This window comes from Chlamydotis macqueenii, chromosome 5, assembly GCF_036417535.1.
Source record: "Chlamydotis macqueenii isolate bChlMac1 chromosome 5, bChlMac1.mat, whole genome shotgun sequence".
NCBI classification, from domain to species: Eukaryota; Metazoa; Chordata; class Aves; order Otidiformes; family Otididae; genus Chlamydotis; species Chlamydotis macqueenii.
The window spans coordinates 40256009-40544366 of NC_141560.1; the positions used below are offsets into that span (position 1 = coordinate 40256009).

General features: G+C 41.9%; 7 protein-coding genes and 1 long non-coding RNA gene across 28 annotated transcripts; 5 read left to right on the forward strand and 3 right to left on the reverse strand.

Annotated features, from left to right (window-relative positions):
- Positions 1-18025: 18025 nt before the first annotated feature.
- PAPLN (papilin, proteoglycan like sulfated glycoprotein) lies at positions 18026-72262 on the forward strand. 4 transcript variants are annotated; one of them, XM_086749909.1, is made up of 28 exons: positions 18026-18080; positions 28407-28469; positions 41288-41403; positions 41537-41597; positions 41906-42008; positions 42928-43058; positions 43407-43530; positions 44272-44352; positions 45594-45766; positions 46384-46507; positions 47578-47704; positions 50585-50792; positions 52545-52721; positions 54030-54186; positions 54828-54914; positions 55429-55732; positions 55856-55973; positions 56649-56778; positions 58033-58684; positions 59454-59591; positions 60450-60574; positions 62564-62702; positions 64160-64297; positions 64998-65125; positions 66313-66421; positions 67730-67908; positions 68488-68693; positions 70345-72262. In XM_086749909.1, exons 2-27 carry the CDS (start codon positions 28413-28415, stop codon positions 68661-68663), a joined length of 4062 nt encoding a protein of 1353 aa, XP_086606035.1. In that variant the 5' UTR covers positions 18026-18080; positions 28407-28412; the 3' UTR covers positions 68664-68693; positions 70345-72262. The 4 variants fall into 4 exon arrangements, with proteins under 4 accessions (XP_086606035.1, XP_086606034.1, XP_086606036.1 ...); XM_086749908.1 differs by having other exon boundaries at positions 70350-72262; XM_086749910.1 differs by lacking the exon at positions 70345-72262 and having other exon boundaries at positions 66316-66421; positions 68488-70169.
- A 2-nt stretch (positions 72263-72264) lies between these two features.
- Positions 72265-170052, reverse strand: NUMB (NUMB endocytic adaptor protein). Of its 15 annotated transcripts, none has more exons than XM_086749913.1 (11): positions 169979-170052; positions 109010-109153; positions 96730-96804; positions 91409-91486; positions 85244-85318; positions 83172-83312; positions 81457-81658; positions 78923-79225; positions 76960-77109; positions 75958-76101; positions 72265-74182 (listed from the first exon to the last, which is right to left on the reverse strand). In XM_086749913.1, exons 2-11 carry the CDS (start codon positions 109133-109135, stop codon positions 73491-73493), a joined length of 1986 nt encoding a protein of 661 aa, XP_086606039.1. In that variant the 5' UTR covers positions 109136-109153; positions 169979-170052; the 3' UTR covers positions 72265-73490. The 15 variants fall into 15 exon arrangements, with proteins under 15 accessions (XP_086606039.1, XP_086606041.1, XP_086606040.1 ...); XM_086749915.1 differs by lacking the exon at positions 169979-170052 and adding an exon at positions 169577-169595; XM_086749914.1 differs by lacking the exon at positions 169979-170052 and adding an exon at positions 169090-169110.
- Positions 170053-177901: 7849 nt separating this feature from the next.
- On the forward strand, positions 177902-179736 carry RIOX1 (ribosomal oxygenase 1). Its single transcript, XM_010125252.2, has one exon. The coding sequence runs from the start codon at positions 177902-177904 to the stop codon at positions 179717-179719; it is 1818 nt and encodes a 605-aa protein (XP_010123554.2). The 3' UTR covers positions 179720-179736.
- A 6453-nt stretch (positions 179737-186189) lies between these two features.
- Positions 186190-192891, forward strand: LOC104478748 (acyl-coenzyme A thioesterase 1). Its single transcript, XM_010119182.2, has 3 exons — positions 186190-186799; positions 189019-189221; positions 190954-192891. Exons 1-3 carry the CDS (start codon positions 186190-186192, stop codon positions 191557-191559), a joined length of 1419 nt encoding a protein of 472 aa, XP_010117484.2. The 3' UTR covers positions 191560-192891.
- Positions 192892-193126: 235 nt separating this feature from the next.
- Positions 193127-200507, forward strand: LOC104476044 (acyl-coenzyme A thioesterase 1-like). Its single transcript, XM_010115690.2, has 3 exons — positions 193127-193711; positions 196636-196838; positions 197655-200507. The coding sequence occupies exons 1-3, from the start codon at positions 193156-193158 to the stop codon at positions 198228-198230; spliced, it is 1335 nt and encodes a 444-aa protein (XP_010113992.2). The 5' UTR covers positions 193127-193155; the 3' UTR covers positions 198231-200507.
- LOC147600550 (uncharacterized) lies at positions 198366-200935 on the reverse strand. The gene is made up of 2 exons (XR_015258598.1): positions 200537-200935; positions 198366-199744 (listed from the first exon to the last, which is right to left on the reverse strand). It is a non-coding gene; the product is annotated as an uncharacterized LOC147600550 (long non-coding RNA).
- A 147-nt stretch (positions 200936-201082) lies between these two features.
- Positions 201083-218263, forward strand: DNAL1 (dynein axonemal light chain 1). 3 transcript variants are annotated; one of them, XM_086747929.1, is made up of 8 exons: positions 201083-201216; positions 204047-204085; positions 207002-207111; positions 207778-207833; positions 210590-210645; positions 211437-211563; positions 211974-212120; positions 214235-218263. In XM_086747929.1, exons 1-8 carry the CDS (start codon positions 201214-201216, stop codon positions 214279-214281), a joined length of 585 nt encoding a protein of 194 aa, XP_086604055.1. In that variant the 5' UTR covers positions 201083-201213; the 3' UTR covers positions 214282-218263. The 3 variants fall into 3 exon arrangements, with proteins under 3 accessions (XP_086604055.1, XP_086604056.1, XP_086604057.1); XM_086747930.1 differs by having other exon boundaries at positions 211977-212120; XM_086747931.1 differs by having other exon boundaries at positions 212028-212120.
- A 1919-nt stretch (positions 218264-220182) lies between these two features.
- MIDEAS (mitotic deacetylase associated SANT domain protein) lies at positions 220183-276123 on the reverse strand. 2 transcript variants are annotated; one of them, XM_086748743.1, is made up of 14 exons: positions 276015-276123; positions 248532-248636; positions 243773-245465; positions 239317-239637; positions 238006-238351; positions 237498-237564; positions 233531-233673; positions 232556-232659; positions 231085-231160; positions 229814-229902; positions 228537-228686; positions 228161-228331; positions 227557-227756; positions 220183-226355 (listed from the first exon to the last, which is right to left on the reverse strand). In XM_086748743.1, exons 3-14 carry the CDS (start codon positions 245228-245230, stop codon positions 226142-226144), a joined length of 3339 nt encoding a protein of 1112 aa, XP_086604869.1. In that variant the 5' UTR covers positions 245231-245465; positions 248532-248636; positions 276015-276123; the 3' UTR covers positions 220183-226141. The 2 variants fall into 2 exon arrangements, with proteins under 2 accessions (XP_086604869.1, XP_086604870.1); XM_086748744.1 differs by lacking the exon at positions 276015-276123 and adding an exon at positions 250773-250878.
- Between the last annotated feature and the right edge of the window lie 12235 nt (positions 276124-288358).

A 288358-nucleotide genomic window follows, 5' to 3' on the forward strand; every position in this document is an offset into this window, starting at 1 on the left:
ATATTCTAATTTAATTGCACAATTGTTTTCTTATTTCATTCCATTTTTAATTGGTATTGATAGCATCAGCTGTCATGGCGAATTCAGCTTGGCCCGTAGCAGTCAGTGCTAGGTACTTTTAAATTACCAAGAAATTGCAATTAAAGACATATTTAAGGCCATATTCTGGTCTGTAAATATCAGGAATTTGTGAACTCTGTAGATAAAAGAACCAGCCTTCACTTACAGGAGCTAACAGAACTGGGTTGTGGATAAGGAAACAATCAGTCATGTCGTGAGTTTCACAGTCTGAATTTGCTTCTCTTCTTAAAGCCCCATTTGCTCCAGGAAGGTCATTTTAGCTTGGCATGATGAGATACTGAAGGGTAGTACCAATGTAATTGGATTAGATTTGCTTTTTCTTTGTTTTGAAATATGCTTTTAATCTAAACTGACTGGTGTAATGAATAGATTTCTGTGTTCATATTAATTTTCCCATTTCAGTAGTTTTAGATAAGGATTACCCGCTTTGATCTGGGTAGTGCTGCTATCAGAATTAAGCATTGTACTTCTTGCTGGCGTGAATGTATTTGGAGAATGGTTCAGACTCCAGCTGCATGTTCATCAAATGTAGTAGCTGCATATCTGACTGAATCAGCGGTTGGTTTAGCCTTTCTCAGCAGTAAGATACTGATCACTGATACGATAACATACTTAAATGAAGAACGTCCTGGTACCCTCTAGTTATCGGCAGACTTACACGCCCTGGGCACAGACTTAACTGTTTGGTGATGAACTGTGTGACACATTCTACTCCCAGTTGTTACCTATGAGGAAGGCATTAACTCAGACTTAGATGCAACAGAGTGCCTGTGAGTGTCAATGGGGAGATTTGTAAGAAGATGAAAAGTGGCTGGTGTCAGGCAGGACAGGGCAGCTGGAGGGCTGGGTAGTGCTCAGCCTGCTCCGATTCAGCAAGGGGGTCGGTCACTGTCTGGGGGCCAGACACAAACACTGCCTTGGAGCAGAAGTGAGAGCAGTGCCAGCTCCTGGCAATAATCACTTCTAAAGCTGTAATCGCAGCCACATGGCAGCACTGTGCCTTTTTTGCTGCTTTCTATTCTTAGTGCTCGTAACAAGGGATTAAAGAGCATGATAAAAATATACGCCTCAAAAAAAGTAGACTGTTACAAAATATGATTTCCTTTTGAAGGACCGTATTTAGCACATGATGAATCCTGTTGGGGGGGGCATGTGTGCATTTCCAGTCACTGCTAAGGTCCCAAAACTATTTTAAGAACAGCAGAACCTGGCTGTTGTCATAGTAGCAATAAACCTTTTAATTCCACTTCCTGTGGAGATGAAGCTGCTGTGTACTAAATCTGCTTACAGATCATCAAGGCTGCTTGTGTGACAGGGACTAGGGATAGAGCATTGAGAAGTGGCTACTTTTTGCCCCCAGAAAATGTAGTGCTTTTTGTATACTTTGAAAGTGTTTGACTGGGATTTGCTGAGAGACAGCTCTTACGAGAAGCGAGTAGGAGGACAGTCACCTGGGAAGCTAGCCCTCGTTTATACCAGTGTTTTGGCATTGGCAACTTGCTGTCACAGTTAAATGAAACTGTGCCTAGGTAGTTCTGTGTAGGAGCTTGCCACTATCATGGATCTCCCGTAGTTTAAAAGCAACCTTTTAGAGGAAGGCCTTTCATCCCCAATGCTTCCATTCCTTAGGGTCTCAGAGGCTTCCCAAACAGCATTGAGTCATATTTATATATTGCTATAACGTCTGTAGTCCCTGAAAAGTTAACACATTTAAAAATTCCTCAAAGTATTTGCATAATGCAAGGTGGCTTATTCTTAACTGTACAATAGGTAGTGATGTCAAGAGAAATCTGCAGAAAACTGACAGATGGGCCAAGTGCAATGGGAGGCGGCCCTGGAGGGAAGAGGGGCCCAGGGAAGTTGGTCCATGTTCAAGGAGCACCTCCTCCAAGCTCAGCAGAGGTGCATCCCGATGAAAAACAAGTTGGGCAAAAAGGCCAGGAGGCCGGCGTGGATGAGCAAGGAGCTCCTGGACCAACTGAAAGTGAAAAAGGAAGCCTATAGAGGGTGGAAGTGGGGACAGGTAGCCTGGGAGGACTACAAAGAGGCTGCGCGAGTGGCCAGGGATAAGGTAAGGAAGGCCAAAGCCCTGGCAGAACTGAATCTGGCCAGGGATATAAGATGTAACAGGAAGAGCTTTTATAGGTACGTAGGGGACAAAAGAAAGTCCAGGGTAAATGTAGGCCCCCTCCAGAAGGGAACTGCTGTCCTGGTTACCCAGGACATGGAGAAGGCTGAGGTTCTCAATGACTTTTTTGCCTCAGTCTTCACCGACAAGAGTTCCTGTCCCACCGCCCAAGCTGTAAAAGGTGCAAGCAGGGACTGCGAGGATAAAGAACTGCCCGTTGTACTCGAAGAGCAGGTTCGGGATCATCTGAGGAACCTGAAGGTCCACAAGTCCATGGGTCCTGATGAGATCCATCCGCGGGTCCTGAGGGAACTGGCGGATGAAGTTGCCAAGCCACTGGCCATCATATTTGAGAAGTCGTGGCAGTCTGGTGAGGTCCCCGATGACTGGAAGAGGGGGAACATAACCCCAATTTTTAAAAAGGGGAATAAGGAAGACCCAGGTAACTACAGGCCGGTCAGCCTCACCTCTGTGCCTGCCAAGGTCATGGAGCAGATTCTCCTGGAAACCATGCTAAGGCACATGGAGAGCAAGGAGGTGGTTGTTGACAGCCAACATGGCTTCACCAAGGGCAGATCGTGCCTGACCAATTTGGTGGCCTTCTATGACGGGGTGACGGCATCGGTGGACAAGGGACGAGCAACTGATATCATCTACCTGGACTTGTGCAAAGCTTTTGACACTGTCCCGCACGACATCCTTCTCTCTAAACTAAAGAGGCATGGGTTTGATGGACGGACCACTCGGTGGATAAGGAGTTGGCTGGATGGCCGCACTCAGAGAGTGGTGGTCAACGGCTCGATGTCCAGGTGGAGACCGGTCACGAGTGACGTCCCTTGGGGGTCCGTGCTGGGCCCGGCCCTGTTCAACATCTTTGTCGGCGACATGGACAGTGGGATAGAGTGCACCCTCAGCAAGTTCGCCGACAACACCAAGTTGTGTGGTGCCGTTGACAGGCTGGAAGGGAGGGATGCCATCCAGAGGGACCTTGACAGGCTGGAGAGGTGGGCCTGTGCCAACCTCATGAAGTTCAACCAGGCCAAGTGCAAGGTCCTGCACCTGGGTCATGGCAATCCCAGGCACAAATACAGGCTGGGCGGGGAATGGATTGATAGCAGCCCTGAGGAGAAGGACTTGGGAGTGCTGGTGGATGAGAAGCTTAACATGAGCAGGCAATGCGCCCTTGCGGCCCAGAAGGCCAACCGCATCCTGGGCTGCATCAAGAGAAGCGTGGCCAGCAGGTCGAGGGAGGTGATTCTCCCCCTCTACTCTGCCCTGGTGAGACCCCACCTGGAGTACTGTGTCCAGTTCTGGAGCCCCCAGCACAAGAAGGACATGGACCAGTTGGAGAAGGTCCAGAGGAGGGCCACGAAGATGATAAAAGGGCTGGAGCACCTCTCTTATGAGGACAGGCTGAGAGAGTTGGGGTTGTTCAACCTGGAGAAGAGGAGGCTCCGGGGAGACCTGATAGCGGCCTTCCAGTACCTCAAGGGGGCCTACAAGAAAGATGGGGAAAGGCTGTTTAGTAGGGCCTGTTGCGATAGGATGAGAGGTAATGGTTTTAAAATAGAGGGGGGTAGATTTAGATTAGAAATTAGGAAAAAATTTTTTACGATGCGGGTTATAGAACACTGGAACAGGTTGCCCAGAAAGGTGGTGGAGGCCCCATCTCTGGAAGCGTTCAAGGCCAGGCTGGATGAGGCTCTGAGCAACCTGACCTAGTCAGGGATGTCCCTGCTCCTTGCAGGGGGGTTGGACTAGATGATCTTTGAAGGTCCCTTCCAACCCTAACCATTCTATGATTTTATGATTCTATGATTCTATGATTCTTCAGCTATGTTTTGGAGATGAGTTTAGCGAGGTAGGGAGAATTTTAGATGTCATGTCAAAGTATTCATTAAAATAGAATTATGAATCCTGAACCAAAAATTAGTGAATGTTTGTTCATGTGTATCTAGAACTAAAACATACCTTCCTTCTCACCAGATCAAATTTGTTAGTAGGTACTGAGTTATGCATTAGTGCTAGTTTATTTGGTGTGGTCCAGCTATGGTACTGGATTACAAAGACTGTTTTGAAGTCTATATACATATGACTGCTTCTCTACAAAGCTTTAGTCATGGGTAACAGTTTTCTGCTCCTTCCCCTCCTTTCCAGATGCCCTTAGTCAAACATGAAATGGAAAGATGTGTTAGACAAACCATTGACTGTTATTCCTGCCCCTCTGTCTGAGAATGAGTTCCTAGTATTGGAGGGAAGCTGGCCTGTTACTGCAAAAATTCTACAACACCCTCTTGACTGAAACGCCATAGCAGTCTTGAGAGTTTTGAATAACTAACTGTCCTTTGGTGACTTTTTTTGATGCCTGGTGCTACCACTAAACTTTGTCATCAGCTTTAATTACACCTCAGAGTGCCTTGCTCATGGAGTTACCTGGACTATCCTTTGGCTCCTGTATATTTGATCTGACCTTGCAGCCTTTGGAGATGCTGGCTGATCCCCATCCTCACTCGGACATGGGGGAAGGTGCTTCCCTCCTCTTTCCTCTTCTTTTTCACAGTGTTGGCGTCAGGCACCGTGGGGAGGGAGCAGTGAACGCCCCGCGGGTGGGGCACAGGCCAAGGAGCCTGATGTGGGGGTGAAATTCCCTTGGCCAGCCCCACGTGGGTCCCGAGGAGGTGTCCTATACAGTGTCCGTACCAGAAGACTGGTTAGGTGGGATGGAGGGCATCTTTGCAACAGGACGGTTTGTGTCACTGTTTGGAGGGGCTTTGGAAACTTTCCAGTTCAACACTCTGATTGAAACAAAGTTCTTCTTTTGAAACAGCTTCTATTTTGAAACATTCTTAATAGTTAAAAATAGTAATTCAGATTTTTCACTGGATTATTTAATCTGAACGTTTCAACACTTTGTCCCACTTTGGAAGTTTTTTTACCGCTAATCTTCAATAATTTTATGGCATGAGGCAACTGTTTCTTCCTTTTCTTAGATGGTGAAAATGCCAGTAGAGGAGGGTTTTTTTTTGGTTTATGTAAGCAGCCTGTCACTGGTATTTACGCTACCCAGTTGATTTCTTAGCAAGAACTCAACTCAGCCTAGGGATAACTTTGTTAAAGGTATCATTTTTTTTCTTTACTGACCCATATTATGCTAAATTAATTCTTAAATGTTTTGATCTGTCTGTTGAGTAGATGGAGGCTGAATGGAAAAAAGTACCTCTCTATTCATTAATATCTCTGTAGACACTTACAATATTGAGGTATATTATTTGAATTTTTGTCAAGGATTTTGGTGCAGTATTTTAGATCAAAACCTGTAAATTGTGTAGTTTTACATTCAGCTCAACTGAAGTTCTGCCAAATTGCCTAAGATATGATTAACACTTATAATAGTACCTAAAATTAAATTTTGTGTTTTAATAAGAAAGCAGATCTTATCAACAGTCTCTTAAGCTCTGCAGGGTGAGATAATCTTTATGTCAGTGTCTTACACAATGCTGAGTATTTTGGCACACATAGCAGTGGTGTTTGTCTTTTATTAGAAACAAATTGAACAGCTGGGTATAAGTCTCCCACTCTCTGTTACAGGAATGGTCAGTGCCTCCAGGTGCTGCCTGGTCTTTAGTGCATTTTTTTTTCAGATGGTTTTACTATACTTATAGAGATGAGAGCTCTTTATGCTTAATCTTGTAATGAGTTTGTTTGCATAATGCATTTACCCAAGTGGACTTCCTCAATGGTGAAGCACAGAGCTTGCGCATGCTGCGCTGGCTGCTAGACGTGCCGCCGGGGATAAACCAGGGGTGTGCAAAAAGGCTGTGAGAGAAAACAGTGTGGAGAGCTCTGATGGTGTCTCAAGAGTTAGTGACACACTGAATGTATTTAAAAAAAATAATCGGTTGTTAAAACAGTGACCATGGCTAGCTAGGGATTATCACCTTAAACCAGCTCCTGTGAGACAGTAAAGTGCTGTCTTCCACTCTGGTTCTGTGAAGGTTGCAGTGGGTGTCGGTGTTTGTGGCTGACAGGACTAGAAATAGATACAGCAATATAAGTATGCGCCTGAGAGGATGAGGTATGTGGTTTGAAGCGTTACTTCTTATTCTGCAGAGCTTATACCAAGTGGTTTGCTTTGTCAGCCTGAGCAGTTATTTAAAAGCCATTCTTGTTGGGGTTTGCAATTTTTTCTTCCCATTTAAAAATGTAGGATAGTGAATTGTTCCCCTTGTGTTGCTGAGAAAACCCCAGAGAAAGAGTGAGGTAGCTTGCTGATTTATTCCACAAATGTTCCCAGGACTCCTTTGAAATAAGCTAGAAACTGGAATGCCTGTGGTCTGCTTTCAAATGGATACGTAAAGGGTAAGATTTTTGCGTGACCTCTTCAGACTCTTGAGGTTTGCACATGACAGGAAACCTGCGTTTCTGGCCTATGTGTGCTTCTGGGTGAGAGGAACGGTTGATTCTCTTTGGCTCAGAGACCTGTGAAGAAGACACAAGTATATCTCACATGAACCATCCTCAGCTTGGCAGCCTCATGCTGTCATTTGTGTCTGGTGCTAAAACCAGCAGAATTGAGTATGGTATTGCAGTCAGATGTGGGAGCTCCCAGCCCTTATGTGAAAGTACCAGAAGCTTCACCTCCACCTGTGCCACTTCCTACAGTTTTCCTGCCATCCGCAAAAGCAGGAATGGGTGTTCCCAGTGGTTGCTCCCCTGTTTTGTTCTGAATTAGCTCTACCTTTCCTGCTTTCGTACATCTCAAATCCATGTGCATGAGGGAAGGTGGAGTAAAGGAGGAACGCACAGGAGAGAGCTGATAAATTTAGCAATGGTGTCTCTCAATGTAACGTGTGCTGTAGTGAGAGGTTTAACACCAAGTTTTCCTCATTTAATATGGCTGTATAATGACCAGACAGGCACCATTTGGCTGACTGCACAGAAATTACTGGTGTTTTCAAAATGACGATTGCACGGTTACAGAAGCATTCTTCCAGCTGAGCTGTCTTGCCCGGAATGTGCAGAGGGACCTGGGCCTGACTGCAAATCAGTCCTAGGAACACCTTCCCATGCAGTTTTCAATCCTTCTTCCTAAACCTGGTTCCTAGAGTCCATATTTTTTTGTAATCAGCATCTTCTCTGGACACTTGTCTAAGTTTCACGTGCTTTTTCTGGCCCCTTTGTATCAAGATGCCCAGAACGAAAAATTACATTTCACCTCCAGTGAGGTGGAGGGAGGACCAGAAGGTGCTTCATCCCCCTAAGATGCAATGCCTCTGTGTAACACAGCCTAGCAGTGCTTTCTTATTTTCCCCTGCTGTGTTATGTCACAAATTTCTGTCTAACATGCTGTTTTCCCAACACTCCTAACACTGCTGTGTATCCCTGTGCACTGAATTCTTGTTGTTTGAATTGTTTTTCTCAGGTATGCTGTTCTGCATTTTTCCCAGGCGAATTCACTCCTGTTGCTGTTTGCCTCTGCCTCCAGTTCTTCTGCAGCAGTAGAGTCCAGCATTGAATAAAGGTAACAAACTACAGTTTGAGTCTCATTGCTGTGTTTCTCTAGCTCTGGTGATTTTTTTGCATCTTTCTCCCACTGCAATTTTCATGAGCATGTTTTTAATTCGTACTTGTTACTTCATCAAAGAATATTTTGAATCAAACCAACCATAGTAATGAGTCCCATCTTTCTTTGTTAGAAAACTCTTCTCATGCTACTCCTTGTTTTCATTTTACATTGTTATTTCAGTAGTGTCTCTTACCCAGTTTCTGTTGCCAGGATTCTGTCTGTATCCAAGGCAACTTAAATAATTTTGAGAGTAAGGTAGTGAGAGGTGATGTATCAATTACTAATATCCACGTAAATGACCTTTGTGGCACTCCCTTTATGCATCATTGTAATTCTGCTGGATTTGAAATGTTTGGGTGCAGCATGTACAGTTGTGGAGACAGGGAAGATTCCTCACTAATGAAGACCTGCTGTTTTGTAACGCTGCAGCATGTTCCAGCCTATTCCAGTGCAACGCGCATCACGTGGGATCTGGGCTGACAGCCAGTGCAAATGTTTCCTCAAGGACTCTAGGATATATTCTAATTATGTTTAGATTCTCCCACTCTTTTCATCTGAGGGATGTCACTCTTTCTGCTCATTTCCAAGTGCGGTGGAAAGCGCTCCATCTGCCAGCGTGAGAGGGGCCCACTGGTGCACTTGTGTGAGAGGCAGGAGGACGGCTGGCTTTGTGAGTGACTCTTTAACCTCCAGCTGTGAGAAGGCCCAGGCCTTTGAACACTGCCAGAGCTTGGCCAGTGTCCAGCGGTGTGTTCATCCAGTGCTGGAGGAGATGTAAAATTCTCTGGAAGAAAGAGCTTCATTTCTGTGAGCCTGGGAGGGGAAAAGGGAGGATGAGTTGTGGAATGAAGCACCTGAAACTCTCCATAGCTGAAAAAAAGCAACGTTTCTGTGGAGGAAAATGGAGAAAAACGTAATTGTGGGAGCTATGCGTGCGAACACACATATTCTCTTTCAACCTGGTATTGACAGTGTGTGATGGGACTACAGGATCTTGCCTAGGGCTCTTTTTTAAGGGAATGGGAACTGCAAAACAGTGTGCAAGAATAAAGGCCATTAGGCAATACTGTGCCCTGGAACATAACTTCTGCGAGGTGTCTACAGTGAGGACAGATCCATGTCTGCACGTGATACATGGCAAACAAGGCTGGGCTTTTCTGTGGGCGTGCAGAACCGGCTGAGGGCTTTTGAAAAGGTGCAGACTCAGCCTGGAGGAAATGTTCCTGATGTGGGGAGGAAGGAGAGAGATGCTCTCTTCTGTCCCTGCTTTGCAAGCTATCTGAGGGCAGCCCTGTGTTCTTTGTCTCTGCCATGGTCTACGCCCTCGGAGCAGACAAGCAGTGCTAAATCACCTGGGTCCTTTCCTGGAGAGCCAGATGCAATAGCACCTTCTTTTCAAACAAATTCATGTCTTGAGGGTGATATGGTTACATCAGATCCCTGGCTAATTAATGATTCTTATTGTCTAGGCAATGGCATTAATTAACTGGATACATAAGAAAGTCTGGGTCAAACTTCAGAAAGTCGGCCAGACCCGCTCAATCCCTTGCGGCTTCTGGGATCATCCTGCTGCCTGGTGTGACCGGAGTAAGCAGGGTGCTGCCAGACTGGCACATCTCAGCCCAGGTTCTCACAGCTTCACGGTAGCGTGAGGCAGCAGTTCAAGACTCTGTTGCGGGTGGGGTGTGTGTTCAGGAGGAAGTTTTTGTGTAACTTCTGGAGCCAAGGTTACTGACAGAGCTGAAGTGTGACTTCAGGAGGTGAATGGGACCAGGGTTTAAAATCTCTAGCCTGCATGAACAGAAGCCACCTTCCAGTGGTACGTGTCCCCATAACTGTGGTTGTCACTGATTGTGGTAACCATTGTGAACTCCTTCAATAAAAGATGGGGTACAGGCTGGTGTGGAGTTAGTTGTTGGATAGAGCTTCTCCTGAAAAAAAAAAAAAAAAAGGGAAATCTATGCTTTGTTCCTTCCATCTTGCCCAAACATAAGGTTAGGAGAGAGGAAGAGAAACTGAGGCGAATTCTCTTCTTTGCCTATACTTGGCTTACATTGCTGTAAGCTTGCTTATCTCAAGATATGCAAGACGAAAGTCAGGCTGTGCTCTTGGGACTGGATGTGCAAGACTGGAGTAGGCGTCTGGCTTGAGGAGGTTTCTTTGTACTTTAATGGGCACTGCAAGGGTTTCCTGAGAGAATTCTTCGGATGAAAGCTGTTCCTATGGGGAGGCTGCATAGACTCTCATTATTGCTCTGGCTTTTGCTGCACAGCACATATGTTACTGCGGGGTTGTCAGTAGATTTCTACAGTGCAATAAAAATAAGTAGATTAGCCAAGCAAAGAAGATTAGAGACACTTTGGGGAAGGAAAAGGAAGGGAGGAGGATGAGCAGGAGGGAGTATAAAAAGAGACCACAAGACTGTGAGTGCCAGGCTTACTGGTGCATGTTGCACAGGGTGGCTTTCTTTGTCCCTTTTGGGTTTGGGTTAGGCAGACTGAATAGAACCAGTCCTGACACCATGTCCAAAGAGAAACTGGAGTCACTGGTCAAGAACATGGAGATCATGCTCTCTGAGGTAGAGCAGCTGAAGATCCACTGCACCAAGCAGACAGAGGAGGTGAACCAGGTGGTACAGGAACTGCGCCGAGAGAACAGGGAGCTGACAGAGAAGTACGAGCACATCTGTCAGGACCTGAAGGAGGCCAAGGAGGCCATTGCCCAGCTGCAGGACACCAAGTTTGCCTTTGAGGCAAAGGAGCGGCAAGCACAGAAGCTCAACCGGCAGCTGTGAATCGGCAGGGAAGAGGAGCAAGAGATTTCCTAACCTGATCCTAAGAGTAAACAGAAACCTTCGACCGCTGCAACTGAAAATCCCTGGATCAGTGTTTTAAGTAACCTTTTTCCTTCCCTCTCAGACCAAATCTACGTGCTGGAAAAAAATCATCTCTTTGTTGCAAGCAAGATCTCAGGCGCAGCTGGAGTTCTGCCCCAGAAGGCTCCTTTGTTAATGACTAAATATCTCATTATGCCAGGAGGGAAATCTCATTCCAGAATCCCTTGTCAGAGGTCTGAGCCACAGGCAACGGCTGCCAGGATCTGGGCACCTTCTCATGCCCCGCAGGGGTTGCGTAAGGACAGAGCCCAGGAAAAGAACTGTCTCTGCCTTGAGCTGCTGGAGAGAGCTGTGCCCCGAGAGTCTGCTGAGACGGAGAGAAGGATCATCATCCTGACAGCCCCTATTGCTCTGTTTTGTTGCTAACTTTCCTCTGTTGCACAGTGTGGCTGTGATGCTGTCATTAGTAGGGTGTCAGCTTCCCTGCTGTCTGACGCTGGGAGACATCGGCGAGAGCTTACGTCGTGCCTCGTGCTTCCGAGTACTTGCTATCAAGGGCATGTTGGTCCAGAGGATCTTTTAATGCTATTACAGTTGGTGTTGTACTCTTCGAAGTTCAAAGTGAAGTCTAAGAACTGGAAAGGTTTCTGTCTCAATTTCCATTTCAATAGCGTTAAATCCTAATGACTCCATGTTTAGTATGCTGGAGTTAAACCTCTGCTGAATGTAACACTTTTTTTTAACCAAAAGAGCTATGTTTTGGCACTGGATGTACTTTTCTTAAGCAGAAGTAACATGTATAAATGGGACCGGGAATTAGAAGGGATAAACTTCTATGGGGCATGGGGGTGAGAATTGCTTGTCAGAGGCTTTACTTTCAACTGTTCTCTCTTCCCCGTCTCTCCTAAGCAGCATTTGAGGTAGTCAGTGTCAAGCCCAGCTAAGAGCAGGTGACTTTCGACTCCACAGTGAACAGTGGGAGATCTCTGGGGGGAGCAGGGAGAGATTGCTGAGAGAAAAAGCCTGAATGTTTAAACGGAGAAAAAGCCTGAATGTTAAAATGGAGAATAGCTGGCATAGTTTCAGGAGGATCTTTCTTCGTGTTGGCTGTGATGTAGTCAGCTTCCTTCTTCTCTCCGAAGCTTTGCTGTGTTGTTATCTCTGCCCAGCAAGCTCCCCTGGCAGAGAGGGCTGATGTTTGGGAGAAGCAGGGATGCTGTTTCCATCCCTGAGGGGCTCAGGTCTGTGAGCCATCAGGAGGCCAGGGTGTGGCGATGGAGGTGACTGACCAGGCTGAGAGCAGGGAGTCAGCCCAGGCGGAAAGGGAAACCTGGCTGCTTCTGTTTCCCCGTAGCGATTCAGGCAGGGGCAGAACAGTTTAGCAAGACCTTCTTTTAGGACTCAGTCCAGCACTGGTGAAAATAATTGTAGTTTTGTCATTGATTATAAAAAGCCATGATAAGGCCTAGAATTAGCTAGTTATTGTTCCTTCTCTGCCATCCCCTCTGCCACATCAGTCTGGGCCTGATCCAAAGCCTTTGGAAATTAAAATCTTCCCATTCATTGGACTGAGCTCTGGGCCAGACCTTCTGAGCAGAGGGCTGCTCTTTGTGTGGCAAGCAAAGTACTGGGACGTGCATGGGGAACAGCTTTCTCTGTGAATCGCTGTAAGTGGGAGCTGCAACAACATGTTTTGTTACATTTGTGTGATCGAGACTTTTATTTGTGGCTATTTTGGGTGGAGCAGATTGGAATATCTGGAAAACATTTGGGAGATTGAGACTCTCCTTTATGTTTTCGAATGTAACCTGAATACAAACGACCAGCCTTGACCTTCTGCTCCTTGCTCACCAGTGACAGCTTGGGGAGCACAAGAATTCAACATTAACCACTATATCTGTTTGCATAAGAACTGAAAATGTTTTCTCTTGAAATTAATTCTTTAGTCCAAATCTGCTTACCACTTGTGATTTCTTCTACTTTTTATATATCATTAAAATGTAAAACCAACAATAAAAGGAAAACAAACAGCTGAGGGAGCGTCTGTTCTGGATAAGGCATTGCCTCATTTAATGCATGTATATGTTGTTTTTTGAGTGTGTGTGTATGCTAAATATAATTATTCTAGTTTAAATCCTGTGCAGCAAAGAATGGACTAACGGAGACCCTCCAGATCTGTCTGTGCTCCCAGGTTAATCTCTCTAAATGAGATTCTCTGTGTAGCTGCCAAGTTCACCCTACACAATATTTAAATCCATGATACAGAAAAAGAAAATGGGACTGCAGTGTCCTTATGATCAGTTTCTTAATAATTAGCAGTATTCTAAGTGTCTAATTTTAGGGAAAGCTGGGAGAATTATTTCATTTTTTAAAATTTGAGGTGAGACATTGGAAAAATTGGATGCATTTTCCAATGCTAGAAAAAATTAATGTAACACCTCTTCCTTTCCAATAGGCTCAGTTGTGTCCTGGTTTTGCTTACACGGGTTAAACTTGGGAGTAGTTGGGTTGTTTTAAAATCAATGTACATTCCATTACATGTAGGTCCTCTGTTTTGTAAAGGCAAATCTTTGTGTATCCAAGTACAGTCTTAGTAATGGATCAGTGCCTTCACTTGTGTCCTGAGGTGCAGTGTATTGGAGTGCCTTTCACAACAAAATTTGCCTGAAATTAGCCACAGCTCTTTGAAGTTGTTTTTGCTTTTTGAACACCGACATTATCAGTGCGTCCTGCTTTTCATCTTCAAATGGCCTAAGGATGAAGAGCTGAAACTTTCGTGCAGCATCATCAGCTTGTTCAGAAAGTTGGCCTGAATAAAAGTCTTGCCTGATTTGGATGAGAATCAAAATAAATATGAAGTGACAGGCTTACCATTTCCGTCATCTTGGAAAGAGATTAAGAGAGGTATCTAATTCTTTGTTTATTTGAAGGCTCTCTTGGAGAGCACAGCACAGGAATTGGCTCAGTTGTCAAGAAAGAGACTAAGGGAAGAGGACCCAGCCAGACCAAGTGCCTGTGAGTTGGTCTGTTCCTGGAGCAGGTTATAGCAGAACACTGATGATTGTGTTGGTTTTCATTGTTCTGGGCTCCATTATGTAGAAGTATGCAAGAAAGAGGACTGGATAGAAATGAAGATGATGCCTTTCATTACAGGCAACCTCTTTTTCTCTGACGTTCAGCAAGAGTATTCTTGGGCGAGATGGGGGGAGTTTAATGATGGACATGAGCATATGAGCTGATGGATGGAAATCCTGGGCTAGTAGCTTGCAATGGATGAGAAACTATGTTTGTGAATCAAAAGTATCTAGAGGTAGCTTTGGATTTGTAGTGAGTTAAGAGAAGCACAAATTTTTGGGGAAGTACTCCATTACTGAACAAGCAAAAGTGGGCTGCTTCTGTGCAGCCAGGAGAATATGAGGAAAACTTCCTAAAAGTGGACTAAAGTCCCCAAAACTTCATGAAAGTGTGGCTCTAAGGCTCCTGCATGAAAGAGGTGAAAGAGCCCTCTGTGATACTTATTTAATTGCCGATCACTGCTCATGTAAACCTGCCTTTGGAAAGATCTCCAGATTTGAGAAATACAGTGTCTCCAGGAGAACTTGTGAAGGTCAGCAGATGGAGTTTGATCCTCCAGACTAAAAATCACATGGAAATGTGAATACAATGTAGAAGGTGATTGTTTCAGAAGTCTGTTTGGTCTAGAATCATAGAATGGTTAGGGTTGGAAGGGACCTTCAAAGGTCTTGTAGTCCAACCCCCCTGCAAGGAGCAGGGACATCCCTGACTAGATCAGGTTGCTCAGAGCCTCATCCAGCCTGGCCTTGAACGTTTCCAGGGATGGGGCATCCACCACCTCTCTGGGCAACCTGTTCCAATGTTCTACAACCCACATTGTAAAAAATTTTTTCCTAATATCCAATCTAAATCTACCTCACTGTATTTTAAAACCATTACCCCTCGTCCTATCACAACAGGCCCTACTGAACAGCCTCTCCCCATCTTTCTTGTACGCCCCCTTGAGGTACTGGAAGACCACTATAAGGTCTCCCTGGAGCCTCCTCTTCTCCAGGTTGAACAGCCCCAACTCTCTCAGCCTGTCCTCATAAGAGAGGTGCTCCAGCCCTTTTATCATCTTCGTGACCCTCCTCTGGACCTTCTCCAACTGGTCCATGTCCTTCTTGCGCTGGGGGCTCCAGAACTGGACACAGTACTCCAGGTGGGGTCTCACCAGGGCAGAGTAGAGGGGGAGAATCACCTCCCTCGACCTGCTGGCCACGCTTCTCTTGATGCAGCCCAGGATGCGGTTGGCCTTCTGGGCCGCAAGAGCACATTGCCTGCTCATGTTAAGCTTCTCATCCACCAGCACTCCCAAGTCCTCCTCAGGGCTGCTCTCAATCCATTCTCCGCCCAGCATGGATTTGTGCCTGGGATTGCCCCGACCCAGGGCTTCTTGCCAAAGGCACTTCAGTGACGGGATTAGAAGGGATATCTTGTTCAGCAGTATCCATTTACTATGCATTCACCTCAACTGTTTCTTTTCGATGATCACATCTGTGACACCCTGAAGCCATTGCCTCCAGGCTGGCCACTGGGGCCACGAGGCAAATGCCTGTGGTTGTGACGGTATTCCCTCCGTAATGAACTGTGAGTGTCTTATCAAGAGATGAGAATGGTTTTGAATCAGTGGATTATCTTCCTTTCACTAAATGGTAGGCGTTGAAAACAATTTCAACACAGGGATCATGTCCTTTCTCCTAGAGAAAAGGTACGCATGCAAAACTTTCTGTGGAACCACAGGGCAAAGGTTTACTTTGTATTTGCGTTTTCTTTTTCCTGGTAAGGACTGGCCTCAAGTTCAAATCCCACACTAATAGCTCCTGATTTTATCATGTCTCTACTGGAACCAGGAAGTACAAGCAGATTTTTCTTTTCTTTTGTTAATAAAAGGAGTTTCATCAATGTTTCATGTTGCTTAGTTGTGGTAAAAGTCTGGTCGCTTCTTGTTTTATTTCAGCATCTCAGGAGGTTATCTATTAAGTCTTTATCGGGTTAAAAATGAATCCAGATGTGTTTATGCAGTATCTGCTTTAATGCAGTAGGCACAGCTGTTTTTCGGATGTATCCTGGCTAGTTTCCAACATGAGCAGTCACATTTCCCCCGTCTCTGAACTCCCTTGTAGTTTTAGCTATCAACAAGAACACAAAAGAACATTACTAAGCTTGGCATTTCCAAAAAACATTCTTTCAGGGTCCTGCTGCTGTAAGATGACATTTTAAGAATCAAATATTCATAAATTCATCTGCAGTTGTGGGGTTTTTGCCTACTAGCTTTTGAACATTTGGGACTGGATTTTGAGCCTTTTCTTGCCAATGATACCGGCTAAAAGCTTTAAACTGGTCTGAAAGTGTGGTTTAACCACATAAGGCCAAGGTTCAGGTTTTAGTTTGATCAAATGTCATGGAGCTTAGCATCTAACTGTGACAGCTGGCAGGATGGCAGTAGCCAATGGCCAGTTGAGAGTATGAGTGGACAAAGAAAAAGCATGCACTGATGTAATTTCTTTCTGATGGAAAAGGAGGGCCCACAGCTTGGCCCAAGGCCCAGCTTTTTTTTTTTTCTTAAAGGAATATTTCAATCTAAAGGGGCAAGACAATAATTTCTGTATTCTTAATTACACACTAACAATGTCCAATTGTCTCTCTTGACCAGGGGAACATACGTAGCTGTGCATCAGCACCACTATCAGATATTCTTCTGGGATGTGTTGTATCTTTCAACCTTTTGGGGTTCCCCTGCTTCTTGGTGGAGGTGTTGCCATTTTGTGTTGGTTTTCCTGTTAGGGTTTATCCTTGTTTATTGTGGCAGAGTTTGCTTGGACAGGAAAGTACAGGATTGCTTTTGCATGTGGAAAAGATATGACTTTTATTTGAACTGTGTCCCCTGTGGGACGTGTAACAGAATGGTAGAATCTGAGTACTGTGTACCTTTTGTGGCTAGTTGCCAGAGAGGGATTGGCCAGCAGGGATGAAAAGAGCTGTAGCCCTAGCATAAAATTGCTTCTGCGTCAGCTGGTGCCTTTACGAGGCTGCTAGAAACTTCTTTTCTGTTTGGAGCTTTGTGTGTCTAGGTTTGTCAACAGTTGCCGAGGATATTGTTTCTTTTTATCATCTGAAGCAGTAGTGTGGGCAAGAAGAGAGTAGTAACACCAGGTCTGGAGATTTCATAGCACATCTTGATGTTTTCCTTGGAAGATCCAGCACATGGAGTTACCTGAAGGTGGAAGCTTCGTCTTTCCCCTTGAAAGCAAGGTTCTGTTTCTCATGGTTTCACAAGAACTACTGATGAAAAAGGGCTCTAAAAGTGGAAAGCAAACAAAAAGACTAACCCAAACTTAAGACTTCAAGGTATTCTCATAATCTTTGAGACCTTGGTCACAATATTAAGTAGGGCTGAAATGCTGGTAGCTGTTATAAATGCTGGACCAGAATCTATTTTTATAGATCAGTGGGCTCTGTATGTCAATATTTATTTTTTTTATACTAAGCAGAGGCAAAAATCAATAGGGGGGGAACTATCTGTTTTCCAGATAAAATAACAACAACAACACGTAAGTTGTTATGCAATGATTTCTCTGGTATCCACGTGATTAACGGCACAAGTTTTCCCTTGTAATGTATCCAACTAGATTCCTTTTCCCTTAACAGTTTTTCTATTGCTAAATTGTTCCTTCATGGGATTTTTCAGAGGGTTTCTGAACTGCATGGCATTTGTTAGGGGGAAAAAAAATAGAGAAACCTGAGCTGCCATTGTCTTTGGTTAAATTCAGATCTGTATCCGAAGCGCTGGTATTTTCAGACCTTAGGGATCTACTTAACTCTGCCTAGAGGCAGACCTAGCTGTGAATTATATTTAAGTTCAAACTTTCTTTGGTCAAAAGTGTATCTGTGAACTGTGATTCAGGCTTCAGTTTTCATGTAAATGCTAAGTTAAAGAAGTGATTTTTACAGTTAGGAACTTACTGAAAATAAATACTGAAGGGATTTGTGGATAACTGACTGTCTTTTGATATGCTGCCTACAGCTAAAGTAAAACTGGTTACAAAGGGCCCCACCCCTGCAGTAACTTAAGGCACGGTTTGGAGCTCATGTGTGTGCTCACACACAGACTTACGGGAGCTACGAACAGTTCCAGAGCGTGCCTGCCTGCGTACATGCTTACGCCTTTCGCTTTCCCAAGCAAAAGCGAAAACTCTTGTGAAGAAACTTAGAGGCTGAGGGGGTTAAATGAAATACAACTCTCCTTTTCCTGTGCAGTAAGGATTAGTAGCCAAACAGAAGCTGGAGAGAAGAGCGCTTGAGAGTCACTGTTTGAACCAGAACGATAGCAAAGTGGGTTTTGGGGCTTGGCTGCAGAGTGGTGTTAAGTGTCTCCAACTTTCGCACTCACCTTTCACGGGTACGCGCAGAAGGTAAGAGCTCACTTTGTGTTCTGGGCTGGCTCCTCATCCCTCTACCCAGATATCTATTTTCTATTAGTCTTTTCAGCGCTGTTTGTGCTTTTAAAACTATTTTTTTTATTTCCCACCATTTTTTTTCCTTCAGTTGAAATAGGGAGAGGAGAGACCAGAGTCCTTCTGACTGCAAAATTTTATTTCCTAGAAGGGAGGAAAAAAGACACTCCATATATTTGGTGAACATTAATCCCTTTCACTTGCAGTTAATTATACTGAGATGTAATGTAATCAAAACTGCTTTTCCTGACATCATGAGTGGGGCAAGCTTGGGGGTGGAAGGGGGAAGGTATCAGTTTGATAGGATGCTGGACAAATGTACCAGGGATGTTGGCTGGAGAAACATAAAATTTGCTGGTAGGAATAAAAGCCTGCCCACATACTAAGACTCTTGTACCCCCAAGCTGTCACCCCCAGAGCACTCAGCTGCAGCTGTTCCTGTGCTAGCAGGTGCTGAGGGGAGGGAGTGTCTCCTGGTCAGTCTGGCATTGCTTTCAGCCATTTGGGGGGCCCTCCCCAGCCAAAGGATGCTGTTAGAGTCAACAGACCTGTTTGTGCAAGGGGAGGTTTGCAGGACTGGTTCTCTCATCCCTAAGGAAGTCTGATGTGTGAGGCAGGCCAAAGCAGCAGCTTCAGGGACCTGGCCTGCCCTGGCCTGGCCTGGAGATGGTAACGGGCTGGTAGCAAGGGGACAGAGTGCTGGATTTGCCTGATGCCCTGGTGTTCCCTGTGGGTGGGTCAGGTGGAGGCAGGGAAGCAGTTGGTTTAAAAACCTGAGTTTCAAAGCTTTGGTGAAGGTAATGTCAGTCTTGAATGGAGTTCACAGGACTAGAAATACCTAGTGTTAGGGAGGAGCTTGGGAAGATAATATGTGTCTTTCAGTCTGTCTTTAGAGACAGGGTTTGTAAACACTTTTGCTTATTACTTTTGGAAGCGTCTTCAGAACACATGGAGTTTGTTTTATCCCTTCTGCATTGCACTTATGAGGGACCCTTCAACAGCTTCTCTGTAAGCCAGCTTGCCCCTTAAAAGTTTTCTCCTGGCATCTTACAGATGTACCACCTTCTGTAATGCCAGAGCATTTCCCAGTCTCTGTAGTTTCATGAAAAGCCATTCTTTCTGAGGTGCAGCGTGTTGGTGAGTCGATGTGCTCCCCAGCCACGTGTGTTGGGCAACCTCACTCTGGACTTTCAGGCCAATTGCTCTGCTGTTACCAGGAGCAGAGGTGCTTGTGATGTGCAACAAAGGTGGATAGGACCATGTATCTTTGGCGTGTATTTAAACATGTTAGTAAATGGCAAGATTAATAAAATGCAAAAAAAAAAAAAACCCCAAAAAAACACCACAACACAGAGTAAGTTTGCTGTCTCTGGAAGTTTTGCTTTTAGCATATTTTCCTGTCTAGTGTGAGACAATTTTTCGAGCATGTTTTCAGGTTCTTACACACTGTGGAGCATCCTGACACATCAGAGTTGTTTGTTTTTAAAATATTTTGCTTCATGAGTGTAAATGCTTGATGGCTTCACAGAAATGCTGGGGTCAGGGTAGTTGCTCTGTAGCATTTGCGTATTCCAAATCTGTCTACTAGTAAACACTCTAGCATTTGAAACGTGTGACATGATTTGAGGTGATTTTCAAGCAAGGGTGCAGGGTTTTGCTTGTTGGTCTCTCTCTGTGTATATTTATAAAATAGTGTTAAATATAAAACAAACTAAATTGTCTTAATTTTAAGGGGAAAGTAGCAATCATTATGGTACTATAATGCTGTAGAGAAGTTGAAGGATGGATGATCTCAAGTGTTGCTGTTCAATAAGTGCAGTACTTCTTGATGCAGATCCTGTAACTCTGTTTCTGGGTTGGGCGCACTCTCAGATCCAGCTGCTTACCAGCCCGGTAAAAGAGAACGCTGGTAGACCTCATCTAATCTAGTTGCTTAAGGGATTCTGTGCCTCGCAAATTAGGCACCAAGATTCAGTTGGAGTCTATGTGAGAGGCTGTGCCCTGACTTGTTGAAAGCGTGTAGGAAATGGGAAAGGAGTTATGTTGTTGCAACTGGTTTCCCTGGTGGTACTTGAGTTTGAGCTAAAAGAGAAAATTTTATTCTGAAGAAACACAGATGTTCTGTTAAAATGAGGAACCTGGGGAAAAAAAACTTCTGATCCTGATTGAGGGCCTCTTTTTCTGAATGCAATGTAAATAAGGCAAAATACTGTCCTGTGCCTTAGAACAGGTAGGGCTTAGGCTGCCTGAGGGCCTTCTCTTTGTTCAGAGGAGAGATTTAAACATTAATAAAACGTTAACCATCTCATTAGATCATGTATGTACCTTGTGACTCACCAATACACAGCAAATGAATAGCTTTTTTTTTATGAGAGGGTGAGAGCTGCTGTTTTGTATAAGAACAGCACCTAGAATACGTAGGATACAATTACAATAGTCCTCACAATTCCTTTTGTAGGCTCATCATTAGCTGAGTGAAGGGGGAAATCTCCTAGCGGCATATTGATGCTCAGTGAGCTATAGAGGAAGTAAGTTGCTTGCTCTTAGGTCTGTGGGAAGGATTATACAAAACTGGTGATAAACCCCTCAGTGTAGCTAGCATAACTACTGAGCCTAGACAGTGAAGGATGATTGCTCTGATCCAGTACAGTCATTTGCAGTTATGCCCATGGTATGATGGACTTGTCAAAAGAACTTATTTCACTGGAAATGATACTCTGCTGGATATAGTTTCACTGTTTCATTTTTTAACACTCTTGGATCTGAAGTGTGATTTGTTGGGGTCCAGTCTTGTCTTGGATGATGAATAATAATGTTACTAGATGTCTGAGAAAGGACTTTAATATAAAAGGAGTTGAGTGGGTAGCTGCTCATATGCATACTCTATGTACAAACCACTTGTGTATGCTTTCTCGCACAGTAACAAGCTTGCCTTCTTGACATGCAGTCATGATGTATAGAAAACAAGTACCATCCATGGATTGTTTATTTCTCTGCCTAGCCCTTAAAGCAGTAATTGGAGGCTCTGATTTGAGCATCTATGGGAGAAACCAACTTCAGAGCAAAGAACCAGTTTATTTTTAGATCGTACTGTTGTCATTTTGCTGTGATCACACAGTCAAGCATGTGCTTCCTTTGAGATCTCCCCAGGCACTGCAGTGTGATCACACCCTCCTAAGATCTTTTTTTATGAAGTTAATTTTTAGTGACAGATGAAAGATGCTAAAGCTGGTATCCTTAGAGACTGCAGCCCTAATTCCACTAGCACACGTTCTGCCTCCTAAGTTTGTTAGTTGAAAGTTCTGTTTGGGTTTGTTTTTTTTTTTTTCCTTTTCATTTCTTTTAGTTCTCATGTTAGTCATCTTTCACTTGCAGAGCAATGTGAGTAAGCCCACTGTCTTCTCTGGGGGAATTCCTGCTTCATACCACTGGAAGTATGAAGCATCCCAGTCAGTAAGGGTGATTGCTTAGGGAAGAGAGGTACCTGCACAAGTGTGGTGTGCTTGGAGTGTTTATGTGTATATATATATATATATATAGTTAAAACTAATTTAGCTAGTTTTTTTTTTTAAAAAAAAGTATCTTAGGTTCCAGAAACAATGTAAAGGCAGCAGCAATCAAAACCCACTTGAGGTTCAAGGTAAATACTCTCATGTTTTCCTGTCTATGCTATTAGTCCCCAAGCAAATTTATTTAAAGGCTACACAGGTGTTCCCTATGTGTACTACAAGCATACTGTTGAATGTAGTGCTAACATCCTCTCAGTCAACAGATGTAGATCTTGCAAAGAGAGGCAGAAAACAATTCACATTGTTTGAAAGTTTTCTTTTGAGATAACGCTCATTTTTTTTACTTTTTTAAGCCCTTGCACAGTGCAGAACATTGCCATATTTATATTTAGGATGGAATGAAGTTAAATAAAATTGGAAGTAATTTTCCAGCATTTGAATCCTTTATTTTCCTAAAGAATTCTGCAAAATTTTAATTGGAAGGAATTACTCTCAGCTGGCTAGCATGCTTGTAAACAGCAGCAGTGCTTAGTATTGGGTAATATTTCATACTAGGCTAAATAGTTCATAAAAGTGAAGCTTGAGCCATGATAGGACAGTACTAAATATAAAAGGTTGTTAGCTATTCCTCTCCAATTATGTTAGTGTTTGGGATATTGTATCCTTGTCATGGATTTTCCATAGGCAGTGTGTGGCTGCTTGTTGCAATGTTAACCGTCTAAATTAGTCCGTCTGCGCTTGTTGTTACCCCTACATGCTCCCAGATTTAATCAACAGCTGAGCACAGTGAGACTACCAAAATAGAAGGCAGAATCCTATCTTTACCCCTTATAATAAATCTCTAGCTGCAAAGCTGATAGTGGAAGGCTGGTTGCAGAAAATTGAATCTCAGCTGATATTAATAGGTAGACATAAATTTGTTCTCATGAAATACTGTATTAGCTGCTATAAAGGGCTGGCATAGTGACCACATTTACTTGGAAGATGCTGTTTCACTGACCTAAACCTTAGATACCTCATTGTGGATTTTGGAGAGCAGGAAAGAAGCAAATCTGCCTCTTTGCCTACCCCCTATTAGGATATGGCACAAGGCCTTACTAGAACTTCTGTGTATTTCACAGTCTGATCTTGCTCTTGTACCTGATGACTTTTCAGCTACAGTTTTGTATGATTTTGGTATTCATATTAAAACTCTGTGACAGAGGCTGCTATAGCTTCCACAGATGTTGCTGAACTTGACATTGCTGTACAAGTTCTCCATAAAAACATTGTCAGTCTAAGCCAGCTACATTAAGCAATGGCCCAGTGCAGATTTATGTGCCAGTTACGAATGAGGCTGAAGGCTGAGATGAAAGCCTATTGATAGAGCAGTCTAGAAGATGCTTATATGTTACCACTACTCAGTTCTCCAGCCGCCTGGTGCTCCGCTGCTGTGCTCATCAGTAAGTTTTTGTAAGTTTTTTTTTCATTTAACAAGGTGAATTTTAAAATTATTCTAGCTGAAAGTTTATCTTTCATAACGTACATAATGTGGCTGAAAGTATATCCCAGCAGGATTACTTTCTTGATGAGGACTCTTCAGCTCCTGGCACGTATTTAGAATGAATTAATAAATCCGGATACCAATGGTAAAGATATCTTTACTCAGAAAACTTATGTCTTGTTTTTCTCTGTTATTCTCACTCCTTTCCCACTAAGCTTTTTCAACCAGTCTTGTATTTAAACACGTTTATAAACATTTAATCCCTTGCTTTGTATATAAACAGCTCTTTATGAATGTGGCTCATCGCATGGTCAAGGCAAAGGAAATCCAGCATCCTCCTACTTTAACAGGCACATGCACGTTAATTGGCTTATCCACCCTAGCCCAGAGGACATCGGGCACAGGATTTTCTTTGGAAAAATGTCAAACAAAGATGGTTTACTATAGTCAGGGAAGAAAACAGGCGTATTAAAAAGTATCTTGAATGTGATATCCTCTGCCTAAGGAATGATTGGTTTCTTCGTTCCTCTGGGACTGTGTAATGTGTTCCTCATGCTCTCCCCGCTCTGCTCCCAGCCTAAGAAAAATGAGCTTTTTCCCTACCCTTGATCCCTTCTCCGTGGAGTCTCCTTCTCTCCCTGCCTTCATCTCATCTTTCTATTGTATGTGTATGTTTTCTCTTTTTAATTCTTCTGTCAATAATTTAAAAGGTACTTCTCAGTAGACAAGGCAAACAAATGCAAGCTGGAACCAAGATATGCTGCATGTTTTGAGAGCAAAGCAAAAATCATAATGTCTTTAGAAAATATAATGAGTCTAAAAGCTAAAAGACTCTGCTCCGAGTCAGTGGCTAAAAAAATTTATGTCAGGGGATGACTGGGCAACGTATCATCATCCTTTCTGACTTCCCATCTCCTTCAACCAAACTTCTAAAAATATAACAACTGAGTGAGATATGATGTGTTGAAGCAGGGTGGAGTGGGGAGTGGAGGAAAGGGAAGGAAACTCTGAAAAGGTGTGAGTAGCAGGATCACAGTGGCAACTTCTGCTTTAGTGCTGGATGTGCTAAGCAGTTTCTATCTATATTGCAAAAGGCAAATATTCATTGCAGGGGTGGCCAGCTTGTGGCTCACAAGCCGTGCAAAGGCAGCTTCTGTGTCAGGGCTACCTCAGATAGGAATAGTAGGTCCACATTGGGTAATTCAGATCCCCAGCTGGAAACATACAGGTCTTGTTTTGGTAGGAACATGGATCTTGAGAGGTTATTTGGAAAAGAGGCTAAGGTTAAGTAAGCAATCTTGAACTTTGTTTGTGCATTGGAAGGCAAGATTTACACATGTAAAGTAAATATAGGAGTAATCAAAACCATACATGATTTTGAGACATACTTCTGGTCTTAATGAAGATTTGACTGATCTTACTAAACCTGCCTGACCTTGGATAAGATTTTATAACTAAATAAAATATTTTTACCTCGATTCACTGCTGGCTCCACTATAGACAAATCTCTAAGACTACCCATTTGTCTCTTCTAGACCTTCTGTTTGTTAAGGCAAAAGCATCTTTCCTGAGGGGGTTCAGTGTTAAGCCCTGAAATGAAAGTGCTTATCCCACTTTCCAGTTGTAGTGGAGTTCTTGTGTTCTGTCCAGTTATGAAACTCCAGCCATCTCCTTTGTAAGTCTCTGGCCCTTCTGTCCACAGTGCCATGGAGTAGTAGGTGCAGTGGAGGCAGCTCAGAAAGGGCATCAGAACATCCTTTCAGAAGTTTCTGAAATTTCCACAAGATATTATTTGATCCATATTGTCTTGGAATAGAAGTAAAGGTCCTGAGCTGCTAAAGTCAGATTCCTATTTGAACTTCTCCAGTGTTCAAAGGAGCTTGGATCAGTGTCTCTTAGAGAAAACAGCTTCATGGTTCAGGTCTGGACTGACTCTTTTTGACCAAGCTTACAGATGGCTGGAAGCAGTCACTACTTCAATCCTTTTATTAATCTAACCGGAGCAGTTAATGCCAGATGTGGTTGGCTAGACAACTTGAATCTCTTCTGGTGTATGGAATGGAGGTTTCGGCTGAGCACACCTGTAGTTCTGGTTGAAGATTCTGGTTGTTCCTTACTTACTGTGAACTGATTCTCATAATCCTTCTTGCTGAGATAACTTCGTGTTTTAGTACTATGAAACGAATTCCCCCATGTGAGCTCTCCAGCAGCTGTTCCATATCTTGAGCATAAAGTCACCGTTTCCCCTCAGGCCCTGTTGCTGTTTTGGTGTGGAGGGGTGTGGAGATGCTGTTCTAGTGCACAGTGGGAAAAGGGAGCTGGGGAGGGTTGAAGAGATTTGAAGAAGGGCAGGAGGCCCAGGGAGCAGCAGCTGCCGTTGTTACAAGTGAAAGCACTGGAAAACAGTGTCCTTTTCATTCCTTCCCCCGCATACCCAGCCTTCAGCGAGAAGAATGGCAAACAAGCAGAATAAACATATGCTGCTGTATCCCAGGTCCTACAAGGAGTGAAAGAGCCGTTAAATCCGGAAACAAAACTTGACTTTTTTTTTCCAAGGTTTCAGACAGATTCTCTAGTCCCATCTGTGTTGTTTCTGGTTGAAAGTAAGGCAAAAGGGATCAATGCTGAATACTACATCTGAGGAAGCTTTTAAAATAACAAGTTTGAAGCTCAGAGAATCAGGCACAAGATTTGTTTTGCAGTGAGAGATTTGAGAGGATACAGAAGGCCTTGTTCTTCCTTCTGACCATCCTTCCTGGAATCTGTTGACTAGTTTCATAGGGCTGGATGGTCTAAACTTTTTTATGCTAAATCTGGGACAGCAATTCCTACGCAAGTGCTATGGCACAAAAATACAAGCAAGAACCAGAGCTGTAACCTCTTGCTGCTTTGATGCAGGGGATTGTTCCAGATATTGGGTGCTGTCCCTAGTTGTCTCCTCACAGAATCTTTTTATCCTATTTGTCTAAAAACCTCCAAGATACTAACTACTTGGAGAGTGGGAGCACCGCTAGCCCTCGTGAGCTGCTTCTCAAGCCTCTTCTCGAGGAGCCTCACATGGTTTGGGCCTAGCTCCTTGCCTGTCTCTTGGCTCGGATGCCAGAAGAAGCTGAGTGAGCAGTCCATTAGCAGCAGAGTCAGGCTGCTGGAGAGAGGGATGTGATTTCCATAGCCATCTCTGTGAACCTGAGAGGTGCCTGGAATGGAAGATGTGGGAGAGGAATGCTGGGGAAGAGATATTTTTTTATTCTGGGCAGTAGGAAGAGGAGCTGATCAATCTCAAAGATTTACTTCTCTCTGACAGCAATACTATTCAAGAAAGATGCTGTCCTCACAGTGCCCTTTGCTAGTGGTGTGAGGACGTTATAAGCTGCTGCAGGAAAGCTTTGCTGTTTGCATGCATGGAACTTGTAGCAAAACGGTCTCTCCTGACTGCCCTTCACCTCTGAAAGGATTTGGCAGCTGGATAAGATTGTGACACAGATGTAGTCTATGTTTTGACTGTTGGCCTCTACAGCACAGAGAGTGTACTTGACCTCTTGTGGAGGGCATCTCCAGGTTGTTTCTTCCTTGACCTGAATGGGAAGAGAAGTGGTAACATGTGTGGATGGGTACACAGTCTTCCCTCAGTTTCTTAAGTAGGATTAATCTAAAATTGATGGAAGTGTATTCATATAAAAAGCTCCTATAGCTTTACTTTCTTGTGAATCATATGATTAACACTCAGTATACAGGGAGAGAGGCTGTGTTTGTTTTCCCAGTTACATTTTGCTTGTTCACTGCTATTTTGCACACAGAATTTGGTGCAACTGGATTTTCAGCATTTAGTAGTTTTTACATCTGAAAGGAAAAACATTAAAGAACAAGCTTTTTATCCCCAGCACTGTGAATACTGTAAGTGTCAAAGTCCATGGTATATATGGAACATTCAAGGCCAGGTTGGATTAGGCTCTGAGCAACATGATCTAGTCGGGGATGTCTCTGCTCCATGCAGGGGGGTTGGACTAGATGACCTTTGAAGGTCCCTTCCAACCCTAACCATTCTATGATTCTGTGATTTAAAAAGCTGTAATGAGCTGTGATTCAGTGAGGCCTAGCACTATGAGAAAAATGGTTGCCCATTATAAAGTAACCAGAAATATGCAAATGCTAGATCAGGCAGGTTTCACTTTGAGTATATTTTGTTTCTGGTTTGATATTGTAATGCAAAAATGATTTTACATCAATATTATCAGTGTTGATGGTAATATATGTTCTATATTTTATCTGGATTTAATAGACCAGGCTAAAGAAGCTGTATATGAAGTTTTAATATGAAAATAGATATTGTTACAATGACTGATGAGATAAACATTTCTTTCTTGATGCTTTTATGCACTGTGAAAAGAAGATTTCTCTGTCTTTCCTTTTCCCTTTCCTTTTCCAAGTTAGAAAGAAGCTTGGACTAGATAAAACTATACTAGGAATATCTAGTCCGTCTTTTCTTTCCGGGCTCAATCAACTGGTCGTGAGCTCATGAGAAAATGGTCACAAGAAACAGGTAGCCTCTAGTGGCTGAAGTGTCCATGGTCACAGCCGTAAACATTGGTGAGTGGTGGTTGGTGTGGTCTTGGTTGCTGCAACTCAAAAGAGGAAGGATAAAGTAACAAAAGTCAATGCACCAATGAAGTATTATGGTCTCAAATGTGCATAATACCCCGATTTTTAGGAATTGTTGTATGCTGCCATACCACTCTGTGTGGCCTGATCTCCTTTCCAGCTCGGCAGAAGGGATATAACTACTGATGGCTGAATCTAACTATAGCTGTCCGTGATGAACTGTAGGATTTTAAACAAACAAGATCACACAAAGACAGACAGGAAGATTCACCAAGCCACACAGAATGAATACGGGGTACAGAAATGTTAACTGTGGAATTTCTTACCTTGGTTTCGTTGAAGTCATTGTAATCTTCACGTATTTTATCAGGTATATGTGTAAAAGTGTGGGAGGGCAGACATGCAGCAGCATGCATCTTCCACTGTGCCCGAGGATGGTGTTCTCATAAAACCAGAGGAAAGTTCAGGAAAATATCTGCACTCAGTAATTACATTCTGGCTTTCTGTGCAGGGTAATTTCAGCCTTTGCAGTTGCCTTAATCTATCCAGGAAGTGTAGTGATAAAACTGTTTTTCTTCTCTCACCTTGATTTTAGTTCCACCTCCATTTTTACTGTATAGTATCTTAGCTTTTCCACCATACAAGCAGCAAAGAAGCAAGCAATTCTGATCAATAATCTTTCTGTTCCCACAGGCAGAGATGAAGAACTTGTTCCTTCTGCTCATGCTAGCAATGATGCCACCTTCTCCATTTTCAGTAAGTAAAAGCCCTACTGAAACACTGTTATGATAAATGAAAGATACATCTTTCAAGGGCTGTCAACATCTGTAACTCAAGTATGTAACTCGTGAACCTGTTGGAGCGAGTCAGAGGAGGCCATGAAGATGATCAGAGGGCTGGAGCGCCTCTCCTGTGAGGACAGGCTGAGAGAGTTGGGGCTGTTCAGGCTGGAGAAGAGAAGGCTCCGGGGAGAGCTGGTCTTCCAGTACCTAAAGGGGACTTATAAGGAAGGCTCTTTAGCAGGGCATGTTATGATAGGATGAGGGGTAAAGGTTTTAAAATAGAGGGAAGCAGATTCAGACTTTATATAAGGAAGAATTTTTTTACAGTGAGAATGGTGAAACACTGGCACAGGTTGCCCAGAGAGGTGGTTGATGCCCCATCCCTGAAAACATTCAAGGCCAGGTTGGATGGGGCTCTGAGCAACCTGATCTGGTTGGAGATGTCCCTGCCTCTTAGCAGAGAGGTTGGACCAGATGACCTTTAAAGGTCCTTTCCAATCCTAACTATTCTATTATTCTAAATATCTTGTAGAAAGTATTCCTGAAAGAGCTAATGGATTCAAGTCATCAGGCCTACTGTGGTACATGTTATGAAAATTCTACCACAGCAATTCAACAAAATTCTGGCACTGCCTTTGGCTCTAGGGGTATTATCTGCAAAGCAGTAATTGCTGTCTCCTGCTTCAAAGCTACAGAGTTGTTACTTGAAGTAAAAAGAATGAATCTTTGGTTAGCTGGTTTTACTCTTTTCTTTGGTCTTAGTGGTCTAAGCCATATGGTTTAGCTTTACTGGGGGAGATAATCTTTATGTTAAGTCAATTTGATATCATCAGAAAAAGAACACAGCTATTAGGAACTGGGATTCATCTTCCTTTCTGAGAGAGAAGTAGGATCTTTCTGAAGTAACTGCAGCCTGAGAACAGTTTCTCTGAGTTTAACTTCAGTTATATTAATGAGTTGGACATCTGAGGTAAAAGGTGACCTGCTGAGTAGAGTGGAAGTGTTAGCAAAGGAAGATGTGCTATGTTTTTTAGGTGTAAAGGAGCAGAGAGGGGGATAAAAAAGAGGTAATTATCACCTGAAGTAAGTGCTTTGTGGGAGTAGTGAGGAATTATAAATATTCCCTTAAAATTAATTAGTTCATCACTTTTAATCTCTAATACTATTATGAATTCCTGTTCTCAGACTCAGCATTTGCAAATGCTTTCTAGGCCTTCTTTGAAAATGTGGTAGTTTAGCCCCGCTCAGGACCAAGCTACGTGGTCTCTCACTCACTTCCCCCACCCTCCAAGAGAATAGGGGAAACATAATATAAGAAAGACTCGAGGTTTGAGCTAAGGACAGGGAGAGATCCTTGAAGTTACTGTTACAGACAAAACAGACTCGACTTGGGGAAAACTATTCATTTATTATTATTAATAAAAACAAAGCAGGATAATGAGAAAGAGAGCAAAAACAACTTCCCCCCGACCCCTCCCTCTTCCCAGGCTTAACTCCAATTCAATTATCTCTACCTCCTTCCCCCCTGCCCTGAGTGGCACAGTGGGGAATAGGGAATGGGGCTTATGGTCAGTTCATCACTTGTCACTTTATACCACTCCTTCCTCCTCAGGGGAAGAACTCCTCACATTCCTCCCCTGCTCCATCATGGGGTCCCTCCCACAGGCTGCAGGCCTTCATGAACTGCTCCGGTGCCAGTCATTTTTCAACGGGGTGCAGTCCCTCAGGCATAGGCTGTCCCAGCGCAGGCTCTCCACAGGCCACAGCCTCCTCCTTTGGGGATCCACCTGCTCTGGTGTGGGGTCTTCCATGGGCTGCAGGTGGATCTCTGCTCCTCCATGGACCTCCATGGGCAGCAAGGGGACAGCCTGCCTCACCATGGGCTGCACCACAGGCTGCAGGGGAATCTTCTCAGGAGCAGCATTACTCCTCCCCCTCCTTCTTCACTGACCTTGGCTTCTGCAGCCTGTCCTCCCACAAGAAATTCTTCACAACAGGCTGGCAGACACGTCTCAGGTTCTGCTCACATCTCATCTCCTCTCCACTTCTTGCAGCTGGGCTGGGCCAAGTCGGGCCCAGACGGCCGCCCAGCGGGAGCCCAGAGGGTGAGGCCTGAAAGGCCCACGGGGCTCATGCATCCCTCCCCCTCTGACCCCTGCTGCTGCTTCTTCACATGATTTCCTTTTTTTTAATTTTTTTTCCCCCTTCTTAAATACATTATCACAGAGGAGTTATCAATGAACATTCTGTCACCAGTTGGCTTGGCCCCGGTCAGAAATGGGTCCAGCCTAGACCCAGCTGAGTCCACCGGACAAAGGGGAAACTTCTAGCAACTTCTTGCAGAAGCTGCCACCGTAGCCCCCTCCACTACACAAAACCAACACAGAAGATCAGGGATGAGAGGTGAGAAATCAAGCAGGGTTCATTAGTCATCACATATTTCCTGTATTACACAGGAAAATATGATTAAATGAGATCTTGCTGTCTCACATCTAATAGAAGGTGATGCTGTATGTTAAAAGAAGCAGAAATGGAATATACTATATTCGGTTCATCAGTTCACCTGCCTGTCTCCAACCTGGTGATTTTTTGGAAGGGAAATGAATGAAACAGTCTACAGCTGTGAAGACTGACATTTCTCTGTATCATTGGACTCTGTCCCCTGCATACAATCAGTAGCTCCTCTTGAAGGCATGCTAGATGAAGGGAGAAGGTATTGCTTGACCACCACTTAAGTTCAGTTTCCCTGACATGCTGGATCTGTCCTAGCCATGAGGAGGTAGGAAGATCCAGCAGCACTGAGGCACTCTGCTGTGGTAATTCTCTCTCTTTTTTTTTTTTTTTTTTTTTTTTTTCCCTGGGAGGCAAGAGAGAAATGGTGGTGTTTTCATATGGGCCATTCTTTACTAGTTGCTAATGCAAGTAGGCTGAACTGTAGCACAAGATGGTCAGCTTGTGAGAGCCGGAGCTGGCAAGACTGATTGTTGCAATGAGAATTCAAGTCTATGCTAGATCAGGCTATCCACCAAAAGGGTAGTAAAGCTACCTGAACTCCCACAGGTGGGACAGCTCTGGAAAGGCAAGTGCCTGCATGCCTCTGTTTCACTGCTGCAGAAGACAAGTGGTAGCCCTGCTGCTATAAATGCAGATTTTGTACCTGTGTAGTGGGAGAAAGGAAGGGAAAGGAGAGAATGAGACTGAAAACTGAGGCAGAGAATAGTGCAGGTGGGAATACAAATTGGAGAATTACTTGCTGTTCTACACCATTCTCCACTCCTTTAGGGCTTCACCTGAGATGGCAGGCTCGTTGAAAAATACTGTAATCCATGTCACATAACACTGAAAAGGTCCCTTCCCAGTGCTGTTCTTTTTTAATTCACAGTGGCAGAGGTATAAGAGACTGTCAGGTCAGATGGTACATTTCCCACACTGAAGGACAAACACTTCCTTTCATGTGTAGTAGCCTATCTCTAAGAAATTAAGGCTCTGTCACTTTAATTGTGCTAAATATTAGATCCAGAGCAGCCTTGCAGCTGAGACACCAGCAGTTGTTTCAATTTTGGTATCAAATGAGCTGCCAGTATAGCAGCTGGGTAGAAAGGTGGGTCACCTCCAGCTCTACGGTGAATAGTGTACACCTCAGGAAGAAGAGGAGGGTGGTGGGGGAACTAAAGACAGCAGAAAAGGCACAGACCAGCATGTGTGGGTTTTATTCCAGAATGAACTGCTTACCTCTTAGATCCATCCTATCCACTGGTGCAAACGACTGGACACCTTTTGTCCCAAAAGCAGGAAAGCATGAACTTGCAAGCACACAGACTGCTAGTGATAATGGGAGTACAGCTACAAACGTGTGAACCGCAGGCCTACACAAGGATGGAGATGGGTCTACAGGGACTCGTGTCTGCTTGTGATTAAAGGATGTAGACTGATGCCTGCTGTTTTTCATCTCTTCTCCTACTTTTACAGCGGAGTAGCTGAACTTGTTTTTACTTTTTTGATTGTTAGGTTAGGGAAAGCAGCAAGCAAAATAAGGGCAGAAATATTGACAGGGCTGAGATTTTAAGAGCAGCTGAGGCTACTGCCTACATCTTCTCTCTGCTTGCAGTCTGAGAGCAGCTCCTTTATCAGCCAGACATGGCAGGCAGCATTAAGGAGCAAAAGAGGGACTCCTGCTTGTCAAAGACACTGGCTGCTGAAAATTTCCTGGCCAGTGCTGCGTTCTTGGTGGGACCCACTAGGCTCTTCTTCCCTTCTTTCCTGCTAGAATATGGAGAGGGTCTTACCATACAGCACCTACAGCATCTGTCCCTTTTCACTAGGCTTTGAAGGATCTGGAAAAGGAGGTCACCTATTACTTGTAGCTTCTTTATTGTTTTGCACTGTTGTGGTGATAGAAAGTACAGCTGGATGGTCAGGAGGAGTTGTGTTTAGCAGCTGCACAAAGAGAAAACAAAGATGTCTCTCCATTTTATGTATGGATATCTCTCCGTCTTGTACCCTGGCTGATGCAGAACTGTGACAGAAGAGTCTAGTGCAATTTCAGATTATCTTGTCATTGCTTCTAGGAAGGTTGTGAACAGTAGCAATAAGAGAAAATACCAGGTTCAAGTGTTTTTGTCATGATTCCTCCTGTATTTTCAGAGAAGGATGAAATGATGTAAAACTGCCTGAGCCCTGTCCATTACTGCTACTGCTGATAGAATGGTGCTTCTGGTGACTTAGAGAAAACAAATTCTGAAATTTTTCCATGTGAATAACTCTTCTCTTGTTTTTGCATGCAGGTATTTGGCATGATTGTGTGTGTGTATTGTATGCTTTGGAGTTGCTTTATGTTCAGTAAACATGACATTCATCAGATTTCTCTCTGCATTAATTTATTTTTTACAAGTGTGATTTCATGTTGGAAATTTTTTGCATCTGGAATTCCTTCTTTCTGGATTAGAAATGTCTTACCTGCCCATACTACAGGACTGTTTCAGGGAAAAACTGCTCATTAGGGGAAGAGTTTTGTTTAATCTTTTATCATCTGTAGGCATTAGCTGATAGTTAGATCATATCCAATACTTTTGTTTGCTCCTAGACTGTACTTCAGGTGTACTTAAAATGAAGGCTGGTCTGAGACTTGCCTGAAAATCATATTCGAATACATTTCATCTGGACAGTGTTGCTTTTCATGGGTCTGCATTTCTCAGTTCAAATGCTGGTTTTAATGTCTTCTAAATAAGTTTACATTGTTATTTTTAAACATTGTTAATCTACTGGCTAAACTTCTAAGCCCCTTGATCAAATTTGACAGAAAGGGCAGAAGGTGCAGAAGGACCTCAAAGTTAAAGTCATAGAGAAACACTGAAAATTACTGTGCAGAGGGAGTAAGAGAAGGAGATTTTATAAATGTTCCTATTGAGGGAAAGGTAGAAAAGGTGCACAAGAATAATCGTACCGGGTAGGGCCAGTTCATTCTGCCCTATATCATATCTCCAGCTCACAAACACATGTCTAGAAAAAAAACTATAGAAAGATTGGTAAGTAAGTACAATTTCCCCCAATATGCTTCCGTTCTCCAGTGATTTGTAGTTTATGAACCATTTGAGCTGGAGACATCTCTATTTCTCTTCCATGAGTTTGGTCAGAGTCTCCTTGAAGCCATGTAGCCTTCTAGCATCACAGCATTTCTATCATAACACCAAGATCCTGCTCCTGAGTGGTAAAGGCCAACTCATATGTAATAATTTTATTTGTTAGGATAAGATTTGTGTTTTCTCCTGTGCATCACTTAAGTTACCTACATGAAATCTCAGCTGTCATTTTAGTGACAAGTCACTTATGCTATGATGTCCTTCCGTAGTTCTTTACAGTCTGTGTCTGGTTCTCTATTGTCCTTTATTACCCTGAATTACCCTTATCAACTGCCTTCATTATTTCTGTGGATTTGATGTAACTTATAAACATCTTGTGCAGTTCAGATTCCTTACGGAATTCTGCTGCTAATGTCAGCTTTTACAGTGGAGGGAGATTTCCCTCCTACCTTTCTCTTTGGGCCACCTGCTCATCATCCATGCAAGGACTTTCCTTCTGGCTGCTTAGCTTCTTTCAAAGCTTTTGGTGAAGGATTTTGTTGAAAGCTCTTTGGAAATCTGAGTGTATCTGACAGGTTACCCTTGTTGACGTGTTTGTGAATCTCTCAAAGAACTACAATAGTCTTAGAAGAATCTGCCTTTAAAAAAGCCTTGTTGACTTTTTCCCAAATGTACTGTATTTATGCAGGTGCCTGCTAATTCTGTTCTTTGTTATAATTTCTATTAATTTATCAGTAGATGTCAGCTTTACACTGTGTGAGTGTACAGGTCCTTGGGTTTCCTTGGGATCCTTTTGTAAACTGGTGTCAGATTTTCCACTTTCCAATAATTAGATGCCAAAGTGGTTTTAGCTGAGAGAGTTGTCTGCTAGTATGTAACAGTTTATTCCTTTCAACTTTGGCTTCCTGTTAGGTCTCTTGGATAAACAACTTCTGGTGACTTCATACTGTGTGTTTTGTCCACTTTTCCAAATAAGTTTGGGGTCATGAAGTTTTCTCACAATCCCCCTCTTTGTGAAGTTTTCTGAATGTCCCTAGTTTCTTCCACAAGGATTCCAAGAATTAATTTGACTTCTCTTCAATGGCTGTATCTTTTTAGAGAGCTCTTTTTGTACCCTAGTCAGCTCTAGACCACCCAGAGTTTCTGGAAGGCTTTCCATTTCTGAAAAGGAACTTATCTGCTCTGCCTGCTAGCCGGCAAGCCAGCACTGTCCAGCGGGGCAGCACGTACCCGGTTCTGTATTGGGTGAGACGTGCACCGTGTCCTGCCCAGCTAGCAGGAAAGCAGGAGATGTGGAAGAAGCCAGTTGTATGGTGGGACAACCAGTAAAGACATAGAAGGGCGAGGAGTGCTGGGGGGTGGTGAACCCAGGGAGCGTGGAAAAGAGTTTGGAACAGTGAGGGCGTGGGTTAAGTGATGTAGGGAGAACCTGAAGTGGTTTGGGGATCTGAAGATGTAAGCGCAATGGTGGATTTGTTAGGGGGGATATGCTAACAAGCCATGGCTAAGGTGGTAGAGGGGAATGAAAGGAGATATACACAGTGGGTGTAAAAACCACAAGCCATTAAAATGAATGAAGCCTTGGGGTTTTTTCTCCTCTTTGTGAAGCAGTTTGTCTTAATAAGATACTCTCTTCTTCTATACCATTTTGTATTTCACTTCCCGCTGTCACCATCTTGTTCACTTTCATTCTTGCTTTTCTAGTTTTGCTTAAATGCAATTATTTGATTGCTTATTCATTATTCATAAAAATGGTACTTGGCATTCTTCACCTTCAAAGCTCTTTGCAAGCCTGCTGTGTCTGAGCCAAGATCAATGGTTAAGATATAATTATAAAGAATGCTTTGCTGATGTGGTTCTGATTCATTAGCTTATTTTTTGTTGCATTTTCAGCTAATAGTATAACTGGTTGCAGATGGATTTATCTTGAAAATGCATCTACTATTGGAATAGTAGCATCTATCTGCATTATAAGTGTGTGAGATCCACCAAAAGCTTTCAGCTCCCTTTCAATTAAGTATGAGTGTTGAATGCCACATGTCTTGCAGGGCTTAGCTATGTGGGAATGTTATAGGTGATCATTCTTGTAGTACAGGTTAGGTCTTCTGAATATAGAAAGGAGAAGGAAAAGATCCACATCCTGAAAAGCACATATTCTAAGAATACACTCCTCGTGGGTTGTTTTTCTCAGGGCCTGGAGGACATTACTAGGCTTTACTGGCTCTGACTGGCCTCGTCTCACCCTGCCTACTGCTCAGGACCCCATTGCAACTGCCCAGGGCTGCCAGCCCCTGCCCTGGCAATGCTGCAGCAGGGCTGGTCTCCAGCTCCTCACAGCCCTGCCCGGATGATCCAGGCCCACCTGCAGTCCCACGTCCTGGCCCGGCTTCAGCCAGTGCAGTTCTCAGGGCTGGGGCTGTCCCCCAGCCTGCCCTACTCCCTGGCTTGCCCTGCCATCCTGGCGGAGCCCTGTGCTACTGGCCCCCAGCCCACAGGGAGCAGAGGGGCACCTTGGGGCACCTTGACAGTTTTCTTTTTTTTTTCCCCTCCCTTATTAACTTTTCTCTAAGCAATTATAATTCAAACTTAGCAAAGCTGCTCCATTCTTCACTGGAGACTTCTTGCCAAGACTTTGGCAATGAAACCATTACTGAATATACGGCTGTGGTGATAACTTTCTTTTGTGAAGTGTTTGGTTTTCACCCTTCTTTCACATGTTTCTATAAAGGAGCTACAGTTCAAGGTTGTGTCAAAATGAACATTAACCTATTTCAGAAACTGTAAACCCCAGAAAGCAGATATTTGTCAAATAAAAGGATGTAGTGCAATTTGAGAAATGCTAAGAAAGGTTAGAGACAGGTTGATTTTTTTTTTTAACTATAGTTTTAAGCCATATAAATGCTGCAACAGTGGCGTCTGAGGAATCAACTTCATTACTCATCATTGACAGTAGTATCTATTTTCAGTGGGTAACAATCATATTGGGCTTTGTAGTCTAATGTCAATTGTAGTTCTAATGTCAAGGATTCCCCACCATGTCCTCAGTGTTGGCACCAAGATTTGTGTCAGATCTGAATGGAGTCTAGAAACTATGTGATGCAGCTCAAGAAGTGAAAAAAGTAAAAACTTTTCAGTGTCCAAAAAGATGCTTCAATTGCAGCTCAATGGACCAAAGCTATGTGACCTGCTGAGCTAAAAGCAAGCACTAGTACTGTCCAAAACCTCTCAGGCATAGCATGGATATCAGTAACCATGTGCTTCGAGCAGCAACTGTTGGAGTGGTGTAACATGATGCTGCTTGTCAGTCTGGAAAGGCAGCACAAAAAAAATCACAGAATAATTCAGATTGACTATCTGTAGGCTCTCAAAGGTGCTGAAGGATTAAGGGAAACATTAGGGGTAAGAACTAGGTTGTTTGGACCTGTGACTGCCGACCTTCAGTCCTTACTTTGGACTGTATAGTGAATTGATGTTTGCTTTCATAGCTTGCTAGTATTCAAGTTGCAGCAAGGCAGCAGGAAATTATTTGTGCTGATTTGCTAGTCCACATGTGGTTATAGGAACTTTGTGAATCACTGCATGCCTGCAATGCATCTGTCTGGGAAGCACAGTTCTCTTCTCATGCATAGTTTCCTATCTTTCTCATCAGACTGACTGAAAAGCCTTCAAGGACCCTTTTTAAAGTGTTCTTACATACTGCCAGCATTTTCTGTCTTTCTGAGTTGAGTCCCATTTATAACTCCTCTTCCACTGCATGTTGCATATATAAAAATAAATATTATATGGCATATGTTATGCTATCTAGGGCTTTTTCCAGAATTATTTTGTTTGTGTCTGATGCCTGCTGGTATTGTCTTTAAAGGCAAAGTCTGGAGCTCCAGTGACTCAGAGGCATAGCTTTCTTACTTGCTGGTTATATCAGATAGAGTTGGCCTGATAACAGCAAATGCTGCAACTACATCAGCAATGCATCTATCTAGGGATTGGTGAAAGCAATGCAGCATTCATAAAAGTAAAATCACTGGCCTTCTGAACTTTTATACCACAGCAGCCTGTTTACCAATGAAGACTGAGAAAATGTGGTGCCAGGGTTATGTGCATCATCAATATCTTAACAGACGATAAAACTAGATAGATCAGTTGGGCATTAACTGACTGTCCGTTCTGGAGTTTGTAAAAGTCAAGTAAGATGGTGGTGTGCTTCCTCTGGCTTTTCTTGAAACATTAAAATATATACTTATTGCAGATAAAGGAACTGCGCTCTTGTATGTGTGCTAGGCTGAAGCAAGGGGGGAATGGAGCTGAGTGAATTGGTAACAGTAATGAAGTTTGTAGATTTTTAGTTCTGAGGTCCAGTGGGGACTGGAATTTAGTCATCTTGGCTGACAACAGATAAAAGCATTCCAGAGTCTGAAGAGAGCAGAAGGAGGTTTTTGAAAAAGAAAATAGCTGATAGTATCTAAAAACATCTTGTTATCAGACTATGTAATAAAAGATTTCTTATTTGTTATAAATATGTAGCTTTATATTTGCCTCCATACACATGCATGCAGCTACTGAAGTAATGAGGACTGTGCACAGATTTCTGAATGTTGGAGTTTGGCCCCTATTAAAATGTTTCTCTGACCACTGTACAGCTTTGGGAAAATTCTTCTGGCTGATGCTCCTTTTGGGGTATACATAAATGGAGTGATACTGAGAAAATTATTGTTGCTGTGCTCTGCGGGTGCATAAACCTTACAACAAAGAGTCCCTGTAGATTTTGCTCTATAGAATGAATAAAGAATGCTACTTATGTAGGAGGGATATTGGAATCATTATCAGGTTGATGTATGTGTCGGGGAAGGGCTTTCTATTCTAATTGCCTTCCAGTAATCTGACTTTCAAATGCTCTTCCTTTGGATTTTTATCTGCATGTTTTCTCCCTTATGCTGACTGAAAAATCCCTTGTTTCCAGGGTGAGCTAATACTGCTCCTAAATCAGTCAGTTGATCTAGAAGAATAAGACTGCAGAGAAACAGAGTGGTAGCATGTTTCATTCCTCTGAGAGTAAGGGAGGAGGGATTACAGGGGGAGGAATTAGATGTCTGAAAGAAAAACTTGGGAAAATAAGATGCCTTGCTGAAAGCTAAAACTCTATTGATGGGATTACTCCCAGAAAGGCAAATGAGAATGCAGAATATAAACATTGAGCTCAGTATCTGGAATGGAAGAATGGGAGAAGGGTTTGGCAAGGGGTCAGGGAGATGTTGACTTGGCAGAGAGAGATACGTAGAAGAGGCTGTAACCTGGGTGGTGCCATGGAGTGAGCAGGGTGAAGGCAAACAGAGTTTGTCTGAACCAGAAAACTTGTCCTGAAGGATTTTGCTTGCAGAGACATTAGAGAGAATTGCACAAAACTTGTGTGAAGGAAATCAAATAGCATGGCCTAGGAAGAAAGTGTTTCACATTAGAGCAATATAGGTAATAGGCAGGAAGAATTTGGGGTGGCTTTGCAGCTAGAGAGTTGTGAATGATTGTAAGTGTATAAGACATTGGCTAAGATCTCTGACTGTTACTCTGCCAGCAGCAGGGAATTATTCCTTGAAAGAGGGTAAAAGGGAGAAAGAAGACTGCAACTCAGAGACATCCAGTCAGGCAGGGAGTATGTGTAGAAAATTACAAAAACTGTTTAAATTACAAGGAAGGATTAACCCATGCGTCTTGCCTGAGTTGGAGTCACTGGATAACGCATTAGGGTAGCTCGTGTTTCTAGCAGAGACCTGGATGCCTTATGTAAAAGCAGTTATCAGACAGCTGAAGTGAAAATTAGGCTCTTAAAGTGAGGAGCTTGTGCCTTCTCTGTAGGCCTTGGAAAGTGACCTGCGGGAGTGGAAAGTACTTGCTGAGTAGGATTAGTACCCCTGCTACGGTAAAATTCTCCATTTTTAGGATGTTCCTCCACTCCAGCGGAAAACTCTTACCATGGCACTCACTAGCTGGTTGATCGTCAGGGAGCAGCTTCCATGAGGGTGCAGGAGGGGCAACAGGAAGGAATGGAAACAGAGCATGAGCAGGGAATCATAGAGGATGGGAATGTGGGGCGCTGTGTTCAAGTCAAAAGGGGCTGTGGGAAGCTAGAGGATAGACTGGGACCCACACCTACGGCTTATATAAATTTGGTGTGTCTAGAAAGGAATTAAACTACATGTCAATTTTTTACCTTTTGTCTCTCTGTCTGCCTGCTTTTCAGTACCCCAAATATCTAAGTGTCTAGAAGGTATGCATTACCTTCTCAGTTCTGTAATACACACATAAACTGCCCTACAGGTGCAGCTGCACAGCAAGCCCTGTTTATACAGCATCACTCCCTGTGTAACCCTGCATTTACCTTCTTTTCCCAAGAGAAATTAATCCTTTTGCATCTTGCAATTATTTTTTTTTCTCAGGATATTGATGTTCTTCTCCCTAAACCCCCATGTCCTGCTGTATGTGGATCCCATCAGCTGCAGTAGGCTGTTTTTTCCTGAAAATATATTTCGTATGCTTCTAATACAATATAGTTTGGTTGGTTCCATTGCACTTGTAACTTCTTGTCTGTATTGTCATGCTTATTTTTCTTAATGTCAGTATCCATTCAGACTTTGTAAACACAAAATTAAGGCTGTAGCTAAAGACAGCCCAGACCTTGACCTCATAACTGGACACAATTGAGTAGGAGGGGAAAAGGTCCATGTATAGAATTTCATTGCAGTAAAAAGTGTGTTCTAGGGGTTTCCTTACTGCTTCCTTTATTTCTCATAAGTATCTGGCTTGGAGCCAAGGATTTGGGATTAAGTGGCTCTATTGATCTGACGTGGAGTGAGGGTGCTCATAGTCCCTGAAGCGATGATTTGTCTTTGCTGCCTTGCTGAGAGGGAGATGTTATCCTCTTTCAGGTGATTATTCAAAAGTGCTGAAATTCTGTGAATAGACAAACAGTAACAGTTTAAGGGAGATTATAAAGCTGGATGTGCTATATAGCTCTATATCTATGAGCTGATACTCATAGATATTAGAGGCTCAACATTTCTGATGTATTATTCTCTGCCACTTTTCTTAATAGGAAAACAGCCCAGCAAGACAGTCTCTTTTGCAAGAGAACACATAGGAGCTCTGCTTCATTTTCATTGGTGTTTTTTTTCCTGTGTTGCCCTGTCTGTCTGATATGTCTATGGGTTTTTTTTATTTACAGAGCCGCCAGATGAAACGGCAGATTGATGTCTGGGGGAGCTGGGGTGAATGGGGCAAGTGCAGTCGGAGCTGTGGTGGTGGAGTCAGCCTGCGGCAACGGCTCTGCTATTCCCAAAGGTGAGGGCTAACCTCCTTTTTCTTTCTTTAAATGTGTTTTTCTGTTACTGAACTCCTGCACTTACATTACAGTATACATCCAGACACTGTGTATATTCTTCAGAAAGCTTCATGTTGGTTTTCTGTCTTTCAGGACAGAAGGTGCTTCCAGTTGTGTCGGACCAACTCGAAGCTATCGGTCATGCAATGTTCAGGTACAGTTTGTGCTCTGTTTTTTGTACTGTTTGTGCTCTATTTTTTTTTTTTTTGTTTTGCTTGCCTGTTGCTCCTTTTCCCTAGACAAGCATCATTCTTGTTCAGAAGCAATGTGTCATTACTAGTTTCTCTTTCACTGACATCACTGGTAAATGCGGTTTATCAGCAGTACCCCTTTAAAGCATATTGAATTTATGCCCCTGATTTTATATGGAGCAATAAAAAATAAAAAACAATTTTTTTTTTGTTGCACACTTAGTTTTCCTCCTTTTTGTAATGACCCAGTACAAACATTTTCTCCAAATAGAGCTGCCCAGAAGGCTCCCGGGATTTCCGGGCAGAGCAATGTGCAGAGTTCGATGGCACAGAATTCCAAGGAAAGAAATACAAGTGGCTTCCATATTATGGAGGTAATGATAAACATGTAGAGTTACACTTCATCCCTAACTATCAACAGTATGTTTTGAAGTGACTGTAATGTTTTTGACTGTAGTATCCTTGTAGGGTACGTCCTTAGTTGGAGGGGATGGGGGGGACAGGGTGTGGCATGGAAAAAATCTTTTTGCCAGCAGCAAAGCATTTCTCTCATTAAGACACTGTATGTCTGGGCCAAGAGACAGCTCCCATTGCAGCAATACATAGTTGTCTCTTGTAACAGCCATTCTTTCAGAAACATTGCTCAAGAAAGCTGGACCTGGTTGCAGCTAGGTCCTAAAGTATTAGAGAAACAGAAGCTCTGCTGTATTTTTCAATATTGGCAAAAGAATATTAGCAGGGCACAGGAGAAAAATGTGTATAATTACAGAGTGCTTCAGAAGATATAACATCTCTTTCAATTGGCTCATGCTTTCTTGAGGAACCAGCTTAGAAGGCAGATATAGGAATCAGAGGTCCATGCTCTGAGTTTTGATATGTTATCATTCCCAGTTGTTTTACAAATTACAAGGGCTTTCAAGATGGATTTAAAGTGTTGTTTGTTGGCTCTTAAGATAACAGTTCGCTTGTGTTCTGTACCAGCACTTGTTCTCATTCTAGAAAGCCTTATACTCCAAGGGAGCATAAGAACAGTCCTACGAACGAATAACCAAATATCCACCTGGCCCAATGTCCCCCCTCCAGCACCAACCAGCCAAGGTGCCTGAGGAAATGGTTGCATACAGCAAAACTTTACCAGGGTATTTTTCCAACCCCTAGCAGTGTGTCACACTGAAATTTGTTCAATATCAGTCCACCCCTCTGTTTCTGCTCCTGTGATCTCCAGCCAGGCTCCTGATGCGTTATCAAGCTATTAGCTATACTATATAATGTTTGTTTTTTCTCTCCTACCAGCGCCCAACAAGTGTGAGCTAAACTGTATTCCCAAGGGAGAAAACTTCTACTACAGGCACAAGGAAGCAGTGGTAGATGGGACTACCTGTGAACCTGGCAAGCGGGACATCTGCGTAGAGGGAGTTTGTCGGGTTAGTCATCTTGTTGTTTCCTTTATTTACCATTGGGTCTGTCAGTCTTTCTGTTGCTTCCCTTTGTTCTACTTGGCCTTTCATAACAGCATCAGAAAAGGAGAATCGTTCCATTTCCAAGGTGCTGAGGAGCATGTGGACAGCATTTACTATGTATCTATCTCTGAATGTGAAATAGAAGATGCCAACTCTGTGCTTTCTCTGACAACTCCTTCCCTGCCTTATCCTGACTTCCCAGACTCCCTAGATTCAGACTTTCTCATTAGATCAATCCAGCATTTGGACATTGTTTCTTTCTTTCTTCTGTCATTATGGTTTATTCATGTCAATGCTTCTGTGCTCTGACAGGCTGTTGGCTGTGATAACATGCTGGAATCTGCCAAGGAGGAGGACAAGTGCCTGCGGTGTGGAGGAAATGGCAGCACCTGCTATGGTGTGAAGGGCACTTTTGATGTGCCCAGCCTTCCTAAAGGTATAGATGATCTAGGTAGTTTGGGCAGGTGAGGAGGAGGGAGCTAAACCTAAAGTCAAGCTGCTATAAGGGCTGGTGGGGACACCTGGTCATATGATCATTGTAGGTAGGCTTGGTTGTTCACTTAAAACGTTTGTATGGTGTGTGGCTTTTTAGCTGCTTTAGCATCAGAAAATGTATTGATGGCCTTATCCTTGGAAGTGCTTCCATAGTCTCTTTACAAACCAAAGTCCTTGCCATGCTGCTGGTGCTATAAATGTGCCATATGAACATAGCTATATGCGTCCTTCATAAGACGGTCCCCCTGCCCAGTGTCTTGACAGCCCCACCAGGATTAGTGCAAGGCTAGAAATGGGACTGCATCTTCTGCATTTGGCAAATTTTGAAAAAATTAAAGATAACAACTACACTTATAGTCAAATCTCTCTGTGTTGAGCTCCAATATGATGCTTGCTGAAATTCCAGAGATTTTAAAATCTAAAAAATGGGCTTTGCACTGATCCCTATGCTTACTTTTCTGAGGTGTAATTGGAACTTTTTACACATGGACTGATTTGTGGATAGTGTAGGGTGAAGCTATTCAGAATGCAAATAAAGTGACAGATTAAATGCTCCAAGCCACCATCTTAAAGCTCATCCAGTTGTTCAGGCATCAATGAAACCGTGAGCACCTTTGGCACAGAAGAGTGACTGTATGGCATCCACAGACAGATACTGAATAATCTCCTCCTTTTTTTTCAGGTTACAATCAAATCTTCATCATCCCTGTGGGAGCCACAAGCATCCAAATTAAAGAGGTTAAGCCCAGCAGGAACTTCCTGGGTAAGACTGATGTCAGAACCTGTGTTTCAATCCATGTGGATTCCAACCATTGTGTTAAAATTTGGTTTTCAGTTATATTGGGCTTTGTAATGTTTACCTTGAGAACTTAATATGGCAAAGGAAAAAACTCACTGAAAATCAGGATCTGAATATTGAGTATCCTTGAAGCATTAGTGATGTTCAAGTCTGGAGTTCAGGTTTACTTAATTTTCTCTCCTGTTGTGATCTTGCTGTTGGGTGGGGAATGAAAATACCCAAACAACATTCAGCCTTCCTACCTGGAACTTACAAGTTGATAGTTGATATAGCAAAATTTGGCTATGAGCTCTGCTGTTTGCTTGGTAAATGTAAACCCTAACTACTCCTGCCATCCGACAGTTTGGAATGGGCTTCTTTTCCCCATAGATATCTTTTGGGTATTTCTCTGTACAGCCTCAAACTCTGGTCATGCTGCAGAAGGCAGGAGAAATGTCCTCACGTAGCTTTCTAGGCAGGGCTGAGGAAATTCCAGTGGAGAAAGCAAATACTCTTCTGCTTTCTGACTCTAAAGTCAGTGCTTTAGACAAAATAGTCTAGTGATGGTTTTCCTTTGTAGAAAACTGGATGTAGCACCGAAGTCTTTGTTTTCTGAATAGAATATCTGATGAACCGGACAGTGGTGTAAAGGCAGTGGGGTGTGAATCCCACATCTTAACGGCAAGTGAAACAAAGGCTGACATAGGCTGTGCCTCAGTAACTAACAGTGGGGAATGTAAAGACAGGGCTGGAATATGCTGTAGAGGCATTTGGCTGAGCAGCAAAAAAGTGCTTGGTCTTCAGCAAAGCTGGCAAGAACTACTCTCTGAATATGGAGCCACTTCTGGCAAGAGAGCCTTTCGGGGAGACAGCATTGTTGGAGGATGATGGTCACCTTTATTTGCCACACCTGTGTTGAGTGGAAAGAGGAGCGACCCTGTGGAGTTCTTACAGTTCTCTTTCGACGTGTGAATTTTTGCTGTGTTGGTAGATGCCGCCATATTAGATGGTTGCCACACTTGAAGGATTGCAGTACTGATGAAGAGGAGCTGGGGTTCAAATGGCAGAACTGAGAGCTCTGTGGGTTGCCAATACCCTGAAAGTATAGAGCGGGCTCTATCTTGTGTGTATCTGGAGCCAAGTGTCAGGTTATAGATATGTTAAGTGTCAGGTTATAGGTATGTTAATTTACTGCCTTTTCTTCTCTGACATGTGGGTTTGTCCAGCTGTCAAGAACGTGCGAGGGGACTATTATCTGAACGGGCATTGGACAATCGACTTCAGCCGAGCGCTGCAGGTAGCTAGCACGGTTATGCACTATGACCGTGGCTCAGAGGGTGATCTGGCCCCAGAGCTCCTCCATGCCCAGGGTCCCACCACAGAACCCCTCATCATTGAGGTAAGCAGCTGTGCCTGCTCCCTGCTGATACTCTTGCTCTCTTGCTTTGCATAGCAGCCCTTGTTTTGTGCAGTGGGAGTGCATTGATGGGGATCACATGGGAAGGACTGGAGATGTGATGAGGCCCCCAGGAATCTTACAAGACTGTAGGCCCCAAAGCTAGACCAAGGTGGTCTTCTCACAGAAATAGCACTATTTTCTGCTCTGGTTCTGTTGCCCAGAAAGGAGCAGAGCAAGACTTGATGTTGGCTTCCTGCCTATTCCTTGGGCTCTGACTTTAAGGGAGGGAACAGTCAGCACCAAATGGGTTGGGGCAGCAAGCTTTTTGGGGACTATTTGTTACAGCGTGCTGTAGGCCAGGAAAGGGTGCTTACTGCCACAGAAGTAACTGGATCTTCTGATGCTGAGAGGGATGAATGAAAAATATTCTGAAAAATATTGCTCTCTAGAGTATCATAGAAGGCAAGTATAAAATACAGCATAGAGAATAAATGCTCCTTGAACGGGAGGGGTGCAGGCCAGCTTGAACCCTCAGATATGGTGGGGAAATGCTGTGAAGGGGAAAAGTGCTGCTGCTGCTTCTTCTATTTCCCTGACTTTCTGCCATGCTTTCACAGCTCATCAGCCAGGAGCCAAACCCAGGGATACAGTATGAGTACTACCTGCCTGTGCAAGGACAGCCCTCAGGTTACAGCTGGAGCTATGGTTCCTGGAGTGAGTGTAGCTCCGAATGCGGAGGAGGTAAGGGGACAGGACCTGGTCTCTGGGGTGGGCGCACACCCTGAAAACAGGGTTGACTGTGTGCTGCCCTCTGCACCTGTGTCCCAACTATATTCTGCTGGAAGGCAGCACAGGTATCTGCGGGGGGCAGCTAAGATTTTGTCAAGGGAGGGTCATGTGCAGTCACACCAGGACTGCACCCCTACCTTGTCCTGTCTTATTTTCCATGCCCTAGTCCTCAGATTTGTTACTAGGATCTGTTAAGAATCTTCATAGATAGCCTTTGTTTTGTTTTGCTTCTGTTCTTTATATCCTTTTCTGGCCTTTTCAGCCATTAGAGAGGTCCTCTCCAAACTAACCTCGCCTACATAATGGAATCATACCATTCTCCTCTACCATAGCCTGGAAGATTCCCTTTCTCCAGGGGGACTGTCAGATCTTCTGGGATGTCACATCATGTTCAATTTACAGATTCTTCCATGAGCAAAGTCAGTGATATTAAGCTAAAAAAACCAAACCAAAACAAAATCCCCCAGTCAGACAAAAAAAAACTTTCCAGCTGACAGCTCCTCTCAGTCTTTTCTGGTCTTCTGTGCTAATGGCCAGCTTTTGCCATATTGTGGTTGTAGGTGCTGATATTGTCTTTACCTGGCCACTCTTACCCCGTAGAAAGCATGGAAAGTTGCAATTTTTTACTCCTGTATCCAGTTTTCACAAGACTGACCTTCAGAGTCTAATAGGAGGCCCTCAGCTCTGGTGCAGTGTACTGCACACATAATACAGAGTTTCTTAATGAGCAATATATGAATATGGCACTTCCCTTATGAGCCTCAATCCATAAAATAACAGGAAAATGCCCCTAGAACTATTCTATCTCTCTTGCCCTTCCAGTGGGCTCCTATAGTGTGGGGAGGCATAATTCATACATACAGTGGCAGAACAAGAACTGCACCTGACTTTTTTTCTGAGTTGTCTGGGACAGGTGTAGATTCTGCACTACTTTAGAAACTCATCTTGCCGACACCAATGCCTTGCAAACCTAGTCCCGGGTGGCTTGTGTTGATCAGGATACTCTCTTGCTTCTCCTTTAGGTTTCCAGTCCCGCTTGGTGTTTTGTACAATAGACAATGAAATTTATCCGGACTATATGTGCAGGGATAAACCACGACCAGACAATAACCAGACGTGTGGCCGTCAGACTTGTCCCCAGACAAAACAGTAAGATTTCCTCCTTCTTCTGGACTCTGACTTCTTCCTGAGGTGCTTTTGGAACCAAGGAAAAGAATGACCCTCTCACTTCTCCTGCACTCTGCTTGATTGTCTCCAAGGAAGTGTTCACTTCTCGGAGAAAGCCCAAGACAAAGAATGGTGATGATAGCACTGTGATGAGCATTTCTGTGTGCACAAGGAAAGGGCTTAATACATCCTATGTTCTTTTTATAGACCAATTAAATTTGCTTTTCAGAGTGTGGTTGTGGAAGACAGTCTTCTAGCCCTTGTATGAGATAGAAAACAGATTCTCTGGTTTTTGTTTTCTTCAGCTGGAGCATGCAAAAACAGAGCAGGAAGTCAGAGCTGGTGTCACTTTATGTCATTTCTGCATTCCCAGTGCCCTTGCTCTTAAAAAGGAATTAATCCTGGAATCTTTTCATTCTCTGGTGTTTTCAAACCCCTTTACCGAGTCATTACCACTTTGCCCCTTGCTGACTTAGCTTCACAGTTGGCTTCACTTGGCTCATAAATGGGCATCCAGAGCTGTAACCAGAGCCTTAACTGTGTACCTCGCTGTGTATCTGCTGGGTGCAGTGGAAGCCTGTGAGAGTGCACTTGGAAAATTGTGGGTGAGAGGGCACTTGGAAAACTGTGAGCATTTCTGAATGTAGCTGTAGCTACTTGCAGCCTGTAGCTGCTTGTTTTCAGTTCTTTAAATCTTTTGTTCTATGTATAAAGGACTTCTTACATCTATCTGCCGCAAGCCTGGAGTCACAGTGGAGCACGGAGCTCTCGGATGAAGAGGTAACAAAGAGAAGGAGGTTACAGAAAGCACAGGAAGGCAGCTGCTGTATTCTGCTCTCCCCCTAGTTGTCCACTGAAGTCTGTGGGGGCTTTCCTCTGGCACTGGTGGTAGCAGCAGCTGGTGCTTTGCTTTTGGTTCTTGCCAATTAAAATGATGGTGGAGGGTGCTGCCTGGCAGTTTTGCTTAGGTGGTTGTGAGTACTCCTGGTGACTTGCTTCTTGTGGGACTGAGAAGGGGACAGTTTCTTCATCGCTTTTGGCTGCTTATCCTGATAACTGCTGTTTTTTTCTCTGGAATCAGGGTAAAGAAGTGAAGGGCTGTTCTAAAAGTTTTTTGCTTGGTTTGTCAAGATAAATAAAAGAACAGAAAGGAAAAGAGAGTATGATGAGTTAGACAATTGAATGCCAGCATGCTGTAGCAAATGCCTTAGTTTCTTAAAAGCTCTTCTTTCTTTCTTTCATATGGGCCCTACAGCAGGCAGAAGACTGTGATGAGTACAAGGACGTGACAGATACAATACAGTACTTATAATGTACACTGAGATATAAGAAGTAAAGAAGATCAAAAGCAAAACAGTTGTCCCACAACAAGCTGCTAATAGCTTAGGATTAGCAATTCTTTGCCCTCTGGTGAGGGTCCAAGCCTTATTGTTGACTTTGTCTTACAAAGGAAATGAAACAAGTGTTAGAGAAGATATCTTGACTCACAACTGAAGAAACTGAGCCCATCCAGTTGATACAGCCTTTCTGAAACTGTACATTTGCTTTACAGGAGGCAGAATATAGTTTGGTGGGAGGCAGAATATAGTTTGGTGGGAGGCAGAGTTGGCAGAGTTTATCCCCACTGGAGCTTCTGGAAAATCTTGATCAATTAATTTGGTTTGAGCCCTGCAACCACACCGCTCTAAGTGGCTTCTACTTGGTGTAGTTGTTCCCTTTCCAAAGGGAACATCTTATTTCGTTTTATAGTAAAGGCCATTCAATTTTGGGCTAATATTTGCATCTTTAGCAATAAAGAAGGATATCTTAAGGAGACCAACATGGGTGAATCTGCTGTGGAGTTTCTGGTAGGGTGTGAATGTGAATTGTCTGGCTGAAACTCAGTTTAGGGGTGGTGAGGGCAGACCAGAGAAGCAGCTGGAAGGCCAAGGGAGAAAATATGAATTGCCTTCACTCCCTGGCTGGGGCTTACCTGACTTCAAGGGGAGGTAGCAGCTGACAAGCACTTCACCACAATGCTCCCCCTCCACCACCAGTGCCTTTTGACTGCACAGCGCGCTGGATTCAGGAGTGAGAAATCATGTTGTCCCTGAAGCCAGGCCATGTAAGCTGTGCTCCCAGCTACCTGGGCAGCTCTGAGACACAGGAGCAGACAAGGACAGTGGTTTTAGCATCCAAGCAGTCAGATTGTTTTGTGGACATTCCTGTTAGCAAGGGTATGGCATTTCTGTGACAGCTTCAGCAACCAACACAGAACAAAATCTATTTAAAGTTTTGGGGGCTTTTTTTCTCTGTGCAACTGTTAGAGAATTTGGCCAATGGGAGGAATAAACCAGCTTTCTACTGGCTGTCAGTGAAAAGTTCGCGAAGACTTCCTGAGAGCATCTGGCATGGTTTGCATGCAGTGCAGTGAGGTCTTGGCTTGGTATTACTGTTTCTGATAATGACTGGAGCATTATGGATGGTTAGGCTGGTGTGGGTTGCTTTTCTTTTAGCTGATCTGGGTTGTTTTCTTTGGTTTTTCTTTCTTTTTCTTTGATGTTCCATTCCAGGCATGACATTTTTGCAGTCATCAGGAGACCAAAAACCACGGAAAGAAATCTTTCCCTTCTGGGCCAGCTCTGCACTTCCAGAGAAACAAGTGTTTTGTAGCTGAGGATTTGTCACTGGAGTGAAACTTACGCTCTGCATTGCAAATTAAGCTGGGCAGCGCTTGGTCAAATGGGAACTCGCCTCTGACTCTGTTCTGCAAAGGGAGATTTTCCCTGTCTGATTACAACAGGGGCACAGCGCTTACATCCCCCGTGCCTCTGGGCAGTTTAGCTGGGCTTACATTTGTTTGCTTGATTCTGTGACCTGCAGGTGGAAAACAGGGGAGTGGGGATCCTGCTCAGCTACCTGTGGTGGGGGTACCCAGACTCGCTCCGTTTACTGTGTGGCATTTGACGGTCAGAGCTCCCAAGGGGTGGTGGATAACGCTGAGTGCATGGCCTTCGCGCAGCAGCCTCGCAGCAGTCAGCCTTGCAACATGAGACAGTGTGCGACCTGGAGCACAGGGCCCTGGTCAGAGGTGAGTTTGTGTCGGGGAGGTAACGGCCTCTTGGCACCTACCAAAAGGAAGATCTGATAAAGCCTGGGGATAAAGAGCCAGGCTTCTTTTCTGGAACTGTAAAAGGTGCGTGACCCTGGAGAGGCAGCACACAGAGGTATAAGACTTGTCCCTGCAGTCCTCCAAACAAGTTCTCCAGCTAGCTAGCAGCAATGCCCTCCTATAAACACATTCCTATTTCTCAAAACTGTGCATACCCCTGCACCTTGTCTCCTCTCATTGCGTGTTCTCTCTTCTCTGGTCTGCCAGTCCTTTCCCTACTCCTCTGTTTTTCTCAGATCCATCAGACCTTGCACTGGCTGAGTTTCTGAGTCAGGCCTGGTGAAGGCGGAGGGCGGGCATGAGAGCTGCTGTTCATCAGCTGATGATGTGCAGTAACACTCCCTCCTCTGTAAAACAGGAGCTCATGGCTCCTGCCTGTGCTGTTTATTTCCGTGCATATTGCTGCCTCAGCATTACTAGCCTTGGGCAGCAGTACTACAGTCACAGCAGTCAGTAAGCAACGTACTCTTGAAACACTAGTGATCTGCTGTTTGCTGTATGTCAGTGCGGGGCTTCTCTGAACACAGCTCTGTGGTGCATTTTTGATGTCTGTGTGTTTGTATCTCTAGGAGAGGAAACCATTGTATGTGCTCAGTGCTCCCAGCCAGGCATTTAGAAGTCATCTTACTTTCCAAGGGCTTAGAAAGTAAAGATAGAGTGTACTCAGTCCCTAAAGCACAAGTGAATTTTCCTCTTTTAAAAGAAGTACATGCATACTTGCAACATTTGACTTACGATCTTTGAGTGGTGTAGTAGCATAAAGTGCAACTTTGAGGCATGATAACCTAGACTGTAAAGTCCTTCCCCACTGCCCCACCACTCCCCAGTCTTGTGAGATGTGAGGTGTGAATACTGAAATGACTTCAGAGTTGCAGAGTGGGACCACTGTTTAGGGTAGGCACCAAGTGTTCTTACAAACTGATTCCTAAGTGAATCATTCTGGGGTTTTCAAAAGCAACTGTATTTCATGTACTCTCAGAGATAAAAGGTCACTATAGTAAGCGAATGGCTGAAACTCAGTTGGGAAGGTCATCTAAACTAATTCAGACTGCCCTGAGCTAATGCTTTCTGTAAGAGACCTTGGTAACTCATGGAGAAGTAGGCTGGATTCCAGGAAATGCTGCTGTGTATTTAAGAGGGCATTAAAAATGTCACAAACCAGTTATTGGTATAGAAGTTGTCACAGCTCCACACCATAAAATGGAGCACAAGGTCTTCAAGCAGAAGACATGAGCAATACATGAACCTAATCTTTTTATCTTCCCTTGAATTCTTTACCTTGAGCTGATTTTAATCAAGAGTAAATAACGTGAGGTTCCAAGTATTTCCTGCCATTTATTGTCCTCAATGTATTCTGCAATACTGATATTTTTCCAAAATCATTCTCCATGTCTTCTTTGGTAGAGCAAGAGAGGTGATATGACTAGGCCAAAATCATCCAGTGAGCTCCAGATCTCCCAGACCCTGTCCACCATGCCTTATTGTCCTTATTATTCCTTGACAGCATAAACAACTACTCTACTAACTCCCATCCCAGAAGATTATTTTAGTGATGGTTGGTTGGTTTAGGCAATGTCAAAATGGTGCTCTGCCCTAATGTTAGGGAGCACAGCCTGGAAACGCAAGTGGAAAACAGCTGCTTCCTTCTAATTATTGGACTCCTTTCTGCAGTGCTCAGCCAGCTGTGGGGAAGGGGTCCAGACCCGGGCCGTCACCTGCAGAACGCAGCAGGGCTCTCAGGCTCAGGACTTTGCTTGCCTAATGGAGCCAAAGCCATCGGCCACCCAGCCCTGCCTTAAGGAGAACTGCATCCAGGAAATTGGCTGGCACGTGGGAGACTGGGGCCTGGTGAGCATCACACTTTCATGGTTCGGAAATAACTGATTATATTGCTGTGCTCCTCACAAAAAGCTTTGATCCGTGCAGTCTGCATGTGTTGGCTGAGGCTGGGAGCATGTATTGCTTCATTACCAGTCCCTTGGCTCACAGTTGCGTTGTAACTGGCACAAGTACTGCTCCAGTTAATCTGCTGCCTGCTTTGTATGCAGCTGCTACAAAAATAAATCCTTCTGAGGCGAGGATTATAGTTTCAGTGGCAGTGGTGAAATGCAGCCAATAAACTGAAACAATCCACTCTTGCTGTTTATTCCCTATTCTTCGCTCTATCACTGTGAATAGCAGAGCAGCGCTCTGGCTGAGTATGGCTTAGAGTTCCAGGCTTCAGGACGGGTCATTGCATTTGGTGATAAGTTTTAAAGTACATTTTTGTAATTTTTCAGATAAACTGTGCTTCAATTGGATTAGTATTGTCTTTGGGGAGGGAACCAGACTGTTCAACCTGGGAAAAGTGCCGGGGCAGGAGACGGGTAGATCCAATGCATCAGATGACTTCCAATCATCAGATGACACACTTTTTCCCTTCTGTGCTGGCCAGACTAGCTTGTTCTGAGTTAAAACATGTTATACCTGGATCTTCACGAGATGTGGGCCAAGTTTTAATAATAGCTAAAGAAGTTGCATATCTTAATCTGATCTTTCCTGGCCCCTGGCTTTCCGATACCAGAAGGGCTCCTACCTGCATCTGACTAAGAGAGGGAAATACTCTCACAATGTTTGTAGTGTTTGCCACAAGCAGGTGGGTTGCACAGATACCTCCTCTCCCCTCCCCTGAGCTGCTGCTCATTGCTCCATCTTCATCCACAGCTTCAATGAGAAGAACTCCAGTTAGCTTACAAAAAAGCCACTGGTTTGCTTTCCCATTGTAAACTATTGTCCTTGAGTGCATAGTTCAAAACTGACCCTCTCACAGCTGGTGGATCCCCGTAATGTTGAGGTGCCTTCAGGCCAGGCTGCAATAATTCACTCCAGCTCCCTGCCACACCACTGTGGGTAACAGCAGCTCATCTGGATGTTACAGACTGAGCATGGCTCAGAGCCTAATGCTTCAGGGCTGGGTGCAACATTTGGTAAAATGGTTTAAAGTATGGTTTTCTAATTGTCCAGGTGAATCCAGCAGAAATATTGTTTGCTTTGTCTTGGTGGAGGAAGCTGTGCTCAGCCTGCAGCTAATCATGCAGCTGTTCCACGCTTCTGGTCTGTGGGGTTTCTGCATTCATCCTCTGCTGCCTGCTCACTTGCCTTGTCTCTGTGCCCAAGTGTTCGAAGAGCTGCAATTCAGGCATCCGGACGCGCCAGGTCATCTGTGCTGACGGTGACTCCAAATTCTACAGTCCTGAGACATGCAAAGCCATCCAGCCACAGAAACCAGCCACCCTGGGTAGCTGCAACACGCAGCCCTGCTATCTACCACAACGTGAGTGGTATTGCTGCACACTTAGGTTTTCCTAAGATGCTTTTGTTTGGGAGTAGAAATTCCCAGCTCTGCACCAGCTTATGTTCTTATTCTCAGCTTCTTGCCTTCCTGTCTCCATCCTGTGCGTTTATGTTTTCTGTATGTAACCATAGCATCTTTAGAGGCCCAGTACCTGTGCTGTTTGAAATGTGTGTAAATGTGGCTTGGGAACAACACTGGTGTGTGTCCATTTTGAACTCAGTATTCTGTGACGGCTCTGTTCTGGTGTGTGCTGCAGACTGACCCCAAGGCTCCCAGCCAAGAAGGATGGCAACATGAGCAGGCTGAGTAGCTAAAAACTATAGCCAACTCTCATCCCCCTGTGGACCAGCTATAAAGGAGGCACAACTGCTCAGAAGGTTTTGCTTGCTGTCTGTGTCTAGTCTTCATGCCAGAGCTGAAATGCTGAGTTGTTTGCCTGCTCATTGCAGGTCACTGTCCTGACAATCCAATCAAATCCAATTGCTGCTCAGCAGCTGTTCCAGGAGAGGAGAAACATTGTCATCAACTTTAGTCTGCTGTTGACTCCTGGATGCATTTGCAATTACTAGAACATAGGGCTGGACTAACTGCACTCATTTGGTGTACGTCTCTCTTTGCAGAGGTCCCCAGTATGCAGGACAGTATGGGATATGATGTCAGTCGCCAATCCTTGCTGACACGTTACAACCCAGACAGCTCTGCCACAGGTTTGGAAGAATTTTGTTAGTTTGAGTTTTTTATGATGGTGAACTTGAAATAGGGTGTGGTAGGGGGAAGATTCCGCCTTTTCTTAATTTCTCTCATTCTTTTCATGGGCTTCTAGAAATTCATGGAGCGAGGGACAAAACGTAGATTCTTTTACACCAATAGTGAGCAGTATTTGAATCTGTCCTTGCAGAAGACGCTGTACAGTATATAGAACGCGGCGTGACTTAAATGCTGACTGAGAGAAATGCTGCCCAAAGCAGATAATAGGAAGAAGGATGATGTGAGGGGACCACAGTAATGTGACAGGTGGTTTCTCTTGGGACAGCAGAAAGAATGGTCAGGGCAGTGAGCAAAGGACCTCAGGACAACCAGTTCCAGAAGGGTGGGCCAGAAGCCACGCATTCAGGTGAAACCCTGACGCAGAAAAGCCTGCCCTGTAGTCTCAGGCAAGTAAAGAGAGCAGAGATGAGGAAAACTGACCAGATTTTGACACTCACCTGCATATGCTTTAAGGAGTTTTCTCCACAGATTCTGGTGATGAAAGGATGCTCCCTGGGAGCTCCATGATCCATAGTACCTCTGGGAATCACCACATCCCATCTACCAAGGACCATGGCATCAACTTGTTGCCTGTTCGCTGGGAATCCCAGTCACGCTTATCGGGTTCCTATCAGCTCAGCTCCCCTCAGGACCCTGCTGCAGGGCCTGGCTCTCACGACTGTCATCAGAGTGCACACGGCTGCTGTCCAGATGGGCGCACTCCAGCTTCAGGCCCGTTTGGGAGAGGTTGCCTCTTCAGCACCTGTCACCGAAACAGGTAGCTAGAAATGGATAGGACTGAGTGGGGAGGCATTGCCTGTCCTGGGGCCTTACTGAAATTTACAGCTTGTGCCTGTTGAGCTGGCCAGGTCGGGTATTGCTGCAGCTCTTCTGCCTGTAGGTACGGATGCTGTCCTGATGGAGTATCAGCTGCCCAAGGTCCAAACAACATGGGATGCCCACAATATTACCATGATGTTCACGTGAACAGAAATCAGCCCACTGCGGCCACTCCAACAGTAAGTGCAAAACTCTTTGCATTTTAGGAGTCCATCAGATACGAAGATTCATATTTGACCCCAGTGACTCACATTGTGCGTTTCTGTTGAGCTTCATCTCTTCCAGAAATGTTGGAGAACCAATATTCCAGGCAAGCCCTTTGGCCCACTTTACTCCTGTTCAGTGTGGGGCATCTACCTGTGACCCTCTGTAAGCAGGGGACAGAGCGGGTGGTTGTAAAATGTCTAAGATCATTCTATGTAGAACTGATTGAATAATCCTGAGTAATCAAATTTCTGTTGGTCAGAAACTCTCCATCCCATTTCTAGGAGAAAAATGGGAAAAACACGGCTGCTATTAATTGGCTTTGTTTGTCAGCTCTGCAGGTTAACTGAGGGCAAAATAACCAGGGAGGTAATTCCTCTGATAGCTTGGGGTGCTTGGTGGGGCCAGCTGAAAAAACTGGCCTGTTACTGGGCTGGTTAGGTCTGTCTTGCAGAGAAGTGCAGCCATGGCTGACAGCCAAGTTTCCACCCCTTCCCAAGCATGAAAGCCTCTAGGAGGCAAACAAACAAATTGTGGTTCCTCTAACAGCTGGCCTTCTGCAGCCAACAGCTTGGACACGGTGCCTTGCACGTGCTATACTGTCCTCATGTATGCATGATAACTTTTGGCTTTCAATTCCTATCTCTAAGGCAAGCCAAGCCTTGTCCCAGCAGCACCCCTCGGGCGAGTGCCGCGGTTCTATGTACGGCTGCTGTTTTGACAATGTCGCTTCAGCTTCAGGTCCTCGAGGGGAAGGATGTCTCAATAGGCCCAGCTACCGTAAGTGATGCTTTGGCTTCTTGGTTTAGAAATGTAGCGAGAGTCCTACAGAATCCAGCAGCGTATGGAAGCTTCCTGTGCAGAGGCTCTGCTCTCTGCAAAATGTAGTAAATTATCTCTTTGAAAAGAAATCCTGCCTGGTGGTTGGGGCAGGGGAAGCCTGGAAGGAGTATAGAAAAGCAGACAGATCTGCAGACAAACAGACAGTTCGGTCAGCTACCACAACAATTCTTGTTCTCTGCTGATAGCTGGACAGAAGTCTGTGTCATCTCTATCAGTCTGTAGGACTTCTGGGGAGCTGTTTGCCCCTGAGAAGATAGCCTTGCTATCCAGCAACCTGGAGTGCTCCAAATTAGTTACCTGGGTTTAGGAGAAGCAGAGCCTCTCTGAGGAATCAGAGCCATGCTCAGCCTTCAGACAACCCATGGACAGGGCTGGAATGAGAGCTACAGCTAAGGATGGAGGTGTTGCTTGAGGCTGCATGGATGCTTTCAGCCAGCAGCGTTCAATACAATGCCTGCTGTACTATGAGGACACTAGAGCTGCTGGGCAAAAGCATCTCTGCTCCTTTAGTTCCCAGCTGTATCCTCTGCAGGCACATTGCTGCTCCATTGCCTTGCCCTTTTGCCGCAGCACAGAGATTGCTTGGTGGCCAGCCTTGTGGGACTGCCCTGGGGAAAGGGAAAGCTCTCTGAATCCTCTCTGCTCAACCACAACTTGGCAAAGGACCCCTCAGTCAGAGCCCTGCATCCAATGTTTGTCAGCATGTGGCTGTGATACCTGTGACTCAGAGCACAGATCTCGGTTTGTAGGCACATTGGGCTGTGTTCCTCTTTGTATCAGTGTGTGGAAGGGTACTCTGTAATGCACGAGGCTTCACAACTCAGTCTAATCCACTTGCTTGGTGGGCTGGAGATGTGCAAATGGCAGCCACGTGCACCTTGCAGGAGGGGAAGCCCCAGAGCCAACCTTGCAGCTGCACAATTCACCGAGAAAGGCCACAGAGCATCCATCTAGTATCTAGATTCAGAAATGTCTCTGAGGCTGGTTCTCTTCCACCAGTGGCAAAACTAGGGCAGAAAGAAACATGTGAGCAGCTGCCCTATTTCAGAGCAGAACTGGGTGCAAACTCAGATGTCCTGCTTTCCTACCTGCCCTCTGCCCACAAGGCCCATCTAGGTAGGTGACTTGAAGCATCTGGACCTTTGTGCTTCATCACCCTCACATCTCCCTCTGTTCCATTCTTTTTGGTAGCGTATCCTGTCATATGCCTGCTGCCCAGTGCCCACGGCCCGTGCACCAACTGGACCACTCGCTGGTACTTTGTGACTGTCGTCGGCAAATGCAACAGGTTTTGGTACGGCGGCTGTCATGGCAATAAAAACAGCTTTGCCTCAGAGGAGGAGTGCATGAGAGCATGCCACAACTCTGTGGGGATCAGTCCTCAGGAGCACCAGCCCTCTTCTGGCACAGAGGCCCTACAACGCCAGCACACTGGCTCCCTCCCTCGTACAGGGGATGCTCAAGGCCAGCAGCAGGCAACCCCAAGAGAGTCTGCAAGTCACAGCCAAGAAGGAAGAGCCTATGGGGCTTCACACCTCACGCAAGACAGCCACAGACAGGACGGCTGGAGAAGTGAGGTGCTGCCAGAGTCTTTGCCAAGGACTGGTGTGCTGGAGGGCCAGCACTGGGGCACTCGGCAAAGCAGACTGGACAGCCTGAGCCAGCTGCACTCGTGGGAAACAGCAGTGCCTGGGCCCTCAGAGAGGCAGAGCAGCAGCGGCCAGCAGGTGCTGCCACGTGAAAGCAAGCAGTGGCATAAGCCTTTCGGAGCAGATGTTTCCATGACAGAGGGATTGGGGCGCCAGGCATCTGCAAACTCGTTCTCAGTGCAGGCTCTGCACAGGTGATGATTTTTTTTTTCTCCTCCTGTTCTACCAGATCATTGTGAAGCATCACTGCAGCTTCTTCTGGAGTGAAAGTGTTGCCCCAGCTGGGACCAGTTAACTGGGAATGCTATGCAATGAATTGGCTATACATATGGGCTCTTTTGTGAATCAAGTTATTCAGGCCCTGGAGTTATCTGCTGTCTCCTGCTGTCTCTTTCCTTACAGTCTCCCTGCTGTCTGAGAGCACTGGAAGTAGTGTGTGTGAAAAGACTGCAGGATCCTGGGGACTTTGTTTGGGAGGCATTCTTGTACTGTAAATGGGAATCCATAGGTGTTTTTCTTGTTCTGACCAACAAATTTAGCTAGCTCTCTGACTAGAGCCTTTATCTCAGCACTGCAGTGCATTGTTCTAAGGAAGACTTTTAAGATGCAGAGTTTGGGTCAGGATCCAAACAGTGGCACCCTGAAAATCAGGAGTGCATAGGGCTAGATCTGCCTAGAGCCAGACGCACTAGATCTGTGTCGATCTGCTGAGCTGAACCTCGTTCCTTCAGGAGAGAGGAGTTGCAGGACTCTCTTTCCACCTGGAGATACTGTAGCATTCAGCCTGTCCAGAGCAGCCCGTGCCATGTAGGAGAGGGCTTCTGACATGTTGCCTGGTGCATCCTCTCAGAGCTGAATGGGTATCCGATCCTGCTTTGCCCTGTGGTCACATTAGAGTCATATTAGAGGACCCAGAGGAGAGGAGGGCAGCAGAGGTGATGATGGAATTGCTTTCTCTTTCAGAGCCATCCTGGAGGAAGCTAAGTCCTCTCTTGTGACAGCAGTCGTGGGACAAAACATCCAGCTGGTCTGCAAGACAGGCATGTCCCCCTTCCCCAGAGTGGAGTGGATGAAGGATGGCCGACCAGTCTCCTCTGACAGGTGAGCTCAGCTCCCTTCATTGTAGAGCAGATGGGCTCCTTGCTGGGCAGAGTGCCAAACATGCTTGCCTGCTTTCTTCATAAACATTAAAAAAAAAAAAAAGAAAGAAAGAAAGGATGAATAAATAAACAACCCCTTGTCTTGACCTAAGAGCATGAACTTTCCACCTGGTCTGTGCAGAGCAGAACTGGATACGGTCTGCAACAGTATTGGGGTGTTGGCTACTGTCATGGGGCAGAACAGGTGCTGTCCCATAACAAGAGGCTGGTGGAAGCTGACATCTGGGTAGTGATACAGAAGAATGTTCTCTCTGTTGGATTCATCTTGGGGCAGCAGTAAGTCAGCGGTCCAGGGTGAAGCTTGTAGCCAAATAATTCAGAGTTCCTCTGCCTGGAAGTTTCTGGCACTCCCATCTAAGATAATTTTTTTAAAACTACTTTTAAAGCCTGTTTTTCCTGGGAAGTCTGTTACCAGAAACAGTTTGGAGCCAGGCAGTCCCTTTATGTTATGAAAATCACAGTTAAGGAAAGCCCAGTTATGCTTTTGTGTTTGCAGATGACTGCTGGGGCTCAAGCTCCTGCCTGGAAGGACAATTTGCCTTCTCATGGGAGAGGGCTGCTGAAAGCAGTTCCCTGTTTTCCCATCTCAGTTTCCTCTCTGTTCCTGACCTCCTTTCTGCTGCAGTTATTTCCCCTGCCTGTGACCCCTCTGTGGTCAACAGGGTTTTGGTTTTTTTCTAAGCTGGGAAGGGCACTACATGGTGATGGTTTATGTAACATCAACACGAAGGGCTGCTCTGCCTTGGCCGGTTGCTGTCTGTGGCCAGGCAGAGGCAGTTAATCCTTGCTCCTGTTGCAGGCACACCTACCAGTCTGACAGCTCCTTAGTGATCAGCCACGCCAAGCCAGAGGATGCTGGGACTTACACATGCCTCGTTTCTGACGGGAGGACAGAGAGCCGACAGATTCAGTTACAGATCATCGGTAAGTTAATTTTCACTTAAGACCAAAGAGGTAGCTCAGGGCTCCTTGTTAACGGTGATTGACAACAGCAGCAATAAAGCCAGCTGCAGGAGCAAACTTCCTCTGCTGCCATACTGTGCTAGCGGTGTTGCCTTCACTTCATGGCAGTGGTGTCCCGAGAGCTGGTCTAAGCAGTCTATCTCCTCCTCCTTTTGATGTCGCCTCATGAGAAAGCCTTAGCCCTAAAGAACATCCTCCCCTGCAGTGCTATCCCATAACCGGAATTGTGGCTTGCCTGTTTCCAGCACAGCGAGCATGTCTTCCTCCCTGAGAGCCATCATCTGCCTTTTGATCCCAGAAGGGAGACTTCAAAAGAAGGGCTTTCTGCAGTTTCCTGGGCTCTCTCTCGCACTATAATGTGACTAGTCTGCCATAGCTGCCTATGCTGGTGCGTTTGTGTTTTGTTTTGCCCAAACAGGTTCTGCTGGTTAACTGTCATAGTTTAGCCCCACTTGGGACCGAGGTACACAGTCTCACTCATTCCCCCCACCCTCCAAGGGAATGGGGGAGAGATAATACAATGAAAAGGCTCGAGGTTTGAGATAACAACAGGGAGAGATCCTTGAAGTTACCGTTACAGACAAAACAGACTCAACTTGGGGAAAACTATTTATTTATTATTATTAATAAAATCAAAGCAGGAAAATGAGAAAGAGAACAAGAACAACTTCCCCCCACCCCTCCCTCTTCCCAGGTTTAACTCCATTTCAATTATCTCTACCTCCTTTCCTCCCTGCGCCCCCCCCATCCCAAGTAGCACAGCAGGGAGTAGGGAGTGGGATTTATGGTCAGTTCATTACATGTCGCTTTCTCCTTGGGGGAAGAACTCCTCGCATTGCTCCTCTGCTCCAGGATGGGATCCCTGCCATGGGCTACAGTCCTTCATGAACTGCTCCAGTGTGCGTTGTTTTTACACAGAGTGCGGTCCCTCAGGAACCGGCTGCCCCACCATGGGCCACAGCCTCCTTTGGGCATCCACCTGCTCTGGTGTGGGGTCCTCCACGGGCTGCAGGTGGATCTCTGCGCCTCTGTGGGTTGCAGGGGGACAGCCTGCTCCACCATGGGCTGCACCACAGGCTGCAGGGGAATCTTCTCCGGAGCAACTTTACTCGTCCCCCTCACTTCTTCACTCTCACAAGAAATTCTTCACAATCAGGCTCAGGCAGATGCTTCTCAGGTTCTCTTCACATCTCTTCTCCACTACTCTTGGCTGGGCAGGGCTGAGTCAGAGCCAGACAGCCGCTCGGCAGGAGGCCAGAGGGTGAGGGCCACAAGGCCCACAGGGCTCATGCCTCCCATCCTCTGACCCCTGCTTCTGCTTCTTCACTTCTTCCTTTTAAAAAAAAAAAAAAAAAATTCCCTTCTTAAATACCTTATCACAGAGGTGTTATCACTCAACATTTTGTCACCAGTTGGCTTGACCCTGGCCAGCAGCAGGTCTGCCCTAGACCCAGCTGAGTCCATCAGACAAAGGGGAAACTTCTCGCAACTTCTTGCAGAAACTGCCACTGTAGCCCACCCCCCCCTCAAAAAAAAAAAAAAAAACCCAATGCATTAACAAACGATTCCCTGTTCTGAAAAATGTGCCTTATTTAAGAAACAAAACAAAAACAAAAAAGGTGGGCCAGGAAGGCACACTGTAGCCTTCAATCTCTGAAGTGTGCTTTGTCACAGCAATAGCACATGGGGCAAAAGGCATTGTGGCCTAAGGGATGCTGCAACATGTTCACTGACAGAGGAGAGAAAGGAGTCTAAAATTGCTTGCCTGCAGGTCTGTGACTCTCATTAGTAGACAGCACAGGCTTACTGCACTAGTCAGCTAGAAAACAGATGGCTGAAGGGCTCTTTGGCTCCAGTTCAGCAGGCTCTCCCAAGCTTATAGAAACCCTACGCAAAAGGTCACAGTAAGAAGTGTCCTTTTATTCACATATGGCATTTTATTTTGAATAGAGTACCAGAGCGCTGTTCTGGCAGAGGGAGAGAGAGGTCGGGTCCTTCACAAGGAAAATCAGCAGCATCGAGAGCTAGCGAGAGGCAGGAAGGTTGCACAGGCAGCCAATTCATCTGTGCATCAGCAATTCACATACAGGTGAGTTCACATACAGCAACAGTTTGTCCACCATGCCCAGCTGATGAACCATATGGCATCTCTTCATGTAGAAATGCTGAAGATTGGAAAGGTCCTGGGTCAGCTGTTCTGGGGCACTGTTGGGAAGCAAGCAGTACTGAACTGCTGACAACAGGAGCGGGAGAAGATCCCAGTCGCAAGCTGTCTTCTGTCCTCCCTGAGGGTCTCCTGAAAGAAGCATATTCACAGCAAAGATGTGTGTGGAGGCTGACAGCAAAGGAACGAGGTTCAAACAAAAGTAGAAATATCGAGGGCAGTATCCTTAGCTGTTCAAGTTAGTGTAGGCAGAAAGAGAAACCTGTTCTGGAAAAAAAGCAAAGCAAATACGAACTGCTGAACTAGCATAAAAGAGACTTATGTATATTCAAAAGCTCCAGTTACTTTAGCCTCCGCCCATTTATTTTAAATATTTTGTGAACAAGCCAGTTTGACTCAAAACTATCTCCTCACGTACCGGGTGGCATATGTTTTGTAGCTGCTTGCATGGTTTTTTTGGTGCTTCTAGGCCCGACAGAAAAAAAAAAAGGGTACAAATTATTTTTGCCTTAAATGCAGCATGTTGGGACTCCAGATTAAATGGGACTATGATATGATCCCTCCCTTCTTTTGAGTTTACAACCTAAAACCCAGCCAATTTGCTGAACTCCTCAGCAACCTCCTTAGCTGCTTCTGCCTAAAAGCAGAAAGAAGTGATTCGTTGAATTAAGAGCATTGAATTAAGGCTCTTTGGATTTGTTTTTTGAGATCAAGAATTCAGGTCAGAGAATGGGTGTGGGGGAGATGATAGTGTTTTATTTGACTCTAGGAACATCATGGTTTAGTGCTCTTCGAAGATGATGTTTAGCTGTAGTTGTAAGAGAGAAAAGAACATGACGAGCTGAGTGGTGTGAGAGCCTGACCTCAGCCTTTCTGCTGCATTAAGTGGATGGCCAGCTCCAGCTCCTGAGCCTTGCGTGCCGTCAGGTGATTGCAATGGGCTCTTCACACCCCCAAAAAATATCTGCTCATTTTTGCATGCCAGATAAGCACCTTTGGAGGAAGCTTGTTTGGTGCCCTGTTTGGGACTTTGTACCATTTGCCATGTGCTCATGTTGTTGACACTTCCTAGGCTGTTAGGCTGTTACCCGGAGGGATGCTGTAAGAAACAGTTGCTGTCTCTAAAGGGTTAAGCTGGCTGGCAGGAATGCAGCACCAAGCTGTGCTGAACTGGAGCAGGATTTGATGGAGGCTGTTCTTATCTGAATGTTGTGAGTGAATGTTGGTAATGGCAAGTATCAGACCTCTGACGGGAGTGCAGAGACCGCCCTTTCCCGTTGGAGGCAAAAAGTGAGGCTTGTGATTAAAAAGGCCTTGTGCTGAAGGTCAGATACAGAATGAGGAAGTTTCTGCATCTTTTGTTGTGCTTGTGGACTTTGCAGATTAAGAATGGATAAGAGTGAGCCCTCAGTCGTGGAGGCCAACATCGGGGAGAGAGTCAGACTGCCCTGCACAGTGGAAGCATCGCCGGTTCTCACCATTGAGTGGCAGAAAGATGGGCAGCCCCTCTCCTCTCCCAGGTGAGCTCCCAGGTGGCTCCACCATACCAGCTTCATGTGGAGGAGAGCAGGTTCTCTTTGTTGCAGGAAGGCAAAGCAAGAAAAGCCTTCTCCTTACCCTGCCTTCCTTTTCTTGTCTCCTCCCTGAGAGAATGGAGCTGCTGGCTGCACAGCTAGGGCCCGTCCTGCTTTATGCTGGCCAGTTTGCTCCATTAGGGCCAGAGTGTACTGCTTGACTGCCCTTAGCCTCACTCACAGATCAAAGTCAGCACACTGAACCCTTGAGTGAACAGCTGTGATACAGGGTCTACATGTGAGCCAAAGCTGCAATTTGTTCATCTACAAGATTAGCCGAAAGAGAACACATGGCAAGCAAATTTGCCAAAAACCAGCTGGTCTGTGAGCAAGGGGCATCACAGCAAAGACAAAGAGATCAGGGTGCCTGTAGTGAACTTCCACAGCTACTGGTGCTGCTCTCCTGCAACTCCCCTCGCCCTCTGCTCCCAGAAACCTGCTCTAGCAGCAAGCTTTCCCAGAGTCTACAGCACTAGTGCTGGGATTTGAGCACCAGGGGTTGCATTACAGGTTGAACTGAGCCGCTGCTAAACCTTTGCTTAGTGTTACTACAAAGTTGTGCACAAGGCTCAGCTTCAGCTCTGGTGGCTGGAGTCCCATCCTGACTCAAGCACAGGCTGAGGGGCTTTCTGGTTTTGTTCCCCAGGTACAGGCAGCAATCAGACGGGGCCTTGGTGATCAGCCGGGTCAGCTCTGGAGACGTCGGCTTCTTTACCTGCATTGCCTCAAATGGACGTGACCAGGACCAGCGCCAGGTCCTGTTCCGACCTCTAGGTACTGGATGGGTGGAGGCATGCATGACAGAGTCATAGAATTGTTTAGGTTGGACAAGACCTTTAAGATCATCAAGTCAACCTAGCACTGCCAAGTCCAGTACTGGACAGTGTCTCTAAGCTCCACATCTACACGTCTTTTAAATATCTCCAGGGATGGTGACTCCACCACCTCCCTGGGCAGCCTGTTCCAATGCTTGGCAACCTTTTCAGTGAAGAAATTTTTCCAGTCTAAACCTCCCCTGCCGCAACTTAATGCCATTTCTTCTCACCCTGTCACTTGTTACTTGGGAGAAGAGACTGACTGACACTGACCTCCTTACAACCTCCTTTCAGGTGGCTGTAGAGAGCAATAAGTTGTCCCCTCAGCTTCCTTTTCTCCAGGCTAATCAACCCCAGTTCCCTCAGCCACTCCTCATAAGACTTGTTCTCTAGACCCTTCACCAGCTTCATTGTCCTTCTTTGGACAGGCTCCAGCACCTCCATGTCTTTTTCGTAGTGGGGGGCCCAAAACTGAACACAGTATTCAAGGTGCGGCCTCACCAGTGCCGAGTTCAGGGGGACAATCACTTCCCTAGTCCTACTGGCCACACTGTTCCTGATACAACCCAGGAAGCTGTATGTGTCTGTAGACACACACACGTGTGTGCACAAGCAGGAAACAGGGAGGACTGGGCAGTGTGGGTTTCTTGTCTGGTCATGCCTCTTGGGTTTGCATTGTGAGGGCAGCCTGAGGGCAAGGGAAGAGTGACGAATTTCCCCCAATGGTAATCTGTGTGTGTGTCTAGTACATCACGGTGCTCCAGGCAGCTGGAAAGAGGGACTAATAGCACAGTAAGAGTGACTCTCAGGGCCTTGTTTCTGGGACAATGGTGTGGAATGGGTATAGGATCAAGAGGAACTAAAGAGATGGTGGTTCTGTGCATGTGATGTGCTTGTGTCCTCCAGCTTGAGCTGGAGGAAAAAGCTCTTTGAGGCCTCTGCTATTTGCCCTTGCGTGGGCCAAAGCCCTTAGGAAATCCACATTCCCCATAGCAACAGCCTCATAGCTCCAAACATGCTGTTCAAGGCCTAGGGGCTCACAGCTCATCATAGCATATGGTGGGCTTTTCCCATGAGGGAGTGCTCCTGCTACCAGCAGCAGCATGGCACTGACTTCTGCTAGTGACTATTTCCCATCTGTTCTAGGAGAGCTGAGGATCACTGGTCTTCTGCCAAGCATCACAGTACCTGAGGGAGGGACTGCTCAGCTTCACTGTACAGTGACTGGCAACAATGTGAATATAAGGTGGTCAAGGTGAGTAAAAATGAGACAGAACTTCCCTTTCCTTCTCTTCCCAAACCTCATCACTTAATCTCCATATAACAATGCGGGATGCCTGCCAGGTAGGGAGGGGGATAGACCCACAGTTCTCATCCCCAACTAGCCACACTTACCCTTTCCTAAATAACTTTGCTGTTACCCAAAATCCTGGGCAAGATCCCTGTGGAGTGTGGGGGTCACCAAGTTCCTGATCCAGCCAAATGAGGAGGATAGGAGATGTTAAGCTAAGATTTCATGGAGTTCAAAAGGGCTCCATACTGGAAAGCTAGTGACATTAAAACAGCCAAAACTAAAATGAGTAATCCAAGGAAGACCTTTAGTTGGTCTTTATAAAACTCTTTGCCTAATCCTAGCAAATATTTTAGCCCCTACGATAACAGTAACTCTTCTCCAGCTTCCTGCAAAGGAGATATTAAAGTGTTTTAATAAAGATAAAGGAAAAGCTGTGTCCTCTTCTCTTGATGGTTTACAGGGAAACCCTGAATTTGTGCAAGTGTTTGGTGTGGGGTTTTTTTCCCCTATTTATTTGAAAATAATCAGTTCTGTTTTGGAGCCTTCTTTGTAAAGGCCAGAGAGACGGATGGGTAATTGTTTAAATCCCTGTACTCCAAGAGTAGGAATGAAGTGGGCCATCTCACAAAGAGAGCTTTTCTTCTGTATGTAAGTAAGTTTGGTATTTGAGTTAACAAAATGATGCAAGTTTCAGAGTCTGAATGAAACCCTTTTCAGTGAAACAAATTTAATTTCCTTGGTAACTAGGAGTTCATAACTCAGGCAGTTTTCTTGTTGGGGACAGAGTATTCCAGGAGCAACAGAACACACAATCTTGCTGATATTTTAACCATTTTTTTAAAACAAACTTTTAAGGGAGAGGAGAGAGGGCACATTGCTCACTGCCCCATATGTTCCTCAAGCAATATGTGCTGCTATCTATGCCAGCCAAACAAGCACTGCCAGACCACAACCTGGAGAGAGGGAAAGGCACCCTGGATTTTCTCTTAGTTCCTCAAACCTCAAAAATGTGTAATAGCGGAAGGGGCAATGTCTTTGTACAGAGCACACAGCTAGCTACCTCCCACACAGACAGTGGGCTAACGGATGCAGACTCACTCAGGCTCCTGTTACTACCCGATTGTAGAGCCAGGCTGTGGCAAAAGAACATTTCTTTTTCCTTCCTGCTGAATTTGTAAAAATTCACGCCTTTCACAGAGCATCAGTTCCCAAAGAGCTCTTTCAGCCCCAATGGGTGAGAAAAGTGATACAAAATGTTTTTCACCACAGGAACGGAGTCCCCATGCGGGCAGATGGCCACCACATCAGCCTGTCCCAGGATGGAAGCCTGATCATAAGCAATGTTCAAGAGGCTGATGAGGGGTCCTACACGTGCAGCGCCTACAGCAGCAGCAGCAACTCTGTCAGTGCCAGCACGGAGGTGAAAGTGCTGAGGAGGAGGCCTAGCAGTGAGTACAACCTGGCCTCCCTACTCCTTCTGGCAGAGTGCCTGCCTCTTGGCTGCTGTTGTAAGTCTGCCCATTGCCTGTGCTCATCCACCACCGACCTCGGGCTTTGGGCAGCAGCAGGAGCCTCTGGGTTTGTGTACGAGCTCAAGGAGCCTTGCTTTCGCTGAACAGAAAAGCAGGGTGGTGGAAATGTGTGTCGTCCCCCCCGCCACTGCCCCCGCCCCAGAGCACTGGGAGCCCCGTTAACTCCTTGAGGCTAAAATGCCATCGTTGGTTGACCAAATAGTTGGCTGCAAGATTATATTTGAATGCTGCATTTTGTCCAGCTGGCTTTACACAGGGTGTAGAGTGGTGTCCCCTCAGGAGATCAGCCCTGGAAATTGCGTTCTCCTCTCATATCTCACTAGAGGTGACAGTTTCTCTCTCATCCTTCATGTTGGACTAAATTTAAAACAATCCCCTTAGAGCTGGCAGGGTGGAGAAAGCAGGAATGTGCTGTGTCTTTTGGGAGGGAAGTGAAACCTGAGGATAAGCCCTAGCAGTGTATTTACAGCTGCTTCACCTTTTGCTTGGCTGCAGCCACTGTGAATCAAGTTGTGGGCCTGAGCAGAGAGTGCGTGGACCAGCCACACCTCGCCAACTGCGACCTGATCCTGCAGGCCCAGCTCTGCAGTAACGAGTACTACTCCAGCTTCTGCTGCGCTAGCTGCTCTCGCTACCAACCGCAGGCCAGCCCTCCGCGTCACCGTGGGTGACAGCCACTCCATGGCCACATGAAAGTACAGGTGACGGATTACAAGACTGGATGAAACCGTTCTGGGAGCTCTGCCCTGCTGAAAGGCTCAAGAGGGTGAATTGAACAGAGTGTAGTGGGTGTAACTGTTCAACGGTGGGAGACTCACTGCCCTCTAGTTTATTGCAAACTCCTTTTATCCCCCTGGTATGCCTTGCTGTAGCTAATCCATCTCTTCACTTAAGGGTAGTTGCTGTCATTCACAGAACAAGATGGTATTTGGAACGTAAGGATGCTGCAACTTTAGAGAAGCCAGATAACCAGCATGAAAGAGGGAGAGACCAATTCTTCATACAAGGAAGAGAAGTGCTCACAAAAAAAAAAAAAAAAAAAAAAGTCCCTGAAGTGTGTGAAGGTGGGCCTGAACTGTTTTAACCAAAGCACTAATGAGCGATGAACACTTGTAATCCTGAAGAGCACTTTCCATCTAAATGCAAAGGGCCATGCGAAACAGCTTGATGCGTATAAAATTAGTGTTCAGGTCCTATGAGATTACTAGCTCTAGGGATGCAGCTGTAATGTCACGTTGCTGTCGTTGTTTTATTCCCATAGACCTTAGACAAATTTATAGTTGGGTCAGTTTGGTTTCTACTTGACTGTAATCAGCTTTGGAGTGAAGTGCAGAAGCACTGCTTCATGGAAAGCTTAAGACAAAATAGAATAATGCTTTTAGCCCTTCCTGAATGAGAGGGGTAATTTAGATGACTACGCCAACACTGTTACCTGTTCTGAGATGCTGCAGTTTTAATATCACACACTCTAGGAGTGATATTTTCTGAGCCAGAACAGTGCTGTTGAACTTACGGCAAAGCTGGGTTGATGGTAGCATTGTGCTGAGGTTTTCAGCTTGGAGAGGTGCATAATATACACATACAAGTAGGTGTAGGGGCATTTGACTTGCCAGAATAAACCCACATGATCTGTTCTGGTCTCAGTTAAGTCCAGGAGAGCTTGGCTCTGCATGTGGCCTGGGCTGATTCCTGTTGCTCTAGGCTCACAAGTGAGGACTTCCAGATGCAGAGCTGAAAAGCATCCTTCATTTTGAGACTAATACCGAGTGGCGGTGAGCATGCGTATAAGGCTCTGAAATAGAAAATCTCAGGCACTGTGAGAGACAGGTGAGGTATTATCATGATTTGTTAAACCAGGAAGGGGCCTTTGGTGACTTCAGTATCTCAAAATGGAATTATTTCTGAGCAAAAGCTTTTTTTTTACAGCCCCCATAGTATTGTTTTACCCTAGCATCATCCCTAACAGTCCCCCCTCTTCCTCATTCCAAACTCCCTGCTGAGTCGTGGATGGGTTAATCATATTAATTAGCACCATCACCCATTTATAATTTGCATAGATATAGCTATAAACTAGTAGACTTGTGTGTAGTGTTGACATTTTGGTTTGCTTTGGTTTCCCCCTCCCCCCTTTTTTTCTTTTGCCTTCTACTTCTGTTACTTAAATTTGAGGCGGCTAATTCAGGACTGTGCCCACGCCACTCTCCTCTCCTTCGGTCCGTACTCAGGGCAGCAGTAATATATAAGTGTAAATCCACTTGACAGCCTAAAGCTGGTTTGGACTCTAATCCAGTAAATCAGTTCAGCTGCACCTAAAAATAAGAACTACTAACCTAATGCTTGTGCTCTCTTCAGCACAGGTGTGGCTTCAGGACTGGACACACTGCTTTTTAAAATGTGAACAGACTGAAAATTCTAGAAGCAATCCAGTAAAGGAGCAAGAGGTGACAGTCACACAGCTTTTTTTTTTTTGGGGGGGGGGTGGGGGGTCAGTCTTTTTTTGGTCTGATAGATTCTGCTTTCTAGAAAAGACAAAAAAATACTTTTTTTTTTTTTTGCATTTAAGACCCTTTAATTTGATTAGTGAAAAAACTTCCTCTGCTGTAATTCATGGTAGGTGTTACAGTGTAAGGTTTAAAGTTGACATTGTTGGATACTTAAGAACACTGAGAGGGTCCTGAGAACTTTTAATTATGTTTCTATATAACTTTGCATTTAACATCTCAGACCAGCACTTTTTTTGTTGTTGTTTGTTTGTGTGTATATAAGATATTTTAATATTTTAGTACAAAGTATGACTTTTTGCCTTTTGAGACCAGGGTCTAATCACAGGCTGTGTAAATTCCAGTCTCAGAGAAGCCCTCTCAGGTCGTGTGCAGCAAACATAGCGGGTAGCCAAGGGCTGTGGCCCTGCTCAGGAGCACAGTTAGAAATTGATTATGGTTGTTTCAGACCCTTTGGTCCCAGAATAAGCAGTCAGTTCTATAATAGTCCTTTCTACTATGTCAGAGGCTCTGTTTTTAGAATATCTAAACATTCTGTGTAGTCAGCTTTCATTTAAGCTGTATGGTTACACAAGATGTGGCCAGCGAGCGCCTTCTCAAGCCCCCTGTGTTCTGGTGGGCAGGACAGTGCCATTGCAGGTGCCTCAGTTAGGTGAGTGTTTATTCTGACCTCCTCTCAGCTGCATAACCACAGTAGCAAGGAGCGTAGTGGAAGGCTTGCAGTTCACTGCTTTAAATACCTGCCATCACAGTCATAGTTAACTCACAGGTCTGTCCTTACCTTTCTTCTGTGTGGCAAGCTGAGCTTTTTTTCCTCGATGTAGTACACTTAAGAGCCTGGGAGTTTACTTTTTTAAATTTGAGAATCAAGATGTTCTTTTTTTTTCTCTAAACAATAGATTGAAGGAAGGTCAGAGCTCCTTTATTGTTATTTCCAGGGCAGGGGAAGGGTGTAGCTATACTGGGCTATTTTCAGCTGATCTTGGGGCACTACTGTGAAAGAGATGGAAGTAATTTCTTTCCTCTTATGTGTAGACATTTATATTTGCTTGCTTTTTGAAACCTGAAAAAAAGTATTGGTACCAACTCAAATACCATAGGGAGTGGTCGGTCCTCCCTATTCATATCGCACTGAAAACAGGTAAGAATCTGTAAAGAGAGAGTCCCAGTTTTCTAGACCACGTCTCTCTGAGACTCACTGTACTTGCCTGGAAATGGAAACTGCTGGCAAGCTCAAATGCTAGGGCCAAAGGGAGCATTTCTTCCCCTTCAGGTTACGAAGTCTGACTTTTTATTGCGTCTAAACCGATGTGGTGCGCATAAGAATGCAGTAAGAACCAGTCATACTAACAGGGCAGACACCAGCTCACTAGAACAGAAAAGGAGGGAAATACATGTTTTTCCTCATATGGCTCTTAAGATCTTCACTCCTTTTGGTAGCAGGGGAAAGAAAAACAAAGTATGTTTTCATTTTTTTTCCCCTTTTTGAACGTTAGTGTCTTCATATTAGTCCCTATGTAAATATTCAGTGGTAGAAAATACAGTGATGCAAAGCCAGAATCTGATATATTCAGTGAGCTTTAAATAGTTATGGGTCACAAGGATATTTTCAAGGTACCCTAACGAAACCAGAAGTGTTACAATACCATTATTAAGCTTCTAGGTTGGCAAGCAGGGCTCATCCACCTTCACCTAGTAACACAGAAGATACCCAGAAGGGCAAATGCTGAAAACTGAATGAGAGTGCAAAATAAAGCTTTCACAACAGCGCTTCTACCACCAACATTTATTTCTGTTAAAGCAGATTATAAATCATCAGTACAAATATATATAACTTACATTTGCTTGTAAGGCCAAAGTTTAAAAGTAAAGTTAAAATGAGATGGTTTTCACAAGTCACCAGAGGCAGAACCTGGACCAGCTGCAGCCTTAACCACAAGGTTTCACAAATCAGTGGAAAAAAAAAAATAAAACCGAAGTTAAAAACCTCTAAGATCTATTGACAGACAAACATAAAATGGTTTCCCAGGTAGCCCCAGGCTGTAGTAGATATGGTTACAGTAAGTTGTCACAGTAGTGTTAGAACCAATAGATTAAGACAAAGAAACTGCAGCAATACATGAAAGGAAAAAAACCGTACTATATATAATATGTAGCTTGATTCCGATAAAAAACAGTAAATTTTCCCCATGGTTTTCAAACCATGACAATACTGTTCTTTAATTTTCTTTATTTAAAACTACGATATAATGACTTATTGGTTGTGATTGTTGTTGCAATATGCTACTTACAATGGACAGATACAAGAACAAGCTAGAGCCCCTTTATCCACCCCCCAATATTACTTACAATAAGAATCAGAGATAAATCAATCTTATGTACAATTTCTTACATCCAACCCCCTTTTTTTTAACCTTTGGCAAGATTACTTACAACTCATACAGCTTTTAATATCCAACTATTTAAAATATTCTAAATGCATAAAAATAAAGATTTTGGCTTTACTTTATTCTTTACATATAATATTCACTTTGTTACTCAAAATGGAAGCTCAACTTTTTCCACAAACCTAGCTTTTGCTAAGCAGGTAACAATCTCCCACCCATATCCACCCACCCCCACCCCATTTTTCCCTGAGGGGGAATGTCCAGGGCATCAGAAGGACGCAAGTACAAAATCTGCCTTCCTTTCTGTGAGAGAATGGATGTTTCTGCAGAACAGGCTTTGGGAATGGGTGCCTTTCTTTGCTCTGTTTGACTTCCAGCTTTCCAAGTGAGGAGGGAACGCAGACCGGGGTGGCTCCAGGGCTCCTTTTAAGAACTGCACATTAAATTCTCTGTATGTTTATATCCTCCCCATAATTGCTCCCTCTTTCTAACCCATTTTCGTTTGAAGGGACTTTTGGGATTATCAAAGCAAACTGATCAGAAACAGTCCCCTCTGCTCCCTTTATCGTTCTACCCTAATGTACAATTTATCCGCCCCCCATAGGACTGCTTAAAGTTCAATCTCAAATGTCTTCTGTAAATCGCTTGAGAAGGGGTTAGTTGGAGAGGGATTAGTGCGCTGCTTTGCCTTGCTCTCTAGTGCTGCCCACTGTGCTTCAAATGGGTCTACCTGCGGAGCTGCTGCGGGAGGCTGCGAATCCTTGTCCTCTGCAGCCCACTTCCCACCGTCAACTCCGTTGAAAGCCGCAGAGCCGTTGTGCTGTGCGGGTGGATTGAAGAAAGGGCTGGCCGTTGCGCTGTTGCTTTCGTACTGAGGCAATGTCTGCTGTTTGACGAGGCTGGGTGACTGATGTGGATGGGCTGCTGGAGTGTGGCTCGCAGTACCAAAGACGTTAGCTACCATCTGGGAAGGTGTGATTCCAACCACAGGTACGCTTGGGGCTGCGTAAGTCATCCCATTTGCTACAGCATAGGGCTGAGCTGGAATAAATGCTGGCTGCATGGGCGGTACAACACCCACCGGCACAGGCTGAGAAGCAACGAAGGTGCTGACTGGGAAGGCTGGTGCTGACTGGGAAGCTGCTGGAGGAGGCTGTAGGGCTGGGGCTGGCTGTTGTTGGGCTCTGACAGTCTTTGAGACCTCTTCCAACCAGCGGTCTGCCTCTGAGGGAGTACGTCTGTGATTTCCTTGGAAGAGACTTGGTGAGGCCGCACCTGAAGAGGTGCTGCTCCATTCAGTGCCTGGGAAGGAAAGCATCAGGAAGTCACTAAACTTTCCACCCCTCACCCTTTTATCAATTAGAAAGGCTGGAGGATGTACACAAGAACACAGGCCTGCTCCCTCCACAGCTGAAAGACTGCTACCAACTCTGGAAGCATCTCCATGCATCCACTGTATTGTTCTCTTATAGGAAGACATTGGTCAAGAAGGGGTAGAGAAGAGCCTCTTCACTAAAATGCAGATTTATTGTTTCTTCATAGCAGACAGCTGAGACTATGGCATGCAGGAGAGCTGCTCCCTGCGCTCCTAACTTGGCAACGTGGCAATGATCTAGTCCACAACCACTAATTCCACTAACTCGGGAGTATCGGTTTCTGAACGTACAGCTCAGGACTGGTAGAACACAAAGCTGTAAGAAACTGTTTTTAAGACTCATCTACTCTGTTTCTAAAATTAAGGCTTTACCCTCTAAAGGACAGTAATGTAATGGTACTGGGAGTTCAAGACAACATTCATTTCTCTGTCCCATACACATACAACTGAAGTGTGAGTACTCGCTACAATGTACACGAACATTTAAGGCAATATATCTAATCAAATTACTATATATGTAAACTGTACTTACTATGACTCCTTTATATTCTTCCTCCATCTCCACTCACTCTTCCATTACTCTTTCCATATATAACTTAGGCTGTTAATTCCTAAAACTCTTTTACAATGTTCAACACTTAGCATTTTAGACTTTTCTTCTATATAACCAGCTCTGATTTTAACTCCTTTATCTTCAATGATTTAAAAAACAAAAATAAAATAAAATAAAAACAACAACAAAAAAAAAACACCCCCAAAAAAACCAAAAAACCAAACCATTCACCATCATTTGCATTCCTCCCACAGTTTCAAAATGATCTCCCACCAGCTGAATTCTGGTTTTCCTTCTCCCTGCAGTTTCAAATTCTCCTTTCCTCCCATAGGGCCTTGCCAGGTTTCCAATGTGATGAGAAAAGCAACCAGGAATGCTAGAGATGGCTCTGCAATTCATGTGTTATGTGGCGTTTTGGAGAAGTGGAAAACCATTACTGCTCAGTAGTCTCATTCAGCCTGATCTACTTCTATGCCATCTAAGGATCAGTTTAGTGTTGTTCTTACAGTGGAAACTGTTGGAGGCAGAGCTTAGGGACTCTCTCTTATGGGGGAAGACTTACTGAAAACAGGTCTGGTATGCTTACAAGGCCAAGCAGAGCCTGCTATTTCACTAGCTCCTCTTTTCAAGTTGAGCTTACACCAGGAAGTGATGTCAGTTTGACTGTCGCCTTCCAGCATGTGTGTCCACACAAGTGACAGCCATGTTATGTATATATGTCTATAACTACAGACAAGGACTGGAGGGATAGACTAAACTTATTCAACAGAAGAAATGAACTCCTAAAGCCTTTAAGCAACCAACTTAATCCCTCCTTAGGTACGTTAGTGGAAAGAACACAAAAAATTATTTTGGGTACCCATAGATTCTTCCCCCGTCATCGCCAAACACGCAGTATTTCATTACCTCTTTTTTAAGCACTGGATTTTCTAAAACGCTGCCAAAGTAAGAATCAGTCCAGCTTATAGACCCAGAACCAGCGAGTTCATCGCTTCCCTCCATCCACTCGCGCAAAAGGCTACTACTTCCGGCTTTTGTTACTGTTCCTTCCACTTGCCGTTAAGTGGCATTGACAATTGTCTCAAGGGCTCAATTACACTTTTGATCCAAGTTCTCATAGCAATGCACCGGCTCTACTTCCAGTCTTACCAGCGACCACGGCTGCAGCTCCAGTATTAGCAGCAGGAGCATGAGCCCAAGGATTGGTTTCCCGAACTGGCATAGCTGTGGATACTACAGCAGCTTGGGATGGTTTAGCAGCAAGCACACAGAAGGCAGAGGCAGTGCCATTAACTAAAATGGGAGCAGACAACATCAGTGCAATTAATTCATGCAAGGCATGCACATGACTGGAATATTAGTGGGCTACATCATACCTATCAACATACAACAGTTTGAGACATTCCACATGACAGCAGTTTGTGTACAGTAGCAAAACTGGACTGACAGTTGATAAAGCTAGTAAATTCTTTTTTACCAAGGCAAGGCTTGTTAACAGAATTGTGGGATGGTAGATTTGTATGTATTTGATGAGACCTTGAGTTCTGATGACTGACTGAAGTTGAATTTGTGGTTTTTAAAGAGAGGAGATATGGCTCACCAGAAGTTACTGTATGAATAATTTTAGATTCAAAAGAAGAACAGATTTTAGATGCAAAGTAACAATAACTACATTTAACAAGCAGAGGGTCTTTTTTTCACACAACTTTTATAAAAGCAGATTGGTGAAATGAAGATGAGAGGCTGCTATGAGTTCTACAGTTGGCATCTCTCCACAACTCATTTACGAGTTTCTGTGAAAAACAGCAATCATGTGGTGGCACAAAATCGCTTCCCTTGTGGGATTTGGTTCGTATGACACACAGTTGGTAAGGTTTTTGCAGCTCAGGAGGCAGAATGTTAAAATAGCCATTATCTCAAAGTCAGTCCCTTTTAAAGGTAACTATTGTGTGACAGGCGCATGAACTTTTTGTTAAAAACAAACACACAGAAAAACTAAACAGACAAGATGAATAAAGCAGGATGCATTCCTCCAAAAATACTGATAGCAGGACTTGCACAAGAAATTAAGACCATGTGTTACTGGCAAGTAACATTACGTGCATTCAAGCCTTATCCGGCATGACCACGGCACGCAAAGAAATCACAAACCTTGAAAGGCAGGAGACTGCGGTGCGACTACTGTCACTGGTTTTGTCATGGGGGCTGAAGAGAAAGGATCTTCTGATGGTGTGCTGAAAGCACTGGTGATCTGAGAGCACAGGGCACTAATGCTGTCCGTTTCCCCTTCTACCTCAGGGACTAAAACGTAAACAAAATTCATTAAATTGGTAGTTTAAAGGATACAGAAACAACATACAAATAACAATGTGAAATTTAAATAATTAGTTCCCTTATGTCCTAGATGTTCTTGCTACTGATTTGCATGACAGCTTTTTTAAAAATTAGTCTTGAAGACCTGACCTGAAATAGAACACCCCATTTGTGTATCCTGTGGCTAAGTCAAGAGGGTAAGGAGATCAGTGTTCTGGATTTGAAGTCAGTTATTACTGCTTCTCTGTGTTAACGCAAGAGGATGCTCATTTCAGAAAATAAAAGGGTTTTCTATAGCTTTAGTAGAGAACTAAATCTTTGAGTACTGAAGTCCTAAACATATCAAGGATTTGGCACTGAGATTTGGCACTCTGTGAAATGAAAATACTTATGATAGATTTAAGTGTTCCAACAACACACTTCCACAGTAACTAGATGAAGTTTAAACATGCTGACAGCAATGCGCGGTGGCAAGTTAAGTCCAGAGTTCGAATGTTGATTGCTCCAGTTCAGCGGTAACTGAAATCCCTAGCTCCTGTGGTAGAATTATGAAAAGCAGAAGCTAAATGCTCAAATAAAATGGACACTCAGTTTTAAACCAAGTATCAGCATAATGTGGATAAAGTAACATCTGGAGTAAAACTGCTGACTTACCAGATGTTCGCATTATTACTAATTGCACTGCTTTTCAAAAGTACTGATCATCAGTCCTTCATAGCACAGAACTGACATGAGCAGGCATAATTAAGCACAAATAGTATAAAAAACGTAAGAGGTCTGGACACAACATGCATCATATCTACAATTCAGGGGGAGGCATGCCCAAAAATGGATTATTTGAGGGATATTCCAATACAGCGCATGTGGTGTGACAGTAAGCAGCACTGGCAGCAGCGTACATGGGAACATGCATCAGAAATGTTCTGAATCATGAAAAACTCAGATTGTAGTGTGCTCAGCGAGTATCACTAGTGAGCAGTGCACTATTACTGTAAAACTGATCAACTCAGTGCTGGTCTTAAAGCACAGGTCACCAAATAAGGATTATAAGAGAAGTCAGACTATGTATTGTTGTTGTTTGCCTTTGCTACGGTTATTTTTACTTTAAAGCTTAGAACCCCAGAACTGGCTCTGTTGCCAAGTGAGAATACAGCTGGCCTGCAGGACAACCTAGCTAAGGGGATTCTAGGACATTGTGCAAGGTACTGAGCATCTCAGGTGTTTATGTTGGGATGACTCTAGAAAACCCCACCACCATCATGTGAGAACTGTACCACGCACTACCGATGCAGCCAGCTGTGCCACCTAAACAGTAACATTTCTTTTCATGCAAGGTGAAAAGCCATTTCATTGCTCTCAGAAAGAAGAATTCAGACAGGCAGAAGCACAGACTGCAGAAAAGCATCACATGATCCCATGACAAGTGGCTAAGGCCTTGAAGGGATTTGTCTCTCAAGATGCCCTGGCATTAAGTGGAGGAACTGGTTCAGTGACTCAGAGGGAAGAGCCAGCACCTACTAACTCACCAACATCCATTCCTGGAGCACTTCAAGCTGTGCTCCAGTATTTCAGATAGTGATTAGAACTGTTTTGTCTTCTGCATGTGAATACTGCATTTGAAATTCTTGCCTATTCCCAATGCAGAAGTTTTCTGAGGTGGTGATGTTTGTTCATGAGAAATGATCCGCCTGAGGTAGGAAGAAAGATTTACTAGAAAATAAGGAGTTATTTGAACACACAGAGAAGGAAAGGAGGAAGAGACAATTTAAGGTGATGTTTCAGTGAAACCACTTGGCTTTACCTGAGTTTTTCATGGGGAAATCGGTCTTCCTTTGCACTGTTGAAGGCAGCTCATTTATTCGCAAAGACAACTGGCGTTTAAAAGGAGACATCTTTTGGCTAAGGGCAGGGAAGCCTCTGAAAGACCCTTGCCTGGCAAGCTGTTCTATAGGGGCATGCCTCCGTGGAATAGCGTGGGGATTGCTCATTTCTTTATCCAGAGAGGCAGCAACTTCAGGAGTAGGAGAGGTTGGTGAGCCAGAAGAGGGGGCAGTATTGTTTGGTGCAGCACCTGGTGCTACTGTTTTCACTTCTGTTTCAACTGCTGAAGGAAATAGGCTGAGGTTAGAAGAGTACAGCAAAGTAGCGTTCAATTGCCTGCCCCTACTTCCATTTGTTTTAAAAAGAGAAATGGCAGGAATTTGCGTAACTAGTATTCTTCCAAACAGGTCTCTAATACCACAGCAGAAAAACCATTTCTGTGTACCTTCACCATGTCACTTTACGTACATCCGGTCTCCGAAGCAAAGCTTACTAAGGCTAGCCACTTCACAGAAATGATGGCCCTATACACGTATTCTTCCTAGCTATTCCCGAGACTCCAGTTCTAGAAATACTTGCAGTTCATTTAAGATTAAGACTGAATAGCATATTGTGTGTTTGAGACCTTTACTTTGCATCACACATTTTTGCCTATGGCCAAAATATTACCACAAACTGTACTGAGTGACTTGGGGCAGCATAGCTCAGCAGCAGCAGGGAACAGGACCCAGCTCTAGGAACTTCTTTGAAAAGCCACCCTCCTAGCCCTGCAGAATCAGCAGCAGTAGCCAAACACACTGCAAAAGCTTCAGCAGGCCAACGGCAGCAGCAGCGCTTCACAGGTTAGGCCGCATTCAGTGCTCAGGCTGCAGCTCCCCAGCTCCTCTAGGAAACACATTACAGAGAGATGGAAGGGTGCTGCAAGGTAGATCCAGCCTCCGCGCTGACAGGCCTTGCCCACATCAGGCAAATTTACAGTGAGCTCCTGTGTCACTTCTTTAACTGAATTTAGCTGTAATGTTACCACCCAATCACTAGTCAGTTGCACTGGAAGCTGCTCCAACTTAAAAGTCAGCTGCTTTATTTTGCAGGGTTCCGCATAGCGCCACAATGCTTCTGTCAGCCAGGCCTAATGGTAGAAATGTAGGATTAAGCCTAGTTTAAATCATGACACTTATGATTAGAATAGCAATGGGGATTTTTCCATCTCTAGGAAAACTCTGTCTCACTCATGTCATAACTGAACTGGCTTTGGGGACAATAAACATAGCTCAGCAACACAGCAGGAAAAGAGGAAATCTCACTATCCTGGTGTGAACTCTTATTCTACCTGTATTGCTTTCCAAACATTTTTGGAAAAACAATGTCTTTTTTGTCGACTCATCAACAGAACAACTAGAAGTCTGGTAAAGAGAAGTCACACTAGAGATTCCTGAGGAGCTGGAATGGTAGGAGGAACTAATTATGTTGTCTTGCAAGCTTCAGTACCCATGAGTTGCAGCTGCTCTTTCAAGTGAAACTTTTCCAATCAGTCTTTCTTGGAAAGGATTTCACACACCTTCATTGAGTCAAGACTTTGACTCATGCCCTCAAGTAACAAAGGCCTTGTGTTTAAGCTTCATTTGGCACATTCTGAAACTAACGTATGGGAACAAGCAGACGGATGATGAAAATGAAGATTAAAGTTTTGCAATCGAGTGGCAGCATAAAACTTGCTGTAGAACCCTCTGAAACAAAAGTTCAGCTCCACTGTAAAGAGGGCTATGAACAATATTTATAATACTTTTCTTTTATTAGCTGTAGAACTCCACTACTTGCAATAAAACTTGTGTAAGAAGTTCTACTTTCACTTGAATTTCAGAACACTTTAAATGGCATTACAAGTGACTAAGCAAAACCCAATTCCTCTCAAATCAGTTAGTTACCAGTTTGGATTGTAATTAACAGTGCAACAGTTACGTGTTTTATGGGGAGGGGTTTGTTGTTTTGGTCTGTTTTTTTTTTTTTTTTAGGAAGCACATTGTGATTGATTTGTTCTTCCCTCATGGAATGTAAGTCTATACATACAGTTTGTAACCTGCCTTAAAAATAAAAATCTATTATTTTCTAAGAAAAATGCATATTTTCTGTTCATCTACCTTAAGCTTTAGACTACAAAAAGGATTACTTCACATCTGGCAAACTTGTTATATAACATTTTTCTAATAAGGCCTTTTAGCATGGTACCTACGGTGTTCTCTGCCATAAAGCAGGCTGACAAAACAAAGCAGGAGCAGCTTTCACAGATGAAGCCACTTGTACCTTTTCTAGACGAGATGTAGGAAAGTGTTCTACAAGTGAATCTGGGAGCATTGGTCATCTTGTGAAGTGACAAGTGTTTGGGAACATGATTTGTTCAGAATAAGGTTCAAGAGAGGGTATGCTGCAAGACATTAAGCCCCAATCCTGGCACAGGGTCCAGTTCACCTCAGTGCTGGTTTTGCTCGCTATGGATGATTAAGTTGTACCCCATACCTTTTGCATCCGGCATCTGTCTCATAATTTCCTCTCTCTCTGCTTGTTCAGTAGCTGTAGTGACCCTGAATGACCCCTCTCTAGTGAATGTGGTTCTGCTGGCATCAAAGGTGGCAGTCACTCCACACTCCTTCTCTCGCTTCTGCTTTCGCTCCAGGCATGCTGCAAATGCACAGCCCACGGCATGACTCAACCTTTCCCCCTGTACAAGACAACATTGCATCACACAGTAACTGGAACAGAAATATACATGTGCTTCAAGCATTGTGAAGTGATAACCTGCCTTTACAAGAGGAATCTAATTAAGGCATTAAAAAGAACTACTGTAATTGGCCACCTTTTGTATGGCTCTAAAATTAAACCTGGTATATAAAGAGTCCCAACTACTAATGCACAAGTAGCATTCAAGGCCACCCAGAAATGAAAGAGATTGTCGGATAATCTGTTTAGTTCAACTGCTACTAAGGTGCTAGGGCGATAACGTGCCTGCACTGATCCCTTGCCTCTGGATATATTTGTACGTAAAGAAACCCTTGTGAAGCCACAAAGGTTCCTTAAGCAAATGTAAGTCCTGAAGGACACCTAAGTGCTATTCTCAGATGCAGAAAGTTTACAGAGGGCTCAGGGAGACACTACCCTTGTGTGCAAGCGTGAAAATTATAAGTACAGTGGTGACTACGTACACCTCTTAATGGCCCTGACCAAATGCACAAGTTAATATTAAGAGTGCCTTCTGAAAAGCACTTCCATTATTAACCAGTGAGGCCAAAATGATCCACTATCCGATAATTGCAATAAGGAAAGGAAATTCAAGTCGAAGGAAATCCAGCAACCCAGCTGATACAGCAGCTACAGTTGAGTCAGAGGCGCTATTATTACCAGTAGTCCAACTCATCTATTATAATCAGTAAGTGAATTGACCTGTTATTCACAGAGGAAAATGGAAGTGCTCCAGCTCTAACATAGGTTTAACCGGGAATTTCTAACTTCATTGTTTCTCTTTAGAGAAAAATGATAAATCGTCAAGTACAATTGCTCTGAACATGCAGCTATGTGGAGTTCACGCAATGAATTTGCATGAGGTATCAAGCGCTTTGTATAGTACAGGCGGGATTCAACAAAAAGCAGAGAGAGGAAAAGGCCAGATCAGGGAGTTAAGTAACTTAAGTCTACACAGCAAGAGACTGGTAGAGGTAACTTTCAAATCTTCTACTGGAAAAACCTCTATCACTTAGAAGCAAACAAGATGCTAATTTAAAGCAGTTTAGCTCCATCCCTTAACAATCAGATGACTTTCCATTCCAGATAACATTCGCATACAAGAGGCTGCATTCATAGCCAGTCCATATTTACTCAGTATGATTTTATCCTGGAAAAACTGTCATTGCTGTTTCAGTTTTTGGCTGTATACATTTTCAGATGAGAGTATCTTCTGTCTATTTTTAGAAGAGTAGTTCCCTTCTGCTAGAGATATCTGTGGCTGACTGCATTCCTTTTATACACATGCTGGGCACCATTTCTCTCCACAAGATGACACCACAAAGAGGTGGCAAATAATTCAGATATAAAGAATTAGAACTAAAACAATTTTCAAGGACTAAGTAATATTTTAGCTGAAGTCAAAACACATTGCAGTATTCCAGGTAGTTAATTTTTCCAAGCATAATTTCCAGCTGGAAGCTGGAAGAGTTGGACACACACCATATTAAACTTACCGTGTCCTTTACAGCCATAAAGCAGTGGCATATCCAGCGTCTCGTTGTGCCATCTCGACAGATGTAGGAGAATGCCCGGTCAAAGTTCCTGTCTGGTGCGCAGAAAGAAACCTTCTCTATTGTCTGATCAACTATAAGATCCTAGAGGGAAAAAATGCACCCCACCCCAAGAAAAGAAATGTGAGGAAATATGGATAAACACTTGACTGAGTAATTTTCAGTGTTAACTGCAAGAAGACAAGTTATACTAAAACAAAAGGATAACCTGATGTGGCTATAGTTATCTGGCAATGAATTCTACCATTCAGAATCTATTCCCAGTATGAAACAAAACCAACAGATGACATTTTCCACCAGCCACCTTTGGTAGAAGTGTGCCAAGGCACTCCCTAAGAATTCAGGAACCCAAACAATTCCTCAGATCTCTCCTCTAGACTATGAAGCTCACATTTTTGTTTTATTTTCTTTTTACAGCAGCTCCGGTAGTCTTACAATCAAAAAATCTCTACTGAGGTCAAAACGCAACACAAACTTATGGGAGAGATCTGCAAGTGTGAAAAGGTCTAGCAGCTGCTACAAAAAAAGCAAAAGCTGATCTGCCAGTGAGCTAAGCAGGGATGAAACGGAAGAGCACCAGCAGCACTGCCAGTATCAAACACCCTTGATTTGTTCCCACAGATTGATGGGAGAAGTGTTTCTAAAAAGGAGATAGTATAGCTTAAGAACTATGACATCTTCATTAAAAATTATTTTTTCAATATTTTTTTCAAAATTGTTTCTTTTGGTTGGTGGTTAGTACTTGGCACCTGCGCTAACGTATTCAACCACCGGGAGGCAACAGTATATCCTCTTTTTAAGTCCTATACTTCTGATTACCTCCAGGGTTCGCACAACTTATTAAAATGCACTTTTAAAAGATTAGATATATACAGTAACATTTCTAAAAATAATACATGTACTACTATTTTTAAATGAGGCAATCAGTAGACTGAATGCACCTATACCAGGATGCCTGTATTAAAACTGAGTTCTTCGGAGACAGCAGCTTTGGTGCTGATGAGCCACACCGTAACAGCAGCCCTGGAGAAGTCTAGCCACAGAGCAGGTATCCAACAGGCAGTCGTACTGCAGAGGGATAGGAATTATCTCTATCTGCTTGCTGAAATCATCAGCATTGGCTTGCTGAAATCATCTTTTAGGTTGACAAAGTAAGGGTTAAATGACATGAATACAGAACGAATTCATTTCAGACTAATGAGAGTAAAATTGTTCTGATAGCCATGCCATCTTTAAAAATACTAGTACACGTACAGAGGCAAGCCTAAAGCTCTTATTTCTAATTGCCCATATCTAGATAAAACCAAAAATTGCTGTTACTTGCACAAAGGCACCTAGGTGGTACATACTGTGCTATTTCACAATTTAAAAAAAAAAAAAAAACCAAAAACAAAAAAAACCCCAAACAAAACCGTGACACAATCTAGAAGGATGCCACAAATACATTAGCCGTCCACTTCAGACCAACAGCTTAGATTATCAGAACTAGAAATTATCGACTTTGATACTCAGTTACTCTTTTGCTTGAGTCTGAAGGCACAACCCTTCTACCTCATTTACTCTCTTCATTGCCTTTTGGGAAGCTAGCTTTTGTTCATTCCAGGATTTGGATGCACTGAAAATAATATTGATTAACATGAGTTTGCTCATGTATTACTATTGCAGCCTTCTGCAGTGGTGCAGAACGAAGTCAAACTCTCCAAGTTCAATATCAACAAAACTTAACAGGAGAAAAACGGTTCTTCTAGTAAATGCAACAAAAAAAAAAATATTTCAGGCTTGTGCTACCTGCCACATTTTACAAAACGTGTCTTGAGAGTAATGTGGAATTAACCGGGGAAAAAAATTAGCAGGTACACACATGTTTACAAAGCAAGAAATTAAACTAATTATACACCTCAGCCTTCCTTTCAAAGACCAATATTTGCATTAACATAAAGATTGGTGTCCGTTTAAAGTTACAGCACATACATTATTACAGAGTGATTTAAAACTTTTGTCCAGGGAAATCTAACCTTTGTTTTCTCATCTACAACTCTGAGTCCATCCGCCGAGACCCACAGGACTGCTTTAACAGCTTTCTTCCCAGACTTTCAGAAAAAGAAAAAAAAAAACAACAAGAAAAACAGTTTTATGCCAACAGCATCAGACTGCCACCCGCTTCCCCTTTCCGAGAACCATAACATTAAGTGTAGATGAAGTCCATGGTCAGTAGGGTGCCCAAAGCCAGATACTCAATCCAAGTTGCAAAACATTCAGAGAACCAAGCAAAAGCCAGTATTTCAGAAACAGCACATCGTGGGGATGGGGAGAGGACAGGTGGAAGCAAAAAGAAGGTGTACATCCACTGACAGTAAAGAATTCAAGACTGACCAAGTGGGTGAAGAATTCCACTAAAGAGTCAGAAGACACTAATTCATAAGGAGTTACACCACAGGTAGCTTCTTTAGCACAAGTTTAAACACAGGAAAATTCTTACCTGGTATTTCCACCAGCCCTACCCTCTGCCCCAATGGGATTCTGTCGCATGGCAGAATCATGGCATCACCTTAAACCAGTGTTAAAAGCACCCCAAAATCAGCAGTTACTGTCTCAGGAGCTTCATGCGAAGATCAATCACTCAAACATGTTTCACTAATTTATTAAGAACCAAATGTCACATCTTGGAAGAGAGGTAGAAAAATACGATTTCTGAACCATTTGGTGTGCATCTTTAAAAAGCAATGGTGTGAGGCAGCCTGACGCGGCGGAGGAGCCGCCTGGCTTTTATCCAAGATCTGGCTGTGGGAACTTTCAGCTGTCACAAGCTGAGGGTAAGTAAAAGTGGGAAACACAGGAAGGCTTCAGGAGCCATTTAAACTACAGATTCTTTCTAGACTGTTTACTTTTTAAGGGAAAGTTACAGAAAACAGTATAAACACTCGGCACAATATTCTTCTGAAACTAATTCATTGAACAGAAAACAGGCACAAGACGTCAACATATTGTACTGGTTGTTACAGAGAACTACTATTAGAAAAATATTTTTTTAATGTGTTACTTTAATTCACAAGCCCCATACTTTAAGCCAGCTAATAAAATATTCTCCCCATAACGTTTTTTGAAGCACTGGGTTTACACAGTTTGTGGCCGCTAATGGCACCCACCACAGACCACTGCAGGGAGTGAAGAGAGAAACAACAACAAAAAAGATGAAGAGGTATCAGCTAGTGGCTTCATGCAAGAATTGCAATTAATTATTTTTTAATTGTTTATTGTAGATGTATATAATTTATATTCAGTCATGGAGCAAGGACACATTCTGGCATAAGCTACCACGTGCTTCAAGCCTGCAACATTGATTTTAACACTCTAAGGATGAAATATCCAGGAGTGAAAAGTCTCCTGTTAAATCACAGTGGTTCCATTCTCAGAGAAAGCAGCAAGTGTGAAGAAAATGGGCCTGCCAGAACTTCCATTTGGTTTTGGGGGAGGAACTCTCTGTCCTAATTTCGGAAGCAGCAACGACACCCCGAGCATTTTCAAAAAGCTTGGTGAGAAAAGAGAATGGCACTGACTTCTACGAAAGAGTGATTAAAAGAGAAAAGAAAATAAGCACAGCATGAAAGCAAGCAACAGAGAAGTGCCTGCAGAAGCAAGTTTCTAACTGTCCATCCAGCCTGCTAGGTACCCTAGAGAGGGTTTAATGCAAAACTGTCAGATTCTGGAATGTCTAATGGAAATAATATAATTCACAAAGGAATACGTACTTAAATTTACCATCACGTGTGTTAAAAATATATTGCGCATTTCAAAGTCATTCTAATTTTTGGTCTTAAACGGCAGTAAATATTAGTACTCACAAAATACAATCTATGCTTTCAGTGCTCAGCTAGCTTCCATAGCCTAAAATTCCTTATTAATCCCCAAAACAAACGGTTCATAGCAGCCTGTCTCAAACTGTTTTTAAAGGTGTACTAGTTTTTTATAAGCCATTAACAGCCTTAGAATCTTTACTCAAGCAAATACAAACAATCAAGAGAAGTCAATGCCTGCAGGTAAGTTTGTTTTGGATTACCAGCATTAGGAAGAGACACGTCTTTCCTCAGCAAACAATAAAAACCTTGTTTCTGCAGAAATAGTGAACAGTTCCTGAAGTCTGTATTAAAGTCAAGTTTAACTGAGCTGGGTACTTCTTAAAGCAGTACTGCTTTTCAGCAGAGCTACCCCTCACCTGTGATTTTACCAAATGAGGATTTAGAAATAGCTAAGACATGGAACTTCATGTTTCTCAGAATAAAACGAAAAGGCTAAGGGGCTAGGTCCTCCTCTCCCACTGGACCCATAAGGTTCCTCACGCAAGATAACCAAACTTATGTTTGCTACACTGAGAGAAAATCCAAACACACTTTTACCTCACAGTTCCTCTTTCCAGATTTACGGTGGATGCAGGGCTCAGAAGGGTTAAGTCCTTACACTCTATATTCCAAACCCACAGCTACTGCTGTTGGGCAACATAATCACTTTCCCATCTACCGAATCCTCAGCTTATCTGTGCCTACTAGTGATGTATAAAGGAACATACCTCTCCAAATCAGTTTATATTGGATATACAAATCAAAGTATACTCCATTACATGCAGGATATTGCTAAGCATATTGAGATTACAAAGCAGATTTGAGCATGTGCACTCCCAGCACACACTGGACAAAGATCAGACCGGATGCAAGATACTGCACGGGAAGCGAACTCCAGTGCAGGGCGGCAGCTTGTGTAATGAACACTGAAAGGTACAGGTGACTCCAAACAAAAGTATTTAAAGTAAATGGCCAATATCCACTGGAACATATCCACTGTTGCTACCAAGGGAGTTATCTAGACATCCATATCAGCAGTGTGTCTTCATATTCGAGAGCTTTTGGATGACAGCACTGCTGGAAGAGAGCCACATGTGGCACCGACTCCCGGGAGCCTGATTTGTCAGTGCCGAGTCAGCCCTGATAGAAACCTTCCCACTCAGCACTTCTTAGCAGGTCAGTAATCTGCTCCAATACAAGATTTGTTATCTGGACTAATTTCAGAGTCCTCAGAGGTCTCCAGGAGGATGGATGAGGCATCCATCCCAACATACAACGAAGCCCAAAGACAAAGCAGGACCACTGCAAGTTGGGCATGAGGGAAACCTCTCAACAAGCTGCCAATGACCTAGAGACAGGCATCCACCTCCAGGTCCCTGCTCCCACCCCCCCCCCCGCCCCAAAAAAAGGAGACTAAATCAGAAATGCACAGCATGGGTCATGACAATTTAACTGTTAGAAGTGATAGGAACTGATATGAAGTTAGAGAGTCCAGAGGAGGCTGTGAAGATGATCAGAGGGCTGGAGCACCTCTCCTGTGAGGACAGGCTGAGAGAGTTGGGGCTGCTCAGCCTGGAGAAGAGGACGCTCTGGGGAGACCTCATAGCAGCCTTCCAGTATCTAAAGGGGGCTTACAAGAAAACTAGGGAGGGACTTTTGACAAGGGCCATGTAGTGACAGGTCAAGAGATAATGGCTTTAAACTGAACTAGGGTAGATTTAGATTAAACATAAGGATGGAATTCTTTACTGTGAGGGTGGTGAGGCATGGAACAGGTTGCCCAGAGAACCTGTGGATGCCCCATCCCTGGAAGTGTTCAGGGCCAGGCTGGACAGAGCTTTGAGGGACCTGGTCTAGTGGAAGGTGTCCCTGCCCATTGGAACTAGATGGTCTTCAAGGTGCCTTGCAACCCAAACCATTCCATGATTCTACAAACACGGAGATAAGTAGCAGCTATATTGTAAGGTGGAAATTAAAGTTTTAAGGATGCCAGAGCAGAATTAAAGTTGCCCAATAATGCATTTTTCAAATATTTGTAAGTTGTTTCTAGTTTTTCCTTCCTATTTTATTCTGTCCTAAGACTTACAAACAGCTGTAAGATGTATCTGGAGTCTGAGCTATATATAAAGAAAATTTTTCATTTCAGACTCTGTATAATACATTGTTTGATGAGAAATATGTGCACTCAGTGGAAGCAAAACATGAGAAATATTACCAAATCTGTACTAGTATTCAATAGAACAGAAAAGCTTTAGTTCTAAGACATGAAGAGCTGCCTAAAAAGGCAGTTGATTCAGTTATGTTGCATATGCTACACAAAATAAAACTGCAGAAGCCTAACCTCAACAAGACATCTCATTTTTATTTGAAGTTGAAAAGAAAGTATTTTCAATACTAAACACTTGAACATTTCTGGACACAAATCCGTCAGATGTACCTTTTAGGAGGAGAAAAATATGGAAAGGGAAAGTAGCAAACCTGTCTAGACTTACTTTTTAAAAGCTGCTAGTGTGTTTTAAGCAGCTCTGCAGTTTGTAATATTCTATTAAGCCCAACGTAAGGCATCTGCAGAGAAATTATAGATGAGACAGTCAAAAGATTATTAGTTATTAGCATCTCTTAATTATTAACAAGACAACAGCTGTCCCCTTTTTTTTGCCGTTTTCCACTAGATTTGGTCTACTGTTGCAGGCCAAAGCTGTAATAAAGGCACTGCCATATTGATATTGTGGAGGTATCTGAATACTAAGGATTTAAGCGGTTTCAGTGCTAATTAATGAAACACCACATGTTGAAGTAGAAGTAGCTCCCTCTTTGGCAAAATACTATAAAAGAGACAAAAAAAAAGACAAAGCAAATCTACAGGGCTGTGGTAAGGTACTGGACTTCATTAAAAAGCAAATAAAATATAATGGGGAAGCTGGCATATTTAATAGATAAAAATATGTCTGTCTTTTTAAATTAAGTGCTATGCAAATATCTGTCCTTTTACATCTTTGCCTTCTTATGTATCCTAACGTAAGTTAATACTAACAAGCAGAAAAAAAACTAACATATATGATCAGGTTGAGGTGGAGGTTTTTCTGTTGGTTTATTTTAAACAAGTTGTAAGTAGTATTTAGCATTTTAGTTTGTAAAGCAAGCAGCCTGTTTTGACTTGTCTCTGTAGATTCCAGCTCTTACATTTTGTTTGCACATAGGAACAATCTGATTAATCTGATTTACCTCCCACCTTTGGTGTTTTGGCTAAAAAAGCCCCAAAGCATGAAAGAGCCTCTTCACTATCACCGCACTTTAGATGTGTTCTTTTCCAGATCAGAGGAAGAAACCCGAATTGGGGGAACAGCTGTCCCTGTGGGACATGTATCACTATCCGAGTGAAAGGTGAAAAAAGGGCAGCTGAAAAAACCTTATTTAATTTCCCAAGCAAACCCCAAACAAAATCGTGACCAGAGAATAATGTGCTCCAAAAGACTTCTGCACGTATGGAGGTCACAGGTGTGTTAGTTTCTATTTAAGCCAAGATTAATTCTATAACAAGATACTTCAGAAGTTGTATCTTGGATTAACTCCATATGAAGACTAAACTAAAATGTTTTACAGGAACTTGAAACACAGAGGTAAGGAACAGACAAGAGGTGAAGAGAGAGAGCTCCTTCAGAGGCCTATACACACTGCCTTGCGGAGATGCAGACAGGAAGAATAAAACCCCCCAGCCATCAGTACAGCGCATTCTTAATACGGACAAAAAGCTACTTCCCTTCTCGTTCAAGACACTGTCCTCATGAAAACAAGAGCAACGATAGGAACAGTGAATTTTTTTATACATTTCAGTTGCAATTAGAAAACATAGTAGGTAAATGCCTAGTTTCATCTTCATATACCTTTGAATTAGGACTGTGCTTAAAAAAGAAAGGTTTAAGAGACAGCATGCGTAGGCACACTGTTTTCTCCCAACACTGACATTCGGGGGTCAACTCATGGTGCCAGGCAGCCGATCATGAAGCTCTTGCATGGCACAGACCCCAATTGCTCTGTAGGTATTTGCCCAGGTGATGTAGGCTGCCACAAGTTTAAGGGTTTAAAAGGAAAATTCACATTTTTTTCAGGAAGACCAAATCACTTCAGAACACTGGATTTCCAATACAGTCCATACGGATTTAGGTTTCTGTTTCAGGTTTTTTTAAATTATATTCTTTGTTTGATTAACATATTTCCAAGTCTGTTTTAGAAGTAAATATTCTGAAATGGATTAGGGGACTCTCAACACCCTGATTTTATGGCAGTGCTATACCAGGGATGTAACTCCTTATAGTGCAAGCACAAACGAGGCATTAAACTTACTTTTCCAAAGAAGCCTTTGAAGAACTTCCTTTCCTGGAGGAACAGGGGGGACAAGTCGAGCGCTATTACTGTAGGTAGCTAAAATGTCCCAGGGTTTCAAACCAACAAGCACACACAAGAATAGGGTTTGGAGGGAAAGGAAGGGGTTTTTAGAGTTATCCATGAGAAGGTGCGACAGGCAAATGTGAAAATAATCCCATGAAAATGCAGACCAAAGGGCACGCACACAATTCTAATAAGCTACTGCCCTGAAATTGGTGGAAAGAAGAGAACCTCAGCCCCAATTTCATGCAAAGTGGTTACTTTATTTTCACTCTCCCTTGTTTAGTCCCTTTTAGTTAGGTTTAAACAAAACTTGGCAGCAGACATGGTGGTTAAACAATTAAAACACTGTATGGGCTCTTGTGAAATGCAAAGTTCTAATTCCAGCACTACAGTCAAGTTTGCTCTGTATCGATCACTCTTTCCCAAAGCAAATGCTTTGGAAGCTGGAGAAGCACATATGGCTGCTATAAAGCAGGGTTAAACACTGTTTCATTTTATTCCAGTTATTTGTGGCTTTGGTTTACATGCTACTCTTACACTTCACACCTTATGCAGTCTTCTCTGAAGAGGGAGGAATTTCATCTTACGTCGTGGCACAACTAAAACACAAACGAAATCCCTTCCTTTATCACTCTCTCTAAAGCCTTCCAAGACTTTATACAATATATTTATAGAAATAGATATTCATTCTGCAACTTTGAATTGATAAGCTGACCAAGATCCCTTTAAAGTTAACTCAGACAGAGACAGGCAGTTAGGCAAGTGCAAAGACACCAAGAGCTGAAGTAAAACTTCCTAAATTTTTTCAGCCTGGAAGCAATTATACGGATTGCCTAATTCATATTAAGAAAAAGGCAGCACACAATTTTAAGCATATCTGCATGCAGTTTAGCTTACTGGCTTTATTTTGTTACCAGACCGTGAAAAGAAAACCGCAAGATCTGAACGGATCTCCAGAGAGAACGCTTCAGCTGGCCTGGCGCTCTGCAAGCGCAGCCACACACGGCTCCGCATGTGAGGGAAGCTGGCATGAAGCATATTGCTGTTCCCGCTATCCTTCCAAATTGTTTCACTTGTAAGGAATCTCTGGTATAGCAGAAACAGGGAGGAAGTGAAGAATTGCAGATGAGACAGAGAATGTCTTTGTGACAGCCTCTGACCCCAAATTAACACTGTGCAATTCCAACCTCTTGATGGCTGATAACGATACTATATTAAAAATATTATTGCAAATATCCTGAGGCAGTGTCTCAGGAACTGATTGATAAAGGAGGTTATATTTAAAACAAAGCTATGGTTCTGACGCAAGCCAACAAAAGCCAGGAAACACAAAGAAGGGAGTGTCAATCTCAACTTTATTTCCTGATTTCTCTTGCTGTGTGTGTCTCTGCCCAGCCTCCTTCCACAGAGCTTTTTACCAAATAGCTGTAACATTTATGTCAACTCAGACACTGTATAAAGAACATCTCTAAGTTCAGTCAGCTGAAAAGCTTAACAATTTTTAGAGGCAGGAACGGTTATGTATTTGGACAGGATACGCTGAACACGAGGAGAGGAACTAATGGATTAATCACAGTGTTGTGTACATAATGAGAAGGGGTTGGATGCTGCTGCCAAGTTGAGCAATGACTATTGCATTACACTAAATAACAGCTTTTTAAAGATAGCAAAAGCTAAAAGAGATTCACCAGAAGCTACCTCATTTTTAGGTGATAGTTAATTTTGCTCTCAGCAAAAAGGCTTGTTAAACAAGATTATTTTTTTTAATAAACTAGACAAGGTTAATGGAAAAAGCAACATGCAAAATGAGTTGTAAATAACACTAAGTTAATGTAGTTTAGATATAACTAATGCATGTTTTAAAATATTAAATTATGTCTCTTTACCTGCTAAAACAAGAACATATATTAAAACAAATGCATCATTTAAAACAAAAAGTGGCAAGTAAGAAACCAATACTACAGGCTAAAGCTGATTTAAAATCAAAACATGACATGAGAGAGTATACTTTCGTCTTTACATGATGTTCCCATACTCAAGTCAAACACACTTACAGGCCCTTACAAAGTTATTTTCCAGTTTGCACTAAGTATTTTAAATTCAGTGAAATTGTTCTGAAGAAACCGTTTAGGCCTTAGGGCCCAAATTCAAGGATCCTACCAAATATCAAATATATACACAGTTAGTAATATATCCCCACTAAGGGAAAAATGCAAGCTCTGTTGGTAATACAAACCCATGTTAATAACAGACTGATTGCCGAATACATGGGTTTCTGATCTATTAATGAGACTGCAGTGCCATGTCATCAGACAGAAAATAGGGATATAACTCAAGTTTGTCTTCATTCATTCTAAACAATATTATGAATTGCACACTGTAGTATTGTTGGTGTGCAGTTGCAGAGCTAGAAAACTGTAACAACCGAATACACTGTGGATGAGGGATTCTCTAGCTAAAAGTGGCTTCTTTTACTCAGTTGTCAATCAAACAATGCCTGAATAAAACGCTCACCATCATCTCGTTTCAAGTTCTGCAAGATGCAATGTCAAAAACAATTACGCTACATTAAACAAACATGTAATTTAAAAAACCCCTAAAAGCTTATTTCCCACAGACAGACAGATTCGTTTGCATCTTTTTCAAAAAGCAGAGCAGAAATTAAGCTATTCCTAAACCTGAGATTAACACGGTTCTATATTCTTCTTTACAAAACCCCATAAAGCATCCCAAAATGTTTTAAAAGCCAATCATCAACCCTAGAAAAGAACAGATTTCAGTTCCCCAAATGACTTGCCAACTGCTGGAGAACAGGAGTTAAAAGAAGAAAAGAAAAAAAAAAAAATCTATTAAAATAAGTAAAGACAGAACTTAATTTTTAGAAGCTACAAGTACTTAAACATTTTTTTTTCTAGTTTTCATTGACTGGATTTATAAAACCTACATGTCACCTGCAAAGAAAACAATAAAGATTAAAATAGGCCACATACATTTCGACGTCATTTAACCTCATGAAAAGTGACGTCCAATTTCCCTTTACCTAGTTTTTCCAGTTTGAGCACTGCAGCTCAAACTTGTAATTCTTTCAAGACCAAGAGGAAGTCCATCAAAAATAACAAAGCACTGTGAAAGAAAGAGACTACCAAAAGAGCGAACTGTTTTCTTATCACATTCCTTGCATGCTGAAACATCATCCAGTGGTTTGGCTTTTGCTAATTAAGAGAGCATATTGTACAGGAAAGACCTTTCAGTAATAGTACAGTCCTAAAGAAATGTCCCCAGTTTAAAACCTACATGGTGGGGGTGAGGGGCACGGCTTGAATTGCAGTGAGCAGCTCCAAATAAGCCTTGAATCTGATGGAGTCTAGCAACTAAAGTACACAAAGTAGTTTTGGTAATCTGAATCTTCCTCTTGGAGCCCAATGAGAATTCCACCTCTGCCTCTCAACTTCCAACACTGACAAAGGAGACAATGCAAATATAAGAGATGTGTGCCTGTGTCCAATTTTATATATAGACATCAAAAACTTCAAATAGCAGAAGAAATCAAAATTATCTGAAGAAAAATGTTTCATTTATGAGAATGGGTAAAGTGATGCCATCTAGAATTTGGAATTATGACATAGCACAGAATAGGGAAATGAAATTATTTACTTCCAGCAAATGCACTGTAAAAGGCAGATATTCAAATTTGACATCACAGTCCTGGAATTATCCAGACTCCAGAAGAAAATGGGTGCTATGCTTTTAGTGTATCATTATTTATAGCTTAACTACACTTAATTGGCTTGTGGGCTTGAAGTTTATAGAAAAAAACCTAGAGAACAACTACTTCATAGCATAGCTTCCCAGGGAAGAGAATGAGAGAAACTGCATCAAGTAGATACTGCAGTGGTCCTCAGTGTGCTAATAAAAAGTATTCTGATAGAACAAAAACCAGGAGGGGACAAAACCAGATGCAATTCATCATGTGGTCAGTACGCGCACTTTTAGCAATGTAAATTAATAACTTTATTCTACATAATAAAGAAACTCATTTATATTTTGTGTGGCCCTTTTTAGTAAAAATCAATCACCAATCACCGTTGGACTGAATAGGAACAGATGGGATGTAGCTTTAACAGGTTGCTATACATTAGCTGAGAGAGAAAAGAATGAAAAGACTTGATTTTAATCAGAACACTAAACCAATTCAGAAACTTTATAGCACAACAGAAGGCAGAAAAGATAACCTATAATCCTCTGTTCTGTGCTAGGAAAAAGGGAAGAATAGGTTTATTGGAAGCCTTTGGAGCTCTCACATTTGGTGAGGGGAAAAAAAAAAGTGATGTCCAGTACCAGATATCTTAAGTTAGCAAAGGTGCAGTAGAAGTGTTTCATGTACTTCCAGTAATTTGGTTAAGCTGCAAAGATACTGCAGAGACACACACTGCCTTACACTAAAGGCATCAGTGAAGAATGTATATAGCTAAGACATATAAGAGAAGTGATGAAAAAGATCAAAGTTCTCTATCTCCATTCAAACTTCAAATTTTAATGTCCTTTCTCCTGTTCTCTTCAATGCTGTTTTAGCCTCAGTTCCTTGATAGATCACTGCCTTTCTAGAGTCTGCCATTTCCGCAGGATTTTGTGATATTACTACTGCAGGAAAGAGATGACAAGACCTCTTCAAATGAGCCACAGAAATTCAAAGAGCTTTGAACGAGTGCCATTTACAGAAGCAAACGTTCACAGAAGCCAAACTAAGAGCAGCCCACTTCATAACATATCAGAATTAGGCAGTCTTCAGGCCACTTTGAGCAGATGCAAGCCAGATTATTTCATGCAGGACTACGATGCTGCAGTGCATTAAAAAAAAGCAGTCTAAATGAAGTAATACTTTGTATAATAACAGTGAATTAAGTCACTATTAAAGTGGCAGGCAACAGAGGGGGAGAGAGAGGGAGAGGAAAAGAGAGAGAGGGAGAAAGAACTGTTAAAAAACAATGGCTGAAGTCCCATGTGGGTACCAACTTCGTCTGAAAGGTCAGAGAGGATTTTTACACATTTGTTTTGCTAATAGTTTCTGCAAGTAGAAAGAACAGTTGTAACTCTCTCCCTCTCATCATCAGATTAGCACGTCCCCCTAACCGCAGCAGTGCTCTCAAACCAGCCAACTGTTCTCCTAACATGGGTCAAAAGTTCAGTCTTTAGCTGGGGCACTGCTGCCGAACGGACCTCTTCTAGTAAAGCTCCCAGCCCCAAAGCCAACTTTTTCATGAAACAAATATACATACAGATTTCAGTCTCTTCACAGCATCTTCACAGATGTGCATTCCTCTGGATTCATCGACTTCAACATGTCCCAGGTACTGCAGGAAAGAGTAGGGGAGAAAAGCTCAATAGTAGCTCCTTAAACAACCCGGGTTTAAAAATCTAATCTCTGAATTCATCACAGCACAGCCGAGATGACAGACATTAACATCACTTGGCTAGCCTTCTTTCGAGTCTTGTATTTGGATGTTTGACTTTGTATTTATACAGGGTACCAGCATTAGTAAAAACGCGTAATACATGTAGAAATTCTGAGGGAAAGACAGACTTCCCTTACTTGAGGGAAAAAAATAAAACTGAAAAGTAGAACTGTATTTTTCTGCTTATTCAGCATGAGCTTTAGTCACTTTTTTTACTAGCATAGCACAAAAACCTTAAGTTAATATAAAGATGACTGAACAAATTATTTTTGAATAATTTATATTTTAGTATCAGAAACTGAATTACACTACATAGTAAGATAACTAAATACATTTGGATGTTCATGTCCAAATACAAGAAATTTCAATGTTGTAAACAGAAAACATCCTTCTTCCACCCCCCACTTTTTTAAAAATTGTAAGCCAGAATCGCTTATCTTCATTCACCACACTGAAACATTCATCATTCTCACAAAAACAGCGAACAGAAACTGCAAGCTTCAAAGCTTTTAAATTAATAACCCAGAATAATATCAGCCCGTAGAGGAAGCAATTTCAAGAAATATACCGGAGTGTAGTGCTTGGGGTACTGTGGATAGTTTATTTTTACATTCTGGGGGAAAACAAAAAAAAAAAAAAAAAACCCACAAAAAACCCCAAAAACCAACCAACCAAAAAAAACACCAAAACCAAACAATTAAACTAAGCTTTCCAGTTTTTCCTTGCCTTTTCCAATCATAGTTCTTTTTGACAGGGGAAGGAAATGTTCACTCAGAAACATTCATATCCTTATTCAGAGTACTTAACTCTTGAAGAAAACCATGAAAACTACTAAATAAAAGCTTTCTGAAGTTTTGTGGTACGAGGTATAGGTCAAAGAAACTTACCCCAATTTACTCGGCATCCTAAGAATTGTATGCAATCCTGCATTTCTATTCTAGACTAGCTAGAGAGTGAAGAAATTATTTGAAAGTATCAGAACCAATACTCGTGACACTTAAAGCAGTGGTAAACCTAGGTTTGATAATCTGTTGAGAAGTCCCACTCCATCACAGAACATTCTGTCATGAGTTACCTAAAATCTCACAGTTCTTGTTTCATTAATTAGGATACCACACTTAACTAGATGGACAAAAAGGCATTTCACTCTTCAGCACCACATTGGAGCACTCTATCAGAACAACATAATAGATTCAACTAAATCAACAAACTCAGACTGTTTTAAAGATTTAACAGAAATTTGAAAGCTGAGGGTTTTTTTCATGCAAAGCAAGATGCTCCAGAAGAGGAGACTCTACAAATCACCCTACACATCATTAAACTGCTGAAAGACTGAAAAGATCTTAAGTGACAGAGGGATTTAACATTAAATCTCAGGATGTGGCATTTTAAAAATCAGTAAATCTGGATGGAACACTTCTGCAAGAGTTTCTTTTAAACCAGCCCTCACAGCTGAAGAACAGCTTGAAAAATAAAATGAATAGGAACTACAAGGTAAATAAAAGAGATCTGACACTTAGAGCTTTTTCAAAATGAGCTCTGTGAGGCTGGAGCCTTATAATTGAATGCCGGAGCTGTCAAAACAGCAACTGCACTCCCTCAGCTGAGCTGGCTGAACACTTGAGCAAGATCTTCATTTCTCCAGAACACACACTAACTAGAAAATTTTAATTCTAAAAATACACAAATAGTAACAACCAAAGGTGCATTTACTATGTGTCTGGAAGTACATATTTATGCAAACAGCTATTGTAGACGGATCTTCGGTTCTGCCACGACTCCGCAAAGTTACAGAGATGTAGAAGTTCTGTGGCTGTCCATATTTGTCATGGGAAAGTTTTGGGTTTAGTAACTTGTTTGTCTACTTCTCTTTAAAAAGGAAGGGATATAGACAGGAAAAAAGGTGAGGTTTATAGAGGATAGGAAAAAAAATAGATATATGCATGGAAGGAGTTTTCTAGTTTGCATGACTATTAGGTAAAGTATCGTACAAATGGAGGACAAGTTTGGGATTTCCTGAGCTATCTGCACATCTCATTTATCCCAGTGGAGGCAAAATGTTTCCAACTGAAGATCCAAACCATGCAGTCCCTGCACTTGGCAACCTGCCTTTTGCTGGGAAGAGGGAGAAACAGAGCAGGGTAAATATTGCCTCATGTCACACTCCAAAACAGACAACCAGACAACCACTTTCCCCTGTGTTGCCAAAGCGCTATTCAAGTCCCACGCTCCAACCTTCAGCAATCAGTCATGCCACTGTTGCTGGAGACAGCAAATTTAACTGCAGTTTTCAATACTGCTTCCACTCCAGTGAATGGGGACGTTATTGCACATATCAAGTGCATCTACCCACACCAAAAGGGTACAATTCACAGACCTCATTGAGCACCAATCAATTCTGAATTATAAAATAATTTTATACACTGCTACACAATACTTCTTTATGATATAGAGGATAAAAGGTGCTTTGTTTGCACTTACAGTTTACACTTTAAGCCCTTCATTAAAAAAAAAAAAAAAGTTCTTCCCATTGCAATGTTTTTGCAAAAGCCAGAAGCTCATCGCTATCAGTATCAGTGGCCTTGTACATTTTACAGGCAGTTCCAAAATTCTTCCTGTTTTTTTTTCTGGAGTAGGGTGGTGGTGTGTTAATTCCTTAAAGATACGAATATATTTTCATTTTTTGTAAAACTAACTTTCAACTGTACAATCAGAAAGCTGTGTTAAACTGTAATCATATCAATACCTAACCCTAGATTTGAAATATTAGCTCAACTTATTAGTGCAGCAGCATTTTATGAATGAAGCTTCAACATTTAATAGATGAAGAAAATACAGCTACTAGTTAGATTAAGACACGGTCTGCTCCCTACAGCCTGAAATGGACGTTAAACACCAGAATTCAGGACTTAACAAAAATAAACCATCACCAAACTCTGTTGTCCTGACACAGGAAAGAGATTGCATGGAAACCACTTTAAAAAGCAGATACACAAATCCCATATTGTATATACAACCTTTCAGGATTTCTCAAAGGAAGTTCCCTTTCAAACTAAAGGAGAAGAAACGTACTGTGAAGTTCCTGGGCAGTGACTTGTCCTGTGTAAGTAAAATCTCACGCAAATCCATCGTGGCACATAACCACAAACACACGCAAGGACTGGGACGCATCATTAGCGGCTGCACAAAAATCAATGTGGACTGCATAATCCATACCATGGTGGCCAATGATGTTGCAAAACAGTAAGGAAAAGGGGGTACTCTGGACATATTTGCAAAGAGCACTCCTTGTCAGAAAGATCACCGCAGCCACCATTCCTGGAGGAAGTGAGTACTTTTCCATCATGGAAGTGTACATAGTAGGAATGCAGTATTAATATTGAATGCATTCCTACTTAATTTCCATAGCAACCACTGAATGATAGTCATGACATCAGCAGTTCTCAGCCATAAGACGTTTTGTAAGATTGCTATACTAGAATTAACGACCAATACTTTTACAGAAAGCTAAAATCCTTATGGGCAGAGTCCATGTACAAAATAACATAAAATAAAAGCTCTAATCCAAATAAAATACTTTCTGGGGCTGCTGGAGAACCCTTTAGCACAAACATTTTTAAACAGAAGTGTTACTTATATTAATATTTTCAGGAAAAAAAAAGAAGAGATTATGTTACAGCAAGTAATTAAAAAAAAAAAAAAAAACAAAACCCAACACTTCCCCTGTTCACCTCTGGGCTTCACGTTCTCTTCCACAGATGGTGGTGTTTGGCATCAATCTCAAGGCAAACAGAAAGCAATCAACATAGGAACAAGTTAAACTGGCATGTAGCAAAACATCTTTAGAACTTGAAAAGCGCTTGAGAAACTTTATTCTTTTTCAACATTTTAAACTTTTTCCAATTTCATCTAGAAATGAACAATTCAAGTTACCGTATCAAGTGTTTTTGGTGCAGCTGTCCTACTGCCTTCCCCCAAATATATGCTATCAAAATAGCTCCTAAGAAAACATCAAGGGATGATGTATCAGCTCAGAAACAAAACAGATCTACCATCTGTGTACTAGTACAAGAAATACTACCCTGATCTTTCTTTGTTTTCTTTTCTTTCACAAATACTTGGCTGACTCACTTTTCAAAATTTCAAAGTTCAACAGTAACAGCTGGCAAAAAGAAAGATCCTTTACCAGAACTCCTTCCACCTGGACAACTCACTCAAGCCAGTTTTGTTGTTCAAGCCTGGTGACACGCTATTACAGTCTCTCTTCCAAGCAGACACAGCTACACAAATCACACAAATCATTCCCTCTCTATCAGCAGATGTTCTCATGCACTGGTTTATTTGCAATAACAGATTAGGTTCTTCAGATTACATTTGAAACTAGATGGACGCAGGAAATGAGCTTACTGTAAGTCTCAGCCAAGGTGTCCCACGGTAGGGAACTAGCTGCCATAGAGAGAAGCACACCACCATTTCCTTGGTATTTTTCCTGGAGGTAGTAACATTCCTCTTTCTTCCTCTGTGCAAGTACTGCTTTTTCTAGAACTAGCGTATTATTTGTAACAGTAAAACTGACTACTTGGCATCTCATCTGCATGTGTAGTTACGCTTCTGGAATTGGTACTGCTCAAGAATTAAAAGCCTGAGCTCTAGTTTCACAGTGAAATGCTGTCTTGCAACTAGACATAAAGCTTAAATCCAGAAAGTTTGGATACATCTTAAAGTTAAGCTACTTTTCCACTGACTTCTGTAAGGTTTACATCCCAATGTTCAGTATTTTATTCCTCTCCTCTCTCTCTGCTTTTTTATCAGTTTGAAATAGATGTTTGCTTAGACAGAGCTGCAGAAGCACTGAAAACAAAAACTCTATAATTAAGCATCAACAAATAGACTAAGCTTAATTCTGTTTTAGTCAAAGCTACAGGCTAGTTATGATGCTACACATGTCCTTAGGGACCAACTTCTTCCACTTCCCTAAGTCACCAGAAAAGAAAATGTCCCATCAACCTGGCAAACCAGGAGCTGTAACAGTTTGACTGCTAAATGTCTCTCAATAGCATTGGTCAAAAGAATCTAACTTAAAAAAACCCAAACCAAACAAAACAAAAAACCCCAGCATCTATATCAGTAGCTCTCCGTGTCTCTTCACAAAGAGCACATCCACCTAAGAGGCACACCGTGCATTTCACTTACTGATTCTCTTAATGTATTATCAGTGTGAACAGAAACAATACTGAGGGAATAACAAACATTTCCAGTTCGGACTACTGAAGATGAAGTAGCAAAGCTCAATGCAGGACACTCAAACACTGTATTCCTCATATCATCACAAATCCCTAAAATGAGGCTGAGAAGGAACTCAGGAGGTTATGTAGGACAGCACTTGCCTCGAGGCAGGATCTACTTCCACATCTATGTTTGAAAAGTCAGCCTCGAAGTATTGTGACATTTCTGTAACTAGAGATCAACAGGGTAGACCTTCCGTTCTGTGGCTTACATGCCTCACTGTTAGAAAGGGAGTTTTGCTGAGTTGTTGTTAATGCCTATCCTAAATTTCCCTTGATGAGGCTTAATCTCACTATCTCTCCTAGCCCCTCCACAGCTTCACATATGTACTGTTAGGTTTTTGATTGTTCGCTCTGATATGCAATTCCTACTTTTCCAAGAATTCAGCATTAGTAAATAAATTTAAAGTTTAAAAAAAAACAAAAAAAAACACAAAAAAAACCCACCCGAAAAACAAACAAAAACCCCACCAATCAAATCAAGTGTTGATAGCACAAAGTTTTATAAACACACAGCACAGGTGTACACTGCACCTTTTCTTCAAGTCCTGCAAAAAAATGCAGTTTCTATTCATGACAATGGAAATCCCTTAATTTTAAAAAACAAAACCACTCAGAATTAAAAAGTATAACCCCATGAAAACTTTTTTATTTCCAACATCTAAATTACATTTAAAAGAAATTTCTGTGAGGACATCCAAACCACTTTTATGGCTCTAAACACTGTCATATCTTTAAAACAATTTGAAGTTTATTAAACAATTTAAGAATTTGACCTTGGTCAAATAAAGGAGGGTTTTAAAACTGAGTAAGAAGATTCATTTAAAACTTCTTGTTTGCAAGGCTATTCAAACAAACAAGATTGTATTACATTCCTTTTAGTTATCACAAAAAATGCATAGGAATATATTTGAGGCAAGTCTCACACTTTCTGTTAAAATCACCATTCTTCTATAATTTGTTGTCTTCAAGCTTTTTTCCTGTGATCTTAAATGCTGCAAGATTTTTTAAATGTACCTTTGCTTGCTTCTGAGTTAACATTCAATAGGAATGGTTATTGTTCATTGCTAACATCAATTTATGCCTTAAGAGGTAGGGATTTGTAGTGTTTAATGTGTAAGGCTGTGCAGCATTTCAGAAACCAGCAGATTTGTCACGTTAACTTCTTAAAAATACTTAACATAGTTTCCAAAGGTTATTCAAGTATCTCAAGCTTTCACAGTCAAAAATATCACATGCCTAATTTAAAGGCACTTCAGCATCAACATGCTGGTAAACTCTTCTACAGCTACTATTATTTCAAACTAGAAGTGCATTTAAGACATAAAATAAAAGTCACATTACCTGTGCTTTCTGAGTACCAGTCTGTCTGATCTGGAAGAACATAATGGCATGCAAGTTGTATTTATAAACTGATTATAAATAACAAGTTACTTTAATGAGATTTATAAATTAGACAATAAGCAATACAATTCAATATGTAAATTCCAAAACTAAAGAGGACAACTGGGCAACTACAAGGAATGCAAGAGCACATAGCAAAGGGACAGTTCTGGAGCCCCCAACATAAGAAGGGCATGGACCAGTTTGAGAGGGTCCAGAGGAGGCCATGAAGATGATTAAGAGGGCTGGAGCACTTCTCCTACGAGGACAAGTTGAGACAGCTGGGGCTGTTCAGCCTTGAGAAGAGGAGGCTCCAGGGAGACCTTATAGCACCCTTCCAGTACCTCAAGGGGGCCTACAGGAAAGATGGGGAGAGGCTGTTCAGTAGGGCCTGTTGTGACAGGACGAGGGGTAATGGTTTCAAAACAGAAGGATAAAGATTTAGATTAGATATTAGGAAAAAAAAATTTTACACTGAGGGTTGTAGAACACTGGAACAGGTTCCCCAGAGAGGTGGTGGATGCCCCAGGGGGGCTGGACTAGATGACCTTTGAAGGTCCCTTCCAACCCTAACCATTCTATGATTCTATAAATGTCCTATTTCTAGCGACAGTGGTGGTTTCAGCAGGGTCACGTATGGCCTACTGACATACATGCTGCCAGGTCACAGGGACCCCAGGGATGAGAAGTGACACTCAAGTTCCAGTGAGGACACTCTACAGGACTCAGCACAAGTTGTTCCCCTTTCTTCTGTCTTTGCTTGCATACAGAGCAATATGGTGTCCTCCAAACATCTCCTACCAAACCAAGGGCTTGATAGGAAACAGTTGTAGAGTATTTACTCTGAAAAGTCAATTATTTTATGTGTGAATGTACAACTATCCATAAAATTTTTATTTGTCAACACTAACACAGAAATCAAGATTCAGTGGAAAGGGTAATTCACATGATACCAGGCACTCAGCAACAAATCCTGGACTTCAAATTCAAAAATACAAATACAGTTTGTTACTCCTCCACGTGGACTTTTTCAACTGGTATCTTTAGTCTTCCAGTTGGAATAAAAGGAATATAATATGCAAGTAAACTTGCAGGCTACAGGCAACAGTAGCCTCAGATGTATTAAAGTCAAAAGAGACTGCCCACCAAAACGATGAAAGTGAAAGAATAAAACTCATTAGATTAATCCGACATATGAGATTGTTGTGTCTTCTAGAACAACAGGCAGGAATTAGCTGTTAATATTGTAAGAGGTCCTGGTTGTTCAGAACCGCCAAGAGCTTGCAAATGTTTTATTTGTTTACTTCTGCTAAGCAGAGGGAAATGACCTAATTTTTCTGATACAAATTTCAGGCCAGTTACTCTAAAGTGCATTTGTATGAATAAAAACTACTTACCCAGAGGGACATTTGGAAAGGCATTTCAGACAAAAGAAGCCCTAGTGTCAAATATTTTAGTCATTAAAACATAGACCAGCTGCATGTTCTCAGTGAGGTAGTGTCTGGAGCAAGAAAGCAAGTTTAAAATTTTTTATGTCAGTGAACTTCATTTTTGCAATTATGGCTCAAGATTGTGTAAAAATAAATTATAACATGGCTATAATGCTTCTCAGAATAATCTACTTCTGCATAGTTTTAAATACAATGTCTCCACCTCAGTCCCTTACACATTACATGTAGCTGGCACAGTTTTTCTCAGAGGGAGGATTCATCACTTCAACACGGTAGTAACTTTTTAGTTTGTTACAACAGTGGAAGAGAATTCACCCCTGAAAACACACTTTTACACAGATTTTTCCAGGAGCTGTAACAGTGCCACATTTAATCACAGGGGCAACTCTGAGTACTCCAATGCAACTTTAGCCAATCCAAAGTAGTTTACACTGAAGAGCAGTGCAGCAAAGTCAGTAGCCATCCCAAGGCCCTGTTTTGAATGTGTCAGATCACCACCTCAAGCGTGGTTAGATTTCCAATAGAGTGAAGAGCTATCTGTAAATACATCCTACGCACACTAAGATGACTGAGAAAATATGATCAGTACCTCGTTACATACAACACAGCCACTCCAACTAGTGGAAAAACATAGACTGTTAAATAAAAAAAAAGTAAATGTTATTGCCTAAAAGTAACAGTACCTGCCCAAAATTATCACCACCTCCAAATTTAAGCACAGCACTGGAGAGAGCCAACTGTTCATCAAATGTACTTCCTTGAATTTTAAAGCAACAATGTAATAGGAATTTTGCCAATACTTTCCACAGAGCATCTTCTCCACTGAAAAGACAACAATGCATGGATGCATCAGACTTGCTCAAAATCCAACAGCAAGCTCACAGACTTATCAGTAATTATCAGTAAGAATCAGCTGTGCATGAAGCACAGTAAGAGCTTCAAGAACTGCCAACACACACAAAAAAACCCCTAACTTTAAACAACATTAAATCTGTTTGCAGTACAGCATCCTCAAAGCCCAGTGAATGCGCAGCTACCGGCGTCCCTGTCCAATACTAAGAGAACATAGCCTGGAGGCAGGATGGAATCTTGTCTGCAACATGACTTTCAAAGTGCTTCCACATGTTCTGTAATATCTAAAAAAGGATAAATTTGTGCTAGCACTCTACAAACACCCCAACTCTGGGCAAAATATAAATGCCCAAAAGCAAGAAGTTAAAAACCACATGAACTTATCACTACTTTAAGAGTGACATCTCTTTCACCCCTCAAACTTTCATGATCTTTCTCAAAAGAAACCAAGAGTAAACGTTCCCTACGCTGCATCTGCACTAGTTTCCTCTCTCCAAAAAAAAGAATGTTAAGAGTCTTACCTAAATAAAAGAGTAAGCATTAGAAGAAATAAAGCTCTCAACATGGCTTCTACTACATTAGCTTCACATATTTTACTTTCACGCAGAAAACCTTAAAGACAGCTGCACAGACGTTTGTTAACAATTCTCAGGTCTTCATCTGCTATACAGGCAAAATCTTTTGTCACCCCTGCAAAAGTGAGACCCCAGTCTTGCCACTCAGCTGTGCTTTAAGCTCCAAAGAACCATGGATGAGGATTGTTAGAGAGTGGGCAAAGCAAATAATAAAGAACAAGGACAGACTAAAGCCCCCAGAAACATATTAAACTGTGGCTGAGCAGCTATACTATAGGTAATGGACCTCTCTAGAATTCCATTTAGGAACTTTAAGAAAATGAAGATACTTTCACCGTGTTTCAGACTTCAATGCATTCCTATTCAATTCATTAATCATCTTCCCCAAAATATCTCAGTTTATTCTGCTCCACTGAGGAGCACCAGGAAGAAAAGTCACCCCATCAGATGTTTGAAGACATAGGCCACAGCATACTTTTCCTGGAATGTATGAATTTCCGAATAATACCCAAGAACGGTGTGACAGGATACTCTCCTTCAATAGCACAAAGTTCTATTCTTTTTGCAAGCAAAATATAGTACCACCCACTGAACCGATGACTCCACATCTGGTTTATCTCGTTCAGTCACAATGGCATACTTCCCGTCTGTATCTATTAAACATCAGTTAACACCCACTTCGCATCCCAAGCCTAATAAAAATTCCCACTACTGCCCATCTCAAGGCATAGTATTTTGGAAGATAAATTCTAAATCAATCAGCTAAAATGCCTCTTAATGCCAAATTGTTCTAATTTAAAGTTTTCATCTAATCGTGAATTCTTTAAATGTTACTAGTCTACCATTCAGTCCAAATCAAGAAACATAAGAAAAGATGAGTTTACTTCAGAGCATTTTTTCCAATGACCAAATTAAATTAATTCAATGAATTCCAACATAAAGCAGGCAAATAAGGGTAAACAAGTCCCATTATGGTGACAGGATGCAAAAACTCATCCATTTCTATGCCTCTCCAGTACAGAATAGCCCAAAACCTTTTCTGACTCTGGGTACATGTGCCCAGAACAGATGAATGCTTCATTTAAATACAGGAAGTCTTTGTCATTGTAAGTGCAAGTCCTGACTGAGAGTTTAAAAAGTCAGTCTTTAAACAGCAAGAAGTGGTTCACACCCTTTGTGTTCAACAAATTATTGAAAAGTTTGAGTAAAACTAGATGTCTAGAAATGAAGCATTTTACTTTTCAACATGTGTAATGGCAAAATTATTAAAAAATAACGATCCTCAAGCTAACAGCTGTGTTCTTTCCTAGGCAGTGTTAAACCTCAATCTAAATTTCAGCTTCCACAAAGCAGTTACTTTCAAAGCTCTGGCATCACACCATCTCTGTTTAGTATTGGATTAGAGTTCCTTCCTTATAGCAGAAAACTAACACAGAACAAAGACAAATAACCAAGTAGCCATAACAAACTAGAAAACGTTTTATACAGTTGAGCAAAAGCACACATAAAAAGCAAGTTATCTCAAATTTATTGAGCATCTGCACATACCCACAGCTTTACAAAAATATGTAACTGCCTGTTCTACCTAGCAACATCACCTGTTTAACTACTGGACAGAATTACTTTGAGTGTAATACACATAACTGATAAAAGGTCCTTAGGTGCCAGAATCAGACTGCTTTCCTTGTGCATTAATGCATTAACTGTCCATAAGCGTCATCTGCTTACAACCTATTGTAGAGTTTAGTATTAGAGTGCCTTGAGGAATACGGTTTTTGATTACAAGGGGAGTATATACAACAAGACACCTTAAATTTCATATTTATTTTATTATTATATTCCTTAAGTATTAATATTAAATATTATTATCAAATATTAAAATAATATTGTTTCTTAAATAAAGGTGAAGGATAAATTATGACACAAAAGAAAATACTTATTTATAATACTCATACTCTGGGAATGAGTTCCCAGACTTCAAAAAGGTAATTTCAGTTTCACATACATTAACAGTCTAATATACACACACAAGAAATGGCAGCACAGATGCTCTCAGAAGTTAGCAAGAGCTTATAAACTCAAGCACTGGAAGGAAATGCAGGTGTTCCTTTGCAATGTTTTCAATTATCAAAACGGAGGAAGGATTCCTTTCCAAGCACAACCCACCACTTAGCTTACAAGTCTTACTGCAACCTTAACTCCACTTTTAACACAGAGAACAGAGTACCTTTCCATTAAATACCATTTCTGCTCTTGCAGAAAAATGAAGACAAGTATTATATTACTCCTCTGCCTAGCTACATGATTTATGCTACATTATTATGTAGTTGAAATATCTCAGACAGTGATTTTCCAAGGCATTTGTTATATGACTCATCTGGCTTTTTAAAAAAAAAAAAAAAAAAAAAGCCACATCTTTTGCAATCAGAGCTGACTGTAAAATAGGTCAGTGTGTAATGAAGCATGCCACTGGCTTATGCTCGCCAAATAAACCCCAAATAATAATTCACGGCAAGAGTACTTCATGGATATCCAAAAGAAAGGCAGAAACTCTTACCTTAACAGGAAAGCTACACTTGCCAGTACGAACGCCTTCTTCATCAGTCTGCCACTGGTGAGGCCTACTGGCCTCTGGGACATAGACATCTTTCTTTCTCCTAAAGCTTTGCCGTAATTTGTTCATTTCTCAGATTTTCAAGTCCTAGAAGAAGAAAAAAAAGAGCACTGCCAATAGGCACCAAAACACACATTTAGCCACTTTAGGTCAACCACTATTACAATAAACGTCTCAGTGAAAAATTTGAGCTTCTGCAAATATGAATGGAGGTACCTGTGAAAGGAAAATATTTTGGACAGATTCAGAGAAAGATAGATACTTCAAAGTGGACAACATAAATCCTCATTACTTGTTTAATAGCCTTCCACAGCAACTGAAGCATTAGACCAAGGAATAACTATTACTCCGAGCATAAGGCTACCTAAAATAGCTGACAGAGAAGCTCTGAAGAGCTATGCGTTCATGAAATCCTGCCTCTCCAAATTCAAACACCTACCTAGAGCAAATCAAGCAGGACACCAGCAGCCCAAGCTTCCAAGGCACCCAGGCAAGGCAAGGCCCTAAGACTGCTCCTAAAATCAGGTGCTTGTGCTGTTAAGTACAAGTGACAGGTTCATGCTTTCACTGAGGGCCACAGTCCAGCCCTTGCTTAGTGCGCTGGTAAAAGTTCTTATGCTTAAATGAGAAACAGACTGAATTGACTTCCACGTCCTGGGTAAATCTCTAAACAATTACATAGTCATACCTCTTCAAAGGGGGATGATAGTTCTGTAATTACACTTCCAAGGCCTAGAATTAGATGCTTTTTATACACTATTCCCTTATGTATCGGTTTCTATATACAAGCCAATCTATACTTTAGACATGCTCCCCTTTACTAGATTCAAGCTACAATTAGCCAAGAAGCTATCAGAAAAAGTCCCACTCACTAAGACTCAATATTCTGCTACAGAAGTAAAATCATATAGGATACAATGTGGGCAATATAGAAAACATGCTGAAAGGCCTCTTGAGATATTGCTCCTCTTTCCCGAAAAAGTAACCTTACCAACCATGATGTCTCATTTAGACAGAAAAAAAGATGCTGCAGAGCGCAAGCCAACAAAATCTAACTCTATATATGATTATTTCCCATCAGATTACCTAAGCTACAGAATATAGATATTTACCGATGTCCATAGGTGGCTTTCGAATGAAAGCCGCTTTAAAAATAGTTTGAATGCTATTTTAAACCCTGAAAAGAACTAGTGTTTTCCAATTAAAACTATTTGACATAGGTGAGAAAAATCAACACATTCATGTTTGTAATTGCTGACATTTATGAAGCTTAAATTCAAAATGCAACAATTTCTGAGCTGAACAAAAGCCAGAAATTAAAAGCATTATAGAAAATCACTGCCTACTGCTACTTCTGATCAGCCAAATCAAAAATATTAAATTGTTTTATAGCTCATGATGCACTTGAGCCATTCCAAGCAACAAAAAGGTGTGAGTTTTGTCACCGACTCCCCAAACCTTCCTTGAGCAACTGTTACTTTCCTGCTCAAGCTGTAAGTCATTAGGCAAGTCTGTTCCCACTGCATCTTACAGGCATGGCTTTGGCTTATTTCTGTAGAAACTCCCATTTTTCCATAATCTATTAAAAGCAATATTGTTAAATAAGTAATAATTTAAAGATATATCCATGGATAAAGAAAACACCACTATGTCACTAAAACTGGGAAATTTAAGTGTGTGGATGTTAATACTTGTTGAAGTGCAAATAAGCACGCTACTCACATGCATGAGTTCAGCGACAAATGCAATGCTGCCTGGTCTTCCAGCATTGCAGGGCATTCAGCATAAGGGATTATTCCTGAAGTATTTCTCCATTAGAAATCAGACAAACAACCAGACCAAACGCCAGTTTTGCAGCAAACATCTGTGCTTAAAGCTGCTTTGTGAGTGTTTGAAAGCAGTAAGGTGTGGTACTCCAATCAATCCAAATCTTTCTTGCAAATTAAATGAAGGGTTGAGATGTATGGCAAAGGCCAGATGACTGTCCCGGGGAGGGAGCATGTACCTAGAACAGCCACGAGCTCTATCAAGCAGTGTAGGAGTAGGGATAGGGAGCTGCTCGGGGATTCTCAATCACAATTATCCAGTTATAAAGCAGTGTTAGCTTCATTCCTTCATAGCTGCAAAATGTCTGACATAAATAGGAACATAAAATATTTTACTTAATTTACTTGGCAGGATTTAGAGATTAGAACATGTGTGCAAAATAAAAAACATGCACATTTCTTACCACTAAAGAAGCTGAAGTAGCTCCTCTACACACACAGTTTCTTTATTTTACAAGCTAAAAGCCATTTAAAGGTATCTAAATGTGCAAAGGCAATTCTGGAGGTTTTAAGAGGAGGTGTAAGGCTTCTATTCTCCGTAAAGACTTAAAGAGGCATTAGGGCAGTGTTAGTAATATATTTCGCTCTACAAGCTGCATCACTCAGACTAATGGAACCAGAATTTGAAGGGGGGGCCTCTCAATCACCTGGGGCAGGTGACATGTACTGCAGCAAATAGACAGACAGCACATCTCAGCTCATGAGGACAGACACCCACTCTTGTCCCTGCTGAAGACTGGCAGCACCGCAGCACGATGAGCAAAACCGCTGCTGCTCCAGCTGCTTTGGTGCAAAGCTCCGGAGCCTGCTCAGCACACAGCTTAAACCCAGCTGCCCAACCTTGCACTCCAGGGATGGTAAAATGGTCACAGGAGCTCCGTTGTCAAAAAGGGGCAACAGATTCTTAAACTGATACAAGTAGATCCAGTAAGGCACATTTGCCAGTATTCTGAGTATGATCCATTAAAAAATGCTTCGTAGAAATTTCAAACCTACAAATGTGCAAAAACAACCCGTGGAAAAATTCTAAGGTAACTCAGAATCTCAAATGCTTCCATAAGTAACAAAACAAGAACTGAGAACAGCACGCAGCCACTGTACCACTTGTGAAATCACAGACTAATTGCATTATCTTAACACTTGCTTATGTGAGCACTTCCTTGGATTTCTCCCGTGAAACATTGCTTTTGCTATGAGACTGGTACCATATCAGAGATTTATTCTGACCACGAATCTCAATCCACAGGGGAGGATGAGAATAAGAGTTCCTCAACTACACTTTTTATGAGAAGCCAAACTGGCACCTTGCCCAAAAGTATTTCCTTTTCACTGAAAACCAAACCCATTTTCCTACATGTTCTAATTTTGAGGTCATGTTGGCAACAAATGGTTTTAAAATAGCTTATTCTATTTAATAGAAAGGCTGACAAATAGCAAGATTAATTTCTGGTCAGGCAGAGAGCTTTCTCCAACTGCCACACTCAGATTTTCTGAGCTATCAGACTGTTTTGAGCAGGTTGCAAAATAATTTACCATATTACCTGATTTGCTGTTAACATGCATGTCAGTCCAATATAATTAGAATCACCATCTAATGGAAAAGTGTTAAGTGAAACGATTCACATAGGCTGCATATTTGAGGATTCAGGACAGAAGCACACAAATTGCTGCAATTAAGTGCAGAAAATTCTACTGATTTTGTCTGGAGCTCAAAATCCCTGCACAGGAACTCTATAGAGAAAAATGAGTGAGCATTCTCTACTTAAATTATCTGCAGTGCACTTCACATTTCCATACAAGCCTAGCATGCCTGCCAACATGATGAGAGACACCAACCTAGGCTGCAACAAGCTAGCAGGGCATTTTCTACTAAACTGACAACGTTACTGGTACCATAAAAAGTTTTATACTGTCTTGGGATTATGCAGTGTGAAAGTTATCTGTCCTTGATTTTTTTTTTTAATATTTAGCAACTGGTCTTTGTCCTGTAATTAAAAGTATTTTTTAAACCCTCAAAAAGAAACAAATCAAACCATCAGAGACATGATTTCCTTTTCACTTTTACAACTCCAAATCCATATAAAGCTGGGGGAAGAAGAAGGAAGGGGGGGACGTTAGGAGTGACGGCGTTTGTCTTCCCAAGTAACCGTTATACATGATAGAGCCCTGCTTTCCTAGAGACAGCGAATGCTTGCCTGCCGATGGGAAGTAGGGAATTAATTCCTTGTTTTGCTCTGCTTGCCTCTGCAGTTTTTGCTTTACCTATTAAACTGTCTTTATCTCAACCCACAAGTTTTCTGACTTTTACTATTCCGACTCTTTTTCCCTTCCCGCCATGGGGGGAGTAAGCAAGGAGCTGCGTGGTGCTTTAATTGCCAGCAGGGGTTAAACCACGACAGAGACAAACCAGCAACAAAAGGCTGAAAGCACCAAGACCTTCTTGGAGAACAGAGGAAACAGAATCACTTTGGGTTCTGTCACATTTCAAGGTTATCTCTACCAGAAGGCTAACTGCAAACAGCTTGACATCTGAATGGTCATGCCCATTAGAAAAAAAAAAAAAAAAGAAAAGAAAAAAATTACAAACAAGAAAACCTTCACCACTTTTGCAATCCAAGAGATTACAACATTAGACTAAACATTACACCAGTTCCCAAAGCACCATACAAGCATCTGCAAAAGGCATGGAAAAGACAAAAGTTATTTACATAGTGAGTTATAAATTTATATTGCTATTTATTTTTACACAAGTGAATATATTGGGATACTTTGAAAGCACAGCTCCAAAGCCAACCAAAGGAGAGCTTTGGCAGCACTATTCTTCTGACTATCTGAAAAGGTATAAGTTTAACCCATATCAGTTCACTGACAATTCAGGGGCAGCACAGAGACAGAAGCAATGTTGTCATGGAGAAAACTGCATGTTGAAGCACTCTTGGCTTTATTGCCTTGTGCATCATCAGGTTACGGCTGCAGAACAAACTACTGCAAGATAAACTAGCACGTTAATTCATGTCTTGTTAGCTGCTCTGCTGTACAAATTTGTTCACTTTTACCCTTCAGTGAGCACAAGCCAGCAACTCATCCTTCAGTGAGAGATGGGTAAGCTTTCACATTAACTGAAATTAGATCAGGTTGGAGCTGATGCAACTTTGGAGCTTCGCTTGCCTTGCAGGAGTTTAACCATGCACCCATACCTTCAGATAAGCAGTCCATTTACATTTAGTGTAAATGTTTCTTTCATGGCAGTTGCTGCCCCAATGTACTCCAAACTATAGAATCTGCAGGGCAGAAGGACAGTACTGGTACCTGAATTGCATGCATAAATTTAAGTGGTTAGATATTAGGCTAAGGGTACTACAAATTTCATGCTTTTAAGCAACCACCTACAGTTTCAACACTGAGGACAAGAAAAAAAAAAAAAACCAAACACAAACCAGGAAAATCCATTTTTATCTTTCTAGACTTCAAAAAGGTTATTTAATCCACATTCAATTATGTGGTATATTTTTTGTTTGCAGTGGAAAAGGATAAAAACTGATTTAAAGTCTTCAGTTCAGCCAGTTTTTAAAAATCATTCAGAGGGTTTGGGATTACTTTTCTGTTTTCTCTCAGAATTGAATACGTTTCCCATTTCCTTTACCAAAAAAAAAAAAAAAGTCATGGGTCAAATAAGGGCAAAGTATTCTCTGCAGTCTGCAAGGAATACAGAATTCCAGGCGCAGGAAGGAACATCCCTCACCACCATCCTCCTGTGTTGTAGCACAAGTCCTCCTGCAAACCTGGACCATCAGGAGCAGACCAAACTGACACATCAATAAAATTCCTAGAAGTATACATTTCAAAAAGTAAGGAAATCTGAGCTTAAGAACAATGTGTTACAGGGATCAGTCCAAAATTTACAAGCCTCCACATAAAAGTAATTCAATTAAAATGTTAAAATCAGATTAAGAAACTTTAAAAAAAAAAAAAACCCACCACAAAAAAAACCCTCATTCATACCTCTACTGCCTGCTGGCCAGACACAAATGAGGCAGGAGCAGCTGCACAACTCTCAGCTGCACAACTCCCATTGAAATACACCTAATCCTGCAAATAAAAAAGGACCAAGCCAAATTGAGCCCCACACCCAGAGCAACAGGTTCATTTATCTCTAATACGTTTTTTGCCTAAGAAATACCAAGCATTTCTTGACATCAAAGCTTTCTGAATAAAGATGTGTTTTTCCTGCCAAAAGTATCTGATACTTCAGATCTAAGAGGGCATGCAAATTATCTTCATCACATTGAAAAAAAAAAATGTGTTTGCCTAACCTACTTACTAGCAAAACACTCCAGAAACATTCCTTGGCACGCCTGCGAAGATCTATATCCTCAGAAAACTCCGCAGCTTTGAGTTCTTGTGCAAGCCCAACCTGGTCACACCTGTCCAAAGACTCATGTCTAAGAGCTATCTTTTCAGCATTACCAGAACTTGAATTTCATCACAAAATCCACAAGGGTCCGCACCAGGAAATGCAAACCACCCACACTTCCGTATTTCAGAAGAATATTCCACATTGCTTCTTCCTATAAAACTCATTCACTGCTGACACCAACATTACTGCAAACCTTGGCTGAGGAAGGCCGCTTGTTTCAAATCATTTTTTTGGGACAAGATTTGGTTTTGGCAGGCTTACCTGCACTATGAGCGCAAATCCAAAAAAGTGGTTCAAAACATTTAGATCCGTCTTGCTTTCTAATGCACAGTTTGAATCTCTAAATTTAAGATGACAAGGTAAGAACATTTCATTTATAAGAGAGAGACAAGCTAGAAAAAGCAAGTTGATTGCCGCCAAGGTAAATAGTCTGCCCCTATCTATTATGAAGCTGCCAGAGTAGAGTTTTACTTCTCTGAAAAATCCTTATTAAGCACTGCTGCTAAACAAAAGTCCTCCCCTCCTCTCCCCACTTACACAGTACAAAACCATGTAATGCTCTATGTCTCCAAGCCTACTGTAAAGGTTAGCCAAAACTTGCTGCAACAGCTCCTCTGCAATTATTCACCAGCACCAGAACAGAGAGTACCCTTATCTCCTAAGGAAGAAAAGGTCACTCCATGTGTCAGATTTTGAATACAGAACTTTGAGCCTTTTTGTAAGTTTAGATCCCATAAAATCTAATTAAATCCAGCGCTGTCACACTGAAGCAAAGGAAGGCATGTAACCATATGAGCATGCTCACTAAAACGTTAACAGTCCTGCTTGCGCAAGACGCTATGACTAACCACATTATTCACCGCATGGCTTTCCAACTCATTTACCCTTTCATTACCCAATTAAGATCTAATAATACAATACTACAAGTAAGCATTCTAAGACATCAAAATACACATAAACGTGAAGCATGAGTTCATTTGTTGAGCCAGTAAATACATGTTGTTGTTGTTGTCGTTATTTAGCATTCAAATTAAGGGGATTTTCCTTGTTGCAGAAAAAATAGTGTTGGATACATAATAAAGACCACTGAAACAAGCATATCAGCTGTAGACAACTCATCTTCCAGTAGCAAAAGTAAAATTTAGATCATACTTAGAAAATACAGCAGAAATGACAACCTTAAACTCTTCATCTAAGACCAAAGATGTCAGAGCTGTAACGATAATATAAATTTCTCTGACAATGTTCTAAAAATTGTGATGCACTGTTATCATAAGACATGAGGTACTAGCTATCCTCTCAAATCCATCAGATTTCTTGCTGTCTCATACCTGAGCACTTCACAGCTGTTTCCAAAGCATTTGACAATTCTATTTGCACCACAGATGAGGGTGCAGAAGAGAAGGGGGGAAAATGTTATGACAGCAACATCTTACTGGCAAGGAACAGAGTTAACAAAATTTGCAGACAGCTTATGAAATATCAGGAAGTGAAATCATGAGCTGTAATCCAATACACCATTAACAACTGTGTGGCTAAAACATTCAGCTACCAGAAGCACTGTCCTAAAAGCTTGGAATTTTGTAAAATAGGCCAGACTCTTCAAACATAAATAACCCCAGACTGCAGCAATTAAATACAATATTCAGTATTCCACAACAAGATGTAATAGAATTACCAGCACAGCAACCACAGACTCTTAAACTGTCAGAAAAATACAAGTTCAATCATCACAAGGCAGAAGTTATTCCTAAAGATACGCAATGCTCTTTCTAGCAGTCATAAGAGAAATCACTTGCCTCTTCCAAACCTAAGTTCAGCAAATAAAAGAAAGAAAATATAATTTTCCTCCATCAATAACTATTCTAAAGTACACGTCTCAATTCATCAGAGCCCACAGCCGTTGCACACTCTAGTCCTATACAATATGCTAAAATGTTTAAGAGACGCAGAGATAAAAGGCAGCAAATCCCTTGTTTATAGGCTCACTCTAAAAATTGCATGCAATGACTGCCAGCCACGAGTGAAAAAGCAGGTCTCCTAAACACTATGTGATACAAAGCAAGTCGAATTATGATACTTATAGTAACAGAAAATAAGCAAAAGGTTTCTAAAGAAATATTAGCTGTGCCTTCTGGAAAGCAGTTCAAGTAATTCTGCTTTGCAGCTCATCTGCATGCATGTGAAGAATTTTAACTAATGCCATTTCGAAGTGAATCATTTACATTTAGGGCAGCTAAATCTTGGATGACTAAACAGTTTTTGAACATGAATATTTCTGGTTTAAAAGGTATCTTTACAAATGCATGTTGAATTTAGAAAATAAATTAGATATTAAAGGAAGTATGGGAAGGGTTGAAACAGCGGAAGAATATTTCCTTTGAACACCCAAATCCAAGAACCAAAGCTTGAAATTAAATATGTGAAATCACACAAAAGTAAATGCATTTTCAAAACTAAAACAACGTAACTTTTACGAGTAAAATAAGCATATTTTATTGGTAAATCAGTCACAAATCCAATGTTTTTACACTGGAGTTACTTCCGTAGGACCTGTGAGTGTTCCTTGACCAAATAATCAGTGTTTGAATAGATAAGGAGTTGCATCCAGTACAGCAAACATCTGATGCCTGGAAGTAGAAAAGGTCAAATATAAATCAATCAATCATATCTTGGTGCTATTGACCTGATCATTACCTACTTACTGTGAGTTCAGAAACACATGAACACGCACTGTATTTTCAGTTCTAGATCTTAAGTGAGAGCAGGAACAGCAGACAAACAAGCTACGGATCCAGAGCACGCATTTCAGGAACCAATATGCACTCTAAACAAGGAGGCTCCTTTCCAGCAAGAGTAACTAAGGGTATTCATACTGAAGCTCTACGCAGTGCTTCATATATGACGGTCATGCTCTACACAAAAGTGAAAGCCACAGGATTTTGGACAATCGATCCAGCAACAGTGCTCTGCATCAGCACACAGCACCCTTAGAAGTCCAGTCCACATGGCCCACGTTCCGTAAGCATTTGGAACAAAAACCAGTAAGTTTCTTTCAGCTTTATGAGAAGTCTTCAGTGGGAATGGATAGTAGTGCTGCAAAGTCTGTCAGCACGTAGAATTTCGGTACAGGGAAACTAGGTAAATCACACTAGATAAATCCACAAGGATAGGAGCATGCTCAGATGCAAAACGGAGACTTACGCAGGGTTCTCTGCCGGAAATAGTGATTTTTATTTAACTCATAAGCACATAGTTTAGCATACGCTTTCTCAAAAACATATAGTTAAGTGATTGTTTACAGCTGATGCAAAATGTTCTGGAATAGATTAAACTGATTTTAGAGATACAAGAGGATCTCACAAGAAAAAATGATTCTGTGATAAAAACAGCAGAGAAAAGCACATGGAAGAAGGGTAAGAATGACTAACTACAAATAATTATGAATATGAACTCAGCTATTACTTTTGTTTAGGAAAGATCATAAGTCAGATGTTTAGTCCTCAAAAACGTAACTGTCGAATAACCAAATAGTAGTAAGAATTATTATCAAAGCAGCAGAGCAAAACCAGTAAGATGTCACAACATAAGACCAGACTGTGCTCAGTTTCAATATCACATAGTTCTTGTAGCTAATACACCTTGTCTGAAATGAAACTGCAGAAGGCTAACAAGGATAATCAGGAGTACATCACAGCTTCTGTTCAAGGACAGATTAGATACATCAAAGGTCTTTACCTCAGAAAAGTAATTTGCTGTTGAGGAGAGCTACAAAAATTACAGTATCACTAGTGTCAGAAAATGAACAGGGAATTATGATTTTCCAGTCCTTACATTGTATAAACAGGGGAGAAACAATGGAATTCTTTAGCAGTCCAGGTTTCAAAATACAATAGTATTTCTCACATGAAATACAATCAACATGGACAAGTCCTTGCCCCAGGATGTTTTGCAAACCAAAAATATAGAAGGATTTTTTTAAAAAAGTTCAATTATTTGATCAAAATTTCCAAAGGGTATTAGAAACTACGGTGTAGGTGCAGCCTCCCATTCAGGAAACCTCCCAGTCCAATCTCACCAGCCAGGAAGGCTTATTTTATGTCTGCCTTAACCTTATACTCTTCCCTGGCATACAACACTGACTGTATGAGAGAGAACTGCTGTGCTACGGAGTTCCTTCTTGCGCACCAGCATAACTCACAAGCCGATCTCCCTTCGCCACCAATTCAACTGGCCAAACCCCCGTGTTTCGGCTGTCACAGCAGAGCTGTTCGCACCCAGCCACACTGGGAGCAGCAGGAGCTGGCTCACTCCACGTGGTAGGGATCTCCTTTTCCCAAACCCACAGAAGCAGAAGTTCCCACAGCTCAAGACCTTTAAATGAAAACCAGCGCATGAATCTGTATATTCCAGAGAGCTCACAAAATTTTAATTACTGTGGCAACAAGCCATGTACGCACTAGTCAATCTCAATTAAAAAATGAAAGTTAGCTTCAACTGCCATGAAGTTATGTGTGAGGAAAATTAGTTTATACTTTCACAGGATGACAGATGACTCCTTGTTACACCATTGCTGCAGTGGGCCAAGCACTTCAGTCAGTCAGTGCTTGGCAGCTGCTACGTGGCAGTTCAAGACACTCTACCCGCTCCCATCCTCCAACAGTTAGATAAATATCATTAAGGTCCTTTTATCACTGCATTACCTTCAGCTTGTTCACACTAAACCAGCCACATTTTTGGCTGCAGACAATGCAAAGAGGAGGGAGGGAGGGATTTTTAATATTAACTTATAACTCTCAAAGTGACATTGTGAAGGCTTTGTGTCAAGCTTTTGTGAAAATGGCAGGTTTTGATAATAAAAAAAAAAAGCCTAGAGAAGAGATACAGTAACTTTTTTTCTGACTGTCAGAATATTGAAAAATCATTTGATGTCCCCTCAATAAGCCTAGTAAAACAAAAAAGTTCACTTTCATACAAAAGATGGGCAGAATCTTCAAGTCTCTCTAGTATCCAGCATAGCAACTTGTAAGAACATAAATTTTTCTTCAAAGAAATATTCTTATTCATTATATTAGGAATTAATGTCAACATTTGTACACTTGTCCAGTGCAAGTTTTGAGTTGTTCCATAACTCTTTTCTCATATTAGCTCTTTGCAAAAGATTACTGGGAACTAACAGGATTATTTCCCAAATCTGTCTGCTTTACACAAACGTAATCAAATCAGAAGCTAGCTTAACGAAGTCAGATACAAGCTATCAATTCTTTTAAGCACACAGGATGCAATGAATTCTCCCACCAGTTAAATACCTTTAAAAATACTCTGCATACTCTCTGGAGTCTAATACAAGCCACATGTTTCATCACTGAAGAGCTCACAAGTTGTTTAAGAAATCTGTCAGCACAGTCCCTACGAGAGGTATCTAAGCAGGGTGCTCTAACAGAATTCCAGCATTCTGGTACAATTTTGTACATACACAACCAGTATTCCTCACAACTACACAGCACGTAAAACCTCATCTTGTGCCTAACATTTCCCCTGTCTGCTTACTGCAAAGCCTTAAGATCCAAGCACAACTTCAGTGGCACACTTACTCAGTGATTTTGAAAATCATATATAGCAACATAACTAAACAGATATCTTCTAAAAGTATTTAACTTCATAAAATCCTGATCTATGTCATTTGTGACAAAAAATTCCCCAACCCCAAGCGTCACAGAATCAGTTACCAAAACATAATGTTCATATGACTGTAGCAAGAATATGTTGACTTGGTGACTTTGACTTTTTTCCTCAGCTTCTGCCGTAGAACTTTTCTTAAAAATCCTTCTCTCAAAAATCTCTCCCTCTTGGAGCTATAACCTTGACTCCATGGATATAAAAAAAAAAAAAAAATACAAACCTATGGGCTGCAAAAAAAAAAAAAACAAAACCAAACAAACAACAACAACAAAAAAAAAAAACCAAAACCCCCAGAGAGATTATAAAGTCAAGTCCAATATGGGCTAAAAAGGTTTAATCTGAGAACTCATGCCCTTTCCTGTCAATGGATTTTTAGATTATTTCAAGTGCTTCTTTCAAAGAATACCTCCACAATCTGAAGTTGTTATACCATTACACAAACTTGCCACAACTCCAGCCATGGTTGGATTTTCCTTTTTTCATGGTAATAGATCTGAAGCTTCACAGACCTACACCAAATCCTTTTATCTTACTAATTTCAATGTTTGCATATTATCACTTGAGGTTGGGGGGGGGGGGGGGTGAAGAATATCTCCATGGAATTGGGGAGGATTTGGGGTAGGAAATTTTTCTGGTTAAAAAAAAAAAATAGAATTAAGGGACAAAGACAAATCAGACTGCATTTAAGGTTAGGTTTGGTTTGGTTTTTTTTTTTGTTTGTTTTGGTTTTTTGTTGTTGCCTTGTGTTTTGTTTTGTAAGAACTCCAAGTCAAGTTTTTCAGATTGTCTCCTATAAACAGATGCATACTTCCCTCCCCACTCCCTCTTTCTATCGCTTGGCATTTAAAACCTCTTGCTTATAAAGATAATGACATTTGTCTTTATGGAGGCAGTAGATAGGAATTTAACTGTTATTGCTATGAAATCTCACAGGCACTGTTTTTTGAGATACTGACAGTAATCTCTCAGACATTTCCTTTCACAGAAGTTAGCAGGTTTCATTATGATCACTAAAATTAGCTACACGTTATTGCTGATCAGCAATAATATACTATGAATCCACAATTACAAACTTGGTGAGAATTATCCCATACAGCTTGAAATGCCTATAAATCCAGGAGTCCACATCCAAACTGGCTATTTATACTCCCATTAGACTCAGTGGAGAGACAAAACAGTTTAGAGTTATAAAAACCTACTTTAAGAACTAACAATTAAAATATATTTGTCTAAATAAATAATTCTGTAGATGTCCAAACAGATGGTTTCTACACTTTTCACCTAATATCAAATTCATAATTACAGAATTCCTCCATGATAATGAAGAGTATTTTTAAGAAAACTTTATTCAAGAAATGGAAGCAATGTGATCAATTGTCTAACAGCCTAGTCAAAATACTTGGCTTTTCAGGACCACAATGAAACCTTAATTCCAGCCTGTAGACACCATTTATACCAGTTAGTCCAATATAACATCCTGTAGTATAGAGAAAAAAAAAAATTCTCCTTTCATTACCTTAGACAGACAGTTCCAAACTAGTAAAACTGCCCTACCTACTAACTGCACTGCAAGCACTCACATCAGCATTTCAGCTTCTAGTCAAAATTACCTCTACAGTAATTTAGTAAACGAGCCAAGTCTTTGGCTTAGAATAGAATGGATTCAGCCTTACTGTACCACCTTCCTGGTCATAAAATATTGGGATCTTAATTCAACTTTTATCTGTTAGCTTTATCTTCCCCATATGAATTCTAACTGTTAGCATCCAGGTTTTATTTTGTCCTTCCAGATCAGTAAGGACTTTCTGCTACAACACAGACAAGTACTACAAACAAACATGTACTAAAAGCCAGAAAAGCCTTTGAACGTATGTTTTCCTTACAAGTTAAAATCCACTTTGAGATGCGAGTACAAGAAAAGGCCACGATGTGCATCCTAATATCAACAGTTTAAAATAACCTTCCTGTAATAATAAACAAACAACCTCTACTGAAATTGTCCATAGAATCTAGAAATTAAGATCAAAAGTGTTTCTGTACTCTTAGTCCAGCAAGACTCAGAACATTTGTTAGTGAGATGAAGTTTAACCAACAGCAGTTGATCAATCATACATTCAAAAGACAAAGTTAAGGTACCCATCTCAAAACACTACTGCTGCCTTTCTAGAGTCCCAAGTCCATACAAGGAGCTATGACTATCACCTTCTTCCACGAATCCCGAAATCCCATAAATATTCACTTTACAGAACTCCTGTTTCACCATTACTCATTGAACAGTTCTCCCATCCATGAGATTCTAAACTACTGCATGTGTTTTAGCACTAATCTGCAGATAAACAGTCAATTTAAGAAAAAAAGAGGAAAAGCATGGAAAAAGTACCAGCAAATACTTCAAATGAAGGGATTATTATAAGCAACATCTCCTGAATTAAGCTAGAAATCTCTCAATACACCATTAAAGCAGATTTAATCAGCTAGGGCCAGGTGAGAGCTACAGAAACATCACATACTGTACTGCAACCAAGCATCTATTAACTTTATTTAAAATACGCTGCCAGCTGGACATAGACAAAAAGACAAAGTGTTCAGTTAAGTAAGATGAACTTTTGTAGATTTTCCCACTTGATCATAATTTGAATAAAGATGTTATGTTTTGGCCCAACCTGTTATGTGGGAAAAGGAAAAATAAGGTAAATTAGTTGAAGTTATCAGCATTGTTAATGCTATAAACGAGACAGATAATTCAGCTTCAGAAGTTGACACTTGTATGAATAAAATACAATTCTAAAAAACCCAATAATCTGTGCAGCCAGAGGCACATGAAAATATTACCATCAAAACTGTCTGATGTTTCAAATGTCAACAATTACTAATAAACTTAAAGGAAAGGTAATACAGATTTGAATAAAGCTAACTTAAAAATAGACTTCTAATGACTCATTCTGCCCATCATATCTACTAGAGCAAAACAAAGGTCCGAAGTCCTGGGGAGACCAGGTGAGTTGTAAGTAGAGGGCACTGTAGAAAAAACACATGCCCAGAAAAAGGAAGAGCTGTAAGAGCGGTAAGAATCTCACTGCCTCACAGAAAGTTAACGTAACTTCAGCATCACTACATTCAGGTAAAAGACACTAAATACAGTGTTATATTAACCAAAATCTAAATCAGGGCTTAATTAATCCATCAAACCTGTTTCCAATGAAGTTTAGGTTAAAGTCGCTCGAATAATGAACATTTTGAGCTCTTGGCCTTTTTTCTGTTCTTCAAATCCAGGAAGAAAGTCCACTATTAACAACACACTGAACTACAGAGCTAAGTACAGAGCATACAGATCCCTAAAGCTGTCCTCACATTAGTTATTACCTCTGTCACTCCTGACAACATCTTAAGCAGAACAGGATGACACTTATCACACACGGGATCACACTTCCATTTCTTTCACATGGCTAAACATACCCCACAGCTATGTAGCAGGTGAGCACATCGGTTTGACTGAATGATGTCAGCCAGGTTGGAACTGTGAAATCCACAGATGTCTCTTACCTTTCTAAACTAACTGTTGTTCACTACAGTAAAGCAGCTACAATCTCTTGCAACACAGAGAGCTTCTCCCCCGCACTCCTCAGAGCTTGGTGGCAGAAAGAGAGAGTGCCAAAGAGTGCATTGCCCAGAAGTAACACATGCTGGAAAACCATGTGGCTGCCGTCTCCTCTTGAATCATACTCTAGCTGTCATCTTCCCAACTTTAAACTGCTTGGCAAAGGAACAAGAAAAGTCAAACAGGAAATAACCAGGAAAATTGTCTTCATTCTCACTAGGCTTTGTGTTCATCAGAGCAATCAGTGAAGCTTCAAGCCCAGCACAGACAGAAATACCACCTGACGACCCTGAAATTCTGCACCCACCAGCAGCCTCTCCACGTCTGCAGCACAGCATACCACTACCAGTCACTCCTCAAAACAACACACAGCACAGAGCAAGTGGCCAATCAAAGTAACAAAGTCATCACTTGCAGAAGTTTCCTCTGAATAACATAATCACATTCCACCATCGTCATATTATGTTGCTTGCCACTGTGGTCATCAATCGGCAGGCAACGCACATTTCCCTCCTGGTATGAATGAGTTTGAGATAGAAGCAGTACGAGCTCTACAGTCTGGGCAAGCAGGAAACCGTGCTGCTGCTACCCAGGCTGGCAGGTGAGATGATGTGCCTTGCTTTTCTGTACCAAGAGGGCAACACATCGCCTTACTTCAGACAGCTGCTTCCTGGGGTGGCAACTGATCTTGGAAGCAGAAGGCAGGATGAAGAGGAAAGCAGTCTAAAAATGCCTGCAACGTAACAGCTGGCACCCAGAAGCAGGGCAGGCACGATAGGGACTGGGCACAAAGGATACTAGATACTAGCCTGCCAGATTTATACAACCATAAAAGTCACAACTGTGTTATCTTCACCAGTGACCAGTCAACAAGGTTCACTGATTCAAGCAGCACCTTGAATAAACTCAATTATTCTGGCAGATGACGGTAGTGTAACTACTCCATTCACAGATTATCATTCTTAACAGCATCCTCTGCATTCCCTTTCTAAGCTCAGAAACTATTGAAAAAAATAGGCTATTCCTTACAGAAGGTGCAGTTGTCTCTTATACACTAGGCAGCGTATAGGACATTGATAATATGGGTACCATCATTTAGAATACCGCAAAAATTATGCAGGAGACAACACCACCTTCATTGAATCATAGAATGGTTAGGGTTTGAAGGGACCTTCAAAGGTCATCTAGTCCAACCCCCCTGCAAGTTCACAGGGAATCAATTATACGTTTGTCAATTATCCTACAGCTCCGTTAGGTACAGTGAACTTCACCTTATTCACATGAATGGAACTTATGAGCAGGGGATACAAATAGCAAATCAGTGACATGAATTGAGACAGAAAGCCACTTATTCTGCTCTGGGAAAATCAGATCTCCTAAGAAGCTGGCATAATCCCTTCTTGCTGGCAAGTTCCACGAGAGTGGATCTCAGCCACCACCCCTGGGGGACCAAGGCTCATCTTATGTCCCTTTGAGATTACCAAAGCCACATGCTTCACTTGGAGGCAACATTAGCACACACACCACAGAACTTAGAGAGTCTACTCAAACTGCACTGTTGTTCCAGCAGCTTTAGCAATCTTCACCCCTGGTTAGCTGATGGCAACTACTGTCTTGCAAACGTACATCAACAAAGCACTAAAAATTAAACCAAAGGCTGTCTACATCAGAATGGACAGGGTCTCCCTACCTGCATTTCCCAGTACTTCTTAAAGGACAGTTTTCATTTCAAAGGCTAACTGTCTATCAGGTACCACTTATCTATGTTACAGTGCCATCCTACTCCAGTCACGGTTTGTTCTGTATCTTCTCAGCTCAAATGTCACCTCCTGAGTTCATCTGCACAACAGCATCTTACCCACAGCTTTCTAGAGCTGCACAAATTGCACCGAACAGACACCTACCCACTATTAAAGGCAGTGGTCTCCTCCAGTAGTACTATTTTCTGGAAAAGGAAACGTTTCTCAGAGAAGAACTGCAGAACTCCTCATCTCTCTGTAAGGTTTCTTTGGACATTTGTAGCAGCCTAGCTTACCACTGTAGAGAGAGATGCTGAAAGCATTTATATAAAGCCTTCCCTTCTAAATACAATCACTTTTGCGCACAATTTTCCCAGCATCGAGACTGAGAAGTTGTCTTGCTACTCAGAAAGAGCAGCACCACAGAAGTGGTATAAATTAGAAGGAGAAAAAGTCAAGTAGGTATTACATATGTTTCTCTGGCCAATTTAGCCTCATAACAGTAAAACGATGTGAGTGTTTACAGGCATTTGAATTATATGCCTCAAAAAGTATTGTTGGAAGCCACAAAACCACCTTTCCTCAAATTTCACACCAAGCATATTTAAGAGTTATGCCAAATTGATTTTTTCCAGTGGTTAGGCAAAGTTGATAAACTCACAAATACTACCCAAAAAAGATCAATCACCTATGCAATAACATGTTTTTCAGTTATTTACACTCAATATTTTACATAAATAAGGCTTCTTCAACAAAATTTATTGAGCTGCAAAAGCAGTAATGTAAGAATTTGCAAGGGCAGCCTAGTTTAGTCACTCCATCTTTCGTGCTATGGAAGAGCTGAAGTATTTGAACAAGGTCAGAGTTCTTAATGAGTTTTATATTCTTATTGTTCCCTCATTGTCTGTAAGAAAATATTCTATAAAGAAAGAGGCCACATATGCAAAGATCAGGTATTACTCTTCCACCTCTCTGTTGTGAAAGACGACCACTGGAAGTTGACCTTCAGCACTGTTTATACAGGGATTATATAGAAATATTTCTGTAAAGTACACAGCGTCTGACTATACCAATCAACAGGACTTTCTTAGCATTTCCACATCCTGAGTTTGAGCAATGCTAACACTATTAAGTGACAACAGTTTTCAGTACACTCATATTCTTGTTGTCTGTTGGGAGTTCCTTGCCAGAACAAGAGGCTGCAGTCCATGCATCATGTCTGACAGCTCCAGTGGGTTTTCTTTTTCCATGCTCAATCGTCATTTTCTTTCCCATACTTAGTCCTTCTGTGTTCAATCTTAACTCATGGCTGAGCTCTGTGTTGGTCAGTCAACCTGCATTTTAGAAGCTTTTCAAGATTAAACATTACAGTCATCCTGGCTAGAAGTAAACTTACTAGTGTTACAAGATGAAACCTCCTTAACCCTGAATCCATAGCAGAAAGAATAGGACTAAACTCAGCATACTCAGGATTCCAAACTCTGAAGCTGAAAAGCAACCACAACTACAGGAATTTTTATTCCCATGACTCACAATATTTTAAAAATTTATTGAGTTGGTGAACTACACCAGGCCTTTCTTTTTACCTATGCAACTTTTCATTCTCTCAAATCTTACAAAAAAAAAAATACCTAAAGATGAAGGTGACAAAGCAGCTTCACAGTCTGGAATGAAATGCTTTTCATAGCCTCTACCGTGAACCTCTGAACTGCGAAGAGCTGCCGTAACAAAGCCAAGATAACCGAGGCTATCTTGGATTGTCCTACAAACACACCCAGGAATGCAACGCATGCCAAAACTCAACAGTTGGTCACTGATGTAAGCACAGGAGGAATCACAATATGCACTGAATCAGTTTCTCACCACTGGAATAACCCATTTAGGCAGGTCTGCTATAAATACCTAGTTCTGTAGGTATAGGAAGAGATTGGAGCTGTATGTAGGAGACCCAAATAATAATTAAACAGTGATTAAAGCTTCAGCAATATAAAATTTAGGAAGGAGATTCAGGAAGTGGTCTGCTTTAAGGCACCCAGCCTGCGCACTCTGAACTCTTAGGAAAACAGAGAAATGCGGCTGTGGAAGAAATCAAGGGTTTGGTCTACAGACAAATTACCCCATTATATTACATAGTGCTGTATACAATCCTGTTATTGAATTTATCTTTTCTAGATAAAACAAATAATATTTGTGTGAAAAAATACATTAACTGGTAGCAGACTGCCCTGTAGCACAAGACATAAGGATGAAGACAAAACACAAGTGTGTGTGACATACTGCTAGGCTAGGCTAAGGAGCATTAGCAGCCTCCCTGGAGGTCCAAGTTTTGTTCTGCAAGCCCAACTCTGCAGCAAGAGCTATTTCCATGTTTTCTGTCTCAGAGAGGGGCTGTAAGACTTGCAGTTGCTCTGCTTCATTCCTATCCTGCTTCTGCAGAGAAAAATCATAATACGGGTTACTAACTTGACAACGCACTCAGACTGAATACGTGTTTTATTAAAATTAATTTCTGTAATTCCTGATCTAGTGGTAATTTCCAGAATAATTGAGATTAATCTTTAAAAGTTTCAGTATCTCAAAGAGCATGAGTTAAAACTTGGACATCAGTGCCGAGTAGATAAGCCAATTCTATCCTTCCTTATTATCTAATAAGGCAAAAGATCCCAAAAGATTTGAAGGACCAGGTAAATTATCTTCACAGAACATAGTTAAAATCTGCGCATGCTTAAGCTCATGTTCATAGATGAACATATGATCTGCTCCAGTTTTTGGAGTTTAATTGCTTTTACTCCAGGTTTTTTTCTTTAATTTCTTTTTTGGGGGAATGCTATTCTACTAAGAATATTTTTACTTTTCAAAATATTTTCCGTAATTAAGTGACTTTTCTACTAAGAAGGACTTTTGTAAATTTTGTTAGCGTTAAGGCCCTCTTCTGGAAGCCACCCTGGACTTATTAAATAATTAAAATTTGAATCGATTTAAAAAAAAAAAATCTCACTTTTCACAAGAGTCAAGACATCTAAAGCAAGCTTATAAATTTTTTTCCTAAAGGGACAGAGGGGTGGGGATTGTGCAGGACAGGGGTATCCAAGATACTGATCTCCCTGATGCTTGAAAGGTTAGAAATCATTCCTGAAATCTTGGATAGTCTTGAGATTCACAGTAGGAGGCTTTATTTCCTGCTGGAGAATAATATTACATTACACGTAAAAACAGTTATGCTGGTAAAATTAAAATAGCTACAACAGGTGAAGCTCCCAACTCCCCTTGTCTCTGAAGGAAGACTCCAGAGTGGACCAAGGGAATTGCAGTACACCAGCAAGAGACGACTGAACAGCTCCAGGTTGGTGCACATTACGTGAAATCAATCCATGCTCAGCCCGGTGCAAAATCAGAACCAAGTTATCTGGCTCTAATTCTCCTTCATACAATTATTTTAGGAATGAAGAAGAAACCATGTGCTTTTTGAAGATACATTTACCCACAGATTATAGGAGCAGGCAATGTGTGTCAGTATGACTGACTATACATTATGTCCTAGGCCTGAGCAAGAAAAAAATTAAGGAAATAAGGACTAAAACATGAGTAAAACCAAATTACGTCATCATTAACAGAGCTATTGCTAAGCAGCACCTTATCAAGCGTTTAAGGTGGCTAATTATTGATACGCATCACAAAATAAATAGATTTTGAGTAGAAATCTGAATATTAATAGCATTAGGGAGCAGCTTATAGAATACGATGTTTAAAAGTAAACGCAAGCAAGGCTTGTCGTCAAACTAGAGAACCATTCAAATTTATCTAAATACAATGTAAAACCCCCCAGTGTTTGTTTAATATATTTCAAAGTTTGAAACTGTTTCAATATATCAGTAACTGCAAACTAATTTTCTGAATCTATTATAAGTGGTTAAAGATTCCTACTATGAGTACAATTATAAATACTATTTAAACATCTCGTGAAATTTAAAGGGTTTAGTAGAGATTAGTTCAGAAAACTTGAAATGTACTTCTATACTACATTCTCAGCTACGTCATGATGCACATTTTAAAAAGGAATAAACTTCCCACGGATGCTTCGCAATTCGTTCAATCTTTCATAGAATCTCTCAAATTTTGAAAATCACAAAATCTTAAGGTAAAAAGATGCTGTATTCAGTTTTTAAGAGAAGGGGAAGTTCACAAGCTTAGCTCAGGGAATAAACATATTACTCAACTGGTCAAAGAAAGCAGAACTAATTGAGGGTACACTGTCATACCTAATTCAATGAGAAGTGCTATTAAGTATCTGCCTCAATAATCAGAATCCAGTCCATCGAGGATTTGAAAAGAAAAGCCTCCTACAAAACACTCATTTTTAGAATTAAGTTATTGGTTTCCATAGTACTTAACTTACCATTTGGAAAAAATATCTGTTGTTTTAAGAAGTCCAGCAATTATACCCACACAGCCTCAGCCAGTTACACAAGAATAAATACAGGTAATGTAGGTCTTCAAAATTCACAGCATGAAAAAGTAAATCTCTACAAGAGAGAGCGTGTAACGCAAGAATGCGGCTGTGATACGGGCTACATTGGACAGACTGCCCCCAGCCACTCCCTGCACATTCTCTTTACCGCCCACATCCCCTCGCCTTACGTACACACATGTGACAGGCAACAGGAAGGGCATGGACAGGCAGCCTTCATTCTGGGTCAGGTACACTGAAACACTTCTGGGAAATCTAAACAAATTGGACACAACCTTGGGTCAAAATAAAGGTTATGTCCAAGGTACCTGGATCTGGAAGACACTGTGGTGCACACGAACTGAAGCAATCTTCAGTTGTCTGGTTTTGCACAGGTTTTGGTAGCACCTGCATCAGTTCTGAGACATCTGACTCCCAAGCAAACACTTTATAAAAGACTACTGCAATCATGATACATTAGGATATCTCTATTAGAAGGAGTAGCTACATCCTGCTATAGAAACCAGACAGCTATATCCTGCTATAGAACCAGCTTACCATGAGCACCATTTACTACATTCCATCAGAAGCAGCACTGAGACTGTCTACATAAAGTTAAAAATAAAATCTACTTACCTCCTTTTTTTTTGTTCTGCAGTTAATGTGCTCATAAACTCCACCCTTCCGTGACAGAGAATAGAAATAAATCATTTTTAGCCTGCAATAACAGCCCTGTTCTTGGATACTACAACAGAAGTGAGACCTTCAGTGACACCATAGCTTTTCTGCAAGGCCTGAGCAATTGTATCAGTGGGACAGGCCAACACAGGTTCCTTGCTGTCTACAGGAGATGCCTCATTTCCCTCTGCGTCTTCAGCACATGTGCAAGGCTTGGCCAGCTCCAGCTGTGCGCACTGATAACCTAAGAAAACTTGCAAAAACAACTGACAAGGAGCAGGGTAACGTCCAGAGCAAAACATTTTAGATCAGTTCTCGTGTATGTGAACCACATAGCGTGTTTAGTTCTATACATCGAATCAAGTGTTATCCGTTAATTCTGCTTTCGCCTGTGGTGTCCAAGCTTCTTGTATGACTGATAGAGCTACTTTACTCTTCAGTACACAATTACAAAAATTGCAGAAGAAAGGATCTCTAGGTGTACCAATAACGCAGTTACACGCTTTGACAGCAGGACGCTTCAGCCTACTTCAAAGGAGTGTAATAATTAATGGAAGCACAGGGACCTACAATTACACAGTAAAGTCTCAATATACATTTTTACAAGATTGCAACTGGAAAAAATTCACCTGTCCTGAGAAGGAAAGAAGTCAAAAGGCAGAAGAGATATTAAGACACTCATGAAGAGATTTCTCAGAATTTCTCATATCAGCCTTGAACTGTAACAGTCACTGGTGGTTTTTGTGCCCCCTCAGTCCTCTCAAAATATTCAGTCAACATGGTTTAAGTAGTCAGTAAAGATTGGAGCAAATATCTGGACTAAGTACCTTTGGAAAAGGGGTCTGGAAATACTTTTATTTTATGTCAGGAAACAAAAACAAACAAACAATTTTTGGTTGTAACTATCAGGGTTCTTTCATACTGCTATACACCAGCCTCTGCAACAACAACAACCACCTTACTTATTCCATCATGCCAGGTACAAGGTAAGGCTTGTACATTGGATTTAAAGCATGGGAGCAGAACCCTGTATGACTGTATGAATTCTGTACGAGCTGTACTGGCTTTACAGAGATCAGGTAATAAGATGCGCATACCCTAGAAGAGTAGGGATTAATAAACCATTTGAAAATTAGAGAGCACCCAGCCGCACAGAGCCTGCTTCTCCAAAGAGAGCAGAAGAATGAGGATTCCCAGCCAGCAGCACTGTTACTGCAGGACAGAAGTGTTACTGCTGCCATCCACTGAGCTGCTCCACCCTTACTGAAACATGCTGTTGCATGACAAAAAAGTCCACTATAATATACATACTCCTTTTTCTAAATATTTTCTGTAAAATATCTCATTTCTTTTCAATTGCACATGCAGTTATTTAATAAGAGCACCTCTCTTGATTACTACTTCTCACATTAAGGCGTTAAGCAGTCTCCAATCAGCAGAACAGTATAGCTATAACTGAAGACATGATTTTGCCTTGTAACTGCATAAAATCTAATTTTTTTTTTTGTGAGAAGCTTTAAATCAAATACCTCAGTATTATTTTAAGATAAAGATTCAGAGTCCAATCTTAACATTGAACAATGAATTTTTGTCAATGTATGCGGCTTTTTCTTGTGGGTTTGTTTCGTTCTTTTGGTTTTGTTTTTTTTTTTAAATTAGGAAAAGGACTTTACAGGCTCCGAATTCTGACTACCTAACCACAGCAGAGGAACATCATCAATAATTCATATTCACACACCAAAAAAATGGGGAAGTGCTTTCAAATAGCATTACCTGAGGTGATAAATTACATCAGGAATTTCAGGCCCTTGAGAGAGTTCTCAATATTGAAAAAAGAGCACAGAAAAAAATGTACAAGCTATACAGTAACAGGATACCATTTATTGTATAAGAGACCATCAGCAATTTGGGGGTTGTTTTGTTCTTACATATTCAAAGCTATTAAGATCATTATGCACCATCTATTGCACTCTCCACATCTAGTTTATTTGACCAGTTCAGTTTACTGGCTGGTACAAAAAGCTTTATCACATCTGCACCTTTTCCTGCAAGGAGGAGGCACATCTTTATCTAAACTGAGCTAAGGAGGATGAATGGGACTAAAAAGAAAATATTACTCAACTTTACCAGTATCTTATCTCCCAAGATCTCTTAAACAGTTATCTGAAGTTTATCATGGCATCTGCTTAACCCTATCAAAAGGCTGGTAATTCACCTTGAAAAAAAGCTTGATGAACTTCAGTGAAAATACAACACATATCTAAAACGCTTTTTGCTATTACAGTAAAGGCTATAATAAACAAAACAAGTCCATCCTTCAATTTGTATAAAGGTTGTAGAGAGGGGGGAAAGGAGAGAGAATAAAACAACTTTTCTCCGATATCAGTGCTTTAACTTTCTGTCAATGGCATGGAAAAAGTATACAAAGTCAATCTGTAAACTGAAGAATATAGGTTGATGTAAACATCATTGGGGGATAAAACAATTTTCTAAGCCTTTCAAGAGGAAAAAAAAAAAAATGCTTTCTGGGGATTCACCAAATCATCACTTCTATTTGGAAAGCAGAAGATAACTTGATCAGCCTGAAAAGATGCAGTTTTAATCTCAAACTAAAGTATACTGTAAAATTTACAAAGACTGCAATTGTGGTTGCTGAAGGTGGAGGGAGTAGTAGTAAGTATTACTTAATTTGAGAGCCCAGAATTAATTCTTGCAGTTACACAACTTAAGTCTCATTTTAGGCAACACTGACCACTTCCCAAAACCCAGGGTAGCAGAGGCAGCGACTCCAGGAAGACATATTTATAGCACACAGAACCCACACACCACTACTTATTCTATAATTAAACACCAAAACAAGATGCTATTATGAACACAAAGTCTCTGACAATGTACCACATTCAGACAGACACTGAAATATCTTTTAGATAACTGAACTTGATCTAATCTGGAGTTGGTATTTCCTGGCCAATGATGACTAACTCCTCTAAACCATCATTAAGTATCAGGAAATACCCATCCCCAACATCAATTACATTTAAACATATACCAAAGTGTTATGTTTTGAATGCATTCACTCACAGTGAAATAACTTACAGGCAAACGTGAGGGGGGGGGGAACCAAAAACAACAAAACAAACAAAAACCTTTCCACCAGACTTGAGGTAACCGAAGTACAAAATCAAGTCTTAATATTAACAGCAAAAAGTAAGTTAAGGCCAGACTTCCGGCTCGCTTAACTTGTCAAGTTTTGCTGCAGAATAACACCGGGCTCTTACACAGCCTTATCTCACTCTCTTCATCCACAGACAAAAATGCTTCCTGAATTAAATTGATTCAAATCATTACGATGCTTGGTATTATGGGTTAAAGACAACCTTGGACAGTACTGTATGTACTTTGTACAGTGAAGACAAAGGTCTTCAGAGAGCCCAGTGCCACTCCGTTGTGCCCTTGTGTCACAGCTTTGCAGGTGGACTGTCCCAACCAATGTAAATCCTCAGCAACCCACACAAAGAAGATGGACAGACAGAAGTCCTCTCTGCAAACTCCAGCCTTAAGGAGAATTCATGCCTCTTCACCTTCATTTTCTGTTCCAGCAGAGAAAGAAAACACTTCTCAGCTTAAACAAAAAAAAAAAAAACAAAAACACAAAAAACCCCACCACCACAAACCAACAAAAAAACAGCCCATGGTATCAAACTAGTATGTAAAAAGCAACATCACATTTGTATTCAAGGAAGGCTCAGGAGTGGACAATTGTCCTCTTCATTTCTGTAGAAACCAAAATTAAAGACTCTCAGTAGGAAAGTCACAGCTATAATCCCCTCTTTCCCAGCTCCGTGAAGGTACTAATAGAAAGTTTTCATCACAGCAGTCAATACATCACCACATTGTGAATATTAAATCTAATCCAAATAGCTTACTCACCCCTGTCTCCCATGATTTCTTCTCCTATCCTTTTCCCATCTTTTTTTCCCCTTTAAAGGAAAAAGATTTGCTTTACAGCTGCCGTGAGTGCATCAAAATTATGTCTAGTGTACTTAGAATTACAAAATAATTATAATCTCTGATAAAATTGCTAGGCACTATTAATTATTGAACTATTTTTCTATTAGAATTCTACATATTTAGCTTAAGTTGGTATGTGGCTTTGTGCAAGTCAGCCACTTCATAATCAAATCCTAAATTCCTAGCAAGTATTGGTACGTAAAATTTCTACCTTGAAGGAAGTCTACAGTTTTGTATCAACAATGATTTTCTTCCAAAGGACATTCTGGTTAGAAGAGTCTAGTGCTCAAACAGAATAGTTCCCCCCCCGCCCCAACATGAAAAGCCAAACCGCTTATGAAAATTGATATTCATTCCCAACCCTCCTCCCAAAAGAGCAAAACATTGCATTAGATCTTCTGGCAGCTTTTCTAGTTGTAATCAGAGATCAGATTTACATTCAGATCTTAGGGAAAAAACCAACACCACAGCACAACACATATACTCCCCTTCATAATTTTAATTTACAAAGACAACTCCTTTGCGCTCATCTGAAAACGTGTTATATGTTATCAGTAAAATGGGATTCAGCTTTTCTGAAGAACACTTTCAGGACAGATTTCCTAGACCAGCACCCCCATAAGCAGAGTGCTGCTCTGGGAAAACCCATTAAACTGCTGGTTTGGAATTTAGTGTGCAGGCCAGGGAGCAAGTAAGCGCAATCTCCATTAGCTGGCATGATACCTCCTGCATTCCTTGTGTCAAGTAGTTCTTGAAATGTTACATCCATGCCACTTAAACTAGTGACACTCCTTCATATTGGGAAACCTATGTGACGAGCAGCAGTAATCCAAGTAATCCAGAAGCAGCACTTCCCTAACACCAACTCACAGCCCCATAAGCACAGAAGGGAGGTGCTCCATAGAAGAAAGTTCACAAGGAGACTTCCAGTAGAAAACATAGCTTTAAAAGCAAATTTAAAAAATCCCCACCAACCCAGATCTCTAATTCTACTATAAAGTTGCTTACTAGTCAATGTATATAGATGTGAAGGATGTAAATTAAGAGTCATGATTTGAGGGGGGGAAAGAAAAAAAAAAGAAAAAAAAACACAACCAAAAACCACCCAAAAAAAATCCCCCTCAACATTTATTTTATGACATTTTAAACAGCTCTGTCACATGGAGTAAAACAACCTGCTAAACTATATCTGACAAGGAAGGGTAGAGTTTTAAACCGATTAGTACAAAGGTCTTCAAGAAATTGAGCTTCCATAAATTACAGCTTTGCACACACTCCAGTTTACAACATGGACTTTGTAAAGACTTGAGACTTTTGTAGTGACGTGTTTCTGAGCACACAACAATATGAGGAAATGTTGTAGCTGATAGCCCTCTTCTCTGCAGACAAGCACATATCAAAGGTGCATCATTGTTTAAAATGGCTCCAGTTCTCCAGGATGAAGATCTACTGCCTGTCCTGCCTTGACCTCAAGGGAGGGACACACTGTCCTCCAAAACATCCTGTCAGGAAAGCAGTAACAAGTGTACAAATTTGGAGACTAGGATAATAAATACAGTTTTGTTAGTTACTTATTTCAGCTTCCAAAATAATAATTGTCTAAGAACATGGAGGTTTTTTCAACTAAGTCTTGCCCACTTCAGAAATCCTGGTGAACATGTCCATTTCTGCAGCTGCAGGGAACTAGGAACAATGTATTTGCTAAGCTCTGTATGTGGTGCTCTTGTGTGAAAGCTTTCGTTTGTTATATCCACTTTGTTTTGAAGTTACACATTCCCTGAATCTGGTTTAGCAGAACAAAATATTTATTTGTAATTTCTTACAATACAGAGATTTGAAATTGATCAGAATATAGTCCAGGCCTGTTGACTAAGGAAACTATTCATCTGTTTAGGAAAGATGGGATGTTTACTGCTTTTGTAGCTTTTTCTGCATTTCCTTTTTTAGGACTACATTCCTAAGCCTGCAAGGAGATGCCCATGACATAAGGGACAAGTATTTCCATGAGGCTCATTTTCCCTATTTCTTAGTAATGGCATCAAGTCCTTACAGAACAAGCTGTTTAGGTGAATAATAAACTGCAGGGCTCCTAAATGAACTGATAGTATTTTACCAATTTCCCTCCTAAGTAAAATTATTGCTTTACTGGTCAAAAAGTCTTATCTTCTCAAATATACAGTTAACAAGAAGACTGGCCCAGACTACTTGAATGACTATTTCAAATGTGGTTTTACTGTGTTTTTATTGTTAGATCTTTATATTTAGTTACCATTTCTCCCCAAGATGGAGTGTTGATCTCCGTAATTTTTCTTGGGGTTTGTGCGAATAAAAACCACTGAGCAAGTAAGCAACATCCCCCCCCCCCCCCCCCGCAAGTAAAGTGTCTACTGAAAACTTCATAAAAACTTTATTCAGTGAGATTTGGTTTAGTGCTATAAACCCTTAAAAACACTTACTGGAGTAAGAGAGTTGAATGAGCTTGCTCTCATATTTAGTTCAATTACCAAATGTCAGCAATCAGTTTGCATTTCCAGATATTTGCATTTGAAACTGACATGGGGAAGAAAAAAAGCTGGCAGATGAGATCTCAAACAGTTAATATTTTTTCCAGTTCAAGCTATTAATACATTAGATAAAACACATTACCTCAGTTTTTAACAGCAGATTAAAATAACAGCTAAGAATTTTTGAGGGACAGAATGTCATTTTATCAAATAGCAAAGAAAACTGTGCAAGCAACACACAACAAAACACACAGACAAGTCAGAGTCAAATCTGAGCTTGCCTATATTAAATCTTAATTCAGTGAAGCACACTTATGTACTCACCCTTTATAAAACGACAAAGCAAATCATATAGTCTACACTGAATAAAGCAGATGTCAACATTTACAGACTCCAGTTACATTCCTTATAATATATACACACTCTTTCCTATAAAGCAAAGTAATATTAAGATCTCTTATTTTTCACAAACTAGAAGTACTGAAAATTTCACAAATCCTATTTTAAACAGCGACAAAATATGTTAGTAGATGGAAAAGATTTATAAACATAAATTTTTAGAAAGCATAGCTATAGTATGAGGTGCTACCTGGGCTTTGTACAAACTTACAGCAAAAAAAAATTTCACTTTTAAAAAAAAGTTGTTACGAAACTGTTTTGCTTTCACTGCAGTTTTAGGGTTCAGCTTAAATCGTACTGAGGAAGACCTAAGTGCAAAAGGTAGCTCTTGTGGTCCAATTTCAGACTGAGCAAAAATATCAAAAAAACTTGTCTGAATTTTTATAGCCTGGACTGCTTACCTGCTTGTAATGCTATGGTTCACATATTACACTGTGCCATAATTGCCCCTATTTTAAATAAGAAACCACCTTTGTTAAAACACTTACCTGTACTGCCATTTTAGAATCTTCAACAAACTACACAGCAGTCACTCTACTGTGCATTATCAGGGAGCTGACGAACTACCATCCCTCCAAAAAGAGAATCAACTCCATTTAATTCCTGCTCAGATCTAGACATCTGGAATCAAGTATATACATGAGGAAGAACCACACAGCTGCAACTGTATAAATATTTTTCTTATCAATTCCCTGCCAAGAGCATCTCAAAATTCTAAGATCAATTTCATAGACAAGAAATAAAAACTAAGGTCACATAGGCAGACAGGCTTCTAGAATTTGGGTACTCACATCGCGGGTAAGTGAAAGGTGTTCCAGGGCTAACATACAGCCTCATCTTGGACCAAATTTTCCAGATTTTGTTTCCTATGAACTTCTAGGGTGGAGCTGGTGTCTCGTTAAATTGGCATAACGATTATCACCGATTTTATCATAAGAATTTCTGGCATCCACTTCAAGTAACAATCCAGCAGACAACACACATTCCAGTTTGCATTATTAGGATTAAAACAGGAATCTATTTCCATTGACATGTTCCTTCCAACAAGGATTATCTAAGCAATTGCCAAACGGATTGCAATTGATCGCAGTATTACGATGCATAGGCACTTATGTATATTCGTCAAGAGAAAAGGCCACAGCAAAATTTAAGTCTTCAAATTGATTTATAAATAAGCTTCAGAGTGCCCTTTTAAAAGTGGTTAAAAAACAGTACCTTGGAATCCACGGAGCATTTGGAACAATATTTCTAGATTCAGTACACTAAGAGAGATTTTTTTTTTTTTCAATTTTTTTTTTTGTTAAACCTCCAGCCAACCAGTCTGCCTTCTCCTAAAACACATGTGATACTTGTGCATCTAAATGAATACACGTGGACATCTATCACTGATGCACTAATAAAACCCACTCTTAGCTGTGCCAAATCTGCCAAGACAACATAAGTAAAAAAATAACCACAGTAGCCCATGAAGTTATTGTGGGTATAGATGAATATCTTTGTCAAGCATCAGTGGCACCAAGTTAAATTTTTTCTTTGCATAATCACATATAATCAAGCTGTATTTTTTTAATTTTGGCTTAACTATGTTGATGACTATCTCCATTATAGAGACTACCTATAATTTCAAAGCTTGTGATGGCTTTTTCTGTCACACACCACCATTCATGAAAGAACAAAGCCATGGAAGGAAGTCACAGTTTCAGACCATGATAAAGATGTAGCACAAAACACTAAATAATAGAAATTGATACGTTGGGCTTTTTAGCAGAAAACAACATCTTTAGTAGCATATAGCTATTCCAAGTTTTTCTCCCAAAGTTTGGGAACTATTACCTGCTTCTAAGATTGGATGCAGCACTGACGCTACAAAACTGTTGCTTTTCGCTCCTTCAAGCAAGTGTAGTCACATTAGAATTTTGCTTTATAAAGTCTATGATAACCTTCCAGAGTTCACACAACCCCTACTTACTGCGCAAGTTTGGGCATGACAATCAATCCACATTATCTTCAAGTTCTTCTTTTGAACTCCAATTTCTTGTATCAAATACTTTATATGGCTATATACAAGATGTTTAAGATACACCCCAACAGTTCTATTAAAACTGCTTTGTTTACCCGTAAACACAGACAACTTACGGAGCCTGTTCCTAGCACTCCTCTTAGCCTGCGTACTCAAAGGCTTTGTCTCTCCACAATTGACGTTTTGTGCAACCATTAACTCCAGCTAAAACATTTCTAAAGATGAGAACTGCAAACTGAAACTACAGGAACATCTGAAATTTTGAAGATGTGCTTAAGCAAACAGTAATGTAAAGTGGCAACAATAGTTCTAAAGACTGAGAGACAGTCGGACAAGACATCACATTTTCACAAAGAAATAACTTCCAAACCACATGAAATTTGTGGCAGCAGGGCTGGCTGTATCAAGCATAACAGCAACACAGGGCTAGAGTGCAGCGACTAAGTTTTCAAGGGGCAAATCATTACACAAGCTGTGATTAAAGCCACTTTCACACTCCTTGCTTCATTGAACTCTGACATCAAGTAACATTTAAATAATGGTCCAGAGCTGTGAAAAATCACCTCGTTGACACTTCAAGTACCCTTAAAAGAAATGTTTTAGTTTTGTTATCACATTCTTCTCTAGGACTTTGATAGCTCTCTCCAAACAGTTTTGCATATTTTTAGTCTATTCACCACGCTGAAATGGCAGCATGCTGCCCAAGCCCTAGCACAAGCGGTCTGCCAACAGCCAGCAATGGTACGAACAGTGAAGTATGGGGATGATGGTGCTGGAATGCAGACACCCTTCTAGGATATTTTTTCGGTGAACCTTTTTGAACATGAGATTCCTGTCAGCTTATTTCTTCAGCCTGTCAGGGTCCCTCTGAACGGAAGCACAACTGTCTGTTGTGTCATCCACTCCTAATTTTGCATCATCTTTAAACTTGCTGAAGGTGCACTCTGTCCCATCATTCAGGTCACTAATTAAGATGTTAAACAGCCCAGGCCCTATCAACCCCTAGGGTACACCACTAGTAACTGGCCTCCAGCTGGACTTTGTGCCACCACCCAATCTTTTGAGCCCAGCATTTCAGCCAGTTTGCAATTTACCTCACTGTCTACTTATCTAGCCTGTACTTCATCAGCTTGTCAATTAGAGTGTTAAGGGAGAAAATGCCAAAAGTACCATAAAAGTCAAACTATATCAGCTGCTCTTCCCTCACCCATCAACCAGGTCATTTTGTCACAGAAGGCTCACAGATTGGTCAACCATGATTTCCCCTTCATAAATCCATTATGACTATTGCTAATCACCTTCTTGTCCTTCATACGTTTGGAAATGGCTTCACAGAAGAATTTGCTCCATCATATTCTCTGGAATCAAGGTGAGGCTGATCAGGCTGTAAGTCTCCAGACCCTCTTGCCCTTCCTGAAGGTAAGGATGACATTTGCTTTCTTCCAGTCTTCAGGAATCATCTTCTATTGCCACGACCTTTCAAAGGTAATTGAGAGTGGCTTTGCTACAACATCAGCTCCCTCAACACTCTTAAGTGTATCACATCAGGTCCTGTGGAAACTCCCTTACAGCAAATTTGTTTAAGTGTACCCTTACCTGGTCCTTCTCTACTAAGGCTAAGTCTTCATTGCTCCAGATTTTCCCACTAGTTTCCGAAGTCTGGGATTCCAGAAGGCCAATATTACCAAAAAGACATCAAGTACCTTAGCTTTCTGCATGTTTTCCCTAGTCTTCCTCTGGCTGCTGATATATTTGCAGAAACCCTTCTTTTTACCTCTCACGTCCCTCAAACACTTACCTGAAAATTGAGGTCTAAAGCCACTCCCAGTCATATCTTTTCCACATTCCATTACTGTCATTCCTCCCATACACACAAGGAGGAGGTACAGTTAACTTCAGATTCAAGAAAGTACAAAGTAAGGGAAAATGTATTTCGAGAAACCTCTGACTTGGCATATTCCAACTTAACATTCCCACATAACGCAACAAATCAAGGAAACATTAACCAACTGGTCAGAATGGGCTCCAAATTGCCTCTCTACCCTGTTTAACCTTGAAACACAAGTATTATGCTAATACTGGCTAGGTTTGCTCTGGCAGTCAAAAACAGAGCACCTGATTTGACAGATGTGATATGCACCAGAATGAACGTGATTAGGTAGCGAGACAGCTGTCTCCTCAACAGTAGCACAACTTCCCTGTTCATAACCATGATGAAAGTGAATTGTTACTTTCAGGAAACTGAAATGATGCATCCCTGCGGTTATGTATTCCGGTGTTTTAGAACATACAGCCCTTTCATCTTACATAGCAACCCATACCTTACAGCCTGCCCTGCACTTCTGTGGCAAAAGACTGTCATACATATGTCAAGAGGTGAAGTATTAGAACAAATAATTAAAACAGCTCACTAGATCTGGATGGTATGCAATAAAGAGCTCTGACTGTACATAGCAAATGACTGAGCTACTACCCTGCCCATACTGAATCCAGAGAACAGTAAACGTTGCACTCATATCTAAAGGGCGATAGGAGCAGTCCTGAGAATTATGAATTATGAACCATCATTTGCAGTGATAAACTGGTTTAAACCAAGTATCCCAAAAAGCAACAGTGAAAGCTCCAGAACAGTATAGAACAGCTGCTATTAACAGCCTGATATCTGTCAAGACAGATGAAAATGAGATCATCATTATGCTTATAAAAAACTACTTATTCCCAAGCTTTAGCTTGTCTCAAAATAATAAACTATTTCAAGCCTCCTAAGTGGGACAAACAAAATCCAATTTTTTAGAAATCTAGATATACTTCAGTTTTTCACCAGAATTCTTGTCAACTACATCTAGCCAAGTTCTTTAAAGATGAAAAACATATTTGGATTTCCAGAAAGCATCTGACAGAGGCTGGTAAGTGTTGTGTATCAGAAACTAATTCTCAGTGTAACAAAAAGGGACTATAGGACTTCACATCAGCATCTTCCCTCCCTCAAGCTCCCAAGTGATCAGCCTACACACAACTGTGTATGTGGCTTTCACTAATCAATACAGCTTGAATGTTCCTTTCCTACCACTCCTCTTCCTCCTCTACATAGGTATACACTGTGCCATGCTGTTGCTGTTCTCTCAGACAATCCTCTCCAGCTGGAGGCACCACAGCCGCTCTTCCACTGTGCAACATAAGGCAACCATTAAAAGCACAAGGAGTCTGAACAACTGCAGAAACAGCCACAAAAAAAAGTGAAAAACAACAGTACACCCACAACCAGTTCCCTACAAATCAGTGGTTCCCAAACTGATTTAACACATTTACAAAAAAGCCTTTGAACAAAAGTTTAATTAAGTCTATTCCAAAACAAGCATCCATTTTGGCTCAGTGCTCTAGGTAAAACTCCAGTGCATTTACAAGTACAATCAGTTCAGTGCAATCCTCTCTCTTCTCAGCGTAAGTACTGCTATTTTTGTTTGACCCTAAACCCCACTAAAACTGAAACAGCCAGCAGAAGTAGAATGAGAGATGAACATCATCAGGAGTGGCACATTCAGAAACAAGTTAGTGAGGTGGGGGTTTTTTGGTGTCTGTTTAAGCGTGGTAGTGAATACAACGTTCTGCGTGAGCAAGTATTTTTACTAGTTGAAAATGCATCTTACCTGCACAAACTAGTATTTTTTTTTAACCCTTCACATTCAAAACTCCATGGAACAGGTACCAAAACAAATGAGTAAAGAAGAAGAATAAAGTTCTACAAAAATTAGTACTGTTGATTTAAAGTGTATTCATGTTCTAATTTACTGTTAACCTCCACGCATTCAAAAAAGCAAAACTGTATTACTTCTCAACACGAAAGTGAAAAAGTCATGACATCTCAAGCCTCCCTAAAAGCCACTGCACCCAAAGCCGTGTCCACATCAATACAATACTGGCCAAGTATTTGAAAAACTGACTTGAAACTCCGCTATGGGTCACACCCCTCAGCATTTCTTATATCTAAAGTGGCATTTAAGCACGGAAAGCAGAGGCTGCTTTGTACCTCTCCAAGTTCTTTCAGCATATACCCAAGGAAAAATTGTGATGGACTAACAAGGAGCACTTTTATTAAAAAAAAAAACAAAAAACCAAAAACCACAAACATTAAAGAACCATTTTTCTCCAGAAACTGGTAGCATTCAGTAATTAGCAGACATGTAGCTCTACTAGAGCTGCAGTATATAGTTTCTTGGCAAAACATGCATTCAGAAAAAGCATCAGTACAGTGAAGTAGAAAGTTCTTACTGCTGAATCACAGGTCAGATATGGCTCAGACAACTCCACTTAGTTTTTACTACTTTGACTTCTAAAGAAACGGAATTTAGTTTACAAAACTGAGAAACTCAGATTAGCTAGTATAAATGATCATTTCCATGCTGTGGAACATTTCATAGTATTACTTCTCTTTCGTAAATAAAATTTCTGTGTTTGTTACCAGATCTCACTCTAATGGCCACACCTAAAAATAATCAACTGAAACATAATATTTGTTGTACAGCGTATCTGTTTATACTACATGAGTGTGGAAGAAAAAAATTAAGGAAAAAAAAATATCAAAGTACCTTTAGTATGGGAAATGGTTTTCCTGCTATTTAGTTACAGTATGCCATAAACCCAAAATTGAACTCAACGGCTGAAGATCCTAGCAATAGTTTCTTATTCTACCTTATAGATTTTACTATATATAAGGAGAGGAAACATATCCTTAATCACTAGTTTCCCTCCAGGCCTAGAAATATCATAGGTCAGTCTTCAATATGAAAGCAAACAAGCTCATCACAGCTTTCCTGAGCACTAACTGGGAGGACTAATAGTGAGCTCTTCTAGGCCAAATTTCTCAGAGGACTCGCTTAAGGACATTATGTTTTCAGAAATATCGATACGATCAGGACAATGTAATTTACATTAGAATTTAAGTCCCCACTAGGTCACTTGTCCGCATTAAATTGCACGTAAGTGTACTGTGACTTCTGTGCACAACTGATGAGAAAACAACCAGCAGTAGACATTCATAAAGAGGAAAAACCAAAATAAGAGGTCTTCAGGTGCTGAACAATGGAACTTTCTGCTAGCTTTCCCAAAGCATATTGCTGGTTTCATTACCGTTCTACAGTTTGAAATGTCAAGATTGATACAAGCAGCACAGGAAAATTTCAAAACAATCCCCCCAGAATACTAGATTGCAAATGAAACAAAGAATCTACAACCCAATACACATAATTTCTATTACGCTGGTTACTACTGAACAAGAAAAACTGGTTTGCCCACACAGACAAAAGAAAGGTATTGCTTATCCAATCAATGTTTCCCTAACTCAACTTTACTAAAATGAACGTGATGTTTAGCTTACTCTTGAGGAAAATCCAGTGACTGTACAGATTAAGTATTTCCAGTGGTCTATACGTTCCCTTGCTGAATACGCAAAGGGTAGAAAGCAGTGACAATGGTAAGCCAGTATAGACTAAGACAAGAGATGAGACAGAAAAGCCATAATGCCAGCATATCACTCAGGATTTGAACTTAACACAGCTGAAAGTTTTGTGTGATAGTTGAACATTTGAAAACCTTTGACTTTGCCAACAGTTTTGAGAATAACAAGAGTCACCAAGATGCAACACTTGACCAATAAAGATGAACTCCACTGTCTTAAGCATCTCTCTACTTTCATTACAGTCTCCTAGAGAAGATATTTAGACACCGCCCTGCCAACTTTGAGTTGTTTTTTTTTTTTTTTAAAAGTATCTGCCACCACTTGAAAAAGCTTTGTCTGGACGTATCCAGATGTCTTCCATCATCAAATTATTGACTTTTCTGCTTTTTCAGAAATTTTTAAACTCAGGACAATAGTTAGAACTGTAAAGGCACTATGGATGAGAATTTCCAGTGATTAAGGCACAGTGACAGCCAGAAATCCAGCTCCAGGGAGATAAAAAAATCTTTTTTCCATAGATTTTATGTAATATATATGCGTGTTTTTAAAAAAACTACCACCTAGTTTACTTAGTTTGAAAATAACTCTAAGATTCAATGCTACTGTGTACACAGAGACCCAAGACTTGCAGGATTCTGTTACAGAACATTTTTCTATCCTCCCTTAAGACCACAACACCTTATAAAACTCGAGAAACTGCAACATTCAGAAAAGAACGGACCACCTCTCCATGTTTTATACAGAACATTTTCAGTTTTCTCCTAACATGGATTAGACCTACTTTCTGTTGTCAGTATTGCATAAAATATGAAGAGAACATGAAAAGGAAAATTAGTATTACTAATGCCCCATTTTTAGACATCCTTGGCTAAGAAAAGTCAACTTTTTTTTCTTCCCCTCTCTTTAAAGTAAAATATTACTAGTTTTATAAAAACACTTGCTTAAAGAAAAGTCTTAAACTACTCTAATATTAATTTAAAGGAGAACTTTACATTTTACAGACCCTTTTTATTTATTTAAATAAACTAACTAAATAAAAAGCAGTCTGAAGATGAATCAAGCTTTTTAATTCATCTGTGTCTTTATATAAACAGAGGAAGAGGGGAAGAGTTACTATCTGTTTGTTTTAGAAACAACCACACATGTAGCAGTCTAAGGCTGTTCATAAAAGATCATCTGTGCATGCAACGCGTGGAGCCACCTTTGAACCTTGTTAACAGTTTTGCACGACAGGCTTGAAAGAATCCTCCAAAGTATCGGCTCACGGCACATAACTATTTTCAGTTACAGTACATGGGGCATCCAATCAATTAGACAACGGAAATTTAAGTTCTTACCCTAGCAACAAACATCACAGATTCTGCTGTTCTTCCACACAAATTCATACAACAAAGATCAAGATTTCTGAGCAAAATCATGGATCAAGTTCCTATTTGCTAAAAATAGAGCACGACAGTAGTTTGCATCATACTATTACACACTTCTCACGTTTGTATGACAAATGTTGGGTTTTTTCTTATATTTAACTCACTGTTAACTTTCATAATAGGCTTCTCCCAATGGAGAAAAGACGATACACAAACACACATGGGGCAGGCACGATTAACTTTTGCAGTAGATGTTTCTCAGCTCTGCCAGACAGCAGTTACAAAAGTCTGGCCAGTTAATTCCCTACTCCCCAATTCCAGTTTAACTATATTTGGCTTTATTTAAATAAGAAAGCAGAGCTTTTTAATTTTGCGTATTTCTGTAGTCTGAATTTATAGTAACAGTTCAGCTTTACGTCAAATCCAAACTCAAGTTACAGTTTCAGAGGTCTTTATGCATACCGCATTTCTCTCTTCAAAAAGCAGATGGAGAAAGACAAAAGCTCTTGAGTGGGAGGAAGCAACAAAGAAAGGGAGGAATGTACCAGCTTGCCAAAAATGTGCCACAGCCTCTACAATACAATGTTAATAATTCTGTCTAATGCAAATGCAATAAAGGTCAGCATTTTCTATCCAGAGTCAATACCTTTTCCTATTACTGGACAAAAACCACTACACACTTTTTTTTTTCCACAGAATGACTCATTTTACTATTCCTTTAAATTGAAGGGTGCCATCTGAGGTTTCTAACAACATTTTTCATAAACTGCTTTCAGATGTATGGAATGAAATATTATTTTAAAGACTCTGGTTTGCTGTTTCTGGCTTTATTTCCCAAAGTTTGGGAAACATTTTGCACTAAAAAAAAGCAGCGAAGTATAATAGGTTTTTCAACTTCTTTGGAAAAATGAGTGTAATGCAATACTAAACTCCATCTTCCTGAGAGTCACTTTAAGAGAAGTTCATCTAAACAACTTAAAGTAGACCAATTTGAAGCATATTCTATGCACTAGTTGGAGTACATACAAATCAGTTCATATCTGGCAGAGAGGAAAGGATGTTTTGACTTGCACAATTCAGCCATAACCAGACTGTAGAAATATTTTATTTTACATCCTGCTTTTTCTACTTTAAGTCCTATTATGTTCAGAAAATAAAATACTTTTAGAAGGAACACTCCACAGATTCTAATGTCTGCCTCACGTCTTGGGAGCTCCTGCAAGGGCCATACTAGCTGTTCAGCAAACAAAGGAAGTGCTTCTAAGCTCGTTTGTAATGCATCATCTCTTACATTACTATCTTGAGAATGAATCAGATCATACAGTAATAAACTAATAAAATCTTTCTTTTCTCTCTAGTCAGACCTCCATAATACAAGTACTTAATAAAGTCTCCAAACTTTCATAATACAAATTTTGAACAAAGAATGAAGTGCAATCTTACTTTTTCTTTCCTAAGCCTCAAGCTTCTGCCACAAGCATCACCATAATCACAAACTAACCTCTATTATCGTGATTTCACAGCATTAAATAAAGGCATATAAACCCCACAAAATGTAGCTGCATAATCTTAAAGTGGGTTAAATGCTTACCTTTGTGATCAATTAATAAAATTAACAGGTAAATAGGAGCCCACCAGGGAAAGACAAAGTGCTTCTATTTGCGTCCAGCAGAGATTAGCATTAATATTGTTTGTACTGTACTTACGCCTAGGGAAAAGACTATTGAACAGTAAAATCTGCTAACATCAGAAAGTGACAAATTCAGAGGTAACAACAAAGGGCTAGTTATGGTGACAGACTCCTTCTCACAGTGAATTTATTTCAATATGAATTATGACAAGTCAAATCTAAGATCATGTATACACAAAAAGGAATATAGACTAAATTTCCATCCAGGGACTATCTTAGATTCTAGTTATGCTAATAAGAAAGTGAGGGCTAGGTGAACACTTGATGCTGCAAGAGATACAAGAAATTATCTCACAATGTGTAGGCAGGGGAAGCGCCATCGGCAATCCGCTCACCACATCTCCTTCACATTTATCACTGAAGTATTGCCTACAGTTCAGGTGCTCACACTGTAAGATAAGCTTTGTAATATCAGGTCACCATCCCATCCCCACACACATGAAAAATTAGTTCTTATACTCAGGTTAATTGACTTCTGAAATATATAACAGAAAATCAAGCAACAACCAGATCATAATCTGAATGATAAAAACTTCAAACTTCTTTTAATCTTTTTCTTTTTTCCTGCTAGATCAAGTAGCTGGCATTTGATATTAGACTAATATTTGCAGCTTACTTTCAGCCACTGGAATAATTTGCCAAGGCATATGAGGAGAATCCAACATTTGAAGTTTAAGAAAAATAAAATACAGAGAGTGTAATTTACAGCATAACTATAGTTCAAACAAAACATGGCTTTGCTGCTTTAAGTCTACATTGTGTAAGCTTTTACCACAGACAGTTACCAAAAGAAACTGCATTGCATCTAATTTCTAACTACAAAACAGACTGACCTAGTAAAAGATTTGCAATTAGACTACCCTGGTTTAGTTCAAAATGCTGCCCCTACAAAAGAAAACAAAATGAAGAAAACAGACACTCAACATAAGCCTTATCTAAACACCAAGAAGTCAGATGTGGAGACAGGAGTGGATGTCTGCATGCCAGAGATGAGACTGGTTGCATTGTAAAGCTACCACCTATCTACTTAAAAAAAAAAAAAAAAAAAAAAAAAGAGCTGCTGGGGTGGCAAGGACAAGGGGAGACGCAGGCTGAGATATCAGGTGCCCACTCCCTAACACCTCTAGGCTGAATGAGCTCACCATTCAGCACGGCAAGCCTTTACATTGTTCAATTGTTTTATTTTCTCTAAGCACTTCTTAAGAAGCATTATTCTCTTGAAACAAGAATTCCAGTACTACTACTGGTCAAGTTCATTAACGACATCTGCCCAAACACACTTGGACCTCCTGGATAAGCCCATATACTCGAGAGGGTATCGACAGGGTATTAGAGTCTGAACCCAGACAAAGAAGGAACTCTGTACCTTATTATCTTGACAGGGAATTTCATAAAGGCCAACACTTGGGGTGTGCTCAGTGCAGGCAAAGGGCAAACATACAGCTCGCTTAATACCTCTACCCTAACCTGAATCACAAACTATAAGGAAGGGAGTCACTTACACAAATTTTGACAGACTAGTACTCCAGATCCTACAAAACTTTCACTTAAACAGAACTTTGCCTGTGACTCAAACTCTGGATTAAGACACACTTCACTAGAAGTCTAAGCATCTGTCTTTGCTGTTGTTTTCATTTATTTGTTTTTGAAAAAAGTTTTGGTTACTCAGAGTATGCTATGAACGGATCAATTTCATTGGAGATGTGCTAAAATACATATTCCACACCACTGAGCTTTATAGACCTACGGGAATGAATGCTATGCTCTGCCGTTAAAGAAATATTACTCCTTTTAACTCCATCATGATGAAGAAGAGATATCACAAGGCAAAGTTGTTCTTTTTTTTTTTTCTCCAGAGAAAGAAAAAAAGAGCAGCTGCATTATCTAACAGTGGACAACTCTAAATTTGGGATCTACTTTTGCACAGCCCACTGTTTGCAGACTGAATCAACAGTCAGAGACAGACCCATTATCCAGGATAAAGGCAGGATGAGCTATAGTGTACATACTGTCCCTTGAAACAAAGCCTGGGACCCACCCACGTAGAGTCAGCCCAGGTCCACTGCTCAAAGCCAAGGAGCTACAGACCTGCGTCACAGCCTCCATCTTTCCTGGAGGAGCCAGCCCAGGTGCAGCACCAGCCCCATGCCAGCTGCCCGGCACTGGAACCACCCCGGGAAATGCAGAGCCAGCAGGGGCTCAGCACGGCTCTCCTCTGAACAGCCCCTCTCACTTCCCCTCACCCTTGCCACGCAGCAAAAGCAGACTGGGAAGCCCAGTGAAAAGACATAGCCAGAGCAGCTCTATAAAAGGCAGCATCCCTGAGACAGACCCAGCACAGTGCAGCAGCTACAGAGGAGCAGAGCAGTGCTGCGGCACACAGGTCTGCTCGGTACAGAACCGGCTGTTGGCGGCAACCGGAGACAGCAGCAGCTGTACCGCTTCCTCAGCCCAGCTGGGACCTCACAACACTGCTGGTTTGGATACATCGCAATAAGCACCAGCCAATAGACCTTGCAGGTTATCTGCATCTATGCATCTAGTACTCAGCAATCCAGAGAAAATCCCAAATCAAAAGCAAGTATTGACCTTAGGCATTACAACGAGCCAGAAATAAAACAAACAAACAACAACAACAAAAATCAGTCTTAAAGGCTGGATTTGGACCCTAAGATAACAGTAGGCTATCTCCGATATAAACAGTAAACTTGAAGGTCTGGCAGCCACTAATAGCTCAACATATCAAGACTGAGCTAACAGCAACCTATAGTTGATCTTTTCAGAAAGTACAGAGGATAACATACAATCTGCAAGTTCAGGTTTTTACTCCATTTGCACCAACATCATCCCTGGCAAGGTATTAAAAAAAAAAAAAAAAAAAAAAACAAAACAAACAAACCTTGGTTTTTACAGTTTTTCAGTGTTGACAAAATCTGTTCCACTTGGAACTTCATCATTAACTATAATTAAGGCACTGTAATACAAAGCATTTAGAAGAGGTAAACCGCAATTTTGCCAATGCTAGGAATTGCTTCAGTAGACCTACATAAAACACAGAGTCAGATGCTGATTTAAGTCTGTCTTCACTTCTCTAGTTTGTGACTGTAGTAACATCAACAGTTTTTCCTAATATCAGTAGTTTTTCTACTAAGTAGGTTTCAGGCTAAATTTAAAACATATTACACTGATTACTATAAACTGCATTTCACAATTTCTCTCGGGCTTTGGCAACATTTGCTCCTAGTTATTAGAGTAAACCTTTTAAAGACCTGAACCATTATACCAAGAGTTTCAAAGTAACTGATGTCCGCCTTCATTAAGATAATTAAGGAAGAAGAGCAGGAAAGATTGTTTTAATATGGATTTAAGCGAACATTTGTATGTATTGGGAACTTGGTACTTTTTCTTGTTATTACTGATTACTAGACCTTATCTTAGTCCTGCTTCATTTGAACACATATTTTTCAAGAATGCCCAGCTTAACAAAGCAAGGGAAACCTGTGAGAAATTCAGCCTTTTCTGTTCTGTTCTGACACCTAAATTGCCTTTAAGAGCACAACAAAAGAGATAATGAATAAACACTACTAGTTTTGCACCTCACCAGTACCCCTACAGATTACCTTTCTGTGAAGAACAGTCTGCCTCCACAACCAGGTACTACAGAAGCAAGGAGATCCTCCACTGCAAGTCTGCCTGTTTTAGACTCGAATTCTACTGATAAATTCACCTTTTGCAGAATTTCTTTCGGCAACAGTGCTAGATGTAAAGATAGCAAATACCAAGCTGCTTTAGTATCACCACATTACCAACTTCTGGGTATATGTATTCTTTCAACTATTGCTACTTCACTTTAAGTTCTATTTTGTGACTGAAAGTTTTACAAATAATAGCGCAGAAGCCTAAAACAAAGCTTATCTAGAGATGGAGACTTTATCTTTGGTTGGTAGCAGTATGAAGACAAATAATGATCTCTCAAATCATCTTACTCATCAAAAAAGCAAGCCCTTTTCCTAAAAAAAAAAAAATCTACGTTATCAGTTGTTAGTAGGCTAACTCTTTCTCAATGCTGCTAATCAATACTCTTTTTTTTTTTTTTTGTAAGTATCAGCTTGCATCCAGCCTCCTACAGTCAGAACTAAAAAATTACCGCATACCACCACGAGCACTGTAGATTGGCACTTGTGTTTAACACAGCCACAGTCCCAGTAGAGTTGAGGCTCAGAAGAGAAAATGGAAGTGGCCATTTTTGCATCTCTGCTGCTACCAACTGACTCAAGATTCCCTTAGCAACCAGGCTGAAATTGCTTCAGAGGAAGGATTCCTACAGACAAGGTTTCATACTTTAAGTCTTGTTAGTTGAAAAACATTACCCATTTTCAGTCATTGTTATTTTCCAGCTTACTCAGTATTTAAGAATCACGTTGCCTGCCTCAGTGGATATATTTTCTCTCTCAGCAAAGCCAGTCACAGGAGATTTCTGGGTGTTTAAGTCTCTGTATTTTAACACAAACTTTAATTGTTAGATTAATCATGAACATTAGCAAATTTATGAGCCTGGAAAGCTTCAGGTGGGATGACTGAACTAACTGCAAAATGAAGTTACAGACTTGTGTCTTACGACTGTGAGATCTTTCCCTCACTTTTGAATACAGAATTGATTTTAAAAGAATAATGGTAGACCCTGTGGCTCCAGCATTCATAAAGAAAAAAACACACAAGCTTTGCAAGTCACCTCTGTTTAAATAGATAGTCCTCACTGTGTACTTACAACCTCTAATTACTTTATTTCTTGTGTTCTTTATTTCTTCTTGAAGTGTCTTTTGAACACATCCTTTTGTCTTCAGGAACTAATTTATTTTTAACCTCTGGGGGAAAAACAAAAACAAAAAAAAAAAAGAAAGACCGTGGGAGGAAGAAAAAGCTTGTCTTACACCTGCCTACTCCAGGATCATTGCTTATGTTAACGTAGCACAAGACCTAAGAGCCACAAGGCTGAACATACCTTGAATAGCAAGAGTTTTAAAGCAACACATTCCTCCACTTGTTTTGTTCAGACTTCTTTGATGCAAACACCATTATCTCTGTGCTAGTAAAACAAATCACTTCACTGGAAAACAACCGTGCACCGAGTCCTCCAGTGCTTTTACAGGAAGATCTTCACTTGCACAATTTAGTCAGAGGTCTCTATGGCCTGAAGGTCAGCAATCGCTCTGAAACCAGCGCCTGATCTTTGACCCACAGCAGCAGCAGGTCCTCCTGAGAGCACCTGTGGGACTGAGAGGAAGGGTGCCGATGTAAAGAGACAAGAACCAGAAACCATATCCAGGTAAAAGCTTCCTCTTAAGCTTTGCCTGTTCTGAGCAAGCATGCCTCACTAAGAAAGAAGCAGGAAATGTTGTTTCATCTACTCAGTATGAAAATGTGGTTTTCCAGGATAAGATCTGCCCTTTCAAGTTTTCTAAAGGTTTCATGCTTTTAAGCTTTCCCACTTGAAGAATAATGGGAAACTGGGTTTGACAAGAAGAAATTTAATTTTATTCATGATCAAGTTTCATTAAATGAGTAGAAGAAAAAAAAAACATTCAATATCAACTTTAAAAAGGTGGACTTCATCCAGACTATTTCAGAATCAAACAAAAACTGCTCTCCTAAAGCCTCACACAATGTTTCCACTAGTATGCATTCTCACGTTGAAGACTCTTGGTGTTTTTCCTAGTTTAATTTCTATTAAACGCTTCACTTTGAAACATATCTGTTTACATTCATAGCAAAGAGCTTTTCCCAAGAAAAGTCACGCTAGAACAGTTGCAAAGTCAGGATCTGAAACAACTGCTATCAGAATTTAACAAGTTGGATAAACATAGTTGGACTGAAAGGCAATTCATTCTCACTATATTTTAAGAAAACTAAATGCGTTACATAAGTAACCATTTCAGGAGGGAGGATGTCAGCAAATAACTTGGATTATCAATTGCTTTCATTACCCTAACACCTCCTTTGTATTAAATTGTGCTCAAAGGCATCCATTATTTATAGTTTTGCTGGGGCTCAGACTTCCCTGCAGCTATCTTCTTAAAGTATATCTGTAGGACTATCTGCATGCCCAAGCACGAGTCTCACACTTCACTTTCAGGTAGCCCACTCTGACACCTACCAGCAGAAGTCCTGTGCCTATGTACAAGCTATCTCACAAAGATGAAGGCATCAAGGAACAACAAAAACAAAAAAGAAAGAAAGAGGGGAAAAAAAAAAAAAAATCAGTTTCACAAAACAATGCAAAAGTTGCTTGCCAAATTCAGAAAGAATTTTGGTCTTAGTCTCCAGCAAAACAAGGACGAAATATCTGATTCTGCTTTGCTTAGAACAGATAAAGCCTCTGACTTTAAAAATCTGAATACCTGTCTATACGGAAAGATTTATAAACTACTAGAACAACTCTTAGAGCTTTTCTAGAAGCCCCAGAACACCCGCTTTTGAAGACATCATCATACAAATAACCCCCCATTACTTTAGACATAAAAATAAGATTTACCCAATACATATATATATAGCTTATGTGTCACCTTCACTACATTAACAGGAGACCTGACAACTCCTTCTGGCAAAAAGAGCCAAATCACAGCTGTAACACAGCAAATAAGCTGTCCAGTTGGTGTCACAACCCAGAAAGAAGGGGGTAGGGAGAAAAATACACACTCATTTCTCAAAATCAACCATTCCTTCTAGAACTCAAGCCTAAATAATAGCCTATCAGTGAATTACTAATACTAACAAATTTAGAGACTTTTAAAGCCAAGAGTAGGAATAGATTACAGTGTTTAAATGGCAAAAGCACCTGGACTTTATAACGGTGCACAGACAGTTCTGCATTCACAATAAAGCTAAATCTACAACAGTTATGTTGGGAAGTTTTGGGCAAAACCAGACTCCTTTTAATAAAATCAAAGCATACATAATCCCGTTAAGATTCTTCTAGACCAGCTGTCCTCATCACACAACTAAAAAAACCTGAGAAACTACGTATTTCAAGCTCTGTTGTTTACTGCCTATTTAAAGTCAAAGTTGCACACAGCAATGCTCAAGCAACTCCCTTTAAAGAAAAAGGGGCTGCAAACTGACAGAGTCAGAAAATTCCACAGAAATGTTAAGGATAAAGTACTAAGGTACAGTTGAATAAACACAACAGGCATCTTTACCAGGAAAACAGATCAAAGCGTACTTAATATTCGGTTTCTTTTCCTAAGTTGTATGTAACGTGCAAGTTTATTTCAAAATAACTTTTTAAAACAGTGATTACTTGGCATTTAGCATCACAGAGTATTACAGAAGAGTTGGCTGGAGCAGACTGAAATTAAACACTTCCTCCTATCCAAACAAATTTGACTGAGTCTGTAATCATAAAGCATTTCTTTCATGGCTAAAATTCTTTAGCTCTTCCATAAATACAAGGTGTTTACTTCACTAATAACTGGTCCATGTGATGAATTTTCAAACTTAACTGAGCTCAGTTGTACTTTAGATTTACTTGCACAGGTTGTTTCAAGTAAACATTTTTTTTTTCCCCCCCCAGAAATTCTGTACTCTTGGCAGACTTTGTTTGGGGACTAACAGCCCAATAATCAGCTACAACATTACCAGTCCAGATGCGGGTACCTGGCACTGCTACACTCTTTTGCTAGAAAGGTAAGTGGTAGTTAATATTAAAGGGACTGACTTGATGCTTCAGTAACAGAGAATGCAGTAACAGAGTGACCATGTCACAGCTATAGCCTGTAACAAGTCAGATACAGTGAACAGCTGGTTCAACATCTTTAACCAGTGAAATGCAGACTTCCACACATTGTACTGAACAGCAAGAGCAAGTGGCTGCGCCTGCACTTCCTGGTGCCTCGGGGTTTCAAGCACAGAAATACAAACTCCGCTGTGTTTGATGCACACTTTCTGAAAACAAGAGTTGATTAAATGAAGAAGTTTCAGAAAATAACACATAAATGCTTATTTCCATTAGAGCATCTGTCTCAAAAAAACCAGCGCTTGGAGCTCTCTGTATTGTAAGAGGTGGCTCCTGAAATAAAGAAGGTTTCCTAAGCAGGCTATGCAGACAAGAGGCTCCTCCTCCTTCCTCTGAGAGGTAGACAGAAGAGCAGTCAGTGATAGAGTGAGATGAAAACAGACATCAAGGACCTACAAGCAATAACCTCCTTCCTCTCACAAACTCTAAAGTTTGCTATTGCTCAAGCTTTTGCACAAGCAAAGCTCTCTAACAGAACTGTTCTCACGCCTGCCTGGCACTTGCTCCTTCTAGTCATGGCTACACAGCTCAGCCACCCGACAGATCTCCTCAAAGCTGGAACTTCCCCACCACTACCCACCTAACACCAACCTACCTACCATTTGACCAAGCAGCCCTCGTTGAAAGCAAAAACACACACACACCAAGTATAAGTGTTACAGTCATACACTGACGAGAGAAAAAAAAAAAAAAAAGTGCCCCACAGTCCCCCGGCTGGTCACCACAACTTCCACCATCCCATCTTCCTTCAGAAGGAGGCCGTGACAATTGGGCTTGAAGGCCCTAAGGCCATGCTTGCCCTTGGCCCACCTCTCTAGTCCAGTGCATCTTTTATTACTTTTTTCAGAATGAGGAACATCTTCAGAGTGATGACATAAAACACTTTCCCCTCATAAAAAGTTGAAACACTGTACTTTTTCAAGGACAGCTCCTTTTCTGTTTACTACTTTGCGCAACTTCCCCCCTCAAAATACATAAACAACTTTTTTGCTCTCCTATTGTCTCAAAAATCATCAGCATGCCACTTCCACATGAAAATTTGAGGTAGGTGTAACTAGCTGCAAATTGTCTTCTCTATTTCCTGCACTGGAGAACCTAAACTGATGTAAACTACAATCCCTTCACATTTAAGACCAGGTTGCAGGAGGTGGTTGTACCAATCCAACTGCCCATTGCTCCCCCTAGTTCCCCTTCTCCCTTATATCAGCATTTGCCAGACCACTCAGAGAGAATTCAGCTCATCACAGCAGCAGAAAATATCCAATTTTTGCTGTTTTCATTCAATGGTTATGGTTTATGAAAGAGTCAAACACAAAAGACACAGCAGAAGAAAACAATGGGCAAGTGACCATTTCTTCCAGTGACAGCAAACAGTCAGGATGAGAATTCATGAGATATGCAGGGCCATCCTTAGACATCCTCAGTAGTGTCACTGCCAGGGTCTAAAATACTTGTTAGTGAACAAGACTTGCTTGGGAAATATATTTTTGAGCTTACAGCTCACACCCGTAGCTCTTTCTCTAAATGTCATAACTCTACCACCTCCTTCAGTGGTATTTTAGAAGGAATGACCATGAACCAGATAAATGTTTTAAACTTCAAAAGAGGCTTACAACTATAAATCCCAAGGGTTATAAGCATCTTGCAGCTCAGAGTGTGGCACCTGAACACTACAAAGTAAGAGGACTCTAGTCTCGTCTGTGTGTTTCATTTGCTATGTCGAGCAGTAAATACCCTTTCTTTTCAAAGGGATCCTCGCATTCCTAACTTTCCACCATGCACCACACAGGAGAACCAAAACATGATTCACAGCCCAGAATCTGGCATGCCAAGAACCTAAACGTTAATGTTGCAAAATTTAAGTCTTCTGGATTTAACCCCAAATAACCTATTAGCAAATAGAACTGTAGAACAAAATAAAAATTACGCCAGATCTCACAAGTTCATTTTTCACTAAAGGAACCTGCACCTTTTGCCCAGAAGTTTCCATGGGAGAGGTTAAGGAAAATAAGAAGGGAGGAAGAAAAAAAAAAAAAAAAAAAAAAAAAAAAGAGAGAAAGAGGGAGGACAGAGAGGACCCATCAACTAGCTTTCCCTTCCACAAATCTGTGCCACTTTACGGAACATTTTAGCTTGCAAAATCAGCAAAGAATTGGCAATTTTCTTCAACATCCTTTACTTTCTGTGTACTACAAGAATTCTATCTTGAATGAGTCCTACACATTGGATTTACTTCACTGATTGAACACAGAATTATACAGTCTGCTACTGTCCTGCCTCTCCCCCCTTCCTGTTAACCTCAATTTCTGATATTCAGATGGTTCATTAGTCACAGTTAAAGAAACATCCTGCTACCTGCTTAAAGACTACTCCACAATGATATAGACCTACTACAAAATAAAGGAGAATTTTAAGCATGTTAAACTATTCTGATCGCCTTTCAGATAAGCTGTAAGTGATATTTTTTTTCCCGAAAAGATGAGTCATAAAACCTTAAGTGTATGTGAAGAACTTCCCTAATTTTGCTCTGGACAAGACTGAAGAGTAATTATATATGTTACAACCTAAACAGTAACCACCTCATACATCTTCCATGCGTCTGAACTTATATGATCCTAATTCCATTACGAAATTACAACTGTAAGAAAATAATATATATTAATGATAGGTCTCTTAATTAAGTCCTTTACAAATGTTATTCGGGCTAAAGACTTGTGAGGGGGGTGTGGGGACATGAATTCCTATCTCCAGGAAAATAAAAACAACTAAGTTGCATGAAAGGAAAGAATTAGTATTAAAACCCAGGAACTTCTGAAGATAATGAAGTTCCCAAAGTAAACACAGAATTATGCAATATCTAATTTAATACAGTAATGCAGCTTGCTTTAGCATCTAAGCATAAATAAGATTGATGTCCATACAGTATGTACCAAGATTATCAGGGGAACACGACTTCTTTTTTTTTAAACAGCCTATTGAAGCTGAATAAGTGCTCATTAATGACACCTGACATGGGGACTATTTTAAAATACTAAAACACCTGATGCGGTGCTTCTGAGTACAAACTAAAAAAGAAAAAAAAAAAAATCTGAAACTATCTTTGCTACTTCCCTAAACTAACAATTGCCTTCAATCATTCTGACATGCCTAAAATAAGCAAGAGCTAAGAATTACCAGAATTCAGCAAACTACTTTGCTCTAGACCTTAAGAGCTATTAAGTCCTGAGTGGAAGGACTATTCACAGTTTCATGTGAATAGCTGTCAGGAGAAGCAGTTCCCAGTATATTTCACACTGGCACCATTCCCCCACTTTCTGAAAACAGAACATCCCAAGAATTAGGCCTGCAGCTTTAAGCTAGTATTGTTTAGAGCCCTGCCAGCCATACCTGCCTTACAATGCTGCACCACACAGCAAACCACGGAAAGCACAGTGTAAAGAACACAATTTTCAGCCATGAACTGCTGGTCATATCCACAGACGCCACAAAGTATTTTTGAAAGCAAGTCCTGGAAGATGGAATTAATTCTAACCTGAATTTCAAAATACTACAGCTACAGCCATTTTACACCTACCATAGAATCACAGTCCTCAGGATTTGGGGATGATATGACGCAGACTGGCAGATGCCAGTCCCTTTCCACTGAAGAAACTAGGACAGCAATTCACAGTAGATTGATCTAGTATCTCTGCACAGAACTAGACCGGATGCAATGCCATCTCAAATAGATGAGTCAACAAATCATTAGCTATTTCATGAAGATAAAGGCAAACACATTTACAACTAATCAGGTTTTTATACATGAGCTACATCTCACAGCAGAAAGATGAGCATTAGAAAGTCGAAAGACCATATTTGAAAGTGGAAATGAAGCTTCTGGAGAATTTATCTAGACTAAACATGGAAGCAGTAAACTGAACAATAAGCAATCGTTTACGTAAAAGTCACATTAGGAAGACTGGAGTAAGCATGTTTGTACATTTTCAGATGTAACTGGAGAGATGATGTGTGAAGGGGAACAAAAAACCCAACCCAATAGCCTAGCTCCACAAAATAAATTAAGTTTTCCATTCTTTGTAGGAAATCTGAAGGAAGGAAGATTTTAGGATTATTAGCAAGATAAACTGTATCTTCACAATCACCTTGTTCATCATTTCAACATTTGTCTACATTTTGCCCACACCAATTGGTTCCATTTCCCACTTAATCTAATACTGTGAAAAGCACAATATTAATTAAATTACTACTATTTACTTGTGATTAGAGGGCTGTACAGCCTTTACTTGCAGAAACCCCTATTTCTAGGGCTATTATGTGAGGGGACAGAGCTAAGCCTGGCCACTGGACTGTGATACAGTATATGGGGAGCAAGGGCTAAGGCAATGAGCAGAACCCAGTTGGTTCACACAACATCTTGCCATCTAATAGAAGCAGCTAGCAAGACAACCAGGAGATCTACCATCACTGCAGGATTTGAGATGTGTTCTCATCTATGAAAGCTACATCCTATGGCAAGACAATCAGCAGTTGGCTGCTCACACCACCAGAGCTACAGATGCCTCTCTACTGAAAAGGTACAGAGCCACCATTACCTCTGCCACATTATTGGCAGACTCTCTCCTATGCAGAGGTCACTTATGCATCTAGAAGAAACTGCAGGGAAAGAGCTCCTGAACGCATAATCTTCACCTCAGGTGCCACCTTTTGAGGGTGAGGGAGGCAGGCAGCACCAGTTCCAGGACGTACGAGCTCATAATTTCATTAGCTGTATGTGCTGGATCCATCTCACTTCCTTTTAGCAACAGCGCAGTCCGCCCCTCTGCTCTTTCTCCCCTACCCAGAACTCCAGTGCTAGCGCTTGCAGAAGTGGAAACAGAGAACTGATCCTGTTGAAAACAAATCTGAAAAAAAATAAGTCATTTTTATCATTTATTCAATTCAAGAAAGGAACGTACAGTCAACCAGTCCTGGGATGCTAAACTGCAATTCGGAAGTGCAAGAAGTTTAGCTGTCATCAGGCAAGACTGGAGATAAGTCACAATCCAGCATCGCAGACAATTCCAGGATACATCACATTTCCAAAGTGTTTCTTACCTCTGAATAAGTTGGTTTTTTTTTTCGTTAAAAGCAGGAGATGAGACAGAGTAATGAACTATCAAATCAACCAAATTCCTGCAGGTAAGTGACAATATCCAACAGCTGAAGGCAACCAGTTTTGTGGAAAACTGTTTTTTTCCAACCAAGTGACTATACTCATTCTCAGCAAAGCACTGCAGTACATTAGTACCAAATAACGACAGGAAATCGAGGAATAAGGAAATTAAGACAGACTGAGATAGACTTTCACCCTGGATTTCCTCAAAAATAATTATTCTGATGAATTTCTTTATCATACTTTGGATTTTCAAAATAAGAATAAACATTCACACAGTTCACAGGACCTCACTGTATTTGGTGTATCTGTATTTCTACCTCAGTGATGCCTGTCCCAGAAGATAGGAAGAACTAAATCTACAGTACTAGAATAGCAATTTAACAGTTGTTAAACTAGTATGTGTTACAGCTGAATTCTTTGTTGTGGGTTTTTTTAATTCACTTGAATGATGAATATTATTTAGTCTGTAAGATTTGCAGAATTGGGTCCATAGCTTAAAGTCAATAAATACTGGAGGCAGACAAACCATGTTAACTTTTTCTAGTCCCAGTTTCATTCCTGGTCCATGCACAGGTGAGACACTAAGCACTACGTGGGTACGACTACCTTGAGAGAAAACTCTTGCATGCAAAGTAAATGATGTCCAAAGCAAGAGTTGTTTACACAGAGAATAACTGATTACAACTGAAAATAAAACTGTACTCAAGTATGGAACCATGTGTAAAATGTGATGCAATGGACATGAAGCTGTATTATGTCATATACGCCAACAAAGGTAATTTCTGAGGCACAAATTTTTTACTTTTAAGAACAAGTAAAACTTTCAGATAGAACTACGCATACACCTCTTTAAAGGGGTGTACCCTACCTTGCTAAACAGCAAAGAAATATTTATGTATTTGGGCTGTTCAAGTTGGTGTCATGGCAATCTTACAAGCTTTCCTTTGATGTCTTTGAACAATTATGAAGATTTATATTGCAATATTAAGGAAAAAATGACAGTGACCTTATCTGGAAAATAATGCTTACACACTTTGATTACTCCTTATAAAAATCCGAGACACAAAGTATTCAAGTTGGTAAAGGACTAAGAGAAAGCCTAAAAGTTATCTTGATGTATCACTGTGCTATTCCTGGAGGCAGCACAGAAATGACTGAACTTAGTTACCACCCCACTCATTACAGAGTAGTGGCGGAGTCTCTAGGCCATCTTAAGATAGCAGGTCAGAATTTGCCCAGACAAAATAAAACCTGAAGAAAAAAAAAAAAAAAAAAAAAGCCACATAACACTATTACAGACATTTATATGAAATTATAAACAATCCACATTCAATATTAGCATGATGCACCTATTCAAAATACACCCAGAGAGTTTGATAAAGCATTCAGTGACTCTCTTCTGTTTGCCAGCTGCATACACTTAATACAATATATAGCTTAAATAAAAAAAAAACCAAACATACATAGTCAACTATTAAAAGGTTGTTATAAAAACAACTATTTTATAGAATCTTTCAGTAAATATTCTGGCAAAAATATACAGACTGATTGAATTGCAGTCCTTCATCCCCTTGCACCAGGTTGGCTTTCTGTTACCAAGCTAAGAGAAACACACAGGGCTGCTCAGTTGCTCAAAAACTGAGCGGCTTCCTACAGGCTACTTTCCTTAAATAGGAAAATCCATACATGGCACAGTTGAGAGGCACTTTAAACTAACAAATTGCCTCCGAAAAACAAATTAACGTCATTTAAAAAAGAGCACATAATCCAAATGTGAAAATAAATATGTCACGACACTCCTTCAAATCCATCCCATGTAAATCCAGTTAAAGAAAGAGCACGTTAGTTACATGGGAGATGCTTTTCACACAGGCACCATAACCTATCCAGAAATATCAAAACGTATAGACACAAACAAAATTTAACACTTAATATTAAATTAAACTCTGATAAGGCTCAAGGCCTGTTACTACGAGAGAGTGCACAATTAATCCTATTAACTAGACTACTGATAATTCACTGGGGGGGGAGGAGAAGGAAAGAGACCCCAAAAAGCCACTAGATCAGTAAATATCTGCTAAAATACAAGAAGTAAGACCACTGTCGCAACCACTGAATCCTATAAAATCTGGTCTACATAAGAGCTTAAATCAGACGGTAATTCTCATACGTGGTATTTTCAGACTGTATTAGAGAATTTGACGCACAGGTGAGATACGTTTCAACCTGAAAGGCAATGACTCAACATAAACACAGACTCTGTATTGATCAGGACTACAAGGAAGAACATGCACAAGAACCCTGGCCCAGCACAAAGCACTAAACCTTGAGGAGTACCACCTTAATGATGAGTAAATTCTTCTCGGGCTTTTTAGATCAAATTAAGCCTCACAGGCTTTCTGAAAACAGCATCACATCTCATTCTTGTAGATGAAAAGTAGTCAGTAGAAAGATCACGTTAAACAGACTTTGACAATAAAATATCCAGCCTCAAAAAAAAGTATATACTTTACAAAGGCATATTAGTAAAGCAGAGGAAAAGGCTGCAAAATTCCTCCATCCTGCTGCTGAGAGATGAGCCAGCCACAACCCCCAGAGCACAGCCTATACGGCTCTGTAGCCCTGCAGTTAAAGAACTGAACAAATCAAATGAGTATCAACTGCCTTTTTATAAGGAAAAAGTACCCACTGATTATTTTCCACAGAATTTAGGTTATTACTTTGAGTAAGAAACAAATATTAGAGCAAAAAGCTAAGACAGCAATTAAGTTTCACGGGACTACAGTATTTGGCTATGTGCTACACATAAACTGGTCCAGCACTACCAAGTTCCTGAAAAAAAAAAATCCAAGAACAAAATTAGAAGATTACTGTTAAACTCATTCAGAAGGAAGGAACACACTTGCTTTTCCCTCGTACTGCGCATACAAAGTAAAAATACAAATCTAACACTTTTGCCATTAGTTACTAAACAAAAATTAGACTCGGCCTTATCAATTGTGAACCAAGTTTCTATTTGTGTCATTCCTCCCCATACGGGGAACAAATTCCCATGTTTCCACAGACTTACTTCAGTAGTTGATTAATTAATGCCTTTGAAAGCAGACTATCCTCACTCAAAATCTTAAGTCAACACGCAAAGATATCAGCTAACTGTTAAGACCCAAGCATTTAAGAGTCACTAAGCATCCATTTGCACGGCAAACTGAGTAACTAGGAGAGCCTGGCAGTTACGCGCCTAGTGGTGCCCGTCAGCAAACTGCACAGCCTTGGGAAAGCCAAGGTATCTCTAGTTCTGGTGGGTTATGGAAATTAGTTTCTTTAACCATCTAAAAGCAGTTCACTGCTGAGAGCGGAGCCTCAACACAGGCTTGAATTGTATTAATCAAGTTTAAACAATATTAAAAGGAGAAGGAAAGAGAGACCTTAAGGTTTGGGGTTTTTTTTCCCCTAGAAAAATAAACTGATTAAACGTGGTTACATCCAGATTAAGAACAGTTGGCATACAGTAAGAGTGGTTCTGGCCAAGTGCACTAGTGCATGTTTTTTCTTAATAGCCTCAGAAGTACTTGCAGCTCCCAGATCTGTGCCCTGTGAAGAAGCCCAGACCAATGACCAAGTACGTACCTACAGAAAGCAGTTCCGATTAATAAACCTTCTGGGTATACCTAAAGATTAAAGATCACCAGTTACAACCCAATCCATCAGGAAGTTCCAGATTGTTGTTTCTTCAAAAAGCAAAGGTAACCAGAGAACATTCTAAACAGTTTGATCCAAGTGTTAATACACTGTTTTTGAAACCACTATTTCACTTAGAAGGCTAATATCTTTGGCTCTGGCTTCAGTATCAAAATCCACCAGCAAAATCTCAAAAATTCTACAGATTCAGCACTCAAAGAAGGCAAGAGCTTGTTTCTGACCCTGAAACTCTGAAATGAACAGCTTCACGTTTTTCCTCAAGAGCACCTTTACATCTTGGCATCCATATTCCTCTTTCAGCCAGTTTCTCACGCACAAATCATTTGTCCTGACACACTTGCAGTCACAACTCTGCAGAAACAGAAGATGTATAAAATACCACCCAGAAACACCTTTAAGCCATCACAGCTGATAAGTGCAAAACACCAGAACTCTACAAAGACCCACTCTGCAAGGACAAATGCTGAACAAAGCAATTCAAATTCTCACAGAGGTATCTCCTACAACACACTTCAAAGAATTCTGGATGAATGACATGCTGCCATTTATACCTCTATACTGATGGCAGCCTACTAATGCCTGCAAATCTCAGTCAATAAAAATGAAAAGAAAATAAAAAACCCTTTGCCTCCTGTACAGTGGAATACTCTTCCTGATCTTCCTTGTTACGGAAGTTTTCTTTCTGATGCAACATCTGCTTTAACTATACACTGTAGAGAACTTCAGTTCAAAATGGGTATTTGATGGATCCCACAATTAAGATGAGAAAAATCCTCTTCCAGACACAGCTGTGTCAGCGTGAGGTTACCAAGCTTAGCCCATCCCTAGCTCCTCATCTTCAGCTCGCCACTATTACCACCCACATCAACGTGCCAGTTGAGAAAAACAGAAAGAACTCTCTCCAGTTTATTTGAGATTTTATCAGCCAAGCCAGCTTAAATCGGTTTACTATAGGTCTTTGTTAACCCAGGTCACATTGGTGGAAAGGTACAGTTCCAGAAAAGCCCAAGCAAATTTAAACCAGAGCTACTATGGCCCCATCTCCCACCCTCTATCTCATTCACTTCAACGGGAAGTACCATTCCCACCCCCTGACCTGGATGGTCAGCCAGTTCAGAAACATGATTCAGCCAAAATCCAACAAAACAAAAAAGCAATTCATTACCAGCCTGATTAACACGCTGACTTTGCTTAACTCTCAACCACAACAGCTTCCTTGCCAGCAGGGGAAGATGCACAGTCAAGGAGGCAGGACCACTGCAGCCCCAGTTTAAGCTGCGAAGTTTCTTGACAAGCATAGGCAAAACTGAAATAAAGCTGTTTTAGAAAAGAGGGGTCACAGCCTCCTCCTCTTCCTCCTATGCAAGCAATAACATTTGCAGAGCCATGAAGTCAGTCAGTTAAGGCAGCTGATCCAACTGAAGCTCAACATTTTTTCTGTACCACCAATTCCAGCTGGATCAGCAAAGAAAGACTAATAGGGAAAAACAGCTCCTTTTGGTGAAAGCACCACCAGAGAAATCAAAGCTGATCTGGTGGTAAAGCTATAACATGACTGTAGAGGATGTATTAAGTCTTAGCTTGATGGAGTTTATGCTTGGTATTCTGTAGAAAAAGAAAGGCAATATGCTCTAGCGTCATTTATTAAAATTGACACCTCTGGACTGACAAGTAATCTAAAATTCTAATGTATGGTCACTGATCAACATAAACTCCAAAAGCAAGACCAAGTTTAAACCAAGCTTGCTTCACAAGCTGGCAAAATAAATGAGAATATAAACAACCTTTGACCCTCCCCCCCCCAAAAATAACATGGTCAGTAGAGTGTAGTAAGTAGGATAGGACCCCACGGTCAGCAATAACACCAGTTCAGGCTGTCATGAAAATCTCTTACCTGAGAGATTCTACAAAACATCTTTTCTAGAGTGCAGAAGATTTAATTTCTACAGCATTAGGGCAATTTATTTTTTTCCCCAATGTTAGGCAGCTCCACCAATATTACTAGTGGAATAAAAACAGCTATGGGTGGAATTCAAGAATCCTACACGGTGCTGTAACAAGCTCTTACGAATGTGCAATAAAAAAAAGTCTACAACAATATGTTTTCCTGATAGCCCTTCTTCCTGAGGAGGCAAGCACTTTTGCAAAGATTTTCACTGTCATTTCAGAAAGTTTTTATCCCACTATGCTCATTACGGTAGGAAAGAAAAGTACTTACAGCTCATTCCAACACCAAGCAGCTATATCAAACTATGAAATTTAATACTTGGAAGTCTTGCAAGTTCTAAGAGCCCAGTAGGCCTTGTTGGTTTGGGGTTTTCTTTTCTTCCTAAATGCATAATACTGTCAGCTACCAATTCAAAATCAGAGGGTTTCACAATGCCAGAGTGAGAAGATAAACAAATTTGTCTACTCTGTCTAGTTTACATGCATCTTCAGTTTCCATGCATTTAAGAGAAGTAATAAATGCAGAAAAGTAATTCCCCGGCTGAAAAATACATTTTCTGCTAATAAGGATTTAAATGGCTGATTTGAATTGCATTTCATATGTATGCTCTAGGAAAACAAAATCTTTGATGTTTTATGCTTAGAGTTCTGTAAATCAGAGTTTTCATCGAGGCTTAAAACCAACACCTTATTCAATTACAGATTAAAAAGAGTTTACTGGAGGATAACTCAGGCTATCAAAATAGTTTAAGAATCACAGGCAAGGATGAACACATCTCAAATTTATTTTTTGGACTTTGCTCACATTTTTTTTTATTTCTTCCAAAAGATTTTTTGCTAAGGGAAAAAAAAAAAGCAGCATTTCCACAGAGAATTGGCAAGAGATGAAGAAATGGAAAACATACACTGATGAGCAGGAAAACCAATAATGCTTCTCTATGGTAACTACTAACTTCTGCATAATCATGAAGACCATTTCAGCAATAACCATAGATCAGAAAGTCAAATAGAACTGATGAGTCAGAAATCCATTTCAATATTTACAATTTTTGCTACAAGCCATACCTAGAGTAATACTGTAGCCAAACAGCATGACTCTGCCTCCCATTTTATACACTCTCCTCATTCAGGAGCCTATCTGGAGAGGCAGGGAGTTCAAAAATACAAAACAACAACAAAGCAAAAGAAAACAAAACCCCTCAAAAGGTACAATCAGACACCGTTAACAGCTGCATCTCCTACTCTGGACAGCTGAATCAAGAAACATTGACAACAACCTTGAAACCACAGCGGCACACACTAATCAACCCAAAAGCTCCCTTATCATTTCATAAACCACTAATGAGGAGGTTATGTAAATCTACTGGACCGAAGGAGTCGGAGACCGGAGCTGCTGCAAGACACCAGCTCTCCTCTGAGGGGATGCATCATTCCATCCTTGAAGACCATTCCTCTCCGTAGGTGCGACAAAAGGAGCTGACTGCATTCCGAACAGAAGCTGCTTTTTCACCCTCCGGTTACCTGCCGAAAATGGAGCGCAGGGGCGCTCGCCCGGGCACCCACCCGGCCGCCCCCCGCCCCGCACGCTGTTGCTCACCGCTCCCCACTGCGCGCTGCGGGACGAGCTGAACCCGGCCGCCTGCTCCTTTGTGCAGCCGGGTGGGCGGCTGCACACGCAGGAAAGGGACCGGCGAGGCCACGAACCGGGTGAAAAGGGATGAGTTTCGCCGCTTACGGGGGCCCTTTCCCCCCCGTAACTCCCGCTGCCAGACCGGGCCGTCAGCGCCCCCGCCTCGGAGCCTGGTCCCGACACCTCCCAAACTTCACAGCGCCCCAGCCCCGGCGGAGAGGAGGCGGAGGAGGATTTCGGGGAAGCCCAAACTCGCCGGAGCCCCGGCGCCCCCCGCCCGCCGCCGCACGCAGGGGCGGGAGGCGATACAAAGCGCCGCGCACGGCGACAGCCGGCCCGGGAGGGGCCGCGCCGGAGGGACCCTCTGACGGAAACCTGGCCGGGATTCAAGGCCTAGGAGAGACCGCAGGCACAGGCGGCCCCGGGAGAGGGAGACCAGGAAGCGGCAGCGTACCGGGGGTCGCTCCTCCGGGCCGGCGGCTCGGTGCTCTCCGCAGGGCTCTCGCCCCCACGGACTCCACCTGCGCCGGGCACCCACCCGACCCCACCCCACCCGTCGGGATCGCGCCAGGGCCCACTCCATCGCCCCCTCCCATGCCCCAGGGCGGGGACCAGAGGGCGCCCCCACCCCTCCCCCGGCCCCCCCGCACGCACTTTCCCCAGGCACCACCGCCCACTCCCCTCACTGGCGCCCTCAGGCTTCCCCCGCCTCCGGTGCCCCCCCCACCCCGCGCCCGGACCCCCCCGCACCCCGCTGGGCCCGCACGCCCCCGCCACACCCGCCCGCGGCTCGGGCCCCCGCCTGCCGCAGCGAAGGCCCAGCCATACCCCAACACCGCGGCCCGGCTGCGCTCACCTGCTGCCCGCAGCCTCCTCCCTCCGGTGCCTCCTCAGCCGCCCGTCGCCACCGAGCAGCGCCGCTGCTGCCGCTCCACCCCCGAGCCCCCCGGCAACTGCTCCCGCTCCTGCCACGCCCATCCCGGCGGCCTATTGGCCGCCTGTCCCGTCATCCGGCCTTTGGATTGCTGCGAAGAGCTGCTCGTCAAAGCTCTGGCCCCGCCTCTCTCCGCCCACGGGTCCCGGGTGTTTTATTCACGCCGGGGCTTTGGCGCCCCCACTGTTTTGCTGCCTCCCCTGATTGGCTGAAAGGATCCTAGCGAAGCGCCAGGATAGGTTGCTAGAGGTGCCAGCTGCGGTGATATGCCCGCCTCCTCACTCGCGGTTAGGCCGCGTTGGTGCGGCGATGAGTTGGGTTGCGTGGCGGAGGCCCACCGGTACCGCCGCTGCCTCCCACCCTCCCTGGGGGGTCAGGGCAGAAACCCGGCTCCCGGAGACTTTCCTGCCGGCGTCCCGCTGATGCGCTAAGCGGGGACTCGCTTTCCACAGAGCGGTTTGCCGCCTGCCTCTGGCTTGGCTCTGCCGTGGGTCTCCCTCCCGCGCAGCAGCGTGGCGGCTTCTGGGCAGGCACGGCCGAGCCGCGTCTGCCGTGGAGGGCTGCGCTCTCCGCGGCTGTGGAAGCCCGGAGTAGCCGGGCTCCTCGAGAGTGAAAGCGGGCCCGAAACGCGTGGCCTGCGCTGCTGCCGTGGGGAGTTTTCCACGGGTGGGGAGACCCCCTGGCAGTTTCGGGAGAGGCAGCCGCGCTGGCGCAGGCGGGAGGGGGGAGGCCGAGGCGGATGGGAGCCGTGGGGCCCAGTGCCACCTCGGTTGCCCCCCCAGGAAGCCGTGCGTGGTAACTGTCGGCTTCCCCGGAGGTTGCGGTGGAACGTGCTGCTAATGCCAGCTCTCCCGAAACTGAGCGCTTAATGTCCTCTATCAGCTGGAGGCCGCAGTGGCAGGGAAAACGCGAGCAGGCTCCTCTCTGCCGCGCATTAACCTCCATGACTGGGACTTCGAGATCCCAAAAGCTTTCGGATTGCCTTCCTCGAGCACAAGAGTGCCTCCATTTTCGAAGCGGAGGCAGTACCAGGTGCTGAATCCAGCGGGGAAGCTGTGCTTCAAAGGGAGGTGGCCCAGGGGAATCCTCTGCATGCAGCACCCGGGTGATTGCGCGTGCGGGGCTTGGCCTGAACGCATTATCCGAAATGCGTATTTCCAACAGCTGGCTCCTCTCACCAGACTTTCAAGCAGCTCCTTCATCCAAAATGCAAGTCAGAACAGCTCCCAGAGCGTTCAGCTAAAAAAAAAAAAAACAACAACAACAAAAAAAACCCACGCAGGAAATAGAAATGCAAAGATTACTTGAGGTTTCTCTGCATCATTGTCTTCTCCCTGCGTGCACCATCCCCCTTATTCCTCTTTGTTTCTGAATCAAGCAAAAACATGGAGCAACAAAGAGCATGGGGCTTAATGTTAACTGGCAAACCTCCAGAAAACAAAGCAACTGAAATCAGTGGGAATTTCAGAACATCATGTGCAAAAATAATTTACCAAGTCCATGTAGGAGGTGCTCGGGCGGAAGTATGAGCATGACACTGAGTCTGAGTTTCAGACTGATGCTCTGACCCCCAAATCGTCCCTTCTTTGCAAATTAAACTAAGAAGATACCTGTTGGGATTTTTTTTGTTGTTGTTGTTTCTCCCTTAGATCTTTTTGCATATCCCTCTGCTTGGAAAGCAAAACCAAAGCAAAAAGCTGCCTTCCCTCTCACAGTTGCTTCTCAACTACTTTCAGACTGCTGCTCTCAGCAAGCAGCACGACACAGCTATGTTAGAGCCAAGCATGTTCCAAAATGACTAGACAGACCAGACATTTCTACTAGTCCTGAGTTTTCTTCTGATATTATGAAATTATGTTCCTGATCTGGCATAGCTCTTAAAATTCTTAAAATTCTCATAGCATTCCTGCTAGCTTGGCTTTAACTCTTCATCTTATTCATAGTCTCTGGATTTCTGAGAAAAATTTTTATAAAACATAGTGCCCTAAACCTTAATTTCTGAAGAACAATTCCCATGTTATAAAGATGCTCTACTTCCGAATGAAAAGTATTTGAGGGCTGGCAAGGAAAAGGCCAGGCCATGCTATTGTAGATAAAGTTCTAATGTATGCTTCAGCTATATATAGCTTTTACAAATATTTATTAGATAGTTAAATTGATTTGTTGCCATTACTGCTTTTATGCTCAGCTGTTTGTATCTCTCCCTAACTTGACCTCCCCATATAGTCATTGGTGACTGAAGGGAAAGGGGACTGTGGTGGGAAAGGAAAAGAAGATGACCTTAGAGGTCACCTAGCTGGACAAGCTGAGCATCTAACATAGCAAACTGCACATTCACAGTGCTGCGCTGCGGGTCTGAGTCACGTTCTGTGTCGTCAGTCTTCCCACAGAGAGTTTCCATGCAAAATTCTCCAAGGCCTGATACTGGAAGCAAGCTTGAAGGTGCTTTAATCCTTACAGATAACAAAGAATTGAGAGAGAATTCACGGCATTCCTACAAAACCCAACCCAATTTCCCTTTTTCTGCCTTTTCTTTAAGATGGAGAGCAGGGCTCTGTGGGTAATACACAGGATTAATGGACTTGGCTGTTCCTGTCATGCCCACTGACTCCTCTCAGCAGTGCCTTTCTAGCCGAGATCCTTCCTGTGTCTCGGTGCGAGGGCAGGATAGTAGGCTATCCCCTAAGGACCTGAGAGTACATTACACACACACTCATGATAATGCAGACTCCATATCCTCACTGCAGATACCCGGAGGGTTAACATCGTTCTCCCCTATTGGCTATCTAAAACAATGTCAGTGATGAAATCTCCCTTCTCTAATCACACCATAATATTATCCCTTCTAGGAACAAGCCATACCAGTATAAATACTACAACACAGGCATTTTTATGCTGCTATAACTGTGCTCACCCAAGAGGAATTCCATCTTTTTTGGCAACACAGGTAAAACTGGGAGCTTGTGTGTGTGGATGAGCACTGACAATGTTCAAAAATATTTCTAGAAGGTGCCATATCATCTAGCAGCAATACAAATCTACTACGGGAAGCAAATAAACAAGTACCATGCAGGCTTTCTCCTGTCATGCTCTGAGCAGACCTGAACAATATCGTTGCTAAACCAAGACATCCTGTTTGCACGATATTTCCGTCTTGGTAGTGCTGCATCAGAGGTGAGCAAGCAATTTCAGAGTACTTCAGAAAAACTTCAGTGTTGGCAGCTGTTACAGGAAATAAAAGGTAAAGTCTTTTTTTTGCAAGGCTTCTGAAAAGGAGAAACTTGCAAAAGAAGCAAATGTTGAATGGTGATATGTTAGCATGACTGCATGTTCATTTTGAAATAGTGGGCATAAATATATTTAATGAGCAAAGCTATGCAGTTGCTATCATTAATACAGAAAGGGTGTGAATAGCAAGAATCCTTTGAATTCTTTCTTCTATGGAAAAGCATCATCCAAACAGCCTGTCAAGAGCCATGGTCTGTGCATATCAAAAGAATATTTTCTACCACAAGATACGAAATGCATGCAGGAACAGCTTGACTACACGTTCTCTCTCGATTGTCTAGATGTGATTAATCCTATGGGGCAAAGACTTCATTCAGATTCTCTTTGCTTTCATTTCAGAATGAGGGTTTTCCCCTCATGGCCATTTACTTCTCTCCTTCCGCTGAAAAACAACAAGACTGGACTCTTGGAGTCTGCAGCTTTGTGTTTAGTCACTGCCTGCAGAGTCCCTGCAGATGATATCTGCCCAATGGTACTAAATGCTAGATGCTAGATGGCATCTATTAAGAGCACAAAAACCCTCTTAAAATTATTTCAAAATGCTTTCAAAGTGTACATGCCCCATCAAGGAGGTGAGTAAGCTCGGTTGAGGGTCCTACTCAATTATGTTATGTAAAGTTAGCTGTAACTTGCAAAGTGTGTATTTTAGTGTCACATAGGACAAGAGAAGATGTCTGTGCTTCCAAATCCCTCCAAAAATATAATTTCATAGGGAGGACTGGACCTTGTAATTATTATTTTTATAAATTTGTTTTAATTGGACTGTTCCATGGCAAGGAAGGCTTATTTCTCGATGGGGCTCTCCATACAAGATAACCAGGATTAAAGACCACAACCAGTCACTGAATAAGAAAATCCCTGAGAAGAGAGAAACAGCTGGAGAGAGGCCAAAATCTCTGCCAAGAGACGCTTCAGTGAGTGAGTGCATTCACTCTGATGAGGGGGGCCAGAGGATAGCTCTTGAGAAACAGTTCCTGAATTAGCTTTCAGTCTTGTTATCTGGCAGTGAACTTTATAGCTTTCACAATAACGAACGGGCTTCACAATCCAGCCCAGTGTCCTTCCAGGGGTGACATACTGGATGTCACTAGGCTGTATGAGAAAGGCTGTCAGCTAAGGAAACCCCTTAGTGAAGGCTCAAAATGTTCTTTTTCCTTACTGGGTATTGCTTTTGGCATGAGAACAAAACTGACAGTGGAAAAGGAAGATTGCCAGCCAAGTAATAATGAGAAAAAGGATTAAACTGAGTTTAACGTTCTAAAAGTGACTGCTTTACATTAACGGTTTGCCGGGAATGCGGAGAAGGTGCTGGGCAGTTTGCAAGGTGGTAAACAACTGGGTATCCAATACACAGAGAATTGCAAAGGTTTTTGCCCTTTCCACTCAGTAGTGAAGACTGCTCATAGCTTTGCAGGATCAGGCCTTACCAGAACTGCTCTCTAAACTCGAGATTTCCATCATTTGAAGAGGGAACAGCATAAGGTTAAAATATCAAATGAACCCTACATCTCTTTGAGGTGCCATTTACTTATTTCTTTTGAAGTCACTTGTGGCTCTTTAATAAGCTGTACTCACCACATTTTTTATGTCCTCTTAAATAAAACACGTGTGGCTTTTGGCAATGCAGCTTATAGGCTCATAAAATCTGAGTAACTTTGTGCTAAATTCTAATTAAGAAATTTAATTGAGCCTCCAGTTGCTACTCTGTCTATGTGAGCAGCAGCTGGGGACCACCTAATCATTCAGAGCTCTGTGCTACTTTCCTTTTGTTTATTTAAAGAGCTGTATGTGACACTGTTCTTTCTTTACAACAAATTCCCTTGAAATATTGGACAGTGACTGAAACCAGCATGTAGACCTTGTGGCTATTCCTAGACAACAGTCTGAGTACTCTGTAAGTGATACTGAAGCTCTGTCTTTTTGCCTTAGGTCAAAATACTTTCTTGTGTCACACAGAAAAATAGCAACATTCTTTATTCTTGAAAGCATTTACTATTAGAAAGGCTAAATTATCAAAAGAAACACTTTATTGTTATAGAGATGTCACCACCATTATTTTCCACGGTATCCTTCACTCTGAGACTTTGTTATACATTAAAAAAAAAAAAAATCCAATGTCAATCATCTGTCTCTTGGCAGTAGAAAGTGACATCCGTATGAAGATCAGAGCCCTCAAATGAGACTTTGAACCCACTGTGCTGGTAAACATCCAGAACAGCTTTGCTGCAGTCATTACAGATATTCTGGTGTAACTCAGGTCAGGCTCTGTGTACAGTGCCCAGCTTCTTCTGAGAAGGATCAGTTGCACTCCAGTAAATTAAACACTAACACAAATAACAGCCCAGATGCTCAGATTTTTCAAAGGTGTCCTCCCTCCCAAGCCTAGTTAGGCATGCTTACGTATAATTACAGCATACAATAGCCTAACTTCTGCTATATTTCAAAGCACCTGCATCTCGGTTTTGTTAAGGGCCCAGTCCTGTTGAAACCGTTTCAGCTGATAAGATTATTCTGGTAAGCAGGGCTTAACCTTGGGAAAACAAAGAATGGATTGAAATAGAGTTCACCCTTCCCTTCTCTTCCAGTCTACACAGGCTCGCACAGGCTGCTGGCACTTCCCTCTCGTTTTAAACCCCATCCACGCCAGTCATCTTGCCAGGAAAACGCGAGATCCCCTTCCACGCGTGTTTCCCCCCGCAGGGGTGCAGAGCGCTGAGGGACCTCTGCCACCTGCTGGTAAAGCCCAAAACGGTCAAGACATTAAACCGGACAGAAAAGTGCCGCCAGGCACGTCTAAAATCCGGCTCTTTTAGTCAAAAGCGTCGTAGTGCCAACAGGACAATTTTCTGCTGCTGTTGCTTTTCCCACAGCTTTGGCTGCAAAGGCTGTGCCGGCAGCACCCTGTCAGAAAAATACCTCCAAAATTAAAACAGTTGTTATTGCATATGTACAAAATGGGTCTCATAGCTGCTCATAGCCCAGTGACAGGATGTGAGGCTGATTTGTGTTGTTCTTAAGGCAATTCAAAAACCTTAAACTTTAAGATGTCTGCATCTGCAGACTTAACAGCTGAACTCATCCTCATTAGGCCTAACTACTGATCTCTGCTCGTGAATTGTGGAAAAATTGAAACATAGATATGATTGAAACCCAGGCAATGGTAAACTTAAAAGAGGTGAAAATTTGCTTTTCAGCTGTGTACCCTAGGCCTGGTACACTAAATGACCCACACAACAGCTAACGAATGTTAGCTGCTGCTTTAACATAAAGCTGATATTCGTATCTGTGAGAGGCTAACAACACTCGTGTGAACCAGAGGGTGCCTGGGCACACTTGGGTAATTGCTCCAGTTAAATACTTTAGACTCACAGCAGCCTCTGGAGACTAAATTCTCATGCAAAATCCATTCCCATGAATTCTCAGAGTCCATCAAAGATTTTTCTCACAGAAGTACTGCATAGTGAATTTCTTGTACTGAAGTTTATTTGTTCTTGATCAGAAAAGCATCAACATAGTCTTACAATACAAACCTCTATGGGGTTTTTCACATTTGCCACAAGCTGAGTCCTGCTGATCTGCGCTCTACCCTCCAGCAACGCTTTCTGTGCTGAAGCTGCAGCCTCTGGAAGCGCAGAGCAGCCCTGAGGCTGCCCGAGCACCCACAGCCCCATCGACACTGTCCACCTGGGAAGCTGCAGGCCTAGGAGAGAGACGGAGAGAGAACATAGGTCTGCCCAGCTTATTAGGCAGTTAGTGGATTTGTCAAAAAAAAAAAAAAACAAACAAAAAAAAACCACAAAAAACCCCAACACTACATGACATGACAGCCTGATGGTTTTTCGGGATCCTTCGAAAGGACACAGCCTTTCACCTGACATAGCATCATGGAATGGTTTGGGTTGGAAGGGACCTTCAAGGGTCTTCTAGTCCAACCCTCCTGCAAGGAGCAGGGACATCTGCAACCAGATCAGGCTGCTCAGAGCCTCATCCAACTTGGCCTTGAATGTTTCCAGGGATGGGGGAAACATCTCCATTAGAAGTACAAGAAAGGGGAGGGATAGCGCACCAGAACTAGGTTCCCTCCAACTTTGATTTCTATGCCATGGGCAACAGAAGCTTATGAAATAGGTCTTCCCTCCTCTCGCCTCGTTAGGCTGCAAAGGCTGTCCAAAAGCATATCCTTATGGCACACCTCCGGCAAAAATATTTTCTGTACGTGCTTAGAGCATTCTTACAGAACGAAGCTTTCCAGCCAGGAACAGATACATCTTCATTACTTCCTAGCGGAATTGCCTCACCTTTCCTTTTTCGGGGCGGGGAAGGAGAAAATAAGCCTGGTATATTTTAAGTGGACATGATGCTAAAACGTGAGGCATTCCGTTTTATACAGCATCACCAGCACACGTTTAAATCGCCCTTCCACGGGCAAACGTGCCGGCTTCCCACGCCGGGTCCCTCCCGTCCCCCGAAGTCCCGTGTCCGGGGCGCTGCCGGCTGCACCCGCACGCAGAGGTCCCGGCGGAAGCGCCCGGGCGGGGCGGAGCGGGACGGGCGGCCATGGCGGCGTGTGGCGCGGACGAGCAGCAGCAGCAGCGGCGGCGGCTAGGGCGGCTCTCGGCGCTCTCGGTGTACCGCCGGGCGGCGGGGGCCGGGCGGCTGGAGCGGCGCCGCCGCGGTACGCCGTTGCCCGCAGCAGGCAAGCGGGCCAAAGCGCGGCCCAGGCGCGGCGGGGCGGGAAGCGGCGGCCCGCAGCCGGAGGCCCCGCCGCCACCGCCGAGCGCCGCCGCGCCCCCCAGCCGCGTGGAGCGGGCCAAGGCGCAGCCCGGGCGCGGGGAGGCGGGAGGCGGCGTCCCGGAGCCGGAGGCCTCGCTTCCACCAGCACCGCTGCCGCCGGTCGCCGCCGCCGCGCCCCACAGCCGCTTGGAGCGGGCCGAGGCACCGGCCGGTAGCCCCGAAGCGAAGCGGCGGGGCGGCCCCACGGCGAGTCCGGGCAGCGGCGGCGTGGCGGGGCTGCTGGAGCGGCTGGGGCGGCTGGCGGACAGCCGGCAGCGGGCGGCCGAGCTGTTCCGGTGGCTGGTGGCGCCGGTGGCGCCGGAGGAGTTCCTGGGGCGGCACTGGGAGCGGGCGCCGCTGCTGGTGCGGCGGGGCGACCCGGGCTACTACGCGGGGCTGTTCTCCACCGCCGACTTCGACGCCGCCCTGCGAGGGGGCGAGGTGCACTTCGGGACCCACCTGGATGTGACCAGCTACGCCGAGGGCGTGCGGGAGACGCACAACCCTGTTGGCCGGGCCCTGCCCGCCGTCGTCTGGGACTTCTACCAAAATGGCTGCTCCCTGCGGCTCCTTAGCCCCCAGGCCTTCTCCCCCACCGTCTGGAACTTCCTCTCCATCCTGCAGGAGCATTTCGGCAGCATGGCGGGGGCCAACACCTACCTCACGCCTCCTGGGACACAAGGCTTCGCCCCCCACTACGACGACATCGAGGCCTTCGTGCTGCAGCTGGAGGGGAAGAAGCACTGGCGTGTCTACAGCCCCCGGACAGATGCCGAGGTGCTGCCCCAGTTCTCCAGTGCAAACCTCACGCAAGCAGAGCTCGGTGAGCCCGTGCTGGAGACAGTGCTGGAGGCCGGGGACTTGCTGTACTTCCCCCGCGGCTTTATTCACCAGGGCAACTGTCTCCCTGATGCACATTCGCTCCACATCACGGTTTCCTCCTACCAGAGGAACTCCTGGGGGGACCTCCTGGAGAAGCTCCTCCCGGCTGCCCTGCAGATGGCCCTGGAGGAGGACGTGGAGTACCGGCAAGGGCTTCCCATGGACTACCTGAGGTACATGGGGGTTGCCAACTCGGACGCCGCTGATGCTCGACGAACGGCCTTTGTGGAGAAGGTGCAGAGCCTGATAAAGAAACTCATTGACTATGCACCCATCGATGCTGCCGTGGATCAGAGAGCCAAGTCGTTTCTTCATGACTGTCTCCCCCCGGTGCTTACGCAGAGTGAAAAGGCGCAGAGCGTGTACGGCTTCCCAGCCCGGTGGCAAGATGGAGGCCCCCGTGATGTCGATATAGTGATAACAAAAGACACAGAAGTACGTCTGCTCCGCCATGGCATCATTAGATTGTGTAATGAAGAAGCAGGTGTGATGCTGTATTACACGACAGAAAACTCAAGAGTGTATCATAAGGAAGAACCCAAGTTCCTCGAGATAGATCCCGAGTATACAGACAGCATCGAATTTCTCCTGTCTTCCTATCCAAACCACGTCAGTGTGGATGCCCTTCCATGTGAAACCACGGAGGACAAGATTTCTCTAGCCACGCTCCTGTTTGAGAAGGGTATTCTGACTACGAAGAAGCCTCTGGTACAAGTGTAACTCTTTTTTTTTTTTTTTTTTTTTTAACAAAATAAACATACATTTGTTTAGAAAGTGTTCTGTCTCATTCTCGCATTATACCTGCTAGGTGTGAATCAGCAGCCCGGATCGCAGTATCTCATCTTGGGGCAGAACGGCTTTGGTGTGGATAGAGAAATCAAATGTTCTGATTAACACGGGTATCTGCTCTAGGAGTGACTCTGCGCAGCTGAGTGAGAATGCAAGTGTTTAATTATTTTATTTTTTCCTTTCACTGGCCTTGTTACTACACTCTAGGTAACTGCAGGAATGTAGTGAAATTTCTTGCAGTCTGTAAATCATCTGTGTGTTTACAGTGTTTTAAAGCAGCCTGCCCTCCTGTGGGAAGTACTTTCATTACTCACAGCCAAATTTGTTGATGGTCACAGTTCTGTGTGCTTATGCTGCGCTGCACAGATCTCTTGGCCACAGGAAAAACGCGCCCACCTCTTCCTAAAAGTGGAGCCCGCAGTGCCAGCAATTCTACCACCTGCATGGCCTTGCCTTTATCAAGCAGTGCAGCAAGATGTTCTCGTGCAAACCTGAGCTGCTGCATTTGAAATGCTTCGGGCTCGCTCTCTTCTTTCTCAGTCTGATAATCAAGAGCTGTCGTAGTGATAGGACATGGACAGTGGGACTGAGTGCACCCTCAGCAAGTTCACCGATGACACCAAGCTGTGTGGTGCCGTCAACACGTTGGAAGGGAGGGATGTCATCCAGAGGGACCTTGACAGGCTGGAGAGGTGGGCCCGTGCCAACCTGAGAAGGATTTGGGAGTGCTGGTGAACGAGAAGCTCAACATGAGCCAGCAATGCGCCCTTGTGGCCCAGAAGGCCAACCGCATCCTGGGCTGCATCAAGAGGAGCATGGCCAGCAGGTCGAGGGAGGTGATTCTGCCCCTCTACTCTGCCCTGGTGAGACCCCACCTGGAGTACTGTGTCCAGTTCTGGAGCCCCCAACAGCCTCCTCTTCTCCAGGCTGAACAGCCCCAGCTGTCTCAGCCTGTCCTCATAGGAGAGGTGCTCCAGCCCTCTCATCATCTTTGTGGCCCTCCTCTGGACTTTCTCCAACTGGTCCATGTCCTTCTTGTGTTGGGGGCTCCAGAACTGGACGCAGTACTCCAGGTGGGGTCTCACCAGGGCAGAGTAGAGGGGCAGAATCACCTCCCTCGACCTGCTGGCCATGCTCCTCTTGATGCAGCCCAGGATGCGGTTGGCCTTCTGGGCCACAAGGGCGCATTGCTGGCTCATGTTGAGCTTCTCGTTCACCAGCACTCCCAAATCCTTCTCCTCAGGGCTGCTCTCAACCCATTCTACGCTCAGCCTGTATTTGTGCTTGGGATTGCCCCGACCCATGTGCAGGACCTTGCATTTGGCCTTGTTGAACTTCATGAGGTTTGCACAGCCCCACCTCTCCAGCCTGTCAAGGTCCCTCTAGATGGGACTATATTCTTACATATGCAAGATCTCCCTGGGCTATATTTCTCAGGAAAATGGAAGATACTTTTGCCATTCCCACAGCTGCCTTTTGTTTTCTGTTTCCCTGCTCTGGAGATGGCATCTCCATGTGACCTAAAGCGGTTCAGTCAGAAATGGGCTTCCAAAATGACCTCATGGTAGTGAAGAGGTTCGCAGTTGAGTGGAACTATGAAGCTGTCGTGCCCATGGCAGGAAGTGGACCTTGTAAATTCACCTGGAATTCCAGCTGAAAACTTATCATCCAAAGGCTAGCTAGAACTATCCAGGCCTTACTGTCGATATTCTTCCACCGAGAGGAAATGGGAAAAGTGCAAGAATACATTTACATTACAAACTAGCTATGGGTGAGACAGCTCTGCTCCTCTAAGTGATCATACATGATCATGTATGGACTCTTCCTCTGTGCCGTTTTCCTCATCTTGGACCTCACCCCTCATGATAACCCCACACAGCAATCTGATCAACAGCCTGAGGATGGCTGCCAGAAGGAAAGGAATGGCTGACACCTCAGAATTGGTCCCTCATCAAACAGTCAACAGTACTCCTAGTGCTAAGTCCCAGTACTTAGATCTAGCAAGCATCTGAATTCACCTTATTCACCACATGTAGATGATCTCCAGTATATTTTTTTGAACACTCAAACTGTTGTGGCAAATTCCCCACATGTATGAATTCAGGGAAAGGGCCAACCTTTTCCAAAGGAAGCCTGCTGCTTCGCCGAGTTTGGGAGAGAAGCCCAGGTATGGGGCTGTGTACGCCTTACCTTGGGTCTATTCCTGCCAGGATAATAACCAGCAGGCCTAAAGGTAGATTGCTCCCAAGAACCTGCCCTGTGTTTGTACTTGCCATTTGGAAACTGCCCCCATGGTAGCTGGCCTGACAGGATGGGCAGGTACAGCCTGTGCAGCCGTGGGACACCAGGGCCCAGGGAGAGCTCCTGCCTTTGGAGATGCTCCTTCCCTGCCAGGGGCCTGGCTGTGCCGAGCCTGCGCTGCCAGGCCTGCTGCAGGGGCTCCAGGGAGCCTTGACGTCTCTCAGCACAGCAGGAGTCCCTCAGTTGCAGTCTACCTGCCTGTGTATGAGAAGTTATGGGGAAGGGCCAGCTGCCTTAAGGAGGACTCCCTCCTGTGGCCAGAGCCTGTCTGCCCCATCAGGCAACGGGGTGGATATGAGGTGCTGCTGCCCCAGCTGCACAAGCTCTCTGTCAACTGTGGTCTGATGGACCTGGGGAAGTGTCTCAACCTCCAGAGGCCACACCATGGCTAATGGAGGGGAATGTTCTGCATGCTGTAAAGCAAGGCAAGGCAAGGCTGGCTTGAGCTGTATCTCTGGCATATATCCAGGGAATGCCTGCTACACGTGCCTGTTCCTCCAGAAGCACTTGTGCCTGAAGTGCTGGTGTGGAGCAATGCGTGACCAGAGGGACAGGGATGTGTATGGAGGTGGCTGAGAGACTGTGGGTCCCTCTCTTTCCCTTTGAGGCTAGGAGAAGTCTAGATAACAGTCTAGATGATACATGAGTAAACCTCAGAAGCTGAGGCTAGGTCTGATGAGTCCCAGCTTGGTGCTGGTCCATCTGTATTTGCTATGCTGTGAGTGCACTGGGGACCATTTTCTCTGGGATGCTGTGGTCCAAACAGTAACGGAGTCTGACAACACATTATAAAATAAAGCTTTGTAGAGGTAGCAGGAAAGATGAGCAACTACACGCCCATATGACAACTCACCCAAGCGTTGATAGGAAACACAGGATTGTAAGTGATGCCTTGTCTCCAGTGGACTGTGAGGGACATTTGGTGTCTGGGTCACCTGGCAGAAGAGCAAATCATGCAAATACCTTTTGAATGAAGGTAAGAGTCATGCTACCCCTTGGCTCCAGCAATGGCAGTGTGATTTGAGAGAATGATTCCTAACACTAACAGTGTGGGCAGCATCCTGCCTACGCTGCCAGTGTTGGTCACGGTATCAGATGGGACACGGGAGGAGGGGCATGTCTGGAGCTAATGCAGCAGAAACCCAGGTGGCTGCCATCATCCCTACGTACTCTGTGCAATCTCTCAGCGTACCTGAATGTCCCCACCTGTTACCTTCAGCTGTAGTCCAGCTAAGAAGATGTGCTGGCATTTGCCTTAGGTGGTGTCAAGTTCAGCATTAGTTGCCTCACTGAGTCTTGAACTCAGCCTTCGAAGTATTGGGAAGACCTCTCTTCTTGACAGGCACTTTCTCTTCATCAGTGGGCAAGCAGATCATTTCTGCAAAGGCAAGTGTTTTGTTAATCAAACCAGAAAAAATATTTGCAATCTCAAAGAGGGTAAACACTAGACATATTCTCCTCCCTTCCACCCTTCACCAGCAGCAAGGAGTCCATTTTGAACCAGCTGGCCATCTAAGATGGGGGACGAAGCACTGTAAGGCTCATTCAGAGAACTAGGATGATGAGATCTAGGCTTTATTCTACCCTATCAGAAGCCCTACGCAGGTCTGAAGGACCTGAGTTGACAGATGCTTTTTCGTTTATTGAATTAATATTGTTCACACCTGCACCAGTATAACCCAGATAACATGACTTAATATACCTACAGCTGTGAGTAGAACTGGGTTCCCACTTTCTATAATTTCCCTAATCTTTTTTTTTATCAGGCTTTGAGAAAAATGATAGAATTGGAATTGATCTTAATTAAACAGATCATATGCAATATGCTCATTTATCTCCCTGGTGGCCTGTGAACTTTAAATAAATTTCTGCACTCTCCATATAACTGTGGTGTTCCCATGTGTATACCATCTTCAGCACACCCTTTAAAGCAGCCTCCACCATATGCACCTTTTGGAGCAGAGATTTCACCACATTTACAGTGAATGTCTCATCAGAAATTGAAACATCTCTGCTGAACTGCAGAAATGGCACAAGATAGGGTGTTAGAAAAAGTAGTGTCAGTGGTGTATCTGGTTAAGAGCTCTCATGCTGGTGGGAGAAAGATCTTCTCTCTGGAAGAGCTGTGTCTTCTGTGCCTTGCATTCACCTCTCCTCTGGAAGGATGTGCTCTGGCTGGTAACTTTAACTTCTGGCCCCGCTATGGTCTGGTCATCCAAGGTCTGGTCATTGTTCTGCAAGCTTCTCTCAAAGGACGTACACCTACTGCTTTGTGTTTGGATTGCAAAATTTATGTAAGAGAACAGAACTGATAAAAGAGAATTAGTAGCAAACGAAACTCTCAGGCCCTTCCCTACCCAGGATATTTTGTAATCTGTGCTGCCAATCAGCCCAGCCAAAGCCTGTGGGCCTGCCCTCCTGTGGGTAAGGCGCTCTGTCTGGGCATTGGCAAGAAGAGCAGTTGGCAGAGGAGGAGGGAGGGAGGGAGGGATGGGAGCCTTGGGGCAGCCTGTGGCCACACCACCTGCCGTCATCTGGTGAGAGATGAAGACTGCAAAGTCCCAGGAGATGCCAGGAGACTAGCACTGGGCCCACGGGGCTGTCTCTCCCCTGAGATGCTCCTAGGCCACAGCTCCATGTGCCCACACTAGCACAGGGCCACACCAGCCCCTCTTGGCATATTTCTGCCAGGCAAGGTGGGCTCCCATCCCATATGAGCTTCTGCAGAACATCTTCCCCCAGGGGGTAGGTGGGACCTGAGCCCTGAACGTGCTCCCTTTCAGCCCCATTGCTCTGGCTTTACCAGAGTTGTTTGCTCTCTGTGCCTTCTTTCCATCTCCCCTTCTGAAGGAAATGCTCTGGCTTGTGGATACTTCCAGTCCCAAGATGTCATGCAAAAAGCCAGTCTGCTGAATTTACAGCCAGTATGATCTCCCACACACTGTGGAACTTTTTCAGCTTTGTTATTAGGGTGAGAATTGTGATAAAGAGAGACTGAAGTGAAAGCCATGGAGTCCTTTGCTGTGCTTTGGTTAGAAGCAAAGATCTTTGCATCCCAACCACTCTCTCATCCCAGGGTGGAAGTTGCAGGAGCTTGCAAGGGCTGCCTGAGGGGCGGGAGGTGGGGGGGGGGGGGGGTGGGAGGAGACTGGAGAAGATTGACACGTAGCCCCCTTACTTTCACTCTTCCACTGCTCTTGCAGCACCAAGTGTGGAGGAGGAGTGTTGCTTAAGCCTTCAGGGCCCTTTCCCTTAGCATCTGCTCCAGAATATGGTCAAGCTGATGATAAAATCCAGCAGTGCAGGCCACAAACTGCTGTTCTCAACAACAGCAGAAGTTGCCACACATTGAGGGCTGGACATCAAACAACATGCCCAAATGCTAGATGAGAAAGTACGTTACCTGTTTAGGAGAGATGGGGCAATCTCCATGTGGAATGAAAGACTGCTGAGACTTTGTCCAATACTTCTCACCACTTAGCATTTCAAAAGAGGAGAGTGCTGAGGATTCCCACATGTTTCACACCACTAAGTCAGACACGGGGAGCTCTGAGTGAGAGGAACCTCTGCCTGCATCTCGCAGGAGGAGTCGGTGAGCCTGAGGAAGCAGCTCTCCCTTTGCAGTAAAAGATCCAGCTCTGGGTAAGACGGACTTAAGAGCCTTCTCTTTAAACTGTTGCCCAGTCCATTACTGGAAGTGCCAGGCGTTTCCTAACCTGCCTGAAGAGTCTGTGAAAGCACCCATCCCTCATCTCTCCGGCACCCCTGACCAGCATGACCATCCCTCCCAATTCCTCCGGCTGTGCAAGTGCCAGGGCTGGGCAGAGCCTGATGGAGACACAACCCGCCTTGCCCAGGCTTTGAGGCGACAGACGCGGAGGAAGACGCACCAAGAAGACATGAAACAACGCTGGGATGGCGCCAGTTTGGCTTTTTCTGCCCAGCAGGGGAAGGGACGGGAGGCGGGCACGCAGGCGGGGCGAGGGGCCTGCCCTCCCGCTCCTCCCCGCCGGGGCGTGCCCGCGGCGCTCCCGCATGGCCGGCCCGAGCCCCGGCCCCGCCGCGAAACCCGGCCCCAGAGGCGGAGGCGACCCGCGGCCATGGGGCAGGTCACTGCCCGCTCCCTGTGCCAGGCGAGCTCCCGCGGCTGGCGGGTGCAGCTGCCTTGGTTCGGCCCCGCGCCGGCAGACCCACGGCACCGTGGCCCCCCGCAGCCCCACGGGACGGCCTCCGCCCGCGGCCTCTCCTCCATGGCCCCCTCCGTCCGCCTCTCGCCCGCCGCCCGCAGCCTCTTCGATGAGCCGCTGGCCATCGCCGTGCAGGGCCTCGGCCCGCAGCAGCGGGTCACGCTGCGCACGTCCTTGCGGGACGAGACGGGCGAGCTCTTCCAGGCCTGCGCCCGCTACCAGGCGGGGGACGACGGGGAGCTGGACCTCGCCCGCTGTCCCGCGCTGCCGGGAGGCAGCTTCTCCGGCTTGGAGCCCATGGGGCTGCTCTGGGCTTTGCAGCCCCAGAAGCCCTTCAGGCGGCTGGTGAAGCGGGACGTGCGGAGCCCCTTCCTCCTGCAGCTGGAGGTGTTTGAGGGCCACGGGGAGCCCCCCAGGCGGCTCCTGGCCCAGGCGCACCACGAGCGGGCGTTCCTGCGGGACGGGGTGCGGAGAGTCCCGGTGCGAGAGGGGAGGATCCGGGCGACGCTTTTCCTGCCCCCCGGTGAGTACCGGCCGTCCCGGGCTCCTTCCCCCGCGGGTGCTGCCTCCGGTCCCGGCCCTGTGCTGCCAGGCCCGGAGCCAGACCCCCTCCGGGCTCCCCTTGAGCCCGGTCAGAGGACAAGGGGGAGCTGGGCACTCTTCAAGGAGCGGCCTGATCAACCTGACCAGCTTTGACCTACCGGCCGCACTCCTCATGCAGTGCAGCTACATGTGCTAAAACACAGGTGAGACAGTTTTGTTGCCCAGTATTGGACATGAAGGCATTGATCACAGTACCCTTTTTGTTTCCAAATGCCGTGGGAGGTGATGTCAGCCAGCCTTCACGGTGTCTTTCCTCTACCTGGCTGTTTTCCAGGGAATTCCACTAGTAATTCTTAAGCTGAAGATTGCTCTCCAAAAGTCTAGAGTCCTAAGTCGGTTGCTTCTCTTACCTTCCCAGCCTCTCTGCAGATCCTGAACTTAGTAATGTCATAGTTGCTGCAGCCCAAGCTGCCTTTTGCTGCCACATTTGTCCCCAGTTCTTCCCTGTTTGTGAGCAGAAGATCAAGTAAAACATTAGACAGATTTGCCCTTAAGGTATTTTTGTCAGAAAATAATCACTGAGAGGGACTGTAAGGTTTTCAGATTGCCTGACAAATGCTGTGTTGTCTGTTGTCCTCCCAGCAGCTGTCCAGACTTCTGTTAGTTGTCTGTAGGAAGCCTCATCTCTTGCCTCCTCTTGGTTGAGTGGTCTGTAGCAGCCGCCCCACTGCCACATCCCACCATTCCTTCCCCCTGTGACCCTCTGAAACCACATGTACTCAAGGAGCACCTCTACATAGCATGTGCCTTCCCCTCTCCCCCTTTTTCCCTGTATGTCCCTGGTAACTCCTCCATGACCTGCTGTCCCAGCCGATATCCCAGACTCTGATTGCATTGTAGCCCTGTGGCTAGAGGTGAATTTGCAGTTCTTCTGTTTTATTGCCCAAGTTCTTTGTGTTAGTCTGCAGGCACCTGAGGGAAGCCTCACCCTCCCTTCTGGACAGGAATGGGAATCTCCCTCTTGGCCTCCTCCTTTCCATATTTTTTTTATCAGTTTGCAGCGATTGCTCTCAGCTCTGGACTTCAGTCCTTGTCCCTTGATGAACCTAATGTAAAGCTTCCCTCAGCAGGTGTGTTGGTTTTAGCTGGGACAGAGTTAATTTTCTTCATATCAGTTAGTATGGGGCTTTGTGCTGGGAGCAGTGTTGACATTACAGGGATGTTTTAGTTATTGCTGAGCAGAGCTTACTCAGAGCTTTTCTACTTCTCACACCCCTCCACTAGGAAGTGGGCTGAGGGTGCACAAGAAGCTGGGAGGGGACACAGCTGGAACAGCTGACTCCAGCTGACCAAAGGGGTATTCCACACCAGATGACATCACGCTCAGCTTACAAAGCTAGGGAGAGAAGAAGGAAAGGACATTAGGAGTTACAGCATTTTGTCTTCCCAACTAACTGTTACATGTGATGGAGCCCTGCTTTCCTGGAAATGGCTGAACACCTGTCTGCCCATGGGAAGTAGGGAATTAATTCCTTGTTTTGCTTTGCTTGCATGCACAGCTTTTGCTTTACCTATTAAACTGTCTTTATCTCAACCCACAAGTTTTCGACTTTTACTCTTCCGATTCTCTCCCCGTTCCCACCGAGGAGGGGAAGGTGAGTGAGCGGCTGTGTGGTGCTTAGTTGCCAGCTGGAGTTAAACCACGACACCAGGTTAGCAAGGCTGGTTGTAAATACTTTCTTCTCTTAATCCCAGATTAAATGGCTACAGTACGCTTACAGTGAAACTGAGAAGCTGGAACCATCAGAAGATGAGATTTTTGGATCTATCTTCTGAGAAATGCACAGAGGAGAAGTCTGCTAGATATTTTTGAAGCAGAGCTTGATACCTTTGCAGCGAATTTACATTATATAGAGAACTAGTTGTGACTGTCCAGGGATCCCTTCCCTTCCAGCCACATGTTCCCTGATGTGATCCAAAACATTAGCAGGCCTGCTATTTTGTGCTGTCTTGTTGAATCTTGAAGCAATATAGCCTTTTACTGAAAACTGGCACAGTAAATTAGGACCCTTAATACCATTCTACTGCTGTCTATGTTTTTTTTTTCTTTTTTTTTTTTTTTTAAAGACACATTCCCAGGCTTATGAATTTGGAATAAAAATGGTCGGTTAATGTGTCCCGTTATGTGGTCTCTTGCAGGAAATGGCCCCTTTCCGGGGATTATTGACTTATATGGTACTGGAGGAGGACTCCCTGAATACAGAGCATGCCTGCTGGCCAACTATGGCTTTGCTGTGCTGGCTCTGGCTTTCTACAGCTATGAAGATCTCCCCAAAGAGATGAAGGAATTCCACTTGGAATATTTTGAAGAAGCCGTAAACTATATGTTACAGCACACCCAGGTTGGTTTTTTTCATTGACACTCCCTCACCACAGGGAACTCTCAGTAGTTAGGTTCTGACAAATGGGGCAGAGCTGCTGTACGTAAAATAGCATCTCTGTTCAAGCTGGCTGTAATTAATTTGCTTCACACCTTTAACTCCCATTACAATGATTCTCTGAAAAATTATTCCAGTTCTTCCTTGTGAACTGGCCGGGTGACACATGGGTCGCATGCTGGTAATTTCTGTGCCATTCAACTCAGTTTCATAACTAGGGTACTAGTTGCTTGGAGGCTTATTGCACTTCCAGTGGGGCTTTTACGTTTATGCTCCGTAGAATGTCCTTCAGAACTAAATGCTTTTTTCAGCCATGGAGCACATGATGAGCTTCTGTCATCCCAGTCTCAAGGAAGTCCACCAGTACACATTCATTGCTGTGTATTGTATAAGCTGTTAAAGTCACTCCAAATGTTGGTATTTGGTGAGTGTGGGTTTTAGTAGCTGGCTGTGAACTTGGGGATCCTTCTTAGTCAGCACCTTTTGGAAGTCAGCCCTGCTTGGTTCTGCATCTGCTTCCAAGTAGCTGTGCACAACAATAACAGCAGAATTGCACAAGGCAACGCTTGGTCTCTCTGGAGAACTCCAATACCTTCTTCAGCCTCAGAAAGATGGGTCATTGCTAAAAGTCTGGGTTACTTTTCAGTCACCCTAACTGCTCACGCCATCTCTCTGCCAAAAAAACTCTGAAAATCGCTTTTATCCTCCCCTTTTTTTTCCCTTGAGAGTAGTACCACAGCCTCCTGTTAACACTTCCACTGATAGCTACACCATGTTTTTAACATGTTGCAAAGTTGCAGCCATATTTTCTAATTTCCCTCTTTCTAGGCTTCAAAGTCAGTGGATTTGGAGCCTATTACACTGGTGATAAGGTACAAAAGGTATTAAATTTTGATGCTGTCTCTGAGCTTTTTTACGCCTGAAGGTCTTTGGATATTGGAGCAGTTGTGATTTTAGCTGACCTTCTTCCAATCTCCTTAGAGGATTTCAGCATCCTGTAAGATAATTTAGCTTTCCTATTCTAGTTAACTTGCCTGTGTAAAAGAAAATGAAGGTAACCTATTCTAGATTGATTCCAGAGGACTGTACAGTTAGCTTAGGAAAATGGTTCTAATAGGTTATTTTTTTAAGATACATTTTAATGAGTAAGCTACTTCAGAATACTTCCTTTTCACTGTGTGTTAGATGCCAAGCAGAGCAGAGAAATGGGAGAGCAGCTGATGTGGATGTCTGCTACCTCATGTTAGCTTCTTAATAGGGGAATTGAAGACAGTGAATCAAATATAAGAAATACATTATCATAACTTATGACAGTGTCATAGTCTTTGCTGACTTTGAGCATTTTGCACTGGAAGAAAGCATTTGTAGAAGAGGCCTCCCTTGCCCCTTCCCTCTTCTCCCTGAACTGCCTTATAAGCAAAGTGAATCTGGGGCTGCCCGTCTGCATGGTGTTTGCAAGCACAGCTGTACCCTCTGCATACGCTTCAGCAGTGAGCTTTGTAGCTTTGTTAGGATGATGCTGCAGTCTCAGCAGGGCTCATGATCATAAATCAAGCACAGAGCAGTGCCCCAGGGTCCCTCAGACAGGAGGGGCTTGGGGTCCAGATTTAGGAGACACTGCTGTGAACATAGCGATGTTTTAAAGAAGTGGCATGCCATGGTTCATTGCTTGTGGTTTCTTTTCTCTCCATTCCAGGTTAAAGGTCCAGGGATTGGGTTGCTTGGAATCTCAAAGGGGGGTGACCTGTGCATCTCCATGGCCTCCTTCCTAAAGGGCATCACAGCCACCGCCCTTATCAATGGCTCAGTGGCAAATGTGGGGGCAGTGCTCCGCTACAAGGACATCACTATTCCACCCCTTGGTGTCAATGCAAAACGCATTAAGGTCAGCAAGTCTGGGATTGCTGATATTGTCGATGTTCTGAACAACCCATTAGAAGGGCCTGACTGCCAAAGCTTTATCCCTTTGGAGAAGGCTGAGTGTCGCTTCTTGTTCATTGTTGGCCAGGATGATCGCAACTGGAAAAGTGAATTCTTTGCAGTTGAGGGGAGCAAACGTTTGCAAGCTCACAGGAAGGAAAAGCCTGAGATAGTCTGTTATCCTGGAGCAGGGCACTACATTGAACCCCCCTTTTTCCCAATGTGTGCGGCCTCAATGCACCTGTTAGTTGGCAAGCCTGTGGTGTGGGGAGGAGAGCCCAAGGCACATTGCGAGGCACAGATAGATGCTTGGCAGCAGATCCGAGCCTTCTTCTGCAAACACCTTATGGGCAAGCCATCTGAAACATGCAGTAAGCTGTGATGTGAGTTAGGTTACCTTACAGAGGAAGATGCTGGTGTTTCACGTTTGTTTTGTTAAATGGTTCTGAATGAGAAGGCGGCACATCAGAGAATAAGCTGTTGGGTTTCTTGGAGGATGATAGTGGGTGACAGCATGAGAGTTGCTTCCTTTTAGAGGTCTTGGCCTCCTGTTGTGTAGTATGGGATCACAAGCTATGGAAAAATTATGGTGGTACAGCTGGGCCTGCTTTGAATGTGAATTTAAGTGGAGGGTACCTCATCCGAGCTGAGAACTGGGATGAAAATTTGCCTTGGCTTTCTCAGAGGAAATGTGTTGCATGGCATTGCTCTCAGGAGAGCCAGCTTCATGCTCTAGTGTTTTCTGGAAGCAGCTGTTTTCTCTTCCTGCCTCCAGTAATCTTTCTGTTCTCCTTGCGCACTTCCCTCTCCGTCGTTGCTCCTTTCTCTTCTCCCACATCACTGAAATGCATCTGCCTTAATGCTTAATATCTAATATTTCGCTTACCAACAGCAGCAATTCTGTGCCTGCATCCTCAGATAACGCCTCTCCCATTTAATAGACAACAACAGCCCATAGCCTGATGCGACGTTCTGAGCATGTGCAATAGAAATGAGACATTTGTGTGGTTTTGGAACGTTGGTAAGTGTGAAGAAACAACAGAATTGGACGCATTGGTTGCTATGCCTGGAAGTGCTCGTGGGTATCTCCTCAGCAGGGCTGGATATCCCTGTGTAGGTCCACAGCACTGGTGGAGGGCAGTTTCTCCCTTCCTGTATGTTCCCTTCAGGCCTCCGCAGCTGCCTGCTTGTGAGCGCTGGAGGCTGCGAAGAAGCTGTTATGGCAGCTCCTCGAGGCTTCTTTGCCCTGCCGCAGCGTGCTGTGCAGGCAAGGCTGCAGGAGCTGTGTCCTGCGTGGGTCGGCAGGCTGGAAGGGGCGGCGAGGCAGTGGTATCGTGGCAGTGGGGACTGGTCTCTCTCCCCCTGGGCCCTGCAGGCTGCTGGGCCTCTTTTCTGGCTGTTTGGGGAGCGGGGGGGGTGCAGCGGGGCACACTCCCACCCCCCGACTGGGGGTTGCCAGTAACGTTTGGCACTCACATATGCGTTTGAAAGAAAAAACACTGAGTATCGCTCGTGGGGTGCCGATCGGTTTGCACGGTTGTATTTAAAAAAAACCCCAAACAACAGCTTTTAACACGTCAGTGCCTTACAAACTCTCACTCAATGGATATAGACTAAGTTGCTGTTCGTGTTTGATGTGAATTCTGTCAGTGTGTTGACGCGTTTTGCCTTCATTGTATTTTTTTTAATGGATTAAAATGGACCGTTAAACCTCTCCCAACGGCTCCACGCTTTGATGGCTTGGGGGGAGGCTGCGGGGGCGCGCGGCGGGAAGCGTGAGGCGGTGCAGAGGCGGGAGCGGCCCCGGGGGAGGTGGCCTCTCCCGCCCCGCAGCTGCGCCGTCGCCGCGGCTGCCGCAGGGCGCCGCCGGGATGGAGGGTGAGGAGTTCAGTTCTCGATTGAGGCTGCCTAGAGGGGGCGGTGGCCCCGTTACCGTTATTGCCGTTGGCGCAGAGGCTGTTGCCCATCTGTCGCCGTCATGTGGAGAGCGGTCACCACCTCCGCCTCGGCGCGGGCCCGGGCCCTGTGCCGCGCTCCGCCGCCGCCCCTGCCGCCGCGACAGTGGGCTGTAAGCATGGCCGTGTCCCCCGCCGCCGGCATGGCGGATGAGCGGGTGGAGACGCGGGTGGCGGGGCTGGGCCCGGGGCAGCCGGTGACTTTGCGGGCGCTGGCGGCCGATGAGCGCGGCTGCCTCTTCCAGTCTTGCGCGCACTACCGGGCGGACGGCCGCGGCGAGCTGCACCTGGGCACGGACGCCTCGCACGGCGGCGACTACACCGGCGTGGAGCCCATGGGGCTCTTCTGGAGCCTCGCCCCCGCCGGCATGGAGAGGCCGTACCAGCGGCTCGTTCCCCGCAGCACCGGCACCCCAATGAAGGTGGAGATGTTGGTCCACCAGGGCCACAGCCTGTCCAGCGCCATCCCCGGGCCGGTGGTGGCCAAGGCCGAGGTAGAGAGGTGGTTCACGGCCCCCGGCGTGCGGAGGATCCGGCTGAAGGAGGGAGGCGTAAGGGGCTCCCTCTTCCTGCCGCCGGGTGAGTGCCCCTGGCCGGAGACCTTCGCCCTGGGTTCGGCGGGACCCCCTGTCTTCTCTGTCCAGAGCAAAGAGAGTCTCTTTGGAAAGAAAAACATACATAGGAAATCACCCGGGAAATCTGTATTCCATAATAGAGCTGAATGCTGCCCTGCAGACAGCTGGCCCGTTTTGTTGTGGTTTTTTTTTGTTTGTTTGTTTGTTTTTTGTTTGTTGTTTTTTTTTTTCTTGAAATCTGATGGAGATGCTTCCAAAGGCTTGTCGGGACACGGCCCCACTCGCGCATGGCCACACCACTTGGTCCTTACCGGCAGCACCGGGCAGGGCAGGCAGGGGCAGGTGGCTCTTGTGAGACAGGCAGAAGCTAAATGAGAATAGGAGTTGTAGAGTTTACCATGTCACTGCTCTCAGTCTGCGATTTTTTAGTAGGTTTGATGTTTGCTCTGGACTACCAGAATCTGTAATATTCAGAAGAGCTTCATTGTGTAAGCCTGTGCTAAATCGCCCACGGATTTTACCGTGAGTAGGATTGCACCGAAAAGGCATTTTTCCTCCCTGTGAAAGCCATGCCAGTAAGCAGAGCAATGGAAGAGATTCTAGAAAATATAGGTACTCCACCTCTGTTACACCAGAGCCAAAGCTAAGTTAATAGTTGAATTACTTTAGTTGTTCTGTGGTATAAAGGCAAAATAGATTTCTGAACAAGTTCTACCTGTTCTCCTTGTGGGCTGGCTGTGCTTTATGAGGTGTGATAATCTGATGGACTGCTAGTGGTGTTGGAAAATGAAACCTTACACCGATGATGGTGTTTGTGCACTTGAGCCATGACTTAAACTTCTTTTATTTCCCTGAGTGGTGCGGTGCTAGAACTGCCCTCCATATTACCTCTACTTTATAATGACTTGGTTCAGCAAATCCTGTAAGTACCACTATAATTATTAGAGATTTAAGTATTTTCAGTGAATGATTTCCAAACCAATGATCTTTTTATCCATTTAGATACAGATCCAAAGTCCACTGAAGAAAAAAACAACATCAGGGATTGAACTTTGAATTTTGGATCAAATGTTTAGTCAGCATTCTGGATTTTCCATCACTGAGACATGGCTGGTTTGATATATCTCGCCTTAGAGGATGAACTGGATTTCTGCTGAGCTTAGTGGGAATCCAGAGATCTGCAAGACGGAACTGCATTTTTCCCTTTAGAAAGTCTGGTGTTGTCATAGTGTGGGAAAGTCTGGAATCATTGCTGAAATGACGCTGGCATCCCCCTTGATGGAGGATCCAGTTACAGCATTACCACCACACCTTTCTTTGCTCCAGGGATGGAAAAAATGTTAATATTATTAAGATAGGAATCTTAAAGGTGAACCGTTCTTGGTAAAAGTGAGATGACATGAGTGGGCTTACGCTGTAATTTTAATATGAAAGAGATTTCTCAATTCAAGCAGAAGAGTTACAAGTGTGGGGTTTTTTGTTTGTTTGTTTTTAAGAAGTAGTAAGGTTGTCTAGCCCACTTTATCCTGCTTTTTAGTGAGCTTTGCAGAACTGTATACTTGGGTGTGTGTAGGCACTCAGGAAGGCAGCCCAGGATCCTTATGTAAGTTAAAGGTTGTCTTAATGAGAAAGAAACCTATTAATGCTTGACTGTTCTTGCTAGAAAGCTTTCCAGGTACGGGTGATAAATGAATTAGTAGCCATCCAGGCTGACTGTTCTTAACTAAAGGTTACTGCTGATCATGGCATTATGATAAATTTATCCAGACAGATTTTCTCTCAAGTACAATATTGAACTTCTATGAATAATTTCAGGCATGAAAGAAAAAGAACCCCAAAGCATGTTTCAGTCCTTTTCTGATTTCCTAATGCTTTAAGTTAGGAGACTTCCACCATCTAGCATGTCTTGTCCAAAACTTCCTTTTTCAAGCACCTTGAAATGCCAGAGGTCTTTTCTTTATTGCATATGGGTAATGTCAGAGAGTTGATGCACTCTTGCACAAGCAGGTGCTTTTTCTTCTGAGATCAGTGTAGTGAGCTGGATCCACATACCTCAGTGGTGACATCTGGTGGCCAGGGAAAAAAAAAAAAAAGAAGTAAAAAAAGAAATTCCCTGCCTGGGATCTTTATAGTTCCCAGAGGTAGTATCCTTAGCCCTTTAGCCCAAGGTCTGCTGGCATGGCATACAGTAATATTACAACACGACCCTGGCTGCAAAAGCATGCTCGTTTAAAATAGTGGTTCTGACTATTTCTGTAGTTTTGTGGGACTGATTGTATGTAGGTATATGCATGTTTATCGGTATATCAGTGACGCACACATAACTGCACCTATATAGCTCTCAGTGTTATGCTCTGTCTCTTTACATCTGCAGTAGCAGTCCTACTGCCAAGTGTTACAGTGCTGATGTGGAGATTGATCTAGTAAGTCCAGCTGATTTCATCTGGCTGTGGGTATCTTTTTGCTGTGCTTTGCTCAATGCACCTTATTCCAGAGTCTGTGTAAGTTTTGTAGGATTTACTTCCAGGGCTGAGTGCTCTTGCCTCATGAGTAATGAGTTTGGACTTCGCTAATTAAGGGATGACTTCTTTGTGGGAAAAGAGCTGATTTAAAGTATGCTTGTTCTGAGGGTAGGAGGCTAAGACCATTGAAAAATATATTTAGAACATTTCTTTTTTTAAAAAAAAATAAGTTTAACTGTTCACATACTTTTACAGGAAGATAAGGACTTATTCTTAGTTTGAAGTAGCTAAAGTGGGATACAGCACTGGTTCTCTTAATCTCTGCTGTGCAAATGGAAAAGTAATGAGTATTAATAGAAAGTGTCTTAAGCCTTCTATCCTTTGCTGTTCACTCTTCACCAGAAAGTTGTTTTTTTTTGTGTCCTGTTTGATAACTTGTACTCTGTACCCCTTCTTTTTAATACAGGAGATGGCCCCTTTCCAGGAGTGATTGACATGTACGGTGATGAAGGAGGTTTGATTGAATTTAGATCCAGTCTCCTCGCTACCCATGGTTTTGCTGCTCTTTCTCTGCCATATTTTGACTTTGAAGATCTCCCAAAAGTCATGAAAGAATTCAAACTTGAGTACTTTGAGGAGGCAGCTAGATTCCTACAGCGTCACCCGAAGGTGAGTGTAATGAGGATTTGGCAGTCATGCCCAAGTGGTGGTGGTGTTTTTGGTTTGGTTTTTTTTTTTTTTTTTTTTGAGTTTCTGGTGGGCAGGTTTAGGCCCAATAATGGAAAAAGTGAAGGTCCTGTATAGGCGGCTGCGCATGTGACTGCGAAGAGTTAATTTCTTCCAGCACAACTGTCCATTAAATAAATGCTGGAAAATGTGGAAGATTCTTGAAGTGCTAGAATAGCCTCCAAACGGGAGCAGTGATGATAAAGAGGGTTTTTTTTAAATGAAAGCAATTAGTTTAAGAGAGGATGATACAACACTGCTCAATAGTCAGGAAGGAATGGATTTGATAACTTGGGATGTTGCCTTCAGTTTTACTTACCGGGCTAGAAGAGGACAAGACTAAATACTACTTATCTAATCCTTTAATCCTTCAAATGTCATTTGCGAGGTTACTTTATTTGCCTGAGACATAAAGCAATAGACTGTGCTTGAATTTCCTGCTACCTGTTTTGGGAAAAGGATAAAATATTTGCATCAAAATGTACAGTAGGGACTAGATGAGATCCAAGTGATGGTAATTTTTGTTCTTATCTGTGTTATTTTGTGGAGTTTGACAGCTCTTGAAAAATAAGACGCTAAACAGAGGGAGGAGCCTGGGTCCAGGCTGTAGCTTTCCAACAGGTCACATCAATAATTAACCTAACTTTTATTTTTTTTTAATAACAAAACTCCAAAGGCACTTAATGGCTAATCTCATTATAATGCATACTTCCTTTATTCCTTTCTTCCTCTCTTCCCCACCTCCTATCTTATCTGAAGGTGAAGGGACCAGGAGTTGGAGTGATTGGGACTGGGAAAGGGGCAGAATTAGCACTCTCCATGATCACCTTCCTGCCAGAAGTAGTGGCTGCTGTCTGTATCTCCGGCTGTAGTTCAAACACAGTTGCAGACCTCCATTATGGTGAGATGACTCTGCCTGGGCTGCGTTTTGATATGAATAAGGTCAGTGTTTCTGACGCTGGTGTATTTGACACTTTTGAAGCTCTGGATGACCCAACAAATCCTGCTAATTCTCCTTGCGCAATCCCCATTGAAAAAGCAGAAGGTCACTTTCTCTTAGTGGTAGGGGAAGATGATCGTATGTGGAAGAGCTCTTTATATGCTGAGCTGGCAATTGGGCGTCTACGCCAGTATGGGAAAGAAAACTTTGAACTCTTGAGTTATCCAGGAGCAGGTCACCGGATTGATCCTCCTTCTACTCCATTTTGTCAGGTAGCTATGGATCGTGTTCTGGGGGTGCCTGTTCTGGGGGGTGGAGAGAGCAAAGCACATGCCCACGCACAGGAACACTCCTGGAGAAAGATTCAGGAGTTTCTGCACTTGCATTTGGGATGAACACTTAAGCACCTGCAAACTGTTGCAGAACTGCAGAGGACTGAGCTTGAGCCACCAAAATGACTGGCAAATTGGAGGGACTGACTGAGAAAAGCTTTGAAATATAAAATAACAAAATGACTACTTAGCTACAAGTATGAGTCCAAAAAGAAAGGAGTTTATTTGGACTAGCTTAAGTTATTTTAACTAGGTACACAGAGGAGAAGTGAAACAATGATAAGCAAGCTGCAGCGTAGTACAAATTTGACAGCCTGAATTGGTCATGACATCAAGAAACAAGTATCTGAAGAGAGTAGTAAGTACTTTCTTGCTTGCAGTATTTGTGAGTTGGAGAATTTAACAGCTAGCCTGCACCCTCAGCGGTGACTGTCTGGATCGCACCTGGGGAACGATGGCAACCCGTTGATGATAAACTTTGACATCAAAATGATGAATGATTCTGGCTTTGGGTCTTAAGTTGCCTTAGCCCAGAACTCTCAGATTTACAGCCATCTACACTTTGGAAAAGTTTTCTAATTATATCTGTTTGTAATGAGGCTCGTATGCCTTCACCTTAGTGATCTTCTGGTCACACAGTCTGCTTCCTTCCAACAAAAAATACCTGCAGAGTGGGAAAATGAAGAGTACTTTTCCTGTCACCCTGGGAGAATGGTAGCACTTGCACTGTCTTGTGTTAGGGATGTAACCAGCTCTTCCTAGAATGTGTTGGATTGGCATTTGACACTCAGGGTATTAGAATTCTGTTAGATAGGTAAAAGCATGGTTAAATGCAGTTATGCTATGTGCAAGACTGACTTATCTCTTTGCTTGTTTTAAACTAATAACACCTGCAATTAAGTTAGGGATTAATTACTTGTGGAACTCTTTATTAGTGATGTCAACAGATGCAGACAGCTGTTCTTGGGGAGGAAGCAGAGTTGAGAGACAGAAAACCTAGCCAGTAGAAGATTGTAAAGACTGACTGTAAAAAACTGTCATCATATGGGGAGCTAAGGCTTTATTTTTCCCCACTATTCAGGTAGAAAGAAACAACTTCTTCCCAAATTAGTTCATCTCTCTCGAGGGTCTTGCTGGAGTGGTGCCAGCGCTGAAGGCCTGTTTAACAAGGGCCTCCATCAATACAATTTCTCCTTCCAAGGTTATTTTGTCAGACCAATTTGAGAGCTGTCCAGGAAGATACAAAACCTTCCATTTTGCTTTGCTCTCAGGGATCTTTTCTCTCCAGTTAACTGTCATTATGCTGTCACTCAGGTCTCATTAGCTTTCTGCAACTCTTACTACTCCTTATCATTTGATTGAAGTCACATGTTCTCCACACACCATCACTGCCAATTGAACAATGTATCCGTCCACTCCTTACCAGAGAAGCTCCATCCTGTTCACTCCACACCAACTGTCTTCACACCTCGTCTCTCTGAACTCTTTCCCTGGCTGAAGAGGCCTTTGCAGAGTCATATCTGGTGTTTGAACCTCCAGTGAAACTGGCAGCTGCAGAAATCCAGGACCACAGCCTGCTGTGAAGTGCATGTTGGTGTCACCCATGCTTAGTATCCTGCCTTTTTCCCAAACTCACTCCAAGTTGCAACCATAGAGGAAAGGGTTGTCTGAAGGCTTCAGTTTGTTGGGTCTGCCTCATCATGTGCATCTTCAAGTGGTTGTAGCTGTGCAGTTGTGGTAGAGCAGTGCCTCCCCCAACCCTGCTTTGTTATCCTCCCAGCACTGTGTCTCCAGCGTCTCCACACTGCAGTCCTACCTCAGCATATCCATCGCTACACAAAATTGCAAGCTGGAGGTTCAGGAAGTACCTGAAGTAAATAAAACAAAAACCAGGTAGCTTAGAAGTCCTCAGACTTCGTTTCTAAAGCACAAGCCTTTAAAATAATTCAGTGTTAGATGTTGTCAGATATATGCAATTTGAAAGAGAAGTAAACCAGTTCCTTTATTATAAAGCAAGGCTGTGTAGGAATTTGATGTTATATTTTTGTTTCTGAATAGTGCACTTTTTAGAAAGCTGAATGATTTTTTTTTTTTAAACAAAAAAGGGAGAAAAAATAAAAGGAATGTAATTTTACTATGAAGATCCCTTTGTGAGCAGGTCAGGATATTCCTGGATGAAATCATTCACAAAATGATCTCTAGAAAGCCAGCCAACTTTTGCAGTAGTATTTTGTATATTTATAATTCTACTTGGAGACCAAAGATACTCTGCAGATAATGTCACTACTTCCTGAAGTATACATTAAACCGAGTGCCTGATGATGGCCTTCGTTAAAGCCACGTTATTTACACTGTTTTGCATTCCTTACCTGGCAGAACCCCGCAGCATTCCAGGGAGACTGGTGCTTGGGTGGCTGGACTAGCTTCCCTGGCTACATCGTTGGGGGGGGTGGGGGCTTAGCCCTGGGGCACAGCCAGCCCTGGGCTTCCAAACCACCCCGCGACGGCCGGACGGCCCTGCTGGGGTCTGACAAAGACCCGGCCGGTCGCCACAGCGCCGAGGCGGCTTCTCACGGGCGCGGGGGCCGGCGGTGGGCAGCTTTGAGCGGGAGCGGGCGGACCCCGCGTTACCGGAGGTGCCGCATCGGGTCACGCCGCCGGCGGAGCGCGTGAGCGTTCGGTGCTGACGCTGCTCGTCATCTGCAAATTGTGTTAACGTTCGTGCGGACGGGTTTCAATAAAAGCTGTCTGATCACGCCCGTGGGGCCCGGGCCTGGTTTCTTTACCGTTACCATGAGAGCCGGGGGGGGGGGGGCGGGGGGAGAAGGTCTACCGCCCTTCTTCCCTTCCGCGTCCCACAATGCGTCGCGGCCCGCCCCCTACGCGACTTCCGGGATGGGACTTTCTCGGGGGCCGCGCATCTCTATGACCACCAGGTGCGCTTGTCTTCGTGCTCGGCCGCCCTACCCCGACGTGTCAGTGGTGCTGCGCATGCGCGGGAGGCGGCTGTGCCATAGCAACCGGAGCGTTAACGGTAGCAACGGCAATGGTGGGTCCCTTCACTGCCGGCGCGGGCACGCGGGCGCCTGGCGGGGAGGGCGCCGGGCCTGCAGGGGTTGTGGCCGGCCCAGCGGCTGCTGGCGAGGCCGGGGGCTTGGGGAGAGGCCGAGCCGGGGCCTCCCCGGGATCTGGCGGCGACTGTGGCGGGGGACACGACGACCGGGGCCTGCTCCGGGATCGTGGGGGCTGGTGCCGCTCCCCTGGCACGGCGGGGCGGAAGGGCCCGGGGCTGTGTGAGAGGCGTCCCCTCAGGGCTGCCCCCGAGCAGTCCCCGGGGGCTGGCCGTGGCACGGTGCTGCGTGAGCTGCTCCGCCGAGCCGAGCCCTTCGCGGCCGGGGCTCCTCCGAGCTGGTCCCTGGCGCCAAGCGGCGCGGGCACAGCATAAGCTGGCCAGGAGGCAGCCCGGTGCTCGGGGCGTTGGCTGAGGCAGGGGAGCTGTGGCCTGATACTGTACTTTGGAAAAGGGGGATTTCAGGGATAGATCGAAGTAGTGAGGAGTCCGAGATGCCATCATACAAAAACCTGCGTTAGTTTGTGTTTTTAAGGCAGCAGTATCTGCGATTACTACAGCGATTAGCTTGGGATCTGTTGCTGTGCAATTCTGTTTTGCTCTATTTAACATATAAATAAATGTTTGCAAATGAAGGCAAAGTGTCACTGTTTTACTTTTTCTTGAGAGTCTGAATTTGTACATGGTCTGTGTCCAACAGCCGTATTTTGGAGGAAAAAAAAATATTTATTTTATTACAATTTTTAAATGTATAAGCTTGGGGTTTTCTTCCCCTTAAGGTATTATGTTTCTTGTTTCTGCCATGGTGATGGTGACTCGTCAGGATGACACTTTCAGCTATTGATCACTTGGCATTTTGAATATTTTAAGTAATATGCCTTTCTTTAGTTTAAACACCTGTAGGAAATTGTTCAATATGCAGGTAGAGGAACTCTGAAAATAGGCTTCTCAGAGGGAGGCTCCCCTCCCTTGGCAGAAGATACTATGATTTATGTACAGAAGTTTCAAGTGCACTTCAAAAAGAAAATGAAACCCCTGATATGTATTCTCCGCATAACCCACCATGCTGATTGTCGTATTTCCACCAAATCAGATATTACAATGGGGGAGACAAGCCGGCAGAGGTCAGGGAAGAAGCCGCTCCTCGTGCTCACATAGATCACTAGCTTTACATTCCAATCCGGTTTTAGGCATTGGTTTGAAACAGAAACAGGCACTGGTTGTATAAATCCGTTTCTGTCTTCAACATGAGTGACTGAGATCGTGTACCTGAATGCCATCACAATTGACTGCCATAATTATGAAAAATGCAATGAAGATCCTGTCCAAAAAACCTGATGGAAGGCAGCTGGAAGGCAGCTGTTTTTGCTGGGACACTGGTAGCTGTTAATGGGCTTTCATGAGACTGTTGGAGTGGGAACTAGGGGTGTGATGCAGGTGTTTATCTGCAGCAGACCCCAAAGAGATACGGCCGTGGTACAAGTCTGCCAGGTCATCTACAGTGGGACCTAGGGCTAGCTATCACACGGTATAGACAGGATTAAAACAAATGCCGGTTGGTGGGCAGAAGCAGCTGGAACATCTGAAGATGCTCAGTGATATATGTCTAAATGAAGGTATATATTGATATTTGAGATGCATGCTCAGACTCCTTGGTGTTGCTGGGTCTTAGACTGTCGCTGGGTGTTCAGTGGCTGTAGCCATTCTTTTATATGCAGCTGCCTCAGCTGTTGTCTTTTACCATTGGGTCCAGAGTTTCCAGTGGTGTAGAGTAAAGTACCCAATACTAAAGCTCGGTGATCGAGGTGATCGCCTGTAAGATTTTGGGTGGAAGTTAGTTTGTTGGTTTTAACTTTTACAGTCTTTTTTTAGATATCTGATTACCTGAAAGGCCGCTTCTGTCCACATGTGGTAGTGCTACGCTTAAGAGCAATAGAGATGCTCAAACTAGAGTCCTCCAGTTTTTGTAGAAAGGAGGCTTTTGATCAGTGCTTTGTGAAAGATTGGTCTCTGAAACATTTTTAATCTGAAAGACATCTTGGAATATGTTTAATGTTTAGGATATATCAGAGTTTCTCTATATACTACTGTTTTGGATACCATCATGTGGTTTTGATAAGACTCTGATGTGACGCAGAAAAGTTGGAGTTAGTTACAACAGAAAGTTGGTCAGTGGGTCAGTCCTTACAAAGCCTTATACCGCAGCTCTCATATTTTTCCCAACTGAATAACGCATGTTTTCACATCACATGGTGTGACTTGACATTAAATAGTTGAAGAAAAACAAATATAAACAATCCAGATTGCTCTTGATTTTTGGCAAGATGTATCTTATTTTCCTCAGTGAATCTTGAGATGCTGTATCATTCTGTCTGCTCTCAGACATGCTTTCAGACAGGAAGCTGCTAATGCACAATAATAGAAAGTGTGGGGTTTAAAGAGCATTATACCGCATTTTTCAGTGCAGTAACTTATGTCTTTGAATTGAATTTCACCATCAAAGCTGATAAGTAGTGTTCCAAACCCATGCTTCTGATGGGGCAGAGAGTAAGATCAGGAAGATAATATCCTCACATGGAGCCAATTGATTGTTTCTGAAAATGGTACCAAGTACCCCAGAAAATCAAATCATGGAACACTGAGGGATTCCAGCTTCTTAGACTCAGCTGGAGGAAGACAATACCAGAAAGTGGTAGAAGGGGGTAGGCATGCAGAATAGGGAGAGAGAAGGGAGAGGAGATAGGTATGCAGTGAACAAACCAACTAAAAATTTACTATGAATATTAATTTAAATTTGTTTCATTTTTAGGCAAAAGCAACAACTATCAAAGAAGCTCTAGCCAAATGGGTAAGTACTAGAACAGTATCTAGCTGCTTTGCAGAACTCCATGGCCTGGGGTTTGACTGTATTCGGCTAAATTTGTCTTTCAACATTGTAAGAAATATGTTTGCTTGAAACATCTGCTATAAGAAGTTTCACAAAGTAAGCATTTTTTAATTATTATTATTATTATTATTGTTGAAGTGTGATACATTCTTTTGGACTTTCTGTATGTTCTTGTTAAATTGATATGGCTGGTCAAGGTGAGACTGTTTTGCTCTCCTGCCTTGTTCTGCTGAATACGCATTGATAGAAAGCCTGACGCTACAAAGAGATTTAAAGTTGGGCATGTCTTATGTTTTAATTATGCTCTCTTCATTTTGCCTGAGTGTAGTTCTTCTTGCAGAATAAACAAGTATGAAATTCTCACTGTACTGAAGTCAGCAAAACTTCTACTGTTGTCTTTTAACATATTGTGCAAAGCTTAACTCTGAATGAGTTTCTTGCTTGTTTTTCTTGGTGAAGTACTGTGTTAATACAGATGGTCATTTGGGGTGGTGACTGATCTGGTCTTGGATGAGGCTGTAATTTCAAATTATGTAGGATGCTCTGGGATCAGATTCATAGTCCAGTAAAACCAGTGAGAATCTTTCCCCAGTCTCGGTGAAGTTTAGATGAGGGCACAGAAGTGGTGTTTGGTGTACATGCACTCTCCCGCTAATCCTAGCCAGCTGCTAGAGCAAGAGTTTATAAATGTTTTGCTCTCTACAAGATCTGGATGCGAGGCCGTGTGGGCAAGTACAGTGGAAAGCCAGAAGATCTGTACTATTGGCTCAAGGTACTAGTCCGTAATTGAAGACTACTTCAATTGTTTAGTACCCTTAGTATTTCAGGGGTTTTTCAGTTATGTTGGTTATCCCACAAACTTCACTCCTGCTCTCCTAATAAGAACTGGAATGCAACGACTTGTGGACATTAGTATTACTACAGCTGTGAAATTAGTATTAAAAAAAAAATTCTTTTCCTCCCTCACTCTTTCTACCGCCCAAACCCTCAGCTCCATGTTCCTATTAAAGATTTATTTTTCCATTTGCTCCTCTGCCATATGTCTCTTAGAGATAACAGACCTGTGTCAGTGAGTTTCCATTAATGTTAGGCTTGAAATGCTGAATTTGCTTTTCTGTTCATGTTATTGGGGATGGGTCTGAATCTTCCTTTTACTTCTCCTAATCTGTGTCCATGTGACTTGTAAAATTGGTGGTGTGTTGCATTCCAGATGTTTTTCTTCCCTTTGGCATAAGAATTTACCTGTGCCCTACAGACAGGGTGACATTAGTTGAATCAAAGCCACTTTAAATCGAAGCAACTTTAACTTAGCAAACACAAAACCTGCTCTTTAAAAACTGTGGTTTCTCTGTGGCTTATTGTGGTCATTCAGCTGACCTTTCTTCCAGAAGTGCGTGGCAATCAGGATTAATTTTCTTCCTGCAGGTGCTCACTGTTGGCCACAGTCTGTGTGGGGAAACTCTCTCCCTTTCATGTTTTTAAGAAAAAAATGTATTTTTATTTGTTAGTATAAAATGATAGATTATAAACTGAGTATAAATGCAAATAGTTGTTCTAAGAAAAGAAAATGGAAGTTTCACATGTATGTAGTGACTTAGTTTGAACAATTCAGCATATTCTAGCAAAACATCTTGACTTGCTTATTTGCTAAATCACTGATTTTGAGTAAAAATACTATCACACTGAATTTGGACAGAAACTGGAATGTAAGTAAATGCACAAGGCAACATGCTATTTTTTCATTAAATTAAGTTGCCTGAAGTATTTTGAGTACATAAGAGAGAAAATAACATTATCAAAACCTGATCTTGTACTGTGAGTTTCTTAAAGACTTCTGGGATGCAATTCATTTCGTTACAAAGTAGCCAAATAAACCAGGCCAGAACTCAGCTATCTCACTTTTCAGCAGCTGTACAAAAATGGAGGAGAAAACAAGAGTCCTTGTTTTGAAAGGGCTGAATAGATTTCTCCTTTGTTAATGGACCTCCAGTTCTCCCACTGAACACTGTGTGAGTTGACAAAATGCCCCCTCTGTGCTGTCAGGGAGGCAGCTGTCAAAACTGGTGGTCCTACCTAAATAGATCCTTGTTCCAAGTGTTTAGTCAATAATTACCAGCGCTTCAGAATTTTAAAAGATTTAACAGACTGGACTTTTTAATAAACCCAAATGCTGAAGTTACAGGCGTTTTTCTAAAGCTCTGAATATAAAGTATTTCATCTAGAAAATTACCAACCTAGGCTGTAAATAGGACATTTGTTTTTTTTGCTGTATTTGCTAAAGTGTGACAACTTCCCCCAGTCTTTTTCAATGGCTAAATAGACATTTATATTTTTTTAGATTCTTAAGTCTGTGAATTTGTTGAGATTCTCCCCTAAAATGCACTCCCGTGTTCAGTTTGTGTTGTGAGTTAGGCGTGAGTTCTGAGTTTTCTCAATGAAGCAGGAAGGAGATTTTTCTGTCAGAGCTTTTAAGAATGTGCTTCTGCTGGAGACTGGCCCTAGCTGAGGCTCCTGTATGTCAGTCTCCAGGGAAGTACCTTCATTCAGAATTTGAAACTTCCACCTATTCTCCATTTCTTTACAGCAGAGGACTCCTTAATTAAATTGCTGAAGTGTAACACAACTTTTAAAAAAAGCATATGTAATGTATAAGTTCTTTTGATATCTTGAATATAAGGTAGTCTTCCCCTTTTTATGCTACTCCAGCAGGAATCTGGATAAACAGTATTCAAAATGCTTTCTCTTTTCAATAATATCTTTTAGTAGTATATTGGAATTACTTCTGTAGTAATTACTTTTATAGTAATTTTTTAGTGTAGTAATTTTTAGTAATTGCATATAGCAGTGAGCCTCTTCTTCACCTTCTCTTTTCTTTAGGAAGAAAAAAATGGCCAGAAGGCTTCAGAGGCCAAGGAGGTGAAGCTGTACGGTCAGATTCCTCCTGTAGAGAGGATGGATGAATCTCTCTCCACGCTTGTTAACTGCGAGTAAGCTCAGTTAAAAACAAATTGGAAACCAAATATTCTCTTATCTTTATGTTAATTTTCAGTTTTTCTGCTGTCCACTGTGCAAATATGTATTTACTGTGTTTAAGTGTGGCCTTCAAAGCAGCAGCTTTCTCTTCTTTTTCTCAGCTGAGCTTCTCTTTCCACACACAGTTCTTCAAAGATCCCTGTCACTGAACTGAGAAGATGTTAGGGTAGATTCCATATTGATATTTGTCCCCCCAAAAATTATATACTCTTTATCAGTATATAATTACAGGTCCATGTTCAGAGTCTCTCAGCTAACTGGCACATTTTTGATCCATTCCAAAATTTATTAAAAAAAAAAAAAGTAGGCTTAAGCAGGACTTTCAGAAGGAGATTAGGGCCATTTCAGAAATAAACGTCCACACATATGAAAGGCTAGGCATAAAAAGATAGTCCAGTATGTCATGTAAGTAACTCATGGTACTTTCCCAGAAGCTAAATAAAGTTGCAGAAGTCTTGATGGTTTGAGGATGTTTTGAGTCTGTTTACACATCCAGTTAGTTCACCATCTAATAAGAGAAGAATGGACAATTACTTCTAATGCAATGGTGTTTGGATGTGGAACTCTTCTGATAGAGTGATCCCTTGTATACTGTAAATTGATTATTCTTGCTTTTAAAGGAAACTGTCGCTGTCTACAAACTGCATTGAAAGAATCGCCAACTTGAACAGCCTAAGTAAGTGACAAGCCAGTGATCTATTATGTTTGTTTTCCAGTTGCTTTGATAGGACATATACCATAATTTGTTATTATCCTTTTTAATTCTTTCCTCTTAGAAAATTACAAGTGACCTTTAAAATTATCAGTCTTGCTGAAGAATGCATGTTTAGCAGTAATGTTGTCTTAAAGCCTGTATCCCTGCACTAGCCTAGGCAGTTGTCTCACTGTGCAGGTTTTAAAAAAAATCAATTCAGAAAGCACCTTTGTACCTTCCAGTGGGCCTAGTTGTGATATTCAACACCTAATCAGTTCTAGAGTGATTTAATGACCGATTTCCATGCTTATGATGGAGATAGTCTGCAGTTAACAGCTCTGTATTTGTGGTATTGGTTGCAGTGAGGTTTGAGTGTTGTAGACCAGGAGGGAAAAATGTCATTCCACTTTGCAGAGGAATGGATACTGGATATACTTGGTTTGATTTTGTTTGTACTTGGAAGGGGTGTGCCACCTGTTTAGAAGTGGAACTGAACTTTTATTTCTTGGGCAGCTGTCTATGAAACCTTGAAACTCATCGAGTTGCTCACTTTGGGACAGAAGTCGTTCGTAATGGTCTGTCCTCAAGACTTTGACTCATGTGCAAAGAGGTGCGGGTTTTGGGCTGGAGCTTCCAGGCTTTTCTGTTCCCATCAAATTGCCAGGCAGACAGACAAAGAACCTGGAATCCATCTTCTCCAACTACACACGAATGGGGCTGACAAGGAGCTTGATGAACTTACTTGTTTTCATGATGTGCTCAGACTTCAACAAATTTGCAAATACTAATCAGGGAAAAAATATTCCAGTAGTCTTTCCAAGTAACAGTACTGTAATATTTCAATTTAAGTAACTGTCATCAGCAAAAAAATAATTAGGCAGTTACATATAAAAGTGAAATCAATGAAATTTTTTAGTGAGCTAAAACATTAAAAGCCTTTAAAGCATCTTATTATATTAATAAACTGTAAAATCAAAACACCTAGTCTGTACCAAATACTTGATCCCAAAGCCAGACAAACTCAAACTAGCTGGTCTGTCTCCTAAAGGTGCAGGATATGAAGAACTCACCGTCTCTGTTGGCTTCTGTGAAAGAGAGAAAGCAGTCCTTATAGCTATGAAAAAAAGCCACTAATAATTACATACTTGCTTTTGCTTATTGCAGAGAGGAAGCTGAGAAATCTTTTTAAGCATCTACACTCTTTTCAGACAGAAAAGATTACAATTAATGTACATACCTGATGTTGTAGTTATATCAAGTAGATAATTCTGTGTAAAGGATCACACCCCTGTGTCCGTACATGTGAGGAAGATATTTTAGATGACAGCAACACGTGTTAGCTTTGTGTTTTAGAGAGTGTAAATGTTCCATGAGGGAGATCTTTCTTCCTTTAGAATATAGAATATCTCGGAACAAAAGTAATAAAAAACAGTAACAGCAGTTAAAAACAATGTTAAGGCATGGCTTTTTAAGTAATCTGTCCTTTTTGTATTTTTAAGTCTCTTCTAATTTCTTACAAATTTCAAAAGCTAGTGCAAACTTATAAGTGTGAGTTATAGAGCAAATAGCTCTCTAGACCAAAAGGCCAACTCCCAGCTCTCTCCCCTGTGGGTGGGGATCCTTAGGGATATTCTGGAGAATATGAGCTGTAGTAGGCTTTAGACTTACCGATTATGATTCTTCATTTTTTGAGCATGGTCATGTATTAAGCTGTTATGTTTAAAAAGAAAAAGCATTCTCATTGTACCTCAACTTTGTAATGAAAATGGATCTTCCTGTTTTAGAATATTTGCCAGGTACGGTTTTACTAGGTGTGGTTTCATCCCTGTACTTCTTGAGACAGAACGTACAACTGTCCATTCTGGATTAGCCTTGAATCTTCACCCGTAATGATCTCTAGCCACTTCATGTGCTGTCTGTGGAGTACGTATTGCTACTTGGCTGTAACTTTAATTGGTCTTGCCATTAATTATTATACCATGTATTTTCCATCATTATGGGTACAAGAGCAAAACAAGATCATTAAGTATTTAATCCTTAATGCAGTTAAGTGTTAAAACATTCATGAGAGGCATGGATCCAAAGTTAACGGAGCTACATGTTGCAACTCGGTTTGCTTATTTAGACCTGCAGGAAAGCTTGTGTGAAAAATGAAAATTAGTTATACAAGAAGACTTTTATTTTGTAATAGCTGTGAGTTACACTAGTATTACACTAAAACCCAGCAAGAACAGCTCACTTGAACAGGAGATTTGTCTGGATGCTAGACTAAGTTGAAATGTCTCTCATCAGATTTCTGTAAGGCAGCCTTATATGCTGCCTCTATTATAGAAATAAAATCTGCTCCCTTAAAATGAGATTGGAACAACTTTTGCCTGGGGAAGAAGGGGTATGAACTATGTAAGATCAAAGCTAGCAAGTTAGCAGTTAGCGTTCAGGTGCAAGGTGTAATAATCATTTTTATTCAGTATTTATCTGGACTGAGTTTCACCTAGGTAACCTGCACATGAGCAGTGCTGTATTCAGGAGTGTGTTTCTGAGCTGTCCTCTGCATCCATTGCTGACGATCTGTGTAGGTCAGGAGGTTTTTTTTCTGTTACGTCATTCTTTTTTAAGACAGTCTGTTCAGAGTGCAGTTTGTTTGTAAGTAGAATATGGCATTTTACCTGACTTACAGCATCTTCTTATATTAAAAAAACCCCCAATTTATTAACAAGAACATTTTTTATCTATTACAGAAAATTTGAGGATTCTGTCTTTGGGAAGAAATAACATAAAGAACTTGAATGGATTGGTATGCACTTCTTAGTATCAATTCTTCACTAAGAAAATACAGTGCTGTCTAGAATGTGGGATAATTCTCCTATGTTCATAAAAGTCTTTGCTGAATTTGTTATTGCCTAACTATTTATTTTCTCCTTTCACTATGATCTGTTCATATTGCTTCTGAATTTTCAGATAGTCTTTCTTTTTTTTTTTTTTTAATGAAACACTCTTCATATTTGGAGATTCTTCAGGGCTAATTTACCACATAAAATGATCTTAGAAAAAAAGATATCATTATCTTCAAGAGCTACTATATGTTTCTCCCACATAATGTTTCTCTTGTTTCTCTGCAAAGCTGTTCCCACCTTCAGAGATGCCATATCTCTTAAGTGGGAAATGCAGAGTCAATGTGTAATGACTGGTTTAAAAAACCTCTCTTTTGAGAGAATTATGAAAGCAACTTCTGGCCAACAGGTAAAAAAACATACATGCACCTGAAATGAATTGTTCCCTCGTGTTGTATAAACCCCTCATCACTTCATGTATAGTTGCAGTGCACAAAAAGACAAATTTGTCTCCTCTGCCTCTGTGCCTTAAGAACAACTACTCCAGCCAGCTATTCCATGTCTTATTGTGATTTCTGTCCTCCTAAATGCATTTCAGACCCTTTGCTCTTAATTCCCATGCATATTTGTTATGCATAATTAGGGACCTGCTTAACAGGAAATGAGGGGACCTGTAGGGGGTGAAGAGAGAATCTGAACAACAAGGAAGATTTACTTCCGCTTACCTGAGTAGTCATTACCTGTCATTTTCTAGGAGGCAGTTGCAGATACATTAGAGGAGCTGTGGATCTCATACAACTTCATTGAGAAACTGAGGGGTATCCGTGTAATGAAGAAGCTGAAGGTTCTTTATATGTCAAATAATTTGGTGAAAGACTGGGGTAAGCCATGCCTCTCTGTTCTGTAACTTCTCCTGTAGTATGATGAATGCATGAGTTAAGTCACCAATTAAAAAACAGTTCTGAATGCTACAGTACTTCAAGTCTCACTGATAAGCCTGCAGACTTGCACAGAATCCTTAAATATCCACTCATGCAAGAGAGTAAAAATAGTTAGAATAATGATTTTAATTTCTAAGCTCAATGGAGTTTGTTCTTTGAATCATCTTTCTCAGACTTCTTTTCAAATGCATGCCTGTTCTTTAGCCTGGTACCAGTTCAAGCCCAAGCTATCCCTCCCCTGTTGTATCCCATGCTATTTATGTTTGCCCTGAGTTTGAAAGGAAGGTTTGGCGCAGATGTACTTTCCGTGTTCCACAATCTGGTTGGTGTTTTCACCTTTGTGGTTGCAGCAGAGTTTGTGAGACTGGCAGAGCTGCCATTACTAGAGGATCTGGTGTTTGTAGGCAATCCGCTACAAGAGAAATACGCCTCTGATCAGAAGAACAGTTGGATTGAAGAAGCAACCAAACGGGTACCCAAGCTGAAAAAGCTGGATGGTGAGTTCAGGGCATGAGGGAATGGGTTTGAATTAACAGCTTAATATAAAGACAACCACAGGGAAATGAATCATAACCTCAGAAATTTATCTGTGTGCCCGTGTAATTAATATTCCTCCCTCCTGCCTTTGGAGTTATTCAGAAGTTGTTATTGAGATCCTGACTGCAGGATCTTCTGAGAGTGTTTGATGGATTTTGGAGTGTTAAATCCAAGTGGTCTTGCAGCTCACAGTTGGGCTGTTCTCTGGAAGTTGTCCTGTCAAATAGTTTTAGCCTATCACTAATAAGGAACTAAAACATATGTATATATACACACACACAAATATATAAACCCCACATTTAATGCCAGTTTGAAATTCTCTTGTAGAGTTCACATGTTGACTTGCGTAATTATATACTTAAGTATTTAGCAATAAATAAGTTAACAAGGCTTTCATCTGCCAAGTTGAATTACAGTTTTCCCAACAAAAGTGGGTGACATGGGGGAATGGGGATAGACAGGGATATGCTCTGTTTTGCTTCTGATGCAAGGGCAAGTTTTGAAAACTTCATGCAGTTTCCTAAATGTTTGAATATCCCCCCTCTTTGCAGTAAGCCTCAATTTGTAAGCTGTCCTCTCGTTTTTAAGTCACTGATATGAAAATATATTAAAGCATGTCCTGATTAGTGACTAAAAGTGAGATAACTTTTAACTAACTCTATTTCCAAACATGATAATTTCTGTTAATGGAGAGGTTAGCTGTTCACTATTATCCCCTGTTACTAGAGCAATGAAGAGGAGAGCAGGGCTGGTAACACTAATAAAGAGTCAGAGTAGCAGCAGGGAAGGTACAAGTGTAGGGATGGCAACAAGAGGACGGCTTCATTACAGGGAGCAATAGATGGGAAATCAAAGCCAGATCAACTGAAGTAGTAGGAATTATTGGGAAGTGGAAGCCTGGTGAGAGAAGTGTATTGCTCTGAAGGATGGCCTGCCATAGTCCGTTTGCTGTTGTAGTAGAAAACATTTTTGAGAGTGAAACAAAAAAAAGAGAATAGGGCAAGTATCTGTAGGGGTAAAGAGTGGCTTTGTTGATATAAGGTTAGACCCTTAGTTCCTTAAGTATGCCTGGAGCAATGGACAACTCTGAATTAGGCAGGATCATTTCCTATGCAATGTAGAAAGATAGGATGACATTTAAGAATGGAAAACACAAAAAGTAGAATATTGAGCAAAAGAGATGTCAGAAATGCTGTAGCTGTCTGCAAGATTCTTGCTGTTACACTGTCCCAGGATCCTGTTATGCTTATGTACTAGATGTGAGATGACAATACAGGGACCTCAGTATTATTGAAATGGCTGAAGATGTTCTGGACAAAAATAAACACTGAAGGTCTCTTTCAGCAGTGCTAGTTATTTAGGCATAAATCTTTTGGGAGGCAATTAGCATTTCAGCTTATTTTAAATTCATGAACGCATCACTATGAGGTGGTGTGAACCCTGCAGACTGGTGCAATCTGAGATGCCCTTGCTCAACATGGCAGTGAAACAGTTGGGATACTTTTAAAGTACCAAGGGGTGGGTATAGACTATGATGCTACTGCACAATGCCGCTGTATTCCATGATGTCCACGTTATCCCTAAGAGATGTGACTATATTGCTTCTATTTGTATTTTCTAGTCTGGACATCCTGGTTGGGTATTTTTGAGGAGGTATCCCATACTAATGTGGTCACGTTTGTCATGGAAATAGCAGCACAAAGTCAGGGCCCAACAAGAGAATGGTGGGTGATGTGCTAGTTGTCTGTTAGCAGTTGAACCGACATAGTGTATCTCCTAGTGACGAAGTTAGGCTGATCTTTGCAGGTCTTGCTTTAGTACCTTTTCTATTTCCTGTACCTGAGAAGTTGTAAAAACATCCAACAGAAGATCTCATCAGTTGAAGGCTTTTCTAGTTAAGAGCAGCTCAGGTATGTAGAAGTTCATGTCAGTTAGAGGCAGTGGCAGGAAATACAACTCTTTCCAACAGTCCAGATTAGCTTTCAGGTATATCAGCATGAACCATCTTTCTCTGCATAATCTGTTAGTAAATCTACAGATTTATTTTCTCTCTTTTTTTTTTTTTTTCTCTCAGGTATTCTAGTTATTAAACAAGAAGAAGATGAAGAAGGAGCAAACTGATGACACTTTCTTGTTGGGTATTTAATTATTTAAGTAACTCTGGATAGCTCAGCACATAGAACTTTTATAAAAATTGTTTGTTTTGAAGAAAATCTTTGGGCAATTTTTAAAAGACCAGCTTATCTCCACAGTCTCTCACCCAAAGAGTTCGTTACCAAAATTTGGGCACACTGATTTTGTCAAGCTAATGATGCCTTCTGTAGAGACCAGTGGAGCTGAGTTTATCTGCTGTTTGGCTAGCAAGAGATCTTTTAACTGAACTAAAACATAGCTATTTTTAATCCCTGATTAGTGGTGCTTGTTATTCACTCTGGGGTTGTAATAGAACCCTTTTAGCTTGTTAGGTGCAGCTGGCCAACATTATCATTGGAAACACTGAGGCCAAAAAGAACAATGTTGTGGTTTAGAGACACATTACAGGCTTCGTTGTGTTTAATTTGGTCATGGGAATCCCTCAGTATTTTAAATATGTGAGTTTGCCTTTTCATCCCCTTAACTGTTATGCCAAACATGCCCAGTAGTTGTGGACCTACGCACAAAAAAGGTATTGGTCTGATGATCGTTTGTTACTGGCCTTAAGTTTTGAATTGGGCTTCTCGCGTTGGAACTCAACTGCGTTGCTTAGAAGGCCACGTATAACTTATATATTTATTTATTTTAAAGAGGCAATGGGAATTCTTTGCATGGTTTCAGTGAGACTAAAATATCTGCTAACTTTTTTTGTCTCTTACTACAGAATTATTCTAGATCGGAATATGTGGGCTATTAGCCTACAGCTGGTTCCCCGTTTTGGTTTGGGTCAGCAGTGGACATAATCCTTTTCAGCTCTGCAATTTTCCTGTAACTGAGTAGGCTGATAGTAATAGAGAAACAAACAGTGAACAACAGACCTGGGTTTGAGGACAGAGAATTTTGGTTTTGGGGATACTTGTTTTTTATGAAAGCGCAGATGTAAGCAGTGAGAGAAAGTGTATGTAGTTAGCGGGGAAGGTGAGATGAGATGGAAAGTGGGCATTGGAAACTAAAGTATTGAAGATGGACTAAATGTGCTATATTGCAGGGTAACCAGTTTTAGTAAAACCCCTTGTATGACAGGTAACTGTTGTTAGTGAAAAGCACTAAATAATGATGATGACATACCTGATTGCACTGTTGGATACCAACAGGTGACTCTTTAGAGAATATATCGAGTCACCTGAGCAGATTTTTCTGCAGCTTGTTTTTGTTTTTTTAAAAAGCTTTTCTTCTACTTCATGGTACCATCCTTGCTTTAATTAAAATGGCGACAAGCGTACCTGCTGCTTCCAGACCAGGCATAGAAGGGATGGAGGCAGAACACCACTCAGTTATTTCGTTTGTGAAGGTGTGGCAGGAGTTGAAATCTTGGAAGTCATGGCCAGAGATAAAAAGGTAGAAGTGGCCCAGACAACAGTGGTATTGCTCTGAAGCGCCAGGTATAACTGTAGTAGAAGATAATTCTCTTTCTAATCCATTTATAGGTGAACAGTGTGAAGTAGAAGATTACAAGACAATCACAGTTTAGTTTTAATATATTGCTAGTTATTCTGATTGTTAGAGGACTACTTAAGCATTCCAACTTAAACTGGCAAGTGCTGATAAGGCTTGAGTTTGATTTAGATCCATTCCTTAAAATAAGGTCAAGAGAGCAATGGCAAAAACTGTAGACATTCTTCACCTAGCACAAACTATTTCCAGGCAGCTGTTCTCTTGACCAGAAAGCAGTTTCTTAGTTAACTAGCTCTCTGGATTTATCTTACAGACAACTTCATACTTGTATGTAATTTCTTTTAGAATTACTCACCTAGCTTTATCCTAAGGCAGCATTGACCAAGAAGCACGATGGGCGAGAGGGTTTACAGTCAACAGCCATTTCATATTGGCTTCTCTAAAAACTAAGCTGTTCAGTTCACTTGCAGCCACCTACGTTTGGCAGAGTGGCTGTGCTTCGGCAGCATGGAGCCTGTGGCACACTCAGCCCCTGCTGACCCCATCTGCTGTGCTGGGGCAACAGGCGATTGGCTTGTGCCCCTGGCAACTGTAATTAAAGTGTGTTTAACACGAGGCAGAGCTTGAGTCGGGCAAAAACTTGACTTCTGCGTACTACCGACAAACAGCAATGCCAAATTCATGTGTGTGTTTGGAGACATTTTCAGAACAGACCACACAGTGCTCTTGTCCTAGCATTTGGCCACAAAGAAAAGTGTTTGACCCTCTGTAGCTGCTCTCTTCTAGCACAACGTCTGCAAGTATGGTACATATGGCTACGTTAGCTCCTAAAATGAAATGCCACAGGAGAGAGCGTGAGCGATGAGCACACAGTCCAATGCCAACTAATCCTGCTGGCTGATTTTTTAAATGATTAAATATGGTCTAAGTAAGTCTGCATTTCTGAAGGTTGTATTAGATACAGCAAATCCTCTACACTGGCTATTTTGGGACATTCTGAGAGATGACTGTGTAATGCTGATTGGAACGAAACCCACCTCCACTGACAAGATGTGAGGGATAAGAGGGATAAGCTCTTGGAAGTGACCAGGACAGGCTGTACATACGGGGATCAGTCCGAGAACTATAGCAGTTGTTGGAAGAGCTGCCTCATGTGGCGCACTGTCATCGGCTCTTTTCACAGATTTAACAGCACAAGTTTTTTAGCTCTTTTTTTGGGAGCTGCATTATAAATACCACCAAAAAAAAAAGAAAAAAAAATACTGAAGGAACAGAGCATCCAGTCTCAGTACCGTTATAACAGCAGTCAGGAACATTTACAATACTTTCACCCTTCATGCTGTGATAAATTAGCATATAATTAAAACTCCTTCTGATAAAAACTGTATGTCAATCTCAGTGAAACAATACAGTAAGAAAAGAATAAACTGTGACTCTGATTTGTCAGGAGACGGTTCAGCTCAAAGCTGGGTGGAAAGTTCAGCTTTTAATGTTGCTTTGCCTGATGAATCACAATTCCTCTCAAGAACAAATCGCCCTCCCCTTGAACTTTTCTTCTCCAAAATAAGTAAAGTTCTCCTAAATTTTAAAATTTGCACTTTAAAATTATGCACTGGATGTGGTGGAAGACATACACAGGTGGTAGAATTAAAGCAACTGATTTGCATATTGCTGGTGCTACACCGTGTCACGTATAAGCTGACAGCACAGCTCGGCCTGCGCACCCATAGGGAGCGGCTGAATAAAATGCTGAAAGGCTTCGCTTTCTGTCTTACTCCTTGCTCTTCCCTGTCACACCACATCCAATAAAGTCCTAAGCACATTATTACTGATGGATGAAAAAAGCACCCATGTAAAACTTGCAAGCCATGTGGAATTCTGCTTTTCCCAGTGAAAGTATGGAGGATTAGCATCCACTTTATAGAAATATCCTAAAATTAAATTAGTGATAGGAAGTAGTTTTTTTTTACTTGCTTGTTAGCGCATTGACCTCTCTTCAAAGAGCTGATGTATGCAGTGATGATATTGAGAACTGCTGGAAAAACGTGAGAAGAGACCTGAGAACCAGCAGATGACTCAGGTTACACTAGAAGTAGACGCATCTAGAAAAATCTTCAAGCAAGAGAGCACTTTTAACATCCCCTTTGGCTATCTTTTGTATACAGCAGTTTTGTAGCATGACCAAACTGTTAAATTTGCTGTGTTTAAATTATTTAGGCCTATGTTTATAAATGTTCTCCTGTGAAACTTGTTTAAAAATAATATAACATTATTTTATACAAATGTCTTTGGCTGTTGTGTAATGACAGTTCAGCTTGTGGAGAGTGTTCAGAAATTAAATTTTGTTCTCATTAAATTTTCCTAGCTGCTCAGGGAGCAATGTATTTATGTTATGTAAATGCAGTTCCTTATTGCCTCTGTATTTCAGAATAGAAAATAACTTAGACTTTAAAAATATTGATATATTGTGATTGTTGTCATCTGAGATACATAAATATTTTTCAATCTTTTAAGACATTGGTTGTCACACTTTGTTCTTAGGGCCTAAGAGAAAAGTCTACTACTGCTATATGGGGGAAAAAAATCCAAATAAGTTAAATAAATGACTAGTCTTTCTTCAGTACAGAATTACTAATTCATTTTTAATTTAAGTTCTGTTAACAGCACTATACTAGCAATTCCATTAAACCAGGACAAAAGAAGGTGAACAGATTAATGAACTGCTATAATAGAAACTTCAGCCTTCAATAGACAGTGTCACTGAAATGTAATTTCAAAACTCAAATACAAAGAAAAAGCTTTCTGCCTCACAGTCCACAGCAGTCAGTCTCAGTAACGACAGGAGTAGCATCCTGCAATGACAGCTGCAATGCTGTTTAAAAAACAGGTAGGGTATTACTGCAGAATTCCTCACAATACCACTAACTCAAAGCTTACTAAACACTAAAACGCTTTAAGGTCTCTTTCAGTAGTTGAAATAATTTCCAGAAGCTTGGACTTAGATCCAGTGATTAAGAAAAGACGACAACCAAAATGCCCAAAACTTGTGACTTCTTTGCTCAGCCAGTTTGTTTGCATGGCTTCACAGTTTTAGCACCAAGTTGTCAACCATTAGCACTTTTCCCAGTTGGCTTTGTCAGGGAGGCAAATACATTCTTCAAAGCCTTAAGGTCTTGGTCTGCTATTTGAAGTGAAGGCTTCGGTGCTCCCCGGCTCTTTTGCCCACCAAGCAAAATACCACTTACTTCTCCAAATGCTACTGCTGATTAACAGCCATATCCGCGGGAGTAAAATTAGAGCAAGGGCTTCTACGCTGAGCTGAAAAAAAAAAAAAAAAAAAAAGAATTTTAGTATCTTGGGCTGAGGCTTTCTCCTGCTGGCTTTGTGGAGAATATAAAAATGAAAAATTGTCAGCATAAATTAACAACTAAAAAGAAAACAGGTGTGCTGCCTTAGATTCTAACTGAAAGCAAGCAGGAGGCCAGTCAGACACTGATACACATCTCTACCATTTGCTTTATGTAGTGAAACATTTGCAGCTTTTAAAGACTTGACACCTACAGGTGTGAGAAACTAGTTAACTAAAACCAGTTAACTACCAAAACAGAAGGAACCTTTGTGTTTTGAAGATGGATGGAAGTGTATTCGTATGTAAAATCCACAGCAAGAGATCCAGCTACTGCCAGAGGGAATGAGATTAGCACTGTATAACAAAATATGCTTTAAAAACCCCTTAGATTCAGGTAACAGACAAGTCCCTTTACGACAGTATTTACTAAAAGCTTTTTAAACTCTGCTATTGAAAATACGATGCAGTATGATTTACAGCTGGAGTCACTGTTTCTACAACCAGCGGTCTCTACTGAACAGCAGGAAGATGTTAACTTCTTCCAGCAGCTGTAGATTTACTTCAGTCTCTACTTTCTGTAGCAGCCACAGCCATCCAGGTATTCAGGTCTGCTACAGGCCCCTCAACAAGTACCAGGTTGCTCCACGCTGCCTCTGTTCTGCCCACTCCTTTGTAGTTGTTTCAGGCAGTGTCAGAATCCAGCCGGCCTTATCTACAGCACAGAAGTGGACCTAGAACTATTCCCCTTTGATTTCTAGCACACTGTCGAGGTTGTTACTGGCATTCTGGGAAGGTGCTTGGCTTGGAGTGGGGCACACACACCATCACCGCTTCGGTAAAGCAACTGCAGCTGCCTGTTATTTTCTTTGATGTAAGACATCAGACACACTGCAGGCTGTGTCTTCAGGGAGATGTTTACACTGAGAAACAGCCTTGAGGATTGCTATGGAAAACACAGATGGGTATCAAGGAGTAGGTCAGCTAAAAGGACTCATAACCACTTCCTTCGCGCAAATGCATCAGTCCCCACCACCCCGAACCCCCCAGCCGCTCCCTCATACCATCAAAAAACTCAGCTCTGAAACTATTTTTTAAACCTCGTTTAATAAAAGGTTTTTTAGATATATAGAGGATATTAAGTAAATAAGTTACATAGTACATTACAATCACATCAGCAAGATTTCCTTTAGTGTATTAATATTTTATAAAAAAGCACACAAAAAATAAATTCAGTCCAGTCTATCACAACTGTACAGCAACAGGTAAATATATTTATATATGTACATTTTAAACATGTAACAGTCTTTTAAAAGGTGCCCTAGGCAGCAAACACACAAAAGGAAGTGTCTGCTCACTTGTTAAAAGTAATATACTTTATTATAAAGCATTTATACAGTAATTACAAAGGCTGACTGCTCCTGTACAGTACACCAAAGCTTTGACTACAAATTTAAAAACAAAACATAAAAAGAATGAACACAAAAAACTTTATATCAAATCTGAACTACAAGGGGAAAAATACATGTGGAGAAGCTGCAGGAAACTTTTTTAAAATATACAATTACATTTCTATAAAAATATATGTTGTCTTCTAATCTGGAGAAGTTAGGGGTTTTCTTCAGGCTCAGCTGCCAGTGGAATCCTAATCTCGGGAACAAAATTCCTTAGACAACTGGCAATTCAAAGTTTGTGTCTTCCTAACATTTGACACAGGAGAACGAGGGCGAGTAAAGCAGCTGAACCCAAGTGAGAGATTTACACAGAAACTCACCCTCACAAAAATCAAATGCGATTCGTAGACACCACTTCTCTGTCTCTTTAAAGCTTTATAAACTTTCAGACATCAGAAGATAAACAGAGAGAAAGTCTGTGTGGGAAAATGTGGTTTAGAGTAAGGTTTCTGGCAGAGGTAATCACTGGACTAAAAGTGCCACTGTACGAAAGCAGACAAGACTTCTACGGTTGTAGCCCTCGCTACTCCCATCTCTTTAAAAATAGGATCTGTAGCTATAGGAACTTTCTAGGCCACTGCCTGAAAGAGAATTAAGAAGTGTGTAATTGCTAAGAGTTAGAAAGTTCACTCTTTGTGGTCTAGGAAACACTTTTTTTTGAATGTTGATTTTAATCTAAGCTTGTTGCAATAATAAAAGTGATGATAAGCCTCAGCTTGATAAATCAGAGGGTATTTTTAGCTAATTTGAACCTCACATTACTCTCTAGTATGGGATTAATAGAGGAGTTACCTTTAAGCTTTAGAATGTCTATCTTTGCCCTGCTTTTAAACAGCTGTATTCCTACCTGGTCCTAGCTAGCAAACGGCAAGGTCCTGCACAGCTGATTGACATTCTGTAGGCCTTCACAGAGCTGAGTTTTCTCAGACACTGTTACCTGAATCAGTAAATAGAAAAACATCAAATAAATTAAAATGCAGAGTTGTTGTTCTTGCAGCTAGACTGCAAAACACCTGTAGCTGTATCAGATATGCATCACAAGTGCATGCATATATTTAGTAATTATATACACACAGAGCCTTACAAAACTGAGATGCTATCCCATGCAGATCACAAACCCGAAAAACTGAATCTATCTGTAACGGCGAGACAACGCAGGCAGAAGTACACGATCAGGGCAAAATGTGATCTGTCGCTGCATCTCCGCAACACCCAAAGCTGGCATCAAGACTCTGACAGGTAATGGTTTTGAAATACAGCCACCCAGCTGCTGGGTGTATGACCACCTGAAGCCTGATCTCGCGCTGTAAGAGGGAAATCTATTAGTACACATTTACAGAATTGCAGTCTGTAAATCTCATATTTGTTCCCAAATAAAAGACAGCTAAAGCAAAGAGATGCTTTGTTCAAACTCAATGACTGAGCATATTCTGCCTTTTTTCTAAATTAACAGCAAACCCTTATACTAAATGGGGCTCAGTAAACAGGCCTTTAAACGATGGAAAATAATGAGCATAGGGTTTTATGGACAAATCAACAGAACACAGACAGGAATCTTTTTTTTAAGAAAACATCATAAATGGAACAACACAGCCTTAAATTAACACTGTGCTGCAGTAAAAAGCCACTCAAATTACTTTTCCCCGCCAAGAAGAGTAACAAAATTCATTCCAGATTAGACAAATTCAGCTCAAACGCTCTGTCCACAGCAATTGGGGGTTGGTTAGTTTGGTTTTTTAAAACAATTCTCTGCCAACTTTTGCTAGTAGTCAGGATTTAATTCAGACGTAGGATCAATTCCAAACTGCTACAGTAAGCTAGTGGGCAGCAGGTTTGGTTTTGCTTGTTTGTTTTTAAACAAGACACTCAGAGGAGCATTTCTACTTATTACCATGACAGAAGAGAGGTCTTCTGGTGGCTGCTAGCAATATGTAAACATGCTCAGAAACACTTCCATTTGATGCCACTTACTTGGAACATTTACCTGATTTTGACCAGCCATGCTAACCCACAGCTGTTAGAGGTTATCCTCAGAAAAAGCCCTTTTCCGATTTTTTTCCAGTGACAGCCTTCCCTGTACCTTCCTGTTCTCTTCTACTGCAGCTAGGTGGGAAAGAAACAACCAGTACTGAATTCGGTGTGTAATGCACACACCATTTTTGTGCAATTAAAGAAAATGTCCGATTTGTTCTTATCAGCACCTCGATGGCTTATCCTTGATGAGAGGAAAAATTACTCATATCAATTTCCTAAAACAAGGAGAATCAGTGAAAGACCTGATCTTTGGAAGACTATGATAATGCTTGCATTCAAGCATCATCATATCTGAAAGAAGATTAAATTGGTACTTAAAACAATCCCATTATTTGCTCCCTCAATCTTTGTACTTCATCTGATCAGTTGTTTGTCACCGTAATTTGCTATGTCGGACCTAAGACTGCTTAAGCTTGAGAACTCCAGAGAGCCAAGACTAAATGTTTGCTTGTTATCACCCAGGCACAATTCCAGACACTAAAAATTAGTACTAGAGTCAATGCAGGTGATACACAGAGCAGAAGAGTAAAAGGCAGAAAAATGCGCTGATTTTCTTCCCATGAAGAACACCCCAATGCAGCACAAACCTCTCTGCAGATTTGCCTTACTGGAGACAAGCTCTAGACTTCTAGTTTAGCATCCTGTCTTCCAGCTGGAACTATACTTGCTACTCCATACTATTGGGGTTCACTTTTTCCTAAGCATCTGCTTCTGCCTGCTCTCAGAAACAAGACCTGGAGCTAGACAGAGCTTTGGTTTATTTCCAATATGAACAGTCTCTGTTTTTTCCTAAGGTACTACATACCACTTGATTTTGCACTGTTTTAGCAAGGACAGCAAAAGCATTTTCCCAAGACAGTCTGATTAACCTTATTTTAGTTCTCAAGTTTAATCAGATGTCCTCTCCCATCTAAAAAAAAAAAAAACTAAACAAAAAACCAACCCCAAACCCACTTCATTTTTGCCATGTTTCTCAATGTGTGCCAGTCCCACCTCCACCCCCATTTCTTTGTTATGTGTTTCTAGGCCTTCTTAGTCTCTGTTAAGTAACTGTACACCATTCTACTGCTGCAACACTGGTACTCCAGGCAAATACATTCATTACAACAGTATAACAATATCTACATTACTTTAAATCCTCTTTAGATACACTCACAAGCCCTGCTTATTTCTGAACTGTTGCCCTGTGGTTCTCAAGATCTGGAAACCACTGGCAACTTCCCAGAAACATACTTCAGAATGTTACGTTTAATTGCATCCTTGCTTTTTACTGGAATTAATCCCAGTACTACAAGTGGACCATGAAGTCCAGCTGCTTTACTTACTGTCTGTCCTGGCACAGGGTGCTAAAGCTTCTGTTATCTCTAAGAGCTGTAGGGTAATGGCAGACAAGCATTTTCTCCAATTTACAAAAGGGATAAGGTAACAATCAATATTGAAACTCTTAATCGGAAGACTGGTTTGCTTAAGCGTCTTTTTAAAGATTAGTAGCTTTTAGTTCTTTGCAGTTTTTGAATGATTTTAACCGTTCATGACATGCCATCTGCTTCCACAGCCTAGCTAGTCAACAAGACCCATGCATGTAGGGACACGGAACAGTTGTCCAAATGCTGAAAGGAAACCTAATTTTGTTAGGAATGAAAAATACAACCTTGGCAGAAAATGGAACACTTAACGGCAAAAGTGTCAACGCTGTAAAAAGTGCAGTCCTTAATGATACTCCTACTTACTTTGTAAGAGCGGTAACTGTTTCTGCTCTTAAGAAAAAGGATTTTATCCAAAGGCATATATACGTCAAAGCATAATTGCAATATACAATACAAAGCCTCCTAGACTTGGAGTGTGAAGCAATCATGGTTGCATAAAATCATGGGGCAGGAAAAGATTGCCAGATGGCACGCTGGAGTCACTTGCCGTAGTTAACCTGGAATTTTTCTAGCAGCTTGAAGGGCCAAGATGTTTAAAAATCAGCCCGTCAGGAACACTCTGCAGTTCACATACAGCAAGCCCCCTACGATCCCTGCTTCGGCATGCTCCGCTGGAGCAGCGCACACGCAATCTCACACAGTGCCGGCACCCAGGAAGTTGGGGGACCGGCACTGCTTCTAAACAGCTGGGGGCAGGGAGCTGGGTAGCCCAGGTACGAGGCCAGGACTGAGCAGCCGTGAAGCACAAGGAAGTGATCCCATTCTTTGTATCTTGATGAAATAACGATAAATGTGGGCTATAAAGATGTACAGAACAATCCTGTGCAAATCTAACATCTATGTCACCTGGATCACTTTACTACTTCTTAACTCTCTTTCACCAGCAGGCTTTTGGTGGCTAGACTTTTTGGGCTATTAGCATGTGTCAGTTCTGAAGGAAGAGTCAGCCCTCCAGCAGAGAGCAAAGCTCACAGCAGGTCAACCCAGCATGCAGGGCTGTCCAGCCACCAGCATGAAAATAAGTCACAAGCTCCTCCTGCACTACACACTGTCTGACAGGAACTGTTTGGGAAACCGGACCCCCACTATACAAGCTCTTGATGATGCCAATTTCAAGGAATAAATGAGGGCTGCCGTAAGAAAGAAATGGATGTGTTGAGAGGTAAAAGCCATTCACAGAGGGATCACTGCTGGAGATGAGAGTCCATTCCTCCCATCTTCGAGTTTCACACAATCCAGCGCACAAGAAGGTCTTGGTTCATTTTCACTAAACAAACTTGCTCCCATTTATGCAAAGTCAAAACCAGTAGCTTTCATTTCAAATTGCACTTGTGAAGCCCAGACCTCGTTCCATTAAGTTAATCAAAGGCAGACTATTTTGTTTTCCAAGATGAGACAACCCACAAGGCCTGTGGCTACTCTAATCCCACAGGATATTTTTTACATCCATTGCTGCATTCTTAATAGCATAAAAGAAACCACCTCAGACTTCCTTTTGAAAAATAAAACCTCCTCTCAAAAGGAAGAAGAGTGTCTCTTGCTCATCCCACTTTTCAGTTTTGTGAAGCAGAGGCCAAAAGCGCACACCATCTTTCCACAAAACTTGTTGGCTGCCTGAAAAAATGCTCAGAAAGGCAGGAAAGTGTAACAGGAAGGAGAACTTGCTGAGAAAGGAAACATCTAGAAATCACCAGTGTCAAAGTAACTGGATATGTTTAGCTCAGAGCAGAGCATCATCTTCTTGCTCCGGCCTGGAAACCTTTATATCCAAGAGTCCTGTTATCATGATTCCTGACAAGCACTAAAAGGAAGGTCTGACTGACTTGAGAGAGAACTTACTTCCGCTGCAGGTGACATTGTTCTATTATGTACCTCGGGTATCATTATAAATAGAATATAAATTTTATTTGCTTAAAAAAAAAAAAAAAATCCAAGTTGAAACAAATCTTTTCATCCACCATTCCGGCTTGGTCAGTACTGGCAAGGTCAAGTGGAACACGGGGCACGAGGAAACGGCAGCACTGAAACTGAGACCTGATGGTTCAGGTAAGAAAAGTGCAAGCAAAAAAAGTGAGACCACCAAGAGGGAGGTTGGGTCCAGCCTTGCTACTCCCTCCGCTTCTGGTCTGTTGCTATATTTCTCCATCTTCATCCGAGCTCGCGCTGCTGCTTCCACTGCTGCTGCTCCCACTCTCGCTGCTCTCTTCCTGCGGGGCCTGGCTGTGGGCTGCTGCTGCCGCTGCTGCCGCCGCCTCTCTCTCTTGCTGCTTCAGTGCAGCTGCCTTCTTTTCCTGCTCCGCATGACTTTTCATGTGAGCACTGCGGCTCTTCACCTTGTAGAACACCCTGAGAAAGCACACATGTACGTTAGCATTGGTGTCTCCTACAGCTCTCCTTTATTAATTCTCCAGAAGAGCTTCAAGTTTGTGACCTTTGGCAGAGAAATTTACATTGGCATTGCAATAGAGCATCTATAGCAAACACCACTTCTGACGTGGTGCATGCCAGCACTAGGTAGCACTGCTAGCAGGAGATCCTGAACACCCTCAATCCTTTAACTTAATTTCTTAGTACAGTCATTTCCTCTTATCTCTCATTCAGCTCTTAAATTTTCTATATTCAGAGTGGCAGCACTTCAGCTATGTCCTCCTAACTTTGCACTTCTATAACCTATTTCTCCATCTTTTGCCATGAACTCTTTGGATTTGGCACCAAATGCCACAAGACAGGTTTAGACACCACTAAGAATCCTTGCCTGCTTCTCCTTTGCCTGTGGCCAGGACCAAATCCTAACTGCCCAACTTCTCACAGCACTGCTCTTTCCAATGCCACGTGCTCCCTGAAGGCACAGACACAGGGCACCTTGGCAGGGCCAGCGAAGTTGCTTGATGCGTTTTTTTAAACAAAGGGATAACCACTGGTACTACAAGACTCTCTACTGTTGCAACAATAGGCAATTTTATGTAGGGAACAGAATCTTCTTGACATTTATTAATCTGTTGGCAACAAACCTACAAAAATTACTAGAATCATGTGAGGAAAGGTATTTCACAGACACAAAAGATGGGTGCAAGTTTAACCAGATGAACTGTGTACCCACTGGCCTACTATCTGACAATGGTATTGTCTTGTATTTCTATACCACTGCTCATAAGTAAGTCTATACCATGTTCCTAATATGTGATCTACCAAATATAGAGAAACTACTCGTTACAAAAACATAGGCATTACAGAGGGGCAATAGAGCAGCTGTTTGAAAGTGCAGCTTAACACCAAAGACTGCACACAGTTGAAATGCAGGTGGTGTCTCATTCCATTTGAGGAAAAACAGTCAGCAGTGGGTAATTATCCAAGTAGTAGTATCTTAATATCAATATATGTAAAAAACCCATAATCTGCCAATACTAGGGGGGTAATAAGTCACTAAAATTACTGCCAGGGTCTCTGACCTAAACAGACAGAAGGAAAGATCATCCGAGAACAAGCTTCCACAATAGTTGCCCTGCCACAGTTCTGTGACTATTGCTGGAACCACAGTTGCTCTTACCTGCCACATTTTTTACATGGAAATGTGTTTTCTGTGTTCTGAGTTTTACTGGTAGCATCTAGTTTTATCTTCTGTTTCCTCCTCCTCCTCTGCACTGGAGTAGTAATAGGCTTTCGAGGCTTCACTGTTGTCTCCCTTGGCTTCCTTCCAATTCTGCCTGTGGCAGTTGCGTCTTGACTCCTCATATTGGTATCACTGGCCTTTGGAGAGAGGGGAACAGTTAAGGTAAACTGGAACTTAAACCCACCATCAGAAGGAAAACAATGGCTGAGAGATCCTGTGCTTCATTTATTCCAGATCAAGGTTTTATTTAATGAGAAAGTCTTTAGGGTATTTTCAGGACATTTCTCATCATGGTCCTATGTGTGCACCAACCGCAATGACTTATACGGGGGTTTTTTCCCCTTTCTCATCCCAGTTCTCCCACTACAGCACACAGTCTGGGTGCTATTAATACTCTAAGCTACCTCACCCCAGTCCCTTGCTCTGGGAGAAGTCAGTGGTGGAATCTTTTTACATTTGGAACTGTCCACCTGGTATTTTCTGAATTAGTTGCAGAGCGAAGGTGGCATAGAAAACACAATATGCACAATGCAGCACTTACTATTACACCATCCTGTAGTGTCTGTTCATCTTTGAGAGGAACGGTGCCGCTCTTTCTGTTATCCAGCCCTTCTTCTGCCTCCTCCTCTTCCTCCTCTTCCTCCTCCTCCATATGTTCTTCACTGTAAAAGTCCCTTCTGGGAGGAAGAACACGTGCAAACCTATGGGAACTCTTCACCAGAAGACAAAGGAACTGTTAATTTTGGTGCCTGTAAGTAAATGTAATTATGTGACATAGGACACAAGTTTGTGAGTCTAGACTCCTCCACACTGGCCAGATTGTTTCTACTTTTGATTTTACCAGCAAATGAGACAGCAGACAAAAATCAGACTTTACATCACAACCTAAAAGAGGTGAGAGAAGTTTAGGAAGTTACCTTGATGTCAACTTCAGCTTCATCTTTCATAGACTTCTCATTAGCAGCATCAATGTCCCCAAAGATTAAGGTCCCATTGCGACCAATTTTCACCTGTTTCTTGTATGTGTAGTAGAATTCCACACATTGAGCCACTGTTTTGGTTTTTATCTGGTGTTTAAAAAACATAGAAGTCCAATGGATTATATGATTTTAAGAAGCTTATAATTAATAAAGGTGCAATAAATACATTTTGTATTTTTCTTTCCCCAATAGTATCCATTCCATCACAACTGCTGTTAAAGCCTTCTTTCCTGTCTCATATTCACCCGTCCCACAGCCCATTCCCTATTGCCACTGTTATTCACTGAGAACTGCAGGACCAACTTTCCAGAGAAAAGCTGGTCAATGTAAAGGTGACAGAATCTGTCACTTTGTAAGCTTAATGCACCTCAGCCTCCAAAACATTCCAACTGAGCTGCCAGGCTTGAGAGCAGCCTTTCAGTTTTATGGGCTAGCTTTATCTTCCAGCAGCACCAGACCAGAATACCGATCCAAAAATGGAAAAGAAGGTTTGCAGCCCTTTCCCATTTTGGCCACATGCATTTCATACACATATGGTGGTAGAAAATAATCAGTACAGACCTGTGACCATCTACATATTCTCTATCAGTGATTTTTCTGGAAATTTTGGAATAAATTATTAGCTTCTAGGCTTTTGCAACTTAAACGACTTTTGGGAATTTATTCAGGAAATATGCATGCAGTTCCTGGTTTTGCACTCTCCTTCAGTGATTCCCCCCCACTGAAGTGTCATAGCTCATAAAAATAGATGGGAATGATCATTTTTACTATCCTTGTCACGGATTACTGAAAAGGAAGATCCTAAAGGATGCATCATCCACATATCCTTCTTTGGTCCCTTTCACCAGTAGCAAGTATGTGTTTCTATTCAGTTTTATGAGCAAGCCATTTAAGCTGTACTGGAACATTACCAGCACTCCATAAATATGCCCTGTAGAAGTGATATCTGCAGTGTGGACTCATGAAAGTAATGCAGTAAGTGCAAGGGTTAAGTAAACAACAACACCAAAAGAAACACTATTGTTCTAGCTATCTAGTAAATATGTCATGCTGCTCTGGATGATAACATTTCTCTGAAATCTTCTCGGTTCAGGACTTAATGCTTAATACTGAGGTTTCAGAAAAAAACATGACTGAACTCCCTGTATTAAATGCTCAACAAATGTGTAAGACTGTCATTGCTGTCATTTAAAAAAAAAAAAAAAGTAACTTACAAGCTTTTGGACCAAGAAAAAGTCTTTCTTGTAGATTGCAATGCCTTTGTTGAAAAGTTTTTTTTCAGCAACTTTCCACTTGTCTGATCCTGTCAGGGAAAAAAAAAAAAAAAGGTGTAACCAAAGCCTCTGCAGTATCAAATGTTTACAATTCTACATACTACTTCTTCATTTTCACTTTAAATAAGACACACATGCAAGGGTGCAGTATCACATCACACCTGATCCAGCATAACTACAGACTGCTGTTACTCTTCCCCTGCTGCTCCACTTCAGCCCTCTGCACATCATTTCCTTTGTGTTAGATCTAGTACTCATCACCACAGGTTAACTCACTTCAGCTTGCAAAACTAGTCAATTAGAAGAACTAAGATGTTTTCTAACAACACAGCAAGGTGAACAGACACACTTTGTGGAGGCTCAGTCATTAGATTTTACTCAAGGGAAATGGTGGGGCAGGAGAATCGTTTCTTCTCGTTCAGCAGCAATCCACTGTAGTTGAAGATTCATTACATCTCAAATATTCCTACCATCCTAGCACTCTTGCCTCTAATAATAAACACGTTCTGGAATCTCCTCCCACCTTACAGATATGCCCCAAGTAATATTTCCCAGCCATTACAGTAAGAGTGCATGATAATGAAGAAATGTAATTTCTATACTTTGTGGTGCCAACTATTAGATGTGTCTCTACCACCTTACGTCATGTCTTTCAGGTGGCCAGGGTCACCCTGCCTCACTGAACTTGATGTCATACAACTGACTATTTTTTAATTAGGTACAGGACTACAAAGGCAGTTTACAGAATTTAAATTTTGCAGAAATACTGACAGGCATCAAGAGCTGTCTGAGTTTTCTTCAGCAACCTTGAAAACTCTTCCCATAAAACTCCCTCTTAACTCCACCCTGGAAACTCATGCCAGAGAGGCTGTGGTTCTGAGGTTACCACAGCCTTTCTTTTACCTACTAGCTATCTTTCTGTGCTCTCTGTGGCTTAATGTAATCACATTCCCTTTTCCCTATGAAGGAAACCAGAGCACACACGTATGCAAATACACACATGCACGTGTCCTGAGAGATGCGGTGTTTCTTACATTATAAGTATAAAAATTTGTACAGCAAAATTCCTGGTAAGCCACCATCTGATTCACCAGAGAGGAGTGGTCTTTTAATCTTACTGTAATGTTACAGATTTCCCCAAAAGAGCAGAAAAGGACAGAAGAATTCCTTTAAGATAGACAGGCAGCACAGAGTTATTCTGGTTAGCAAACCTGTGTAGTGATAATCTGCCAGAGGGTGGGGAGGCAATCGTACTGGCGTCTTCAACAGCAGTGTAGTCAAAGCTCCCTATGATAAATACAAATAAAATAATCATTTTAATGTTTGGGGTATTTGAAACAAAGATCAGGCAATTGTTAATCCTCTCCTTTCTAGCAAGCTAACTGAAAAGAACCATAGCATACTGTAACATTTGGGTCAGAGAATGTGACTCACAACTTTAAAGTCACGTTTTTTGACTGTCCACTGAGTCCTGGGTACCACTGGCGACTGGCAAGCTCTCAGCTCTCTCTCTTCATGTCTTTGCAACACAACCGCCACATATTGGGAAAGAGTTAATTCCATAGATAGAGAGCATGCAGCAGTTTCCTCTAATTTACTGAAGGCCCAAGTTACATACTCATACCCAAAAACCCTGCCCTAAATGGTGTGTCTTAAACATCCAAGTCATTGTGATCTTATCTCACTTTAAGCAATATTTCAAAATAAAAGAGAGCAGTCATGTGACTGAAAGATTCCACCCAGAAAACCAACCCCTCTCAAGCTGCTTTTTACTTTGCATATAAACTGCAAGTGCTTTCAAAGCTAGCAGGAAGGAGAGAATGCAGTCATGGGTCCACAAGCAGTTGTAACCACCTTAATAACCACGAGTTCCTGCTGCCAGGGGCAGCCCCTGCTCCTCTCTAACACCAGCAACAGCATTCAAAATGGTGGGCTAGTTCTGGGAACTTACCTAGCAGAAACCTAGCATACACACCAAAAAAAGATTACTTTTTATTTGTTCTCTTTTCCAGTGCAGGTCAATACAGAGTCTCACAAACATCAGTGCTGGCGCACTACAAGGGACAAGAAACAATCAACCTGGCAGAAGTGTGGGATTTATGCCAGGTTAAACTAATCATAGAAGTAGAAAAGGATGATGACCCTGTCCCATATGCTATGCTATGCTCTTTGATATTACCTCTCAGGGGCGTCAAAGGGCATTTATGAAAGTGTATCATGTCTTACAATACCGGAACAAAACTAGCAGCACAGCTGCTTGATAGGTATGCACAGAGAAGTTAAATAGATTTTCCAAAACAGAGAGGAGCAAGACACCACACTTTTAAAAGTTTCTGCTTCAGCCCCAGCCTCTTATTTTTCCTTCCAACACGGTCATCTTCCCAGGAAGACAATATTTAAGATTCGTTTAGCAGTCTCAGCTCACTTGCCCTGATAGACTGTCGGTCTGTTCGTTAAAAAGCCAAACATGTTGAAGTTGGAAATAGGCAAAATAGTAAGCGAACATGGCACTGTACATCATGCAGAACCCACTTTAGGGACAGCAACATCTCCAAGGGACACTAAACAGTGAGAGCCAGATGCACAGGCAGGAGTTTGCAAGGCTCTCCTCTCATTAAGTGATAGGTTACCTGGCCTTCGTTAACATCTTAGACAACATTGAGGTGAAAAGCTGCGACTCACCATAATGCTTCCCTTTGCTTCATGTAAGAAATGCAGCGCCAGCTCCTGGTTGGTTCCACCCCCAGGAAAAATGCTTGAACAGGCAGCAGCTAGCAGGTTTTCCACTATTTCCACAGAGGTATCAAACAAATTCAGATAAGAAGATTAAAATGGAGTTTCCTACAGGATTCACGTCATTAATTAGCTCTTTTGAAGCAGAGCTAGACATAACAGAAAGTAAAGCTCTCAGAGAACTTGAAAGTCCTTGCAAATTTATCTGTCAAATTTGGACACAAGCACTCATTAGACTGCAAGGTCACACAACATTACTCTGTATGCAGGACTATTCACACAATGTCTTGCAAATCTTCTCTTCTCCCTCATATAAAGCCTTCCCATTGCACTTCACCTCAGAGATCTCCCAAATTCCCCCTTTATTACATTGCAAATTTCCATTTCACAATATCCTTTTCACTCTTTCATCAGAAAGATTTCTTCCAAGCCTGCCCACTTCCTCTTCCCTTCAGGATTTATACATCCCACAGCCCATGTACAGCAACAGCAGACAGCTCCCCAAGTCTGCTACTAGCACCACAACTCCTGCTTCCTCATCTTGACTTCTGTCTACAACTTAATTTCTCTAAAATAGTATTGGGTCTAGAACATCCCATGAAATACATAAGTTGAGTGTACGTGGCGCTCAAATGTTAATGAAGAGAAGGAAGCTTCACCAAGCAAAAGGCTGCTCTTTGTGTGACCAATAACAAATGGTCCCATTTTATTTCAATTTAAAAAAAAAACCAAAACAGTCCTACCAACCGCCTCCCTGCCACACACAGCTTGTTTACCAAGTTTTGCTCCTAAGACTGTTTTACAGGCCACTCAAACACGTCACTTGACTGTCAGCTCTGAGAGATTTTTAATTATGCCTAGAGCCATATATGTGGTTACCTCTACTACAACTGTGTCCCATTTACCAGTCTTCCACATTCTTACCATTCTCTTGGGTGGATTTGCTGGTTTCCAGGTCGCCCCATGGCTGCCACACCAGTTCTGCTTTATGTTCATCAACTGCTGCCAGAGATCTGTCCTGGAGTGATGGGATTTCTGCTTGAAAGCGAGTTCCCACGTTTATTCGCCTGTGGAAAAAGTAACAAGTAATGGTCAGACCCCCTTTACAATATCCAGAAAGTCTTCATCTCTGCTAGAAGCACTAATTACGAAGAAAGTGAAATGCAGCCGGCTCTTGCATATAACATGAACAGCTTTCAGGTGTTGCATGCTAGACTAATAAGTATGACTCAAAAGGTGAGAGGTTTTATGTCAATTACCAGTCTCCACTGTCTTATCAACAATGGTTGGAATTGTATTTAAATTAGGATCTCCTAGTAACTGCTCAAAGAACAGTTATTAGCTTTCAACGATTATAACTTTTAAAGAGGCTGTCACATGGACTTCTCTTGTGGCAAGCTTGCTCCTCATGCATACAATAGGTGAGCCTTTTTTAGTATTAACGTTTTGCCAGCCGTAACTACAGAATCATAGCATCATTTAGTCTCCAGAAGTCCTTTTCAACCTATCTGGTCCTGCCCTCCATTCAAAGCAGGATCAGTTTCATAGTTTGGTCCTTTGTGATCTTGACACAAGCTAGTATCTTCTAGAAACTATTTCTAACAACCAAAACCAAAAATATAAAATAATGAAAGCCGTATTGCTCATTCTGTATCAAAACCAAATTCCATTCTTTTAGTAACAATCCCATACTTTTAGATTCTGAATTAGTGGACAGATTTTTTTACAACATGCAATCCACAGAGCACTAAACTTGCTTTAAGGCAAGTGACCATCCACAGAGATTCTACTCTGTACTAGCAAACAGGATTTTGTGCATGCAGATAAGTAAGAAGCACCACTGAAAGACTGCTCTATTAGACACGGAGACCTGGAGGTCTACACCCATAGCACAGCAAGCAGTGAGAGCACAGATGTCCTTTCTCGTTGCTTTACATCTCTTACTCAATGGCAAAATACGCTGAGAGGCAGTAGCAGCTACACAAACTCAGTGTAAAATATGGTGGCTAAGTCCAAGGACAACTTTATGAGTAATATAGCAACTATGTATGCAATTCAGAGGTCCAGAAGAGAGAGCAAAAGAAATGTCCAAAATAAGCTAGCAAGAATGGAAAACCAAGATATCAGAAAACCAAGATGTCATCGTTTAACCCCAGTCAGCAATCAAGTACCATGTAGCTGCTCACCCACCATCCCCATCCCCAGTGGGATAGGGGAGAGAATAGGGAAAAAAAGAAAATTCATGGCTTGAGATAAAGACAGTTTACTAGGATAGCAAAGGAAGATGATAATAATAATAAAATACAGGGATAATAAAATACATAAAACAAATCCAGAGGGATGACTGATGGAAACTGACACTTTGCTGTCAATTGGCAACAGATAAAGAGGCTGTTACTGCATTGGGAAATGTGGGAGATTTTATGTACCAAGACAGAGACTCCTCTGGCCTCACCTATGAGAGGGAGAGAGGAAATTGAAAAGCCTGAGGGAAAGAATGTGGGCTTGAAGGGCTATCAGAAGTTACTTCTTATCTTGAAAGTAAGCTTAGAATATGGCATCCCTAGGCTAGAAAAGCCTAAGAATTAGACCTTGTACCTGTAATGTCTAAATAAAACCACATTTCCATTGCAAAAGTTGATCTGAGCAACTTCATCTAATTTGGCCTGCTCTGAGCAGAGGCTGGGATCAGATGACCTCCAGAGGTCCATTCAAGCTACGTTATTCCATGATTCCTTTACTGATGAAGACTAGACTTCAGTCCAGCAAAAGCTCTTGCCTATAAGCACCGACAGTGCTCCCAGGACGCCCCAGTGTACAGCTGAGTGCAGTAACATCTAGAATTGAGGCAGTGAATTGGGAAGGCAATTCACAGCTGATGCACTTGACGCTGGCCAGCTGAGGGGTAACTATAATACTTTGAAGCAACTAAACTGCAAAACCAGTAGGACACAAAGATCTGTGATACCAGCTGCCTACTATACTACTTCACAAATTAAGCATCATTATCACATTTCCTAATCCAAGTCTCTGCAATGAAATGACCTTTTGAGAAGCATTAGCAGAAGGTCTGGCAAAGCACTAGCAATTAAGAACAAAATACTAGGTAATTACAAGTTATAAACAACTTCTGACAGAGTCAAGACTACAATCAAATTAAACATTTTTTCCTTAAAAAAAGGTGCTTTCTGCCATACTTTCTTTATAGACGATATGTCTACATGACCGCAACAGTGCTGCACAAAATAGTTTCAGAGCAGCACATTGACTACTTTGACAACACAGAATGACACTAGTTTGTTAATTTATCTCGGTTAAAAGTGAAACCTAGCTACCTGTGTAAGCATCTGTTCAGTAAGACTTACAATGATAGCAAGACAACTTTTTGCACATAACTTCCTTTTGGCAATAGGAAATGAACTTGCATTATTAATTTACTATGGTTTGAAATTCCCAGCAACAAATTTGAAAATTTTCACACAGAACTAAAATTGCAGCTAATTTTATGTCATTAACTTCAGCAATTTAAACCAACAGACATAACAGCCAAAGACAATTGCATGATGGAAAGGTCAAAGATAAAGACCTGGTGAGAAAAAATATCTATTCAAGAAGAGGTTCCCCTGGATTGCTGTGCAAACAAATACTAAAAAGATTAAGTCATTTTCAAAACGGATTTTAAAAATACTAAGTATGCTTATTTCCACAAATGGGCTCATCTTGTAGGGATTTACAAAGGTGACAAGAATAACCTGGGTTCATCCACAATTGCTCAGGACAGCCTGCTGCCAGAAGTACAGAAAATTCAGCTTCCAACAGGAAGGCAGAATGGAAAAAGGAAGAGGAAAAAAATAAACTGACAGCAAATGCTCCAGTTAATTTTTAAAATATAAGCCATTTTGGAAGAACAAGAAGCCCAGTATTTATCTGGGAACTGGTGGAGTTAAATATCAAATGTTACAGGATATGCTGCAGAGTTAGAGCAGAGATTCCTGACTGCACAGAGTAAGCAGTGCAGAGCCACGTGGGTGTTTTTAATGCCACATGGGTGTTTCCATGCCATGCATCTCTATGTTTAGATTTTGCAAGAGTTCATTAACATAGATATAATAATGAATTGGAACTACCTTGCTGTAGTTCTACAGCACTGAACTCGAGCTGATAACACTTCCGGATGTTTGCAAGGGCTGTGAGAGACATTCCCTACTCTGCTTTTTTAGCTGTTCTGCTCAGGCTTAACAGGACTGCCACCAAGCCTAAGCTCCTAATTCCAGCTTCAGTATCTCCTAATTGTGTTTCCTAGTGCTGCTGGGTCCACATACACCTGAGCTTCCCCAGCACACAGCCAGCTAAAAAGACTAACGAGGCTTATTAGCTCAGGCCACACACACTATATGCAACTGGCTGCAGTGCTTTCAGACTGCACTTAGCCCAGGAGGGAGCAAAGGGATCTTTCACAGTTGCACTGCAGCTAATACACATTGCATGGATAACCTGCAATCTGACCAGTCTGTGTGAGAGCTAACTACATTTTTCCATGCTACATTTTGGCCTTCCTCTACAGGAGTATTATTTCCCCACTCCAAAACAGGATACAACAAAACAGGACAGATTCACCTTTAGCTAATCAATGGTATTTCAGCCCAGAGACAGATGAACAGTTACAGAAAGGAATTAACATCACTGGAATTACAAGATGCATTTGCCCAAACAAACATCATTTATCATATGGAGGAATTTTTAATAAAGAAAATTTATATTTTGAGCCACTAACAGGAATAGTTGTAATGTTTCTAAGAGATACATCAAATGCACAGGGAGCTGCCTGAAGGTTTAGGAGGAAGAAAACCAGCACATTTACTACCAGGCTAAGAAGCTACTGGGTACTTACGGTTCAATGCTGACTGGGGTGGCTTCCCCCACTACCGTGAGAACAGGAGGGGTAACTTCTGAACTATCTGCAAGGAAAAGAAAGAACTGCTGAGACAGCTCATCTTCACATTTGAGACTATCCATCTCTCAAAACCAGTACCCATATGCTAAAGGAGTTTAAGATGGCCAAGAACTTGCCTTCCAGCCACGATCTACATCTTAGTAATAACTATTTACTGTCTGTCCCCTCAGTTCAAGATAATGACAGATCTATTATGGAGGAGGAACTGACTTTTCCATTCCTCAGAACGTCAGTAGGGGGTGTTGTAGATTACTTGTGGATGCATCTTAACATGCAGGCCCAGATGGAAGCAACATTGCATTTCTTCCATCCTAGCTCCCCAGACTATCACTAAGAAGTCCTAGTTCCACATAACCACACCTCCTAAAGTCATGATCTTCCTCCTATTACTCCACAGTTCCTAATCATAAATTAGCAAAGAGAGGAAGGATAAAGTGGAACTTACTTGATCTAAGCAGAGTTCTGTGACCACTTTTAGGAGTCATTGGAGGTGGAACCGAATGACCACTCGAAGAAAGGATAGCATTAAAATATAGCCCAGATCCTTCTCTCACGGGACTAAGAATTGGCGGAGGAGTGTAAGGAGGTAGCTCAAAGTTCCTATCAGAAGGATGATCTGCCAGACGGACAGGTGACCGTAAGTGGCTCTGATACGGAGTAATGTTAGAATAAACAGGCGGTGCAATAAAGGTGCCAGCTTTTGGTGGTATGAAGAGTGGCTCAGGTCTTGGCCGCTGCTTTGGTTTCCGGGCAAAGCCTTCTGCTTCATCCTTTGGAACAGCATCTTCGTGCTATTGGAAAAAAATTACATACTTCATGTCATTGTAAAACCTCAGGTCATTTGAAAAACTGAAGCGAGATGACAATATTCTTTCACAGCAGGTCAAAATCTGGATACGGCAGTTGGAGGGTGTCTTAGCAAGAGGAGAGGGAATAATCTTAAAGGGAAAGAGGAAGGAAGAAGATGGGGAATGGAATGGATACAGGAACTATTAGGTAGCAACACTAGCTCTGAGTGCTTATGAATTTACAGTTTTACAAGAACTACACATATGTCTGGTCCAACCTTTGGTTGGAAAGATCATGGTAGCTTTAAAAGAGGACATAAAAGTACATCAGAACTCTGCTACAGATACAGAATGACACCAAATAGCAATAAAAGAACAGAAGACAATATAATAATATTGTCTTGGATAGTCAAGCATTTAAATGCAGAGAAACTTCCCTAGATGCCTGCCATTTCTCTGGTATCTGAACATTCTACTGTACTTATGAATAGAAGAGACAAAAAACCCAAAACTAAAACCCCACTCAACAGCACCACACTGAAGGGGAACCCTCAAGTACTGACCTTCAGAACATCAGCAAGAGATTTCAATTCCATGAAAATAAATCTTCACTTTGGATTTTATTCATAGACAGAGGTATATGCACTACTCGCAATTTATATTATTTATGTATGTATGGACAAAGCACTCTTTAGTCAGACAGACTACTTATTCCAGTGTTATTGACCATCTGGCTTTCTTCGCTGTTTAGTAGCGAGGCATCGCTCAGCTGTACTAGCATTAGCTGTAGGTCATGAAATGCCAGTGATGCCCAAATATATGGCAACATTATGATGAAAAGAATCCACAGTCCCCAGACTACATCCATTCCAAGATCAAAGTACTTTAACTGAAAAGCTTATGTATAAAATCTATGTAGTTTTATCTGACAGATTTGCCTCATGTTTGGTTTCTTAGTCTATCCATACCTGATTTGAGGTTTCCATGTTAGTATTACGATTAGATCGCCTCCGAGTGACTATCACAGAAGGCTTGCGTTCACAAGGAGCTCGATCATTTGTTTGCCCTCTCTGGAGCTTTCCATCCTCAGATTTTTCCTTTCCAAGGCTCTGCAAGTCAATTTTTCTCACTGGCACAGACACAGGAATGATAAGAGGCACAAGGCTGTTATCCTCTCGGGGTCTTTTCGGAGTTGATGGAGAACCGGCGAATTCCACAACACTTTTTGCAACTGTAGGTCCTGGAGCTGCTACCAGCACACTCTTCTTCTCCTCTGAAGTATCCAGTTCCTGATAAGAAAAACAGATGCCTTAAAAGTTCTGTAGTACTTACATAATAAATCAGATGATATCTCGCTTTCAGTGTGTATCAAGTTTCTCAATGCAATTTGCAAGCTGAAATGGATTTGGAAAAGCGTTACTAAACAAAAAAGAATATTTCACAAAAGTGTTACCAAAATTTCTTAAATTACTTGAGGATTGCCCAAAGTGTCAACTGCTAGAATATTTATATACATAATCCTTAAGTATCATTTCACTACCTATGATGTGACATCTTTATTTTCCAGATTTATTTGTGCCCTGCCATATAACTTCCAACAAAGGTTCTTCAATTTTAGTAATGATCATAAAGCTGCACGTTATTAATTTCAAATATTGGACTTCTGCTCCAGGAAATACTGAACCATGGTAATTTTAATTAAATCTCTCATATAAAAAACCAGAGCTAGCTTTTTGCTGCATTTTTTCTGATTTACATGACAGAAGCAACTTTCCTTATTATAACTGGAGCCTTTGAGGTTTGTTGTCTACCCAGGCTTGAGCTTGAAGGACTTTTGCTCAGCAGACTCCACAAAGCATAAGTGCAAGCTGGCACTTTTTGCATTAGTATTACAGCGTCCATGTCTCTGCTTTCTTTTACTGACAGAAACCCTAGAAAATTGAGCTCCAAGGAAATAAGAATGGAATAAACACATGGATACTGTAACACCAAATTAAGATAAGTGATACCCAGGCCTTCAAATTACTACCCACAGGTTCATTCCATCCTCAATTTAACAGCAGTTGCCAGCTCAGTAAGAAGCCAGATGTTAAAGTACAACTTTCAAAAACACCTGTCTTCAGGAATGTAAAAGGCCTTCTTGAACTCTGATGAACTGCAATATAGAAGCTGTAGAAGATGGTCCTTCTGGTGTTTCAAATGTCTCTCTAACTTAGAGCTCTGTTTGGAAAGCCTTTGGATAGGAGTAGGTATGCAAACTCAGCCTCCATCGCAGCCACAATCTACTGAGGAATCTACCTGAAAAGCTGTGTTTTGTAGGTCCCCAGTGGGATAGGGGAGAGAATAGGGAAAAAAATTCATGGGTTGAGATAAAGACAGTTTACTAGGATAGCAAAGGAGGATGATAATAATAATAAAATATAGGGATAATAAAATACATAAAACAAATGATGCAAAATTTCTCACCACCCAACAACCCAATGACCCATACAGCCCATCCCAAGCAGCAATCATGGCAGGGAACGGAAAGCGATCCTGGAGCAATCCGAAGCAGCAAGAGAAAGAGTGAGAGGGCTGCCAGCAGCCAATCCCCCTAATATACTGAGCATGACATTTATAGTAAGGAATACTCTCTTTGGACAGTTTGGGTCAACTATACTGGCTATACCCCTCCCAGCTTCTCGCACCTCACATCAGCAAAACCTGGGAAGCTGAAAAAAGTCCTTGATCTCTTAGCGACAACTAGTAATATCAGTGTATTATCAACGTTCTTCACCTACCAAACCCCATACTAAATCCAAAACTCAGCAGTTACTGGGAAGAAAATTAGCTCCACCCCAGTCGAAACCAGGACAGTCCTCCAGGACGCCCACAGAAATCCATCACTCATTTTGGCATTGATCCTGTCTGTCCCTGAAGTGCTTTCCGAAAATTTTAAAATTCACAGACAAAACCCAATTGTGATAGCTGGAAAAACTCTTCCAAGGCCACTGCTGTGATCAGACAAGAAACTACAGCAGTCTTTTAAAAACACCTGCCTGTACAGTGCTTTCTGCCATCAATTCTGCATCATCTTGTTAACAGTAAAAGCAGCTTCTCTCTGCAAACTGAAGCTTTTCCACGAAGGAAGGGAGTCCAGAACTGCAATTCCACAAATAAAACTTTGTTTGTTTACATGTGGCAGCTGGTGCCCTGTCCTGTGCTGGGGAAAGACGTCAGGGAACTAAAACCTATCTCCTTTCCATAAAGGAATATTTAAATCCAGACACCCTTAAGATTACCATTTCAGATCTGAGAAAAGCTTTTTGCACTATTAACGAAAACAAATCAAGCCACCTGTTTGCACAGAACATTTATATGTGAAATGAAACTGTAAAACTAAGAGTGGAGAATTTGCTGCAGCCTGTAAGCAGCAATAAACTTGACGGCAGGCGCAGTATGATGGGGAGCTCTGGTGCGAAGCACCAGTTGTGACACTGTATGTAGATACTACTGTTCAAAATTATGTTTACACACAGGACATGCACACCTACATTGGACTGTTCAAACAACCGGTACAATTTATGAATATATCTTCTTTCATCAGTAATTTAATCTATGGCCTTCTAACACACTCTTTACATAACCTATGCTAGAGAAGGCTTCTAGGTTGTTTATAACAAAAAGACACTAATAAGAGAAGTAGAACACTTTTCTCCCGTACACAGATTTTCTTTTTCTCCCTCACAAAATATCCAGCCCCCTTAAAGATGTAAAATCCATCAGACCTTGGGTAAGAATTTTAACATCATTCAAAACTTCGCCCTGAAAGCCTGAAGAGAGCTAAACATAAAGAGTTCTTCTGCTAGTGCTATCATGGAAGCAAACAAGCTGCTTGCATAACTGTAAAGAACAAAAGAGCATCTGTCAAAACACTTCTCTGCTTGGCCTTTACATTATGAATCAAGCTGCAAACAGACATGCCTTCAAACAACCAATTTCTTGCTTCACCTCACAGGGCCTTTTCCTAGGTGCTCTTGTAGATTTTTCTTGCCACTCTGTTGATGATCAGGCTGCAATCTGAATTGTAGGCCTTCCTGCAATATAAACATATGATGGCTGGGAGAGTATGAGCAAATAGGCTCATGCTCTGAATAACTACTCATTTACTATCAAATCTGCTTGGCAACTGGAGTTAGAGCAGAAAGAAGCCGCCTCAACAGTCACTGCTTGCTGTCTGCTGTGCAAGAGATGGAGGCAGCTATGGGTATTTGTCTCACTGTTTAGCAGTTCAGTTCCTCCACTCAAACAGCACATCCCTCTAAGGAAGAGACTGGAAAAACAGCCACAGAGTAGAAAAAAAATGATGATGAGAACAAAGAGAGGGAATAAAATTCTCTTCCCTATGTTGTATGACTGGGCAGCAACCCAAGTGGCAAAACTGTGGGTAAAAGTAGCTCGTGCTCCAACATTCGCATTTCATCACTCTCTGACAACAGAGGTTCCAAAGAAAAGTGTATCTTTACTTCTCATGAGAGGCACTCAATGTAAGATTAGTTGAACCACAACTGAAAGATCTCAAAAACAAACAAACAAAAAACCAGAACAAAAAAACCCACACACAAAACGCCCACTCAACTCAAAAATCTCACCACTTGCCTCCTCTAGGCTACTTAACTTTGAATCCTGTCATCTTGCTATACAGAAAACACGCTGTGTAGTTCTAGATTGCTGGGACACCAAAAGGATAAGAGTAGTGAACTACCTAATCAGCCAACACTAAATTTCTTCTCCATCAAGCCCTACAGAAGGTCTACGGGCAGACTTTGCCCTCAGGTTACCAGTCTCCAAACATTTGCTGCAGGATTGTTAGAAAGAGGGTACTGCATCAGACAGACCTTTGCTACGCCTGGTATAAGTTCTTCATGTAAGTGAGGCTTCCTAGGGCTTTTCATATTGGGAAATGTGAACACGTAAATTGCATTATGTAGTTTTTAGATAGCACAATTTAGAAACACTTCAACTGCTAAAACTCAAAAACTGGAATGTAAGTGGCAGTCTTTTTAACATAAAAGGAAGAAAATATTAAACTGGTAAAAAGACCCAAGTGAATTGCTTATACTTTTCTCTCTAAATTCCTGATCAGCTTGAGGCCTAAGCTGAAAATCTCTATATTTTGAAGCCCTGGACTAAAATCACATTCAGTATTAGTGAAATAAAACTGCCCTTAGGTGGTTTCACTGCACTAAGAGATACCTATTCTCTCACATCTATGAATTACAGTAGCTGAACTTACATGCCAACACTCCAGAGCTGCCCTTGCTGTATTACAACACTTCTTGCCTCAAGATACCATCCTATCCTCCATAAGTACATAAATTCCTTTCATTTCAGCCCTATTTTGTAGTCTAAAACGTGCTATATTGGTTAGGATGTATACCTTACCTTTACATTCTGAAGAGAAGCCAGCTCAACAGCTTTTTGGGCCAAAGTTAGCAAATTGGCTTCTTGAGAAACACGCCGTCTCCGTCGTGTACTTTGGATTACACCACCTCTGACACCCTGAAAATCATTAGTTCTCTGAGTGCTTTCTTCAGCTGCTGCCACCTGTTTCTCCCCATCTCTCCCATTCTGGGCTGTGGCTTCCCTGTCTGTTTCCATCTGGCACACCTCACTATCGGCCAGGACATCCTTCTGCCCCAGATCTGTTCTCTTGGGGTGCAAATAGCCACTTTTGTTGTGGGGCAGTGATTCAGGTGGCTGCTGTAAGGGGACCTCTTGCTGATGTGTTTGCCAGTGATGTAGAAATAAATTGCTAGGTTGTTCTTCTGCCTGCTTGGAAGTCAACACTTCTCCTGCAGATGTCAGCAGGACACCTTCTTTGGAGAGTCTCCGTGACCTTCTTGGAAAGGGAATCTGGGTCTGAGGTAGCACAGTCTGTTGGTTCTGCTCCGTTAGAGCCTTGAGTAGTTCCTGATTCCTCTCTGTTTGCTGAAACTGGTGTGCCATCATGTGATGCTGAGGTGCTGCAGCTGCCACATGAGGCTGTGCTATGGAAGTAGTTTGCTGCAGACCAAAGGCTTGTGTGGCAGCCTGTTGCTGCTGCTGCTGTTGAGGATAGAAATTTTCAAACAGTTGTAGCTGGGGAAGAGCTTGCTGTTTTTGTTGAGCCGTAAATGCTGGACTGGAAGAAGCTGGGGCTTCTTGAAAGACATGTAACAATTCAGGAAGACCCTGCTTTTGGCCTTGGTGACCAAACGCAAGTTGGAAAGGCTGTAATGGCAGACTTTGATTCTGCTGCTGCTGTTTCTGCATCTGATGAAAAGAATTCATTTGAGCTTGCTGTCTAACCAGGGCTTGCTGTTCCAGCTGAGCCTTCTGGGACATCATCTGCTGAACAGCATCTCCATACAAGTCCAGCTGTGACACGAAAACTCCTTTCTCTTGATTTCTTTTAAGGGCTTCTGGATGGCCATAGAAGCCTGGGGCTCCAGCATTGGAATGGGGTCCTTTTGGGTTGCCCCCAAAAACCATACTGTGGTTCCACATCGAAGGTGGAGGCTGCCAGTGGCTGTCACCCCTCTCTGGCAACCGGTTTCCCATTAGTGAATTCTGCCATTTGACAGCTGTTACTGTCTGGGACATCATCATCGATTCCCCCCTATCTTGACTGTAAACAGAGCTCATCAAAGCAGCATTGTTGGGAGCACTTGTTAATCCTCCTGCATGAGAAATCTCCATAGTTTGGGAGACCGGTATATTCCCTCCATGACCGTAATACTGTCCTTCCTTAAGTTGCTGCTGTGGTTCTTTTGATGACACAGCTATTTCCTGCTCATTAAAATAAGCAATTCGTTTCCCAGTCCGTTTGCTTGAAGACTTTTGCTGAGCCTGAAGATTCATGATTCAGTTTATTCTCCCAGCTGCACACAGTATATTTACAATCCACCCATCCCTGAGGCTGGGGGAGGAAAGGCACAGAAGTCTCTCTCTTCCATTCAGTTTTAATAATAAAGGACAGGAAAGAAGTCCAGATGAAAGTGCATCCACTTCCTTTTTCTTTCTGTGCTTCTCCCGCTTCTTTTCACTCTTATCCTTTGTGGTTCAGAGGTCAGTAGGGTTCACTCAGCTACAGGTCCTGAAATACAGAAGCAATTGCAATGACTCATCAACAGATATAACCAGCATATAAACGCCTCACGCAATAAGCAGCAATGTGTATGTCTGTCCCATTTCCTACGGAAATTATCAGGATAATATGTGTAAAAAATAATAGATCTGACCTGCTATAAGAATGTAAAACAAAACAACTTAGTTTTACAAAATGGATATCACACTGTATTTGCATGATGCAGCTCCCAGTTGCACACAGACTTCTGACTAACCACTCAAGCTCATCCTGAAGGTTTTTCCTCTTAAACTTCCTCTCATCCAGCCAATTACTTCTACATCTTCCTGTAGCCAGAATAATCTGGTTTTAATCTGAACTCAAAAACATAAAACAAAAAAAAATCCTGACTTGCCAAAAGAAAAATAATGCGTCAGACCACATTTCCCAAAAACATTTAAAACACACACATGTACACAAAGGCTGTAGCCAAACATGCAGTACGATACTTCATTCAACATTCTCAAGGAAAGAATCAGGTGGCAGCCCATCATTCACCCTCCTTCTCCCAATTATTACAGTTGCTTTCCAATTAAGAACTGCCCACCAAGCATTTAAGCACCAAAGATGGGGGCTGCTCAACCTGTTGCCCTCTCAGCAGCTTTCTTTAACAGCTGAAAGCAACTGCTTCTGCTCAGGCCACACTCATGGAAAAGTAGTTCGGCACATTGCTGCTCCTGGACACCAGCAAATATCAGTTAGTGTAAAGCTACAGCCATAATAGGAGAAAGCCTTTCTGGAACATGTAGTCTAGGATAATTCTACCCTCCTCTTCCACAGAAAAAAAAAGCTGTCTGCAAGCTGAGGCTTTAAAAGCCTAGTTTGCAGCATTAAGGTCTAATGTGTTAACACATACACTAGTATTTCTAGTAGGATATCTAAAATCTTTTAAGAAGTTTAGTTTCAAATTTAATTAAATTCTTAAACTACTAATACTCAAGTATTAAAATGCAAGTCTATTACTGTCTCTTTCCAATATGCACTGTTCCACTTCAAATCACAGGAAAATTTTCATAAATTGGTAAAAACCTATTCTTCTTCCATACCTTCTATAAAATCAAGTTTCTCTTGAGTGCAGTAGGTAAGACTAACACACACATCCCCTCCAATGAAACCTGCAATCCATTTATCTCTCTGTATACAATGAAAAATAATAAGACAAAAGCAAAGAGCACACTGAAGTCCTGCAACCTGAGTTTCCTCTAAACGGATATGGCTACAGTGCAGGTTTTAATACTGGGGTGGGGTTGGGAGCATGATGAGGAGGAAGAGACAAAGAGTTTAAATTGACTTACGCAACTTCCACCTCAGAAGCCAAGCTTGGCTTCAGTGCTACTGGAACCATGGGCCTGTGTTTCAGAGCAAAGTGACTCACTTCCTCAGGCTGTTACATAGCTGTTCCCCCCACGCTCCCCCTCCCCTTCACCCTGGCTACAAACTGTGGACCTCTGCCACCCCGTATCACGGAGCCAGGGCGTTCCTCTCTCCTCTAAGCATAACATCTCCGCTCATTTTCCAGTCCTCTTTCAACAAGACGAAAATAACTCTAGGAGAAATTATGGACACGTGAGATGGAAATTTCTCGCTAAACTGCAACTAGTACACAAACGAGGATTTCACAAAGTAAGTTTTTCCTATTTCAAAACTTCATTAGGAGAGGAAAAAACATCCTACAGCAGGAAACTGGATCCCTGGTAGCAAAAACACAGAGGTGGAAAGGTTGCTATATGTCTCTCAGGAGCATTAATATTATTCTTTCTCCTTGCTTTTTGCAGCAGTGCTACAAATGTAACAGAGCCAACAGCTAAACCACAATACCTGAGGAATACTACTATAACAGTGGTTTCTGACACTATCTTACTTTCTGAAATCGTCACAAGCTATTTTTTCTGCAAACTAGACAACCTTGTAACAGTTTTCCTTCCACTGATGCTTCTGCATGCTGTTGTATTGATCAGTCACATAATTTTGATAAAAAGAATGCAAGTTTTCCTGTGTATCAGAAGACACTACCATTAGATCAAATTTAAACTCATCAGACAACCTTTTGAAGCTCTGCTGTAGATTTTCTGCACTTTGAGCAAGAATGCAAAAGATACTGCCCAAAAGCTGGCATACAACTTCAAGGGGGAACTAAAAAAAAAGCATTGTATTAACACAGCTCTCCAAACCTCTTCTTGTGTGGACTTTGGCTCTGGTTTTTCCCATTACTAGATAAGAAGCCACCAGCACTGCAAAGCCTAACTCAGAAACCAGTTTAGACCTCCACCTATGTAGGAAGGAGATGTAACAAAATATACAAAAAAAAAGAGTAAGTTCAGAGACACCCTAAAGGAGGGAAAGGAATATGTACTAGTGTGTTCTATAAAATGAATCCTAAAAAATATTATTTGCTTCTTAGGGAACTTATTGTGTCACTTGAGAAGACTGTAGTGATTAAAGAACAACTGAAGTTACAACTCCACAGAAAACCAGGATAGTGAAGATGACATTACTGGGGAAGAAAAGAGATTTAAAGTACTATGAACAAAATATACTTATTGAACATCCTAGCTCCCCCAGTTGCACGCAAAAATAAAGAAATCCTAACTAAGAGATCACCAAGAAAAAAAAAATTATTTGGTTCATCCAGTATTAGATGGTAAAAGAAAACATCACAAAACTAGCCTTTTAGAATTTCTTTCTATATAGAAAAACTGCAGAAAAATATATTGTAGATCATCCTAATAATAACAGTTCATAGTTTAACCTGAAGTGATAGATGTTCAAGCTGCAGCATGACTACACTCCAGGAAAGCTCACACTTGGCAGCTTCATTGGCTGAGCACTGCTGCCTCTGACTAAGCAGGCTTCCCTCCCTGAGAGGCTGAGGGATGAGCTCACATTATCGTCAGCCTAGCCAACTACCAGCCTTGGGGTTTTTTTGTTTTGTTTTACTTTAATTTCAACACAAGAATCAGCCTGCAGTAAAACGGCAACATATTTCCAGGCTTAAGCATGCTTTGGAGCAGTACAACACCCTTGCCCATTTCTTACCTTGAATAAAGCACAGGGCCAGTTCCGATACCACAATTCGCAGAAGATACTGTGTCTTGCCTCCAGATATACTGAAGTGTTATGATACCTTGCATTGCTTTTACACTGCACAGAGAAAAAGAAGAACCTAGCATCAGTATATTTTGTTTCAATAACTCCAAGATTTCATATGCAACATCAGTTATTTTCACTTCCAGGAACTTCTGGCATGCAAGAACAGCTCTCAATCTTTCTTCAGATGAATACGAATTGTATGTCACCTTCTTTAATACCATAAGTATTTTCAGATTTCTAAGGAATTTTTTATGTTACAAGACTTTCTCTTTTAGATCTAAAAGTAATGTCAAATTAGATATGCCTGTACCCAACGGGCACTTATGCAATACTTTCTGGCATGAAACAAATGTAAGCAAAGTAACCTATGGCACCTTACTGAGAGAAGTTAGGGCTAGCATTTTTAGCTAAAGCTTCTTCAGCATATCTGCACTAGAGCATTAAAGAAAATCATAAACACATATAAAACACCACATTTGCTAGATTTAGGTAGAGTCTCCTGAAGGGCTTACTTAAGCATACAAGAGGACTAATGGGAAATCTCTATCTGCATCCAGGATGCTGTTCTCAAATTAATGAAGTCCTTTCAAAGCAGAGATATCTGAGAAGCGCAGGGCCAGGCATGCCCTCAGAGCCACTCACTAGGCTGGTACCAGCCCTCAGCATCCACTAGAAGATTTTACTCAACCCAAAGTAGGTTCTGCAGAATCGTTTAGACATCCCTATCCATCCCTAACCATTTTGTCCCAGTTTATCATTAGCCTAGAGAGCTTGCAATAAAACCTTTAAGATGTATTTTTTCTTAAATAAAAGTTTAAAGGTTATTTGATTTAGAGGACAAATTAAAAACACTCCATTGCAAACATTTAATATAAAATATCTTCATCCCCCTTTAAAACTTTTGCCTGTATGTTTAACAACCACCCACCATTATTCCAGTTCTTTAAATACTCTGTTCACTAAGTCTGTGCATATTTGTACAATTTCACATACCAAGTTCACGACCTCACACACTTGTAGTAACCTTAAACTCTACTCTTCAGCCCACCTGTTGAGAGGGCCGTGCTGTCCTGTGCTTTCCTTAGCTCATTTGCTACACCATCTCTACTTGGCATGACAAGCAAGTTAGAATTTTGCACGTTCCTAATTTCCTTAGAGATCATTTGCACATAATTATCTCTGACAGAATGCTGCAGAAATGACTCAGGAAAGACTCTGACTTATGAAACCTTGTCAAAGTTAAGGATGTAGAAAATAAGAACAAGTGGTCACAGACCATCTTCTATTTCACCACTTTCATCTTGGTTTTTAAATGCCTTTATTTTAATTTTTCTCATATGAAAAATAAAGTGTTCCTGGGTTCAAGCTAATGTACATTCTCAGTCTTAACTGCAACAATGTCGTTCCACAGTTCCTTACCAGAAATTAGTGATGAGAACAATTTCTCACTAAATCTTCCTGCTGCCAGCAACTCAAATTACTGATCTCCCCTATAAGAGGCTCAATCACTTTTAATGATGATGAACGGACTCCAAGAACAATTTTTACATTTAAGCCAAATGCAAGAAGCTACTTAGTGTCCTTCTGAGACAGAACAATTGAGCCTTCCTTCTCTAATTTCCTTATTATTACGGTCAAATCCCACATTTATGAAACAGGTAAAGAATCATGACACACATTTTACCAATGCGGAACAAAACCAGAGGGAATAACTCACTTCTAAGATCATACAACAAACCAGGTCAAAACTTATGAACAGAATATAGGATACTAACTCACAGTTCCCCTCCAATCCTGCAAGAAAACATGCATTTAAAATCTACATGCAAAAGATAAAAATTGCATATGCTATTTATGTATGTGCAGAAATGGCAAAGAAAATTTAACTCCTCTAGTGCAATAGCAGGACAACACTTAAATAGGGTAGGTTTTGTTTCTGGTCTTGTTTTTTTTTTGTTGTTGTTGTAGTTTTTTGTTTTTGTCATTTTTTTTTAACGATTGGTGACTTAAGTGCATCAGAAAAAAGAAACTTGTTCCAGCTAACAGAAATTTGCCCCTATGAAACCACCACCACCAGTTGCAGCAGTCTTAAGTAAGAACCAAGAAAGCGATGAAAACATGAGACAGTTTTTGTGTTTGGTAGATTTGCAAAGCTTATTGCACAGCTTATCCACATGCTATGCTTACCCTGCTATATATGAAAACAGCTTCAATCTCTCCCTCCAAAGCCTCTCCTGCACACTCACTTTGCCATATTTTCTTTCAGACAGTTAGCTACATCAAAATTCCTGCAGATCGTTTGCAACCTCCCACTCATCACCTTCAGACACCTTGAATAGGAAGGATAACAGCATCGCTTTTCTACATATTGCTCTGGGAGGTAAAAAAAAAAAAAAAAAAAGACAAAAACAAAGACTGTGTTTGTAAATTCTATACAACAAAGTACAGCAATCTATCTTCTGAAAAAAGGCAGGGGAAAGCTCAAAGCAACTGAGAAACACAACATGTCCAAGAAAGCCAAAAATGTAAATGGAGGATGATGGTTTTATGTCCCTGTCACTTTACCCCAAATGGTAGGGCATTTTCCACAGATGCCTTGAAAGCCTGTCTCTACAGCGAAAGGCATATTTTCCAGGAGTCTAGCATGACAGAAGAGTAGAAACAGAAGCCCAAAGTGAACAAGAAAAAACAACCAACTGAAGAGTCTCCAGTTTAAAAGAAGCCCACCACAGAAGAATGTAAGTAGGTAACAACCATCCCTCCTAACACCTCCAAGTAAGAAACTAATCTAGGGAACTGTATCAGATCAAAGTCCTAGAATCAATAACGCCTATGACATAGGGAAGGCTTCCTTGTTTGCAGACCAAAAAGAGAACTCTACAGTGTGCCCATAATAGGGGCAAAGAGATCAAAGGAAACTGCTTCACACACAGGCATACAACAACAAAAGGGAAAACACAGCATTCAGGAAGCTTGACAACTTCCACTGTTGCCTGAAGGTGCCTGCCTGGGGCTAGCAACCGCATACTTAAATAAGTAGTACACACCGAAGAGGCTTACGGCCTACCCAAATTTTCATGTCATTGGCCCATTTCTAGCGCGGAGAGAGACTTGAAGCTATGACTGACTTCAAGGCGCCTCTGCCCTCCAGACAGTATGGCTAAAGTTACTTTGCTACCACTTTCGCTTTCCCAGTTTCAGAAGCTGGGAATTGATAAAGCTGTATTAAACCTCAGTACTAACCAGAGATTCAAAAGTGAAATTCGTTAGCTCTGTGACGTGAAGCAGGGGAGACAATGGTCATGCTGAAGGACTATGTGCCAGCAAAATCAGGGAGCTTGTATTGCACCACAAGATGTGACAAGCTACTGCTCCAATCTAGACCCTTCCTGACATTCAGTATCATCGGTTAATTACCTTCAGCACGCAAAATAACACAAAATGTAGAATTACCATATTTGGGAGAAAAATATACATACCCAAGAAGAAAATACTAACTACATCTCATGAACTAATCAAACCAAGAAGAAATACAAACTCTACTTAAGTAAAATATTGTGGTCTATTACAGTAAAGACTGTAATAAAAGAAAGGCATTGAAAATGTGTTCTCACAGATGTCACTGAATTAGGCAGCTTTCTTCTCTGTTTGAATGGTCTTAAAATTCACCTAAGCATGCATTCTATTTAGACCTACTGTTTACACCTGCGGACATGGTTTTATTTATCCCCTATCACCATAATTATCCACATTCCATCTAAACACACAGATGCGTTCTAGTATGCAGGATGTTACAGACAAGGATTTTTGGTTCTTGAATTACAATGTCTGAAGCATCACAGATGCACCTCAACAGGAAGCTTCCAGATAACAGTCCTGTGAGAGACGTTATGTATTTTCAAGGAACACTCAAAAAATAACCTATATTTTGGGCTGTCTTCCTCAATTCAAGGTGTAAACTTGTTACAAGTACTGGAGGTTCACTTTTCAAAACTCCCCAGAGATTTTCCATATAATTTTCTTTTAAAGGGATGAGAAAGACACAAAAAGATGTTACAAAGAAAATGCTGTTAACTGCTTATTAGTCTTGTCCTTAAAACAAACAAGCCAAGCAAAACCTGGCTTACACAAACAGCTCCACCAGAACAAAATCAGCACGGACGAGAAAGACAAACTATTAAAAAGACAGACCGGAATTTGAAAACTTATCAGATTATTAAACAAACAACAAAAGGAAAAAAGAAACCCCACCCTGATTTATTTTTAAAGGAACTGACAATGTTGTTTCTACCAGCTACTAAAAAGGTACTACAGCAAATACAAGTTAGATCCTCAACTTAGTTTATGCTCAAGCAAAACTTTTAGTATTTCCAAAATAACTGAAATTTTGTCCAAAACTCATCACAGAAACAAAAGAGTTGTTGTCTGGTTCATGATTTGCACCAGACTCATCTTTTGTCTTGCACAGCAACAACATGCAGTTCCTAAAGAGAGAATTATGAGAAAGAAACAGCTATGTAAACTGGACTTTTGTAAACAAATATGCAGGAAACCCCATCTTTACAAATGGCTTTGCAACACAGTGCAGGCTTATTCTTTAACAAAATAGGTATACAGTAAATGTCTTAAATTATCTAATGTTTATAAACTGTACTGAAGTTAGGAATATTAGTTATTATCATCTGTCATCATGATAAACACCATGATCTGAAGAGGCTTGCGCAGCCTAGGAGTGCAGAAAGAGCACAGCAGTTAAGGAGTATGAAACGCTGCTTTGTAGGCTCTGTAAAGTACATGAACATACTATTCTTTCCCACTGGAAATGGGTTAATAGTTCTTCTAATTGTAAGCACTTAGCTATTTTAAGCTTTTTTGTTTGGAGCTGTCAGGGAAGGCAGTTGCTAGCAACAGAGAGACCAGCACTCCAACAAGCAGGAATGGCAGCAGGCTCTAAAGTCAGAATGGCAAAGAGCAGGCCAAAAACACGACACCCTGCCCTCGCATTCACATAGCTGACATAACTACAACATGTCCTTTGCTCTAAATGCCTCTGCCGCCACAAACGCACCAGATGCAGAACTGCATGGATATACCTCAGAGGCAGACCAAATCTCTCTGCACTTTAGCCCTGAGAAGAAGACATATCTGAATGCACTGGGCTGCAACAGGAAAGATTGCTACAGATTCAGTTGCTTCCATCTTGACCTCTCCAGTACTGCACCACAAAACCAGACGTGTAGGTGTTCAGTGTATGGAATGCCACAGTCTAAGCGCTTCACAGGTTCCTTCAAGACTTTGCAAGAGGCAACAGCTTACAAATAACGGAAGAGAAAGGGTAAAGTCCATAGGGACAATACTTTCCATTCCCAGAGGTTTCTTCATGAGACACATAAATGCACTCAATACCTAGGCCATTGCTGTCAGGAGAGACGCTCTTGATGCCATCAAGCAGGCATCATTATTGTGCCCAAGTCTGGCTGGAGAATAGTTGGGACTGAAAGCACATGCGGAACCTCAGAGGATCTAGGATCAAATTTGAGCTCTGCTACAAACATGCAACTTAAGCAAGCCACTTCAAATCAGTTCATAAAATGAGAATAATATCCAAAACTCTGATATTCATGAAGTATTTCGAGGTCATAAAAGTCATATTATCTTTAACACTACCCACTAACAGGCTAGAGGAGGATTCTTCCACAAAGAGCTTAAAAGTCTAAGTTGAGACATAATGCAAAAGAGTAGGAATAACCAAAGAAGAAGGAGGTGACCAAAAATGAAGGAAGAAGGCCACACAAGTAATAACATAGTTGTTCTTTTGTCATATGCCGCTCTCTGCCTCACTCGACCCAGAAATATCGTTTTGATTTTCAGCAGTTATTTAAGCTGAAGCAGTGCTGATTTTGGTTTGCCCATATCCATACACTTGCAACCAGACAGACGCCAGTATTAACTGAGCTGATCTATTATAAAACTACTCAAACAGTCAGTCTTTAACAGCACTGACAGGACTTTAGTTCAAACTTCTAACATTTTGTCTAGAACCCTAACCCTCGGCCGTGACTGGGGCTGTCAGGCATTACAATAATGCAGCTAAGCAAATGCACACTAGTTAATACTGGGAGTAGGAACACTGAAAGACATGGGCAAGCACAATCATCACACAGTGGAAACCAGCAAGGTTTAAAGAATCCAGAGGCCTAGAGAGCACTCAGATTTCTTAATCTTTAATTGAAGAATCAGAGCACTCTCCAGCCCTCAGATTCAGAGCTCCCTGCCAGTTACCTGCCCAGTCTCCTCCTTTTAGCCACAGGGAATTCAGTAGAGGAAAGAAAGAGCAGATGGTTGGCACCGATACTGGATCAAATACAAAGCAAGCATCTTCCATTTCTGTAGTGGCTTATTTGTATCCTTACTAGCATTATAAAGTATTTCCACAATTGGGCATAAGTGACACCAACCTCATACTTACTCAGAGCAAAGTCAGAAGCTTGCTAAAGATTCATCTCAACAAGCCTTCCTGAAACCAAATAAACCACCCATCCTCCGCTTTATAACTAGAAAGGAAAACTGTCATTCAATAACAGCATAAGGAAAAGTGCCTTCTACTAAGAAGGCTTACAAAGCATTTTAAATTGAGCAAAAGACTGAATTCTTAGTAAAACACAAAATTAAGGTTGCAATGATGAAGTTCAATATTACAGAAAAAACTACAGTTTACACATTAATTCACCTGCACACAGTAACATGCTTTTACATTTCCTCCCGCACTTATGTAGTTTCCTCTGCGACTCCTGGAACAATATAAATATATTCCAATTGAAGTCATAACATTATGGGTCAATAATCCCACATTACACTTTGAATAGCTGTATTTGCTAAAGATACAAACTATGTAATTGCTATTAACAGGAACAGTAAGTCTTTCCCAATTGTGTGCAAACAGGCCACAAATAATTGGAAAGTCACACAGCAACTTACTAGAAAAGCCAGTAAGAGGATCAGCGCTAAACACTTTACCATCTCCAAAAGAAATAACTAAGCATTAGAGAAAAAAATAAAATCCCATACATAATACAGTTTTCACTCTCAGAATGAAAGGCTAATGAACTAATCATCCCTTCAGGTGCATGGATTCCATCAACCCGATCCTGCCACACCAAAGAAAAACAAATTCCGAGATTGATGCTTCTTTACAATCCATAACACATCTAGTGGATTCTGAAGTATTTTCCACACTAGCTAGAAAGCATTCTCTTATTTCAAATAGTTCACTAGTTCAACTTATGTCTCACAGCTTCTGATGACTTTACTATTTTCAACAAATCTCCAAACAGCAAGAACAAATGTACAGTCTCACATCAGCAGACTGACATTCATTACACAGTGCTCCCCCATTTGGGAGAGATCTATGAAATCAGTCAAGGCAGAAAAACGTTCTAGTAGCGGCTACACTGAAGACAAATTTTGTCTGGGGAAAATCACTGAAGGAACTTGCCCACAAACAAACTCGATGTTATTGGAATACTTAACATTAACAAAACATTTTGCAACAGTTAAAAGTATATATTAATACCAACTCATCCAAACTCATAACATGTGTCACGTGCGACATTCTGTATTAACAGGTAAACAAAGAGAGAGAAAGCAGCCTATTTCGCACTGAAGAGTGAACAGGTAGCCAACAAGAGATAATTCTTCTGGAATTCCTTGATCTCAGTTTTGTCCACTGTTCAGTCCTTCAGACTGTGCAGATACATACTGCATTTGCAAGATGTCAGGTAAAAGAATCTTCATTTCATAGATGACCTAAAATTCAGGAATTAGTATAGAACACTACTTAAAATATCCTGTAGAACTTACCCCACCCTGACGTAAATGTTAAGGCTGTTTTGATATAAAAAAATCACAATGTCTTCTAAGGCACATAAAAGTTCACCCACTCATATCTGCAGAAGAGCCCTACCATATTACCATATATATGGCAGCATCATACTAGAGATCGCTAACCAACACTTCACAGATACAGCATACTACATACAATGCCTCTGTTCGATCCACAAGCTCTGCCTGGAACTATGGGCTGAGCAGAAGGGCTCTTCCCCTTGCATGAGCTGTACCGGCTGGTGGTTTTGTATTTTTTTTTTTTTTTTTTTTTTTTAAGAAAATGACAACACTATCCAGGTGTTATCGTCTGTGGCTTCAGTTGTTGCACTGTAGTACAGAAACTGAATTACAGCAATTTCTATTTTACACAGTTGCATGGCTTCATAATCACAGTATAACAGCTCCATATACTCTTTAACACACTTATTCCGGCAACATCTCTGTAAGGGAGGGAACTACTATTACTCCATTTTTACTGAAGAGGACTAAGTCAGAGAGAGAGACTATGAAGTGACTTGCCTGAAGAAGGTCTATGACAGAGCAGGGAACCCAACTCCGTGTCAAGCTAGTGCCCTACCCTTTCAGTCATCTTTAGTCTCCAGCTCAGTTTGAAATCTCATCCTCAGGATGGCTAAAGTGCAAATGAAACCCCCCTGAAACATTTCTTCCTATTTCGGCCTGTCCATGAGACTGTATGTCATGCAGAATAATGAACTCAAGGTAAGTATAAGTATATAGCAGTCAATGCAGGTTTATTGCAGATGTAAAAATATTTTTCTAGTTTTTATTAGTTGTCACCTATAAGGCATATATGCATAGCGATACACTAGCCCTGGCTGCAGTAGTGTGCAGGGGACACTCAGAGCAGTTAAGGAACACTAGGCAGACCTATTCAGGTGCAAACGTGACATTGTTATTAATTTAGGGATCAGGTAACAACACTGAATAACCTCATCAAAGCCCTTCCCTGCATGCAATTACAAATTCAAATGAAGAAGGGAAGGAATATAGTCATGCATATAAGTAGATTAACTGTGATACATATTTTTATCTGTTTACACCACTTACGATCACCAGAAGCATAAAAACACACTTTGGAATAATTTTTTTTTTTTGGGGGGGAAAAAAAAAAGATAGCAAGCTCTTAAATTCTGTAAGACAGTGCTTTTAGCAATTATTGTGACATGTATATTCCTCTCATCTTTGTAACCTCCTTCCGAACAACCACTCCAAGGGAAAAAGATTTTTGTTCTTTTCCCACAATGGCAACATCTGAGGTGCCACAAATAAGAAACAGATGAGAAATGAGAAACGGATGTGTCAGAGTTGCACGTGTTCAGAGCCCACCCATGCAGGGACAAGCTTCCACTCCTCGAACCCTCTAACTGAATCTTCTGTTTAACCCTGACTTTGGCCAAGTCAGGAGCAAAACTCATATTGGTTTTTAGTAGGAACATGGTAGAGAATGAATCAGCTGGTCTGCAGGAACAAGGACTCTTTCAGCAGACCACAGAAGGGGCTCTGCCACTGCCACCACTGGCCCTGCTGAGGTCCCAGAGGTGAAGGGGCACCACAGTCCTTGGTCCTGGTTTTGCTCTGCAGCCATGAATGTTAGATTTCTGTCATTTAAGGGGGGAGAGGGGTAAGGGAGGGGCAGAATCATCACACATTTGGTTGTGAAATATAACAAAGTGTTACAGAAAAAAATAAAATAGAGGCCAGAGTTTTTTAAATGCAAACAGTAGAGATGAAATTGCAAGTCTTGTTTTTCCCCTTTCCATAAAAACGCTATGTATTTATAGCACCTGCTTTAAAAAAAAAAAAAAAAGCCTTGAGTTATATATGTGGTATGCTAAGTCACAGTATTACTTAGAAAGAAAGAACGATACTACTTTGCACGTAACTGATGAAATTCAGCTATTACAGTAGACTGAGTTAAGTCAATTCTGTTCCTCAATCTCCCAACACTTCATTTGTGGCTTTGTTCTCTCTCTTCCTTATTAAAAATCTTGAATACTCAGCACAAAAAGTTCCCTTGCAGACAAAATCGGCCAAATCAGAGTAACGAAAGCACTGTCAGAACCACAAAATTGAACAAAAAAGCAGAAGAAAACTCACTCATCACTACCTGCACATAAGAACATAACAAAAAAAAAAATCCAGATAAAAGAATGGCTTCTATGTGTACATAGCTCCTACATGTAGCAGGCTAAGCTTGTATTATTGTAGCCATTTCTAAACTTACAGCTTTGCTTAAGCAAGGTTTCCACATTCTTCAGGTATCTTCAGCCCACTTTCTGCAAGATGTGTGACCCTGGTGTTGGCATAAAGCTTCACAGTAGCATTTGCAAGGAGACAGGAATTCCCCCAAGCAGCAGTTTCAGAGACCCACGGATGAAGAATTTACCACTTCTGATTTTAGACTGAGGTCAAGCACTATGGTTGGTTTCCATTCATGCTGCAACATGTAGGAAGCTAATGTGTGAGAAAAAGGTGAAATGACAAAAAAAAAAAATAGCAGGAAGAAGAAAATATCTCCCTTCTGAAACCAAAAGTACAGTGGTCCTTGCAGATGCACTTCCTCTTGCACCTACATTTCCAGTACATTTTGTCCATTTTCTACAACATGATACCTTCCAGTTAAACACACTTAGTTCCACAAAGATATCGTGGCAGGACAAACTGTTTCGAAAGACATGGACCACCCATTCAGTTAAGCAACTGTAATAACGTCTTAGTGTGCCCCCTCCTCCTTTTTATAAGTAGCTTCTCACAATTGGTCATTTCTTTAATACATTTTTTTTTTTACTTCTTATTTGAAAGTAATAGGACAGATTTGAACATAAAAGCTACAACCGATAAAAAGAATTTGTTTACCGTTCTAGTTACACTTCTCAGCTCCCTTCCTTGAAGAAATTAAAGGTTTTCCCAAACATTTCACCTGTTAATATAAATCTTGTAATTTTATGCACAGATATTTGCACGGTGAGCAGGAATTATCACTTCTTTTTTTTTTATATGGGAAGAATATTGTGTGCCAAATTTCTCAATATCATTGGAGGAACTGCTTATAGTCTGAAAGATTGTGAATTCTCAAAAATCAATAGAAAAATTTTATACACATACCTCCCTCTAACATTCAGTAGTCATTGGATTTAAAGGTTCAGGTTTTTAATGGCAGCAGTTTGGAAAAAAACCCCACCTGTCAGTTGCTCAACTCCCAGTATCACTTCACTAGCTCTCTAGTCAAATTCTAAAATAAGCAGATCTGCAACTCTAATGTTAAAAAAGGAAATTGCTTACCACACTCCAACTTTTCAAGCTTTTTATACCTTAAGCAAGTAAAATGACACTTCTGGTCATCTTTGAATAAACAGTTTAAAATAAAAGTCCACAGCAATAAAGACGCTTTGCTTGCCTAGCTGCAATCAGCCAAATATGGATGCATTCTTTTCCTGTTCATTGTGCAGAACTAACTCTTCAGTAACAAAATCCACCCACCATGTGTTTCTTGCTAATCTGCATACTTAGAACAGTCTCTGCCATTGACAGTGACTTAGTTGTTCACTAAACAAGCCTAGGAATAACTTCCACAATCATTCTGGGGAGGAATGTGGGGAGATGTATACTTGTAAATGGTTAACACCCTCCTCCCTCTCCCTCCAAGCAAATTGCACACACACGCAAAAAAGGCAAAGGAAATAATTAACCTTCCAACTCCTGAATTTTGGCTTCAATTCCCTAAAGTAGCTCCATGCACAAAATCGACATGTGGAAAGAATAATCAGTGGTGACCAATTTGCTGAGGGTTGTGGAAAACTCGTCTGTGGAGCACAGTGAGCTCTCGCCAGAGATCTGCTGCAGTCTATTCTGCTGCGCAGACCTCAGCGAACGTGCACCGCCAAAGCAGCACCATGTCCTTCCCAGGCATTCTGGAAAACCTCAGTGCTTAAAAGCAATCACTGACCACCTCTTCCCTCCCACGCTAAAGCTTAACAACCTCCATTTTCTCTTTTTTTTTTCCAAAAAAAAAAAAAAAAAAAAAAAAAAGACAAAAAGACAAAAAGACAGACATACAATTGAAAACATATGCACTAACTTAAAGTCACTTTTTAGTCTTTAAGGCACGCAACTCTATCACATGGCCCTAAGGGCTCCCCTGGACACTGGCGTAATTTCTGTCAGGAGATACAATCCATTTATTTTAAGACACAGAAGGGTGTTGTTTTAATCTACAAGTTTGCTTTCAGTTAGAAGTTGCCTTTTTAAAGCAAAATCCCATCAGTAACAACTCCCTCCTCATTAAAGTATCTTAGTATTTGAAGATGAAGCGATGAACAATACTTAATTCAAGTATTCATTAAAGGAAAAAAAAAATCTGGATTTTATAAGAGATAAACTATTTTAACACCAAAATTCCTTCATGAGGAAGTAGCAGCTCTCATAAATGTTGTCTGCATATAATTTTAGCTCTATACTTTACTTATGAAATACTTCAGGAAGTGTACCTGTAATAACTAAATATCTTCCAAATTTGCGTTCTTCCTTTTAAAAAAAAAAAAAAAAAAAAATCATTTTCTATCCAAAATGAAATCTGTATTTTGGAGGTGGCAAGACACTGTGTTTCCCCCTGGCAGGGGAAGGCTATCCTCCCCTGCTCTCTCTGAGCATGCTGGCATCCAGTACATCAGTACCTCTGCCACACACACCTCTGTTATCCAGGTCCTCTCACACTGCTGTACAAGAACTGCTCCCAGACACGACTGTAGGCATCTGGGGACCAATTAATTTTAATGTACATTGCTGTTGCAGCTCATGGCCTGTATCGCCTTGGCTTCTTTAGTATTTCAAACTCCCCAAGACGCCTATCTCATTCCTACTAGGCAGGGGTAGAGCTCTCCAATCGCTGCTGCAAGAAGCTAGTGTAAGCACAAATTTCCATTTATAGTGCTCTACTAAAAAGTTTTTTTTTTTCTCTTGTTGAGGCGAACACTGGCCTCAGTATGATTACAATCCATCTGTGCATATATCTGGTAGAAAAGTTATTTCCTCTTACAGAGAGATGTATTTATTTAGCTGTAGTACAGCTGCTCCAAAGCCACTTGGAGTCTAAAAGCATCCTTTTCTGATGTTGCATCTCCCAGTGAAACACATCAGCTGCTGAGCAAGAACCCAAGAGACAGCCTGAAGAAACAGTATCTCTCAAAGGCCTTCTGTCCACCCTGCAGCTGAGCTCACCAGTCTCCAGAGTCACAGAGCATCGGCTGCCCTCAAAACCAGGCGCCTGGAAGCTCCCCCAGCCCACGCAAGCAGCCTGGCAAGCCGTGACCTGTGGCTCCTGTGGCATCCAGGGCTCTCCCTCCATTAATGTAGGGCCCCCCAGGCCCAGCCAGGCACTAAACACCCCTGCAAAGACAGGCGAGGTGATAGACATTCGCAGCACAAGCATGAAGTCCTGCACCGTGTCCAGCAGTGCACGTAAAGGCATCCTGGAATACATTCATTTCATTTAGGTCCTGGATGAGGGTTTTTCAATTATTTTTTTTTTACTATACAGCCCCTTCTGTTGTTTATACTACTTTTTCTGCATTTCCATGAGCAATGAATATACACAGCTTCCTTTTCAACTACTGCATTAGAAAGAAAGCAAGCTCCCTAAAATGACAGATTAAAAAGAGCCTAGCAACATCACAGCGCTCAGACTTCGCTAACAGGGAAGGGTTTTTTTGTTTGTTTTTAATATTAAACCATAGACTGCTACCTACAACTCTCAAGAAAAACCCTAAAACAAAGGATCTCTCTCAACTGCTTTAATCCTCAACTTCCAAGAGCTGCAATACTTTCAACAAAATTAAGGCCATAACATATTTGTAGCCTGGTCAAAGATGGTGTCTCCCTTATACCAGCATCCAATTTATATTTGGATATTTTGTTTGACAAGAAGAGTTGAATGCTATTTGCAAAGCACATTTTGTTTGAAGTCACAATAAGCAACAGCTGTGGTCATTAACCAGCTTTATTCTATCTCAGCTATACATTATACCTACACTGTATGTATACATGCATATATTTACATGACTACATACACCGCTGGAAAGAACCATTTTAAATGGAAGTTCTTTGTAAGTAGTTTACTTAAATGAAGTTTTTCTTAAAATGACACTTTATCCCCACAAACAAGCACTACACAAACAATCTGATTAAATGATGAAGGCTCCAGCACACTATTAATGTCTTTACACTCACCAACGAATCGTAAAAACACTCCCTTGTTTAAGTTTTCAAGTAAAAAACAGTTGTTTTGCCTTCAATAAGTTCTTGGAAGAGATGCACCAAGGACTTCAGAGTTTTTTCACCTCCAAAAATTAAATTTGAGAACCTTCTGAGTCATCAACAAACTACTAAGCAACATGAAAGTACAACTACATATTTTTTCATGTTTAACCAGCAAGCTGTTTGTAATTGTTAAACCTGTATTTAACGCAATCTACAAAGGGCAGTAAAAAAAGATGATTTTTCAGCTGGAAATATTTTAATTTTCAAAAGTTACTGTGAGAAGGAAGTCTTTATTCTTAAAACTAGGAACAGCTAATCTAAAGTGCTGGACAAATGAGTAAGTTATAGATTTATTAAAGTTGAAAATCAGCACTGAAGGTACTGAAAAGAAAAAAAAGAACTCATACTGTTTGAAACTAATATCTAAAATACACTTCAGAAAAAAAAATTCTTCAAAAATAAATTAACATTCCTGCCTTCAATTAAAATGTGAGACTACAGACAATTTTTTTTCCAGCAATTGTATTTAATAATAGCAAGGTACTGTTGCTGAGCAGATAAGCTGACAGTTGACATTGTTCCACACACATATGAGTTTTCCAGATCTTCCTTATTAAAAAAAAAAAAAAAAAAAAAAACAACCAACAAAACCATACTTCTATTTTAAAAAAGCAATGGGGAAGAAGTCACCTTTAAAGCAAGACTCTCTCCATGAGTCAAGTCAGCATGCCAAGTATTAACCTTTGCTTTATTTCTTCATCTGCTGGCATTTAAAAAATTTTGTTTGTCTAATATACAAAAATAAAATCAGTGGTTCTTTCCCTCCAAAGTGATAGGTAAGTCTTCTGTTCTTAAAATTCAGTATTTGTAAGAAATCCTAAAATGCTGGTGTGAGAATACAAGTGAATTGTGTGAATGAATAAAGGGATATGGAATGAGTAAGAGTAATGAACACAGCTTTAACTTTTCAGTAAGACAACTACAAGCAAAATGCTTTGAAGTAACTTATTTCCAGCAATGAAGTATTTTTCAACTAAACTGACAATGTAGTTGAGAATTTATGATGGTGCAAGAGTACAGAACACTGAAAGTCAAAAGAAAATCAACTTTCTTACAGAATAAACTCCCCAATTACTCCACACAACCTCGTATCTGCTCTACAAACCAAGACTGTAGTAGCAGCTACAAGGAACACTACAAGAAAGCTTTCTTGTTCCTGCTTTTTTATGTACTATGCTAAGTGGCAATAGTTTTGTGCAAATCAGTTACGTGCAGAAAACTTATAACAGGAAGGGCAGTTTCCGCAAGACTTGGCAGTTGTCACTGTCAGTTTTTGATCCTGTTTGCTGGGTCTCTCTAGCCACATAGCATAAAGGCAGTATCATTGTCACGCAAAATACAGCTGTGCTTTTGTACATAAATAAAACTTCTCTCAGCTCCTTCCTTGTTTGCAATCCAATAATATTTTTTTTTCTAAGTTGTAGCATTTTGCACCCAGGACCAACTCTGAATCCAAGCTATAGCTATTCCCAAGGAAGTGTACAACTTAAAAGGTTACAAGCAAGCAATCTACCACCAAATCATTTTTTCCCCTTTCTAAAACAAGAAAACCTTACGCTCTTCAAATCTGTGGTATGACACATTAAGCAATTTTGTGTTGATGAGCAGTATTAGATTTTCATTAAAATATATCAACACTATGCAAAAATTTCAGTGAAAAAGTAAAGGGTTAAAAAACTCCATTACAGTTGCCACAAAGAAATAGTAGCAAGTAACTTGACAAAATAGTTACTAAGTCTCCTGCATTCAAAGTCATTACACTTTCCCCTTCAGAGTCACTATGTCCTGCCAATTCATGAGCTCCCAAAAATAAACTAGTTGAGTAACTGAAGATGTCAATAGATTTTTACATTCCCTCCACGTATCCAAAGTGTACAGCTCTGTCAGTTACTTGTAAACAGCCAGGCATCCTATACTTAATCTACAGCACTTTCCCAAGTAAATTCTGTCACTTACAGTAACTCAGTTATAGCTGTCACTAAACACAGAATATCCTTCCACCTCCAAATGGTACTTTTCTCTCATAAATCAAGTCACTCAGAAAGAACGGTCATCTTAAAATATTTCTTAGCACATTGCAAAATTGAGTAGTTCTGTTCACCTTCACAATAAAAAAAACATAATACATCAGGTGACAGATGTACAAGTACCTGGGAAAAATGCCCTGGAACCATGCTCCAAGAGAGAAAGTTGATGTACAAATTTGGTTTCTTCCATCTTAGACCTTTTCAAAGATACTGACAAAGTCACCCAACTGAGGAACAGAAAAGTATGAAAGAACTCTGCTGATTTAAGTCACCAAGGTGCACAGAACCACAAAGATTATAATTTTGTTCACTGACAGCCTGATTTAAAGATGAGTAAGTAACCTGGCTAGGGAAACTCTGCTCAATCTGCTCCATACAGAAACTGGTGCCTTGTTTCTACAGTGCAATCCAGAAGTCTCAGTTCCATGTCTCAGATTTCTAGAGCAAAGATGAAGGGATGAAGCATCTTGCAGAGAACCAAAAGTCAGCTTTTTAATCAGGATGTCCAGGAAAAAGCCAGTCAAAAGGGCTGCACCATATAGGATGCAAGAGGATGCACCATATAGGCAAACATGTATCTATCTGCATTTGAATGAAAAAAAAGTTGCAATTCTACCTAAGGCTTCAGTGCCTCTATCTGCTGAAGGTCCACAGAGGGTGCCAATAACTAATTCTGAAAAACAAAGCCAGCTCCTTCTCAAACACAGTAGGTGTGAGAGGGTGTGACCTCTTGTACAAAGCCTGCTGAGAAAACACTCACCCAGCCATGGAGATGCAAACTCAAACTCACAGATCACACCTTCCCCAACAGACCTCAGTCAGTCAGCTGCCCTGGCTGGGGCAAAATCTCCATTCTCACTCTTGACATTGTGCCACCGCTTGTTAGGTCAGAGTAGGGTTCTGTAAGCTCTTCACTGAAACCACTTACCTCACCTTAAAACGAGTATGATAACAAGGCACAAACAATGTAAATCACTTGTCAGCAGTGAGATTGCAAGAAAGGGAGAAGGCTGGAAACAGTTTTGTTGTGTGTCCTATGGCACGAGGAAACACTTCCTCCCTATACAGCATTTTTTTGCCTTCCCTTTCAAGTCTGTCTGTCTTTGGTCTTAGTTGTCCCATAGTTGCCTAACAGTTTGTAATATAAGTGTAGACTCATATATTAGATGTAGGAAATTTAATGACTGGAAGACCTAATGGTCTTCTGGGTCATGGCAAAGAGGAAGACTTCCTCTAAACTCTAGGTATCTGCTCCCTGTTGCTAACCATTCTAGTGTCAGTATAAGCAGCTTGTTGTGTCTATGTACGAATAAAAGACTCAATGAAATCACACTTTTCCCCTCCAGAATATTAACACCATTTAAGTCAGAGGAACACTAGAAGCACTTCAGGCTAATAAAAGAGATTAAGAGCAAGATTTTTAAGGGCTAAACAAAGCCACCAACTTATTGGTACGAGTACAGGTGTGACTTCTCAAACATTTCAACCGAACTAATAAGTCAGAAAGCTCCCCCTAACCTCAATTTCTAGGCTGTCTTCCTGAAACAGACCTCCATAAGAACTGCTGGTACAGACTCAGTCACAGCATTGCAACCTCCCCTTGCAAATGAGACCCTCACATTTGCTTTTGACAAAAGGGACACCTATAGATCACTTAGACCTCTCAAGGTCTAAGTGCAATCCGCACTATTATTATATACTACTCAAACTGAAACGGTAAAAAATGCAGTAAAACCATATTGGCTCAGAATATGAAAGAAACAGAGTAAAACTGTAGATTTATCTATACCATGTAGCCTGAGAATTAGAGAGCAGGTGCAGTCTTTTCTATTAATGCTCATGATGTGAAGAGCAGAACCAAACCATCTTATGCAGATTTGAACTATTCTCACAAACCCTCTTCAGTAGACTTCTGCTCAAATTTTTTGCAAGAGTTTATAGAAAACTGACTTTTTTTTGTTTCTAAATAAATTATCTTTCTATATCAGACACCAAAGTGTTCCTGCAAACATCAGTGCCATCTCTGTTCTCCAGCTGATTAACGTGTGAATCAGTTCAAACACTAAGTTTTCTTGTTTGCTTTTTGTCATGCAGTCCTTACAGTATGCCATTACACAGAATCATAGTTAGAGTTGGAAGGGACCTTTAAAGGTCATCTAGTTCACTCCTCCTGCAAGGAGCAGGGACACCTTCAACCAGATCAAGTTGCTCAGAGCACCATCTAACCTGGCCTTGAATGTTTCCAGAGATGGGGCATCAGCCACCTCTCTGAGCAACCTGTGCCAGTGTTCTACCACCCTCATCATAAAAATGGCTTTTCCTTATATAAAATCTGAATCCACTTCCTTCTATTTTAAAACCATTACCTCTCGTCCTATCACAACAGGCCCTGCTAAAGAGTGTCTCTTAGGGCAGCAGATGGACTGAAGTGACTGTTTGCAATTCAAGATGCAAATCCAAGTACAGTTTAAATACCAATACTTTCCATGAAGAAAGCATTAAAAGCTTCTAAATCTAAGTATCTTCCTACCTCGGCATCTTTTTTTTTGTTTGTGTGTGTGCGCGTAAGAACGTTTCTTTGGTTTGGAGTTGTCTTTTAAAAACAAGAAATTTTGCCCTTTCATCTAAAACTCATTCTTCCACAAACATCCACAGTAACTTCACAGTACTATAATAAGAGAATATTGCTGGTCAGGATTGGAACAGATTATTGATTTAGATTTATCACCACTGGGGAAGAAAAACAAAACATAACACTTCCATTTTAAAAAAAAGTAAAAGCCAATTCAATGTCATGCAAATATACAGTCAGCACAAAAGAAACAGCATCTTGCCAACATGGCTGTTTTAACATCAATTCCAAATATCAAATACACTATCCCTTTAACTAAATATCCAAGCACACATCATCAAGCAATTGTTGATGTTGACAAGTATTTGGGCCACTGCCTTTGGTCTCACACTTGCCTAATGACACCACTGACAGAGGTGCCTTGTGGAGAAATCTATAAACACATTAAAAAGCAGCAGTGCAACCTGAAGTCCAGTGAAAGATCTCTAACCTTGCTCTACAGCCTCTGTTGGCGATACCTTGCTTCTTTTTGACCAGTCTGCCCAAGTTTCTTTTGTCTCCTGTGCTTTATAATTTAGCAAATACATGCTTATGTCGTTCTTAGACAAAGAAACAAAACCCTGCATCTTGGCATACATATGTGCATAGGTATGCTAGCCCACTTTAGATATCTTTTTTAGGTATCTTAATTTAATTTTTAGCTCAAGTATCTTGATTTTTGCCAGTAGATTTTGATCATCTGTGAGTCGTGAAGCACTTCTGGAGCAGAAGCACCTCTGGAGAGGCTGGAGCACCTCTCCTATGAAGACAGAGAGAGTTGGGGTGGTTCAGCCTGAAGAAGAGAAGGCTTCTGGGACGCCTTATTGTGGCCTTTCAGTATCTAAAGGGGGCTTATAACAGAGAGAGACTTTTGACAAGGGTATGTAGGGATAGGACAAGTGATAATGGCTTTAAACTGAAAGAGTAGATTTAGGCTAGACATAAGAATGAAATTCTATACTGAGAGGGTGGTGAGGCACTGGAACAGGTTGCCCAGAGAAGCTGTGGATGGCCCACCCCTGGAAGTGTTCAAGGCCAGGCTGGATGGGGCTTTGAGCGACCTGACCTAGTGGAAGGTGTCCCAGCTCATGGCAGGAGGTTGGAACTATATGATCTTCAAGGTCCCTTCCAACCCAAACCATTCTGCAACATGATTTTAAAATGCCAGAAGAGATTAGCTAAATGAGGAAACTGAATTGTCCAGTGTGTAATTTATATCAATAGTAATTATTATTATTTAAGAGCTATTGTAGTTGTAGAGAAAAACTTTACAAATCAAGGATTCAAATCTGCATTTGATTTCTTTGGCTAACAAAGCTCTCTGTACTTTAGTTTCCTCTGTACAGGTAAGGTAGCTAGATTTATATTGTAAATTAAAAACTCAGATAGCCTTTGTTCATTTTTAAGGAAAAAATATCAGCATTGACTTCAATGAAGCTTCTTGGAAGGCAGCCCATTATTCACTCTTAACAAGTGCAAATCCTAAGCACAGTACCATGTATATCAAACTTCCTAGGTTTTTAATACCTCAAGACTTCAAATGTTTATTCTTCGCATCTCAAATTCAAAATCAGAACAATTTGTTTATTAGGAGTTCCACATTCTTCTTTTCATATTCTTTGGCAATAAAAGAACATTTTTATTACATATCAAATTTTTCTACAGAAAAAGTTGTAGTACATTTTCTGTAGAAATAGTGGTAATAGCAAAATAAGTCAGCTAGCACCATTCTTGAAATATTTCACTTTTGACAAAGAAAGAGCAGCATTAAAACAAAAAAAAAAACCCAGAGGAGTCAAAGTAGTCCTTGTACTTCAACAAGAAAGAAGAAATGTCTTAAATATATTTTGCATTCTTGCATGTATTTAGAAAATCATTATAACAAAGACCACTTCAATATTGAAATTAAATCAGAAAAAAACAAAGCCTATAATCAAATGTAACATTTCACATAGTTGTTTACTTGCAATAACATCCTTTTATGTGCAGAAGACTTCCCAAATATTCAGGGAGCGCAGCTTAAACTCTTAATAAGAAGAATGCCCAATGGTACAGTAATACTTTTTAATTCCTAACTTTCATTTATAGTATGTTCATTTACTTCTCCCCAGGCATCTCAACAACCCTTAAAACATCTTCATTTAAATAAATACTGTTGTAGGAGGACTAAATGACTTAGCCATGATATATACCTGAAAATATATTTATATTTTCTAAAAATTTGACAAGGTAATAGTTTTCAAATTAAAAAATCCAAATAAATTTATAATTTGAATTCAATAGAATAAAGATTATATTATAAATATTCCCAATATTTACCATGTCTTACACAGGATAACATCTAAGTCACAAAATCAAACTAAACCATAAGGGCCGTCAGATTTCCCTGCCAGTTTCACATACACAAGTATTTGGCATGCTAAATTGTCATCATTGGAATCTCCTAAAGCAATGAGAATGCCTCACAGCTGTGGCTCTCTCTCCACTCACCAGGAATTTTGTTCTCAAATGGTGTAAAACCAAATTTAAAATAGGAAAATACTTCACTAAATTCTTCTCCACCCAAGTGTAGTAATTTCCCATCAACACAGCAAACTCTCCTTTCAGGAAGCGCTTGAAAGAATTAACAATACATTATGTTGGAAGAAATAAAGCCTGAAAACAAGATAGTTTAATGGCAAACAATCCAGTAAGTATTCAGAGTAAGTAGATCCAGTAAGTATAGTATAGTGTATGGCACTTTGTTCTACTTTACTTTTCAATGTGTCTAAAGGATCAAGAATCTGAGCAGTTAAGGATATGAAACTGCAAGAATAGTTGACTTGTATTACTATAAAACTCTAAAAAATTAATATAATGTATGACAGATTACTAATATAGGACAAATTACTAATTATGTAGGAGCTCCAAAGGAGATGCTCAACAAATGGTAAGAGTACAGACATAGCAGATAATAATGAATGCTTAGGTGTAGCCGTAAGTTCAGTTTGAAATCACGCAACATCCTCAAGCAACCTGGGATCCAAACAGAAATGCACTTTTACCCTACCAACTACACCATAACAAGGCAATTTGGAGATTATTCATAATTCCAGAGCTAGTCTCAACTTCAGACTTCATTACAATGCACACCTCAAACAAGGCGACAAGCACTTCTGCAGGCCTGCTGCCCCCACAACATGTAGTTTCACATAACAGATTCCAGTTTACCCATACTGAAGGGATGCAGCTGATCTGGTAGCTGGAAATCAACCATACAACACTGTACCACAACCAGGCTGCAAAGCTAAATCAGTATTTCGAAAAGTCAGAATTCTCAGTTAAAAGTCCCCAATAAAAGAGACAAGAACAACCCTTTGCAGTCACAATTCATGCATGTTTTGGTCACTATAGCTCTAGGAACAGGAAAAGCAACATTATTAAAATCAATAAATTAAGATAAAACTAAAAATTTAGCATGACATTCAAGTTTGAAATAGTAGTATAGTAAAAAAAAAAAACTTTACAAAATTTTTAAAACAATAAACAAAACTTCACAAACTACTCCAGCATCACAAGATAAAAAACATTTGTTCTCAGGGAAACTGAGTTATAATACGAAAAAGTTAACGGTGTATAACAAAATAGTGTGTGTACACATGAACATACATACACATTTCATTTGCTTTTCCAAAAGAAGTGACAAGAGGATATACCTATATATATTATCATACTGTAACCTCTCCTGTTAGTAAGCTATGATGGGGAAAGCCAAGCAGCTGAGAACCAATCTTCATGTAAGAAGATAATATACAGCAAAGAAGAAATAAAACATGAATACTGACTTGATTCCACTTCTCTTTACATCCCAACACTGTAACAAATTTAATAAAAAACGTATCAGAACAGTTTCTCAGTTTAATACTTCAGTCATTAATAGCAATTAATTTGTTTCAATCTTTACCAATACTTAAGTCAACCCATACAGAGCAACTTTAAAATTAATTTTCAAAAACTAAAGACTAAAAAACAAAGCGTTATTCCATGTTTTGCTGGTCTCTCAAGATGCCTTCCAAAAAAAAAAAAAAAACAACAAACAAACCCAACCTAAAGCAAAAAAAAACAACTCGACTGAACACTTTGCCATTCTCTCCAAATCTAGCTTTTCTCATTTTTAACTTCTTCATCAACACCAGCTGTCAATGCAAGAAGTGGCATTAAAGTAATTTACTTGTACATAAAAAGAACATTTGTTTTTCAGAGATGTAAATTTCAAAGAATATCTGTAGAACTTCCATACAAATGAATTAACAAATTATATTAATTCTGGCCTGGTGATGAAGTGATTGTCAGTTGCATCAAAAATTATAAAATGCATCAACATAGCCAGAAAAGCAAAGAATTAATTACCAAGATTTCTCTCTGCATCCCCACTTGATCATTTGCTGCTGAACACCTGAATGTTGGCTGCATTCAAAATGCATGCATTCACTCTTTTCCCGGTGTGAAGAGTATAGCTTTTTTCTCGTAACGTTCTGTGTATTTTTCAGTCGCTAGAGTTGATCAGCAGAGCACTCGGGAAGGGCTACAGTTGGAGACCATTCAGAAACAGAAGTTATGCAAAATGTTGTGAAGTGCTTATTGAGCAGCCTCCCGCTGGAAACACACGCCGTTTGTGCACTGGGAGCTGCTGCAGCTGCCAAGGAGCTTCCACGCGGAATGCAAGTTGCTGGTATGCAGCTACAAAAATTTACGTTATTCCTGGAGCAACCACCTCCTTCAGGGACCTCCATAACGCACAACAAGGATTTCTTGGTTTGAATGCTTAAATCACACTAAAGGCAACATGCAATTCAAAGCACAAACAACTCCCGTCTGACAGATAGCTCTGTGCCACACTATTCCAATTATTAGGGAAGGTTCTAACGATGATATTTCCTTGAATTAGCAGTACATCCCTTCTATTTACAAATTGCTCAGTGACAAGTCTCCCATTTGGAGCTGACTCATGAGCCTTAGCTTGCCTGTGCCAGAATTTGCTAGCTTTTTGGACATGTGTTGCAAAACCTCACCACTAGAGCTCCTCTCTCCCCCTCTCTCCCCGCCCTTGCCACATTTCATATGATTTATTTCTCCCTTTATGGCACTTAGAATATAACTAACTGCACTGGAGACAATATGCGTATTTACTATTTTGTAGCATAAACTGTAATTTACTGCAACCAATACTAAGATTTTATGCAATGCCTCAGAAAAGGAAGGAAAAAAAATCAAGTTTCAAGAAAAGATGAAACAACAAAAACAAATCTGCTCTTCTCTCTAACACAAGTCCCTTCAATTTGCTTATTCTATGATCGATCAGTTAGTTTAAAAAGTGGCTGCTAAATGTTTACCTGAGCTCAAGGGAAAACTAGGTAAGTTTCTTGAGTAGAAACTCCTCAAGAATTGCTAAGCGTGTAGAAAACACATGCACCTTTGGAAACAGGACCACAGGTTAGACGACCGCCATTCTGATCCTTACACTCTTATCTCCCTACACGACCCCCCACCCTGCCGCTGCTACCACCATCACCAAGGCGGCCACTTCCAAAGGAAGGCTACAGGTCCTCCTCAGGGGCAACTTAAGGGACTGCCTGGTCACCTGACAGAATAGCGTCACGGGAGGGGTGCCAGGCTTGAAAATATCTCCTGCAGTTCTGCAGTTACCACTTACAGGTGACAATAAGAGTGAAAATGCGAAAGCATAAATCAGCATCTGGAATGAGTACGTAGGCTCTCAAAAGGCTTGTACTGTGCTACAGCCCTCATCACTTCATATCACCGCTACTCGTATGCGCCTGGATGGGTTAAAGGCTAACAGGGCTACGCCTCCCTTTTGCTAATATGCACACAATGCGTGTCTATGACTAATTCCACTCAGTACCACAGGACAACGTAAAATTTACCTACTCCTTTGTACACAAGCCCAAAGAATCCTGCCCTAAAACATTTTCTCCCACCACATAGGCTGTGAAAAGAAAAAGACTTAGCAAAAGGAATGACTATATTTTATCACTACCACAAATGATTCAAGGAATCGTTAAGTACTGTTTCTGTTTTTCCACAGAAGTAATTTTGACATTAAAACACCCCAGTGTAACATAGATTGACAAGTCAGTCAAGACATGAAGAACAATGAAAAGAAAAACTAGAAAATCACAGTACTGCACAGATTAACGTATCTCTTCTTATTTTGTATTAAAATAAAATGCTCCAACAAACTTACAGAAGGATCACTATGGAAGTTTGTCAAGGGACAGGCCTACTGTTCTGGTTAATTAGCCACTTGCAAAAAAAAACAAAGTAAACTTCTTCAGCACATGACTACATTCTTCATTAACAAAGTTACATATGTTTTACATGAAGCATTTAGTTGACAGCCTGAGGAAACCACCAGTAATAAGATGATCTGTGTTCAACTACAATAATACGTTCTAGTTGGAACACCAAGAAATTTTGAAGCAGCTTTCCATTTTTGTAGTGCTTTCCATCGCAGTGCTCAAAATACTTTACAAGCCTTCACAGCATTTATTAAGACATCAGCAACGATGGTTAAAGCTAACATTTCTAGAAAATTGTCTCTAATCTGAGAAAGGCCAATTTCTGAAGTACTAGATCCAAAATCTTTTGGATCTGACATTCCACAAATTCCAAGTACTTCTAAAACGAAACTGATAAAAGTTACAGGTAACCAGCATCTCTGAAAAACAAACCTTAGGTACCTTAAGTTGTACCCACAAGAACATTGGCACGATTTTGATGGTCTTTCAAAGTCTTAGTCAAAAGACTTGTTAATACAGTACCGGTGGCACACTCCCAGTGCCTTGTTCTATCCCTCAGCCAACGCTGCTTGCAAAATCACTGAGAGGAAGATGCAACTCTTCAACTAAAGTTGAAACAGTGTGTTCAAAACTTATGTCTAGTCCAGCACTCCTTTCAGTCTGTAATTTTTTGTGGCCTGACACAGAAACTCTCCCCGACACTCCTCTCTCCGTTTTCAAGAAAGTGAACTTAACTGCAGTTGCTTATTTCAAAACAGGCATTTTCCCACACAAGCAGCACACAAAAAGTTAGATCAGAGCAAGAATTACACCAAACCTGCAGGACTGTTAGCAAACCTGCCTGATTTTCACCTGCTGCATAACCACTTTAGAAACATGAACCCACAGATTCAAGGAGCTTTCAATTTCTTCTGTGATTTCAGAGACTACTGGTGGTGAAACGCCTCTAGTACACTGAGTATTTCAGGTGTGTGACTTATACGATCAGCCTCGCTCCACTTTTCCTTTCCCCCCCTTCCAATTCTTGGGTGAAGTCAAAAAGGAATGTGGCAGTTCAATGCAGAACACATTCGCTTTTTAGCATTTGCAATGCAAAACTAGGTTTTGTTCGGTACAGAAATCTTGCACAATAGCCCGTGCACACGTATTCGCTCCAACAATGCTGTCCTATGCAATCACTCTGTAATTACACACAGTCATAAAGCTGCTGCTGTTGCTGCTTGGAACTGCAGTCTCGCCCTCTAAACAACCTAATATCAGTCTCCGCATTAGGACATTTCTTTTCTCTCTTCCCCTCCCTGAACTGCTTGCTCCACTACAGACGGCCCTTAAACTGCACTCAAAACACGCAGCTGGGATGAAATCAAACTATCTGCTTTATTTAAGAGGACGCTCAGTAAATTTCTGTTGAGCAAACAGAGTATTTCTTTAATTCTGCAGGCTGCAACCACACAAGACTTTACAAACCAAAAATAAATCCTGCTTACGCCCATTAAAAAAAAAAAAAAAAAAATCCCGTAAGTATTATATAAGACCCTCGCGCGCGCGTGGGTGTATTGTCAGCTTTTCCTGGTCAACTGCAAAGCATCGGCCCTCGGCGCTGCTGCCGGAGAAAGAGCTGCACGCTCGAGAGCACGAGATTTTCAGAAATTATCTAATAAACTCCTTTCCCCCCCTCCCCCCCCCCGCCCCCGTATAAGCCCCAGCAGGGAAACCCGACCCTCGCCAGCCGATGCTCCGGGCTGCACACGCGGGGCTGCCCCAGCGCCCAACCAGCCCAGAGAAAAAAAAAAAAAAAAAAAAAAAAACAAACAAAAACAAACCAAAAAACAACAAAAAGAACGAAAAGAAACAGACACACTCCCCCAAAAAACCCACCCCAAGTCCAACCACCACCCGCAGGCAGCTCACCCGGACACCGACGCGTCCCCAGCGCGCTGCTGCAGGCAGCCAGCCCCAGAGTAACCCCGCCGGAGCCCTCCCAGCGAGGCACCGAAAAGCGGGGGGACAGAGCTCAGCAGCCCAGCGCGGCCCGGGCGCGCAGCCCGCCGCCCCCTCACCTCTGCAGGTACTTTTCCTCCTCATCCTGCAGCCGGCACCCACAAAGTAACCCCCCCCAAAACAAAAAACAAAACAAAACAAAAAAAAAAAGCCCCAGGAAAGACACCCCCTCTCCAAAATGGCAGGAAAACGGAAGCAAATCGTGCGAGGGAAAAAAAAAAAAAATAAACCCGCGGAAAAGAGGAGAGGGAAGAAAACGTGGTCAGCTCACCCGCGAAGCGAGGCACGGCTGCGGCGGCGGGGGCCCGCGGGGGAAGCAGAGCGGCAATTAGCAAAGTGGGGGGGTGAGAAGGAGGAGAGGAACAAAAAAAAAAAAAAAATACACCACCCCAAACTTTGTTTCTTTCTCTCTGGGACTCAGGGAAAGCGTCACTTCCTAGTGCGGTAAGCGGGGAGGCTCCCGGGCTCCTCAACTCCTCCTCCTCCCGCCTTCCTCCTCCTCCCGCCTTCCTCCCCCCGGCAGCCCCCCGCCGATCCTTCCTGTCTCTTCCTGGCACCGGCCTGGCCCCCCCTCTCTGCCCTTTTTCACAGATCTTGGCTTGACCTTCTGTGTTCGGCCTGGGCTGCCGTTTGCAGGGAAGGAGGGGAAATCCCCAACGAGCGAGGGGCGGGGAGAGAGTTTGCAGCACTGATTTGGAAGCCGAGCCCTGCAAAATGCTGCCGCGTTCGGTCCCTGGCACCACTCGCCGGTTTGCTGCCCCCAGTTCAGCGCCAGCCTCCCCAGCGTGATCAGGCTTCCTGGCCTTTCTCTCTCTAAAGAAAAACAAGCAAGCTATAAGCTTTTTGTTTTTAAGGAACCACTTGTACCGCAGGAAAACGTGGTTTTCTGTTTCCTCCTTTTGGTATCTTCTCCCCCCCCCGCCCCCAGCTTTTTCTGAAGTAGAAAAACAGGGGACAAGAAAGGATTTGTGTCTAATACAAATCCTCAGGTCATCTCTATACTGTTGGCTGTTTTACTAAACACCTGAAATTTACTTTCACAAGAACACGGACTGCCGAGGTTTCTAAAAACGTTCTGCTCGTGTACTGGAATATGGCTTCCTCTGTTGCCTTGGTCTGAGAATAAAAAAACACAGCGTGCTGGCAAATGCAGGCACGCTGCTGCTCTTAAGGCAGGAAATAAAGAAGCTGTTTCGTCACTGCTCCCCCTGTAGACTGCTCTGATAGTCGAGCTTGTTAGCAATGAAACTTTCAGAATATAACATTTAGCCAGCGTTCACAGCTCAGACTCTCATTCAGTTAAACGTGCCAAGCACACGAAAATGCCAACCATTTTTCCCCAGCATGCACATAGCCACGTGCTCGCCTTCATCCAGGCTTAGCTCATTCTGTTCACACAGTAGCACAGCTTCTTTTCAGAGCAGCAGGACAGTTGCCCTTCTAGCCTGTATTGCTTTATAGAGTGAAATACAGGAGTAGTTTTTGCACTGCTCACTCTAGTTTGTGTTTCTTTCACAATAGTTCTGGCTTCTATGCAGAACTCTTTACCGGGGGGAGCTCACAATGTGTGGAAACAGGGTAAATGACTGCAGAACGTAGCTGATGCGTAACGAGGTTTCTCTGACTAGTCCCAGGTCAGTAGTCTAATTACCACGCCCAGTCTTTTCCTGTCATGGTACAGAGAATAACAGTGAGACACATGGAGGTGAAGAGCAAAATAGCAGCCACAGGTACTATTGGTAAAGTTTTTTTTTTCTTTCACAACTAAAGGTATCATTTGATGCGACACTATCTCAATACAACATTCAAGGAAAACTCTTCTACCATTATTACACGACTAAACTCCTGAATAGACAGGAACAACAGGTCAATAACTATTTAAATCAATATAGAAAGAATATTCCCAGCTGCTCACAAATTAGCTAATATGTAAAGCAAACTTAAATAATTGAACATAAAATGAAGTCTAAGGCATACAACCCATGTGTTACATTTGCCCTAATAAAGATGGAAAAGACAGGTTCCACAAACTGGGGTTATTTCCTTCTCTGTTATAAATGTTAGGCCACGAGTGCCTCCCATGAAGCACATCAGATATCGATAAGATTGGAATTGCTTATCTCAGCTTTCATTGGGGATAAAACAAAAAACAGCAACATATTCTTCTGTGACTGGAAATCATGTTGTAGCAGTAGAATGTACCTCTTCCTTCCAGCCAGAACAAATGCATGTTGTACTTCACCTGTTTGGAGTTTGGGAAGCAAAACGATGAGCAGCGTCTCATGTTTCACAATATGTAATCATGCTAAAGCAGCAGACAATGGCAGAAACGTCATCATCTGGCTACAGAAGCTAAGATTGCGCAGACCAGGGAGTATGCTTTCTACCCTTATCTAGGAGACATTTTAACATTGTTAGTTCTTGATAGTTGCCTCCTAAATAGTGTATAAGGTAGATAGGAATCCTTTTTTACTGAGCCAAAGCAAACACAGTAACCACACGGACAAAGCTGAAACACACTGTAAGATGCAAAATCTATAGAAAAGGATGGTACTTCTTCCTAAACATACCAGATGGAATAAGAACAAAAACAGGCAAGCTTTTACGTACACCAGCCAGTTTATAGATATGAAACAGAAGCAGCACACTTCAAAGACACCATGATATGAGGAGCGTTTATAGAGCTGTACATTACTGTTTATCTTACTGAGTGATAAACAGTTTTATGAAGTTTTGTAAAGACTTTGCCATTATGCACTCTTCAATTGTTTCTCTGTTCCTCATGTTATGCAGTCCTTACATCTCCAGAACCAACCATCATAATTTTCTTCCTTGCAGTAGCAGCTTTTGCTATGCATTTAAAATTTTCTTTTTCTTTCTCCTTTTCTCAGCATATGCTAGGACTGCATGCAGGCTGCGCTTCCATCAGTTTTACAGTAACAAAATTTAATGCACGTATATTCCCTGTTACGTCATTATTTTATTACTACATTGAAGAAGGAGATTGGAAGATTTCCTAGCTATCACCATATAAAATCTTAGGTTTCTTTGGCTTGTACAGACACATCTCGTGCTGTTACAACATCGACTCATATCATTAATAAACTGGATTGCACTGAGTCAGAATTTGGATTAAAGACTATGCTTTGCATACTTACGTTTGCAAAACTGGGACATATGCTCAGCAGGTGGCACCCTGTTCACCAAGTCAGAGTAGAGCCAATGCCCGGTTCCCTTTCTAGCCCTCACGTCGAACTGGTGCTCCAGCATTATGGAAGACAATATGAAGCTATTAGTTCTCCCTGAAATTAAGTACAAAATGAAGGCCTTAATCACTATAGCTAGTAAGAAAATAATTACACCCTTTGTAATAGAAGTTTCAGATTCCAATAAGCCTAAAACTTCCATCTCATAATGACAGTGAAATTCCCTCTAAAATTTCCATCAGATGCGCCATTTTTCTTCAAAAATGAATAACAGCATAAAGCAGTAAGGAATAGCTGCACTGTTTATCCCACAAATATATTCAGTGCTCAAGGGCAGGGCTGCCTCTAGACAAGCTAGAGAATGGACTGACAAGAACTACATGATTTTCAACACAGACTAATGCAAAGCCCTGCACTTTGGCTGGACTAACCTTTTGCCATTGCACGGGCCGAAACCGACAAGCCACTCTGCACCGCACCACTGAGTAAGATCTGGGGGTCCTGGTGGACAGCGGGGTAAACACCAGCCAGCAGCAAAGGCTAACAGCATCCTGGGCTGTATAAAGAAAAACACAGCTAGGTCAAGGGAAATTATTATTCCTCTTTACTCATCATTCGTTAGCCTGCATCTCAAATACTGTGTCCAGTATTTGAGACAGTATTCAACAGACTTGAGCCAGTAGAAAGCCAAGATGGTCTGGGGCTGGAACAGACATCCTGCAAGGAGAGGCTGAGGCTGGGTTTGTCTAATATGAAAGGAGAACAGGTAGGAGAGACTTAATACTAGCCTTCCAGTAGCTACAAGACTAGATCTTTACCTGCAACAGAAGAAAAGCCAGGCTCTTTATTGAGTTGCACAGTGGGAGAAAGACAATGGTTGTAAATTGAAACAGTGGCTGTTCCAACCAGCTAGTGAGGATAGTGAAGCAATGCAACAAGTTGCCACAAGAGGCTATGAAATTTCCTTTCTTGGAAGTTTCCAATACTCAACTAAGAAAGCCCTGAGCAACGTGGTCTGAATTCAGTGTTGATTCCACTTTGAGCAGGAGGTTGAACTGGTGACCTCCCAAAATCTCCTCCAACCTGAGTGACTGTATAATTCAAGAAGCAAATCCCCTTATCTCACATAAGAGGAGGCTTAATTAAATTATACTAAAATAGTTTGAAAAAATCTTACAGGAAATAGAAGTGATTGTATGTGTTTCAGGTTGGTTGGGCTTCAGTTTTGACGTTGTGAATTTAGAAGACCATCAGCATAAATACAAAGAAACCCATTCCCTCATAATTACAATTTTTCATCTGCATTATTACAGGAGGAAATGCTTATAAAAATGCTTTTTTTTTTCTTTTTATACAAGACTAATTACTCCTTACTACAGAGAAATTTGAATTTCCCTAATATCAATGCCTGTCTCCCACCTTTGTCACAATTAAAAGGAAACACTCAAGATGTTACATTTGAAATATGATTCTAGGGTACAACTTCTTTTGGGAAACCTCATGCAGTCAGATAGAATTGTTTGGAAAGAAGGGGTTCGCCTTTTTTAAGAGTTTGCATAAAAAAAAACTTGCATATTTATTTTACTCTTCATATCTGATTTTAAAATTAAAACACTGAGTTTGCTTTTCTAACTGGAGGAAGAATCAGCTTCGTTGATCAACTTAAGGAAAAATACATGTGTTTACTTATAGAGCGTGTGTGTGTAAATATGTCTATAGAGAGACACACAAAGTGTCATGAACTGACTCCCTAAGAACCAGGATGAGATGTTGTTACATAAGGGAAAGGGAGGAACACTGTGGTTCAGAGTAAAAACCACATGTGAGAAAAAAAAAAGTTATTCACATTGCTTAAACACTACCGAAAGAAGCTCAGACGCTATGGTGAGAAAGACAGTGGAACAATCTATGAAGTAACAAATTATATGGCATGCTAAAAACCAGGAGTGCTGAAGCTTTCTTCCTAATTTTGCTAGGTTGTGTAGCCTTAAACACACTTCGCAGGCTTTTCTGCATTTACTATCACTTTTCCCAGAATCCCACATTCTTTGTTTGTTTGTTTTACAAACAACAGTCTGTGGTAACATTAGGCACTGTTTACAATTCAGGAAAAAAAAACCAAAACATTTGGAGAAGCTAAATGGTGAGCTGAGAGTCGCAGGGAGGTTCAATAGCTGAGCTTTGGTTGGCTCCAAATGCTCAAGTCCACATGTAAATTAATCTATCAATCACACTATACTTTTCCTGTATTTAAGAAGCCTAATCTACAGACTGTACTAAACTACAACATAACCTCTCATCTAAGTGTCAGTTATCTACACATACAATTATAGGACACCAAATGTTTCGTGCTGCTCAATTGACTGAACCATGGCACAAGTTCTTCCGAAAATTAGGTTCAAATTACCCTAAGTCGGATGATTTAAAAAAAAAATTAAATGACACCTAAAATAAGACAATTTTCAAAAAGCTGACTGTAAACTGCCTCTGATTATTTCTTAGATATTTAGAGATTATATTTTCTTACCTACTGTGTGAGAAGAACTGTTAGAAAAGGAAATAATGAATATATGTAGTATATGTTTTAGAACTCTGAAAACGTAAAGCACTGTAAATTCATTAGCTCTATGAATTACTATTATTAATATACATACCTTGGAAAAAGTGCATAGACTAATAGCTCTCAACAATATCAAGAAAACTTCTCATCAGTAGAAATATTCCTGAAAAACATAGTGAGCAAGAAGTACATGCAAGAGCCTCAGCTTAAAGCAACTCCCAAGCAAAAATAGCAGAAGCCCTCACAGAGGCTTGTTTTTGCAGGTAACTTCCACTAAGGTTTCTGATGTCTCTTTTTCCCCAAGACAACCAGCTGTGGTTTCTTTAAGCTGGCTTTGAGCCCAGGCAGAGAAACCCCCTAGAAGCACTCAGAGTCCCAACAACAACAAACCAACAAGGAAAAGAAATATTGAGAGCATTTACTGCAGAGTATTATTCACAGCTTGATTGAATTTACTGTAATTACAGAAATAAAGACTGGAATTTGAAACAATGAGCTGGAATATTCTTCTGTCTTTATATAACATTAATGCTACATACTAGGAATTATTTTTATGGACGACAATCTAGGCTGTTCCTTTAATAGTCTGAATAAACCGATTTCTTATTGAAGCACAGAATAGTTAATGAATTTGATCATTAGTCTATTTAATCCCCTAAAGCACTTTGGTTCAACTTACATTTAATTTTCACATACTTTATGTTAATCACAGGTACATCAATATGAAGGCAATGCTCTCTCTTTCTCCTTTGTATGAAAAATACAATCAACATTCAGGTCTGAAATTGTTTATCTGGACTAAGAGATTCTCATTTATGCAGGAAGTTGCAGGTGTATTCCACCTGAATAGTTCCTACACTATCCAGCCCGCTAACAGCAACTGTCAGATCAGAAGAAGAATTATTTAATATTTCCTTATGTCCCACTGTTTATCCTAGCTACTGACTAGGAGTAATGACAACTGGAATAGAACAGGAATCCTGAAGTTTCACACTAAGAATATCTTTGCACACCTGCCTTTCCAGCAGCACAGAGAGAACAGAAATGCTACTAAGTTACGGGAGTCCTTAGTATTTCTGTTATTTCAAATGTGCTGTCTAAAATGTAATGATTTTTTCAAATTACACAACTGCTAATGCATTTGGAAACTTAGATTTTCAATGGTTTATAGTGGAAAAACAGAAGCTTCCAGTTCCTTACTGCATTTTTTTTTAAAAAGCATTTCTGCTGTCAAGCATCGTTAAAAACAGTATCTATTGCTGAAAAAAAATCTGTTCAATCTATCCATTGCACACACACAGAAAATCCACAAACAATGAAGACATTGAGACAGAGATTATAATTTTCTAATAGGTTTTCATAAATGTAACAGTTCATTTCTCCCAAAAAAAAAGAAGATTATTTGCCCTATTGACACCAAGGAACTACTCATAACTGATGTTGCATGGTATATAAGTATTTGCAGGATTTGGAGCCTTGTTCAATATTTCTATTATGTATATTTTTATGTATAATTTCTATATATCTATGTATATATGTACATATATGGAAGAGCATCCTTCAAGTCATCTCTTACGGAGAATATCAACTAGGAACTCCTTCTGAGCTTCAGTAGCTGATATATTACAAGTAGCTATCTCAAAGCCCTTTTCAAATCATTTGACACTGACAATCATTCAAGGAACTTTCAGCCCAGACAGGCTTCACAGACAATTACTCAGTACCATTGCAATTAAATGGAAACAGATACAGCATAAATTTAGGGGCAGAGAGGGAATCAAAAAGCAAGCATTCACTAACATCAGGCTCCATAGGCAGCATATGGTACTCTATGTCTCATGAGGACTCATTCCTATTCCATCCCATAAATAAATTATAGAAGGAGAGTGGGATATAAGTCAATCACAATGGGAGATACCAACATGTATAAATAAGATATATATGACAGGCATGTACCAAACACAGAGGATAATTGGGAACCACCAAATTATGCACTTTTATGACCTTATCTGTCACTCTACTCCTTAATCCTTCTTTACTGACACTCCATGCTTGCCTGTGCTGGCAGTTTGCATTGGTGCAAACCACGCTGCAGAGCTTTTTCTGCCATCACTATTACACTGCAGTGTAATTGGTGAATTGCTGTGCAGTTTTTATTCTTCTTGGACTCACGAGCAAGTTATATCACATTGATTTTCATGCCTGGACTCCAGAAGTATTTTGGCAGTCCTCCAAGCTGCCTTCCAATGCCAATTTGTGTCCTATTCCAACCAGCCAGACTGTTTATTTCTGTGATCTCTGAACATTCCTTAATTCTGTTACAAAGTACATAGCATGTTTGATAATATGGAAAATTAAATCTGTTCCTCTCTGTATGTTTATCGGTACAAATTTCATTATGGAATTTCCCCCTTTTCCTCCCCATTTTTTTTTTTTAGTAGGAACTTGGCAATTCTTTTTCTTGCCAATGGGAACCTTAGAAAGGCTCGTGCTCAAAGTACAATGTACAACTGGAGCTATTTTGCCATATCTACATAGGGCATAAAAAGCAATTCCGAAGCGCTAGCCCTAGCTAGGATGTGGTATTTCATGGCAAGTATGCTTCCCAAATATGGATGTGGTTATATTATTATATTGTCCACTGAGCATTTGCATTACCAGAAATACACTAATAACACTCAACGGAAACACATACCTTCGTGGTTGTCACAAGATTGCTAGACTGCAGAGAACGGGGAGCAGCAATTCCAACAGGCAGCAATGATGTCTTTTATCAATGTATCTCAGACATTTTGCATATACTTTTAAAACCCTTCCCTTCCTACAAATTAAGCAGGATCTTTCCTCCCTTGCAGATGCATGCTCCTTCCTTACCTCCCACCCTGCTCCTGCAGAGTCTTCTCTAGCTCCTTGAAGCCACAGTGAACTGAGAAAGCAAAGGAAATGAGCTGGAGGAAGCTAATGTAACTGAAACCTACAGTAGAACAGACACAGGAATACACATGATCTATAAAGGCAACAACTGAAAAGGTGTTCAAATACCAAGCAAGACCATTTGTCCTAGCATTATATATCTTCTGGATTTACCATAACCTCTGTTTATAGATGACTTCCCAACAACACTGTCATGATTCACTATGAAAGATGACTTCGTAACTGCAGGGTGGAGCTTTGCCGTGCAGGAGGCACAAAGAGAAATCAACAGGGACATACAAAATCAGATAATGGAGTTAAACAGGAGTGTATTTTCGCAAAACATCTTTTGTAAAAATTGCAACTCTCTCCTACTGCATGCATTTCACTCTTAGAGTCATCAGTTGTGGTTCAAATGTCATTAACAAGACCCTCAGCCATAATTCTTACAGTTTGTTCCAGAGAACAGCATCCTGTGTTCATTTCTCTGATATCCAAACAGAATATCAACATGCCATTTCAGCTTCCAAAAAGTAGTGGTGGGAACTGTGAGAAAAGACTAATTATAGGAATTATGTAACAAGTTCACTTGGACAGCTCCTCAATTTGTAGACCTGATCTCTCAAATTGGGCATGTATTGCTAGTAAAATTTATAAATAAAATATACATGTTTCCCAGAACTATGATATAGCCTACTTATTCCTGTTGTTAAGCATTCACCATTCTATTTAAAATTAGTGCAATTCGCAGTGTTCGCCAAGCCAGTACCCATTAAGTGACCTAGAGGACTACACTGTCAGTACTATTTTGAATGGCATACCACAGAAAGCTGTACAAAGAACTAGGAAAGAAAGGCATCCAAACAAGATCTAATTTCCTCAGTAGATGTACATATGATCTCCCCAAAATGTGCTTAGAGACTGTCATTTAGATAGTCTCACATACTGCTCAGAAATGGCAGAAAGCCTCTTGACTGCTGCCTGCCAGCTATGCTGGGTAAAACAGAGTATGCAGTTATAATTTGAAGCAGGTTTAGCTTAGTTGCCTCAGAACTTCCAGTTACCAATTGCTGATCAGCCTCTAAAAGCAATCCTCACTGTTATCCTGCAGCTGCCTAGTGGAAAGTCAAAACAGTTGTCATCTAAGTTTCATATGTCCAAAACACCCCCTTATCACCCATAATAATAACGGCAAGGACAGCCTCCTAGAGTACAGTCACTGACCCTATTAATTCCTTCCAGGCCAGTTGTGCTTACCAATCCCTCTTCTTTTCCTTAGAGGAAACAGGTGCAAGTCTTTGCAAATTCTCATTTGCAGGCCAGTGGAATACAACAGCTGACTTGCTGATATCAGACTTGACTGATAACAACCAAGTGCAGTAAATCTACAGAAAGGAATGTCCACATGCTGAATGGACGAGAAGCATTCTACTAATATCCAGCAGCTCTGAAACAAGGCCTGCACAAAAATGCACCTTCGGTTATCTTGAGACTTTGCAAGTCTACATAGTCCTCTTTCACAAACCAGTACTTGCTTTTCAGAATCAGCACTGCATAAACATGATGCTAGAGAAAGAAAAGTTCCTTCTGAAGCAGCTTCCTCCTCACTCATTTTCCTCCTTGTTCACACCTGCTTTTATTCATCTTTTGTCAGCTTCCATCTTTCATAGAATCACCAAATGGTTTGGGTTGGGAGGGACCTTTAAAGGCCATCTAGTCCAACCCCCTTCAAGAAGCAGGGACATCGCCAACCAGATCAGGTTGCTCAGAGCCCCATCCAACCTGGCCTTGAATGTTTCCAGGGCATCAACCACCTCTCTGGGTGTCATAGTTCAGCACACAACCTGTGCTAGTGTTCCACCACGCTCAGTGTAAAAAGCTTTTTCCTTATACCCAGTCTGAATCTTCCTCCCTCTATTTTAAAACCATTACACCTCGTTCTATCACAACATCCCAAATGTGTTTTTCCCCAAACACATTGGTTGAAACCCACAAGATGGGACTTTTAAATTCTATTTGATAAAGGATTAGCATACCAAGGACTCTTACAAGGAAGCTATACTATGATATGTATAACCTCACACAGCCCCAAATGCATCTGTCATAGGAATTTTTTTTTCTGATTCTAAAAAACTTGTTTCTCTTTATGCTTCTGTTAGCCATTAGCTCTTCTAGCATTAGGATGCATAAATAAGAAAACAGGCAGTTTTACAATGATTCTGAATTTCAAGTATTAAAAATAACAGAAATATGATGCAATATTCTATTAGTATTAGGATTCCCCACTGCCGCCTCCTGCTCTGGTGCAGCAATCTGGTAGCATTTTCAACAAACGGTGCTTATATGTTTTATGGCCTCAGTTCAGATAGAAACACTTGTCCTGACCATTTGCTGCCAGCAATTTTAAACCAAAGAAGCATAAGTTAGCATTACTGTAAGTGTGATTTTCCAAAGATTATTTTGTATTCTGAATAAGTCATTTGAGACTTTGTGACCACATTTCTTCCTTCTCTCTATTTTTCTGGATGGTCTAATATCTTGAATACTCACATAATAGAGCTTAATTTATTATAATCTCAGTTCATTCTAAAGTACAAATTTTACAAAGGAAACAAAAGTTTCCTTTTCACTAAATGTTCCAAATTTCCATTCACATAAGCTGTGAAACAAGAAAAATTAAGGGATCACTTACATTTAAGAACTCTTTTTCCAATCTCACAGTATTTTTCAGATGAAGTGGAGAAAATAGCAGTAAGAAGAAATACTTTCAAGGTTACTGGTACTCTTCATTTGAAAATCCTTCAATCTTTCCTGTTTTGAATTATAATTATGCATTATAGACCATGTACAACAACTACAGGCCATGACAACAAAATTAAAATTTAAACTTTTCAATGGTGTCTACAACAGATGAGTGGTGATGCGTTATATTAAATTGTGAAAATTCCATATATTTTTGTTCTGATACAGACACGCATAACCGAATCTTAGAGTATGAAACATAAATCGTACTTATATTAGTACCTCACTGGTTGCAGATTTCTGAAGAAGTATTAGTAGAACTTTTTTGTAGAACTGGGAGATATCATTAAATGGAAATGGCACACAGATCAATAAAGAAAGAAATTTCCTACACAGATGTGTATGCTTATCTACCAGTGTGGTTCTAAACCAGAAGTTCCTAATTTCTACAACTGTTCTGCAGTAAAAGATTAAAGATGTGATCCTGGTATGATGCTGCATAGTGACAGAATAGTTTTAATCTACAATATGCTCAGGTCATTTATAAACATTAAATAAGTAACTATACCAAAATGTAACTTCAGCACATTTAATAATGAAAAAGGTATTAGAACATCACCTGACCTTTTGGATTGGACTTATGAAACTGTCACTAACAAACTAAAGACAACAGGAAAATCAGTCTCTGCAGCAAGCACTTCAGTACTTTCTTTCTTGTCTTAAGGATGAAAAAAAGGCACAGACAGAAAAGGAAGCAAAATTATGGGTAAAACTTTGTGATGATCAAACAGTAGTAATCACTATCAGATTAAAATAACATACTCTGCTCATTTTTCATGGATTTAAAAGGTTTTACAAAATACCAAATGGTTAAAGATCAGGCCCAACACCTTTTATATAAAAGCCTTGTAACCCTGTGTTTTCCTTAGAGAAGTCAGATATAAAAATGTGTATTTGACATATTATATTTTACTTTACTAACAAAAGAAGTTATTTACCTTAAAATGAATGTGATTCTTCAAGATGTGCTCTACAGATAGTCTTCTGTGTGAACATATATCAAAACCTTATCATGACAAAAATTGTAAGCAACAGAGCAAATCCAGAATCTACCTGTACCCTTTGGCTAGTCAGAATCCAGATAAAAGTTCTGAAATGATGAAAAAAAAAAAAAAAAAGAGATGGGCTGGGACA

Coding starts and splice junctions, on each gene's coding strand:
- LOC104476044 (XM_010115690.2), top strand. CDS start 193,156: ATGTGGAGAGCGGTCACCACCTCCGCCTCGGCGCGGGCCCGGGCCCTG. Junction 193,712..196,635: donor CTCCCTCTTCCTGCCGCCGG/GTGAGTGCCCCT, acceptor TTTTTAATACAG/GAGATGGCCCCTTTCCAGGA. Junction 196,839..197,654: donor TCCTACAGCGTCACCCGAAG/GTGAGTGTAATG, acceptor TCTTATCTGAAG/GTGAAGGGACCAGGAGTTGG.
- DNAL1 (XM_086747929.1), top strand. Junction 204,086..207,001: donor AAGAAGCTCTAGCCAAATGG/GTAAGTACTAGA, acceptor TCTTTTCTTTAG/GAAGAAAAAAATGGCCAGAA. Junction 207,112..207,777: donor TCCACGCTTGTTAACTGCGA/GTAAGCTCAGTT, acceptor TTGCTTTTAAAG/GAAACTGTCGCTGTCTACAA.
- LOC104478748 (XM_010119182.2), top strand. CDS start 186,190: ATGGGGCAGGTCACTGCCCGCTCCCTGTGCCAGGCGAGCTCCCGCGGC. Junction 186,800..189,018: donor GACGCTTTTCCTGCCCCCCG/GTGAGTACCGGC, acceptor GGTCTCTTGCAG/GAAATGGCCCCTTTCCGGGG. Junction 189,222..190,953: donor ATATGTTACAGCACACCCAG/GTTGGTTTTTTT, acceptor TCTCCATTCCAG/GTTAAAGGTCCAGGGATTGG.
- PAPLN (XM_086749909.1), top strand. CDS start 28,413: ATGAAGAACTTGTTCCTTCTGCTCATGCTAGCAATGATGCCACCTTCT. Junction 28,470..41,287: donor TGCCACCTTCTCCATTTTCA/GTAAGTAAAAGC, acceptor TTTTATTTACAG/AGCCGCCAGATGAAACGGCA. Junction 46,508..47,577: donor TAGCTCCGAATGCGGAGGAG/GTAAGGGGACAG, acceptor CTTCTCCTTTAG/GTTTCCAGTCCCGCTTGGTG.
- MIDEAS (XM_086748743.1), bottom strand. CDS start 245,230: ATGAATCTTCAGGCTCAGCAAAAGTCTTCAAGCAAACGGACTGGGAAA. Junction 237,565..238,005: donor CAGAACTCTGCTTAGATCAA/GTAAGTTCCACT, acceptor TTTTCCTTGCAG/ATAGTTCAGAAGTTACCCCT. Junction 226,356..227,556: donor CCATGTAAAAAATGTGGCAG/GTAAGAGCAACT, acceptor GTGCTTTCTCAG/GGTGTTCTACAAGGTGAAGA.
- RIOX1 (XM_010125252.2), top strand. CDS start 177,902: ATGGCGGCGTGTGGCGCGGACGAGCAGCAGCAGCAGCGGCGGCGGCTA.
- NUMB (XM_086749913.1), bottom strand. CDS start 109,135: ATGAACAAATTACGGCAAAGCTTTAGGAGAAAGAAAGATGTCTATGTC. Junction 83,313..85,243: donor TTGTAGATGAGAAAACAAAG/GTTAGATTTCCC, acceptor TTTTCCCTCTAG/GATCTTATAGTTGATCAGAC. Junction 76,102..76,959: donor GCAGTCTCCTGCCTTTCAAG/GTTTGTGATTTC, acceptor CTCCCATTTTAG/TTAATGGCACTGCCTCTGCC.